The sequence below is a fragment of the Brachycentrus maculatus genome, unplaced genomic scaffold, assembly GCF_059751285.1.
Source record: "Brachycentrus maculatus isolate JH-2025_06_01 unplaced genomic scaffold, ASM5975128v1 h1tg000512l, whole genome shotgun sequence".
Classification (NCBI taxonomy): domain Eukaryota; kingdom Metazoa; phylum Arthropoda; class Insecta; order Trichoptera; family Brachycentridae; genus Brachycentrus; species Brachycentrus maculatus.
Window position 1 is genome coordinate 163,999 of NW_028281258.1, and position 280,501 is coordinate 444,499.

Consider the following 280,501-nt stretch of genomic DNA (forward strand, 5'->3'; position numbering starts at 1 on the left):
TAAGTGATCACTTTACACACGTGTAACATTCACCAATTCTACCCATTATTAACAACCACACTTCTCAAATTCTTGGAAATTCTATATAAATAAACCAATTTTAAAACATTATTCTTGAATCACTAGAACTTCACTAGAAACATCTATATGTGAAATGAAAAAAAGCTTTTTATTGAACAGAAACACTTTTATTATTATGTGAGGTCTGATTCCTGGATTATAATCACACACATGAGAAACGCCAGAAAATATCATTTTCATTTATCTAGTTTCAACTAATTAAGAAAATATCGCTTTCTACGCAAATATTCTTATCAATGATGGTGAATATTCACAGAATACTTGAAGGTGTCAGTACCTTATGGTAACAGCGATCATACTCACGAGGCCCAAGGAGAGAGACACGACTGGCGCATGCTCTGAGCCGGTTCACATCTCCAATCAGGCAAACTTGTTACAATGCAATTGTTATTTTAATTAATAAAAGCGTATGAATCGTGACCTCAAATACAAAAGCGAAAACTAAGAAGTGAACTTTAAATTATCTTTAATCTTCTCTGCCATACTATTGTGTAATCCTAAAGTTTGTTTTATAAAAACTTTTGGAGAGAATGCACTATTAAATTTGAAAAAAATTGCCAGATATGGATATATTTTTGTTTATTCAAATGTTTTTTATTGTTATCATCTACTTCAAGCCAAATATTTAAAAAATTAGAATATGTAATTTTTTACAACATTTTGAGTATGTCCAAATTTTATTTTAATTTTTTTAAAACCCTTATCCGCACCCCAATGGTTCATAGGGAACTGCTTCATATAAACGCAGTGTTATTTCAATCGTTTACACATGAAGGAAAGGTGATCAGCCCTCCGCTCCAGGTACCAGTCCAGGGTAATATTGAATAAACATGACAGTGAAAAATCACTTATATTTATTTGACCCCCCCTGGGAATCGAACCCGCGACCTCCAGAACGGTAGCTAAGCGTGCTGACCATTACACTACGGAGGCGAACAAATATGTCCAAATACTTACTTTTATAAAGTTCATAATCTTATTATCAGTTGTCATATGAAAACAAACAAATTGAAATGAACGTAATTTCAATACGTTTATTTGAACATTGATAACTGCTGAAGACGAATGCGAGGTGTAAATGCATCCTCGGGGCACAATGCGCGGCCAATAAATATGCGCCGAGATAACTCCGTCCGTGGGTGAACCCTTCACTGCGCGCTGCGGCCGGTCCAACTCACCTACATCCTATCACCCTACATCTCTATTGAGTCACGAGTCCGAAAATAAAATAAAATAATTTACACCGCTTTGTGTAACTTTTAGCACCTCGCCTTCCTGCGCCTCTAGTCATTCCTGGCACTTGGCACTAGCACTCTACCCCTGACCATTTACTTAGTTCTCTGACAATCTTAATATATATATATATATATATATATATATATATATATATATATATATATATATATATATATATATATATATATATATATATATATATATATATATATATATATATATATATATATATATATATATATATATATATATAAGTGCATTTTTTTTACAAAAACGTGATTATTGACTATGTGATATCTTACTAACCTAATATTGGAATGGGAACAGAAATATACGTTAAATTGTTTTTATATTACTAACACTACTGCGCGTTTGACTACCGTGCCGTGAAGATCGTGGAATCGATTCTCTGAAGAAAATTCTAATTCGAAATATACTTTCATTTTAATAGTTATACTAAATCACACTTTAATTAAAATTTTCTGAATATTTTTCAAATGGAGAAAAAACCTTCAGGTTTTACCTAAAAATATCTGTTGCATAATAAAAACTTCGATAACTGGCTTGATATTTATTTTTAATACATTTCATTATATTCTTAAACTTTAAAAACGATCTCCTGAAAAATCAAGTGTTTTGATATATGACGTTGTTGAAAGGAGTGAGCGATGTGTTTCAATGTATTCCGCATCATATTTAGCATACACCGTACACAGCGATTGAAAATGATACAGAATGCATCGAAATATATGTCACAATAGATTTTAAGAAATAGTGGTGAAACGTAGTGAAATTTAAATTAAAAATGGCACCACAAAGCGACTGCAAAATCTATAAATGAAAATAAATGAAACCTATATTATTTTGAGAAACAAAAAGACTTGGTGTTTTTATCCACTCACATTTTTATAAACCAACTAGTTTCGGCAACAACCTGTTGCCCTCTTCAGGGTTTCATTTATTCGCTTTATTTTTATTTGCTTTCAATATTCATATATTTATTTGCTTTCAATATTCATATATTTACTTGCTTTCAATATTCAAAACATAAATGAAACCCATTAAAAATGAGACGTAAAAGCATGTCCTTTTGTTTAAGTAAGTACGTACCGTTCTTTTTTGTGAAATCTTTTCAATGAATCGGCTTAATTTGCTAAAATTCCACTAGACTCCTCGAGGTTCCTGTTCCCCTGTAACAAATCTGTCCGCATCATCTCACCTTCTGATCTTGTCCATTGTCACAATTGTGCCACTTGGCTGCTAACGTGCCTTTTGGTATCACTCTCCTTTCCTTCCCCATCACTCGAGTTCTATTCAAACCGCCTCTTGTACTGAGATATGACTCTTCCCTCCAATACTTCACTCGTCTCTTATATCTGTTCTACCTTCTCGCTTCAAGCTCATCTGTATCGTCCTCATCTTGAAACGATCAAAGGTTAAAGAATACGAAAATGTTTATATTTATATATATATTTATATATATATATATATATATATATATATATATATATATATATATATATATATATATATATATATATATATATATATATATATAAATATATATAAATATATATAAATAAATATAAATGTATATATATATATATATATATATATATATATTTTATTATTAGATTAAAACCAATATTTTTAGCTTTTCCACTTTTTTATTTGACCAGCGACCGGGTTTCGTCGTTACCGACATCATCAGACTGGTGAGAGGCTTTACAAATTTGTATGTTATATATAAAAGAAGGCAGGAGTTGATAACCATGATTTGATATATTTTGAAATTTGTAAAGCCTCTCACCAGTCTGATGATGTCGGTAACGACGAAACCCGGTCGCTGGTCAAATAAAAAAAAGTGGAAAAGCTAAAAATATTGGTTTTAATCTAATAATAAATTAAAAATGCAATTCCATCACGAAGTGTCAGTGGATAATATAAATCTATATATATATATTTATATATATATATATATATATATATATATATATATATATATATATATATATATATATATATATATATATATATATATATATATATATATATATATATATATATATATATATATATATATATATATATATATATATATATATATATATATATATATATATATATATATATATATATATATATATATATATATATAAATTAAATTTTAATCTATAATTAAAATGTAACTTTGTTTTAAAATGACTATAAATAGTAATACACTCTTTATAGTGATTTTAAAACCAAGTTACATTTTAACTATAAAATGGAAAATCACAAAGTTTGTGTTTCAAAAATGAATTATAAATTTTAAACATTTAAAAATGCTCTCCCTCTCTCTACCTTAAACATTATCCGAATCATGTTTTTTTTTTTTAAATAACAACTTTGGATATATTGTTTTCCACATTAATTTGATTTGATCAGCTTCCGTGTTTCAATGTAAACGACATCATCAGATTGGTGTGAGTGATGAAAGCGGTCACTACTGATAATATATTTTTTCAATGTGATTTGATTGAGATGTGATTTTTTAATGTAGATAATAATTGCACATGTGGTTTACATGATTTCATAATAATGTATCGTGATCGATAATGATTTATTCAGAACAATCATGCTATAATTAGTTTTACGTTTAACGCTCAATCAAAAATATTGTATTATTTTTTGACATCTCATCAAAGATGAAGAAGAATATGGAAGTCTGGGCATTTACGGGGCTTACGACCGTCATAGGCTGGTTTGAGTGATCACTTTACACACGTGTAACATTCACCAATTCTACCCATTATTGACAACCACACTACTCAAATTCTTGGAAGTTCTATATATATATGAACCAATTTAGAAACCTTATTCATGAATCACTAAAACTTCACTAGAGACATCTATTGGTGAGATGTAAAGAAGCTTTTTATTAAGCAGAAACTCTTATATTAGTATGTGAGATCCGAATCCCGGATTATAATCACACACATGAGAAACGCCAGAAAATACCATTTTCATTTTTATTATTAAGCTTATAATTTGACCAGATAATTTATTTACAACATTTTGAGTGTGTCCAAATACTTGTTCACAAAATCTGGATTATTTCCAATTACAGGAGTTATTTTCATATTATTTTTTTTTATTTTTTTTTTTTTGACATCTCATCAAAGATGAAGAAGAATATGGAAGTCTGGGCATTTACGGGGCTTACGACCGTCATAGGCTGGTTTGAGTGATCACTTTACACACGTGTAACATTCACCAATTCTACCCATTATTGACAACCACACTACTCAAATTCTTGGAAGTTCTATATATATATGAACCAATTTAGAAACCTTATTCATGAATCACTAAAACTTCACTAGAGACATCTATTGGTGAGATGTAAAGAAGCTTTTTATTAAGCAGAAACTCTTATATTAGTATGTGAGATCCGAATCCCGGATTATAATCACACACATGAGAAACGCCAGAAAATACCATTTTCATTTTTATTATTAAGCTTATAATTTGACCAGATAATTTATTTACAACATTTTGAGTGTGTCCAAATACTTGTTCACAAAATCTGGATTATCTCCAATTACAGGAGTTATTTTCATATTATTTTTTGACATCTCATCAAAGATGAAGAAGAATATGGAAGTCTGGGCATTTACGGGGCTTACGACCGTCATAGGCTGGTTTGAGTGATCACTTTACACACGTGTAACATTCACCAATTCTACCCATTATTGACAACCACACTACTCAAATTCTTGGAAGTTCTATATATATATGAACCAATTTAGAAACCTTATTCATGAATCACTAAAACTTCACTAGAGACATCTATTGGTGAGATGTAAAGAAGCTTTTTATCAAGCAGAAACTCTTATATTAGTATGTGAGATCCGAATCCCGGATTATAATCACACACATGAGAAACGACAAGAAGTATTTGGACACACTCAAAATGTTGTAAATAAATTATCTGGTCAAATTATAAGCTTAATAATAAAAATGAAAATGGTATTTTCTGGCGTTTCTCATGTGTGTGATTATAATCCGGGATTCGGATCTCACATACTAATATAAGAGTTTCTGCTTAATAAAAAGCTTCTTTACATCTCACCAATAGATGTCTCTAGTGAAGTTTTAGTGATTCATGAATAAGGTTTCTAAATTGGTTCATATATATATATAGAACTTCCAAGAATTTGAGTAGTGTGGTTGTCAATAATGGGTAGAATTGGTGAATGTTACACGTGTGTAAAGTGATCACTCAAACCAGCCTATGACGGTCGTAAGCCCCGTAAATGCCCAGACTTCCATATTCTTCTTCATCTTTGATGAGATGTCAAAAAATAATATGAAAATAACTCCTGTAATTGGAGATAATCCAGATTTTGTGAACAAGTATTTGGACACACTCAAAATGTTGTAAATAAATTATCTGGTCAAATTATAAGCTTAATAATAAAAATGAAAATGGTATTTTCTGGCGTTTCTCATGTGTGTGATTATAATCCGGGATTCGGATCTCACATACTAATATAAGAGTTTCTGCTTAATAAAAAGCTTCTTTACATCTCACCAATAGATGTCTCTAGTGAAGTTTTAGTGATTCATGAATAAGGTTTCTAAATTGGTTCATATATATATAGAACTTCCAAGAATTTGAGTAGTGTGGTTGTCAATAATGGGTAGAATTGGTGAATGTTACACGTGTGTAAAGTGATCACTCAAACCAGCCTATGACGGTCGTAAGCCCCGTAAATGCCCAGACTTCCATATTCTTCTTCATCTTTGATGAGATGTCAAAAAATAATATGAAAATAACTCCTGTAATTGGAGATAATCCAGATTTTGTGAACAAGTATTTGGACACACTCAAAATGTTGCAAAAATATTGTATTTCTGGAATATTTATCTCAAGATGTACAAACACATTTGAAATTAATTATCTCATCAGTCTAAAGTCTGTTTTAAATGTATTCATTAATTATATTATACTTAAAGACTACCCAGCCAAACGTTGCTGGTATTCAATGGGAATATAAAATGAAAAAAAAAGGAAATATACATTTGCTTTTAAAACATGGAAATTCACAAAGTTAGTGCTTCTAATATAAATTATAAAAAAATGAAATATTATATTATACATTTTTTTTAAATACAGTAATTCCGATTAGTAATTCCGGTCAGTATTATATTATACATTTTTTTTAAATACAGTAATTCCGATTAGTAATTCCGGTCAGTATTATATTATACATTTTGTTTAAATACAGTAATTCCGATTAGTAATTCCGGTCAGTATTATATTATACATTTGTGAATGCTGGGAACAAAGTGAATGGTGCACTGAAATCAGTTATAGCAAATAAAAACCTATCAGCGGAAGCTAAACTGGCAGTGCACAACGGAGTCCTGGTTCCAACTCTGATGTATGGAAGTGAAACATGGAGTTGGCAAAAGAAGGATGAAAGTAGACTGAATGCAGTCGAAATGCGATCTCTCAGAAGAATGTGCGACAAAACGATGTATGATAGATGTACGAATAGTGAAATAAGGAAGGAATGCAAAGCTGAGATAAGCATTATCGATAAAATTAAGTAAGGTGTGTTGAGATGGTTTGGACATGCAGAACGAATGAGTGAGGAAAGAACGGTAAAACAAATTTATGAGGCGAATGTTAGCGGGAAAAGAAGCAGAGGAAGACCGAGAAAAACATGGCACGATCAGGTATGCCAAATACTTGAAAGTGGTCAGGTTAGGAGTCGTAACAATCGGCGGGTATGTATGAGGAGATGCATGAACGCGGAAGAGGCGAATAATGTTTGCAAGGACAGAGTGGTGTGGCGCTCTATTCTCTCTGCCTACCCCTGCGGGGAAGCGGCGTGATGGTTAGTTAGTTAGTTAGTTAGTTCAGTAATTCCGAATAGTTAAAACTATTTTATGAGTTATTTTGTTCGGTACTATGATTACTCGAAATTCAGTACATGGGCCGACTTTGTTTGAGTCGATGTTTAGAGTTGGTTTAGGTCAGGGGTTTCGGAGGCTGTATCAACGTTCCGCACGGCCGCCACCAGCTAGTGAACTGGAAATGTTACGTTTGTAACATCATATAAGCCTTCGTTCATATAGTAGATGCCGAAACATTTAATTTACCACCGTTTAATTCTTTTGTTTGGAATATCATAATACAGATTTTCGAATTTATTCAGAACGAAGGGAAGCTTACCGACACAAGTATTTGTTATTTTAGAAAAAAAATCTTTATGAAGAATACTGTAAACGTTTGTTTGTTCAAAACCTTATATCAATTAAAAATTTTCAAATCATTTAAAATTTCTTAAAGTTATTCATAGGTATAAAATACTTCTCTCAGGTATTTTTACCTGTGACTGGTAAAAACTTTTTTAAAAATTGTTTTTCTTCAATGGCAGCGCCATCTGTTGAAAGCAAAAGTAACTCTTGTTATACAAAACTAATTTGCAGACAACGTGCTTCTTAACAGCTTACTTATCATTTTCAATGTTTGTGATTGCAACGTTATTCCATATATTTCTAATATTTCCATTGTGTACCTTATAATTGTAAATTTAAACATATTACAAATGTGTATTTTCATTTTTTTTAGTTAACTAGACTGTGCTACAGTAACGAGTGGGTAGTTTTTTAAAAATATTTGAAAATAACATTTTGTTTCATTTTTCTTCGAATTGAAATGTCATTGCACTTAATTTGACATTTCACGCCCGTCAGTTTTGAATACTTCATTTACCAGGGGCGTACAGGGTATCAGGGAGACATGGATGCGAGGAGGGTGTTGTAGCTCGCGAGAGCGGGACAGTTCATGAGCCGCCGAGCGGTGGGAGGGGGAGGGAGTCGTCTGCCAACTGCTGATATGTCACTCATGCATCCCGCCAGCGACCGCCGGCAACTTCTGCGACCCCGATACCACCTACCTACCTCCGAGAAGACGGCACAAAAATAATATCAATTTCCGCGAAAATTCTTTAACTTAATTTAATATTTTGTGGAAGTTTAGACTAGTTTGATGGGAAGCGCAATCCTTACATATTTTTATAATTGACACGTCATTCAATCTTGCTTTTAAATTTGTTTGAAGGTTCGACATTACAGAGGAAATGTCTTTAAAAGTAATATGCATTGAATAAGAGAATAATTAGTTTGATCATTTGAGATTGAAATTTTCTAAAGTGATCGGGATTATATTACGATTGGGTTTTAAATTGTTTTGAATGGAGATACGATACGAATGAAAAATTCCTTTATAACATTTTTAATATGTCCAAATACTTGTTCATAAATCTGGATTATCAAAAAGGAGTATTTTTATTATATTCTGACATCTCAACATATGTAGATGAAGAAGAATATGGGTGTCTACTCAATTACGGGGCTTTTACAATTCTACCCATGATTTACAATCACACTACTCATTTTTTTGTAGTAGTGTGGTTGTCAATCATGGGTAGAATTCGTGAATGTTTCACGTGTGTACAGTGATCAATCAAACCACCCTATGACTGTTGTAAGCCCCGTAAATGCCCAGACTTCCATATTCTTCTTCATCCACATATGTTGGGATGTCAAAAAATAATACAAAATTTCCTTTGATTAATTTAGTTTTGGTGTAATTACCTAATGTGTTTGCAGTTATATCAATTCAATGTTAGTTTTTATATATGAAATGCACATAAAGATTTTTAACACGAACCATCATAGATTTAGATAGTAATCTTAGAATCGCGTGTTTGGGGAATAAATAGACTGCGGGCTTTCTGTTAGACGTCGGCACTTATTTCCTTGTAGGATATCAAATATAAGGTATAAGACGCAGTATGCATTTACCGAAGGAAGGGCATGTTTGCGGGTTTGTATTTTCGGTTTGTTAAATTCTAATTAGGTTTCGTGTCGAGCTTCGTGCAGTTATGGTTGTCATTCAGCCATTTCTTCAGAACTCCGTCGCTTTAAAATTTCTGAATAATGAATAAGGAAGGCTAGTTAGTCACCTTATTAAATAAACGGATTTAATTGTAAATGGCGTCAAATCATAACAACGTGATAACGATGTAGCTTAAGAAGTTGCTTTTCGGCGATAAAAAATATAATTGTATTTTTCGTGTAGCCTAACAAACCTATTTAGCATTTTCTAATTAGTTGCAATATGGTTTAGTGCTTAGAAGTTGTGATTGTATTTTGTTTGTGTAAGAATATTTAATATTTATTATACCTAAATAAAAATAGAAAATGATGACATGACAAAAATATAAAATAAAAATAATCATAATAAAGACATATAGGTAACTCTAAAATAGTATTCTTCTTAACTAACTAACTAACTAACCATCACGCCGCTTCCCCGCAGGGGTAGGCAGAGAGAATAGAGCGCCACACCACTCTGTCCTTGCAAACATTCTTCGCCTCTTCCACGTTCATGCATCTCCTCATACATACCCGCCGATTGTTACGACTCCTAACCTGACCACTTTCAAGTTTTGGCATACCTGATCGTGCCGTGTTTTTCTCGGTCTTCCTCTGCTTCTTTTCCCGCTAACATTCGCCTCATAAATTTGTTTTACCGTTCTTTCCTCACTCATTCGTTCTACATGTCCAAACCATCTCAACATCGTTTTGTCGCACATTCTTCTGAGAGATCGCATTTCGACTGCATTTAGTCTACTTTCATCCTTCTTTTGCCAACTCCATGTTTCACTTCCATACATTAGAGTTGGAACCAGGACTCCGTTGTGCACTGCCAGTTTAGCTTCCGCTGATAGGTTTTTATTTGCTATATTCTCAGTTTAGTATAGTATTCTTCTTCTTCTTCTTAAAACCCTTATCCGCACCCCAATAGTGCATAGGGCACTGCATGATATTAACGCTTATGTTATTAATGTTATGTTGATTGTTAAAACATGAAGGAGAGGTGATCAGCCCTCCGCTTCAGGTACCAGGGTAATATTGAATAAATAAGAGTGAAGAAATCACTTTTATTTAATTCACCCCCCTGGAAATCGAACTTGGGACCATCAGAACGGTAGCCGAGTGTGCTGACCATAACGTGACAAAAATATAATGGTTTATAAAAAATTGTAACAAAAAAGCGAATATTTAAGAATAAGCGAATAAGTTTACACAATTTGCGGAACTTTTTTATAACGTTAATACTAGTGTATAGATAGTCACTGAGTATGTTTGCAAAAGTTTATTTTTAAAAAGAAATTTTCAGTACACATGAAACATTTTCTCTTTAGTGCAAAGCTATTAAATTAAGTAGATAAATTCATGCAGATTAGTGAGAATTCACCACCCACGGCGATTGTTAAAATATTGCAAGAAACAATACAACTACAACATATAATCTACACCCACACGAATGTATTTCGATTATCATTTTTACTAAGGCGATTATAATAATTCAGACAACCTAAATTCAATTGTGTTTCTACTGTTAGTACTTACCTTCGATGTGTAAAGTCATCTACATAAATTTATTTAAATGTTTTCTGTACCTATTTGTTTATCTAGTAATTTTTGATGTAGCAATTTTAAAGTAATTGTCATAAAGAATGGTAGAGATATTTAGGCCCAGCATTCGTCAAGTCGCAAATCAATTTTCTCTAAATCTAGGTAACATTTAACGTATTAATTTTTTTCTTTGAACACTGTATTGGGATTGAAAAAATAAGTTTTTCTTCGAAATAATTATATGGTTTTGAAAAGAAAAGTATTGAAAGGTAAGAAGTTTAAAAAAATATATAAAAATATTTTTTATATTATATATTCTATAAAACAAAAAATATTCATTTATTATTCTTAAAAAAAAAATCATGCGATAACCAAAAAAGCAAAAGGCGTTAAGCAAAAAAAGTTGATTTGGAAAATGCTAATTTTCCGTAAAAAATAAGGTATTCTATAAACTTCCTTTCATTTGTTTACTTTAGCCGATGGCTTGTAAAAGCCATGGACTAAAGTCGAGTTACGCGTCCAAAAGAGAGAAGAAATCGGGCGACTGTAGTCGATTTACGCGTCCAAATGCTGGGCCGACTCGCATTGTTAATTAAAAGAAGAAGAAAAATCTGTTACTAAAATGCACCTACATATATCATGAAGAAATTATTTTTTCAAATAAATTAGTAGGTGATATAAGTGAAATTAGAATGAAGCCTTCGTTTCTATCAGTTGCTAATTTGATACATAATATCGGTTACGCTCAGTGTTTGGCTCACGCTATAGCGAGTTTCATTGCATTCACTCGGTTTCGTGATGCTTGATAAGGAGACTTACTTCGATCTAGATTATCTTATCAGCAGTGCTACATGACTTTTATATTACTTTGATTTATTTCTTGTCGTAGTGATTGCGGTACTGTGGTCGGAAGAAGGTGTGGATTGCAGTGTTGGTACAATTTAGTTTCATCGAAAGGTATTACAATGCAGTGCTCAAATCATAGTTTGTTTGGGAAGACTCAATCATACTTTCTTGGATTCTACCAGTGATTTAGAAATATCTATTACTGCTGATTTTATCATAACGCTTCTTCTAATATTTTACAGTTGTTGAGTTTATCGACGAGTGTGAAAAAAAAACTCTTAATGGGTTGCAATGTATGTAATCTTGATTAATGTACACATTTAGAGGTGATTTTTTCACTTTAAGAAGATGTTTTGCAGTTCTTGTGATCCGATGTGAATTTTAGGTATGATATTTTAAATAATATAAATTTATATCGTGGGCATATTAACAGGCATTTTATAATCTCTATATCAACGCTTTGTGGGGTCGCATACAGTATATGTGCCTATTTATAGACTTAAACACATGATAAATGTTTGTATGACTAAAAATGTTTAAGCATTGACATAACATACAATAATTGTTAATTTATGCGATTAATTATATACTGCAAATATTATCCAGCTTAGGATTGGTTACCTTAGCATATAGAAATAATAAATTAGTGTAAACTAATTTCAATTGATTCGGCAGTCACTTTGTGGTAAAATCTATCCAATTTTAACTAATGTTTTACTCAGTAAATACCACTATTTCTTAAAATCTACTGTGACACGTGTTTCGATGCATTCCGCATCATTTTCAAACACCGTATACGGTGTTTGAAAATGATGCGGAATGCATCGAAACACGTGTCACAATAGATTTTAAGAAATAGTGTTATTTACTAAGTAAAACATCAATTAAAAACAGTGTAAACTACATAATAAATATTAATAATAAAACCCTTACCGCACCCCAATGGTGCATAGGGCAGTGCTTAATATAAACGCAGTGTTATCTCGATCGTTTACACATGAAGGAAATGTGATCAGCCTTCCACTTCAGGTACCAGTCCAGTGTAATATTGAATAAATATTAGAGTGAAAAAATCACTTATATTTATTAAACCCCCCTGGGAATCGAACCCGGGACCTCCAGAACGGTAGCCGAGCATGCTGACCATTACACTACGGAGGCGGACAAAACTACATAGAAAAAAATATTAATACTTTAATATTCAAATTATGATATCTTTTAATGTAAGTGATCAAAAAATAGGAATAATTACAACAAACAATGTAGTTTCATATCTTATATTCGATTTTACTGAGATCAGCATTCTTTTCCAGTTGAAACTGGCATTTTTAACATTTATTCAAGGACTCTTGTGTTTTCTATTTTCCTGATGAAGGGGTTTTAGGAGGAAGGGGATGGATGAAGCGATACATCCCGGGGGACGGTGGTTACAGAAGTTGAAATTTCCGGCTCAACAGCGATATAAGGATCAAGATCGAAGGGTGGAAAAGAGCAGCAAAAGTGCCGAACTGAAGTGTTTTTTAAAAGGGATGTTTCAGATTTTTCACCGGAAATTCCTTAGCCCTTAATTGACAGGATCGAAACAGGGCATAAAATGGCGAACAAAATCCTTGAATTAGTTAAACACCAGTTTTTAAAGGACAAATTACCCGAATAAATGACGTGGTTTGATATTCTATTGTATATGTTATAGTTCAAGTATTTATTTTCCGAATCTAAAAAAGAACATGACATCATGTCCTAGATTCCAAGGCTAGTAAATCGAAAGGATTATTTTGTCAAATAAATAAATCTAATAATATTGAATATAGATGATAAAATATTTCAACACAGAGTATAGATTAATAAAAAAAAAGCCATTTAATCCAACAATGCAACACTATTAAATGTTAGAATTCAAATTACATTTAATTCATCGCAAGTCTCGGCTTATCTCCGAATCTATCTTCGTAATATCACAATGATCTGATGAGAAAGGATGCTGGGAGTGGGTATCGGAGTACCAGGTATCCGGAGAGCAGAAGGCGCGAAGAGGTCGCGGGAGGTGCCACGCGTCTCTGTCGGTGGTCCCCCATTGTTGTACCAGTCTAATACGGTAACACTATACGCTATAATACCGGCTATGGTACCCTGTTCACTGTAGAAGTACAAAGACCTTCAAAACAGATGCAGCGATAAGATTTTTTAATTTTTATTATGCGATTGAATCGAAAAGAGAAAACGATTCAACGGGCATATTATTTATTTGAAAGTGCACGTCATTCTATTATAAATTTTGAAAGATATCATAAAACTGCATTAACGTGTTATTTATAAACATCCTTCGTTGAATGTCAAAATAAGCAGTGTTTTTGAGTAAATATTTTCGTCTCATATTATCAACACTAAAACATTGCACTTGCTTCCGGTTCTGATTGTCAATGATTTCACTATTGACTTTAATATTAATTTAAATTTCATTTGGTAAATACCACTATGTATTTCTTACACTTTATTGTGACAGATTTTAAGAAATGGTGGTGACATTTAAATTAAAAATGGATAAATGTTACCACAAGGTGACTGCCGAGTCAATTTATTAATGACTTTAATATTTGCTTTAGTATTAAAATGGAATAAAAAAAATAGAATGTAGTAAAAATAGAATGTAGTCATATACGAGAATAATAAGCTATTTTTTTCGTAATATTTTTCAATGGTAATATTTCATTTTTATAAAGTAATATTCTTGGGAGTTAAAAAAAACGTTTAAAAATCTGTTTAAGCTTGAAAAATATTACTAATATTTAAATCATTTACTTTGTAGTTAGTCATTTTAACTTTAGCTTTTTGCATTTTTTTTTTTGTAATTTTGGTATACAACCACTCACCGAAATATTTTTGTCTAACGGTTTGTTTGAATGCTGTTGAAGTGATTGTCCTGACGAAGAGACGGGTACGAATCGAAACCGGTAGACATAAAAATCTCGGATAGTGATTATATACTAATATCACTATAATATTTTTGTAAAAAAAGATAAAATTAAAAATGTCGATTTTATCCCGGCCAGGCCCGTAGCGGGATCTGGGCGGGATTGAGAATTATATGTTGACGAGGCGAGTAAGTCCGCTACACAGTATCCAGTATCCATTGATCAAATCCACAATGGCTTGGAAGTGAGATGCTTATCTCATAATGATTCATTGAAAAGGTCGGAATTTGATAGGGGAACTGGGCGTATTATGAACAACGTGCAACTACATAAATACGGTGTATTGGTGTATTTGATCACTTGGGATATTTAACGCTTGCTCAACAAGGAAATTAATCTTATACCTGAACGTTTTTATTTGTTTATATTTTTATTGACGACCGGAGCTGATTTTACAAAAAAAAGTTAGAAGATAGTTACATATCGTAGGCGTACAGGAGAAAATGACCAACTAACAAAACGTAAAATGTTCAGGAGGGCCATTTAAGTCACTTTTGCTTGGCGAGAAAATGAGCATCAATGCAGTTAGTCATTTTTAACAAGTCAATATATTATACTTCCATCTTTAAAATCCTTTACGATTTTTTCAGAGCAATATTAAAGCTAGTAAGATATCAAAAAGTTAATGATCACGTTTTTGTAAAAAAAATGCACTCGGTCACTTTCTCTCGTATGACTACGAAATGTATTAAGTATGTACATGTATATAGTAAGGATGTGAAAATAATGAATATTTAATACTTATTTTTTTTTTTACAAAAATGTTAATAAAATTAGTATATAACCACTCAGCGAGATTTTTACGTCTACCGGTTTCGAGACGTACCCGTCTCTTCGTCAGGACAATCACTAACACAGCATGCAAACAATACTACCCTTCACCACCATAGCACCATTTACACACTCAAAACTACACAAAAGTAGTTTTGAGTGTGTAAATGGTGCTAATATATACTATTTTTTTTAACATTTTTGTAAAAAAAAAAAATAAGTAAAAATGACTAACCACAAAGTAAATGCTTTAAATATTAATAATATTGAGAATAGAATATTTAATTTTAGCATGAAAATATGGAAGATTTTTTTGATAAACAATGATGTTCATTGTCCTCTGCAAAAGGCAGTAATTCCAATTTAAAATCATTAAACACTTACGCAAACGATTTGAACATTTTTAATTGTTGAAGTCCTGACTATGCTGCCAAAAATTGGTTTGCAGTCTCTTTTTTCCCATAAAATTGTTGATAGGCCTTTACACTCGAAATTAGGTATTTTAATACTTGTATTTCTGGTCGTGGTATGATTAATTTGAATATTTTTATAACTATGCTTATTTTCGAGTGGCTATTTACCATTTTTGGTAGAAATTATTAATTTTTAATTTAAGTTTTACTTGGTAAATACCAATATTCATTAAAATCTATTATGTCACGTATTTCGATGTATTCCGCATCATTTTCAAACACCGTATTAATGAAATGCATCGAAACACGTGCCACAATAGATTTTAAGAAGTAGTGGTATTTACCAAGTAAAAGTTTAATTAAAAATGGATTGATATTATACTTAATCCTTGTAAAGTTTTTAAATGATGCAATTTTTATTGTTGTTTAAAATTGTTTGATGTTTTGTTAAAGTGATAAGAGGGTTTAATTTGTACATTTTTATAGCGTTAGTGCTAGTAGTGTTCGTCCGCCTCCGTAGTGTAATGGTCAGCACGTTCGCCTACCGTTCTGGAGGTCCTGGGTTCGATTCCCAGGGGGGGTAAAATAAATATAAGTGATTTTTTAAAATTTTCACTGTAATATTTATTCAATATCACCTTTCCTTCATGTGTAAAAGATCAAGATAACACTGCATTTATATGAAGCAGTGCCCTATGCACCATTTTTGGTGTGGATAAGGGTTTTTATTTTTTTATAGTGCTAGTAAAGCACATAATGATAAAGTTATAAAAAAAAACTAACTAACCATCACGCCGCTTCCCCACAGGGGTAGGCAGAGAGAATAGAGCGCCACACCAATCTGTCCTTGCAAACATTCTTCGCCTCTTCCACGTTCATGCATCTCCTCATACATACCCGCCGATTGTTACGACTCCTAACCTGACCACTTTCAAGTATTTGGCATACCTGATCGTGCCATGTTTTTCTCGGTCTTCCTCTGCTTCTTTTCCCGCTAACATTCGCCTCATAAATTTGTTTTACCGTTCTTTCCTCACTCATTCGTTCTACATGTCCAAACCATCTCACCACACCTTTCTTAATTTTATCGATAATGCTTATCTCAGCTTTGCATTCCTTCCTTATTTCACTATTCGCACATCTATCATACATCGTTTTGTTACACATTCTTCTGAGAGATCGCATTTCGAGTGCATTCAGTCTACTTTCATCCTTCTTTTGCCAACTCCATGTTTCACTTCCATACATTAGAGTTGGAACCAGGACTCCGTTGTGCACTGCCAGTTTAGCTTCCGCTGATAGGTTTTTATTTGCTATAACCGATTTCAGTGCACCGTTCACTTTGTTCCCAGCATTCACTCTCCTTTCTATATCTTTATCAATCTAAATATAAATAAATAAATAAATAAAGTTATATAAATAGTCAATAACTTTCTATTCAAAATGGCGAATTTTTACAAATTAAACAAACCGTTTTGTTTTTGCTAATCATTAATCTCTTGTTATTTTGAAACGCGATATTAATCTATACCATGAGGACAAAAAGAATAGAGAATTAGTAACCCAACATCCTCACTATCCCGCTGAGAACTTTACATAAGTAACGCCATTAACACGCTATCTTTTGATTTGATCGACAGTGTGGAATAAATAAAAACGTAAAAATTCAGTTATCGTTTTTACGGCCCACCGTGTACCTCGTCCCAAGTAGGCTCATACCTCGGTCAAGTCTAGAGGCGTTCCACAAAAAAAAGGAGTTTGGCTATGTGGACTTGGAACTTTTTGTAGATAGAGACTTGCGCCTATATGAAAGCACAATTATTTTTTAATGATATTTTGGCTCTCAGAGAATCTTCCTCTTCTATTATTCTATCAATTTATTAAAATATAAGATAAAATCCCTTTTATAATCGTTTGTTTCTAATGTTAGTTTATCTCAGAAGTGTCAATGTATCAATTGATCGAAATATGAGACATCATCCCTCTTATAATCGTACATTTAAATATTATCAGTTCATCTTACAGTGTTGAAAGTGTACACGTTAGAAGTCGGATTAATCGGCGGATAGGTATGAGGAGATGCATGAATGTAGAAGAGGCAGAAAATGATTGAAAAGATAGAGTAGGGTGGCTCTTTGGGGAAGTGGCGTGATGGATAGTTAGTTGGTTAACTTTAGTTTTATGTAAAGTTAAAAAGAATTAAGGAGGAAAGAATCTTTGTAAAGACAGAGTGGTTTGAGGTTATATTCACTCTGCCTACCCCTGTGGGGAAGCGACATGATGGTTATTGAGTTAGTTAGTTGTATATTTGATTAGTAACATATCAGAATCATATTATAATTGTCGTTCAATATAATATTTTGAGGGACTGGTCTGTTTCAACATATTTAAATTTAAATAATTATTAATTCGTTTATTCATACCCTTGTCCGCATCCCAATGGTGCATATGGCACTGCATTATATAAACGCAGTGTTATCTTGGTCGTTAACATACTAAGGAAAGGTGACCAGCCCTCCGCTTCAGGTTATTATAAATAAATATTGGAGTGAAAAAATGCAAAAATAAAATGAAAAAATAATTATACACTATAGTTTTACAATGATGTCATTCCTTTGATTCACTGGTTTCTCGCATAGCATAGAAATGATCATAAACTTGTAGATATTATACTGTTGCGACAAATTTTCTGCTTTAACGAGTAACAATGAAGTGAAATGGCTTATCAGGAATCGTGAATATTGATTTATAAGAGATATCATTTTATTTGCTCAAGATATGCAAATGTTTATTTGCCTATCGATTTGTTATTGAATATTTATTCATTTTAATATATCTATGTACAAATAGCAATACGTTAATAAACAATACGCATTTTTAAATGTTGCCAAGTTAAAATATGTTTAAAATACTGGAAGGTTGATAGACCATCAGATTAAAAAATATATTTTAATTAAAAACTTAACAAGATCATACTTAATATATCGTAGTCATACAGGAAAAAGTGACCAAGTGCATTTTTTACAAAACCGTGGTCATTAACTATTTGATATCTTACTAGCTTAATATTGCCCTGAAAAAATCCCAAAGGATTTTAAACTTGAAGGTATAATATATTGAATTGTTAAAAATGACTAACTGCATTGATGTTTATCTTCTTGCCAAGCAAAAGTGACTTAAATGGGGCCTCCTGAACATTTTACGTTTTGGTAGTTGGTCACTTTCTCCTGTACGACTACGATATAAGTAAAAAATACTCTACCTTTAGTAAATTCTCGATTTTATCAATACGTTAAAACTAGATTTTTTAAATATTATGCTTATTACTGTATTATCTAACTCATTATTTTATTTTTCAACAGGTAAGTGGCAAATTTTATCGCTAACACCGGTTGTCAAATTTAAATGGGTGAGTTTTTTTAAAATAAATTTGTTTGTTTTACAATTTTATAATTCAGCTGCACTCCATGACTAAACGTATAAAGAGATGTAAACTAAAAAAATAGGATAGCCACAGTTAGGGGGTGTAGTCGCAACTTTTTTATTCATACCACTTTTCTTCTTTGGTCTACTGATAAAAATAATAAATCATTGTGCTTTGGCTTTGCAAGCGGTCCCTGTCTACTATTACGTATTAGATATATCCAGGGGTGTAGCTTTCCCTAAGTGCGATCTAATAAGACTCTTGACACACGTGGTATCCGGAAAATATTTTTTTTTCTCAAATTAAAATTGTCGCAGAAAAAATACGCAGGGTTAAACCTGTGGTCAATAGTATATACCGATAAGAAATCTTGTTCTTATTTTAACCTGTCCGGAAGTGAGTTTCTGCGGACAAAACTGTATCTTGGGAGTGAGTTTTTTTGCTATTTTTTTTTTACTTTTTATAATTTTATATCTTAGTCGATGCTATAAGCAACATATATTGTTGAATATAAAAATTATTTACACCAGTAAATATATATATTTTTTCTTGATGTTTTCCTCAGATACTTTGTGGCACATTTTATAAACTTTATAAAATGAAATAACTTAGTTCTAACCACTTTTTTTTAAATAAAATTTTAACCTACCGGTTTCTGATGATGACAAGGTTCTTGTCGAAACCGGTAGGTTAAAATTGTATAAATAAAAAAGTGGTTAAAACTAAATGATTTAATTTTATAAATATTTTTTGTTGTTTAAATACAACCACAGATGGAAGTAGAAATGCTTTTTTAGATATAAATATCACCAGGCTTCAATTACAAGCGCGGCCGTACATGTACGTACATGTACTAATCCATTGAAGAATGTTTGGTATGGAAATAAATTTCATTTGCATATTTTATTTCAAACTCTGTCTTCTCAATATAGTGTTTCGGTTTAATAAGGAATCCATTTAAACCAAAATTATTCTTTGTAATTTATTATTTTTGTATGAAATACCATGTAATTAATTCAGATAATATTATGTATTTAAATTATACTTTTTACTGTAATTAAAACGCTTCGTTATATTTTTGGCAAACACAGTTCACGTCCAGTAATTAGAGTCCATCCCTGGTGATATACGTACATCTAATATAGCTCGAGATTAGGTCCCTCCCGCATTCCCTTATCTGTCGGAGCAGGGCCGGCACCTGTGATATTAATTGCATATAACGCCCAGCGGACACCTTTTGGGAAAGGAAAAAAGACCGATGACAGAAGAGCGGAAAAAGCCATTGTGATTTGTGCGGAATTGTCAGATAAAGGTAATGTTCTTTGCGAAGGTAATTTAATTCCGTTATCTCTCTCAATGGGTGATATTCCCCTAATGGTCCCATGTGGTGATGCTCCGAATTATCACGAATCCACATTTCTCTAATTTTAAACGCTTTGCAGAGTTTGGTTTTTTCGCATCTACCTACTTACCAACATACAATACTTACATACTAACCTAAGTACCTATGTATAATTTTAGCATATACATGTACATACTCGTATATATGGTATTTTAACACCCATATCTAAAATTTAAAATAACATAGATTTCCTTTTTTAAAACCATTAATTGTGTTGACATTACTTCTTCCATCGTTTTTGTTTTATTTATATTTTTCTCTTTGAGATCTAATGTGAATTTTCAAGACGATTTCCAACAAGAAAAAAATTATTATTTTGCTTAGGTTTATTGAAAAATACATCTTAGTACTGTTAAGTTCTTTTTACATTTTCAGTACGTATGAAAATTCTTTAAACTAACAATAAATTGACCAAAAATGTGTTGCAAAATTATCTGACTATTAGGGTAAATTATTAGTTAAATTTATTACTTCTCTTAATATTTAAATAAAGTTTTGAGTTTTAAAAATGGTGATAGCGATTAAAATGTTTAAAAAATTAATGTAACCAAAAATTTAAAAGTTTTTGAGTATGATATTACATTTTTCTTTGTGACATAATTCTGGATCCCTCAGAGGCATAGAGGGTTCTAGAAAGATTGCTAAAATTAAGAATTAACTCACTTTCATTGCTCTAGAAAATGATTAAGTGCTTCCAAGTTTATCCCACCGCTGATTTCATCTCCTGTCTCCGTTGAACCTCCTCTCTGTAGATCATTATACATAGTTGACTAAATAAAAAGAGGATATACATTCGGGGTAGGTTTTTTCCTGACGGGGTTGATATATTCTTCTAGTACAGCCCGGGGCGCAGAAGAGATAAGGGATGGAGGTATGGAAATATTACCGGAGTTTAAAAAAAAGTTTAATACGAATGATTAGCTGTAATAAATATCAGGGAGCTTCACTGCGCTGTGTCATTTGTCAAGGGCTGATTTCTGAGCGGATATTAAACTTATCCACTTAGTTAACTTGAAAAATCCTTCGCCGATGTCAGTTTTTTTTAGCAGATTAAAGAACATAATCTTTAGGCCTGAGGACAGAATTATTTTTGAGATATTACCTTCATTATGGAGAGTTCTACCTAGCACTAACTTCTAGATGCATATCTACATTTTATTTTATAGATATTTGGTAATTATCAGCTTCACATAATTTGTATAATAACGATACTCTTAAACTTAACCAAATATTTTTATTAATTGATTCGGTAGTCACTTTATGGTAATAAATATTCATTTTAATTCGATTTTTACTTAAAAGCCTTGACTGAAGCCAACCCCCATTGTCCATGATCCCATTAATTAAATAAATTAGAAAATATAAAACTAAGAAACAGCTCCTACCCCGTACTTCATCCTTCAACGTCCCAAGAACTCAAGTCTAAAATTTTAACTTACCTTCACATACGGTACTTGAAAATAATGTAAAATGCATCGAAACACGCGTCATAATAGATTTTAAGAAATAATTGTGTTTACCAAGTAAAATCCTTATAAGTTTAAATGCTCACACCTTTAATTCAGTGTACATATGAGTATAGATTTCATCTATATTTTTTACGATATACATAATAGATTTTTATTTTAAAAAAAACGCCAGCAGTATGTAAGTACTCACATATGTAGGTATTATAAAAACCCAAGTATAATATTTGAATGAGCAGTATAAATTAGTGCCTAACATCAACACTCCCCGTTCACATTGTGATAAAGTCGGTCATAGAATCAGTTAAGAAATCTATCAAAGGAATATTTATTGATCGAGTTACGCCTTATTTCATTTATCCTCCAATTAATCTAAACTATGTTTATACTAGCAACATGTCACGACATGTGCTTCAAATTCCACCATAAGAAATACAATTAGGAAAAATATTATTGCGTTTTATTTCTGCCAACAGATGTTCTATTATATTTAGCTTTAATTATTTTCATTTTTGCTAAAAAATATTGTGGTGGTAAAAACAATTTCTTTATTTAGACATATGGACAAACATAAGTGTAGGTATTATATACCTATCTATGTATGTATAACATACATGCATATCGCTCACTCCCTTCGAGAACGTCATAAATCAAAAATCGTTAATTTTCAGATGTGCATGTTTTCGGAATGCCCAGAAAATGTACTATATCCCAGCAAAAGCGGCATATTTTTAACTTAATACTAACACGCTACAGGGCAGAAATTGTTGTTTTTCCATTTTGAAGAAAAGGTATTGTTTAATTATTTTTTTAAAATATACTTAATATTTTTCAAATGGAGAAAAAACCTTCAGGTTTTACTTAAAAAGATCTGTTACACAGTAAAAAGTTTAATAAGTGGCTTGATATTTATTTTTAATACATTGTATTATATTTTTTAACTTTAAAACGTTCTCCTGAAAAATCAATTTTTTTGATTTTTGACGTTCTTGAAAGGAGTGAGCGATATGTACTAGACGCGTACGTTACATATAGGTACCTTTAGGGAAAAATATAGAATACAGTGATAGTGATGAAAATGTGCATTTGACCACAAAAAACTATCCATTTTCTCGGTTATTTTTCAGTAACCCACTTTAGAATTTTGAAACTTGAATATAAGGAGTTGTAATGTCAAGTTAAAAAAAATCAATGAATATGCTGGTTTAGTTAGTTTCATTATAGTATAATGATAAAAAAAAACTCTTTACGCTTATGTACTTCACTTAACATATGGTTGGTAGTTGACACATACATAACATTACTTTAAAAATGCACTTTGAAAATGAAAAATGAAAGAGAGAGTTATGAAAATTTTCAAAAATATAGTAATTACGCAAGTAAATTTTAATCAAAATGTAATAATACTCTTTCTTTCACAAATCTACTACTACTGTCCCTTATCCGCACCCAATGGTGCATAGGGCACTGCATCAAATTGATGAAATGTTTAGTTGATCGCTTATTATATCAAGGCAAGGTGATCAATTCGGGTACTAGCGCTGGGTAATATTAAATAAATATGTGAGTGAAAAAATACAATATGTACTTATATATTTTGACCCTTTAAAATCTTTTTACTCTACAAACACAATTTATAATAAAAAAAGAAAAGTAATGGTTTAATTTAATTTTCTATTTAAATTGACGTCATTCGTTAGTTTGAAAGTAATGTTTTCAATCTGTTGCATTTATTTACGAGTACTTAATTATTGGTATTCGCCGACTCGTTATCAAGTTGGTCAACCTGCATTCTCTGTATTTCTCCGTCGTGTTGAGCATCATGGCGACTCCATCGGAGGCGAGGATCGGATTCCCGCCAAAACACCAATAACAAATTAATGGCGCTCTTATCCCGCCGCAATTTGCGCGAGAATGTGGGAAGAATCTCAATTGTGCCACGTGGATGTCGCGCATGCGCAGACCACCGGCCTGGGATTACACGAAGGTGTTTTGTTAACATACATGCAAAATATATAATAAAATTAAATATTCAATCATTAAAATTATTTAAAAGTTTATTTTTTTGCCATTCATGTGAATAATAACATATTTGCCATTGGATGGATCAAAACTAAAATTGGGAAACAATAATTTTAGAGAGAGAATGAACTTAAAAGCGGTTAGCTTCGAAACGGGTAGACATTATAATAAAAGTCTTAATTATAGAGTTTATCAAAACTTCTACATGTGATCATAAAAAAATTACAAAATATAACGAAACATGTTGAGTTTATATAGATTTAAGTAAATTAGTTTATAACGAAAATTATTGTTTTAATGATGTAAAATTTAAATATACACAAAACTGTCACACCAAATGGTAATCTTTTTTTTTATCAATTATATTATATGAAAATGTTGATTTTGAATTATTTTGACGTCCATGCCGACAATGTGGACATATTTGGTGATAATTTGTCAGTATTTAAGAATAAATTATTTTCATATTACTGTTCGTCAACTCTATAAAATTCTCCAATCCTGCCAACTTTCGTAATGATTTTATCATTTTAAGTAGGTACACGTATTTTATATACTTTGCATGCTGTGGACATTTATGAAAGAAAACTAACCCAGCTATGTTGTAGCTTTCCAAATATTTATGTGTATATCGCTCACTCCTTTCAAGAACGTCATAAATCAAAAAACTTGATTTTTCAGGAGAACGTTTTTAAAGTTTATAAATATAATACAATGTATTAAAAATAAATATCAAGCCACTTACTGAACTTTTTACTGTGCAATAGATCTTTTTAAGTAAAACCTGAAGGTATTTTCTCCGCTTGAAAAATATTTTGTTTATTTCAAAAAATACTTAAACAACACCTTTTCTTCGAAATGCAAAAACAACACTTTCTGCCCTGTAGCGGGTAAATATTAAGTTAAACATATGCCTCTTTTGCTGGGATATAGTACATTTTCTGGGCATTCTGAAAACATGCACAACTGAAAATTCACGATTTTTGATTTATGACGTTCTTGAAAGGAGTGAGCGATATGTTCTTAATTAACTGAAATAAAACTAATAAATTGCATTAAATGTACTGTTTCGTGAAAAAATATTTATTAGTTACAGAAATTCTAAATTCGTTGAAAATCTTGAAAGTTAAGTCATGTTTTTATTGTGAGTAAACGTAAACAAATGGAAATACATAACTACCACCGTATCGGTCTGTAATCTCCCAACTGTTTTACAGCGAACACATTTTACAGGATAGCTCGGGACCGGTACACCCGAACACAAAAAGGTTTCTCGAAACATAATCGTAAAACAATTAAGGGTTATTCGTTCTCTGGACCTTTCTATAAAGCTGTGGGATTTGTTTGCTGGGATTTATTAGCGGGGAAACATTAGTACGGCTGTGGGAGCTATCTGCATCAAGATAAGCCTGCGACCACAATACGTCAGTCGATCATATCTGCTTGTAAGGTTGGTCCGGAACGAGACGAGAATATGAAATAGTAAAGTGGAAATTTATCAAATTTACGTCTGCATGAAAATTGCCTCAATAATTTTCATTTGTAAATCAGTGAGATATTTAATTGAGGTTTTACTTAATAAATACCACTATTTCTTAAAATCTACTGTTACACATGTTTCGATGCATTCCGCATAATTTTCAATGACTTCTGAAAACTTACATTAAAAATGGATAGATTTTACCACAATGTGACTGCCGAATCAATTAATGAAATCAGTGAGATATTAATTATTTTATTATTTTTTATCGGAATATATGTACATTTGTACTATTTTTATTTCTCAATCAAACTGCAATGTACTGGGAGCGGGCAATGTATTGTTGTCGAAATGTGATCCCTCAGGCGAGTGTGCGGCAAAACCATGTATGAAAGATGTTTGAATGGTGAAATAAGGAAAAAATGCGAGGCTGAGATAAGCATTATAGATAAAATTGAGAAAGGTGTATTGAGATGGTTTGGACATGTAGAACGTATGAGCGAGGAAAGAACGGAAATGCAAATGTATGAGGCGAATGTAGTTGGAAAAAGAAGCAGAGGAAGTCAGAGGAAAACTTAGCACGAACAGGTATGTCAAATACTTGATTGCGGCCGGTTCAGGAGTCGGAGTCATCGGGGGTGTGCGTAAGGAGTTGCATGATTCTGGAAGAGGCGAAGAATGTTTAAAAACACAGAGTGGTGATGCGTTTTATTTTCTCTGCCTACCCCTGCTATGAAGCGGCGTATTGGTGAGTTGGATATTACCTGACTATCTAACTTAAACCAGTCGATGACGGTCGTAAGCCCCGTAAATGCCCAGACTTTCATATTCTTCTTCATATATGTTGAGATGTCAAAAAATAATATGAAAAATAGCTGCTAATAATCACATACACGAGAAACGTCAAAAAATATCATTTTTATTTTAGCTCAATTTATTTGCAATATTTTGAGTCTGTCCAAACACTTTTTTGACACACTCAAAACGTTGTATTCAAAAGTTAAGTTTAAACGTCTTGCGTAAATTTTACTCAGAAGAGGCTCAAATGAGCATATTCTGTGTGAAATTAGTTCGCCCAATCGCTTTCCACTCAGAGTCGAGTATTAATACGTCCGGCTCTCCCTCAGTTGAGCTGCTTGGGCCGGCCGTACGCTGGCGTGGCCCGCAATCTGCACCCCGATCGGCCGTTACAGAGATCTCGCTACCGATGGCATTATTGCCGCCAAATATATTTTTCAAGCCACCTACAATACAATTTGTTTTTATTTCATTTTTTTCGCCGCGAGTCACGACCGAGCGGCTGTGCGTCGCGTTCCTACCGAGATACGGCCGCACGACGATTGTTTGAGCTTGTTTGATTTCTCAGCATTCTTCTGCACTCCTGGGAATAAAATATCATTCGAAGTGGAAGTGACGCCTGTTTGATGTGATATATAAGATGTGTCAACAGAGACGAAGCATATTTTTATGTAGGGAATATGGCATTTACGGGCCTTATGATTTGGCATTGGCTGGTTTAAGTAATCACTTTATGTACTGTGAATAATATGCCTACATTTAGAACCTCCACTGTCCATCATATCATTCTATTACAAGTATTTGGTTCCTTTACCTTTTCCCACTTAAATCCTTTCCTTATCATGCTCCCTTTGCCTTACTTGTTTTATTATTTTTAGAATCATATCGTTATCATTCAATATTTCAATTCTTTCATCATTCAGACTGAAAATTATTGCAAATAATGTTTTTTTTCGTTATTACTTTAACTACGTTACGTTAATATTGTAACCAGTATCAACAGTCTGTTTCTGGTAAGTTGGAAGATACTTCTTAGCTATAAACCTGCCACTGTACTTATATTTTAAAGAAGAAGTTGAGTAGGTCAAAAAATAAATAAAGAATGTTCAACAGTTTATCTTTCATTGGCAAATATATTACTCAATTCTTCATTTAAATTTTACTTGGTAAATTTTAAAATGTCAAATATAAAATTAGAAATAGATGGTCATAAAGTGACTGTCAAATTAATCAAACAATATTCGACAATCACTTTGTGACTATCCATTTCTTTACAAAATTTTATGCACTTAAAATTGAGTGATATATTTATTTATATATTTTTTTCATCATACACAAAATTTCAATTTAAAAATTACAACAATATGCCCTTACTGAGTTTTATCGTTCTAATTTTTTATTATTATTTTTACAATACTTGTTTATTGAAAGTTTGTTAGTTATTTGTTTACTCGTGAAATCATAAATGATATGACCGAATGACATGATTTATTCATATCTATCTACCTCCATTATACAATAATTCAATAAAATCACGATATTAATAGCTCCCCAGTTAAGCTAAATCTAGCATCGATGAACGAAACGGACGTACTTAAAATATTCTAAGTAAAAGCTGTTAACATTTAAAACTCACATTTCCATTTATGTATAGCGTGTTCAAAGAATGTATTTGCACAATAAAATAAACTTTTATAAATTCAACATAATATGTGACATGTTTACGATAATTTATGTGACGCAGTATCGCAAATCTCTTACGTTGAGCTATATGGCTTCGAATAAAATTTGCTTATCTTTTTATCGACTTCTATGCTTCGAAAAATCCTGCACGTTCGAGTATGCCAGGTATCTTTTATCCATCTATGCAGTGATATTCAGCTCACATCTCCCGCTAGAACTGGCGGCTGCTGCAATATTTTTGTCACACTAACTTCTCGGGATTCCATCACGCCTTTCGTCCTATGTCCTGCCGCTATCCTTGGGCATTGATCACTAAACTATTGATGATAGACGGTGTCGATAAGTTTTTATTGACAAATCAGGGTATTGTTCAGCATGACAGCCATGTCAACAGTTTGAATTATTAATGAGAAATTAATTTTAAAGATCCTTTATTATACACTTTAAAATATTACGTTTTATGGTGTGATAGACAAATATTCAGCATACTAAGGATTAAAAAATATATTCTAAAAAAATCGTCATATATAATAAGTATTTATAAAAAAAAAATAGTATAATCACATAAAAATGTATTAGATTTAAATCAAAATCACGTTTTGGATGTATCCCGATGTATCCATTCTATCCTTCTTACACATTTTTTCAATCCCAGTTCTAGGTAAATTACCTCAAATGGGTATAAAGTCGAACCTCAATATAAGAAAGTCCAAGATATCTTTGCATTTTTCCTTACAAAGAGGTGTCTTTAATATTCATGCTTTATTTTACAGGAAGTTAAAATGACGGGACCTTAGCTAGTTCTCTTTTAAAGAGGTTTCTCTTGTCCAGGCCTTTTATATCGAGATTCAAACGTATTATAAATTAAAAATAAATATTTTGTTAAATTTCAGTTTTAATAAGAAAATACCACTTGTTCAAAAAAATCAATTATCATCGATAAATTTGGATTCTATGTATATAATTACTATAGTCAACTTTTACGCGGGATTATCTATGCTTTAGTTTAATAATTAACATAGGAAACGTTTATTTCTCGATTTTAAATATGAGCAAAAAATGGGATAGATAAATTTGAACACAAGCGGCGACAAGGCGCCCAGTTTTCTTTTGAGTTTATCTATGGACCAATGTTTGGCTATGCTGAAGAAGTGGTCGGAGTGTGGGCAGGGCCGCCTTCTCGGACAGATAAGTGCAGCAGATAGCGCCCGAGATTGTCTCCTCGGGCCGACCTCCATTGTCCAAACATTGACTTTTTGCGCATCTCGAAGATTCTTCGCATCGCGGACCGCAGACGCGGGAATATATGTATACTTGTTCGTAGAAACGGAACGTGATGAGCTGCCGGATTTCAAAAATGTCATGATATATATACTTATATTTTTTTATATAAAAAAAACTTTACGACTTCAAAGGAAACATGACGGGGAGAGGGGAAATGCATTTCAAAGAATTTTCGGAAATAAAGCATCGTCATTTGAGGTAGTATTCTACAAAAATTGCGCTATATAATTTATCCAAAATGATAGTAATTATTATTCGAGATTAAAATTATAACGTAGGTACCTACCTACCTATCCATATAATCCATATAATAAATATTATCCGAACCCCAATGGTGCATAGGGCACTGCTTTATATAAACGCAGTGTTATCTTGATCGTTTACACATGAAGGAAAGGCAATCAGCCCTCCGCTTCAGATACCAGTCCAGGGTAATTTTGAATAAATATTACAGTGAAAAAATCACCCCCTGGGAATCGAACCCGGGATCTCCGGAACGGTAGCTGAGCGTGCTGACCATTACAGGAGGCGGACCTATACATATGAACATGATATTTTGATTATTCTTCTTCTTCATGAGCCCTCTGTCCTCCACTGCTGGATATAGGCCTCTTCCCCTTCTTTCCATTTCCTCCGGTCGGTTGCTGCTTGCAGCCAGTTTCTACCCCCCACAGCGACTATGTCGTCGGACCATCTCTTTTGGGGTCTACCGACACCTCTTTTGTTCTCCCAAGGTCTTCATCTCCGTCTCCATACATGATACATTTATTATTATTTTGATTGATTTAAACAGTTCTCGTATATACCCATACCCACCGATTATTCCGACTCTTGACCTGACCACTTTCAAGTATTTGAAATACTTGATCATCTCAAGTTTTTCTCGGACTTCATATGCTCCCATTTCCAACTTCATAATTTTTTAACCTTTTTTCTCACTCACCATCTCAACACACCATTCTCAATTTTATCGATTATGCTTATCTCAGCCTTAATTTTTTTCTTTACTTCAACATTCAAACGACTATTATTACTTGTTTTACCGCACATTCTTCTGACTGCATTCAGTCTAATAAATAAATCCATATTTATGTTCATTATAAAAAGATGAATACATAGCTAATGTGTAATTCACAATCGTAATTAATCAGTAATTAATATCTAAAAACGATAAATAAAACAGCTCCTCCTTGGTATGATTAAAGTAAACACCGTTTCCGTTTCTCTGGTCACGTATCGTGGTTCAACTTCAGATCGGATATTTGATTTACTGTTACAGTCATTCTTTACGATGACAGCTGCCCGCGATGTCGGTCATTGTTTTATCTCGAAATTCAGAGGAAGAAAGAACTTGGCGGACAGACGATCTATGCCCCAAATTCTGATGATAACATCTAGAGGTCACTCGAAACGCCTGTCCAGACTCGAGCAGACGAGAAAAATGTGAAATTTACCTCAAAGCTTGAAAAAAATGCCGTAAACTCACTGCGTTTCAATAATATTATATGTGGAGGTCTTCACCAAAATGTTACATTTCCAATATTGCACAAAAAACATTTGAATTTAAATGTTTTATTTATTGTTTCGGCATTAACTTTGTGGCAAGACATGTTACAATGATTAAAGAAAACACTTGGTTTTTTACCACTTGAGTTTTATTATAGACTACATGTTTCAGAAGCTAAACTTCCATCATTCATGTCTGTATAATAACTAAAATATAAAATATAAAATTGTTCTATAAATAAGGAGAGGGGAAAGTAAGGGGAAGGGGTTAGTCAAGGGACGGAGTTTGAAAACAAAGGAAAAATGGAAAGCAATGGTGAAGAATTTTGAAACAATATATTATTTAATAAATTATTATTAGAATTCAGTTTTTTTTGGATTTCTAAATTTTCAAGTTAATTCATAATTTGGCCTTTATATGGAACAAGGTGTAATAATTTTAATTTATGAGAGTGAAATGAGTGATTAGTATCTATTATGTGATTTGCAAATATAACTTACTTTCCCCTCTCCTTATTTAAAGAACAATTTTATATTTTATATTTTAGTTATTATACAGACCTGAATGATGGAAGTTTAACTTCTGAAACATGTAGTCTATAATAAAACTCAAGTGGTAAAAAACGAAGTGTTTTCTTTAATTATTGTAAATGCAAATGTGTTCTGTTTACTGTATTCTGTCGAAATCTTAGTTAAAATTGCGACAAAATGTGACCAACCCTGTGTTAAACCAATATGATATCATTGAATCGCACCAAAACGTAATAATTTCACAAGCTAGAATTCCTGATTACTTAAAATCATTTACATTGGAAATGTAACATTTTGTACCTTGATTTCTCCTTAACGTGATAACTTTACATATGAATCGTTTAAATTTTAAATTATTTATTCAGATATCAAACACCGTAGTATTTTTGATTTTAAATAGATAAAATGATATTTCAAACTGAATATTTCTGTACTATGATATCTTTTAAAAAATGTAATCGTTTGTTCTCATGAAGTTATTTACCAGCAACATTTAAGTGTGTCTAAATTTGTTCATAAATCTGAATTATTTCCAATTAATGGAGTTATTTTTCACATATATTTTTTCTCAACAAAGATGAAGAAGAACATGATGGACGTAAGCCCCATAAATGTCCAGACTTCCATATTCTTCTTCATCTATGTTGAAATGTCAAAAAATAACATGAAGTAATTTACCAATTGCCCCGTTTCTTTTTAGAAAACGTTGCATCTAAATACGCTCGTTTTTATGTAATAAGCATTTTTATAAACAGTTTTTACCTAAATGGCAGCGCCATCTATTCCAATTTTTTAATGTCATGGACGATATTGTTCGAGGCCTACCCACGCTTCTGCGTTCTGTTCTAGCCTCCAGTCAGGCACATTTGTGTCCATCTATCCCCAGACACATATGTGCCACATAACCAGCTCAGTTCCACTTTTGTTCCGCGATTCTTTGAGCCACATCTGTTACCTTGGTCTTTTCCCTTATCCAAACATTCGTTATTCGGCCTCTGAGGGATATGTTTGGCATCATTCTCTCTATTTCTCTTTGTGTGACATAAAATCAAAAGTAAAAAGTGCAAATAATAAATAACTAGAAACTAAAAACCTTTAAAGATAGAAGAAGTAACAATTTTTCACAATTTTTCTTCATCTATTTTTCTTATTAAATTCATTCGGTTGTCAACACACTCAAAAATATTTCAACTTGGTTAGAGCTTGTCTAAAATAAGAGAAATACAGTAATACATCTTTAATGTCGAACATAAAACAATAGTAACAAAGCTACATGGAGTTATCTCAGCATCTATTTAGTCGGTCGATGCTTATCAAGGAACTTTTACTACCGTTCGCTTTACAATGGTAATTTCACAGTCTTATCATGTTAACTAGGAATGAAATTAAAAAAGAAATACAAATTTTTATTCCATAAAAAGTATTTGTAACATTCTTCTATTCATTTACTACAGCTGAGTTTTTAATCACATTATGAGAGCATTCCGCATCATTTTCATGAAACGGAATGATCACATACGAGAACATATCGCTCACTCCTTTCAACAACGTCATATATCAAAAAAATTGATTTTTCAGGAGATCGTTTTTAAAGTGTAAAATTCTAATAAAATGTATAGAATATAAATATCAAGCCACTTATTAAACTTTTACTGTGCAACAGATCTTTTTAGGTAAAACCTGAAGGTTTTTTTCTCCATTTGAAAAATATTTAGTACATTTAAAAAATAATTAAACAATACCTTTTCTTTAAATTGCAAAAACAACACGTTCTGCCCAGTAGCGGGTAAATACCAAGCTAAAAATATGACGCTTTTGCTGGGATATAGTACATTTTCTGGACATTCCGAAAACATGCACAACTGAAAATTGCCGATTTTTTTATATATGACGTTGTTGAAAGGAGTGTGCAATATATAAAACGTCATTTTAAAAAATTGTTGCCTTAATCATTACAATAATTCAACAATACAAGTTTGTATTTTCGCGTCTGTTATGACAAATATTTTTATTTTTATCACTAAAAAATAAATTAATTGCGAAAAATAGATAAATTGATTAATATCTAGATGTATTTATACATCAAGGGATTGTCATTAACAATAGATAAGTCAATAATGGTAGCATTTGATTACGGAAAATTTTAGAATTGGCACCCATACAACAAGTGACTGCGAGATTCGATCAGAGATTCGATAAAAATCCTTTATTCCCTTGCCAAGAATTTGACTGCTGACTGAATGTGGATTAATTGATAAGTAGATAGTTATTAATTTATAGTATTGAGTATTGATAATGTACCCACTGAAGTCAACAGGCGTACTATTTTAAAACGAATCTTCATATTGTCTTAAATTTGTATTATTGATTTTATAACTTACTGTTAGTTTTTTATTAAGCTAAAAATAAAAAAAAATTAATATTTTTCGTCAGAGTATGACATACTAGGATGCTCAGACTTTTATCACAGTAGGTAACTATCCTACCTGCAGTCAACCCTGTAAAAATAGAGGTATTCTGGATTATTGCCAAATAAAAAAAAAACTCAGTTCATCTTCCACATGAAAACCCTTCTTTTTTTCCTTCTTAGATTAAGATATACTCGTATAAAATTCATTTAATTTAGTTGTTAAGCATTTGAAGGTCTTCAATTTTTTTATGTCTGCAGGAAGGGTGTTGCAGAACTAACGAGTAGTTCCTTAGTTTCTTATCAATGTTTTACGTATTAGGTATTATAAAATGTATGCTTGACTACTGTAAAATGTAGGCGCTTTGCGGTTACTCCTTAAAAAAACACACACATATATATATATATATATATATATATATATATATATATATATATATATATATATATATATATATATATATATATATATATATATATATATATATATGTTCTGTAGACGCATATAGATTATAAATAATGTTGTAAACTGCTAATGAGTTGTCCGCCTATTGTCCCATTTTTATTTGAGAGATTGTAGGATAGTTTGGTGCCAATTCGATGGTAATGTAGCCGTGAATCTCTATCCCGAATCTCGGGAATGCAGCGGCTCCTTTCGGCGCTGCTTCCTTATCACGGGCATCTGTTCTAAATTCACCATCAGTCGTTTTCAGAAATATTCGAGATAACGGGAGAGATGGCGTGGGACGGCGAGTGAAAATGGCAGATCTCTATCTGGTGACAGTGCGATGTTGGATGTTGGGCGGCCGCGGGGCCGTGGGGCGGGAAGAATGGCAAATTTTAGACAAGATTCGCCGACAACGAATTCAGTTAACCCTCTCAAAGCGCGTGTTGCTTCAAATCTTCATATCTTACAATCACATACTGTAAACTCGATGGTTTACTACACAAATACTAGTTATTATCATATTATTTTAGACATCTCATCAAAGATGAAGAAGAATATGGAAGTCTGGGCATTTACGGGGCTTACGACCGTCATAGGCTGGTTTAAGTGATCACTTTACACACGTGTAACATTCACCAATTCTACCCATTATTGACAACCACACTACTCAAATTCTTGGAAGTTCTATATATATGAACCAATTTAGAAACCTTGTTCATGAATCACTAGAACTTCACTAGAGACATCTATTGGTGAGATGTAAAGAAGCTTTTTATTAAGCAGAAACTCTTATATTAGTATGTGAGATCCGAATCCTGGATTATAATCACACACATGAGAAACGCCAGAAAATACCATTTTCATTTTTATTATTAAGCTTATAATTTGACCAGATAATTTATTTACAACATTTTGAGTGTGTCCAAATACTTGTTCACAAAATCTGGATTATCTCCAATTACAGGAGTTATTTTCATATTATTTTTTGACATCTCATCAAAGATGAAGAAGAATATGGAAGTCTGGGCATTTACGGGGTAAATGCCCAGACTTCCATATTCTTCTTCATCTTTGATGAGATGTCAAAAAATAATATGAAAATAACTCCTGTAATTGGAGATAATCCAGATTTTGTGAACAAGTATTTGGACACACTCAAAATGTTGTAACTAGTTATTATCATCAAGTTTCAAACGTTCCTTACCAAATTTGTTCTCACTTCTTCAAGCAATTTATTTAATTACTTAAAAAGTGGATTATGAAATTCTTTAATAAATAATCAGCGGGTATGTATGAGGAGATTCATGAATGTAAAAAAAGCAAAGGATGCGGCGTGATAGTTAGTTAGTTAGCTGAAAAAAACCTTCATATTGAATTATTATTTACTAGTTGTATACGGTCAACCGTTGTAAAGGCTTATTCTTGTTAAATAGAAAATAAAAACCATATAAAATATTAAATCTATGAAACAACAATGCTGTCAAGAAGAATGCTGTTATGCGTAATTTTTAGAATTGCGTTTGTTGTTGTTACGTTCGACAGATGGCGTTACCATTCCAATAAAAAAAGCAGTCACAGGTATATAAAACACATAAAAATACATGTGACAGGTATATATAAAAACAAGCACGTATTCAAATGTTCGCCGTGTCAAAACTTCAAAGTAATCGCTGAAAAAAATTAGAAGATTTTGGATTTTTGACAAAGTAACAATCACATTTTAATACATTTATTTGTATATATATAATTTGGTAATGATTAATACAATAATTAGATTGATAATAATAACATATTTGTGAATAGAAAATTTACGAAGTTTTATTATCTTTTTTTTCTCTAAAAGTTTTTTAAAACTACAACGGTTTTTTTAAACCAATCTGCTGTCGACCAAAATTTAATTACAAAAAAATCAATAATGAATTTCTCAAATAACGGTCTAAACGCTTTACACCCTGATATGTCAAAAACTAGAAATCCCGATAACTCAAATTACAATATCAACCTTGAATGACGGTGCCTTAAAATGTATAGGCAGAAAGGATTTTAAGTTTGAACGCAAAATGAATTAATTGATAAGTAACAGCACATAAAGGATAATGGTTTAAATTATCCAACATTCCGAAGCAGAAGCTGTTCTAGTGAGATAGTCAGTAATCTTTCGTGCTCAATGTTGTTTACCAACCTCGCTAATGAACACAGATGAGAGATAATTAGAGAGGACTCCTCTCTTTTGTTCCCGGTATGATCTGGTGATAGCGCGTCCCGTGACGTCACCAGATCCCCAGATACACTGGCCACTGATTGGCGGTGAAGGATTGGTTGAAAATAGCGCAGTCTTGGTGCCAATGTGGTGGTTGGAGTAGGGACGCCTGCTTCTTCTGTGGTCCTGGTACTGAGCTTCATAAACTGACATCAAATTGATTAATTAAAAGTTTTAATTATTTTTTTCTGATGAAATCTATTGTGAATTATAATGAAGCATAAAACAATAACAAAAATTTCTATCCAAAGATGCTTAGGATTTTTATCAAATTCCATAGACATCTATCTTCATTTCGACGCTAGAGAGCTTTTTTTCTAAAATTAATCAACTTTTCACACATTTGCACTTATTAAAGTTTTATTTTTCTTAAAAAATTAAAAAAATCGCTTATATATCAACACTTTTTATTGATCATTGTATCAAGCATTGTATTTGTTCCAACAATTAATTATTATTTTTGATAAAAATTTCAGTTGGTTAATCCAGTAAAATATTATTTGAAAATGTATTTAAAAAATTGTAAATTCCGCCCGTAATATAAAGTTGTAGGATCTACATCAAAAATGCTTTTTATCGACTTTATAATATGATAAAATCACAAGGAATCACATTTTATATGCAAATATTATTTACTTTTCTACATTATTTTTTAACATCTCATCAAAGATGAAGAAGAATATGGAAGTCTGGGCATTTACGGGGCTGACGACCGTCATAGGCTGGTTTAAGTGATCACTTTACACACGTGTAACATTCACCAATTCTACCCATTACTGACAACCACACTACTCAAATTCTTGGAAATTACTTTTCTATACTCATTTCTTACTGTTAAAAAATATGTTAAATTCAAATGAATAAAAGTCAAATTTACTTCAAAATTTCTCTTCTTTTTTAGGCAGCATTTTACTGAATTGTTGAGCCCATTTTTAGTATAAAATTTGTAGCGATAATTATTATTTATTGATTTGGAGTTTAATTTGTAGAACTCCATTTTAATTTATGTATTGATTTTAAATCAAAAACAAAAACACGTTAAAAATATTGTGACAATTGTTTCGCCCTATTAGAGCATTATCAAGCCAATGACATTCGTTTGATAATGCCCTAACGAGGCGAAACAATTGTCACAGTATTAATTTTTTATGTGTTTTTGTTAACAAAATACAATAGTAGACTCAAAAAATCTGTATTTGATTTAAAATTAATACGTAAAAAAAAAACGATAATTATTGCTTAAAAACTGTATTCTCTATATTACACATATGATTTACGCCTTGTCTGTGTACAAGTGAATAATAATAAAACCCTTATCCGCACCCCAATAGTGCATAGGGCACTGCGTCATATAAACGCAAAGTTATCTTGATCGTTTACACATGAAGGAAAGGTGATCAGCCCTTTGCTTCAGGTACCAGTCCAGGGTAATATTGAATAAATATGACAGTGAAAAAATCACTTTTATTTATTTTACCCCCCTTGAGAATCGAACCCGGGACCTCCAGAACGGTAGCCGAGCGTGCTGACCATTACACTACGGAGGCGGACAAAAGCCACAAGTGAATGTATGCATAAAATAACAGATATTATTATGAATGTTTTGTTTGATTAGACGACATATCGGCCTTTTGTTAATCAGTTTTAGCGTCTATGGCTTTACTGTAATGATAAATCGCTCACTCCTTTCAAGAACGTCATAAATCAAAAATCGTTATTTTTGAGTTGGGCATGTTTACGGAATGCCCAGAAAATGTACTATATCCCAGGAAAAGAGGCATATTTTTAACTTAATATATTCCTGCTACAGGGCAGAAAATGTTGTTTTTGCATTTTGAATAAAAGGTATTGCTTAATTTTTTTTTTAATATACTAAATATTTTTCAAATGGAGAAAAAACCTTCAGGTTTTACCCAAAAAGATCTGTTGCACAGTAAAAAGTTCAGTAAGTGGCTTGACATTTATTTTTATTACATTGTATTATATTTTTAAACTTTAAAAACGATCTCGTGAAAAATCAAGTTTTTTGATTGATTTATGACATTCTTGAAAGGAGTGAGCGAAATAATAAAAATTTAAAAAATAAAAAATAAGTCCTAGACAACTTTGAAATATCATAATATTATTCTCATGCGGGTTTAAGCTTAATTTGAATTCACCATTTTCCCATACGATAGCAGGCACCTGCATGATATGGCGGTGAGGATGATAAGCGATATATTTATTACTTTTGCAAGCATAATGCAACGTTTTAAAATTATTGTCTTTGCTGTACCGCGAGTTTTTGGCTATTTGGATACTTTAGATATTCATGCCACACATATCGTAGTCGTACAGGAGAAAGTGACTAACTACCAAAACGTAAAATGTTCAGGAGGGCCATTTAAGTCACTATTGCTTGTCAAGAAAATAAACATCAATGCAGTTGGTCATTTTTAACTAGTCAATATATTATACTTCCAAGTTTAAAATCCTTCGGGATTTTTTCAGGGCAATATTAAGCTAGTAAGATATCAAATAGTCAATCATCACGTTTTTGTAAACAAATGCACTTGGTCACTTTCTCCTGTATGACTACGATATCTTAATATTTGAGCAATCTAGAAATAAAACAAGGCATTGTTTGCAAGTTTATCCATTCATAAGAGCTGTATCACGACTTGCACCCACACAGATTTATATAAACTCGTAAAAGCAAAATTATGTGAGTATACTTTCTTATACAAGCAAGCAGGATGTACCTAAAAGTACTGCCCAAAATGTATTGTTAAAGATCGTTTGACTATAAAATTATTAGGTAACGAGTAAAAGGTTTTTTTTTCAAATTTATCGGTTTCTGTTACCAAAATTATATTAAATTAGATAATATTCTTTAGGAATAAACCTAGGTTTTCGTGTTATTGTCGTTAAGACTACAAATTCTTGTTTTTATAATAATAAATAAATAATAAAACCACAACGGTGCATAGGGCACTGCTTCATATAAACGCAGTGTTATCTTGATCGTTTACACATGAAGGAAAGGTGATCAGCCGTCCGCTTCAAGTACCAGTCCAGGGTAATATTGAATTAATATTAAAGTGAAAAAATCACTTATATTTATTTGACCCCCCCTGGGAATCGAACCCGGGACCTCCAGAACGGTAGCCGAGCGTGCTTACCATTACACTACGGAGGCGGACAAAAACCTCCTTTTTATACCTTCAATAAATATTAAGATAAAAAATATAATGTTTTGACCGTTCTTTTTAAACAAAAAAATATGAAAATATAAACTTTATGTACATTTTTCACGATTGTTTTCATTAAAGAAGATTTATTTTTTTAGACTTAATTTTAGAATTAATATTTAAAAACCCTATTATATTTTGTATTGTGCACCTGTCTTCGAGAAAATGTATTTTCGTCAATAAATCATATAACGAATATCTAGAGAATCTAACAATGCGTTTCCGTTTGAACTCGTAATTTATTTTGGCACGTTTCCAATATGATTAAACAATGTAATTATTCTGAAAATGCAAATAAACATCGCATATTTTAATAAAGCTTAGTAATACATTGTAAATTTAAGATGAATATAGAAAAAAACAGGGTGATGATTTAAATTTAATGTTTATTCGCTTAGTATTTACTGGCCTAGCTGGTTGCCATTGATTTGTACTGTACTAGCTGTCGGCCGTGTTTTGCTTACTCCACAGAAAAAAATTACAAAGATACACTAGTTAAAATACCAATGTCCGCCTCTGTAGTGTAATGGCCAGCACGCTCGGCTACCGTTCTGGAGGTCCCGGGTTCGATTCCCAGGGGAGGACAAATAAATATAAGTGATTTTTTCACTGTAATATTTATTCAATACTATCCTGGACTGGTACCTGAAGCGGAGGGCTGATCACCTTTCCTTCGTGTGTAAACGATCAAGATAACACCGTGTTCATATAAAGCAGTGCCCTATGCACCATTGGGGTGCGGATAAGGGTTTTATTATTATTATTATTAGTTAAAATACAAAGTAGTTTTTGTATAACTTCTGTCAGTAAAAAAAACTTTAGTTTTGCTAGTAAAATCCTCTGTATTTAAAAAATAATTACTCAAAATATTAATTAATTTCGTTATTTTTTTAATGGTAAAAGTACATTCGTTAGCTCTGCGACAAATTTGACCACGAAATCTGACTCTGTAAGGAGTATTACCTTCGATAGAATTTTATATTACTATTTTATCTTACAATAAACAATGTATCATAAAATATCACATTCGAAGGTATTATGTGGTAGTATTTTACGAAAATGATGTTTAAATATTTATAATAGTTTTAGATTTACTTGTAGTTATTTTTGTTGCATGCTGTATAAAACAATTTGTCTGAAGAGTTTTACCGATGTAAGATTACAACGAAAAGGTCATACTGTTTATAAGATAAGCGAGAGAGTTAAATGTATATAAAACGCATGAGTAAATGCATGTTTTACAAAACCTTATAAATTTGTTTACTCATTCATTGAATGCATCAAAAACAAGACAATTTAGATTACAGCCGCATACTCTTGTCTACACACAGTGATGCATAGGGCCCTGCATCTTATTTAAGCAGTGATCGTTAAATTCATTAAGAAAATGTTTTCATCTCTGCACTCCAAGAAGCAGACCAATAATAAAAACTCAATATTAAATAAATATAATAATGCAAATGTTCTTTTCTTTTTCTTTTAATCCCTATCCGCACCCAACAGTGCATAGCGCACTGCATCGTATCGAAGCAGTGTTATCTTGATCGTTAATTGCACAAAGGCAGGGTGATCAGCACAACGTTTCTTGTACCAGTCCAGGGTGATATGAAATAAATATGAGTGTGAAAAACAACCACATATATTTTGATCCCTCTGGGAATCGAACCCGGGACCTCCAGCACGATAACTAAAAGCACTGACCACTACACTACAGGGGTAGACGGGAGACGGTAGGAAGTTAAATAAATATAAGGGTGTAAATCATTTATATTTATTTTGACCTGGATTGAATCTGAGACCTGCGGCACGGTAGCCAAATACGCTGATTTCAACACTACGGAGGTGGATGCATATAAGAACCCAAAGAAAACTGATAAGGAATATTTTCTCAGTATTCTGATGAGCCAAATTTGTCGCAGAAAGCTTAGTAAAATCCATTAAAACTTTGTTAAATTTTCCATCAACCCACTGGATTAGCTGGCACGAGCTTTTGCCAATCTTTTTCGGTGTTTGGATTCCGTCAATATGTTTCGTACTCGGGAGCACATTGCTACCGACTCAATGTTCTCAGTGTGTAATACTTCATCTTTCTCTCCCGTATCGACCTCTGGATCTCCGCCGGGTTGTGTGGAGTGTGGAGTGTGGAGTGTGGATGTGTGTGCCGCTTTAAAACACAGGACGGCCGATAGCGGGCGGCTGGCGGGCCGAGATAAGGCGCCGGGAAGGGGGTAGTTTCACAATCACTCCTGAAAACTTGAAAACTTATGTGTTACCTACTATGAAATTCAGCATTATGTCAAACGGAGCTAGATTCATACATATCGCTCACTCCTTTCAAGAACGTCATAAATAAAATAAAACTTGATTTTCAGGAGAACGTTTTTATAGTTTAAAAATATAATACAATGTATTAAAAATAAATGTCAAGCCACTTATTGAACTTTTTACTGTGCAACAGATCTTTTTAGGTAAAACAAAGGTTTTTTCTCCATTTGAAAAATATTTAGTGTATTTAAAAAAATAATAATTAAACAATACCTTTTCTTCAAAATGCAAAAACAACACATTCTGCCCTATAGCGGGTAAATATTAAGTTTGAAATATGCCTCTTTTGCTGGAATATAGTACATTTTCTGGGCATTCCGAAAACATGCTCAACTGAAAATGGACGATTTTTTATTTATGACGTTCTTGAAAGGAGTGAGCGATATGAGAATTCACACATACATATAGAATAAAATCTGTTAAGTATATAACATTTTTTAAAGAAAACAAATACTTGTAGGATAAAATAACAGCTATGTTGTTTTTTCCAAATGAAGAAAACTAGAAAGTTGTTATTTTATTCTATAAAATGCAGTTCCACCAATAAACGTCAGTGCAAAACTTAAAACTATAATAATAATAAATATTTGTGTTTTTATTATTCACAAAAACACTTTCGTATTATTTCTTAGCGGCTCATTATTATACATAGGTATCAAATTGTAGTAGGGTGGGTTTGAACCGAGAAACTCTGACTAAAAGAGTACGCGACACTAACCACGGGACCACAAGCCGATACAATTAAGTTTCAAACTTTATTTTTAGAGATAAAAACTCTAAATTAATTCTTATACAGAATGTAAGGGAAGTAGATAGTAAGAAAATCAAACGAATACCTTATTTCGGATAGGAATGAAATGTTTGTTAAACTTACCCCTATTGTGGTAAAAATTCCCCTATGGCATAATTTAAATCGCGCCGTACCTTACCGATACGCTATCTAACACATTACGACCCCATCAACATTTCCTTAGCCACTGCAGAATTGAATAAAGGTATCGGGGCTCCACACATCCGGCTGCCCGGTGCGGGAGGGGGCTGGGGGTCGGGGGCTGGGGGCCGGGGGCCGAGACGACCCCCGGCGGGGGAGGGGCGGGGGCCGGCGCGACCCTTATCTCCGCCGAGCAGCCCGCGCCGCTATCAGGGCCGCCATTAGAATATCTAAATACAGGCCGCCCCCGCGCGACAACCCCCGCCCCCGCCCTGGTCGAGATTTCTTTCAGGGTGTATTGGGTTTTTCTTATGCCCTAGAGATGGACGATGCAGGTGATTAAATGACTATTTTGAAAGTGCATTTTACATTTTACGCAACAGAGCTGTGGTATCGTAATAGGGTTATGAGGTTGCGAAATTACCTAATGCCAGGTCGTAAGACTCGTGAATGGTCAGACCATATTTCTAGCTTTATTAGCTCTGTTGAGACTATGTAATAATATATCTTGACAAATGACCCTTTGGAAAAAATCCAGTTTAATCAAATTAATAAATTAATGTGAAAATTTTATTGATTTCTTTATTTAATAATATTATAATACTATCAAATAAATAAATAAAGCATATTTAATATTTATTTGTTTAATATTTATGATATAAATACGATTTGTTTGATAACATTACAATGCTAGACGTCTCGGATTCTATTTCCAAGAGGGTAAAAATGTAACTGATTTTTCACTCGTATACTAATTTAATATTACCCCACACTGGTATCTGAAGTATAAGACAGATCGCCTTTCTTCATATAATTAACGATCAACTTTCCATTGCATCAGTTTGATGAAGTGCTCTATGCATCGCTCTGCGCGAATTAGGGTAAAAGAAGAAACATGTAATTCCCCAAGGGATTAGCATTGTTAAATCTTACTTAAGCTTGTACGAGTTGTGTGTAACATCGAGTGTTCTCACTATTGTAGCTATTCTCTTTTTCCTCCTCCATTACCTTACCCTTATGATGATAATGCCCTTTACCCTAAGCCCCTTCACTTTAGTCATCTATTTATTTACAACATTTTTAGTGTGTCCAAATACTTGTTCACAAAATCTAGATTATCTCCAATTACAGGAGTTATTTTCATATACTAATAAAAGAGTTCTTGCTCAGTAAAAAGCTTCTTTTCATCTCACCAATAGATGTCTCTAGTAAAGTTTTAGTGATTCAAGAACAATATTTCAAAATTGGTTCATATATATAGAACTTCCAAGAATTTGAGTAGTGTGGTTGTCAATAATGGGTAGAATTGGTGAATGTTACACGTGTGACTTACACCAGTCTCTGACGGTCGTCAGCCCCGTAAATGCCCAGACTTCCATATTCTTCTTCATCTTTGATGAGATGTCAAAAAATGATACATCTATTTTTTGTTTATCCTCAGAGATTCGACAGGGAGAGAGTCGATAATTTGCTTCATGAAATTTTATTACCGCATTCTTCGTTCAGTTGAAATAATAAACCTCGCATCATTCGTCTCTGCATAATATTCAGGGATTTATTTAATATACGCTCAACAAACAGAAAAATTCCATATTATGTAACGTCTCTCGTCTCGGGATTACAAACTGCAGGGAAGTTGGGGCGATACAGCACGTGCCTCATGCAAAACTATTCATAAAAATTATAGTGCAGAATAAAAGTTGCAATAAAGCTTCGCGGAGCACCAATGTCCCAACCCGTCCATACTGTTCCATACACAACTAATACGAGCCATTCAAAATTAATCGAGACTTGACAAACATTATTGCGGAGTTCTTGCGTAATTTGGAGTATATAACTTTTATGGAAAGAATGGAGAAGAATGTTTTATGGCATCTAAACTTTATCATTTTTATAATTGACTTTATTCTTTCAAAAAAGATTTGAAAGGCTCCATACTTAGAATTCATTTGGTGGTCACTTCGACTACGAAATATTAATAATCGATAACATAACATTTTTTTGTCATCATATATTGTATTGTAAATTGTATATATCATATGAATCTTACAGATGCTTACACTTAGCTTCAAGGTTTGGAATAAATAGCTTCTTCTTCCTGGCTTCATCCCAACTTGGTTCACAGTATGTTTAGGTTCAGTGCGTCGTATGTGCCCATACCACCTCAATTGCTTTTCCTCTACCTTACTATTGATGTCTTTTATACGCAGGCTTCCACAAATGCGTGAACTCTTCATTTTATCTCTAAGGGACACTCCATCTGAAAATCTAAGCATTCGCATTTCAGCAGTTTCTAGTTGCCTGGAGTAGGTTTTATACATCGTCCAGCATTTGGAGCCATAGAGGAGTGTGGGTCTGGCAATTGTTAGATTGACAATTGACAATTGACAATACAAAGCTAATAAAAAAAAAACATTATTTCATCACGGACATATTAAAAATTTTTCAACTAAATGAGTAAAAATGATCAATTTTGTCATTATTTTGACAATAATAATGAATGAGCTAGCTTTTGATTTTCCATTTAATATTTTTTTACAATGATGCTATTTTTATAAAGTACTTTAAAGAAAATCATTGTTTTTATATAAATATATCGTATATTCTATATTCTATGGATAAATCCAATTGTTGATTTCTTTTGTAAATGTGTTTATAGATACATTAAAAAAAACTCTCATTGGAATACAGTACTTTAGGTAAAACTTGATTTTAATGACCTGATAATAAAACATGTTCATAACAAAAGTTCTTATAGCAACTATTAACCCTACGAAATGTCGTAAATAGCCGAATAAGTCAGCAATACGTGACAAAGGAATCCCATACGATTTGGCGTCCATTTGTGACACTTGTCAAATGGCACTCGGATACGTCGGAGTTTTTCCCATTCTGATAATATGGAATAATAATATGAAGAACGCACTCGTAAAGGATGATGATCTTCGCTCTTCTACTCTCCTGGTGATTCAATCGCGTGTTATGGAGAGATAAGAAGACAGACAAAGGAGAAGAGGTATGGACCAGATATGATTCTGTCTTTGTGAGTTATACCGCGATATTCCGACCCAGGGTTGCCAATAATGTTTATGTAACCATAGATACTTAGAAATAATAAACCTTTTTATGACATTAGTATTAAACTCGGTATAATAATGTAATAAATAAACTGTAATGTAAATAGACTATAAAAAGCATACATGATTGCAATATTTATAGGAATTTATGGTTTTTTTCTGAAAAGAGATTTGATTATGAGTAATACAGAGTTTATTTGTAATCTCTTATTTTTATTTATATTTTTTTAATCTTAATTTTTTTTATAAATAATTTCACGAATAATGTTTTTTCAGCTTAAAAAACACTGTTAAAATTTATATAATTATGTTATTTTTTACATCTCATCAAAGATGAAGAAGAATATGAAAGTCTGGGCATTTATGGGGCTGACGACCCTCATAGGCTGGTTTAAGTGATCACTTTACACACGTGTAACATTCACCAATTCTACCCATTTTTGACAACAACACCACTCAAACTCTTGGAAGTTCTATATATATATGAACCAATTTAGAAACCTTGTTCTAGAATCATTAAAACTTCACTAGAGACATCTATTGGTAAGATGAAAAGATTACGGTCGTCAGCCCGTAAATGCCCAGACTTCCATATTCTTCTTCATCTTTGATGAAATGTCAAAAAATTACCTGTTAACCTTGTTTAATTTTGGATACCCAAAAATTTTCAATGGAATTCTACCAGCTGTCTGCAATTACAATAAACATTAATTTATCAGTATTTCGTCTTTTTAATAAATACATATTTTTAATTTATATTTGAAGCACTAACTTTGTGATTCTCCATTTTACAATTAAAATGTAACTTTGTTTTAAAATCACTATAAATATTTCATTTTAACTTAATTATAATGTCTACCGAATTCGAAGCAAACCGCTTCTTTATCAAGACTGATTAATACTTAGTATAGTAACTTTGTCTTAAAATCACTATGAATATTTTATTATAACTTAATTATAATATCTACCGATTTCGAAGCTAACCGCTTTAAAGAAGACTGATTAATCAAGACTGATTAATACTTAGTATAGTACTAATCAGTCTTGATAAAGAAGCGGTTAGCTTCGAAACCAGTAGACATTATAATTAAGTTATAATAAAATATTTATAGTGATTTTAAAACAAAGTTACATTTTAATTATAAAATACATATTTGTAATCGGATGTGTGACCCTACTGGGCGTGGTAGCGACACAGCAGTACGTAGATTTATTGCATCCCTGATATACCCCGAGTTAACGATTTACCGAGTGATTGAGCATTTGTCTTCTGCGCCCTCTACGCCCCAATAGGAAGCAGTAAGTGTTTATATTCCAAGATATGGCACTCGCGTTACTATTACATTGTGCATTCAAACATCCACTTTACAACCCTATACACACACATGTCGCTTCAGACTGATATTTTAGACTTAAATAATATAACCATTTTTTTCATTATTGTATCAAATAAAAACAAAGTCCGCTTCCGTAGTGTAATGGTCAGCGTGTTTAGCGACAGTGCTGGAGGTCCCGGGTTTGATTCCCAGGGGGGGTGAAAATAAATATAAGTGATTTTACACTGTTATATTTATTTAATATTACCCTGGATTGGTTCCTGAAGCGCAAGAGTTACCACCTTGCCTTCATGTAAGTAATGAGCAAGATAACACTGCGTCAATTTGATGCAGTGTCCTAGGCACCATTGGGTGCGGATAAGGGTTATAAGTAAGTAAGTAATAATAATACAATATTACATCATATGAAAATTGCTGATTTCAGCATTTGAATAAACAAACTTAAAAAAATAGAGGAAATTTATAAGGTCATCGCTTACTGGAGATCCCGGGTTCGATTCCTGGGGGGGGTTCAATTAAGTATTAGTGATTTTTTTACTCTAATATTTATTCAATATTAAACTGGACTGATACCTGAAGTGAAGGGCTGATCACCTTACCTTTGTGTGGTAACGATCCAGATAACCCAGCGTTTATATGATGCAGTGCTCTATGCACCATTGGGGTGCGGACAAGAGGTGCGGGTTTGAAGAAGAAGAAATGTACAGAAATCGTTAGGTACATTTTTTTAATAATCATAATAAATAAAGATTTTTCTGGACAGTTTTTTTTCAAAGGGAGTTGCATTTATTATTTACTTTGCTTATTATGTTAAAGTTTTATAGATCATTAAGTGGATATATGTTATTTTAATTTAAAAATGTTTTTATTTTAATCTGTGTTGGGAACAGGAGGAATAATCTAGTGTGGGCCAATCAGGATTTTCTCAGCATTTGCTCATTGCTGGGAGGAAACCACGCAAAACTCCTCAGAAGAAGTCGGACTGTTGACTGTCGTCAACAGACCTTCTGTTTAATACAATATTACAGAACTTGAAAATTGCTTGTGATTTCACCATTTAAAAAAAATACTTAAAGGAAATTTTAATGTACATATATTATTTGTAGACAGAAATTGCTTTAATTAAATTGCATTAAAATTATAAGAGACTTCATTGTTCATATTTTTAAAATATGTATGCCTTTTTAGACATAGTAAATGTTTTGCACATTACTCAAATTCATTGTTAAAGATTCATTTTTTACTCATGTCTCACACACACACATACACACATATGCCTTTTTAGGCATAGTAAATGTTCTGCACGTTACTCAAATTAATTGTTAAATATGCATTTTTTACTCATGTCTCACACACACACATACACACACATATGCCTTTTTAGGCATAGTAAATGTTCTGCACGTTACTCAAATTAATTGTTAAATATGCATTTTTTACTCATGTCTCACACACACACGCAAACACACACACATACACACACATATGCCTTTTTAGGCATAGTAAATGTTCTGCACATTACTCAAATTAATTGTTAAAGATGCATTTTTTACTCATGTCTCACACACACGCGCAAACACACATATACACACATATTAGTAAGAAGTACATTTTGTTTTGTCATTATTTAGAGAGATACATATACACAATATAAATATGATATTTTAGAGAATGTATATAAATTTCAAATGTCAAACTATGCCGTTTCACATTATATCGTGGGATTATTCCCGAGGCATTATTTAAAAAGCTTTCCTTAAGTATGAGAATAAGGATGCCATCTAGCGAGGGCTTTATAACATAATTTCCGGTTGGAGTCTTAGCTAAATTTTTCATGCGCGAAAACGATCCGCGAACAAATTTGATTACACAAACTGTCTCCAGTGTTTGTTTTGCCAGCCAATTTGGCGGGAAAGTTATCGCCTAGAAAGATCATCTTTCTCCACCATTTTGCAACGCTAAAGCTTTTCACTCTTCCAAGAAGTGCGTAAAATATTAAAATAATGTTTTCTTAAATAAAAAAAAATTGTCCTTGTAAGCCTTATCAGCCCCTAATGGTGCATAGGGCGCTGTTTCGTATTAGTGTTGTTTTAATCGTTACTTAAATGAAGGCAAGTAAATCAATCTACTAATGTCCAGGGTTGTGTAAAATAAATATAAGAGTAAAAAATCACTTTTATTTTGACCCCCCCCTGGGAATTGAACCCGGGGCCTCCAGCATGGTAGATAAACGCAGTTATCATTACACTACACAACTTCAAACCCTTATTCTCAATGGTGCATAGGGCACTGCATCATATAAACTCAGCGTTATCTTGATGGTTAGCACATGTAAGAAAGGAGATCAGCCCTCCGATGTATGTACCAGTCCAGGGTAATATTAAAATTATATTAAATTATTAATAATTTTCCTTCACACTACATAGATGAAGAAGGATATGGATGTCAGGATATTTAATGGGTTTATTACCTGTCGTATTACTACGTATATATAATGGTAAATGTCATTGTAAGAATATCTCCTAAGTTCAAAAACATTGATTTGTGAACAAGGATTTGGACGCGCCCAAAAATGTTGTATATTAGTACTTTACGGAGGCCGCGGAATGAAATATACGATTTTTTTTGATTTCCTTAAAACATATTTATTACACTCTCATTATATATTTTGGATAGATAATTGATACAAATAATATAAAATGCATAACATTTATTACAAGTGTAATTTTGATCTGAGATTACTGCTCTAAATTATTCCTAGACCGTTTAGTTCATAGGTTCAATTTTAATCATGAATTGTACTTTACATTATTATGTAATGAAACGAGCTTTAGCTTGCTTTTTATTATCATTAGAATTATGTGAAATTATGGTAAAAACGTTTTTTAAATATTTTTTCACATTTAAAAATAAATCGAAGAGTCTATCAGTTATTTTTTCTATAAAAACAATATTTTGAACTTCGTCGAATTTCGAACGTAACGTTGTGCCGGAAGTTTGTCCGCATAAAATTTACAAGATGATGATGATACGAAACAGTATTCTTAGAGTCCCCAGTTGATTGATACAGGCGCGCACCATCTTGTCAACGTTTTCCGAAGTTTCCAACTCGCGTCGATATCTCAAGTCCCGCCAGAGCTCACGACTCGAAACTTTTGTGAGCCCGATTCCCTAGCGAGATACCAACTACCAACTACAGTCGGCAACTCAGCCCAACCGAGATCCAATACAATGGGTACTGCACCCAATTTTGCATATGCTCAGATATAAGCATATTCAACTTTACTTTTATTTTAGTGATATTTTCTTGTTTTTATTTTATTTAATTTTTACTTGGTAAGTATCATGATTACCGTAGAACGGGGCTACTTGAAATTTGATGTGTTACTTGAGCCCAGTACAAAAAATAAATAAATCTGTCTTTGGTCTACAATAATGAACGTATCGACATGATTCATTGTTTCCCTGACAGGTGACACTTATTGTCACGATACTTCGATCGATACCACAATCTAAATATTTTTTTGTACTGGGCTCAAGTAACACATCAAAGTTCAAGTAACCCCGTTCTACGGTACTTAAAATTAATTATGACAAGTGTTTCGATGTATTTCGCATTTATTTCAAGCACCGTACGGCATTACAGTGTTTGAAAATGATGCGGAATGAATCGAAATACGTGTCACAATAGATTTGAAGAAATATTGGTATTTATCGAGCAAAACTTAAATATTAAAGAGTTATTTTAAATTTTTTGACATCATTTTTTAAAAAGCTTACGATCTTATGACTGTCATGATTTTATTTGAATTTAAAAAAAAATATTTAGGTGAAAGGGAGGCTAGTTGTTACAAAAAAATAAAAAGCTAAATATCTGATTACTGTTTATTTTGAGATACATAATATTGATAATATCTTAATGTACATGTATTAAAATATAATAAAACATTTCAAATATGTTTTAACAAAGTCCACAGAAATATTAATACCATATTTAAAAATAAAAAATAAAAATATTAGTCGTTAATTAATTAATAATTTATCCTAATATTTGTGTGCATGATATGAAAATAATAACAATAAAAATATAAATGTGTGTCATAAATTTTCACGTTTTGTTTAATGATGGATCAATAATATCATAGTCTCCAACAAGATGGACAGACCAAATAAAGGAATTAACCGGATCCTCGCTAAACGCTGCCATCAAGTTGGCCCAGGACCGGGAAGAATGGAGAGGACTTGTGCACCAAGTGCCTGACATTCCAGAAGACCACGACGCTCAGCATTGAGCAAGAAGATGAAGAAGAAGAATATCATAGTAAGAGTCCAAAATTTTGTCTCAGTGTTATCAGATAATACTACAATATATGTATATTGTGTAAGTAAAAAAAAATATCCAAATTACCATCCTGTCCATGTTTTACATACACTCGATGTTCACTACGATGTTGAGTAATATGTTATATTATTGATTTTATGTATTTGTATAGGTAAGGCCATTATTTTTACAAGATGTTATCAGTAAATTTCTTTCTCTTGTGCGTACACATACACAAGTACTCCCCAGAGACGATTATTATCTCTCTGCATTGCGAAAGGTTCCTCTTTTCTAAGTTTATCTCCCCGTTGTTTCCACTTTTCATATCTCGTACTTTTTTCTCCATTCTTCTGTCTATGTTAAACGACGCTGTATATTGAATAATTTAGACTTAAAATCAAGACTTATGGCATGAAAACAAAACCTAAAAAATTACATCAAATTTAAATTATACTATTCAACACCGAATAAATAAGTTGTCAATAAAATCATTATGAATTCTTTGTTCCCATTTTTTTTAAATATCTCTTTTTATAGATACACAATCAATAAATCCAACCCTTATCCGCACCTCAATGGTGCATAGGGCACTACATCATATAAACGCAGTGATATCTTAATCATTAACACATGAAGGAAAGGTGATCAGCCCTCCGCTTCAGGTATCAGTCCAGGGTAATATTGAACAAATATTAGAGTGAAAAAAATCACTTATATTTATTTGACCCTCCCTGGGAATCGAACCCGGGACCTCCAGAACGGTAGCCGAGCGTGCTGACTATTACACCACGGAGGCGGACACATTACATTAACTTAATTATTACTTTTGTAAATACATAGGTACCTTTAAATTTTCTATTCTTGAAAAAAAATCTGTTAGGCGAATATACTGAAGAAGAAAAAGATTGAGCTCCAATCTGCACCTGCCTACAACGTACTAATTATCATGCTATCACACGTATCTACCTGGCCATCTATAGTAATCTATCTCTTTCTTTCAAATGATTTTTTTTAAATATTGCATCCCTCTAGCGGACGATTTAACAAACAAAAACCTCCAGATTTTTTATTGCTCAAATTTGTATTATTTATTCGATTTCTAAAACAGCTAAATGGTAATTGTCAATAATAATAATAATAATATAAAATTACAAAAATAAACAATATTCAAACATTGTTTTTAACCACTTTTTTGTATTTTTTCCAACCGGTTTCGAAAAACACCTTGTCACCTTCAAGGATAGATACTTACCCATCCATAAAGATGACGAGTTGCCTATCAAAACCGGTAGGAAAATTTACCAATATAAAAGTGGTTGAAAAAATTAATTGTATAGGTAAAGTTTATAAAATGTGCCACAAAGTATCAGCAAAAAAACATTAACTTTTTTTGTTATTGTAATTATTGCTATATTTATTTTAAAAAAACGTTATGAATATATATCAAGTCAATATATTATACTTCCATGTGTAAAATCGCTTTGGGATTTTTCAGGGCAATATTAAGCTAGCAAGATATTAAATAGTCAATAATCACGTTTTTGTAAAAATTACACTTGGTCACTTTCTCCTGTATGACTTCGATATAAAAAATGTATCAATTCAAATAAAGCTATTTTTTCTTCCTTTAATTGTATGCATATAATATATCTGTCTTCTTTCTTATACAAGTTGAAATACTGTACTTACTTGAAAGATAGTAGCACTTATTATATCTCAGTAGACTTTCTTTCTTCTAGGCTGATAAGGGATCGAGACCCTCTCTTCATCATTCTTTCCAAGTTCTTGTTAGTTATCTTTCCTCAGTTTATTGCAGAAGTCAATATATCACCGCAGACTCTCATTTTACTATCTTACTCCTTACACAAAAAATCTCAACAATGCTCCTCAATCAGATACCGCGGAGTGAATAAATAAGAGAGGTGGCGTCATAGAGAATAAATTTAATTTTATCAACCAGCGCAAGGGAGGGTAATGTACCATGTACCCAAACAAAATTATGTACCCAAACAAAGAAAAAATACAAATATTCCTCATCCGAACACAATGGTTCATAGGGTATTATATCAGATCGTACAAAGTTATCTTGATCGTAAATTATCCGATTTATCTTGCTCTTCAGTTTTAATGTTGAAAGTAAAATCTTTAAGGAATGTAGGTATATTGGTGATATATCGGTACCAACAACATCGCAGTCGAGCCGCAATCGAGGGCATACCCGAAAAGTCTGGCAAGTGCATTCTAGATTCGTCACTCACTTAGAATTACCTAGTAATATATATTTAAAATAAACCAACGCCAAAGTACTAGCGAATTATGATTTATCATCTTTCACCATCTTAGCACACAACAAAAACAAAAGAAATAAACAAAAATTATAAAATAATATGTTTTGAGTTGAGGTTTAGATTGGAATAAAAAAAAAATGTTTCTCAGATTGTCTAACGACCATTGAGTTAAAATACGTGTGTTTTTTATAACTACATAATTTGAGCAAAAGTTCTTTACTTTATCCAAAATTTCACTGTGCGCTTTTTTCCCCGATTCCCAAAAATCTCTCTCCAACATTTAAGTGTTCCTTTCCAATAAAGTTTGTCCCACGGCTTCCCCATATATCAAGAGCCAAGAGCTGGCGCGCAGTAAGGGCTATAGCAGCAGCTTGTGCGCATATGACGAAGTTTTAACAAAGTTGAAATCGCGATATTGTCCATGATACAGGCCACTTACTGCATCGGTGTGCGGTGTGCAGTATGCAGTGCTGGAGTGCTCTGTGCTCCTTGTATTCGTATTGTACGGGTGTGGGAGAGGACTCTCTAGAGACTGCAGATAACTCCACTTTATTACTGCAACTTCTTGCGTATGAATATCTACATATTCTATTACGCTATATTCTAGTAAACTTGAAGCGTCTCAGTACTGCTCGTATGGCTCAGTGGATTCAGACAAATTTTGAACTATGCGGATTTACAAGTTAAATCATCTTAACAGTTTCCTTTGCGTGTTAATAAAAATGATATACAATATATTCACTTAAGAGATTTATCTAAAAAAATAACAAAAGTATGTCAAATATTCTTAAAATGTAAATAATTTAAACTAGTATTTATTTATTTGTAATTGTATATATTTCCTATACACTGTGGTATGAAGCTAATTGTTATAATTTTAAACCATTAATTGATTGGGAAATCAAGATGAATGGAAAAAAAAGGTATGGAAAAGATGTAAAATAAAATAAAAACACATGATAAAACGCAAGTTCTAAAAATAACACATTTACTAACGCAACTAGGAAATCATTAATTTACATGAAATTGGATTTCTCTAAAAAAAAATTCATACACCGGATTACTCATAGGACAAATGTCAAAATAAATATTTAAATTAAAATAATATTTTTTTAATGAATTTTGCAAGTTTTTTTTCTTTTATATCATTTTCTAATCTCTTGTGATATTTAATTCTAAATTTTCATTGCCGTTTTTCATCTTATGTATATTTTTATGTCATTCATTTTTCTTGTTTGTTCTGGTGTGTTTAATGTAAAACTATGTATTATTTTTTGACATCTCATCAAAGATGAAGAAGAATATGGAAAAGAATATTAAGCAGAAACTCTTATATTAGTATGTGAAGTCCGAATCCTGGATTATAATCACACACATAAGAAACGCCAGAAAATACCATTTTCATTTTTATTATTTAAGCTTATAATAAAAATTAAAAAAAGCTTATATAAAGCTTCTTTACATCTCACCAATAGATGTCTCTAGTGAAGTTCTAGTGATTCAAGAACAAGGTTTCTAAATTGGTTCATATATATATGTAGAACTTCCAAGAATTTGAGTAGTGTGGTTGTCAATAATGGGTAGAATTGGTGAATGTTACACTTGTGTAAAGTGATCACTTAAACCAGCCTATGACGGTCGTCAGCCCCGTAAATGCCCAGACTTCCATATTCTTCTTCATCTTTGATGAGATGTCAAAAAATAATATTAAAATAACTCCTGTAATTGGAGATAATCCAGATTTTGTGAACAAGTATTTGGACACACTCAAAATGTTGTAAAACTATGTAAATGCGCCAAAATGAGTATTGTTAAAAAAAAATAATAGGATGATATTTTATAAATGTACAAGTACAATATAACAATGACTCGCAAGAGTACAATTTAAAGAACCTCTAGATATTATCCTGAACATTTAAATGTATAGATGATTTATCGGAATTTATGGATATTCCGATAGTAAAATTGGATTTGGCGATAATTCGTGATTTCCATCCAGCCTCTTACCGAGAGCGCTAATGCAAGTTCTTGGATTTAAATCATTTTGCAATCACATTATGATTATTTCCATTCGATTTGAAAACCCGTTCTCCAGATAAATCGACACCGATTTGAAATATGTGCCGATATCAGTATAGAGCAGGACCACTCCTTGAAAATCTACTCAGACCTCTCGAATATTGGTGAGGCCGATAAAATATATATAAAATATAAAATATTAATTTAAATATTAATAATAAATTCTTCGCCATTGCTTTCCATTTTTCCTTTGTTTTCAAACTCCGTTCCTTGACTAACCCCTTCCCCTTACTTTCCCCTCTCCTTATTTATAGAACAATTTTATATTTTATATTTTAGTTATTATACAGACCTGAATGATGGAAGTTTAACTTCTGAAACATGTAGTCTATAATAAAACTCAAGTGGTAAAAAACGAAGTGTTTTCTTTAATCATTGTAACATGTCTTACCACAAAGTTAAAGCCGAAACAATAAATAAAATATTAATTTATTTAAAAAAATCGTATTCTTATTTCAGGTGTCTTTTTTAATTTTTTTAAATATTATTTCATTTTTATACAATTTAATACAATTTCAATACATTTCTACTTAATACGATCTTATTATTTTAGTAACGCTGAGCTTCTCCAAAAAAGAGACTGAGCTCTTGTGCTTGGAGAGGGACTTTTTATTAGTATGTGAAATAATTCAGGAAAACACTTGACTTATATTGTATGAAGGTTTCTGCTACTAAAAAGCTTGATTTATATCGCCGATGAAGTAACATGCAAAAGATATTTTCAATTTATGAATGAATGCAACATATAAAAAATTGAGCAATTTTCAATCATGGGTAGAATGGTAAATGTTACACATTATACATAACCAGTTATATGATTAAACCACCCAATGACAGGGTATAAGTCCTGTTATATCCCCATTTCCATATTTTTACATTTTGATATCTTAAAGGTGAAGAAGAATATAGAACACTGGGTATATACAGGACTAATGACCTGTCAGAAGCTGGTTAAGTGATCACTTAACACACGTGTAGCATTCACCATTGTACCTATGACTGACAACCACACTACTTAATTTCATGGAACTCCTATTAATAAAATCGTAAATTAAAGTGTGACTTCAATGGAACCATCTTGAGTTGGAGCAGTATTATCTCTGAACGTAACTTTTACATAAACTTTATAATAATACGTTTTTCACAAACTAAATAACAAACACATTTACATGAACAAACCAGGTTACAATTTATACAAAATACATTTAAAATATTTAAACACATAGTTTATAGATACATTTTACTACAAATTATCGTGATAACACGCATATTTAGGCCTTCAAGATGTAGCTATAAAGCTACATCTTGAAGGCCTAAATATGCGGTTTTTGAAAACGCATTCACATCACAAAAATGACTATAATAAAGGTGTTCATGAGGTCAAAATGGTTAATCGATTACAAATAATGAAATACCTGTATTTTTTCTAATTATCAGCATCCTTTCTTAAAACAGTCACCGCACGCCTCTGATTTACTCTCTAATACAATAATTAATTTATGTGTATTTTATCTTCTCAGTGATGAATATTCAATACTATCGACAGGTAGGCATGTTAGCAAAATGCATACCGTTTGAATATTTCCGTATGTTTATGTGTATGATCTATATATTTTTTGTTTACATAATACAACATTGTAAAGTCAAGCAGTGTATAAAGTGTGCAAACTCACCCCCTTGTGAGTGTTTTAGTTCCACGGAGATAACAAGGGTAGAAAGGTAGGAACAACCCCAATCTCTCCCATCTAAATCTGTTTCCTGGTCCAAAATACTGAACACCTTGTGGGAAATGAGGAATTTAAGGTTTCATTGCTCCTAATAAATATCTGGAAACGATTTTGTGTACACCAATATCGCGGATAATTTTACAATTAATTATAATTGGTCCGTTGATAAAAATTGGCTCACGCAATCAAATTTTTAACACTTCGAATTCATGGTTCATATTTTAAGATATTTAAAAAAATTAATTCAATATATGGCACCAATATCAGTCGTAGCATCTTTAAAAAAAAAAGTGCAATATAGATATTGAATAATGGGCAGGATAGTGATCTTTGCAGTGTATAAAGTGATTGCTTAACCTAGTAAAATGCCATCTCTCGCTCTCAAGTCACAATAGACCTATTATGGTCGCAGTGACATAAGGGATGCAAGATCCCTTAACCCCCCAAAAAAATGCCATCTCTTGAGATCTGGGATGCTCAGATTTTTTTCGTAGAAAAATGGCAGATGCTTAATATCAAGATAAGTATGATAATAATTCAACTAATTTAGTTTTATTTTTTATGACTTTTAGGGTTAAAATTAAAATGGACTTTTTATACATTAAAATTTTCTTCTCTCCACCCATTTCCATTTATTCTTTCTGTTTTCCCTTCCTATGTAATGTTACTTCCATGGGATCTGTAAAAAATTGCAAATATTTTATTTTCCTAACAATTATTTTAATATGTTATGTGTCACTATGATATTCATTATCACCCAAATCCTATCAAATTTTAAAGCAATGTGTGGAAAAATAGCTCGTTTAAATCCGATATTTTATTACAAATGAAAAAAGTTCATTTTGGATTGATAGATAATATATTATTTTATAGACAATATCTAGACTTTAAAAGCAATCACTTTTAAAGTGATCACTTAAACCAGCCTATGCCTTAAGTCAGCCCCGTAAATGCCCCGACTTCCATATTCTTCTTCATCTTTGATGAGATGTCAAAAAATAATATTTAAAAGCAACATTGAAAAATATTCAATGTTGCCTTTACGAGTGGTAAATATTATTTAAAATGCACACGGGATTTGAATGAAATAAAATCAGGTAGGTATGCATAGATTTTCACTGCCTGCATCGGAATACATTTGTTGCATATGAGGCAGTGCAATGTGCAGTGCCATCTAAAGGTGGTGTGAAACCATAACGACTGTTGTAACGACGCCTAACGACTCCGCATTATCGGCGTCAAGTCGCCGTTCCTGGACGCCAGCCGTAGCCGGAAATCGGCGATCAGGTGTAAGTCGCCTATGAAGGCTCTATTGTGCTAAAAGGCTTCGCTTGTGTGAACTACTGTTAGTGGTCCTCCGCTAGATGTAAACATGGAATTAATATTGAACTTGCTCTGTCTATTCAGTTTGAGAACTTTAGATAGCTGATATTGTTGCTTCGGTCTCGAATTTAATTTTACTATGATGATTTCAATTTCAACTTTGAATATAACTATATAATAACGCGTTTGTGTTGTATTTAGTTATTATTTATTATTTTAGACGTGAAGTGAACTTTCATGTGGCGACGAATCTGTAATTGGCCAAGAATTGAGAGTGAAATTTAATAATTGTATTATGAGATGACTGATTATCGCTTATTATTCCTTATTTTATTACGGAGAAGGATATGTACATATATGTTTGTATATTGTAATAATGTTCGCCTCCGTAGTGTAATAGTCAGCACGCTCGGCTACCGTTCTGGAGGTCCCGGGTTCGATTCCCAGGGGGGTCAAATAAATATAAGTGATTTTTCTCACTGTAATATTTATTCAATATTACCCTGGACTGGTCCTGAAGCGGGGGGCTGATTACCTTTCCTTCATGTCTAAACGATCAAGATAACACTGCGTTTATATAAACCAGTGCCCTATGCACCATTGGGATAAGGGATAAGGGTTGGGATAAGGGTTTTATATTGTAATAAATATTAAGTGTATATTTTATTTTAAAAAAATCCCTAACGTAATGGGGGTAAGAGCACAAGACGAGGGTTGCAATTTGTAATAATTCATCGAAACACGTCACTGTTATTTACACTAATATACTGACGATATAGAAAATGTGCCTTTATTCGAAAAACGCTATATTTTAGATCCAAAAATATTTTAAAAATATTCAGCAATTTCTCCTTTCACCTCGATTATAAATCCTGAAACAATAAAAATAAAATTTTGAGACCCGACGATCTTAATTATTAGATATTTTGATAATTTCGCAAACGAATCTCGAATAATGTAGCAAACATTTACTAGTTACATAGTGTTTTCATGAAATTTAATCGTTTAATTTCTGAAATATGGTGGTAGATATATTGAGAAAATGATAGAAACGCGTGAATTTTTATGAAATAGGATTTAATGTTGAGTATAATAAATATATACTTTTTGCGATTTCTTAGATCAATTTCCGAAAATATTATAAATAAAATGAAATGAGGGAATCCTAAAGATTTGTAATAAATGATTTTTTATCGCCAGGAGTTCGCGATGCCTCGTTGTTTTGTGTTTATTGAAAATTTTCGTTGACATTTTGTTTTGTTTTCGATGTATCAAGCTCCTTGTGTGAATCTCCACTTAAGTGATGTCGAATCAGTTACAAATTGTGATAATACAGAAATGTTTTCTGTATAAATAGCAACATAACATCACAATGCGTACATTGTGGGCAGACATTACCCATATCAGTCGATAGTGGGATGTTGAATGCTTAAAAACTCTTCAATTATCAGGGGTAGAGAATCGAACGGAAAATCATAACTTTTTCAATTTATGTAAAACAAAATGGTATAATCAATTTTATTTCTTGTTCAAAATTGTTTCAATTTCTTTGCTTTAACACTTCTTTGTTTTAAGTTATTTTTTTACATTTAACTTAATAATTTTTCAATCAATAATATTTCCACTCATCCAATGTAAAACAATTGATATTTTCGATTAGCAATTTTAAATGAAAGATTTTACATGTATTGAATATAAATTGTCCGCCTCCGTAGTGTAATGGTCAGTACGCTCGGCTACCGTACTACCCTGGACTGGTACCTGAAGCAGGGGATTGATTACCTTTCTTCATGTGTTGACGATCAAGATAACATTGTATTTATATGATGCAGTGCCCTATGCATCATCAGGTGCGGATGAGGGTTTAAATGAAAAATGAATGTTAATATGAAACTTTTTGATAGCAAAATATAGTATGTACAATAGATTATTAATATACCAATTCTAAACTAAAAACCTATGTTTATGCACATTTGGGATTTCAACGTTTTAAACTATAGGTGCGGTATTGTTTATTTAACCCTTATTCTCAAATTACAACAAGTAATTTTATGTTTTCATTCCTTTTACCTTGAAGCATAAATATATTTTTTTTTAAATATAAAAATACTATCATTACAACTGATAAATTCTTTAACAATTTTTTTTAAAATAACATCGTATTGTAAACAAAGTATTTTATTTTCAATATCAAAAATATCGATAAAAGAATTTAAATGGGTACTTTTTAAAGTAAAACCACGATAATACAGAATATTCTGAAGTTTAGTAATGAATAAAATATTAAATATGGCAAAAGTTTCGTGGTAAATGTTGTCGACCTCTGATCTGATCCAATCATTGCTCTCGTTATCTCTGAACGAGAGATGCCAGACTCAAAAACTAAAAGCTTTTAATATCTTATTTATCTTATTCTATATAGAGAATCCCGGGAACTCGAACTCGTATCATACACACATACATACTTGCATACACATCACTACTTACTCCCTTTAACAACTATACTAATAAATAAATATCAGCTAAATACTAATAACTAATTGTTATCTCGTTAATTCTGATTCTCAATATAAAATGTTACTTTATAATATTGATGGCATAAAGTAATCCTGAAAAAAAACGATAAGTCCACACAAAAAAGAGATTGATCAGATCCTCATCTAATGTATTCTATCCATATCTACCTAAAACCAACATATTTGCTTATAAATTACCAATTCTAAGGACCTTTGTATTAAAAATTAGTACTGAAAATATCGTTTTAATACGGCCACTGATTTTTCAACAAGAATGTAAATATTATTTATTGATTCGGCATTAACTTTGTGGAATGACATGATTATTTTAATTAAATTAAACACTTGAATAATCCACTGAATTGAGTTTTATTTTGATATTACGACTAGTTTCGAAAACGACAATTGTTTTCATCTTCTGGTACAAATTAAAGTTTTAATTTGTACCAGAAGATGAAAACAATTGTCGTTTTCGAAACTAGTCGTAATATCAAAATAAAACTCAATTCAGTGGATTATTCAAGTGTTTAATTTAATTAAAAGAATGTAAATATGTATTGTAAATGAGAACATTTGTTTTTTTACCACTTGAGTTATATTTATTATTAACAACGACTAGTTTCAAAAGCTATGAATAAAGATGCCTCCGTCTACAGGTTTTGATATAAAATAAAGCATAAGTAATTTTATTTACTGTAAGTGAAGAGGGGAGATATAAAATAAACATAAATAAATACTCTTCTTCTTCCTGGCTACATCCCAGTTTATTATCCTTGTAGACTGCTGGGGTCAGCTCTCCTCGTCCTCAGATTATAGGTCCTTCTGTCCTGGATAACGTCACCTAGGCCATGCCTTCGAAACATAAATAAATACTTAAAACCTCTAAATATGTATAAACATATGGTACCGTTTTGAAAACAGCATAAATATACTAAATTCGCACTTATAACTAAAAGATAATGTGGGTTCTAGCTTTTAAATTGTCTTGTTGGGTAATATATCCAAAATTAAACAAGGTTTATTGGATTGAATTCTACATTTATTTATGTATATGTTTATACGTGACGCGTTTCGTCTTATTAAGACATTATCAAATACTCTTTGTGTTTGATAATGTCTTAATAAGACGAAACGCGTCACTTATTAACATATATGTACATAAATAAATGTAGAATTCAATCCAATAAACCTTGTTTAATTTTGGATATATTACCCAACAATTCAACATGGAATTCTACCAACTGTCTGCAGTTACAATAAATGTTTTAAATTGTCATTAGTGATACATTGTGTGATAGTTGTCAACGTTCGATGCACTGAGAAAACTAAACATATCGTTAGATTAAAGCTCAAAACAGCTACATCTTCCTTTTCCATGGAGCATCATGTTACCTGGAGAAAACAAGCTTAGTATGCATTAAAATATTTTAAAGTATTTAATATAAAATGTTAAATTCTAACTAACTAACTAACTTACCATAACGCCGCTTCCCCGGAGGGGTAGGCAGAGAGAATCGAATGCCACAATACACTGTCTTTGCAAACATTCTTCGCCTCTTCTACATGCATCTCCTCATACATACCCGACGATTATTACGACTCATGACATACCTGATTGTGCCATACCTGATTTTATGATAAATTATGTTCCTGATTTTGGTTAAATTGATTTTGGTTAAATACCTGATGTTGGTTAAATTGATTTTGGTTAAATACCTGATTTTGATTCAATTGATTTTGGTTAAATACCTGATTTTGGTTAAATACCTGATGTTGGTTAGATTGATTTTGGTTAAATACCTGATTTTGATTAAATTGATTTTGGTTAAATACCTGATTTTGATTAAATTGATTTTGGTTAAATACCTGATTTTGGTTAAATTGATTTTGGTAAAATACTTGATTTTGGTTAAATACCTGATTTTGGTTAAATTGAGTGTGTAATTTTCTAGGCGGAATCAGAGAAATAAGTTAACATTTTTCGTTAACACTTAACCTTCGATGGTATCGGCCCGGACCCACAAGAGCCGCCCCATTACGAGGTGTTAATGGCCTTACGGCCCCTGGCCCCAAATAGCCCCATAGGGCCTGAAACCACATTGTCTTTATTGACATCAATAAACGATAAGGGCCCAAATTGGTTGTTTAGCTCTCAGGACATCTTTGAAGAATTTTTCGAGGAATTTCGTCGTATCGTATAATGGTAAATTGGAATTTTTTAGTTAGATATCACTATGTGTTTTATTAACTCGTACATAATAAATTTATGTAATTTTTCGTTTGTCCAATAATATGTATTTAAAAATGAGACTTTTTGAACTCATGTAATTCAAATTTCAAGTAATTGAAAATTCATTTAGTACTTATGTTCTTTTTTGTCAATAGTACTTAAAATATTAAGCAAATAAGATCTTTGATTGGCTTCCATTTTCATAAATGTTTTATAACAAACCTTTTTATAAGATTTTGCATTTTTTTATAAGTATTTTATAAGTATTTAAATATATATTTTTTATATAATTTAAGTATTTAATATAATTGAGTTAAGGAGAAAGAAAATTCATAGATCTTTTATAATGCCACATCATCCAAATTTGCCAAAAATGCAACTAACGAACAATTCACTTTACGAATATTGAAAAATGTGATCTCGGTACTGAAAATCACAAAGAGGACATATTAATGTAAATTTAAACTATGAATATGGGCATAGTAAAAAAAATTAAGAATTCTCACATCTTTCTATACATTTACAACTCTCTTTTTTTCCTTCGCTTTCAAAAATTAAAAAAAGTAAATTACAATACAACAAAATTCACAACACTAAAATATCGTTTGATTAATTGATTCAGCAGTCTCTTTATGGTATTATAAATCTATTTTAAATAAAAAAAATTACGTGGAGAATACCATTGAATACTAGTATTTACCAAGTAAAATAAAAATATGTATTTTTTAATTTTTTTAAAATAATTTTACTTTACACGTGTATCATTTATTGGGTGGCCCGAAATAGTAGTGTTAAATGTTCCGCACTGTGGGATATACTCGTACATATACATAATGTCTGGTAGTAAGATATGGTTATCTTACAAAAATAAAATTCCTCTATAATAAGTGGATACACATGCGTTCCTTAATGCTTCTCTGGGATAGATAAAGTGCACAATAGAGATATGGAACTATAGGACTTCGATATACGAGCGAAACCAAAAGCGCAGTACAAAACAGAATTGTTGCTAAGGTCTCAATTTGCGTGGACTCGAAATACGTTTCATGTAAAATTGGTAATTTTTAACCCAAATACTGGATTTTGTCCAATCAATATCAGTAAATTAAGCGTTTATTGTATTTTTACATATCGCTCGTTCCTTTCAAGAACGTCATAAATCAAAAAGCTTGATTTTTCAGTAGAACGTTTTTAAAGTTTAAAAATATAATGCAATGTATTGATTTACTATAATTATTATTTGTTAATTATTATTATTTATAGTATCACGCCACTTATTGAACTTTTTACTGTGCAACAGATCTTTTTAGGTAAAACCTGAAGGTTTTTTCTGCATTTGAAAAATATTGAATAAATTTAAAAAAATAATTAAACAATACCTTTTCTTCAAAATGCAAAAACAACACTTTCTGCCCTGTAGCGGGTAGATGTTTAGTTAAAAATATGCCGCTTTTGCTGGGATATGGTACATTTTCTGGGCATGCCGAAAACATGTACAACTGAAAATTGACGATTTTTGATTTATGACGTTCTAGAAAGGAGGTTTTTTTATATATTGTTCAATAGTGATGGTAGTTTTATTAGTTTGTTTTACATTTGTAATTCATATAGGTAATGAAACACTCAATTAACTTTAGGAAATTTACGTTTTATTTTTAATTCAATGACGTTAAGGGATCTTGCAATTTATTTTAATTTAAAAAAAAACTTATTTCTTGTTATCTAATATATTTTCTTACCCTTATTGTTAAATATACGAAGAAAATGTTATCAGCCTTGCGCTTCAGGTCCCAGTCCAAGGACATATTATGTAAATATTATAGTGAAAAATTACTTATATTAATGTTGACCCCTCCTAGGAATCGAGTCTGGGACCTCCAGAACAATAGACAAACGCGGTATCCATTACACTGGAAAGGTGAATTTAAAAAAAGTTGTATGATATTAGTTAGATTAAATGATCTTTTAGTATTTAAATGAAAAGATTACATGAGAATTTATAAAATCATAATTTTTAAAAATTACTGAACTTTTTGTTACATATTGCGTGTACTGAAATATTGGATAGTTCATGATCTGGCAAACAAATTTAGTATCAACTGATGACGCAGACTTCAAAGCATTCCATTTTTATGGCTGAACTATTTAATACTAGAATAATCTGAGATATCGACGTACGATATATTATTTTTATTTTGTCCGTTTGAAAATGCTGATAAGTGGAACAGAAGCCCCACAATTTAAAAATATTAGATAAAATTTTACAACCGTAGTAAAATTATACGCGAGTTTAATCAGTAAAACTTTAGGTTTTACCCAAAAAATATTATTTGTATAAACGTACGTAATTTAAGGTTTATTACATTAAATCATTTTTACACCGTTTTTAAATAAAGCCATACGTATTAAATTTTTCATATTTAATTGATAATGCATATATTCGTGTAAAATTATATTCGATTATATTATTTCATTTTTTTTTTGTCAAAAAAAATTAAAACAATCAAATGCAATATTATTTATTCAAATTTTATTTTTTAATTGTAATTTTACCTTATTTAGGAGTGAATGTTACACAGTATAGTGGCCACTCAAACCAGACAATGACAGATCGTGATCCATGAATCATATTGTTCTCACGTCGCCGTCGCCTCGTTTCTGAGTTCGCGATAGTGTCTATGGTTGATTTGAGATTAAATTATCAGAGACCCTTTTATTGGATTGGATGCAAAATCCTAACCGAATTATTTTAAATACTAAGACACCAACATGATTTTATTAAAAATAAGTGAAACCAGCCAGGTTGATAGGTAGTACACCCTATAAATACCCAGACTTCTACATTCTTCTTCATCTCTTTTGAGATGTCAAAATATCAAAAATATCTCTTAAGTTGAGAAACCCAAATGTATGAATAAGGATTTAAACGCACCCAAAAAAAATATTTTATATTTCCGTTTAAAAAAAACAATATTTTACGCAAGTATTGCAAAAGATTTCATTGTTATGTATTGAAAGTAAAATGGATTTGAAAAATGAATTCGTTCTTATTTTCCCATATGTCGTCCGCCTCTGTAGTGTAATGGTCAGCATGCTCGGCTACCGTTCTGGAGGTCCCCGGTTCGATTCCCAGGGGGGTTTAATAAATATAAGTGATTTTTTCACTCTAATATTTATTCAATATTACACTGGACTGGTTGGTACCTGAAGTGGAGGGCTGATCACCTTTCCTTCATATGTAGTCGATCGAGATAACACTGCGTTTATATGAAGCAGTGCCCTATGCACCATTGGGGTGCGGAAAGGGATTATTATTTTATATTTTTTCCCATATGTATTTAAGGTGAGAATAAGTTTTACGTGAGAAAATCTTGTTAATTATTATTATTTTTAAATAAACCGTTAAAATATTTTAACTGAAAGTTGAAATATAATAAATATATTAGTGGTATAACCTTTAAAACATTACAGTTTTTTAATGGCTCCCAATGACCAAAAACCTTAACGATCGAGAGTTTGTAGATAAACCACATCACTCCGTGTAATCTCTCGCTTTACAGACAGTTGGATAATTCCTGACTTAGATACAGAGTCCTGCGTCCTTTTGGCGCCTGTATAGATTAGACACTCGTCCCTGCATCGCACCTTATCACTCCTGCTAATGGCACAAATAACGTTGGCCGACATCAAAACCAAACCGAGTATAAAAAACCCTCAAACACACATCCTGGCTATTATTAAACCCGTATAAACGATTACACCCCTTTTACAAGTTTCTCGTTATTTCAGTAACCTTTTAGCTCGGAGTTTTCAAAGCAAAGCCTGAATGCACCTAGCAAAATAATCGTTTTTATTCGTAAGCTATCGAAATTGTACGGTGCAAATGGTATACCCTTTTTTATGCACGATTATATCTTTGATTAGTGATGCATTATTTTGACTGATAAAACCACTTAAAGTCTTAATGCACCCATGAGATATGGCGAGGAAATCTGCTTTATCATTCCTCTTATACAAGTAATGGTTATGCTGGATATTTTCTTTATCCTAATTAACAAGTCACGAACGCAGAACATATTTTCCCAAATACCTTAAAATTTTGCGGCTAGATATGATGTTTTTTATTTTATTTAGTGTCTCAATTTTGTTCGAACAAAATTTTTAAGACTTAATGTTTTCATTATATGGGCGCAGTCTTGTGGCGCCTCTTTATTATTATGGGTTTGTGAATATTATTTATCGATTATATTAAACAAAAAAAGTTATTTAGAATATTGAATGGTGAAACAAGTTTAATTAATGTTTACATTAAGATATCTTGCAGGTATTTCAAAATTAAAAATAAAATTATGGAGAGTTGTTTTAAATAAAGACAAGGAAGTGGACCATTCATTTTATTTTATTTGTGGAATAGTGTAACAACAAATTAACAATACTAGAACACAAAAAATCAAAACACAAAGTTAAAGTTAACATATTTTGAGAATGTCCGCCTCCGTAGTGTAATGGTCAGCACACTCGGCTACCGTTCTGGAGGTCCCGGGTTCGATTCCCAAGGGGGGTAAAATAAATATAAGTGATTTTTTCACTGTGATATTTATTCAATATTACCATGGACTGGTACCTGAAGCGGAGGGCTGATCACCCTTCCATCATGTGTAAACGATCAAGATAACACTGCGTTTATATGACGCAGTGCCCTATGCACCATTGGGGTGCGGATAAGGGTTTTATTTTTATTTTATTATTATTTTGAGAACGCCTTGGAACATTTGATCCGATTTATATGGCTGACAAACACATTCATAAGCATATTCTTGAATTATTTCAACAATTCGTGTTTAACCTAACTAAAATCTATTAACTCATAAAATGTACCCATCAAACTTTGTCCGCCTTCGTAGTGTAGTAGTTTGCGCATTTATATACTGAGCTGAAGGTCCCAGGTTTGATTCCCAGGAATAAAGATAATAAAAAAAAACTGATTATTCTCTGTAATATGTATTTATTAACTCTTTAGATTAGTACTTCAGGTGCAAGACTAATCACCTTGCCTTCATGTGAGTAACGATCAAGATAACACGTCGATACTTTGTAGAACTACTTAAGTACATTAAAAACGTATTGTAAAATGTGTCCTCGGCACGGGAAAACTCAGTAAGGGGCACATTATTATAAATTGTAATTATATGCGGAATGAAAAATAAATACATAAATGATACAAGGATCTACTGAAGATTTACATTGATTATTTTTCGGTGTCATTTAACTGGTGTTTTTTTTTAAAGATTTGTGAAATAAATGCAAATGCCGATACAAATTTATACTACAGCTACAAAAAACCTTCTTTCTCCATTTTAGGACTTTAAGTTGGAAGTAACATTGCCTAATTAATTAACTTTATAAATCTGATAATAAAAGAGTGTGATTACTAAGAATAATATATGAGCGTACATCGCGATATAAGGCTTAATAAGTGTCATACATTTTCGTTATAATATTTCCACGTGGAGAAAATAATAATGGCTCTCGTGCGCTATCTCTCTCCATCATCCCCTGTGCGCGAGGTGGTCATATAAAATGTAATTAATAAAGCACACCCTGTAATTCCTCTAGCGATACCGCTCTCTGCCCATCACGATATGACAAAACAAAAATAATTTGTCATTTTTTTTTACTTGCGTCACGTCACACTGCAGGTATAAAATATTATTTAATTGTATTTCTTTTTTCATACTATTTTTTGACAATTCAACATAGACAGAGAAGATAATTGAAGTCTATGCATTAACGGGGGTTACGACCGTCATAGGCTGGTTTAAGTGATCACTTTACACACGTGTAACATGAACAAATTCTATCCATGATTGACACCACTACTCAAATTCTTGGAACTATATATATATATATATATATATATATATATATATATATATATATATATATATATATATATATATATATATATATAATAATAATAATAAAACCCTTATCCGCACCCTAATGGTGCATAGGGCACTGCGTCATATAAAAGCAGTGTTATCTTGATCGTTTACACATGAAGGAAAGGTGATCAGCCCACCGCTTCAGGTACCAGTCCGGGGTAATATTGAATAAATATGACAGTGAAAAAATCACTTATATTTATTTTACCCCCCTTGGGAATCGAACCCGGGACCTCCAGAACACTACGGAGGCGGACAAATACACATACAATAGTTTTAATATACACACACATATATATATATATATATATATATATATATATATATATATATATATATATATATATATATATATATATATATATATATATATATATATATATATATATATATATATATATATATATATATATATATATATATATATATATATATATATATATATATATATACATATTTATATATTTTTTGTTTAAATGTATTTACTAGTATAAATTTAACATGCTCTGTTTCTACCAATGATGTTTTAATTTACCAAAACCCTTAATGTGCTAAAAAATCGTCCCATCTGTTTGTTATTAAAATCTTAATTTGGTGGTATACAATGTGGGTAGACGCTCGACTGCGCAACTGGTGTCGCGGGGTTCGATTCCCGCCAAGTGCAAAACAAATTCAAGAAAGATTTATTTTGTTTTTAGTTTTTATGATGTATTTTTCACATTTACCTTCCCTATCCTTACTATCGTACTTGCAGACAAGCCTCTAAAAGTAGAGACTTTGCAGGTTATTCCTTTTTAAAAATGGAAAAGTATCTTCAAACATGTCGCTCACTCCTTTCAAGAACGTCATAAATCAAAAAACTTGATTTTTCAGGAGAACGTTTTTAAAGTTTAAAAATATAATACAATGTATTAAAAATAAATATCCAGAACTTTTTACTGTGACACAGATCTTTTTAGGAAAACCAGAAGGTTTTTTCTCCATTAGAAAAATATTTTGTATATTTCAATAAAATAATTAAACAATACCTTTTCTTCAAAATGCAAAAACAACACTTTCTGCCCTATAGCGGGTAAATATTAAATTAAAAATATGCCGCTTTTGCTAGGATATAGTACATTTTCTGGGCATTCCAAAAACATGCACAACTGAAAATAGTCGATTTTTGATTTATGACGTTCTTGAAAGGAGTGAGCGATGTGTAAGCGAATAATATACATTTTCACCATTTTACTAATTGCTTTTACTTTTAAATAATCTTTTTACTCAAATTTTTAGACGTTTTGATAAAGTATGTTAGAAAATTGGTTATAGTTACGATTTTTCATTTTTTTTCTTCTGGCATCCGTGCTTTTGGAAGTTAAACAGTAAATTGTGTTAATCTGCCATCTAAAATATTATCATTTACTCTTCCAAAACTATTGCTACAAATTTTTAGGGTTAGGTACTCCGTTATCTGGCGCACCAGGGCGGTCATTTAATATTATTTCTGGGCAGGACTGTGACGTCACGATAGTGGATCTACCCCCACCCCCGCCCCGAGGGAAGGGGAGGGGGTGATCCACAGTTTATGGCGACATTAATGAGGAAGAAGAGGGGAGGGGAGAGATAAATTCATGTACTAAGAATAAGTATAAACATTAGGAACAACATAACAATACGTATTATTTTTATACTCATACTTATATTTCAGGAATATTTTATTTTATTTTGTATATCAGTTCAACAATTTATATATATATATATATATATATATATATATATATATATATATATATATATATATTTATAAATATATATATATATATATATATATATATATATATATATATATATATATATATATATATATATATATATATATATATATATATATATATTACCAAAAACTGACTGCCGAATCAATCAATAAAATTACAACACATCCATCTGATCAATTATCGTTTCAGATATTATTTAAAACATGTTTTAAGCAAATATTAAATCTAGATCTTTCAATTTTATTTATCGGTTCAATGTCCAACGAGAATGTCTTTATTAAAAAAATATATAATTGAGTTTTATTTAATTATACACGACTAATAATAGTTTTAATAATCACCTGCCAATGAAAACAGCTGTGGTTTTCAAAACTAGTCATGTGTAATGAAATAAAACTTAATAAGTGGTATTATATAATACAAGATTTAATTTTAAAATAATCCGCATGTAATTAAACAAATTTAATGCCGAATCAATAATTAATATAAAAGGTGACATAAAAAAAGGTATATTTTAGAGATATTAAAAGCTGTCCCATCAGATCTGGGCATGCGGGCCCAGATCTGGTACAGAAGCATCTAGGCTTCCTGACAGATCTGCTCTTGCAAAGCAATTTTTTTAAACTAAGTTGCGAAATTTATCGAAGTGAAACAATATAAAATTTTATCCCGATTTTACTATGAATTTACATTTAAAAGCTTTTAATATACCTGTCACTACCAATCTAAATAAATACAAGTTTGTAAATCCGTCACCAAATTTTCTAGAAGTTGAAAATCCACCAATAATGCACTAGTTTTCCTATATATTATAAACATTAACTCATTAATTAATAAACATATTTTATTAATTAATAAGTTTGTTCTTTAGGGATGAACACGTACGCATATAATGCTTGTGGTGTGTTCATTTCATAAATTTTCTAAATTATTTAAGTGTCAGTAAAATCATTAAAAATAAAAAAAACATTTCATAATTTGGATCCAAAAATCAGTAACGTCATTAAGATAAGTTATATTATTTATTGTAATCGATCAAATCATACATAATTTTTCGCAATACGTCTCAACTGGGAATGTTTGATTCGATCGCAACAATAATTTGTTCAGAAAATTAAAAGAGTAGTATTTAATTTATGCAGTACGTAAATCGAAACTTGCTGGAAACTTTCTTGATCGTATTTCTGAAATATATCGTTCAAAGGCTGTTTCTAGGGATCTGGGAAGTATAAACTCCCCTATACACCCCAGTACCTACTCTATTTGCGTTTATAATTCTAAGTGATCATTACATTTTATCTTCGTGGTACCCAAAGGTAATTCTTTCATTTTTAATTAAAGTTTTACTTAGTAAATACTATTAGTTAATACAAATAGTGGTATTTTTTTAGATTTTACCACAAAGTGACTGCCGAATCAATTAATGAAAAAAGTTATTACCCAAAGTGAAAAAATGCACTTCGAGTAGGTATGTATGTGCATTTAGTATGACAAAAAAGTGATAATATAGAAATTATAAGAGCTACAAGATTTCTGAGAGGGTAGGGGTGGAATGAACACCCCACACCCCTGCAGCGCTCTAGACAGCAGGCGTAGGTGTAACCCCACCCGCTCCAGATACGGACATAACGGTATAATTTTATCGCAAAACACACGGACACTTACTAATGACTGACATTATTTCGCTCTCGCTAGCGGCCACCTAAGCTCTATGATTTACTTTTTTGCGACAATTTGTGCGGGATGCGTCCTACTTCATCTCGCCCCTCCATCCCTCATCCCGACCACTGAGACCAGCTCTCGCGCCAAACTGACACTATAACAAAAAGAACCCCTTCATCCCCGAACTGTCTTATCTCAGCCTTCTAGAGAAACATGTCCCTTTTAACCGGATCCTCTTCTCTCGGATATGACAGGTCCTCCACTGTTGATCAAATCTATTTTCTACCTTTACAAAGAAACGTTTGAAGCGGGTTGGGGCGAAATGGGGTGAAATTCTTTTCCAGTCTCTTATCTCTTGTGTTCCTTGACACTCAGTTTTTAATCGCGTCGTATATTTCAAAGATTCCCATCGGTTAAATTGCTCATTTCGAAATCGTTTATTTTTTTCATGAAATTAATATCATATTTCCGAAAATTACTTCGCATAGCTACGAAGATCCATTATTGTAACCGACATAAAATTTTAAATGAGCTCGGTTCTTCGTGTCTACCAAATATTACAACTACTGCATCAATATATCATTGTGCAATGTATTATCATGCTATGAATGTGTCTACGGTAAATATCAAACGATGAAATCGCCCATTTTAAAATAAACTATAGAAATAACTGATAACAAAATTCGTGACATTACTAAATTATTATCTGATTATACATGTATTGTATAAGCATAAGTGTAACCAACATAAAGAATGATAATATTGTATAAATACAATTTCCCAATCTTGATAATTACGAGTTATTTTCTGTAAATTATGATCTTTAACATTGATCTCTTGATAGCAGTAAAGTTTATCTTGTAATTTTTTAACGACACTTATCTTATCTTTGATTGATAACAATTATCACTGTTGACATATGTTGTTTGTGGAGTGGTACACGGTAATACAATAATAGTATTTTTTAATTTTGTTTCAGGTAAGTTCACCTATTGACTCCCCGCCATTTCTCGCAGATGTACTCTGGAAAATGAAAGAGGAACTTCGTGAGTAGATTTGTAAAACATTATTTTTATGCATCTTTTATATTTCGTAATATTTCGATAGTATGTTTTTCTCTCCTAATTGAGAGGAAACCTGTTTATATTTTACTTAAATTTTACACGTTTTTGATCCGTTTTATGAAATACTCATGATTATCTATTATTCATATCATTCGCCATACTATTTGTAATATTCAAAAATTTTTAATAATGTTAAAATAATAAAATAAACTCTTAGTATTATTTATATTTCAAGCAAGAACTTTGTGGTTTCCATTTTATAATTAAAATAAAACTTTGTTTGAATCACTATAAATATTTTATTATAACTTAATTATAATGTTTACCGGTTTCGAAGCTAACCGGTAGACATTGTAATTAAGTTATAATAAAATATGTTTAGTGATTTTCAAACAAAGTTTTATTTAATTTATGAATTCATAATCTTTTATACTTATATTAATCCATGTGGGAAAAAATCATATATAGAGTATCGTCATTGTAATTTTACATGGTAATGATATGCAGGAAAAGCATTTATCTACTTTATATACACAAGTTGATAAATTTCCAAATGTATTTTTCTTCCTCTCACATTTTAAAAATACGTTCTTTGTGCCCTAACGCCGGCAGAGAGGGAGATCCCAAACCGTTCTCAGGAGTTAGTAGAAAGACATTAAAAAGTAAAAAAGCACACCTAATGGAGCGAACATAACTCACTGAGATATAAACAAAAGTATATACTCATTACTCTATCACGTATGATAAGTTGGTAGAGGTGCAGAGCTCTCTTCGGGCTCGGGCGGGGGCGGGGGTGGGGGAGACCCAAGGGGAGGGGGTTGGAGGAGGTATTTTCCTACCTTATCTCGGCTGCGACTCGTTTGGCAGGCATTTTTTAGCGGCCGCAATGCTTAATCGCGGCTTCGATCGTTATAATGTATGGTCCGCGGGAGGCCGAATTGGCTTTGCATCGGATTCATGTTTCGCGATAAAAATACACGTTGTTTATGTATCGCCCCGCTCATCTTTTGGCAAAAGAAACGGATTTACCTTCCCGGTTTGTAGACTATTTTCACTCCATATTGACGTCATTTACCTTAATTCCCGAACGGGTATTCTAACCCCTCGTCTTTTGTACCCGAAATAAATTTTTAGATCACAAAACGGGGCAATTTTTTATGAAATTTATACTTGATTTTGTACTGACATTTCTTGGTGGAACTCCATTTTGTATAAAAAACTTAAATTTAAGACCAGTCTGATGATATTGGTTACAACGAAACACGGTTACTGTTCAAAAAAATTATGTGGAAAAAATACATCGTTGTTATATTATTACATTTTAATAATTTATACTAATATTTTTTTCCTATTTTTCTAGTAGAATGGATTTAATAATATATTTATTATATTGGATATTTAGGATAAAGATTTTCAAATATAAGTCAATCTATTAAGCTCATTTTAGTGGCTTCACCATACCTTACCTCTCTCAACACTCCCCATAACATTTATCGTTCACTTTGTGTACTACCACGTAAAAAGTCTTCGCGACTACCGGTATCAGAGTAACCATTCTATCATCAGGTCAAATGTATACTGATGATGATGATACAGTTGAGCTGATTATGGAATGGGTATTTCAAAATCGACAATCGCGAGTTTTTAAGTGGTATTACACAAAGTGAACGAATGATAAGGATAGTGTTATATTACCATACCACTCGGTTAACAATGCTTTTCATGTACAAGATATTTAAGTGTCTATTACAATAGTTTAAAAGCATGTTATTCCTCCAAAGTTAATCCCAAATCTATAAAAAATAAAACTAGAATACTTTATTTTCCCAAGAAAATTAATGTGTGTGAGAAGGGGTAATATTTTATTAATTGGGTCCATATCTGGCCATTTTAAAGATTATAACAAACATTCTGCACGAGAAGTTTAAAGAATAAAACAATTAGATGAAAGGTTTATTGCTTTCAAACCTTCAAGTTTTTATTCAATATGTATGTTTGTTTTTTTTTCAATAATTATGGGTTTTGAAGCCAGCTATTAGATTTAATGTTTTCGGTTTGTATGCTTTTCACATTATTCTCTGATTTTTATTGCCTTTTTCCAATCCGATCCACTTTTCACCGGTGAATGTACGTGGGTTTTCTAATTTATGTGGCTGGGTGGTTTAGGGGGTCCGCCACGTGGGAAGTGGGTAGTGGGGGAGCTAAATGTATTTTTAAATATCGCCAAATGCAATGTATTCCATTGCGCTAAATAGGCCCCCGATACTCGATTCCACCCAAACCGAGAGGGCGCTAATTTTACATTCAAATAAATATCAGATTGAAAGTTCTACAAATTATCCTCCTGTCAGCATTTAAGGAGTCGAAAACGTACAATGGCGGGTCTGAACACACACTCTATCGAGTCTCGTCCGTTTCGCGAGGCAAAATAAACAATAAATACGGTTTATCGGCAGAATCTGATCGTGTCCGCATATTAGCGGCGGCACCACGACCCGCCATCTTGTTCACTTTTGACATAACAATAGGCGGGAAAGTCGCGCTCCAGGGAAACTACCTGCTTGGGCGCCAAACGAACCTATTTAATTTTCATTTTGAATTTCGGTACCTACAACATTTTGGAAATGTCCAAATTCTTGTTCACACATATTTTTTTAAATTTTGACATCTCTACACAGGTGAAGAAGAATTTTGAAGTCATGGACTGATTTAATCACTTTATACAAGTGTAACATTTACCATTCTACCCATGATTGACAACCACACTTATGTTACAAAGCGTGGTATGATGAATCTTATATACATTAATACTCACTTCTGACCTGTGCATGCATTTACAATCACATAAGTGCGTTTTGATACCGATTTTCCAAAAAACAATTATTCACCGATTTAAAATAAAGAGCATATATGGTATAATTATAATAGTTTTGTAGTTTATTACCACTGTGCAGATTTTGTATTTTGTTCAGTTCAGATGGTAGTAGGCCCCCTATTGCGGATACCATAAATCTGTGCGGATCTACGAGAATATATTCTAGTTCCGAACGGGTGTATGTTGGAAGGTGTATGGTGTATGGAGTTTGGAGTATGGGGTAGTACAGTATTGCGGTGTGTAAATCCCAAAGAATGAATACCTCCCCAATATATTATTAGAAAAGGCTCCGCTAACGGGTTTTGGAATCCCGGATAATGTACGCGCACTCCCAACTCTTATTTATTGCCCAAATGTCTTCCTTTGTAATTTATCATCTTTTATACCTAATAGGCGATAGTAAACATATTTATTTTATTATGTTTAAACATAACTAGTTCTTTATTTATTGCGAGCCATAAAATTAAGTGTTGGTTAAAAGCATACAAGAATAAATTCACGTATAATTTATACAAACTTAATACATTTTTAATTCATTTCTATTAATTATTTATCTATTGCAATTATTTATTTATTAGAATTTTATTGATTGATCCACTAGACACGTTATCATAATATCTATCCATTTTTAATCTAAATTTTATTTAGTAAATGCCACTATTTCTTTTAATGTATCATGATACTTTAAACATTCAGCATTATTATCATCGTATTAAGTAAAAATTAACCGGCGCCGTGGCGTAGTTAGGTAGACACTCGACTGCCAAACTGGCGTCTCGGATTCGATTCCCGCCAATTGCAAAATTAATTCAAGAAAGATTTATTTTCAATTGTTCTGGGTGTATGTGATGTATTTTTCATATTTACCTTCCCTATCCTTACTATCCTACCTGCAGACAAACATCTAAAATAGACGCTTTGCGGGTTATGCCTTTAAAAAAAAATTTAAGTAAAAAAAAAAAAATGTACGTATAAAAAGTTATACGAAGCGAAAAAAAATAGCCAATCAGTGAAAAGTAATTTTACACAATAATCCACATGGATTTTTAGTATTCAATTAATAATATATTTCAATGTTATTGGGAACTTAGTGAATATTTTTTAAAAATATGTATTTTTTACCGTTATGTACATGACGTTGACTTAAAAATATCCTAGGTCTATTATTAAGCATAAAATAAGACCCCGTAGTAATAAAAACAATATTGTATATTTTTTGCATTTTTTAGGCGTTAATTGCAAACTTATATAAAGGGACTTGAAGTTTTTATGGTAAAATGTTATTCATATAAACCCTTTTGGCAAGTGATCGCATTCCATTAAACACCCTTTATAATAAATAGTTTGGCAAAACCTTGCACCTGTAGTACGTAAAATGAGGCTTTTATACTCGCTAAGTGAGGACTTGACTGCAGGCGATTCCCGCCCCTAATTTATATGTGAGCGCTCCGCCTTCAGGGTGTTAATAGCGCCCATCGGCCCTCTCAATTAGAATACACTTAACTCTTAAGTGTTAATTCGTAAATACGTGTCCAGGGTGGCCACAGACAATTTTGTTAATCAAATAATTTAAGTAGTAATAAATAAAGAGGAATGATTTTTTTTCAATACATACATAAATAATATTCTCAAAATTTTGAGTGTTTCCAAATACTTGTTCACAAACGTGGATTATTTCCACAAGTTATTTTTCATGTTATTTTTTGACATCTCATTTAAGATGAAGAAGAATATGGAAGTCTGGGCATTTACGGGGCTGACGACCGTCATAGGCTGGTTTAAGTGATCACTTTACACTAGTGCAACATTCACCAATTCTACCCATTATTGACAACCACACTAGTCAAATTCTTGGAAGTTCTATATATATGAACCAATTTAGAAACATTGTTCTTGAATCACTAGAACTTCACTCGAGACATCTATTGGTGAGATGAAGAAAAGCTTTTCATTAAGAAACTCTTATTTACTCAGGTCGTCAACCCCGTAAATGCCCAGACTTCCATATTCTTCTTCATCTTTGATGAGATGTCAAAAAATAATATGAATAATATTCTCAATATTATTAATATTTAAAGCATTTACTTTGTGTTTATTAATTTTTACTTTTATATTATTTACAAAAATGTTAGTAATATTAATATATAACCACTCACCGAAATTTATATGTCTACCGGTTTCGAGACGTAACCGTCTCTTCGTCAGGACAATTTTGTGTAGTTTTAAGTGTGTAAATAGTATTATGGTAGTGAAGGGTAGTATTTTTTGCATGCTGTGGCAGTTTGTCCTGACGAAGAGACGGGTACGTCTCAAAACCGGTAGACATAAAAATCTCGGTGAGTGGTTATATACTAATATTACTAACATTTTTGTAAAACACACATAAAATAATGTTTCATATTTTTTCAATGCAGGTTCGTTTTTAGGTACTAATATAAAGTTATAATAAAACCATAACATAAATATGTTGTCTCTCACCTGAAAGTTGATTTTTTTAAACTACTCTTTATCACGCTTCTTACTTCTAACCATTACGCCACTTCTTCGCAGGGGTAGGCAGAGAGATTAGAACGCCACATCATTCTGTCTTTGCAAATAATATTTGCCTCTTAAACATTCATGCATATTCTTATACATACCCGCTGATTATTCCGACTCCTAGCCTGATCATTTTGTATTTGACATACTTGATCATGACAAGTTTTACTCAGTTTTCTTCTGCTCCTAATAATATTTGTTACATAATATAAATAATACGTTTAATATTTGTTTAAAATGATAATATTGTAATAATAAAAGGCTTTGAATTTATCATGTTTTGAAAACGTTGTCGAATACTTTTTTTTATTTATTGTTTCGGCATTCACTTTGTGGTAAGACACTGTAAATAAAAACACTTGGTTTTTACCACTCTAGTGTTATGTTTATTTTTTTGGATGACTAGTTTCTGAAACATCGTCATACATCTGTAGCTTCTGAAACTAGTCTTTAAAAAATTAATAAAATAATCAAGTGGTAAAAAAAAGTGTTTTTATTTACAATTTTGTCGAACATTTTATTTTTAATTGAAATTTTACTTACTCAATTCCACTATTTCTTAAAATCTATTGTGATACGTGTTTCGATGCAATCCGGATCAATTTCAAACATCGTTGTTATGAAAATGATGCGGAATGCATCGAAACACGCGTCACAATAGATTTTAAGCAATAGTGATATTTGTAAGTAAATTAAAAATTAAATATTCGTTAAAATAAGTAAACTTTAAATGGACAGATTTATCACAAAGTGACTGCCGAATCAATTAACGAATACTTTATTTGTATTTATAATAGTTTCATGCATTACCAACGTATAAAAATGACGGGATTTAATACGATTTAAGATCTAAGCCTCCTCATATTATGTCTCATGCTCCCTTCATTATTCCGGAGTACAATAACTTCCTTCCTATCTTGTTCATCTATTCCTCAATATGTGCTCCTGGTGTCTTGATGGTGATTGAAAGAGCACTGTCGTCCCCGTCATGGCCTCACACATAAAGCTCCTCGCCAGAAAAGGAACGAGTAGATGCGAGATTGGCTGGATTTATCTACTTGTCGGGAGCAAGGTAAGGTCCTGCGCCATCTGATCAGGATCTGCTGAGATGTAGGGGACGGCTTAGCATACAATGCGGCCGTGTCCATATATCCTTATTGAAATGTCCGTCGAGAAATGCATAACGAGTAATGCAAACTTATGGAATACGCGTAGGAAGGCAGCGGACAATACAGTTTGATAATTGTATATAATATTTCAATAGTCAAACCCAATATTTATCATAATTAAAATACCTACACTTAAGGGGGAACTCGCAATTAGTATGCGATCGCTAGAAGAATGAAAAGAAGAACAATGTGCTAGAAGCCGATCGTCGTTTCTGCGAATGATTTTTTTTAAATGTACCTACAAATTGAATTGGAATTTCCTTTTTTTAATTATACTTACTTTACTTTATTTTTACTTTATTTACTTTGTTTGATTTTACTTTTTTTTACATACATGTATATTAAAAAATATTTTTATCATTTTTAAACTCTTTACCTTTCAATAGCTCTATTTTTTAAACCATATATTTATTTGAAAGAAAAACTTATTTTTTCCATAAAAAGTGGTATTGTAAGGCAAAAAATCAATAACGTCAAATGTTACATGAGTTTAAATAAAATTTAGTCGCAGGCTTTTGATTCCTGGGGCTTAATGATAAATGGGAGCATTAAAAAAAAACAACAACAAAATACTGCTACTATTCCATTAAAATTCATTTGTATACATAAAGTTAGTCGTATACATCGCTAGTTTGATTCCTACCAGTCATAAATGTTTCTTTTTGTGATGAAATATGTTTTGTCTCGATTAAATATGTGTTTTATTCCTTCTTTCCAATCCATTTCCAACCTACAAACAACTACATACCTCTTAGGTTACTAATTCAATCGAAAAATTAAAAATGATCATTTATGAGCTGTCTTGCGTATATTTATATACTTAATGAATTGACAAAAAAAAACAGAGTGGTGTGGCGTTCTATTCTCTCTGCCTACCCTTGCGGGGAAGCGGCGTGATAGTTATTTAGTTAGTTTTAATACATTGACAATATTATGAGTGTATGCAAGTATTTGTACGCAAATACTGGAATTAACCTATGTGGGAATGTATTATGTAAACACACACACACACTGACACATCTATTAACATATAAATTTCCACAGAGATGAAGAAGGTAAGATATTAATAAAAAATAATATTAAACACGTGTTTTTTTCGAAATATTTGCATTATCGGTAAATCTACTTACTTTTGGAGTAAGAAGAATCTACTTACTCCAAAAATACAAAAAAACGTACTACAAAAAAATGTCCCTTACTGTGTTTTGAGTTTGGACAGCCGTACTACTAGTACTATATTTTATTTTGTGTGGTTCTTGTAGTTGCGATTTTTTTAAACGTTGATACTTCAAATTCAAAGCACCTCTTAAAACGTCATAATTAAAATAGGTTTTAAACTGTAGTAATAATACTTATTTGATTATTTTTAGTGTACTGCAAAAATGTTTTTTTAATCCCGAGGGGAGACGATGTTTTCTCTATGGTCACTTTTCAAGTTTTCCATCGATTCGAAATGTGAATAAGCCCGAGCAGGTTCCCTCCTGTCTGCCCCGCTCGGCAAGTCTCCATTTTGTCTTCCGCGGCGGGAAAGCTCCGCCATTTGCAATTTGCATGCGTCAAGCATCCAGCGGCTCGCACGAACGTTATAAACAAGGCCCGCGACAGTCACTGCCGATTGTACACGACCGCCGATTTGTTCATGCCATCCTTTGCCCGCCAGCCGCGGCCGCCACTTCCCGCATGCTGGCAGAGCGGACCGCGGCCAGCATCGGACAGCTTGACACCTACGTAATATTATGTACATATTTCCCAGGGTTATCTGAAACGGGGACGCGCTGGCGCTCATTCTAGAGCTTTGTGGATAATCACGAATCATACTTTTTTGGAATAACCAGCAAAGCCTCTAATTTTAGAGGCTTTGATGATTCTTGATTTGCTATGATTCTTGAGCTTCGTAGATAACCAGGAAACATTTTTTTTAATAACCCGCAAAGCTTCTACTTTTAGAAGCTTGTCTGCAGGTAGGATAGTAAGGATAGGGAAGGTAAATGTAAAAAAAATCTCCAATTATAGGAGTTATTTTTCAAATAATTTTTTGACATCTCAACATAGATGAAGAAGAATGTGGAAGAATATCGATATTCTTCTTCGGTGAGATGTCAAAAATAATATGAAAAATAACTCCTATAGTTGGCGATAATCCAGATTTGTGAGTAAGTATTTGGACACACTCAAAATGTTGTAAATAAATTAAGTGGTCAAATTATAAGCTGATATAATAAAATAAAAAGGAGATTTTCTAGCGTTTCTCATGTATGTGATTATAATCCAGAATTCAGACCTCACATACAAATGAAAGAGTTTCTGCTCAATAAAAAGCTTCTTTCATCTCACCAATGGATGCCTCTAGGAAAATTCTAGTGATTCAAGCACTATGTTTCGAAATTAAACGATATATATAGAAGTTCCAAGAATTTGAGTTGTGAGGTTGTCAATCACGGATAGAATTGGTCATTTTCAAACATTGACATTCTTTTCTTGCAAGTTGGTACAATATCGGAACCATTTTCTATCAATTTAAGTATGTCTTAAATTCCTGGCGGAAATAGCTCGTTATAATTAACCATAGAATATTGTATACATAAGTATGTATCTATTCCAAGACGTTGTTTCTGTGGCGGGAAATATTGTGCCTTTTTGCGTAAAGCGCGCGAGGTGCGTTCCCAAACGTAAATCAGGCAAGAACTGAAAAATTTGTACCGCGCCAAACTCGGCGGCAGTGGCGGCTTTCGAATGCAAAAAACCGCTTCATTTCCTCACAATGTGGCTTTTAAATCTCTCTTTAAATGTCTTGTAGCTACAAGAGTTCTCACGTAACACATAAATACCAATTATACCCATCTCTGGACCATCCTGACTGGACCTAACTCATGGTACAGGCACGGGAGCAGCACTGAAAGGGCCTTTGAATATCAATATAATTTATAACTTTGATACATCTGTTTCTTGAACTGAGAAATGACTCGTCTTTATTTTTTATTTATTTTGAAATAAATGTCAGATGAATGTGCGTCAGAACGACATTTTTTCTATCGATCTTTTCTAAGGCTTCATAGGTTTGATGTTATGGTACGTTGGATATTAACTACTTAAAAATATAAGATAATGTGATCAAATATAAGATTTAAATATCAGTCTTAGATAACTATTGTATGTCGTGAAATAGTGACAAGTCGACAATTCGGAGTTAGAATAACGTACTCTTTTCAAATTCGCTGTAGTCAAAATTACAAGTAAATAATACATATTTAAAGTGTACAATTAACATGATAATGCTCCCTAATATCATGATTTACATTTATCGTTTAAAAAAATGTCTTCAAAATTTACAAGTCTACTTTGTTTTATCGGAAAAAGGGCTAAATCAATAATAATGAAAATTTCATTTGAATCTGATCATTGAAGTCAAAAAGTATAATCTGATATATGACCGGATGAATGCTGCTTACGATAATGACGTGCAATTTTCTGCAAAGTGTCTCTATTTCACAATCCCCTAAGTAGTGTTTAAACTGAAACCAAGATAATAGTGCAGATTACGAGGAGCATAATGCCATATTAGATGCAGTTTAACCAGCAACTGGGGACTAACTTTTCCTACATCGCCTAATCGGAGTTTTGGCATAACCTTCGGATATCATCTTTTTATATTTATGTATCATGTTTTTAAGCTAGTTTGCGAGTTATAAGATATATATATTAGTTACAAAATTTGTTAAGTATAATTTGATTCATTTTCTAGACATTTCTACTATACAATCCTAAAATTAATTGCGCTGTTCTCGTCAGTTAAGAGACAAAGCTTGGAGAGGAACTTACACTTCCTATTTATTTTACAGAGGAACTTACACTTATTATTTTTTAAGTTATATTGTTTTTCTTAACATCTGTATTTGATTTGAGTTCTTTAAGGAATTATTACACTGCGCTACTGTTGCGTAAGTCGGAAGTCAAGTTGTCGGACCGGTGCATAACGACTTCGACAGTTTTAGCATGTTATTTATTTTCTTCACAATTTGGGTTCGTCGAATTACAATAACATAAGAGAGAATACGCAAACTGTTTTTAGAAGATATCTACTTTTGTTAATATCAGAGAACACGGTTGTAAATTCAGATGTATGTTTTATGTTATAATTCAATCCCTTATTGGTTATTTTGATGAAGAACTTTATTCTTTCAGCAATACGAGTCTCTTTCAGTAAATAACACATTTTCCCCGATAAATGCAATCTGCGCCGGTAATAAATTGTCATTTATCTAGTTTGTTGCTGCTTTTTGTCCTTCTCAGCTGGTTTTTGTTCCTCTGATTTGTATCTCAGAGTCAGAAATCCTTTGTTGATCATTGCATGCCCAGAGACAATAAACACTCGTGTTCTTGATTTATTTTAAATTTACTCCGCGAATTGTGAAATCTTTTGAAGTAATGGCTTTGCTGAGTTTAATGGCGATGCAATACCCGTATTGGTTGCACGTCAGCGACTGTGATCTCATTTAGAAATGTGTATTAAAACCTGCCTACGCCAACTGGCTGAACAATACCTTAGGAACTACAGTAAGTCTACTAAAAATACATTATTAAACCTAAATGAAGGTTATTAATTGTGTTATTTTTTGACATCTATCAAAGATAAAGAAGAAAATGGAAATCTGGGCATTTACGGGGCTGACGACCGCCATAGGCTGGTTTAAGTGATCACTTTACACACGTGTAACATTTACCAATTCCACCCATTTTTGACATCTATTGGAAGTTCTGCATATATGAACCAATTTTGAATCGTTGTTCTTGAATCACTAGAACTTCACTAGAGACATCTATTGGTGAGATGAAAAGAAGCTTTTTATTGAGCAGACTTCCATATTTTTCTTCGTCTTTGATGAGATGTCAAAAAATAATATGAAAATAACTCCTATAATTGGAGACAATCCAGATTTGTGGACAAGTATTTCGACACACACAAAATGTTGTTTATAAATGTGTTTATATGTTTTTAAATATATAACTATAATAAACATATTAAGAGTGCTGTCAGGATGTATCCCGTCCCAATGAAGCGGAATCGATTGTACATATTTCTGGCTCGTTAAGTACATGACGCAAATTGGTTCAATTGAAGCATGCAGCCGCGGGGTAATCAGGCACGCATCTTAAACCGTCTTAAAAATGCAATTTTGTCCCCAATAACTCGAATTTAATTGCATAATTTGGGTTTTGTAGAGGGCGGGCGAGATTACACGGCGAGATGGCTCGTATCGCGGATCGCGCATGTCGCGCATAGCGAGGCGCGTGTACTACGCACTTTATGTTGGCGGGAAAATATATGGCGAGATTTTATTTCTGGTTTGGTAACACCATCGAGGAACGCGTTCGTAATTTAAAACGAAGCGTTCTCGCGGCGTTTATGAGTGGGTAGGTATGTTCGGTATTTATTGCCAGTATCCCTACTTTTCCTGCGTAGGTACTAGAATCTTTAATCCGATGTTGAAGATTGTAATAAATATAAGAGATTTCAATATGTTGTGTGATGCGTGTAAACAAGTTAGGTTTATGTCTAATTAGCTACCGTTTTGGGCGCCCAGTCGAATATTCTTAATGGCTTTCATTCTAATTAGGTACGGCGTCAGTCGAGACAAATCTCATAACTCGGAGATAATAACAGCTTCCACCTGCCTCGTGAGATAGCAACAGATATGGCGGTATCAAATATTGAATAAATATTTTTAATGACCATCTCGAAGCCATTATCGGGGCTCGCTCACTCCATTAAGGATATTGTATTATCTCAATTCGGACACGTTCTGATAGACTACCGTCTTAATGTTCCCACATGAACCGGCTTCCTTATCAGCTCCGGGGAGATTGCCCCTTTTAGTGCGGGTACACTGACTGATAACGGAACTCATAATTGACTTCATTATTAATTAATTATTTCTGTTCATCAATAATAATGTGAAGACGCGATCCGGCCGATAATTATCCACAGATCTAGCCGTCCATCTCCTCCGAACCTTCCAGAAACACATTCCTATCTACTCACTATCTGTGAATTAGAATATTACCTTTTTTGTTAATTGGCAAATCACGTCGATAACTGTTTGTAAATCATATATTAATTAAGGTTTCCCAATGTTACTAAAGCTTTTTAAACTACTGGGCATCCGATTATTTATTGAAAAAGTCATCAAGAAGTCATCTTTAATACTCGAAGTAGCGATAATTAAGATAAAAAATGGTCCAGCACATTAAGGTCCGTCGTTTCGAACTTCAATTAGTACGAAATTTCAACCTTCGGCGTGATGTTTCTTCCCTCCACTCGATCTGAACCAGCGCAGGCTTCTAATCACCCCATCACCACTATCGGCAGTTATTATTTAGTAGACGAGTGGCGACCGGTTTCATCGCCAGCGAAACCCTCGGTTATCAGCCGACTACACATTTATGTAACTCATTAGGAGGCAGACCGGTGCCGCTGATTACTCCCCGACGACCGACAATGTCAGACGCTCCTAAACTTTTGTTAATAATAAGATCGTATTGAGAACTGACCCACCGTTTATTTTTTAAATCTACCAATATTTTTCCCTGATTGATATCAGTTAAATATTATTAAAAAAAATCATTTTTTATCATTGAAATGCCGATTCGAAGAATACAGTACCTACCTGCGTTAATTGCAAAATCATAACTTTTGGAGCACTGGTATTGCGTTGTGGTATGGTATGTTTTTAAGTTATGGGACAATATTGATCAAAGACCAAGAAATATAATAATAAAACACCAAAAAAAAGATTAATCCTCACTCCCTCAACCTCATTCGGTAAAAATATCATATTCTCAAATATTTTACTGGCGCTCAACATCCACGTATCAAAAACGATAGCGAACGCAGTTGCCATTCATTATGTGTAACGAATTTTTCAATGATATTTTGTGAATTTTATTTTTTAAATGAAAATTTGATGAATTGTGTCTGTTTTTTTTGGTTTTCTATTGGTCAATTCATAATTAAAACTACTTAAGCATGATAAAACTGTTTTTATTTAAAGTTTATATTAACTGTCAAAATATACAGCTATGATATGTTGAATTATGAAAAATAAGTTCCAACCCTAATTATTGTTTTGATAATGTTGTGATTTTATATTTACTTCAATTTATTTACCACTTTTATGAAAGAATATTATTTTATTCTCTTAAAACATAGAATATTAACAGCCATAAAAGTAAATATCAGATATCAGTTTACAGGTCGCTGACGCGTCAAAAAGAATTTCGTTATTAAAAAAATCAGTTGTTTAAATTCTTAACTTCGAACCCTTATCCACACCCCAATGGTGCATAGGGCACTGCATCATATAAACGCAGTGTTATCTTGATCGTTAACACACGGAAGAAAGGTGATCAGCTCTCCACTTCAGGTACCAGTCTAGGGTAATATTTAATAATATTAAAGTGAAAAAATCACTTATATTTATTAGACCCCCCTCTGGGAATCGAACCCAGGACCTCCAGAACGGTAGCCAAACGTGCTGATCATTACGCTACGGAGACGGACAGGCTTTAATTTTGGCAAGAAAATTCGACGCTGCATGAAATCGTCACCAACAAGTCGAAACAAGACTGCCCAAACACCGCTCTGGTTTATCAATTAAAACAAATACATAAATGGCTCGGGCAAATCAATACCGACAAGTCGGAATACGATTTGCCCGAGCAGCATTCATCAATGCAATAAAAACTCTTTGCCCTAGTCACGCTCGGGCTAAACTATCATTCATGAATAAAAACAAACTATGTCACGAAAAGTCTCACTTATTATTTGAGAATTTTATTATATTTTCTAAAATGATTTGTTTTAAGCGAGATTGTCGCATTCTAGTAAATTAAATAAATAAAGGCGTAGATATATAAATTTCAAGTCGGTTAGTTTATAGTATTGAGGTGACGATATGTACGTATGTATTTTAATGAATATGCGAAAGGCCCCTGTGATAAATGAGTCGCTCCCTGATTAGCCGTCGGCTTTAGTGAAATATTTTCTCTTGATCCTAAATTACTGCTGGTCACAATAAATCATGCAAATTCTCTTTCGATTAAATCTTGACAAATTTAAATGTATTTAAATATTAAATATTGGCCATAATACCCCGTATTTATATCCCGGATTTACACGTCTAATATGCAAAAATATTTTTTTGTTGAAAATCTTTTCGTTTTAATAGAGTTATTCCGTTGCTTTGGATTAACGGTAGGGAGGTATCTACACGTTAATTTTCATCGCCAAATTTTCAAGTAAATTTCACTATACAAATTCAGTTTTATTGATTTTTAAAGGCCTTCAACACATAATTCCTTTTAACGCAAAATGCAGTGATCATTAATTTAATTTCATTAAATGATTCGGCAGTCATTTTATCTTCTAAGATCTATCTAAATTCAATAAAAGTTTTACTTGGTAAATATCACACATTCTTAAAATCTGTTGTAAAACGTGTTTCGATGCTTCCGCATTATTTACAAATAACGTATGTGAAGCTTTGTCTTAGTGCTATATTCCACTGATAAAGAAATACATAAAAAAAAGAAACAGCTCCTACCCCCTCTTCATCCTTCAACGTCTCAAGGAAACAACTCTAAAATTTATACTTGGCTTCACATACGGTGTTTGAAAATGATGCGGAATGCATTGAACACGTGTCACAATAGATTAAAATAAAAAGTGGTTTTTACCAAGTAAAACTAAATGAGTAAAAAAAAAACATTCATTTACTCAAGAAACTGTGGGTTATCAAAGCTCAATAACTTTTTGTTGGAAATGTTATTTGATTTTATAAATTCCATCACATTTGTATACAATAATAAACTTCAATAATAAGTTCGCAAAGACGAAATCAAGTGTATTTTTAAAGCAAATATTAAAAAAAGTTTTATTCTTAAAATATTTTAGAAATGTATTTTTTTCAAATCTTGAAATCATTGCGCATTTTTATTCGTCCATCCCTTATTTTTTTATTAATATTTTTTTAAATGGCATAAATTAAAAACAAGTTTTACAATTTTGATATTGAGGTGATTACACCTCAATATCAATCTTGATTACTATAGCATTTCAATAAAATTAGTCACATCTAGAAAAGTGACTTCCTCGCCATCAATCATCCCCAAAGGGCACCCCCACCACTTCCTCCCATCCCCATACTACCACAAACTTGTCGGCCATAAATCTAGATAGGTATTTAAATTTATTAAAATACTGCGATGTGGTCTAAACCGTGACGTGAGGCACTTTTAAGTGCCCTACATTATAATTCAAATATATATATTTGCATATTTTTTACTTATTTTATTGATTTGTAGACGTTTAGCTGTTCTACTGATATATATAATAAGACACACAAGAAATCGCGAGCAGAACTGTACGCGTGATAAAAGTGAAACTTCTTAAAAAATAAAGAATAAGAGAGATTTAGTGTTAGAGACAGAGATAAAGCATCTCAAAAGAAATGGGATATGAATTCATCTCACAGAAGAAAGATATCATGATAATGAAAAATCTATCATTTTTTAAATGTAAGTAACACTAGTTAATTTTAAATGTTAGTGATACGAGCTATTTTTTATGTTTGTAATACTAGCTTAGTTACATTTAAGTTTTCTACTGGCCTTTCTTGGTGGAACTGCATTTTAAAGAATAAAATAACAATGTTTTATATTATAATATTTTATTCTTTACTAGCTTAATATAATACAAATAAATTTCACAGCTTTACCGATCGTTAAAATATTGTGGTGTGATAACGATTTTATACATTTTACGATGTTATCTAATTTTCTAATACCAAAAAATCTAAACAATTATAAAATAATATTTTCACACTCACACTCATCAAATTTCGTGATGTCAAGTTGAAGATATATTAGTTGGGCATTACGCAGAAAGAAGCCAGTCCGAATATTAAAAAATGAGTTAAGATCGCATAAAAAGGAATATATATTTTTAGAATTTAGTTTCAAAAGATGTGTGAGAGAGAATATAATTTTTAGTTACTAATTAGTGCTAATAAGTTAATTATATGATTTGTACTAAGGACAAGAATAGTATGCAAATAAAATGATAGTATTTATTTTTGTCCTTTATTATCGTCTGCGTGTAATGGTAGGCACGCTGGGCTACCGTACTGGAGGTCTCGGGTTCGATTCCCACGGGGGGGGGGGGGGTCAAATAAATATAAGTGATTTTTCCACTCGAATATTTATTAAATATTACCCTAGACTGGTACCTGAATCGGAGGGCTGATCACCTTTCCTTCATGTGTTAACGATCAAGATAACACTGCGTTTATATGATGCAGTGCCCTATGCACCATTGGGGTGCGGATAAGGGTTTGAAGAAGAATAATTTATTATTGTGACAGTTATAATACTTGCATTCGATTACCAATATTTATGTGTGGATCTAATACAGATAAGGATCTAATAGAGAGAAAAGTAGGATTATTTTGGGTTGATTTTAATTGAAAACAGATTTACTTTTTGCCTTCGTTTTAAGGCAAAATATTACTGAGCCACTGAATTTTAACATTATTTTAAAAGTTTTTAGTACTTTCTGGATTAGTGAGGACAATTTCTTTGTACATTACTCGACGGTTAAATGTATACTGAAAATTCTCCGTCTATATGAAAATATTTTCAATAATTTTCAGCTTCAGTTCCTGAAAGAATTCATTCAAAATGACTTCACCGAAATAATTAAGTATTTGTTATTTTAAACCCATTCAATGGCAGTTTAATTTCCTCGTCTGTAAATGTATGAATCTCTGGCATTTTAGTACAAAACATTTCATAATATCATAAGTTTTGCCTATCCCAGACCCGCTCACGCGACGGGCGACGTTTACCTCAGAAAATACAAGGGATATGAGCGTAGCTGAATTGTATATTTATTTGTAGTGTAGCGACAGAAAAATGCCGGCTTATCAGTAGCGTCGGAACAACATTTTTGGCATTAGCATAACGACAATAATTAACATTTGGCGATAAAGTCTCCGTTTATTACGGCCGCGCGCCGAGGCGTGGCGCTGCGTGCCGTGGATAGCGGGTTAGCGTGGACGCGAACCCGAAAAGGCTTCGTGCTTGTGGAATAGACAAAAGGAAAGGGCTGTTTCTATATGTACAACGATCTACGGGATATAAATAAAATCATTCATTTCCTATTAACATAGCGTAATGATGATTTCCACATTAAAATCGATTAAAATGGAAATAAAACACTTGTGTTTTTACTACTGAGTATATATTGTCACGACTAGTTTTAGAAACCACAGATGTTTTCATCTACGGTTTTAAATATAATTATAATAAAACCCTTATCCGCACCCCAATGGTGCATAGGGCACTGTGTCATATAAACGCAGTGTTATCTTGATCGTTTACACATGAAGGAAGGGTGATCAGCCCTCCGCTTCAGGTACCAGTCCATGGTAATATTGAATAAATATTACAGTGGAAAAATCTTATATTTATTTTACCCCCCTTGGGAATCGAACCCGGGACCTCCAGAACGAAAATAAACTGAATTTATATTTATAAACTGAATTTAAATATAAACTGAATTTATATTAATTTATATTTATTTTATGAAGTCAAAATGTCAAATTCATAATTAAGCTCTCTTGAATTTCATAAACTTTCAGCAGTTTCGTTTTTCCCCTTTTTCATAATAAAAATATATAATACCTACCCTAAGTATTCATTAACTTATTGTGTTGTAACTTATAATGAAGAATTCAAAAAGTAATGTTTTAATAAAAATTGACATCTCAACATATATGAAGAAGAATGTCGAAGTCTGGATATTTCCAGGACTTCAAAGATCTGTCAAAGACAAATTTAAGAGATACATATGTAATAATCACCATTCTACCCATAATTGACAACCACAATACTTAAATATGCATCAATTTTCTAATAAAATTCATAATTCTTATTATTAATTGATAAATTTTATACAATTTTTATTACGGACAACCAACAATATTGTCAAAACACTTTTACTGGTTGAATTAATTACATTTTAAATGCATTTAAGTAGGTACTTAACCCTTATCCCGCCGCGAGTTTGGGAGAATGCCTCCCCCATCAGATACCCACTATCCGACTGATACAGATAAATCCTGTCGGAACTTTTATGATCCATTTGTTGGGCTGCTTTAATGGCACTACAATCGGAAGCTGCGCCGTAAATCTTCACCTCAAATCTCGCGTTATATGAGTCTCCGTTAATTACAATTTTAATTATCTAAATTTATTCATTTACATTAAGACACCGTCGTAAATTACAGCTCCCTGATTGGAAAGGCAGGCCATATTTAACACGGGATTGTAAAAATATAAATATGTACAGCGACTTTATACCTGCTTTAAATTATATCTCGATCAATTTGGCCTCTGTGTAATGTAAAAAAAACACATTCAAGCAACCCGGCTTAGAATTTATAATTATTTTATAATATTACCTTGCTAATGTTTTTACAGGATTTTTTTTAAACAAGTAGGTCTCGGAACTCACTTCATGTCAAGCTTTTTACTAAAATAAATTTTATTCAAATATCAGTTAAATAAACTTTAAAGCAACTGTTTCAACCTATCATTTTGATATAGATTGTAATTACGAAAGCGCAAACATTGTTTTATCTAATTTCTAATTGATTTTGAAAATTGAAAAAATGTGCCGGAACGCCTTTTGCACGTTACTTTAAAAATATATATAATACCACTTTTAAAGTGGTATTACATAACGTGAACGATGAATGATAAGGAGAGTGACAATTATTTACATTTTTCGACATGAAAAAACATGTTTAATGATTTCTATTTTGATTAAAAATCCGTGTTGTCTTATTTTTTTCTAATAAATGCAAATTTCAGTCACGAGTACTTACACATATTGGTATAATAAAGTTAATTATAGATAAAGTATGCATATTATAACGGTAAGAAAACAAGTTGAATAAAACAGGTTGCTATTGTAAAATTATTCTAGATTGATATCAAACATTGTTCAATCGTGATTGCTCATCAAATTGTCAATAAACGAAATTTGTATATGCGTATAAAATGAAGAAATTATTACTATATACTCAATTTACCCACAGGAGAGTTGAAAATAAAATTTAATATATGTAATAACGCAGCAGTTGGCCTAATAATAATGAGTGAAACCCGGCCTATTAATTGTATAGTTAGAGTGGCTATTATCTTACCGATTTAGTTGTAGCTATACCAATAATGTATAAGCACTCTAAGATCTGATTAACGGTCCTCATTGGAGATTGTAATTTCTTATCCGGTACCAGTCTATTGATGGATGCTAAAGTCACTTTTTCTCCGATTAATACGAGTAGGTACATATTGTGGTTTTCGTTGCTCTTTATGCTACATTTTTAAGTGAATAACCCTTCAGATATTCAACTTTTAAAATATATAAAAAAATATTCATGAAAGATGCATCAATATAAATATTTCGGATTGATGACCAGTGGATGAGTGGACCAGATTGATGAACTATTCCCAAGATATGAAAGTCACTATAGAAAAGGCGAAAACTGTTTCCTTCATCTCAGCGGAGATACGCATAATATATACATCAAATGCGTTTAAAATGCTATTTAAATTAGGCAGCCTTGTTTGTAAACTAACAAGTTAATGAGTGATACTTTGTATTATTTTTTATCTAAATTGTTTTGTTCTCTTAAGGCCCAGCATTCGTTAAGTCGTATTCATTCCATCGGAGACCACCGGAGAGGCTGACGCCCGATTTTTTCAAAGAATGTATTTCGGATATTTTTGTTTTTTTAGAATACATATAAAGAGTTTTTTTTTTAATTTCCTTTCAATAACTGTTTTCTATTCAAAACCATATAATTATTTCGAAGAAAAACTTATTTTTTCGATGCAAAAATCGTGTTTTAAGAAGAAAAAAGTCAATTGCGTAAAATATTACCTGGATTAAAAGAAATTAAGTTGCGACTTAACGAATGCTGGGCCTTAAGAGCAAAGTAAAAATATACAAAACTAGTGACTGATTGCGTCATGGAAAAGAGACCAGGGCAGACACAGCGAGAACCAAATCTCTTCTTACTTCAGAAATGATGACATTGAGGTGCATTACCGGAAACACGTTAAGAGAACGAATAAGGAACATGAAAATTCTTCAAATGTGTAGTTGGGCGAATACAGTCAGATGAGGAAGACGATTCTGGAATACCTATATCAATAGAATGTGAGAAAAAATATTGGCCCAAATTGCTCTTCAAGAAAACCCAGACAGAAGAAGACCACCTGGAAGACCTCCAAAGCGATGGGGTCCACATCACAAGAGATGGATAAGGGAATAGATAGATCTTCGGATCTATAAGAAGGAAGAATAAGAATTTGTTTTGATATTTTCTGTGTTTATTTGAAAGAAATCACGCGTGAAGGGTTAAAAAAAACTTGATTTTTAAACGGAATGTATTACATCTTAATATTGATCTAAGGAAAAAATACTTTAGTATCTGACACATCACTAAAATATCTTCAGACGTTTCTGTTTTATGTTCTATGAATTGATTCCTTTCCACTTACTACTAAAGAAACATAACGTATAAGGTGTCTTGTCCCATGAAGACAAGATGGAGCCAAGCAGATAAGAAAGTATGTTTAGTATATTACTGATTATCTATTTTTTGTAAACATACATGCTTCTCTGTGCATTAGAATAATTTCTCCTTTTTGACGTGAACATAAACAATTTGGCGTTTAGAAAATAATATATAAAGAAAGTTCAGATACTCCTGTGATTTTAAATTTTATAGTAAAAAGAAAACAGAAAACCAGCAGGCACTTTTTTAAAAGTAATTTGCTGATGAATGATGACAAATCTAAAGACACGGTTTGTGAGAGAGATGAATGTAGATCTGGGTGTAAATTAAGTAGTAAATGGGGAAATTTTGGACCAGGTAGGTAATATCGTATATTTAGGAATTTAGTTTTCTATGGATGGAAAGATTGATAAAGATGTAGAAAAGAACCTGAATGGTGCACTGAAAAGAGTTTTTTTTTTAAATATTTATAAAAATAATTTTTATTTATATAAATATTTTATTTATATTTATATAAATAATTTTATGAGGCGAATGTAATTGGAAAAAGGAGCAGAGGAAGACCAACATAGCACGATCAGGTATGCCAAATACTTAAAAGTGGTCAGGTTAGGAGTCGTAATAATCGGCGGGTATGTATGTGGAGATGCATGAACGTGGAAGAGGCGAACAATATTTGCAAAGACAGAGTGGTGTGGCGTTCTATTCTCTCTGCCTACCCCTGCGGGGAAGCGGCGTGGTGGTTTGTTAGTTAAATAATAATATAAAAAATTGTTTATATAAATATGAATAAAATAATATTTTTATTTATTTAATAAAGTTACATTTTACATCGTATTTGTATCCTTTATTTACGATTAAGCTTAATAAATAAAAATTCTCTGCAATACCTTATGTATTCATAATATTCATATCATATTCCGAGAAATAAATGAAGAAATGTGACAAAACAGAAAATGTTTGTGAAAGTGCGTGATTTGGTTTAAAAAAGGTTATACTTAATGGTTAAAAAAAGTACAATAATGATATTGTTTTTTAGAATAATCAACTAATACAAAAAGGAATGAGACTATTGCTACATATTTTTTTTCACGGAAGACTAGGCATTCATAATTGAATAATCGTATATTTTTCAATAACCCTTAAAACTTGATCTAGCCTTAATCCTTCTTAATACCACCTATCTATCACCATACGATATTGAACCGGTCGCATTCCAAAGTCTCTTTCGATTCAGGAAGCCACGGACTGACATTTAGAATGGGTAAAATGAAATAATATTATGGAGGGTGTTTTATTATAGGGTGGCTTAGATCAATTTTAGATATGAATTTTCTCCAGAGCGTCAACACTCTTAATACGTATAAACATGTATATATATATATATATATATATATATATATATATATATATATATATATATATATATATATATATATATATATATATATATATATATATAAATATATATATATAAATATATATATATATATATATATATATATATATATATATATATATATATATATATATATATATATATATATATTTATATATATTTATATATATATATATATATATATATATATATATATATATATATATATATATATATATATATATATATATATATATATATATATATATATATATATATATATATATATATATATATAAAGGTGTGTTTCATAATCGATTGGTATTAATGATTTTTTTTTAAATGATGTACTTATCTACTGAATATATATGTTATTTTAAGTATACATTCAGTAAATAAGTACATCATTAATATTGTAAGTACATGACCTATACTGTTTTTATAGTTATAAATATTACAGAAAAATTTTAGATATGAATTTTCTCCAGAGCGTCAACATTCTTAATACGTATAAACATGTATATATATATATATATATATATATATATATATATATATATATATATATTTATATATATATAAATATATATATATATATATATATATATATATATATATATATATATATATATATATATATATATATATATATATAAATATATATATATATATAAATATATATATATATATATATATATATATATATATATATATATATATATATATATATATATATATATATATATATATATATATATATATATATATATATATATATATATATATATATATATATATATATATATATATATATATATATATATATATATATATATATATATATATATATATATATATATATATATATATATATATATATATATATATATATATATATATATATATATATATATATATATATATATATATATATATATATATATAAAGGTGTGTTTCATAATCGATTGGTATTAATGATTTTTTTTAAATGATGTACTTATCTACTGAATATATATGTTATTTTAAGTATACATTCAGTAAATAAGTACATCATTAATATTGTAAGTACATGACCTATACTGTTTTTATAGTTATAAATATTACAGAAAATAATTTATTTTTATTCTTCCCCTCAGTAGTGTAATGGTCAGCATGCTCGGCTACCGTTCTGGAGGTCCCGGGTTCGATTCCCAGGGGGGGGTAAAATAAATATAAGTGATTTTTTCACTGCAATATTTATTCAATATTACCCTGGACTGGTACCTGAAGCGGAGGGCTGATCACCTTTCCTTCATGTGTAAACGATCGAGATAACACTGCGTTTATATGAAGCAGTGCCCTATGCACCATTGGGGTGCGAATAAGGGTTTTATTATTATTATTCTTCCCCTTGGTGATTTCTCATTCATTTAAACATTCACGCCAATATGCGCAAAAAAGCAGTCACAAAAACCCTTTAAATGATAAATCATTTGATTTATATAAACAATAGTACAGATAATCTCTTAGAAAACCCATGTTAACGATGTTTACTGACTGTTTAGTGAATTTGATTCGATTAATAACTTAACCCTTTCGCGTCTTGTGACCTCTTGAAAATACAAATATAAAATATTTTATTTTACAATGAAAATCGTTATTACAATAAAAAGTTAAATAAAAGAGTTTCTGCTCAATGAAAAAGCTTCTTTTCATCTCACCAATAGATGTCTCTAGTGAAGTTCTAATGATTCAAGAACAACGTTTCGGAATTCGTTCATATATATAGAACTTCCAAGAAATTGAGTAGTGTGGTTGTCAATATTGGGGAGAAGTGGTGAATGTTACACGTGTGTAAAGTGATCACTTAAACCAGCCTATGACGGTCGTCAGCCCCGTAAATGCCCAGACATCCATATTCTTCTTCATCTTTGATGAGATGTCAAAAAATAATATGAAAAAATTAAACATTGAGAAGTCAACATTAAACGTTGTCTTTTGAAAACGTATTATTTTATGTCAATTACCCAAAAAAAGAGAATATTTTTCGCTGTATTTATTTTTATCTTTAAGTTAGTAGCGACAATAAATAATATATTTTTCTGAAATAACCATCGGGTATGATGAGGCGACTTCTTTAAAATATGTCGTTAATAATCGGTTTTTTTATTCGATTACTTAATGCTTAGTAACCGAAACAGTGCACAAATTAAGTTGAGTATTCTGCTAATTCTGTAATATATTTGGACATTTAACAATTTTTTTAAATGCGCTAGCAAAATATGTAATTCGAGAAAAGGTGAAAAAAAAAAATTACCTAGTCATATCTTCAATATGGTTATATAATTTTAGTTGAGAGGATTAAAATGGTAGGCACATCGATCTTTTGACCTGGATGTTAGAAATATTATTATTGATATGTACGTTTTGTTTTTCAAAACTTTTGACTAAAATAAATCAGAAATTATCTATTTGGGATTGGCAACCCTGTTCGGCAGAGATTAGGGTAGTGACGGTGTGCAAATCAATTGTACCCATTCAGGCTTTCAGGGGAGTTCCTGGAGGTGCAGATACCATCTCCGGTGCCTCACAATGGAACCGGAAGTCGGAAGGGAAACCGGAGGTAGGATTATATCACTCACTCAATATCGAAATTTGCTTCATTATCTCACTTGCCGCTCACTTGTGGGAGGCTGTATTCCTTGTATTGTGCCTTCAGTGTACCGTATATTGGTAGACTTCAAATTCAAATTGATAATAATTATTGGGTACAAATTCAATGAGATGTTTATTGACGATTGTCACATATTATGGATTGAGATTTTAGATAAGCGTACAATATAATTTAAGGGAGAAGGTATTGAAATTATTTTTTTGCTGCAATGCTTTATCAAAATGGTATATACATTAAATGTTAGATTAACATTTAAAAAAAAAATTTGGCGGGGTTTGATTTGATTTTGATATAAAAATTGAATACTTTTTTGTATACAGGTGCAGTATAAAAACTGACGATTTTAAATAAACTTAAAATAATTTTTAGTATTTTCCAAATTTATCATCACAAAATTTTTACAAAATGGTATACCTACATACACATTTGTATTACGTATAAGTTATATGTAGAAGTGAACATAGCCAAAACTTTTTTAAAGGTAAAAAATGTTAGCCGAATAACAAAGGTTTATTATGCCGTTTATTATGCAATTTAACTATAAAAAATAAACGTAAGCAAAGTAGTATGTAAAACTGAAGTAAACTTATTACTTATATTGCTTTACTGTTATCAGTTTTTTCCCAAAAACAAAAAAAATGGGTAAAAAATAACTGAACCTAACCATACGTAATCCAACCTAACCTGACCAATCATGTTAAGTTTTAATTTTTTTTAAAAAAAAAGTCGTATAGTTAAAGCTTTTATGAAATAATTTGACATTTTAAATTTATTTTATTGATATCTCAACAAAGATGCAGATTTAAATCCATATTTTCAGCACAAACTAAAAAGGCGACAACTAAGGGTAGATCAGTTTCTTTTTCGAATTATTTTACTTGCTGAAAAACGCCTGAAAATATAATTTTTTATCAGTTATCTTAAAACAATATTTTGAATGTATCAAATTCGTTCACAAATGTTGTATTTAACCTCTCATATGTAGAAGCTATTCATATAAAAAAAATATTGACAATTTTGTTAGGTGAATCACTTCAACTGGCCTCATATAAAGGTAGTTATAAATGTATGGGACCAAATTTATACATCGAATTGAATAACCACGACCTTATTGATCGACGTATTTTGTTAGTTAATAGTGCTTTTTGCATGTATTAAATCTTTTTGGAGATCATATCATTCGGTTGGTAATTTAATTGTATATAATTGAAATAATGGAGTTGGAATGTTGAAAAATGTCGTGTGTAATGGCGTTCCATCAAGGCACAAATCTAAAGTATTTAATATTGATATGTCTCCTCCCACACGAGAATAAATTGTCCACTTTATAATTTATCGCTTTATTTCGAATCTACTAAAACAAAGGTTATCTTCGTACAAATCTACATTTGCTTTTATCGTCCAAGTATTTTTTTTGTTTTATGGACAAGTTATATTTTAGACTGGCGTCATAATGGTTTTTAATATTTATACCTCACATTTTCTGAGGAAGAAAAAACGTAAAATACATTATTTCGCTTGTGAATTATTGGTTATATGTATAAAGTTTTTCCGAATTAAGCAATCATTTTGAGTTCTTTTCAAACCATTAGTTACCCTCACAAAATGCTACATTAAAAACAAATCATTCTAAACATTCAAATAACCGTATTTAATTTACTTTTTTTTTCAAAGTTAAACGATTACGATAACATTTTCCTTTTTACTGATGTATAATTATGCTGTAACTAATTTTAATTATATGTGGGAACAAAATGCTCTAATTTTTTGTCACTTTATCTTTAATTTAATTTAAGTAAAAAAAACCTTTTGTGAAGACTGTAAAAATTTAAACAAACTCATTTAAAAAGGAATGTATCTGGGTTAGTACGCAATTTGCAAGATTTTAATAATACGGAGTATTTAAACATTTCATTTTTATTTCGTAATGTCGTGTTTGGGTTGAAATAGTTCAAAACCAAAAGTATGCTCTCATGATGAAGCGGTTTGATGATGTTTGATTACTTAACTCGATGGTCCGGGTTTGGTTCCCGATCAGATGAGCATTAAAAAAATGTAATGACGTGTAATTCTTCCGATCTCTGAATTACTTTACTATACTATATATAACTTAAATTATTTCAACTTCAAAAATAACATTGCGGTAGTTAAATTTAAAGCCACAGGCTTTGTGCATATTTCAATATGGTAGAAGAAGATGGAATTCTAGGGTGTGATTTTTAATAAAATATTATAAACTTATATTTAAAAAATCTTGACAGTGTATTATTATTTTTAATCTCAGAATTTCTTCCCTTCGTATCAATGGGCTCCAAACAAAAGCAATCCGCTGTAAAGTTTAAGTCTACCCACTCCGCGATTCTATCGCATTCTTTGCGAAACGTTTTTTGAGGTTATGTTTGACATATCGAGATTTATTGAAGGCGAAATCTCGCCGGGCTTTCAGCGTTCACTGTGTTCTTATCTGAATCTCTCGGAACGTGATTTGATTGATTTATCGATAGAGTCACTCTTGAATTCAATCAAATACCAAAACAGCGACTAGAAGCCGTAGGAACATGGCGGGAAAACTGCCGCCATCTTGACACCAACTGTCACGGACTGAACTGGCTCACGATAAATTATGCAAAATGGATCATTTGCGATCTTAGCTTTTTGTTCGCACATGGCTGTGATATAAGAATAAATTACGCACAAAAGTATCTCTCTTTTTGTATAAAATAGTACGTAATGTTTTCTCTCGAGTCGAGTGCTTACGAGTGTCGGTACGCGACCGGCATAATATACGCCTTCATTCCGATTCTTTCAATTAAGTGGGAAAATAAATTATTGCGAAAATTCGGCAGATTGCGAGGAGCTCTCAATAAACCCTCGAGATAACTTTTGATTTATCGCCTTAACAAAATGGCAGCATCCAGCGACCAGTCCTATATTCCATTAGCCATATCATATTATCTCAGATAACCAGCCTGGCACTTGGCTCGTCCTTTTGTCATCTGTCCCGTTCCGCTGATAGCTGATAGCGGGCGGAGTAACATCCAATTTGTAACAACATTGAGATTCATCAATTACTCGTATTATTGGGAATAAGTTTTACTCGTTGGCTGTTAAATACATATGGCACCGGGTGTAGAGAAATGTTTTAACCGTAGAACTTATGAAGGTAATAAGACACAGAAGTGTTTATATGTATTTATATTAGTATTTATTTTTTAGGAATTTCAAAAGGCCCTTATAAGGTTTATTTGTATTTGAGGGAGAATAATATAGGGTTGTAACATTTTTATGATTATGATAATAAATTACATGTATAGGTAACGTGACCATTTATTTTTGTCCTCAAAACGGGACATCTACCAATTTTTACGTAATTGTATGTATATTCAAGAAAACATGTATTTTTTCATTGTTTTTACGTATGAATAAAAAGAAAAGGAATGATGATAGAGAAAATAAGCGGAATATATAGTATAAATATGAAAAAAATATGTTGTTCAGGCTATGTAAAAACGGGACGGTCTCGTTCAAAACGGGTCTTATGGTCACTTTATGTAAAGGTAAAGTAAAAAAATTACCTTTAATCCAATATGGAATGAATATAATTATGTTACAATTTACTACACAAAATGATAAAAAAATTAGTAATAAACAGATTTTTAAAAATAGTTGAGCACATTAGTTCTTCGTTACATCGTTTGCAAACGTAACGAGTTTTCTTCAAAAATCATCAAAATACCACTATGGTAGTATTTTGATCAATCATATCTGAAAATAATTTACTGCAAACGAAATTGGCCAGATGACTACTTTAAAAACAACTAAGGGGCACTTTGAAATGAAGGAGAAATAGTAATTTTTATTAAATAAGGGGAAAAAATAATAGTAGCAATATTCAGAGAAATTAGTTTTCGTACAAGTTACAGCTAATTTGTATTAGTTCTCTTTAAGGGAGTAATTTTTACAATATTATTTTTAAAATAATTATTTTTCCTGTAGATATTTCAAACTATGGTATGACGACGAAATTGACGATTTTTTTACCAGCTATTTTTGCATTTTTTTTTTCGTTTTTATACATTGGATTTCTTGTGAAGCATGAATTTCGTCCTCAACGTAGTTTCAGGATACATTTTGAATAACTATTTATGTGAAACAGGCTTTATAAACTGATTTTCTCTCTAGGCTCAGATATCTAAGAGCGAATCCGACCAATTTCCTTCTCGACGAAGCAGTAGATAAAAATTACAAAAAATAATTTATATATTTTCCCATCCCGTATGCAAACTCCGCGTCTGTTCTTATCTGAGAACGGAAAAAGAATTGGTCGTCCAAAACAAAGACAAAAACAACGTGAATTGTCGAGTATTTTTTTTATTTATTAAGTTTAGATACGCTTTCGATATGCAATATTTATTTACGATTTCCCGCGATAAGAGTGTCGTGCCGCCATAAATATCGCCAAGATGGACGCCCCCTCGCGCCTCACCCCCCGCGCCTCCCACCCCTCACCGGGACACCGTTTCCACCAAATCCCGCCAATTTCAACAAATTTGTACAAATGTATTAACTAAAGAAAAACTAAAAAAAAACATTTTGAAACAAAAAAAAAACATTTTCAATCAATTCTTAGTTCTTAACAATATTTTGAGTATGTCCAAATTTTTGTTCATAAAATCTAGATTTCGATCGAAGTAAGAGTTATTTATATCAGTAATCAATATGTAAATAACTTCTAAATTAAATGATATTCTGAACGTGGGCACAAGAAATTAGACATACTCAAAATATTATGAATAAAAATAAAAGTTTAGTAAAAATTTAAAATTATATTTTCAGACGTTTCTTAATATGTAAAATATTGCGGGAAGAATTTTACATACAATTCACGAAAATTTATTTTAATATAAACGTACTAATTTTAAACATAGATGTCGCCGAATTGAAGCATAAATTTAAATTCCATAATTATAGTAGTGTGGTTTCAGTTTTGGTTAGAATTTTGAATGTTGCACTTGTATAAAGTGATTACTTAAACCAGCCTATGACATGTTTTAAGCCCTGTAAATGCCCAAAATACCATATATGTACATATATTACATTTTATATTAAACCATATCCGCTCCCTATGTGGGGCATGTGGAGTGCACAAACTGCCTCCAGGCTTTTCTGTAGGCTACCAGCTCCATTGCATCCTCCCAAGTCAGGAAGTTCTGACGAGAGCTGCCGACAAATTGTCCGCAGTGGTTGTCCTGGGCGGCGCGACCCCGATGCCTTGTACACGAGGAGGCATTATAAATATATATACCTACCATATTCATATCCCATTGATATTGAAAAAAAAATTCTGTGAGGTAAAATTAAAAAAATTTATGTGATTAATCTTACTGTATAAAGAGTATAATAAATCGACTAGTCTGCCGAGTTAAGTGCGCAATTTTCCTTTCAGAATTGATTTGATATATTTCAGGCGTGGGCCACTGACACACTGAAAACTGAATTCAATTAACACAAATTGTGTTTTGTGCTTCAAACATTATTTTACTCTTGATATTTAATCTGCCTGTATTCCATTAAAGACAAAATAGAAAGTGAAAAAGCAGACAGACAGTCAAGATCATTCTTAGTTTTAAAGACACTTTTCTTAGAAAAAAAGTAATGTTAAACATTATATATTGTACATTGAGTTAAAATTTATATGCGTATATCAATATTTCATACATTGGCTACCGGTCTTCTTACTAGGAATCGATCCCAGGACCAAATCAAAATAATCATAAGTGATTTTTCACTCTATATTATATTTATTCAATATTATCCTGGATTGGTATCTGAGGCACAGAACTGATCATCTTTACTTGATGTATTTAATGATCAAGATAACACTGTTTATATATATATATATATATATATATATATATATATATATATATATATATATATATATATATATTATATATATATATATATATATGTATATATATATATATATATATATATATATATATATATATATATATATATATGTATATATATATATATATATATATATATATATATATATATATATATATATATATATATATATATATATATATATATAATATATATATATATATATATATATATATATATATATATATATATATATATATATATATATATATATATATATATATATATATATATGTATATATATAAATACAAAAAAAATATATCAAAACTAACGAATGACCGATTGTTAGCCTACAAATAAACATCCAGTATTTTTACGAAATATTAGTTAATTTGTCAGTCTCTAATTGTTTAATTTAAAACAGGATTTTTTTAAAATTTTATGTACCAGCATGTAAAATCGCTAACTTAAAGCGGTCGACTGCAAAATTAGGTTCATACATTTTATCCGACGATAAGAAATCGAAACGATTTCGATTTCTTATCGTCGGATAAGAAATCGAAATCGATTTCTTATAATATTTGCGCTATGCGGGCTGACCTAAGGTGGCCTGTCGGGGTGGAATTTAAAAAAAAAAATAACGCGATCGCATCGTAAATCGTATTTCTGCATAGATTTCCCTGACTGATTGTTATGCAAATCGGGCCTTATTTTACCTTAATGCACGTATATTAAACACACCGAGTATTTGCCCTTGTTGGCGACTACGACGGCTTCATGTACCCTTCCCTGCACATTGCACATTGCACATTGTACAGTTACCAACACAGGCGCCTGGATTCATTATGGTCACTGCATTCTATTCAAATGCAATCTGAAATCACCCACTGCAGGATAGACCAGAACTGCTTAAATTTCGCCGTAATTTTATATGCATTTTTAGCCTGAATAAATGGGCTCGAAATTCTTTATTTTATCGCATTTATGCGGTACTATTGTGCTTCAAAATTTATTAACCTGATTATTTTTAACAATCGCATGTTCTGAAATCTAACCTAAGGTAATATTTCTTCAAATAAAAATAGCTGAATGCAAAAGAGAAATTGTAAGGCACGTATAGGCAAAAGAAATTTTGTAAAAATACAGAACAAAATTTAACTCTAGTCTGGCCTAATATTAGCAATTTTCTTTAATGGATTTTAAAATGATGCGAAACGCATTGAAATACGTGTCACAATAGACAAGATGTAAGAAAAAATTTAAACTTAAATTAAAAATCAATGTTAGCACGCTGAAAGTCAGATCTAAACATCATAGTTCGATCGTGGTGCAGTTCAACTAATATAATATTGCAATTATAAAGATTTCTCATAAAACTAGATTCAAATACCTTTTTCAAAGCATCGGTTATGAAAAGCCGTAAAAATAGCAAAATATAAAATATATAATTTTTTTAAGTATTAATAAAATACAAGTAAAGATAGTACTTTTTAGGACTCATAGTATTTTTTGAACTAAGCTTTCGCCTAAAAAAATCGTGATCTTTAAAATGATCAATCATTTGATGAACCATTCTAATAATACTTTCCTACCTTCCTTCTCTGCCTACCTCAGCAGAGAATCTGTATAATAGTCACTTAGTTTTTTTCATATATTAATTTCCTCGTGTTTCTTGAACGCTCTCCCTCCCCTTCTACGAACATAACACCCCCCGTATAGTGGAGTGGTGCACGTCATGTTGGCAGGCTGGCATTATTAGGCCGGGGTTTTTTACTTTTGTATGCAAATATTTTAAATGCACCTCAATTCGTTTATATTATGACGGAGCGTAATGGAAAACGTTCTGAGGTTAAATGTGTTATTACGAGAATTATACTTTACACATGCTATGCGATGCACTGCAGACTGAGAGTGATGGAAAGGATGTCGTTTGAATGATGATAATTTTTAAACCGTTATTTAGTCGCTAGTTAAACATGATCCTTTTAAATATGGACTAGTTTTTTTGATATCTATTAATTACTGGACGAAATTAAAATGTTGAGAATTTTGAAAGCCGAAAATGCAGAGAATTTCAAATGTTGGAAAAGTAGAGAATTTTTTGCTTAAAAATTAAATTTTTCAGTTACTCTTTTTTGGAAAAGAATGACTCATACAATATCAGAAAAGGTACAAAGTTCGACAGATTATTATAGCTTATTTGTATAGGTCTACAGAATTTAATAAAAATTATAATAGCAATTTTAAAAAAAAGAGAAATATTTGTGTTTTTATTATTTACACAAATATTTCAATTTCATGTTATTTCTGTGAGCCTAAGCGGCTCATTATTAGAAATAGGTATCAAATTGTGGTAGAGCGGGTTCGAACCGAGAAACTCTGACTTCAGAGTCCGCGACACTAACCACGGGACCACAACCCGACACAAAATAAGAAAACATTAAAAAAATCTTTAGCAATGTGTTCGTAATTTGACTGGATTATTTTAATGCTTTTATATTTGGTCTAGTAATAATTTTTTCACGAGACAATTATAATTTGATATTTTTTTCTCAATGGGTTTTCTTTTATATTTTGAATATTTACTGAATTACGACACCATAGCATTACACCAAATATATCAAAATAGACAGAAAAAATAGTTAGAGCACTGTACGTAGGGCACGTCGAATTGATAATTTAAACATAATTTTAAGATCAACTTACATTTCGCTTGTTTTTAAAAATACCCATAATATTTTCGTGTTACCAAAAGTTTTCAAGATTTTTTTTGTATTTTCCTCTTTGATAAATATTGTAATAACAACACGTCCAGTGAGAATCGTTACGCCAGAACCCTTATTATTATTTAGGGTAGGTACACACGGTACACGGAAGGACGTGGCTTTATCAGATTAAGGATCTAAAAACATCAAAAGAAATTTTTGATATGCCATTAGTCGTATTAAAGGATATTTATTGTTACAGAACCGTTTATCAATCGGAAATTTGTTTTTCTACAATTACTATGAAGTAAAAATAATATTGAAAATTGGGGTAAAATTAACTAAGTACTTTGGTTTTATTTCAATAACATAGTTTTTTTTCTTTTTGATTATTTGTATCAAATTATATGACGTTTTACTATGATTGTTTCTCAATCATTTATTGATAAATTTGTGGAAGAAAAAAGGTACAATGCAAATTCTTTTTCTAACCCTCATCCGCACCCAATGGTGCATATGGCACCGCATCGTATTGATGCAGTGTTATTTTGATCGTTACTTACACGAAGGCAAAGTGATCACTTCTACGTTTTAGGGACCAGTCCAGGGAATATTAAATAAATTTCAGAGTGTTAAATCAAAAATATTTATTTTTACCCCCCTTGAAAAGCAAACCTCCAGTACGGTAGCTAAACACGTTAACCATTACACCACGGAGGTAGACTAATACTTAAGTGATTTTTGTAATCAATATGTCGCTTTTCTTTTTACTTTTATACTACTTCAAACCCTTATCCGCACCCGATGGTGCATAAGGCACTGCATCATATAAACGCAGTGTTATCTTGATCGTTAACATATGAAGAAAAGGTGATTAGTCCTCCGCTTCAGGTACCAGTCCAGGGTAATAATATTGAATAAATATAAGAGTGGAAAAATCACTCATATTTATTTAACCCCCCTGGGAATCGAACCCGGGATCTCTGGTACGGTAAACAAGCGTGCTGACTATACACTATGGAGGCGGACAACTTTTCTACTACTACGCAGATAAATCAAAATAATAATTATCAAAATCTAAGAGGGTAGGACTTAAGTTTAATAAGTTTACGTACTTGTGGTGACGATTGGAAAGGAGTGGGAGTGGTGTGAAGGAGAGGGTGGGGAGGGGTAGAAGAAAGGTAGAAAGAGTTAAACACAGTGTTAGATGAATGTCGTGCGTCACGATCAGAGTGCTCATTTGCATATCTCCTGAGCCGAGGCAGTACCGAGGAGAGGGGTGAATGATTGGGACCCCATGTGTATAAGGACCATTGATTTGGAACCACTGACTGCAGACTTTTACAGGGTGTCCTGTTTTGAATCACATTTTACTTTAAAAAAGTAGGTCGTTTAAAAATATTTAAAATAAATAAATAAATAAGTAAACCATTGAGACATGAATTTGACTGATAAATACCAATATTCCATACAAACAAAAAATCCATATAAAACCGCACCTTATATGTATGTTTAAACATCCCTCATCCGGTTAAAACGCTATGTTGAACAATATAACATTGGATATTGATCTTTTCCTTGTGTCTGAAGGAGTTTTCCGAAGTGGGATTCCTCCACATCTTTGTGTCTTCTTGCTTACTTTTTAATGTATCCGCCTTAAATATATTGTTTGTAATATAAATATTAATTTTTTAATAAATTGAAATTGAAATGAAAACATAATATTCTTCTTCTCCGTCTTATTCCTCATTGCTGAGGGTTGTGACCCTTGCAGAAGCAATGACTCTTCTCCAGTTATCCCTTGACTGCGCTGCACGTAGCGCTCCAACCACTGAGGTGCCTGCTGCTGCCTTAATTTGATAGGTCCATCGTGTGGGATCTTCCTCTCCCTCTCTTTCCCTCCAGGCTACCGATCACAACTAGTCATTCCAGGCTATCGTCGTTGCCATGCACAACGTGTCCAAAGAACTGGAGAATCCGTCGGTACAGATATTGGCCAGAGTCAAGCCATCCAAGCGTAGTTCCTGGCGAAACATAATATTAATGGTATACAAATCAAAGGTTATTACTTGATGGATTCAATTATCAAGTAATTTACCTTTGCTTTGTATCTTCTTCTTTCTCTGCCCTCCACTGCTGGATAAAGGTCTCTTCCCCTTCTTTCAATTTCCTCCGGTTGTTTGCAGCTTGCAGCTAGTTTCTACCCCCCAAAACGGCTATGTCGTCGGACCATCGCTTATGGGGTCTTCCGAAACTTCTTTTATTCTCCTTGCTTTGTATACCATGTGCTCAATATCAATGTTAACGCATTCTAGTTTCGTTATGTTTAGCAACATTTTCAATAATTTTCAACAATTTTGGAATAATTCGATATTCTTTGCACGTTCTCTGCGCTTTTGTTCGTTCGAGAAACGTAAATTTGACAGTTGGTTTTGATATCAGGGTAAACATTGATTTGTTACAATTAAACCAAAAAAAAATAATAAAAAGGGTAAAAATGTGAAATTTTCTTCACATAATAAACTATTTTCATTAGTTTTTTTTAATATGAGCGATGTTCAGAGGCACAAAGTGAGCTGGTGTAACCCGCCGGTACCCGTTCATTTATCACGTTCACAAAAATGGCGTTCGCTGTAGTTAGGAAGTAGTGTATTATTTATATTATTTATAATGTAGTCGACGGTCAGCTAATGAGGTGAGTGTAAACACCGAGTCTCGCAGCTGACAGTATCAGGATCTCAGATCCGTTGAGAGATATCCGAGACTGAATGTGTAACAATTTAATATGAAGTATAAATAGAAGATCGGTATCGGTGAATTTGCCCGGAGAGGTTTTAAGCCCCAAATATTTCTTCTAGTATTATAATTACTTGAACACAAAAACACGTTTAAGTATTCAGTGTTAATATTATACTACACGGTGTCAGCTAACTCAGAGACCTGTTCATTTCATATGCTACTTTTTTTTAAATCTTTTATTTTTCTTGGTGTAGGCCTTGTGGCCTGTTTTTAAGGTCCGGTATTCGTTAAGTCACAACTTAATTTTCTCTATATCTAGGTAACATTTTACGTAATTGATATTTTTTATAAAACAACGTTTTTGCATTGAAAAACTAAGTTTTTCTTCGTAATAATTATATGGTTTTGAAATGAAAAAGGTTATTGAACGGTATGTAGTTAAAAAGTTATAAAAAAAATTTTATATATATATTTTCTTAAAAACAAAAAAAATATCCAATATACATTCTTTAAAAAATGAATCTGAACACACGTGCAGCCCTGAGCGCAGCTGAGTGCATTCTGATTTGAAAGCTTGAGACAAACTTGAGATTTTAGCCTTTAGAAGGATTACCCTCCTGCAATGTCGATTCCCAGCTATCAATCCATCTCTTTGGTGGTCTGCCCAGGAGTCGCAACCTTGGGGTTCGCCGTGCAGTGCAATGTGGGGGAGTCTGGATGGTTCTATTCCACTCATATGTGCATTCCATTGTCTTCTTCGTTGCCTTCCCCACTTAACGACATCCTCCATCTCACATATTTTTCTTATCTTGGTATTCCTTATTCTATCTCATAGACTTTTGTCATAAATGTTCCTTAGAGTTTTTATTTCTGACATTCTTATAAAAAAAATAATAACTGAAAACATAATCATGAATACCTTAGGAAATAACTTCACAATCGTTCGAGTATGTCCAAATCATTGAACACAAATCTGAGTTAGTCCATTATTTATTTATAATGATATTTTAACATAGCTGAAGAAGAATATGTAAGCCTGGGCATTTATTTGTTTCTTAACTATGATTTCAGTCATTTAAATTAAATTTAATTACTACACGGATTTAATAATAAAAGTTGTTGATTCTGTATTGATATCTTAAAAAATAAGAAGTAAAATATAGGATTCTGGGCATTTACGGAGCTTACGACTAATCAAGGCTGGTTTAAGTGATCATTTTTTATACGTGTAACTTGATTTTAACTAATAAATAAAATTTAAGTAAAAATATTAAATTATAAAGTTTAAATATTTTAGGGGGTACCCTTATCACGAGCCACCATGTACTAAGTAACGCACGTAGGCGATTAGACACCTCATATCAGCTCAACCTATTTAATGCATATTTATAAACATAGTGAAAAATTCCGCTAGATATAATTATCAATGGAGTTGGTCTACAGGTTTAGCGAGTTATGATTATATCAATTACATTTTTGTTTAGATACTATAAAAAACACGGTTTTCCCATAAACTATAAAGTGTGTTATATTCAGAAAGCATATTTACATTTTTTATCATTATTTGCTAATACCTATAGGTTACGTAAGAAAACAGGAATGACGTTTTGAAGAGAATCTTCATTGATGGCGATTAAATAATTGATAACTGGACCAGGATTAAGAGTTAAGCACATTTCGTTACATGAGAGAGAAGAAAGATATGACGTAGATTAAGTGATCGCGTAATACACGTGTAGCATTCACCATTCTACCTATGATTGACAACAACACGACTGAAATTTTTCTTCCTTCCTTCAATTGACAACTCTAGGGCTCATGTATGGATGCGTTGAGTTTTTTTACTTACCAGAGTCCTTCATGAAATGGTTGTAAAATTCTTCCTTACACACTTTGTAACATAACATAAGTGTGGTTGTCAATCATGGGTAGCATGATGAATGTTACACTTGTATAAAGTTATTAAACTAGCCTATGAGAGGTTGTGTACCCTATAAATATTCAGATTTCTATATTCTTCTTCATCTATGTTGAGATACCGATATAAGAAACAACTCCTAAGAGGACAAACCCATGTCGCTCACTCCTTTCAAGAACGCCATAAATCAAAAATAGACAATTTTCAGTTGTGCATGTTTTCGGAATGCCCAGAAAATGTACTATATCCCAGCAAAAGTGGCATATTTTTAACTTAATATTTACCAGCTACAGGGCAGGAAGTGTTGTTTTTGCATTTTTAAAAGAAAAGTTATTGTTTAATTATTTTTTTAAATATACTTAATATTTTTCAAATGGAGAAAAAACCTTTAGGTTTTACCTAAAAAGATCTGTTGCACTGTAAAAAGTTCAATAAGTGGCTTGATATTTATTTTTAATACATTGTATTATATTTTAAAACTTTAAAAACGTTCTCATGAAAAATCCAGTTTTTTTTATTTATGACGTTCTTGAAAGGAGTGAGCGATGTGTGCGAAAAAATATTTGGATACACTAAAAATATTCTTACGATTCTGCATTAACATTATTTTATGTGAAAATTAAAATGTAACATTGTTTTAGCATCACGTTAAATATTTTATCATAACTTAATTATAATGTCTACCGGTTTCGAAACTAACGGCTTCTTTATAAAGACTGATTAATACTTATCATAATAGTATAAATCAGTCTTGATAAAGAAGCGGTTAGCTTCGAAACCGGTATACATTATAATTACGTTAAAATAAAATATTTATAGTGATTTTAAAACAAAGTTACCTTTTGATTATAAAACGGATACACAAAGCCAGTGCTTCAAATATAAATTATATTATTTTATGTATTTATTATCTATCTTTGAATTTTTTATAATACTTATGTTTTTCAAAATCTTTCGGTGAGTCATATGAACGTAGTAGAATGGTGTTACCGTTTCTTTCGCGCAACAGTTACCATCAACAGTGTCGAAAAATTATATAGGATTGGCCTTGTAGATCAGTATCTTATCTTGAGATATTTTGATTGACAGCCTCTACCATTACCCCCACCCGAAGGGCGTACTGGTGTCAGTCTTATTGTGTTGACTATAGTGTATGCTTTATAAAACTACCAGCAATATGATGGTCATGACTCTTTCTATAAAATATTTTTTTTATCAGAAATCTAAAAAACAAAGAGATTTTATAATCAATTGCTGCAAATGTCAAACTTTATAACTCATTACACGACAATCGGTTTTTATTTTTGTTCGATGCATTTGTTTTAGAGGCTTGTTTGGACAGTCCGTAATATATACTCAAAAATTTTGACCATGGACAGAAAAGACAAACTACAAATTATTGTAGAGCATTTGAAAAAGTGAAATATTAAAAAAAAACATATTTAAAAATTAAAAGTGTTTTATTTTTACTAACCATTAATTCTAGCATAGCAAATAATCAAAAATAAAAATTAAATATATGTTTATTAACCCTCAATAAATGACCACAAACCGCATGATGATTTGCTTTCAAGGTCGAACTGGCCAATATAATATTATTAATATTTTAAATATTTAGAACATTTACTTAGTGGTTAGTAATTTTTACACAAGAAATCATCCGAAAAACAGTGTGAAGCCGCGCGCGCATATGTAAAGTGCAGCACACACACCTACTGTGTGGATTTTTTTTCTAGGAATAGGAATTGGAAACCTTTTTCCGGTTTCGACATGTTCTTGTTGAAACCGGCTTTAAAAAGTCTACCAATAAAAAGTGGTAAAAACAAAGTTTTATTTTATAAAGTTTTAAAAAATGTACCACAAAGTATCTGCGAAAAACATTCAAGATTTATATTTATTTCACTTGATAAAGGGGTAAGTTATGGAAACGCCTATGCTGGCAGAACTCGAGAGTTCTCGTATAGTTCGTTGCTGGATGGAGTGCGAGAGATTACTATCTGGTGGTGGTACTACACAACCCAAACTGTTTGTCCAGCCAAACAAGGCCCATGACGGTCGTGCTGTATTATGTACAGTGCGCCATCGGTCTCAATAAGCTGAGAAGGCTATAATATGTGTGAACTAAGCGAACAGTAGAAAACAATAAGTTCTCGACGATAATGCATTTGCCTTATTAGAAACAAATTTTCTTCTTTTAACCCTTATCCGCACCTAATGGTGCATAGAGCACTGCATCATATAAACGCAGTGTTATCTTGATCGTTAACACACGAACGAAAGGTGATCAACCCTCCGCTTCAGGTACCGTTCCAGGGTAATATTGAATGAATATAGAGTGAAAAATCACTTATATTTATTTGACCCCCTTAAGAATCGAACCCAGGACCTCCAGAACGGAAGCCGAGCGTGTTGACTATTAAACACAAGAAGGCGGACAACTTAGGACCAAATAGGCTTCTGTTTTCAATATCACATGATTTTTGGGATTTTAGATACTAATTTATACTGAACTATTATGGTTTTAATGTTTGACCATTTAGTACAGTGTGTATTATGTATAAAATGATCAAATATCACATGTGAATGTCACAATTTCCGTTGTGAAGTAGAAAACCACGGACCACACTTAAGAAACGTCAAACAGCAACACAATTTAGCATCCTGAGCTGGAATCACAAATAAAAGATAACGCGTCAACTACACAGCGTAGATATGTTAACATTACTTCTCTGCTTTTATTTTTGGTTTTGATTTTTTTTGCTATTTTGAAACCGGTTATAGATCCTTAACGTCAGAAAGTCAATTACACCGAAAATAAAATTTATGATTTTTTTAACGAATAGAAAGTAAAGTTAAACTTATGTTTGTGTATACTACAAAAGTTAATAGTTCAGTCTTGCGCTGGGATTTTTTTTTAATTCTCAAAATCTTAATTACGATCATCTGATTGCTAATGCATTAAAAAAAATTATATTCACGCATATATTCAACTTATCGCTCACTCCTTTCAACAACGTCGTATATCGAAAAACTTGAGTTTTCATGAGATCGTTTTTAAAGTTTAAAATATAATGAAATGTATTAAAAATAAATATCAAGCCACTTGTTGAACTTTTTACTGTGCAACAGATTTTTCAGATAAAATCTGATTGTTTTTTTTTTTTGAAAAATATTTAGGATATTTAAAAATATAATAAACAAAAGCTTTTCTTCAAAATGCAAAAACAACACTTACTGCCCTGTAGTGGGTAAATATTAAGTTAAAAATAATCCTCTTGGGCTGGGATATAGTAAATTTTTTGGGCATTCCGAAAACACGTGCGCAACTGATAATTGACGATATTTGATTTATGACGTTGTTGAAAGGAGTGAGCGTTATGTCATTCTTAAAAGCACCTACTGCGTAAATATTTTATATATATTTTTTTAATTTACGTAGGTACCTAAATGATATTATTTTTAATTTTTTAAATGTGTAGACTGTACACTAGTACACTAGCCCACATCAATCTATGAATAAGATAAGCATATAATTATGATCGTTATCACCTCACTACCGAAGTACTATTTTCCAAATACACATTGTCGGACTGTCAATCAAATCACATACTCATTTACATCGAGTCAGGGCTGTCGACCACTCTAATAATATACTTAAACTACACATTCATGACACGATTGTTTTCATATTACGTTTATTATTATGGTGTCACGAATAAATTAATATTTAAAATAACCCATAAAAATCTTTTTTTTTCAAAAAGAATGGACAATTAAAATCAATTAAATGATCAAACAAGTAATTATTCTACATATTTTGCATATCACGTTTTTGTAACTTTTTCTTCTTATATTTTAATAGGCGCCGTGGCGTAGTTAGGTAGAAGCTCGCGTCGCGTGTTTGATTCCCGCCAATTGCAAAATAAATTCAAGAAAGATTAATTTTTAATTGGTTTGGGTATGTGTGTGATGTATTTTTCGCATTTGCTTTCGTTATTCTTATTATCCTACCTGCAGACAATATTTAAAAAATAGAGGCTTTGCGGGTCAATCCTTTAAAAAAAATTCTTCCATGCGTGCTATAAAAAATGATCAATAAATTAGTATCGAAATAAATTTTAAAATTATAAATGCTTTATAATAATTTATACGTTAAAATAATGGATAAACCAAAGCCAAGTTTGGTGCAATGTAGACTCATAACTTCATATTTACGCGATGTACCTACGTATGTACCATAATGATGAAGAAACCTACTTGTGGAAAGCTCTCCACAGATGTCATCAACACGAAGAAGTTCCGTATTAAAATACCTTGTGTAAACATGCATTCCGCCATTTTCTATGCATTTTCAAATAGTGAGTTTACACGTCACCCGAGCGCGGGCGGTTTAAATTTCCCGCGCGCGCCACTTGATGTCATAGAACAAAAATACTCATATTTGTGTTGCCTGAAGATAAACAGTTCTGTTGGTGGCGCATTCACCGATAGTAATGTGTCCGTAAATGCACCCGCAGATGTCATTTCTCCATCTCAGAAATTATTTGCGAGCAGCAAATTGTCGGTCTCGAAAAGTGACATTTTCCTTTGGGGTTTCCTAGTGACAGGTCGACTGGAGCTTTGCCGCACAGTACGAAAACGTTTACTTTACGTATATATTATTTTTATTTTACGTTTATTTTACATATTGCAATATCTTTGTTAGAACAAAAGGTTAATAAGCGATATTTTTATTTATTGTAATAGTTCACCTGACTCGTATTGTTCTTGTTTTTTTGACGCAATTTTTTATATGTATTGTAAATCGCTAAACCCCTTAACGGTTGCAAAGTTTGGATCATGAAGGCAATCGATATCGATAAATGTATTTTTGGTAAGCTTTAATTTATATCTAATTCTATCCATTCGGTGTTTCAGAACAGTTGTAGACTATTTATTTTTATTATTTACTGTCTAATTGTATTTTCAAAGCCTTAATTTAATATATTTTTAATTTCAGTTTTACTTGGTGATGTCATACTGTAAAAAAATACCATTATTTCTTAAAATCCCAATGGAAACACAATTGTTTCGGTGCATTTCGCATGACGCGGAATGCATCGAATCACGTGTCACATTAGATTTGAAGATTTAGTGATATTTACCAAGTAAAAATAAATTAAAAATGGATACATATTACTACAAAGTAACTGCTAAATCAATCAATGGAATTAATTTAATTTCTTTATAAAATACATAAATAATATTTCACATCAAAAGTAGATTTAAATAAATTATTCAATACACTTATAATTCTGTATAATTGAACTAATGAAAAACGAATAATAACAGAAGATGCCTCATATACAAAACCGTGTACATGTACCGTGACTTTATGACACATTTGCAATATCTAATGAGAAGACCATTTTTGGTGTACTACCAACTTTTAATTATTTGAATGTGGGGTAGTTTAGGTTAGGTACCATATTTTCTTAAAATATCATCGGAACGTGTTCACTTTGTCAGGACAATATTGTCATCACGATGTATCAGGCCACAATTGTTTTTTTTCCATTGGATATGTTAATTTTTTAAATTTCATTGTATCGTAGAACGGGGCTACTTGAACTTTGAGGTGTTACTTGAGCACAGTACAAAAACATATTTAGATATGTATTTGGTCTACAATAATGAACGTATAGACATGATTCATTGTTTCCCTGACAGGTGACACTTATTGTCACGATACGTTCATTATTGTAGACCAAATACAGATTTAAATCTCTTTTTTGTACTGGGCTCAAGTAACACATCAAAGTTCAAGTAGCCCCGTTCTACGGTACTGTTCTTTTTAAAATGTCAAAATAATTCGATGTGTAGGTTTCCTTTAACTATTTTTTGTTTATTATTAATCTTTATGATTTCAATTAGTTAATATACGAATAAAGTTTTGGTGCCTGGATTGTGACAGATTGTCGCTTATTGAGAGGTGCGATCAGATGGTATCTGGCCACATATATACACAACACTACAGCCTACCAACACGACATACTCGGACTGCGGCGCGGCCACTGGTCCGGTCACCCTTATCCCCTCTCATCTCCTTATTAACACGGTCCCTCCTGTATCCCGGGGAATTGAATTATTAACATTGGAATTATTTGTCCCGGAGGTCCAGGAATTAAATGGGAATATTCAAATGAGACATTTCCAGAAACACTGTAATTAATCGAAACGAATTATTTCGCTTGCTTTCATTGAATCCATCTTTATTTAGATCAACCTTGTGGTAGATAAGCACATAACTTCAAAATCAATTTTACTATAAACATATCGTTGAGTACAATTTGTACTCAACAATTATACAAAATGAATGGTGGTATTGTTATCTCTCATAATATAAAATGTTACATTTTTGACATCTCAACATAGATGAAGAAGAATATGGAAGTCTGGGTATATGAACGTCATATGCTGGTTAAATGATCACTTTACACACGTGCAAAATTAAACATTCTACCCATGATTGACAACTACACTAATAGTTTTTTCGAACTGCTAAATATATCATTAATCTCATGACTGTATATGTGAGCCACTAGAACCATCTATGGTTGTATTGGGAAAGCTTTTATTTATCTGACAACTTTTTCTTTGGATGAATGCAAGATATATATTTATTTTAATCCGGCGAGGATCTTGCATACATTCACACAAAAGGGTCTCTGCTAAATAAAAGCTTTCCCAATCCAACCATAGATGGCTGTAATGTAACAGCTCTTCATCCTTCAAAGTCACGAGGGCACAGCTTTCACATACAGTATTTGATAATGATGTTGATTGCATCGAAACACTTATCACAATAGATTTTAATAAATGATGATATTTACAATGCTGAAATTAAGTATAAAACTTATGATGATTAAAGAAAACACTTCGTTTTTTACCACTTGAGTTTTATTATAGACTACATGTTTCAGAAGTATAACTTCCATCATTCAGGTCTGTATAATAACTAAAATATAAAATATAAAATTGTTCTATAAATAAGGAGAGGGGAAAGTAAGGGGAAGGGGTTAGTCAAGGAACGGAGTTTGAAAACAAAGAAAAAAATCTTCGCCATTGCTTTCCATTTTTCCTTTTTTTTCCTTTGTTTTCAAACTCCGTTCCTTGACTAACCCCTTCCCCTTACTTTCCCCTCTCCTTATTTATAGAAAAATTTTATATTTTATATTTTAGTTATTATACAGACCTGAATGATGGAAGTTTAACTTCTGAAACATGTAGTCTATAATAAAACTCGAGTGGTAAAAAACGAAGTGTTTTCTTTAATCATTGTAACATGTCTTACCACAAAGTTAATGCCGAAACAATAAATAAAATAGAAAACTTATGTATTTCAAATTATTATTGAATACTTGTGTTGATAATTCGTGCAGCTTTCATTATCTTATCATTAAGGAAGTAAAGGCTCCCAAAATGCAGTTTAGACGAGCGAGAATGATAATTATTATTAAAATGGGCACAGCATTATGAAACTAGAACAATGATAAGACAACACACAGAATATCCGCTGCGCAAAGTTTGACTATGTTGTTACCATGTACCGAGTCTTCTTACATACAAGTAAATAGTTACCTATCCTTAAATGCAGCACGTACTCTCGAAGATAAGTGATTCACGAACCGAAACGCCAAGATGGCCGTACCATGAATGAAGAAGTTACATTACTCATAGTTTCTTACACTCCCGCATATGTCTATGTCCATAGTTTCTGGTATTATAATAACACAACGTGTTATACAATCTTTCTATCTTCTAGTTCCACTATCTTCCCCGCTGTCTCTTTGTAATTTCTGTTTACCAAAACGTATTATTTAAGTCCGATCACTCGAGTGCGTATGATTTATTATGGCTTATCTACGTATTTATAATATGTGAGTAAGTAGATATCTAACATTACAGCTAACAGTGATTAGAGCTTAATACATATATGCCTCCAAAGTATGTATATTTAAAATATATTTAAAAAAATATATAATTGAAATAAATTTAGTATATAGCGCCATTTTCGTAAAATACTACCTCAAGGGCGCTTCACTGTAATTGAATTGTGAAAAAGGAGTTTTTTTTCTAAAGATCATCTCACTTTCACTATATTTTACTACTAGTGGAAGAGAATTATTTAATTAATATGTTTATATTGATATATTCGAGCTTATTCTAAGCTTTTCAAAAGATTTTAAGAGATTTATTCGTAACAAAAGTTGACTTAAAACTGGGAAGCCTTCAGTCAACTTTTGAATCAAGAGAGTCTTTGTTTAATATTTTTTTATTGTTATAACTTTGTACATTATTTGTTTATTATTTAAAACTAACTAAGCAGTTTTTTTTAAATATTCCACAACATTACTGTCAATTCAATTAAGATTAAATTATTTTATAAATTAAATAATAACTTCTAGGTACCTGATACTGAAAATATTTTCTTTTCTTTGGACTTATTTCTTGGGTTCTTTTTAATATTTTTCCAATGTCTCCTTATATAAGCCCATCTGGCTACGGATAAGGCGGTACGGACGATGGTGTATGGCTGTCTGGATACGTTGTGTGTCTACAGGTATGGAGTATGCAGATTCCTAGCGAGATACAGATCGCTAGTGGGCGTTCGACTCGGGCCTCGACCAACTCGCTTTTCAATTGTTATTTTGTCCCTTCATACTAATTTGATGGTATCGCACGTCCGTCCGCTTAACTCCTTCACATTCAAACAACAAAGTAATGTTTTCATTACTATTCTAGATCAAAGTGAAAAATTGATCCGAATAAACCATTTAATCATTGAGACCTCGCAAAGGATTCCAATTATCTTAATACTTTTCTGTGAAATCCGTAACATAGACGTCTTTATCCAATTTGTTGCCATAAACACCTAATTTTTGCAGAAATAAATATGCTAGTTACGTAATGTTACATAAACGCCCTTGACGACAGCCAAATAAGAGATAATAAATAATAAATCCTCGGCTGTTATTATTGCAAATGCGTGTTTCATCTGAGAAATCACTGAAGCCTTGGGTGTTTAAAATTCTTAAAACATTTTGATAATCTGTGTGTGGCAGAGAATTCAAAATGGCGAGGCAGATGGCAGATTGGAGGGAAATCGGCAAATCGAAAAATAAAATGGCGTATAGCAGTAAATCAGATGGCTGAGGAGATTCCCGCGAACTGGCGAAGAGAATATTGTTCCGATGGATTGATAGGCGCTACGGACCGGACCTCTACTGGATTTCGTATTTTATCTCGATTTGTTGCTTTCCTTTTCTTCGACTTGGCATAATAATTGAGTTTCTTGTTTTCAAAAGTTGGTGGCAGCTGATAAATAAGTCCCGTTGCGCAAATGTAGGTATCTACTTACGGAAATTGAGTCTGTTCATATCGCAATCACCGCGTTACTGGACGATACACACGTTTTATAAAATCTTATTAATTTAAATGTACAATTTAATCTGCATCTTGGTGATGAGTTAATTTGGATTAAACTCAAGTTGTCGGACGTATTCCCAGGCGCCATCTACCAGGAAAGCAGACGGACGGAGAAGCTAATGTTATATAGCTTAACGTATTCATTTGGATACATTTAGTTGAGCTTAGATTGTGTGGTGTGATATCTCTTCATACTGCTTACAGTGAACTGCATAAATACAGTCAAGCTGGAAAGGGCCGAGAACCAATTGCGCAGAAAGACCTTTTTTATTAATAATTGTTTAAAATTGAAGTATAGTGCATTTAGACGAAATTGGATATAATTTACAGAGTTTCGTGTAAACGAATATTATTTTGTGTTTATGTGGATATAAGAACCAGCAAAAGTGTGAAGTTACTGTTTTAAAAAGGTTTCATCTTATCTCCAATTAAAAATATTTATTTATCTTTTGTATAACATATTTATTAGCTGTATTTATTATAAACAATAAATTTATAATATCTTAATCAATTACCTAAAATATTACAGTTTTAGCACACGATTAATTGGCATTAAGCAAAATCATGCAAATATACAATGTACAATCATTATTCTACTTATTTAAGACGATAAAACAAATTCAATAATTTTCTTGTCATTTTTGTGATATTTGAAATAATACACCACCGTATTATGTGTTATATATAGAATCGTGGGATATATTATTAAATCAATAGCATCAGTACACAAGAACCAATTAAACGAATAAAATAATCCCAGGAGAGCATGAACTCCCTGTAGTGTGAGGAGATACAGAGTAGCCCAGTCCATTGGTTGAATGCGCGATTCCGATATCACATTCAGAGTTCATGAGGACCTTATTATACCTTCCTTGCTACATCTTCATTTGCGGGCTCGAGTACCATCTACCTGCAGCTATCTATCTTACCTCCTCGCTTTCCTGTCCTCTCATTACCTTTCCTCACCACCCGGCGCAGTCTTCCTGGCAAATTGGATGATGGACAAAGATAAACGAGGTGTTTTGTTTGGTTAGGAAATAAACGCTTAGTTTCAAACAATTCTTCGACATTTGCAATTAGTTTTTACATTTTCCTGTAGGAATCAGTTGATTTTAACCAAAACCTTCCTTTACTTCATTTTAATCATCAATGTTTTCTCGAAGATATATTTTTTTTAAATTTTGTTATATTAATTAATTTATAACATCAATACACAAGAACCAATTAAATAGATGAATTTTGAAAAATTTATGGTTTTTCGGAATATTTCCCAATTGTACTCGTAAAATATGTGTAAAGATACAAGTTTATTATCAAATTAGCTTTTAATGTATGATGTCCGCTGTTATATACTATATGATAATTTGCAAGTTTGATATTCATCTGTCTCAAGATAACTTTTTTGTATTGACATCTCAACTCCTCCCATATATGAAAGAATTTAATATATTACTATTAAACAGCTCCTTAGTGGAAAAATCCAAAAAATTTTAGCACACTTAATACATATATTGTGAATTTTTTTCATCATACTCTTTTTATGCATCAGTAGAAAATAAGGTAAACAAAAGTTGTGTACATTTTAACGATCAAAATTAATAATATGTAGATAATTACAACTAAATTTTCATCATGGTAAAAAGGTTTATATAGTATTTAATTAAATGTAAAGAAAAATTAACAGATCGAATAATATAAATGATTATGAAACTAATGAGGTGTGCTTTGTGCGAGTGGAATATATACATATATACATACATACACGAAACAAAACACATACAGCTTCGGTGGCAGGTGATAGGGGTAGAAGGGAGGGGGGGGGAGTGCAACAAGTCACAAAGCCTGATGTCTCAATTAAGGCTCCACTTCAGTGATATACCCTCCATTCTACCAGCGCTTCTTCAACTACAATATACATGAAAGGAAAATAAGGGTACCTACTTCGAAAATACATTCTGAAAATTATAATAAAATAAATCAGAATTTAATGCAAAAGAGTATAAGGGTTGTAGCATCAAATAAGAATGTTAAAGTTTGCCTCAGTTCATAGTAGTCTATAATATTTATTTTTTAATTGTATTTTTTTAAAGAGTATGACAATGTAGTATATGGTATGAGACATGTACACTTCTTACAAAACATATTTATAAAATTGTAACCAAAAATGTAATGAATCGAATTTCATTAACGTACTGCTTTTAAATTATTTTCTTATTTTTAAAGTAATTTGTAGATATTTAAAACAAGAAGAACTTTAAAGTAAAAATAGTGGCTTTTAAACATTAGTACATCGGTGTAATTTATTCTTCAAATATATGTATATAATATGAACAACTAAAAAATTACAAAATATGTGATTATTCCCCTACAAATTTATAACCCTAAATGTGTCTAAAAATACGTAGACGATAAGTACCATAAAATTCCGTCTCCGTAGCGTAATGGTTAGCGCGCTTAGCTACCTTGCGGGGAGGTCCAGGATTCGTTTACCATGAATGGGGGTAGATAAATATAAATATTTTTTTTAATATTACCCTGGACTGGTACCTAAAACGCAGGAGTGATCACTTTCTCTTCCTGTAAAGCATTGAGTGCTTAAATAAAATCATGAAGTGTTACGCATATCATTAGATCACCAACTTGTTTTGAAAACAAGCCTTATAATTGATGAATATTTCTACGTTCGTTATTAAATTAAAAAATATTCTCAATGATTTTCTGTAGAGAAATATTGAAATCGATTTATTAGTTATAATTAATTAGTAAATTAAAAATATATGATATGGATACGTAACTACAAATAGAAAAAAACAACATGAAAATAAAATCGCTTTATATGTATAAAATATATGTAATTATTGTACAAATACATCTAACAGAGTAAAAGTTAAATCGAGAAAAAACTGTTTTTGGAAGAAAAAAAACGATTAAGTTTGTTTTTAAAGAACGAAAAAGATATTATATAAGATTAAACATTTTTGCAATGTTTTAAATCAAAACTTTCAAGCAATCACATTTAATTTTTATTATTTTCCGTGATTTACTGTCCGTAAGAGACGAATTATCTTTATCTCGGAGCTTAACGTGAAATATGTAAATCAGCCACTTTCCAATGAAGCGCCCACCGCCGCCCTCGCCCGCTGCGGCCCTTCAATCATCTCCATCTGCAGACGCCAGAGATGTATGGAAATGTAAGCGGTAAAGAGACATTAAATGTCTCAAGAGTGCCGATAATTGTTGTGTTAATGTCTCCGTGCGTTATTTACCTGACTGCTACATCGACTTAGACGCCAAATGGCAGTCATTAGCGCGAGAAAACTATCTTGATTTGGGATCAAACTGACAATAAAACAAAAGACTACATAATTACGAATGTCAATATTATCATAGTCTAATTAGGCCAATTTTTTTTTTTAAGTTTTCCATTTCATTAAACGTCATATTTGTTACACACATTTCGTTACATGAAAGAGATCAAAGATATAACGTTCAGAGATCCTTCTCTGTTATACATTCCAACGCCACTGGAGCGGAGCAAAAGATAGAGACCCATACACGGAGATGTACACATCAGACGCTATATATGAACAGATGAGAATCACCCGTTGTATAAGTAATATTAGATAATCATTGTATTTTTCACAAACCCAAGAAATCGTCAATAAAATCCGGAACTACAATAAATGCACATTTTTCTCGTTATCTCGAATATGTCGAATCACGGCCATACATCTCAAATTTTAGCTATCACAAACCATTAATTTAGTATTTCCAATTAAAGCACCTTTCAATGACAGTGTAAATATTGAATAAACATAATATTTTTATGCAAATTTCATGTATATGTTTTTTTTTGTGATGCTCTGTCTATCTGTCTCTCACATCATACCTCTATTATTATTTTTTTAAGAAGTTTCACTTTTATCATGTGTACGCGGATTTTTTTTTTTTTTTACATTTTTGATTAAACTAATATTTTCTGTCCGCCTCCGTAGTGTAATGGTCAGCACGCTCGGCTACCGTTCTGGAGGTCCCGGGTTCGATTCCCAAGGGGGGTAAAATAAATATAAGAGATTTTTTCACTGTAATATTTATTCAATATTACCCTGGACTGGTACCTGAAGCGGAGGGCTGATCACCTTTCCTTCATGTGTAAACGATCAAGATAACACTGCGTTTATATGACGCAGTGCCCTATGCACCATTGGGGTGCGGATAAGGGTTTTATTATTATTATATCTCGAATATGTCGAATCACGGCCATACATCTCAAATTTTAGCTATCACAAACCATTAATTTTGTATTTCCAATTAAAGCACCTTTCAATGACAGTATAAATATTGAATAAACATAATATTTTTATGCAAATTTCGTATATATGTTTTTTTTGTGATGCTCTGTCTATCTGTCTCTCACATCATACCTCTATTATTCTTTTTGTAAGAAGTTTCACTTTTATCATGCGTACGCGGATTTTTTTCTTCTTGTTTTTACATTTTTGATTAAACTAATACTTGCAACCATAAATCATTCAGATTCTTGAACTCATCCTTCTGTTCGACCTTAAAACTTCATAAAATAAGAATATTTTAATGTTTAGAATTGGATGAGCAAGTCAAGGAAAGTAGGTAATAATTTTAATGACGGAAGTTCTGCATAAAATGTGAATATATTCATAGAATTATTGTATACTGCGTGCTGGTATACAGTGAGTATATTTTTCATTGCGTGTTTGACATTGTAATTAATTAATTTTAAAAAATATTTAAAAAAATAATAAATTTAATTATTTCAAATGTAAGTATCATACTTAATTAAATATTAAAACGTTTGATATGCATTATTAAACAAGATGTTTTTTATAAATAATCCTGCTGCAAAGCCTTTATTGTGCTCAATCAGAACCTAAAATCTGGCCGTGTCAAAAGTCTGCGTAATCGGAGGGCATGTATAACTAGATGTATGGATGTGAAGGAGGCGAGGAGTGTATGTCAGGACAGAAGAGTGTTGCGTTCCATCCTCTCTGCCTACCCCTGCGGGGAAACGGCGTGATGGTAGTAGTAGTAGTAGTTTTATTTATTGAAAAATAGTATTTTCAGATATTTATTTGATTATTTGAATCGCTTTTGTGTTTTTATAATTTATATTTTTTCATGTTAAGTTATTTTTCTGCTAGAGTTTTTGGTAGGGTCTGCGGTAGAGTTGAGTAAGCTTTTTATTGTGAACAAGGATTTAGACAGACACACTCAAAATCTATAAATACTATCCTTAAATAGAGGCTATTCGGTTTATTATTATTTTTTTAAATCAATCCAGATAATCCTTTACTTGCCAAGTTGATCTTTACTAACGAAATAAGTAGGTATATTTTTTTTAGTACGAGGTAACGCTCAAACAATAAGGTTGGAATCATCATCTCGTTGGTACAAAACCGACAGAGTTTCAAGTCTGTAGCTTTCTACTGACGGCATTACTCGCGGCACATCCTTCACGGCGGATATTTGGGGCTGTAACTCATAGTATGATAGCGTCGATCTTTATCTACGCCAGGGCGCGCCATCTCGCATTCCCCGTTCTAATTAAAGATCCTTATCTGCCAACACTAAAAACTCCCATCCAGCCTTATTAATTCCTAATACACAGATCGACTATCTCCTCCGGGGATCGGCTATTTATACGTATATTATAATATTAGAAGTAGGCCGGCCTCGGTTACCGAGTACGCGATAGTGTATCGGGCTTGCTTCGGAAGGCTCGTGCTGATATGAATAATTGCTGTTTATTATTGTAGATTAGGCCGAGAGCGGCCGATAGTGATGCTAATTACAAATATCACATTGCCGCAGTGAGTAGTGAGAAGTTGGGCGGTTAGTACTGGTGGCGAGTACCGAGCACCACGACTGGCGAGCGCTGGTAGCGAGTAGTGAGTAGTGAGGCTCGCGCACCCGCCAAGCGCTGACTTCTACTCGGTCACTCCACTCGCACTCGCCGCCGGGGGAACCGAAGCTCTCATATTGAGAAACCCTCGTTAGTTTCACCTTTGTACATATATTGTTGGAAACTATGTCTCGCAAATAAATTAACGAATCGTTATTTTTGTTTCAGGCGAAGACGAGGAATGGGGAAACGAAGGCGAAGCAGCAATGCCAGCCGAAGCGAGCGCAGTCAGTCCTCCACTTCCTCGGCTGAGGCTCAACACCAGCCTGGCCACGGACCCGGCGCGCGGGCCCTCCGCCCCCGTCGCGGCCCCCGGGCCGGAGCGCACCCCGCCGCCGCCTCCCCCGCCGCCCGCCACGGCGGCGGAGTACATGGCGTCCTTACCCCCCGCTCTGCAGTCCGCGCTGGCCGCGGGACTCTTCCCTCTGCCGTTTTCTATGGACGGCCAGCCCCCCTCGGCCCCCCGACCGCCGCCAGACCCGCCCGAGACTGCCGCTCGGCAACTGACGGTGCCTTTATACATGTGCACCCCCTGCGGAATTCGATTCTCTTCTCTGAGTACGCTAGAAGCGCATCAGACGTACTATTGTACCCACAGAGCGCCGAAGCCGTCTGCCGACTTAGAAGATGGAAAGGCTTCGGCCGATGGAGGGGGTTCTATAGGAGTATCCAACGACGAGTCAACGTCGGACGGTCCTAACAAGTCGCTTAGGACTGGAAAGCAATATACGTGTACGCATTGTTCCTACAGCGCTGATAAAAAAGTCAGCCTCAACAGGCACATGAGAATGCACTCGATATCTCCGAGTCCTCCTTCTCTGCCGAGTTCTACCGCTTCGAACGGCGATATAAGAGAAACCCCCGAACTTTCTTCTCCGCCGATACAACTCGTTCAAGACCGATACTGCACCGATTGTGATATTAGATTCAATTCAACTAAGACTTTTCGTGCTCACAAAATGCATTACTGTAGTACACGACAAGTTGTGAAATCAACACCAAATTCAGGGACGTCTGTGACGCCTTCGGTGACTGTTAAAAGCGGTTCATCCTGTACATCTGGCTCTGCTCCGCCTTCGCCTAACGAGGTGTGTAAATCACCTCAATCTCCGACATCGGGAAGCGCGGGACAGCAGCCCCTTCTAGCTTTACCGACAAATCCTATTCTAATAGTGCCATATTCGCTCTTTAGAGGTGCTAGTGTTTTCTCTGGATCGACTGTGCCGGGATTACATAATCCAGATGCGCCTTGCTTCTTAATGCCGAACGGAACTATACAGCCGATGTCGCATCCATTCACGCCATCTCACCGGCCATCTCTACCGTCTACACCTTCCGAAGTGTTAAAATCGATCAACAAAACCAGAGACTCTCTGATGAATAGAGATCCATCGATACCGTTAGATTTAAGTATAAGGCGCTCTCCCGAGCGTAGAAATAGTACGGTGGTGGAATTAGACGAACAAGAAAAGGAAAATCGACTACAGCAAGCCATAACGCCCGAACAGATCGTTTGCGCTCCGTCGCTGCCCGGATCCCCTCCCTTGACTCCCTCGCCCAGGCAGGGAGGCTCGCCCGACTCGAGAGAATCTCCAAAACGAAAGTATCAAGAGTCTCGTAGCAATAGTCCAAAGCGGACCAACTCGACGCCAAAATCTATTTCCGACGAAAGCATTCGCCTCAGTCCCAAATGTAAGACTCCCATATCTCTAGCCAACTCGATAATGCCATTTCCGATGTCGACATCGATACATCCTTTGTTCTTGCGTTCGGGAGCGTCGTTGATCACCACGGATATGGCTCTGAGACTAGCCTCGGAGCTACCCAGCATACAGACTACGCCGCAGGTGTTAGTCAAGCAAGGCGTGTCGAGGTGTAAAGAGTGCAATATCGTGTTTTGTAAATACGAGAACTACCTGGCGCACAAGAAGCACTACTGCTCCGCCAGGGGACAGAGGGAGGACGGAGACGGAGCGAAGGCCGGAGTCAGTCCTCCCATCAGTCCTAACAACGTCACCGGGAAGACGAGCCCCATCGCGCAATACCAACAGTTGATATGCGCGGCCTGCGGGATCAAGTTCAACTCTCTGGACAATCTGACCGCGCACCAGTCCTACTACTGCCTGAAGAGGGCGGAGATCCAGGTGAAGAGCGCGGAGGACGCGAAGAAGTGCGGCAAGTGCAAGGCGGTGCTGGAGGCGGGGCACGCGTGCGGCGCGGAGGGCGCGGCGGGCGCGGCGGGCGCGGCGGGCTGGCGGTGCCCGTGCTGTGACGTGGTGAGCGCCACGGCCAGCGCGGCTCAGCGCCACATGGAGTCGCACACGGGCGTCAAGGCTTTCCGCTGCACCATCTGCCGCTACAAGGGCAACACTCTACGGGGGATGAGGACCCACATCAGAATGCACTTCCAAAAGAGATCTGCAGATTTACAAGTAAGAAAAATCAAATATATGCTGTATTATATTTTTTTTCTTTTATCAGAATAAAAGACAACAATATATTAATAGCACGAATAGTTATAATCTGCTAGCGTATATCAATAATGATCATCGATAAGATTTTATCGTGGTTTTAGTGATACTATCAAATATCGTTATCTACCATACAATCTACAAATTAAATGCATTCATGGAAATACACGAACACACTGCACTTGATAAATTATATTTTCTTCCGACTGTAATAATAATGGATTTCGATAGCATATCGATACCAATATATTGATATTTTCTAAAAGTTAAATAAACATTTTCAAACGAATGCCATTACTAGGCGAAACAATTGTCACAACATTTATTTTTTATGTGTTTTTTAACAATAAAATACTAAAAATCTGTACATACATATTTGATTTTAACATTTAATCTACAAATTAAAATGGAGTTCTTCAAATTAAACGCCAAATCTTTAAATAAATTAAATAAAAAGTTTCTATCGAAGACTAAAGTGTGTTTCTTTTCCAGGAAGAGAACTTTATCACGTGCATTCTGGAGGATGAAGGATCTCGCAACTCCTCGGAGACCAGCAGCGTCGCGAGCACCGGAGCGGCGAGCGCGGCGGGGGCAGGGGCTGCCGCGGGGGCGCAGGTCCTCCCGCCACCCCCTCCACCCACCCCCTCGCCACCTCGCCCCGACCGCCTGCACTACTGCGACTCTTGCAATTACAGCTCGACCTACAAGGGAAACGTGGTGCGCCACACGAGGCTGGTCCACAGCGGCTCCGGAGCCAAGAGCCCGGGGCTGTCCCTCATCGGCGAAGGAGAAGAATCCCTCGTCCTCAACGGAACGGAACACCACATCAAATCAATTCTAGAGGACGAACCGAGACCCAACGTCATTATCAAACAAGAACTCAAAGAACCGGAAATAGACGTCACAGAAACCAACGACGTCGTCAAAACCGAATACATCGAAATCAAGGAGATAAAAAAAGAAGTCAATCACAAAGAATCGCCGGTGTTGGAGGTCGATGCCGATATCTTGGAGGCCACCGCCAAACTAGGACCAAAGTACTGCAAGTCTTGCAATATATCGTTCAAATACATGTCCACTTTCATGGCCCACAAGAAGTTCTACTGCTCCAGTCACACGGGAGAAAATGTTGGAAACAATAACCTGGCAGTAAGGGCTACCGAAGCGTCGGTGCTGTGAACGGCGGAGACTTGCGGATGACACAACGCAAATCTAGTAACCTTCGAATATTCTAGTTCAGGTGGAATTGTTTCTTAAACTGCGCATCAAGAGTGCTAAAGACAAGAAGTAATTGTAAAAAAATGTGCCACCTTCGCATAATAACTTACCATAGAAATAAGCCGTTTCAATTTACATATTTTAAGATTTTTGTCATTGCATTAAATGTAATCTAATTCGCGATTAGACGTAAGTTTATTTGGGTAAACCAAAAAAGTGCAATGTTTGAGTAATATTTTAATGAAATGAATAAAAGATTATCAGAGTACTGATAATACATGGTAGAATATGTACATATATGTATATGTAGATAATATTATAATGTACGCAGAGCGAATGAACTGCATAGCTCTTTATTTCAAGAAATCTCTGAATGGATCTGCTGAGGGCCAGTTAATAAAAACATTTATTTAGTTAACATAGTAATATAATGTGCTATGGATTATATATGATTACGTTTGGTGCATTTATTGTTTTTTAGTAGGACTGTTAATCATTAGATTTAAATATATTTTAGAGTGCGACTAAAATCGTACAAAAATACTAGATTTTTTAAGTGTTAAATCTGAGAAAGTTATTGTGAAAGTATACGTACACAATATTATACACAATACCTATAATAAAATAAGTAATGTTTGTTTTCACAGCTCAACATAAATGAAGAAGAATATGGAAATCTGGGTATACCCGTCATAGGTTGGTAAACCAACGGATGACGGATAAATGATAACATAAAAGTTATCATACAATTCACACGTCGCCTCGTGTGTGAGTTTTCGGTAGCATCTATGGTTGATTTGAGTAAAAAAAAATATTTGGCAGAGGCCCTTATTTTTAAATGTATCAAGATCCTTCCCGAAACCACGATATTCAATTTTTATGAAGCTTATAATTTGACCATTTATTTATATATATATATATATATATATATATATATATATATATATATATATATATATATATATATATATATATATATATATATATATATATATATATATATATATATATATATATATATATATATATATATATATATATATATATATATATATATATATATATATATATATATATATATATATATATATATATATATATATATATATATATATATATATATATTTATTTATGTAAGTTCAAAAAAAATTGTAGTACGGCTGTCAATAACGGGTAGAATGATGAGCATTACACGTGTACCCGTAAGTACCCAGACTTATATATTCTTCTTCATCCATGATGGGATAGTCAAAATATAAAAATAACCCCTAAGTGGAGAAGTCCAGATTTGTGAAAGTCCGGATTTGGACCACCCAAAATGTTGTGAATATTGTATGTAATCATTATTGTGTTCTGTTTAAATCATTATTGTTGGTATTTACACATCCAATACACATGGTATTGCCCGATGAATAATCGTTTATAAATGGCTGTTTGTTTCATTTACTGAGTCAGTCTGGAATGTTCGGTTATCATGAATAAACTACCTACAGCTTTAATTCTATAATTTATTTTTCATATGAGTACATTTTTTATTACTCTCTTTAAAGATAAAGATTCCAACAGTGGGACTTCTTGCTTATTTTATTAATTATCAAGGCAGTGAATTAAATATATGCTCTCGAGGAAACGTGGGTAATTATTCATTAATCATATATGATTAATATACTTGTTTAGAAACCCGTTTTATTTAATTTTAACATACAGATGCTTGTTCAAAAACATGAATTCTTTTATAAATCTATGTATCCGTGTATGGGAATCAACAATTTTGGAACCATCCCTTTATGGGATTTTTATATATATACAACGGAACCTCTCATAACAAACACCCCTCATATTGAGTAATTCGCATAGCGAGCAAAAAATGTGAAAAAGTTTCTTCCTTAACGAGCGACATTTCGCATAGCTAGCTAGTTACAGAGAAAGGGAGAGTCCCTTTTTCATTCACCTGGGAACCGGGACTTCTACGCCAGTCAGAACAAAAAATGTTATGCTTAACGAGTAAGACTCTGCAACGAATTATGCTCGTTATGAGAGGTTCCACTGTATTATGCGTTCTCAAAACCAGCTCAACGATTAAATGAAAAACATTAATTTTATAGACACACTGACACCGTTAAATGATGTTTTTTTAAGTACAACATAAGAAAACGAGGAAAGTTATGTAAAACTGCTATTTAAAAAAAAAAAATAATTGAGCAAATGATCACGATTTAAAAATTATTCTAAGAACAGTAACCCCTTGTAAATAGTCCGTTGTATGTTAAACACTGTCGATTTTACTCAATAAATGTAATACAACATATGAAAAATTACAGCTATTTAAAGATTTTTAATACTATATTCGATTTAATTGATTTTAAAAATTCTCCGTGTAATTAATATTAAAAACACGTTTAAAATCTAATAACGTAACCAAAGTTTTTTGTTCTGAGGTTGATTTGGTTTTGATGTTGAAAAACGGAATTAAGTCTACCTGTTATGAATTGTTTAACCTTTATTGAAAACTTACATTAAAAATTTACATTGTAAAATGATAATGTATATTTGAAATAAGGAATATAATTTACAAACAGTTTTGTAACCATACTACTAAAAATAATCATTAAACCTACCAATAAAAATCAAAAGACGTTCATTTGATTTCATTTGTCGGATGTTTCATCTTAACAAAGAATTTCACTAAAACTTGAAATTTGTGATCATGTTTATCAAAAATTATATATTTTTTGTTTTACTAGTTGAGTTTGGAGTGGAAGTCCAAGTTTGGACAGTAAATTGAAATAAACGATATTTTTTTTTAATGGATATTTAATTTATAATGATGATTTTTATTAATTCGGTAAGAAATTTAAGTCTGATGTTCCAGTCTGAGATCTTTAATTCAAACTGCGGTTACGTTTAATTTCACTTAATTCATAATCTGAATAGTTTAAGCGAAACATTCCAATTTTTAGAAGTAAATAACAATCCTGTTATAAACCATGATTGATGGACTTTGATGTAACGTGTATATATTATTATAAGTCTAAATTGTATTAAATAAAGAGCCGTTAATAATTTACATTTTAGTTTAAAGAAATTTAAAGAAATACCATTTTCCTCTAAGCCAAAGCATTGCTAGAGTTATCTGATTATACTGCATTTATATTCAAATAAATATCTGCGATTTAAATATTATTAAGAAAAACATGTTTACTCTTTAATATTCTGCCTGTTGCACGAGACGCAATTATGTATTCTCGAATTTATGGTAATTAAAAAATAAAAGATATCAATTACCTTTTTTTAAGATACGCAAATTGTGCTTGATAAAGGCATAGTGATTATATCAATTGATCACAATATGTTTACACTGAATTAAAGCATTTATTAATTGAAGATATAATAAAAACATATATAAAAAATCAGTTACAACAATATTGTAAAATCTCGATATAACAAATGAATTGAAACGAGTTGGAAACCAACGAATTATGTGAGGACATAATTTGTTGGTTTCGAAGGGCTTGTGTAAAAACAGCGACAAATTATAGCGTATGTTAATATATCTGCATTTTATGAAATGAAAATGAAATAGGCATTTTTAAAAAAAACATGGATTTCATAGAAATAAATATGTATTTCCTGTTAAATAAAATTCGATGTCAATTTTTGCATGCGACATACGGATGGGGAATTTATATAATAAATCGAGGTTTTGCTTATTGTCATTGAATTATTATTTTGTAACTACCAAATTCATATATAGCTCTTACATTCACCCTTACATATTGTACGATTCCCCAGCTTATTAATTCGTAATATTGTAGTGAAAAAAAAGAAAAAGAAGTCTTTTCCAAGCGTCCTAGTGGATATGATATTTAGTAATGAATGGTACGAAAGATGTTACTTAAAAACGCATGGAAATAAACTTTAGAATTGGAAATAAACTTCTTGAATTTTATGAAACCCTGTGTAATCTTATCTTGGAAATTGTATTTTATATATTTAAGTATGTAAAATATGAGTAAAATAATAGTCATGAGCAATATCCGTATTCTTAACTAATTGCGTCAATCTACATATATAATCTGAAACATCTTTCGTACTTACATTTATGTGAAAATTTTTTAAAACAGCATGTAACATCAGGTTTAGAAGGATCTATTAAAATTTCAATAAAACCAAAAAAATACATATATATACCCCGTACTGTATGTATCACAATTATATAATCGTATTTCTAATAATATAATATAAAAGTAATATAAAGATATTATTTGTATGATTTACGATGTGTAAAAAGCTTTCTTTTTATAGAAAACGTTGTATAAAATATTTTTAAGAGTAGACGTAGAGGAAAACCTCTTGAAGTCATTTTGTTGAAAACCTTATATTATTAAAATATCCAAGACAATAAATTATTTATCAATCATATCGTAATTGTTTCACTAATAAGATCCAATTCCCGATTTCCTACAAGCAATGAGCTGCGTTTATTTACAGAATAAAAGTTTTACGTGTAGTGACAATCATTTCACTATAAATGGCTACTTACTAGAGCGATATATACTATATATATGTCCGATAAATAGCATAAAATGTCCGCCTCTATAATGTAATGGTTAGCGCGTTTTACTACCGCGCTGGAGGCTCCGGGTTCGATTCCCAGAGGAGGGGTCAAAAATGAATATTTTTTCACTTTATACACACAATATTTATTTATTTAATTTTACTCTGTACTGGTACATAAAACGGTATCATTTTGCCCTCATGTAATACACGATCAAATTAACATTGCATCATTTTGATGCAGTTCCCTATGCACTATGGTGTGCGGATAAGGATCAGTAGTGGTAGTATGCTTTTTTGATTTCCGTGAGGAAATAAGCCAATTATCTACCCTATATAAAATAAAATTCAAACGTGGTTTTTAACCACTTTTTAAAATAAATAAAATTAAAATAAAAGTGCTTAAAAACAATTTTGAGCTTTATTTTATAAAGTTTGATAAAATATGCCACAAAGTATTTGTAAAAAATGTTCAAGATTATCTACCCAGCTGCGTCTGTCCTTGTTTAAAACTATAGATGCGATTTTAAATAAAGCTTTTGTTAATTTCAGTTTAAAATCGTCAGTAGAACGAGTTGGCTGATTTTTTGTATGGAGCCAAAGAAAAACTGCGGGGATATATAGCTCTGCGGATCTGGCAACGATTCTCTCAAACGTATCTCATAAAATGCATTGTTGGGGAGATAACAGCCTCGATTCCACCCGCCCGACATTTTTTAACGCTGTGACTATCAAACAGAAATGCAATTTTTATATTTTGCGAGCTTTTTTAACCGACGCTCCGCGATAGAGGTTCAGAGATGTAGTAACTAGAACGGTGGCAGAAAACGAGAACAGAAATATTGTTGGAAAATATTTTGCTTTAATTTAAAAAAAAATCAGATTATGTCTGATATCTGTCCGCCTCCGTAGTGTAATGGTCAGCACGCTCGGCTACCGTTCTGGAGGTCCCGGGTTCGATTCCCAAGGGGGGTAAAATAAATATAAGAGATTTTTTCACTGTCATATTTATTCAATATTACCATGGACTGGTACCTGAAGCGGAAGGCTGATCACCTTTCCTTCATTTGTAAACGATCAAGATAACACTGCGTTTATATGACACAGTGCCCTATGCACCATTGGGGTGCGGATAAGGGTTTTATATATATTTTATATAAGTATCCATGGCATGTTATCACTTCTTTACCTATAAACAGGGTGGCGCAAAATTAATCACCCTATTGGAAGATGTTATAATTTTTGCAAATGGCGTCGTACGTCAATCATATTTGACATTTGTGAACTAGATAGCTGCAGTATACAAACAATTGATAAAACGGGTGCAAATGTATATCAACACTAACGTCAGGCGCTTGACGGATATCATATTTTCCACTACTTAACAGAAAAAAAAATGTTAAGGTCTAAATAAAGATTTCCATCAATCAAAATCTTGGATGATTTATTTTGCGACTCCTTAATTTAGTTTTATACTGCAGCTGTTTAGTTCACAAACGTCAAATATGATTGACGTACGACGCCATTTGCAAAAATTATAACATCTGCCGATAGGGTGATTAATTTTGCGCCACCCTATATAATATAATATTTTTAAACTTTTTTTTCTTCGTGGGGGAAAACATGCATTATTCAACAATGAAAATAGTGAATATTGTTTCTTAGCTGTTTAAATAAGCAAGCTGACCTAGCTCAAAACTATTTATTTATAATGAAGTTTTTAGAGCGTTCGCGCTCATTGGAATTCGCCAGTGGAAATTGTCAATTAAATAAATATCAAAACGTGTTCAGCTAATGCACAGTATTATTATGCAAACGTCTAATGGCTTCCTGTGCTACGTATTAACACAGTACACTCCGCGCCTGCGCGTAGACTGCCTGTGATGTATGCGACTGGGAGAGTAGAAACGATTCTCCCATTCATTCCTTTCAACTGCCGGTTGAATTCGGAGAAGGGGAAGCGTTTCACTTTTTCGTCTGATCTAGGCCAATTTGACCTACCGCGTCTAAAGAAGTTCACTTCAAAAAACGAGTCATACAAAATTGGTCACCTTAGTGCTTGTTACGAATGTAGTTTTTGTATATTGAATTCTGAAAGGTGATCTGAAAACTCGCGTGTGGTGGAGTCTTTACTCCATGATTTAGTAATTAAGGACTGTATTATCATTAATTCAATAAACAGCAGTAAATTGATTCACAGATAAATTGGCAATAAAATCAAATAAAATTGGTTGGATTTCCAGATACGAGGTGGAGTCCCCTCGATTACCGAAATATGCAACATCGTGTGTATTAAAAAGCAGTTACCAGAATAGGAATAGGTGTCTATATATATGCATGTGATTATCAGACGGTAGGTACTACGTTTGGCACCTTATCGCGCGCCGCTCAATGTTTTTATTCGTTTTAATAAATATCGTGCAAAAAACACCCGCTCGGATGTATCGACTTCCGCATTCGGAATTTAAATAAAGTATTTGAAAAAATATTTTTCTGGTTGTAAAACAGCGGCGCTTGCTTTGAAAGAAAATCATAGAAATTCAAAGATCTAGCTTTCAAAAAAAAAACATAGAGTAGACCATAGATTAAGAGTACTCGTCAAAGTCATTCCTTTTCATTTAGGTAGAATACCTACCTGTGTAAGTATGATATATAAATACCTAATACATATTATTTCTGTTTATATTTATTAATTCATTTATTTACTCATTACCCGCTTTTGTAGTGCAGTGGTTAGCGCGTTAGGCTGCCGCGCCGGAGGCCCCGGGTTGGAGTCCCAGGGAGTCAAAATAAATGTATGATATTTCACTACAATATTTATTCAATAGCACCTAGAAAAGGTATCTAAAGCGCAGGACTGATCATCTTGTCATGTAATTTAAAGATCAAGATAACACTGCGTCAATATGATGCAGTATCAAATGCACCATCGAGTGTGGATAATGTTAGAAGAGAAGAAATGCTAAAAAAAATTTTCATTGCCTATTATGATCGTTGAATAAAACACAGGTAAAAAATAAAATAAAAATTTATTTCAGAAACAAAAAATACATGTATTGATTTTTAATTAAAAATTGTGACCTTAGATATTAAAATGAACCAAATCCACATTTGAGGTGTTTTCGTTTTTTGTATAGATGTTGTAAAAACTACTTTGACTTCAATTTGTATTTTTTGGATGTGGCTTATTTTGATATGAAAGGACACAATTTATCGAAAATGTTGCAAAAACAATGATGATGAAATGATGAAGTCATATTCATGGCAAAATACACATTCGTGTGTAATACCATTGAACATATCACAGAAGTTATTATCATTAAGAATTATAGCGAATCTCCATTATTGTGTTTAGTTCAGAATATGACACATTTAAGTAGTTTTTATTAAAATTTATTGTTCATGGAACATTTTCAATTTTAGAAAATAACATAACAATTCCGATACTGCAACAAAATCCTTACTTGATGTGTCGAATAAAGAGGTTTAAGGCGGAAACATTTGTTGTCGAATAAAGAGATTCTAGGTGAAAGAAAACTTTGTCTATTGAAGGAGATCAAGAGACAGCTATAAGGAAAGAAGACTGAAAGTTTGCGCACAGAGAAGGGCACAGTTACTAAATAAAAATATATTATTTTTATATCATCTCTTGGTGTGCATTAACAGTTTTCAGATAAATAAAAAGTTGATTATTACAAAATGAAAATAAAGTTTACATGGTGGTGTGGTGTAAACATTGCAATATCAAAAGATTTGAGCTTGAACATACAATGTGGCAAGTTCGTCAGGTGCCTGGGCAGGCAGTTTACTCTTTAGGGCTAAGGAGCAGACGATACTCACAAAATAAAAGATCTCAAAACTATTTTTTTTTATTGAATCCAATTTGAAATGAATATCCAAAAATGCACGACAAGAGATGATATCAAAGATAAGCAACGAAAAAAAAAAATTAAAGTAGAAAAAATAATTGATTCACTCATATTCACACAAAACTAACACATTTATCATATAATATCTGTTATAAGTGGATTTTGAGACATAAATATATTAATACGAGGTGTTTTTAAAAAAAATACATTTGTTATTTTAAAAAAAAATACTGTTACATTTTCTTTTAATATAAAAACACATAATATTGTGGTAAATATATTGTGGAACCATCTTTTAGAACTAAATATCAATGGTCATAAGCTGACAATTTCTTTTTTCATTAGAATATTTTTGTTAGAAAGTTATGAAAACAATATGAGGTGCCAACTCGTGACCATTAATATTCTACATATTACAATCCCATACCTCAAGTGCATTCTAGAATTTTTCAATTTAGTTTGATCCATCCGTATCAACATGCAACACTATTTAGTTTAAAAAAAAAAAAATCACGGTACTGGAAACCTTTTAACTCAAAAATATCGGAGAGGGTTAAAAAACTGAGCTCAATTTCCATATTGGATAAATAACTGACCCTCTCTGATGAAAATGACTCGGTTCACGTGCGAAATACGTATTAGTCGCGTCAATAAAAGGTTAAATCGACCAGGAATATAGTGTACTTAGGAGACTGGAATCGTTGTCGGCATTATTGCAAACAAAAAAAGTAAGAAATCAATGAGTGACTTAATTTTGACAGAGGTGTGAAACGACATTAAATTTACGAGGGGACATATTTGACGAATTAGATTATTCAACCAAATATGTCATTCGAAAGTAAATTTAAGCATGTTTCTCAGAATAATATTATATTCATTGATAATATAATACATTCATCAATGATCGTATAACATGCATAATAATTTTACATTCCATCTCATCTATCTCTTACTTGGAGTTAGTAAAAGAAGTGAGAATATGAAGTAAAATAACACATTAAAGTTGATCTTTTAACTAATTCTCCCATAGTACTGTTAAGTAGGGAGTTTATCTAAAGACGATTATGTGTGATTAAAATTTAGAACAGTTATTAGAAACAGTTCCACACAAAACCCTTGAAACTAAAACAGATTACAAAATTTGGACATATTTGGTGTCATGTGATTGGATTTTTTTTTAAAGTTATTATTTTCAATGACACAAACTCCATTAGAGCCAGAAGCACAAAAATAATCAAATTTAGTCAGCAGGCACTTTGATGCGTTAGCTGATATCTTTTTGGTGATAAATACTTTTTAGGACTTTTATGTTTTCATTTTTTATTTTATAATTAATGATTTTAAACATCCAGGGGAATCTCTTAAATAAAAAAAGGCAAGAAAATTAAAGATGATAAATAAAAATGTATTTATTCGAAGGTAATAATGAAAAATCAGGGTTATATTCGTATGTAAAAATAAAATAAGCCACGGAAATAAAATATTAATTGTAGGAAATAATTAAGTCAGGTGATATTATTTACACTATTACAAAAACTTATTATTACAAATACGCCTATCTTTAACTTATTTGAATGCTTAAAACTATAAAAAATGAAATTCAAAAACCTAACGCTAAGACTAATAGGAAAATACATCGATAGATGGCACGATGCCTATTAAAGAACTATAATAATTAAAATATGTATTGAACCCTGTAAGTGGAGCGCTTTTCTCCCACATCACATCTTAAACGATAACTATTCTATAATTATCTATTATTTACATTAAAATTTCAATGCTTAGCTAACACATATTGAAAACAAAAAAGGAATTGCACAAAGGATTTGCAAATATGATACAAATATGTAAATCTGTGGAAGTAATATAACATATATTTTCTAGGATGACTAACACAAAGAATAGGTTAGTCCTATACAGATTTAGATGTATTTAAATGCATTTTGGAGAATACTATTATTTGGTTATGGTCAGAGTTTAGCAGCCTCAGGCAGTCCTATATTCAATACACTATATTTGGTCTATGCATTTTACAGGAGTTCTAAACTGGTCAGCTGTAGTTGAGTCGATAATAAATGTAAGGAAGTTATTCCGACCTTAAATTTTATTTTCATTATTATCACCGTGAAAATGTTCATTTACCGTTGCGATTTGAGACATCCCAAATAATGATATATACTGGAAGATAATTCTCACAAAATATTTCCTAATATTTATGCATTTTATTTTCCAGTCTACAGAAGAGTTTAAGGCACAAAAACAAACCCTTAATAGAAATTATTTGTAAAATAAAATTCCCTAATACTATTACGATTTTATGACTGAATAAAACCAAAACATAAAATTATACTTTGTTACCTTTTTTTTACATAAATGTTAGTTATGTATGAATACATAACCACCCAAACCCACTAACATTTCTTTAAAAAAAAAACATTAACAATATAAACTGATAGATCAATTTAGATCAATCATTCCTAACCTGGGTGCCAGCGCCCCTTTGTGGACATTTTGAAGATCGGGGGAGGTGTTTTTAAATTGTTGTAAAAATTTAGGGGGCATAAAACATCTCCCCAGATACAGTTTTGTCTGTAGAAACTCACTCCCGGATAGGTTAAATACAATTGTGGGAATAGCTATTTCAGATTCGCAACAGATGGTAAGTAAAAGGGGCGGGGCAAAATAAGGTTAAGAATCACTGATTTAGATCACGTACCTCAGTTATTGAAAACATTTGTAATCGTTATTTATATTATGAAGAACCTAACCTAACCTAACCTGAGTGCCAGCGCCCCTTGTGGACATTTTGAAGATCGGGGAAGGTGTTTTTAAATTGTTGTAAAAATTTAGGGGGCATAAAACACCTCCCCAGATAGTTTTGTCTGCAGAAACTCACTCCCGGATAGGTTAAATACAATTGTGGGAATAGCTATTTCAGATTCGCAACAGATGGTAAGTTAAAGGGGCGGGGCAAAATAAGGTTAATGTTAAAGTTAAGGTTATTATGAATGGACTTCCTACAATCTGTACAGTCTAGGATACACCGAAAAATGGGATTAGTTTATAAGATGTAGTAAAAAAAAGATGGTTTTGAAAAAGTTGCTGTCGTGAACACTTAAAAGATAAATTATAAGAGTTAAAGTCAATCGACTGGTAACAAATTTTATGCTTACAAATAAAAACAACATTTATAAATTGACAACAGCAAAATTAAATATTTAATTAACATACTTAAATCTAAAATAAAGTGAAGACCAAAATGTAGTGAAAATTAAGTGCTAGTTTTGTGTAAAATGAATACATATTCTTTTAACAGAAATGACAATGTATGTATGTATGAATTACCTATAGATCAAATATCGCTAGTCAATCTGGTAAAATTAGTTTATTCAAATTAATTTTAGAACCATTTAAACTGCGGTTTGAAGTTGGAATCGGGGATTCAAAAAATTCCGCTTCATCTGAGCCACCTTCCATTACAGTCTATTTCGGAATTCTCGCTTTCTCTTCAAACAGCGAAACAGTTTTAAAAATAATCTTATTCAAAAATAAATCCGCGAATTTTCCTATTCCTGTTGTTTCTGTTCAATTTCTATTGTTCAGGTTGAAATTCGGCGATTCGGAGGAATCTGCTTTAAAGCGTTCTATCCGAATTCACAATTTCGCGTGAAACATTAAAGTGTTATAAAAACAATTTCAGGGAATGAAAAATCTATGAATTTTCATATTTCGAAAATCGTTTAGCCCGCAAACAACGTCTACTGTTCGAGTTGAAATTTGGCGATTCAGAGAAATCCGTTTTTACTAACATCAAAAATGTAATTTTTCTGAATTCCCTTCTGAATTTCGCTTCAAACAATACAAAACAGTTTAAACAAAAACCGGAAAATTCTTCGAATTTATGAGATTTTACAGATGGACCGACGATATTATAATTACTATATTGAAAATATAAAAATATAGTATAGACAAATACGCTGGTTTGTAATCAGTATTCATCATGTTCCGAACCAGATTCTCCATTATAAGATCCAACATACTCATCGTCGCTGTTCCTTATCTCATCATCGGAATATTTCTTCAGTTCTTCCTCTCCGTAACGGTCGATGAGACTCGGTTCTCCGTCAATTTCCAGGTTCTTGGATTTGTTTAATATTTTAGCTTTGTACACGGCATAGGAAAGTCCATACCTGTCCACATCATCAGGGTTTACATTGCTATATGCTGACTTGTTCTGAACCGTAGAATCAGTTCCATACACCAACTGTTCCTCCCCATCGTCACTGGAGAGTTGGTCTTCTTGAGAAGAATAAAATAATAAAGTGAATATAATATATTGTGCGTGCAGTATAGAAAGGAGACGCATCTCCTGGATTAACAACTTTAGAGCGGTGGCAAGCTAACGTTGAGCACCACTCATTATTCTGAGCTTATGCAAATACAGTTAAAAAAAGTACTTATACCAGAAACAACAAATTAAGTTTTTAAAATATATACGTGCATTAAGGGATCAAATATTATTAAACTGGAAGAGTTAAGGCGGTTAAAAAAATAATGTTAACACGTTATGAGTAAAAAAAAGTGATAAAATACTTTTTTACAACTCAATATAAACTACTAATGTGGTATATTTGCCCATGAAATTACAAAGAAAAATTTAAACCTTTAGGGCAAAAGTAACAAATATTCCCTTTTTGCATTTTTAGATTCCTTGTCTATGATTACATACAACTGTAAGAAGTACCGTAGAATGGGGCTACTTGAATTTTGATGTGTTACTTGAGCCCAGTAAAAAAAAAGGATTTAAATCTGTACATATTTGGTCTACAATAATGAATGTATTGACATGATTCATTGTTTCCCTGATAGGTGAGACTAATTGTCACGATACTTCAATCGATACCACGATCTAAATATTTTTTTGTACTGGGCTCAAGTAACACATCCAAGTTCAAGTAGCCCCGTTCTACAGTAGTGAAAAATATACTGTACTGTCAACAAACATATAAAAATTTTACTCTTGTAAAAAAAAAATTTGTGTGCGTTTTTTTTCAAGTCATAAATTCATTAACCTAATGGTTGTATTTAGGATGAAATCAAAATAATGATGTGTGTTAGAACCTGAGGGAAGTAAGTTAAAATTACCTAAATTGCAATTCATCATAGCTGCCTTCATATCATCCTCCCGAATGCTGTCATCTGTGTCGGGATAGTCGTTTCTCCAATTATTCTCATCGTTGGAATCATCATCCTCCATATCATCTTCTGATACTGATTTTCGACCATTGTCCCGGTATGATCCATATACCAGGACGCCATGATACGGATCTATCCTATTCATCAATTACAAAAAAATTGTAATATAAATTTGAAAAAGATTTATTTTCAATTTGTCTTTGTGAAGTATTTTTCACATTTACCTTCCCAATTCTTACTACCCTACTTGCAGACAAGCCTCTAAAATAAAGTAAATAAAAGACAAAACAAACAAAAAATATTTTTGATTTTTAGAAACAATTTAAAGTTAATTGAACCCTTGCACTCTTTGAGACTTTTTACAACTTACTTTTTTACCTTCTTTACAACTTTTTATTAAAAATGCTAGCAAGGACATTGAGCAACTGGCGGGACAGAATCGTACCTACGTTGGTACGTATCAAAGCCTTTTAATATTTAAACAGCATAACGGTACATAATGGCGACATATAGTTGCCAACCGATTTACTGGGGAATTTACCATGTCGACATATTGTCGCCATTCGAGTGGAAAAGGTTTAAAGAGAAGTATTTTTTTTTATAGCAAAAATATTTGTTGATATTGTATAATTTGACTGTATTCATTGCCTTTTCAAATTCACACTCCGCACATGATAATTTTGAAAGATTTATGATTTATATTTGAAGCAATAACTTTGTGATTTTCTATTTTATAATTAAAATACAACTTTGATTTTAAAACAAAGTTATATTTTATAAGAATTAACTGAATAAACAATACATACCTAACAATATCATCTAACATGGTAACATCAAAGTCTTTCTGCTGCGATATATACAAATCATAAGCGTATTCCTCTTCAGAATTGGAAAGCTTGGAGTTTTCTTCGGAATGGTGGAGATCAAGCACTGAATATTGATTTGAAGACTCCTCGGCATTACTTATCTCATCCTCGGAATGCAGAGTCAAACCTCTACTGTAATTTATTATCTTTATTCTATTATTGTGAACGGCAGTTTTGTGTTCATCTTTTAATTTATTTACTATGTCGGGTATTTTTTTTGAGTTGTCCAAAAGATTTGCCTTATCGTCGCGATCAAACCATGACTTTTTTATTTGATTTGTGTTATCCTAAATGGAAAAAAATAATAAAAATATTAGAAGCATTAATTTTTCATGTTAAATATTTGCGCAACTAAATGAATGCACTTAAGACAGAAAAGGTATTTCTACCCGTTCGGTCGATTGATGCATAAGGACGTGAAGGGTTGACGTGGTGAAACCACGTTTCTCCTCTAGCCTGGCAAAAATAATCAATTATCAATCGTTTAATTTAATTAGTCTTAGGTAAAAAAAAAATTCTGTGCGCGCAAATATTTTTTATGGCTCCGACCTTTTATAATTTACCTGTCGTAAAATTAAAATGTGTTAAAAGGTTTGAATCATAAAAAAACTGTCGCCAACCCGCTGGCCTTTGTAAAAAAGGGATTAAAGATATTTGCCGATGGTTCTTTATTATTATATAGCGCAAATAAAATTATTGCTAATTGAAATGTCTAGACGTTGAAAATTTTGGGGGTGGATACAAGCGCACCGTCAGCCAATGAAAAATGGTTTCGAGGGCGTGATCTTCAAGGAGAGAAACCGAATATAACGGGAAGAAATCAGTGGGATCGCTCTCTTGGAAGCCAACAGTTGGAAGGATCAGTTGGGAGGAATCAGTCGTAAAAGGATAGACCGACCAGTCGGACTGGTCGGAATAATCACTTGGAAGTCGGGGACTTAGAAGCCAGAACTTGGAAGTCAGACTTGGAAGCCAACAATTGGAAGGATCAGTTGGAGGGAGTAAGTCGTAAGAGGAGATCGACCAGTCGGACGGCTGGTCAGTCAGAAGACACAGAGAAGAAGAAGAGTTGGAAGGAGCATTCGGGAAATCAGTGGGATCGAGGAGTTGTAAGCAGCAGTCGGGAGAGATCAGGGGGATCGAGCAGTCGGGAGAAATCAGTTAGAAGGAGCATACCTACACCAGGTTTTAAGACTTAAGTGAGGAGAAGAGCGGGAGCTCTACACAGGGAGGAAGAACATAGAAAAAAAAAGGGGAGTTACTCATCCGGAGTATCCCACGCAGAAAACGCTGCGAGAAAAGCAGACCCACGCCGGGTCATAAGCCTTCAAATTAAGAGCTGAAGCTCTACTAGGAGAAGAAGAAGATAAGAAGCAAGAATCATCGCACGGCGGCCCGTCATAAGAAGAACCTCATCCCAGCATCCAACGGCGCAGCTTTTCACAAAGGATCACGACCACCCCAGCATCATGGCGCATCTTTTCCACCAAAGGTTAGAATAAGTTTAATTTAAGATAGGGTTAATTAATTTTAAGCTAATTTAAGATAGCAATTTAAGATTGGTTTAAGTTGAAGTCGCCTTCGTATAATTTTGATATTTTTAATTAAATTAATTTAAGTATATTTTTTTGTGCAGAATTTTCTTTCATCTCCCTACCCCTCCTTCTAATATTCCCAAGGTATATCAGCTTGATAAGGTGGGCGACGTCAGGGTATTTTTACTTTCTGCCCCGGCCTCATTTCAGTCAGAAAAGAAGAAATTATGTTTTTATATGAATATTATACAGTGAAACCTCTATCTATCGTTCCTCGAATAATCGTTTTCCTGGATGTTTTGTTTATTTCTTCTAGTCCAAATTCATTTCATACAAAAATAGATCAAAGCCGAAAATATACTGTTGACTTGCGGAAATAAAACAGTAAAAAACAAATGTCGATGAAAGATTATTTACAAAGTTATAAAATAAAACCCTTATCTGCACCCCAATGGTGCATAGGGCACTGCGTTATATAAACTCAGCGTTATCTTGATCTTTTACACATGAAGGAAAGGTGATCAGCCCTCCGCTTCAGGTACCAGTCCAGGGTAATACATATTGAATATATGTAACAGTGAAAAAATCACTTATATTTATTTTACCCCCCTTGGGAATCGAACCCGGGACCTCCAGAACAGTAGCCGAGAGTGCTGACCATTACACTACGGAGGTGGACAAAGTAATAAACTTTAATATTTTTTGGTTCTGTTTAGCTTTGTATTTTTTAAAATAAATACACACATTTTTTACATCTAAAACTAGTTTTTTTCTTATAATATGAATCTACCAATGGTTATGCAGATTGGGAAGACGGTATCTTTACTCGATCGTATCTTCTTGCGTTTTATCCTCTTAATCCCGCATTCATAGTTTGTTTCAATAGGTCCCTTTAAAAACGAAAGATAGAGGTTTCACTGTATACCAATTCCTTTGTTAAGGTCTTAACTATATGTACACAAATATAAAATCTCATCGCCGGCGATCCGCAGGTGTAAAAAACACCCGTTATAATAATGTGATAATAATAATGTCATATCTAGCCCCCTAAACATGCATCGTAAGCCACAAAATCAATTTTTACAGGATAATTTCAATAACATATTTTGTCAGGTACATTTGTACCGAGTTGCCAGAGTTTTGCACCCAAAAAAAATATTAACTTAATTGATTTAATTTAAAAGTAAATCGTGAAGTACATTTTTTCATTATTTTGAACTTAACAAACAATGAAATACATAAATAAGAAAAAACTCAAAATGGTCAATTTGTAGCTGTTATGATAGTAGACATGTCGCTCACTCCTTTCAAGAACGTCATAAATAAAAAAACTTGATTTTTATAATTTTTAATAATGATAATTAATGATTTTTATAAAAACTTGATAACACAATGTATTAAAAATAAGTTACTAGCCACTTATTGAACTTTTTACCGTGCAACAGATTTTTTTAGGTAAAACCTGAAGGTTTTTTTTTCCATTTGAAAAATGCTAGGTACATTTAAAAAAATAATTAAACAATACCATTTCATCAAAATGCAAAAACAACACTTTCTGACCTGTAGCGGGTAAATATTAAGTTAAAAATATGCCTCTTTTGCTGGGATATAGTACATTTTCTGGGCATTCCGAAAACATGCACAACTGAAAATTGACGATTTTCGATTTATGACGTTCTTGAAAGGAGTGAGCGATGTGAGTGGTCGATATATAGGAATGTGAATTAAATAACAAGAAATATGAAAAGCAATATTTCTAATTAAGGAACATTTAACATATTATAAAAAACCTAAATTAATTCTGAAAAAAAACAACATTACACACAGCACTGTTATAACTAACTAACTAACTAACTAACCATCACGCCGCTTCCCCGCAGGGGTAGGCAGAGACAATAGAGCGCCACACCACTCTGTCCTTGCAAACATTCTTCGCCTCTTCCACGTTCATGCATCTCCTCATACATACCCGCCGATTGTTACGACTCCTAACCTGACCACTTTCAAGTATTTGGCATACCTGATCGTGCCATGTTTTTCTCGGTCTTCCTCTGCTTCTTTTCCCGCTAACATTCGCCTCATAAATTTGTTTTACCGTTCTTTCCTCACTCATTCGTTCTACATGTCCAAACCATCTCAACACACCTTTCTTAATTTTATCGATAATGCTTATCTCAGCTTTGCATTCCTTCCTTATTTCACTATTCGCACATCTATCATACATCGTTTTGTTACACATTCATCTGAGAGATCGCATTTCGACTGCATTCAGTCTACTTTCATCCTTCTTTTGCCAACTCCATGTTTCACTTCCATACATTAGAGTTGGAACCAGGACTCCGTTGTGCACTGCCACTGCACTGTTATATATTATGTTATGTTGTGCACTGCCACTGCACTGTTATATATTTTCATATTACAGCGAAACCTGTCATAACGAGAACCTCTCATAATAAGTAATTCGCAAAACAAGCAAAAAAAAAGTGAAAAAGTTGCTACCTTAACAAGCGAAATTTCATATAACGAGTAACAGAGAAAAAGCAAGTCACTTTTTCACGACACTAAAATGTGAGCCGGGACTTCTGATCACTTTTTTCTAAATACCCAATAGATAAATCTCAAGACGTGTGACGGCCTACACGTTAACAATGTGTACAATGAAAATAATGTTTGACTAGAAAAACCATGTAAACCATAATCAAAAACATATATTGTTCATTAAAATGTGAAATTACCGCATCGTTGACAGTCCCTGAGAAAACAAACACTGATGGAGATAATTGTTGGTCATTTTCTGTTCTAGGACGCTTGCAATGCAGGACTAATGCTTCCAGGGGGCTCTCCTCCAACCGTCTTTTTACTCTGACTATGGTAGAAGACATTCTGAAATCAATGATGTATAATACATATAGATGCGACACTGTTCGCTCACAAATGTGTATATTTTTGTGCTTTTTGTCTGCAACTGTGTTGTTTGACTCACATATTATTACTAAGACTGACAGTATATGACACCGGTCCCCTTCCAACTACCCGGTTTATCGATGGTTTGTTTTGACGGTCATCCCTACATATGATAGTCTCACAATGGCTGAAATAAAAATTCAGTAATAAGTATTACAAATGTTATATCAAATTCGCATTATAATCGCTATATTACCATGTTTTGGAATACGAATATTTACTAGTGTATTCATACAAATGTACCTGGTCGTCAAGAGAATCAAATTCACTAATCATAAAAAATCGATTTTATGATTCGCAAATTCGCATACTTTAAAAAACTAATTAAACATTAATTGAATTGAAACTATACGAGAGGCGGATAAGAAGAATGCATTTATAAATGACTTTTACAAAAGAAAGGCCAAAAACTGAACATAAAGACTACATACATACTAAAAAAAACTAAACGAGATGTAAAAACCAGAAAATGAAAAAACTCAAGACCGCGGATAGAAAACCGATAAATCAGATTATTGCTGATTTTTCTTTTTTTTCTTTTAAGGCTATTTACCCTATAAAAGTATCTAGCCAGTATCTAGTTTTACTTTTTTTATCGGGTTGGAAATAAATGATTGTGGATTTTACAAGAAAAAAAAACAATTCATTGAAACACCATGCAATGAATAACTTTAATCTTGAATAAAATATCTGTTCTTTTTCAAAATATTTTGCAATTTTTCAGGTAAAATCACTTTCCATTTATTTTACACAACAATTTGTTTTTACTTCATTATCCCATTTAAGAATTTTTCCCATTTAAGAAATTTGGCAACGATTGGAATAGATGGTACCTAATGTGATAGTGGCGGATGAAGTTAAACATTCCAATCAGGCTCAGCAATTTTCGCCAAGTGACCAAAGATCTGCGGGACCTGATGTTGTCATGGCGAAAGATGAAACCTTGTCTATTGGCCAGCTCCGGTCACTTTTCTTTGATTGCATCGTTTCGATTAGTCACCTGTTCAATGTAAACCTCTGAATCAATCGTTTCGTTACGGAGTAACAGTTCAAAACAAACATATATCTTCAATATCTCACTAAGCATGCAACATGACCTTTTTCTGATGAATATCAGTCTTGAAAGTGGTTTGTGTAAGTACCCCTTGCTTATGATTTTTTATCACACTCCCATGATTTTTTTTCTACAATACCGTCCTAAATGACCCCATTTTTCATCTCCAGTAATCATTTGTTTCGAAAATGGGTCATTTGCATTGCGTTTAAGAAGCAATTCACAAAAGCTATAAGCTTTGTCAAGTCTTGCTCATGAAATTTATGAGGTACTCATAAATCCACCATTTTTTGTTTATCAAAATATTAATGTGATACATATGTACTACATGTATGTGATAAGTTCAGATTTTCTGCTATCTACTGTGATAATCGGTATCAATTATTGCCTTTGTTTGATCATCATCGACTTCAACTAAAAGTTCAATGAAGTCCTTTTCGTTTTTATAATGAAAAATCACTTGACCGAAATTTGGTGAACCATTTCTGACACGCCTTTTTTAAATGCTTGATCAACACACATAACTTTTTGTAAGCTTGTGATGCATGACCTTTACGAAAAAAATCAAAATGTCACGAAAATGTTCGCTTTTGTTCTCTATGTTTCAACTAATTACATACACACAATACTTGGCAAATCAATACAATCTTGCTACTACTAAATACTTCATGAAGGACCAAGTAATAACATAAGATTTTAGGAACAATTTATTTTATTTTAAAAGATTTTATATGTGCGAAGATGTTAATATAAATAAATAAATAAAATACAAGTAAATACCTGTTAGTGAAATCCATAATGACTTTGTTTCCAATCTTATGTACAAATGTACATATAAAGATTTTCAAATTCCAAAAATAATTTTTAGAAATTTACAAATTGATATATGGACAAGTTTGTTGGGGGAGGTAAGCAAGTTTGAGATATTGGTAGGTAATGGAATATTAATATTGGAAAGTTTGGATAGGAAACCCAGGTGCCGTCGTCTAACGGGGACTCAAAGAACATATTTTTCAAGTCTTCCTCTTCGAGACGACATTAACACATGGTAGTATTCTTGACATATACTCTGAACAAGTGGAAACCGCAACAATAGTGACTGATTCGCATTTTGAAGATTGACGTTGTCAGTTGATTGCATTTGAAGCTGTGTCTAGCAGATGGAGGATGTAAAATTAGTATATATATACACTTCCACAAACTTATATTGAGATGCTAGACAGAGAAAAATATCCTCAAAGATTTCACTCGCGTTTACTTTTTGTGTCTTATTTTGTTTCGATTTTTCATTGATTTAGTGCACTTTTTTGTAAATAAAACTCATTGGACTTCGTACACCTCTTATTTTATTTTTCACGGAACGACATTATACCACAGATAAAATTCAGCTGTGGGTATCTCTGGTCTTCAGTTTGACAGAACGCGTTTTATTTTGCGGTCTCGTCGTTTCATATAAAAATTTCATTGTCAAGAAGAAAGTTTTAAACTGTTAATTGTTTGATAAATTTGAACGACAGACGGCCACCTTTGTTCCAGAATCTTATCACTCCGTCCGTTTGACCTAAAACAGAGGTTTTAGTTATCTGTGGATTATAAACAATAAGGTATTGGTGGAGCGATGAGTGATTTCGGGAAATTCAACATCGGAGTGGTCGGAGCGGAGGATGGAGCGTGGCGTACGACAGGGTTCCGGCAGAATGTGATACAGAAGATGTGCGTAGACGCCTTAAACTTTAAATTAATTGTTTATTTAATTCCGTATTTGAGAATAATGTTTTGAAAAACAAGGTTAACTTTTTCCCGCTTTTTAGAGATGAATCCATCCTTCTCTCGGGTATGCCGACATCTCGCAATGGAATGGAAATGGAAAATCACGTCTTCCAAAAGGCCAAATCAAAAGAAGAATATTTAAGTATGGTAGCTAGGTTGATACTACACGTCAGAGATATAAGTAAGTAATATCAGATTTATCAATATATCGTTTAGCTATTAAATATATTATTTATATTATCCACTGACACTTCGTGATGGAATTGCATTTTTAATTTATTATTAGATTAAAACCAATATTTTTAGCTTTTCCACTTTTTTATTTGACCAGCGACCGGGTTTCGTCGTTACCGACATCATCAGACTGGTGATGTCGGTAACGACGAAACCCGGTCGCTGGTCAAATAAAAAAGTGGAAAAGCTAAAAATATTGGTTTTAATCTAATAATAAATAAAATATATTATTATATTACGAATCATTGTCCCATTTTATGCTGGTTTTTAAAAGTGCGGATATTAATTGCGGAAAATAATACATATCGTAGTCATACAGGAGAAAGTGACCAAGTGCATGTTTTTACAAAAGCGTGATCATTGACTATTTGATATCTTACTAGCTTAATATTGCCCTGCAAAAAATTCCAAGGGATTTTAAACTTGAAAGTATAATATATTGACTTGTTAAAAATGACTAACTGCATTGATGTTTATTTTCTTGCCAAGCAAAAGTGACTTAATTTTTACCCGGCTCAACCCTTCCGAATTCAATAAAATTATTTGAGTCCGTTCAGTTTCACTCAAATCACTTTTTTTTGGCATTTTAATATAAAATAATGAAGGCTTAAATAAAAAGTACAAAAAAAATTCCATTTTTTCACTGATTAAAATAACTGGAGAACAATGTTTCACATATAAAACTGACCCTTGAAATTATGAAATGAGAGTTTTCGAATAAACCACGCCCCTAACTGTCGTAGGTCGGGATAGCAGGTAATAAGTAGTAGGTAAAATCCATCAAAATATAATACAATCCGAAAAGATTGCAAGAATTCCAAGAGTCGCAGTATTTAAAGACACAAACCAATTCTGTAAGGGGTGCCTAATACATTTGGCTAAGGCTGTATATTACAATGCTTATGTATTGAAAATATATTAAGAGCTACAGTCTAAATTACATTGAATTAAATTACAATTAATTCAATGTAAATCAAGATATACAAAACTTCCAAGATCAAGATCAAGATATACAAAACTTGTGTCCGACCCATCATGATGTATGGAATCCAAAGTAGAGCAGACACCGCTGCCACAAAAAACGCGCTTAGAGTGTCAGAAATGAAGACTCTGAGAAGCATAACAGGCAAGAGTCTTCGAGATAGAATCAGAAATGCCAAGATCAGGGAAATATGCGAGATCGAAAATGTCGTTAGGTGGGGAAGGCAACGAAGAAGGCAATGGTATGTGAGGAGAATGGAACCATCCAGACTCCCCCACATCGCACTGTACGGCCAACCCCATGGTAGACGACTCCCGGGCAGACCACCAAAGAGATGGGCTGATAGCTGGGAATCGACGTTGCAGGAGGCTTCTCCCTCTTAAAAACAGGCCGCAACGCCTATAATAAGAAGAAGAAGAAGAAATTACAATTATTTTATCAGTACAGTTAAGTACAGTAAAACCCGCCAATGTACATATTTTTTCTGTACATGAAGATTAAATACATAAATAGAACAAATAAAGACTGTAATACTATTCTTACAGAAAAAAGTGGTATGGGTGGGGGTCCAGGTGTGGTTCAAGGTTTACCAGGAGTTACTGCAAACAGCCAGCCCAATTCTGCGGCGGGGGGACAGAACCAGGCGGCCGGAGGTCCCCAAGGTGGTCCGGGGGGCGCAGCGCCCGGACAGGGCATGGCCCCGGACCCCATCAACGCTCTGCAGAACCTCGCAAGCCAGGGGAGCAAGAACAATCAGATGATGGGCCCACAAGGTCAAATGCAGGTGGGAGAAATTCATGATTCGGTGACGATAGGTCGTAAAAGCCTCCCATGTGCCCAAAGACTTAAATGTTTCTTCTTCTTCAAACCCTTATCCGCACCCAATGCGTAGGGCACTGCATCATATAAACGCAGTGTTATCTTGATCGGTAACATATGAAGGAAAGGTGTTATCTTGATTGGTAACATATGAAGGAAAGATGATCAGCCCTCCGCTTTAGGTACCAGCCCAGGGTAATATTGTATAAATATTACAGTGAAAAAATCACTTATATTTATTTGACTCCCTCCCCCCTGGGAATCCCTGAGTAATGTTAAATAAATAAATATTGTTTGTATAAAGTGAAAAAACACAAATATTCATTTTCGACCCCTCCTCTGGGAATCGAAGCCGGGACCTCCAGAAAGGTAGCCGAGCGTGCTGACCATTACACCATGGAAGCAGACAAAGGACTCAAATATTTATTTCCTATAAATTGATCCATTTCTATAGTATATCCTGAACATCGATAAAGTCATGCAGATCATTGTTGCGCAAAGTGTGTACCACGGCACACTGGTATACCGTGGTGATTAGTTGGTGTGCCGCGGAAAAAGTCTAGTTTTGTGAAAATAACACAATTGCTCCAAATTTTTTGATCGCCTGTTTTCAGTTAAGTAGGCTCACATTTCGCACTAAACATAATATGTTAAATATGTTACCATAATATGGTAAATATGCACCTCTTAATTTGGTAGGTGTACCTTGAATAGAAAAAGTTTGCGGGACACATATGTAGATCATTGTATCTGATTTATTTTGTGTATATTAAATATTGAAACTAGCGATGAAACGGATAGTGATTTGGCTCACAATCCAGTCATCCGGTATCCGGTAGAACAGCTGTGATGATTCTTTTAGCAGCGGGTGTGATTAGCCACCTTCACCGCCCGTCAAGAGCCGTTGAGTTGATGAGGCTGGATCGACTGTAACTCATGAAGCTCATGACAGCTTTTGGGATTGTTTCGACGAAATGGGAAATGAAAATGGCGGCAGCTTCAGGATAAAGAGAAACAGTGTTGCCATATATACAGATTTATCTGTATTGATACAGATTTTAGGCTGCCGGTAGTAGGCACTCTTAGGTAGTTCTTTTAGTTTCATACAGATTTTTGGAGTTGGACATAGTATATGATAAAACAGAAGAATGAAAATATGTATAGATTCGAGCATGATTAACATTTGATAATAAATACTGAAACGTTGGAAGGATTATTACTATCAAAACAACTACAATGATCCATGCTACAAACTAAAAATGAAGTGAATAAAAATGTGTATAAAAATAAATTTTATATTTTGGGTTATTGATTCTATACAGATTTCTAGACTATTTGATTCAGATTTTTTGGTTTGGCATATGGCAACACTGTAAAGAAAAGCGAGATTTCCAATGAAATTGAACATTGTTTGAAAATTGTATATCTCGATCGTAATTCCGATCCTTACTTTTGGCACTCAATCAATCCAAAACAATATCCAAACTTGACAGTGTTTGCAAGAATTTACTTTTCACCTCCAAGCATCATCGTTTATAGTGAGACATTGTTTTCTGAAGCCAGCCTTGTCTCTGAAAACAAGCGCAATCCTCTTTTGCTCACAAACGCGGAAAACATTGTGTTTGTTAGTCATAATTTACCTTGAGTTAGCTTTGAATATTAATAAACAGTTTTACTCACCTATTTGTTTGAAATAACTAAATTTATCAGATTTTCATTCATTTAACATGTATTCTATTATTGATTAAGTATCATACTTATCTAATATGGAGAGTAGCATTAATTTAATAAAAATTTTATATTTTTTAACTATCCTGTATCTGGCCGGATATTACCTTACTATCCGGTATCCCGATGGATAGTAAAACAATGCCAGTTACCGGATTTAATACAATAAGTTCAAAGCAATTTTTTTATGTTTGCCTTTATTTTAATTAAACCCTTTTTAATTCCACTAGTTTTTTTTAAATGCTCGTTTTTAATGTAACTGTATTAGTGTATTTTTATGATTTAATTTGTACATTTCAGGTTAACCAACCTGGGAACCAAATGGTGGGAATGCAGAATCAAATGGGTCAACAGGGACCCATGGGGCAACAAGGTCCCATGGGCCAGCAAGGCCCCATGGGTCAGCAAGGACCCATGGGTCAGCAGGGCCCCATGGGTCAGCAGGTCCCCATGGGTCAGCAGGGCCCCATGGGCCAGCAGGGCCAACAGCAGAACTCCCCCATAACGGCGACAAACCTCCTCCAGACCCTCAATCAGAGGCCCCAACTTAACATGCAGCAGTTGCAAAACAAGATGGGTCCCGGTATGGGGATGGGGGCTGCCCAGATGGGGGGACAGATGGGGGGCCAGATGGGGGGTCAGATGGGAGGTCAGATGAACAATCCCATGGCAGGGATGCAGAACCCAAATCAAATGGGGCCCGGTGGGATGAACCCACAAATGCAAAATCAAATGAACCCCAACATGGTCGCTCAAATGGGTAAGAACCGCTTATTCTAGTTGGCAATAAGTACATACTTAAATATGTTATTTTACATCAAATGAGATATATTTCTTTGGAATAGCTTTATAAATTGGCTTCCGGGCATGCTGCGGTAAGAGCATTTTTGTGTTTTATCTCAATGCTAACGAGTCCTCCTTTCACTAACTAAACAAACAAAGATTCTTCAATAGGAGGAATAACTTCGGAAAGTAAGAGTGGCCTTATTTGAATAATTGTAGAAAAGGTTTATGTTTCCTTTAAAAAAAAAATAGAAAGTGCATTGAACTACGCTCTGATTAATAAATGGATACATTTTAAGTCTTAAGATTATATGTTATTGTTAAAAATTACTCAATTTCTATCTGCAGGAAATATGACTAGCAGCCAAATGACTATGATGCAGCAACACATGCAGAGAAAAGATGGTCCCGGTGGCATGCCCGGGATGGGACAAGGTGGCCCCGGGATGGGCCAAGGAGGACCCGGGATGGGTCAAGGCGGTCCCGGGATGGTTCAAGGCGGGCCCGGAATGGGCCAAGGCGGTCCCGGGATGGGTCAGGGCGTTCCCGTGATGGGACAGGGTGGACCCGGAATGGGTCAGGGTGGTCCCGGAATGGGTCAAGGCGGCCCCGGTATGGGCCAGGGCGGCCCTGGAATGGGTCAAGGCGGCCCCGGGATGGGTCAGGGCGGCCCCGGGATGGGTCAAGGCGGGCCCGGGCTGCAGCAGGGGGGTCCCGGTATGGGCCAGGGAGGCCCGGGGATAGTGCAAGGTCCCAGGGCCGGAGCCCCGTCGCATTTCTTGAGGCAGTCTCCTTCTCCATCGGCCCAACCGAGTCCTGCTCCCATGGGGGGGCCGAGTCCGGCATCAATGGGTAATTATCAACTATAGCTTTTGAAGAAATAAATAACTTTTATTAAGGCCAAGTATTTGTTAACTCGCAACTTTATTTTCTCTAAATCCAGGTAACATTTTTCATAAATGATTCTTTTCATCATTTTTGCATTGAAAAAATTAGTTTTTTTTTTCTAAATATGTAATTACACATATGGTTTTGTAAAGAAGAGAGTAATTGAAAGGTTTTAAAAAATAGTAATTTTTTTTTTTTAAATGTGCATGGCTGAACACATTTTTATTTGAACGCTTGAGACAAGGTTGAGATCTAAGCCTTAAACCTTTTGAAAATCATATCTCATGGGAGAATAGAAAATATATAGGAGCTGCTGTAAAAACTTAAATAAAAAATAATTTGGTTTTTCAGGTGTAATGGGTGGGCCGATGGCGTCTCCCATGTCAGTTGGCAGCGGGGGGATGGGAGTGGGGGGCACGGGGGGCGTGGCCAGCCCCGCCCTGGCGCCCTCCCCCTCCCCCCACCACCCCTCGCAGCACTCCCAGCAGCACATGCAGCAGCATCAAAGGTTTCAAATCAAACCATTCATTTGTAGCAGAGTGAGCTGAAACGTGTTTGACTAATTTTCAAATGCCTGCCTAGGGATTGTTGAGTATTTCCTCTGTGGAAGCTTTCGAATTTTAAATATTGTTATAATATATATTAGACATCTCAATAGAGATCAAAAGACTGGTCACGACGACCCAGTCTGATGATGTCGGTTACGACGAAATCCGGTCGCTGGTCAAATCTAATTTTAATGTTTAAAAAACTAAACTAAGACCTCACTTTGCGTCATAGATACTTCCCAAAAGATTCTCCGAAATTTAAAATTTGCAAAACGGGAAATTACCTTTAAATTTAAAAACTTATTCTCTGAATAATAATTTTAAAAAGACAACGCAATTCGAAAAAACAACGACGCACAGCGAAAATGAGTTTAAATTCAGTAACGACGCAAAGCGAGAAGTGTATATAGTTGTTATTTTATTCTATAAAATGCAGTTAAAATGCAAGAAATGTCTGTACAAAACTTCTAAAGAACTCTATTACTTGACATCTCAACATAGATGAAGAAGAATATGGAAGTCTGGGCATTTATGGGTCTGATGACCGTCATAGGCTGGTTTATGTGATCACTTTACACACGTGTAACATTCACCAATTCTTCTACCCATGATAGGCTCAAATTCTTGGAAGTCTATATATATATGATCCAATTTCGAAAAATTGTAATTGAATCACTAGAATTTTCAGAAAACTTCTTAATCTTTTCAATTACCGCTGGTTCAGCCTTACATTCCTATATACATATTATATATATTTGGTCTTGAAGTGTTTCGTCTAATGGTACTAGAACACTTGTGATAAGGAACACGGAAACGCGCAAATGAAATTATTTATTTTCTGAAAATCACAAAATTATCAAGGCGAGAAGAGCAAAGCGACGCCAATAAATTGAGTGAAGCACGATGTTTCGCTTCCTAACAGTACTGAGTATAAACACAAAGAAAACTTGTCACCAAACCGATCAAGTAATACTCAGTACTGTAACTCAAAGGACAAAGAGTGAGTGCGACATATATGTATACGTTTGAATTTAAATCTTATCTGAGCACACAAAAATTTGCCCTCCACCCTTTATATACGGTTTCAAAGGAGTTGTATGTGGTGGGGACAATATTATAAACAAGTAAAGTTGATAAACTGCGTCTCTTTGTTTATTTATTATTTATGCCTTACATATTTCTATACATTAATATTATATTATCAAAATATATCATCAGAAAATACACAATTTTTTATGGCACATGCAAAAATACCTAATGTTTTCAATATTCTTAAAGATAAGATAATGTCCAATCGTTGCGTAGGCCAAGTTGTGCTATCAATACATATATTGAAATTGAGTGAAATATAAAATAAACCTTTGAATAAACCCATTTGGAAGAAACATGAGGTGTTTAATCCGGTGTTAGAGCGCAACCAAATAATAAACGATTGAAGAATGATATTGCAATGTGCAGGTCTATCGGCATGGCTCCCAGCCCGTCGTCCTCGCTCAACACCCCGCTGGGGTCGGGGGTGGGCAGCGCCGGGGGCGCCGCGGCCTCTCCCGGCAACCCGGGCGAGGAGCACGCCTACCGCGAGAAGGTGCGCCAGCTCTCCAAGTACATCGAGCCCCTGCGCAGGATGATCTCCCGGATGATCAACGACGGGGAGAGTGAGTTGGCAAATTACCACATATACTCCTAAGATATCGTACTCATAAAGGAGAAAGTGACCAAGTGCATGGGAGGTGGAAGACCAGCTATCCTTCCATCGTTTAGGCGGTCTTCCTGGGGGTCTGATCCCGCTTATGTTGCTGTCCGCTGCACCCTCAGTACTCGATCGATAGGATTTCTTATTAATATTAATACTGTTTTGTATTATACTTTTATTTTCCATTCCAGATGTAGAAAAGTTAACAAAAATGAAAAATTTCCTGGACATTTTATCTCACCCGTCGAAAAGGATGCCCCTTGAGACCCTCCTCAAGTGCGAAGTGGTTCTGGAGAAGTTGGACTTCAAGAGGAGTGAGGGGATGTCCCTCCATTCCCAGAGTAATCCCCTGCATCTTCAGGGCTCCAAGGTAATCACGTAGCCAATAAATGATACATTTGCCGTAAAACCTTCATAATTAGTTTTATTTGAAAAATGTTGGGAAATTCCGGTCCATTCAATTATGATATAAAAATAATTTTAACTATGATTATAAATTATAAAAAAAACATTAATTCCCTATTGAGTTAAATCCTTTGATCTATAATTTGAATTTTTTTTTACCAGAAACACATTCACTGCTTTTATTAATTTTTATAACAAACAAAAAATGTATATATTCAAAAAAATTGTATTTACATTTTTATCCAAACATAATTTTTTCTGGAGTCAAAATATATAATATTTAATCTTTTAACTTTCTATTTGATTTGTTATCATTGTCAAGCATTACGGTGATTTCAGAGTCATTCCATCATCTCTAGCTATATTATTAGGATGCTAAATCACAAATTTTCTATGGAAGCATGGTTATTCTATTTTCTCTTCTCAATAGAAAATGTCATGCCTAGTTCGGATGTGGTTCTAGGCTAGTGACAATTTGTCGGCGTAACCACACTCCTACACATTCCTGCACTTTTCTAGTCTCCTTTGTGACATTCCTGGCCGTTTGCCTACTAAACTAAACTTCCACAGTTTAGTTTGCATATTCCAATTGTTCCGGAAGATTCCATATCCTTTAAAAGTTTGAATAACTTATTTGATTAATTTTGCAGGAGAACCAAATATTCCAGCCTCTGCTAGAAGTGGTCAATAATAGCCTTCAATCTCCCGTTGCTAATCACACTCTGAAGAGGACCTTCGGGCCGTGCGTTGAGGCACTTTGTGGACCAGAAATAAGGTTTGTCTTAGTTTTCTGTATATTTGTTTACACATTGTACTGAACTGAAAAGTTTCGATGTCTTATTGTATATTCAATGTTTAGACACATGCCTCCAGCGTTGAAGAAACACAAAGTGGAGGAACCCCTTCCTGATATACCTGATGTTCTACAAGGAGAGATAGCTCGCCTTGATACCCGTTTTAAGGTAAATATGTAAACAGCAAGTTATTTTCTTTAAATAGAGAAATATTTGTGTTTTAATTATTTACAAAAATACTTCAATTTCATACTATTTCTGTGAGCCTAAGCGGCTCATTATTAGAAATATGTATCAAATTGTGGTAGAGTGGGTTCGAACCGAAAAACTCTGACTCAAGAGTCCGCGACACTAACCACGGAACCACAACCCGACACTATAACACATGGAACCTGAGAAAGCCTGCCAAAGAGTTTATTATGACTTTTAGCTGAATAGGGATCATAATATGTAAACTAAGGCATTTTATACTAGTTGGCATCGAACCAAATTTGCCAACAGACCAAATATTCATAAAAAAGTCTCGTCACTCATAAATGGATTACTACTTCTCCCTTATTTGACCTGATAAATGTGTCAGGTTGCCCTGGAGGGCCTGCAGGTGGGAGCGGGCGGCGGCAACATCCGTCTGGTGGCACAGCTGGAAGACGCGCGGCTGCCGTGCGTGCCGCCCGTGTGCGTGAGCGTCCCGCGCGCCTACCCGCGCAGCGCGCCCTCGTGCATGCCGCCCACGCAGGCCTACCAGGCCACGCCTTTCCTGCGTCGCGTGGCCTCCGCGCTGAACTCGCGCCTCGCCGCCCTGCCGCGCCGCCACTCGCTCACGCAACTGCTCGACACCTGGGAGATGAGCGTGCGCCAGGCGTGCAATCCTGCTAACCCGCAAGTCTCGCCCACTGCAATCACCGTCACCCTGGGGCTCTAAGTCGTTCAAATGCTATATTCACCACAGATGGGGATTGAACTTCTTGTCTGGAGTATGTGCTATGAAACCATTCCCTCCGCGTTCTCTTTATGTACATATCTTTTGCTTAGCATAATTATTTTCTACGCTTATGTTCAACTACTACTACTACTACCAACACGCCGTTTCTCCGCAGGGATAGGCAGAAAGGATGGAATGCCACACTCTTTTGTCCTGACATACACTCCTCGCCTCCTTCACATCCATACATCTAGTCATACATGCCCTCCGATTACGCAGACTTTTGACACCACCAGATTTTAGGTTCTGATTGATCTGATCGTGCCAAGTATTTTTCGGCCGTTTTCGTTTCGTTTTCCCGCTCACACTACGGCTTATGTTCAAGATATTGTAAAATGTGTAATTCACTCGTACGTGGTATCTACATACAAGAATATCAAACAAACAATATACATAAACAATGTTATGGGAACGTCGATCAATGCACAACCATTAGAAATCATTTTTCAGATTTTCATGGCCATTTTTATTCTTATTTGTTTTTAGTGTACCATGCTCTAGTATTTCGATACTTTAAGCCAACGTTTTAGCTGCCATTGCAGGAGTTATCACGGTGATGTGTTAAAGAATATTACGATTTATCAAACTAATCATCATTTATGAAACATTTGCTAAAATCGTCGACACACAATGACATAATACCCTAAAGACAAAGAAGAAGAAGAAGAATGATTTGAAGGCAGTGAAAAATAACTTTTTTCTTAGAGAAACTTCATACAAATGAATGATTCATGCCTTTGTAAAATGCCATCAAAATAAACATTGATTGCCTAATTTTTAACTTTAGCATATGTATGGTACATCTGAAATGGTATTTGAATCAATTTTTATCCCCTAGGATAATTTGCCCAAATTATTTTCAGTATATCGAAAAAAATGTAGTAATGTCTTAAGTTTTAAATGCAAAAATAAAACACTTGTATAAGACCAATTTCATGGTTATGAATGTAAAAATGACTAGTTTTGAGAACTACAGATGTGCTCATCAGCAGGTGAAAATACAGACTGGTTTTTTATAACTCAATTTGTATTTTCACCTATTGCTGAGTACATCTGTAGTTCTCGAAACTAGTGGTGTTTGCATTAATAAACTCAATAAGTGGTCTTGCACTTGTATAACTTGTTTTTATATTTAAATCATCGTGTTAGTCCACAAAGTTGATGCCAAATCAATAAATTGTTCTATCTATACTGAAAATCAATATCGGTGAGAGAAATTACGAGTTACCTTTGTACCTGAGATTAAAAGATTTCAAAGCATTAACCGGATCCACGCGGCTCGCATAACCGTATGTGTTTTTACAAGACATGCCCCATACGCGGCTGACATAAGCGTTTGTGTTTTCACTTTGCTCCAAGTTTCGAACCTCAGTTCAACTTGGAGGGATTTTTTCATGGTGTGGAACTTTGGATAAAATAATACGTCAATCCTCGGCCTTATGACATCTGTTGAAATATCTGACTAATAATTTGTAACATCACAAGGATAAATAAAACAACAGATCCCTGATTTTTCTTGCGGTCGGTCGGTAATTAGTCCGCGCCATAATCATGCCCTATATCTGTCTCACTCTCGACGCTACGCATCGCCAGTGGGTAAGAGTGACACACGATGCGTGCTTTGATTTATTTATGTTACGATCTAATTTGTTTATATTACGATATATTTCAAGAATAATGTGACACATATATTATAGAGTACCAAAAAGGCACAATGAATCCCATTGAATGTTTTTGTTTAAGAAAATAAATCGTTTCATAACTAAATACATGATAAAAGTAATAATTTAAAAAACGGCAAAATACAGCCGCGCACGAGCATCTCTTAGGAACAAAGTTAACGCGTTTAAAAGGTTAAGAAGAAATAATCCAACATATATAAAATAATACAAAACAACAAAACAGTCACGAGTGTTGCTCACTTTTATTGAAGCACTCAGAAAATTTCAATTGGGTTTTAATTTCTCACTATCCATTCTGTAAATTGTCTATTGTATAACTTGTTTTAGTATGTGAACAGTGCGAACATTGGGTATAGTCGGATTGTGGTCCCGTGGTTAGTGTCTTGAACTTTCACACTCTTCCAAAATTCGATTCTTATTTTGTGTTGGTACATGTATATATATTCACACTCCTTTTTATTCCATAGTTAGCCATTATGTATTACCTGTGAATAAATGTAATATAATTATAATGTAATCGAAAAACTGTATAAATAAGACTGTTTAGTAAAATAATCTACATTTTAGTTTAATGTGATATTGTATTTATATTTTGATATTTATCAATAAAAATAGTTAAGAATATTAGTGACAGTGTAAAATCCCATTTTTTATTATTTTTTTTGTCAGTTATTTTCATGTAAATATATCCATATTTTGTAATTGGTTTTTGTATGGAATGTTTTGTTTAGATTATTTATTTATTTTTGTACATATAAATAAAATATTATATTAAAATATATTAAATTATGAATGGATTGAAATTATTTATATAAGAAATTTTATATAATTCTCCACAAAATTTTAAACAAATAAAACAATATTATAAAAGTAATTGAATGTTATTTATTCTAATTAACTATGGTGGACCTTCACATTGCAATCATAATTTAACCCACATTCATCGACTTCTGTGAGTTCAAAAGGGCTCTATTAACCCTCCCGTCCTGGTGTTGTGTACTTAGTACACATTGCTTCTAATAACTACAATATCTGTTTAAATATAATAAATACAAGGCTAAAATTTTAGGTATTCCTCCATAACATATTTACGCATTAATTTAAAAAATAATATTAATAATAATCAGAATTTATTGGGTACATCGGAGGTATTTTGTGAATATCAAAAACAAATTCGCGTATAAATAGCGCGTGAAGAGTGTACGGGAACCGCGACACTATATTCGCATCTCACTCTTGCATATTTGCACTGTGCAAGCGTGAGTAGCTCAAAGCTCAATATTCTCTAGCGGCATGCCACGGTAGTAGCTTCTCAGCTTCCGACAAGTGTAGACCTATGCTTGTTCCGTGAGCGTTGCCAGATGGTTTTTTAATGTTTTCAGGTAATAAATCTAAATTATTATAATTTTTTACTTCATTTATAGTTAATTAAGGGGATTAACTATGAATGTCCGTATTTTTCCGATTTAAAATTGCTAATTTTTTATTGTGTAGTGGCTACCCAACACCAGGACGCGCATTTTATTTTAGCTTCGGAAGGGAAAGGTTAATATAGCATTTATCTGCAAACACTAAACTCCCCATTTATCCATAAAAGCACTTAATTACCGCCATGGGTACATCAATAAATGATATGAAGAAAATGCGGCCATTTGGAAAAATCCTACTCCACGTAGCCAGGTAGGTCCATGAATCATTCAAATTAAAAGTTAACAGTATGACTGAACTATCAATTGACTATCTAGAGCAAAACAAAAATTATCAATCCCCAGTTACACAAATTCAGTAAAAAAATGACCTTGCAATAAAAAGGTTTGTTACTACTGCCACAATGATTTTATTTTTGACAGTTGCAGCATTCTCTAAAATATATTGTCTATGGTCCATTAAGATTTTTGACATTTCTTCAAAATATTGCGTTATTTTTGCTAAAAAATGTTTATATTACCGTGTAAAATAAACTTGTGACATTCAATTATTTGTCGAAAATATCGTTTTAAAAATACGCACGAGCAAAATGTGCCGGATCTATGTTATCCTTTAATTTATATATTTTTAATTATGGACCACTTATGTTTCTGGAGGGGCTTGGAGAGCTTGAGTGTCGAAAATGAGTGGTTAAATCGAATAGGTGCAATTAAAATTACTGTGATTCAAAATGATGTTATAGTATTGTGCGAAGATCGATGTCTTTACCACGCCATACTCGAAAATTCTTCCAAAATATTGCACTTCGAAAAGATTACCGATTTTAGCGCAGTCGATATTGCGTCTTATAACAAGCAATTGTACTATGTGGATACATCGGGTCAGGTTTTTAAATGTGATCCCGGTTCGTGGGAGTCCAAGGAAGAACTTATAATAAGGGAAGATGCGAGGAATTGCCACCACGGCCACAAAACGCCTAGTCATAGAGTTAAAATCAAATCAATCGCTGGTGGAGAATTCGGTCTCTTATATATTAGTAAATGTGGGCAACTCTGGGCCTCGGGCTGTATGCCTCAGCTCGCTATCAATTCGACCGAACCTAAAAAAGTGTTGTTTTTTGAAGGACGAACTGTTTATCAAGCTGTAGTGGGAGAAAAGTTTGGAATTGTCATCGTGAGAAAGAAAATATGCGACGATGAAACCGACAGCGAAAATGATGAGGATGTGTTCACTTCCTCGTGCTTGGAGTGCCAGACGGCCACGCGGATGTCCACCCCTTCGCAAGTGTCCCTCGCGGACACGTGTCCCCTGGGGATGGCCGTGGCCAAGTCCAGCGAGGACACGAGCAGCACCTCGGCCGCCCTCACGCACCCCGACCCCCACGGCCCCCACACCCCCACCGAGGACACCAGCCCTTCCACAGAAGATTCCGAGCTAACCAAGATACATTTCGATGAAAACTCTAAAAATATTTTAACACCAAATAAAGAAACGAACGACGACAAAAATAAAACGGCTCTAGAAACCGTAACCGAGGAGAATTCAACCGCACTTACCAAAGAAGGAAATTCCGAAGATAAACCCAACATGATATTTATTAACACGGAAGCCGCTAAACAGTTCCTCACCAAACAGTTGTCCTGGGTGTCGGCGGGAGAAGACTACCTAGTTGAGTGCACGGAACGACCTACGAGAATCATCAAAGAGAACGTGTCCAACCTCACCAACCTCGTGGTGGAAGGGGTGAAGACAGTCGGAGACAAGGTGGCCACTCTGTCGAGACACATGAGCGGGAGCAGCGAAACCAACGACGCTCTGCAAGAGTACGAAAACCTTCTGGCCGAAGAACTGAACCCTTTGATGTACTCCTTGTCTTCTAACTACAAGATGGACGACATACAAATGTCTTCCAGTACCATGAGTGACAAGGAGCATTCCCAAACGGTGATTCACGATAGGGCCAAAATGCTCGTGAAGATTGGTCAAAATTTGTTGAATTCCGAAGTTTGGGTGTGGGGTGAGGCTATCAACGGGCAACTGGGTGTAGGAGACACTGTCAAGCGATCTCAGCCTATTTGTATACCCAGATTGTCCAATCTCGGTATACACAAACTGTCTTGTGGGAAATCACATTGCGCCGCTATTACCTTGGACGGTCGAGTGTTCGGTTGGGGGCACAATGCTTGGCATCAAGTCAGCACCGATTCCACCGAAGACAAGAGCAGTCCGCAGCTCTTCTCGGCTAACTCTAACACGGATAGAGCCCGCGATATATCGTGCGGTGATTATCATACCTTAGTTTTCACCTTAGACGAAAATCTTTTCTTCTTAGGAAAATATAATGTCGCTTTCACTCAGGATGCGAAGAATCTTAAAGAATCCATAAAGGGAAAAAAATCCACAGATTCCGATAGTCATAAAAAAGTTACCAAAATTCGTCCTTCTAAAAAGCATCTGGATTTTTATACTACGCTTTCGGCTGATCTCAATTTTACCTGTCATATCTTATCATCGGGAGTGTTGAGCTTATTTTGTTCTCAATCTCGTCATATGCAAGAGACTCTGGCTCTTCAAGACTTGGCCATAGAACAGCAATTCCTAGAAGAAATGATTCTTGTTCACCAATCTCTCGTAAGACCGCTCCTGAAAGTAACTGCCGCTATAACCTGCAACTCCTCTATCTTCGAATCACTCTGTAGTATCTATGCCGATATTATGTATTTCACTTCTTTAAATGTTTTATCATTCTGGAAGTACACAGAAGGCCATAAAAAAGCTACAGAAATCGCTTTGATCCAAAACTGCGAGGAACACATATCCTTGTATGAAAGATATTTAAATGCAGTTTGTAATATTATTGTTTTGAACGGTTTTAACCTGATGAGTTCATATCTCGATGTATCGGTCGCACTCAATAATTTATTCAATGATAAACTGCCATCGAGTAAACAAAAAAATAATAAAACCATATCTGAAGGCATTATATTTTACGCTATAATGCATCCTTTGAGTCGACTCAATACATATAAATGTATTATTCAGTCACTCGCTAAATATAATTCTCGTTCTTCACCGTCGGATGCCAAAGTGTGTATCGAGCAAAAGTTAGCTGATGTTCTTTCTAAATGGGATTCTTTTATTAGTACCCAAGATCGAAAAAAGAACGATGCCAATGCAACTAAGGCATTCTGGGAAAGTGTGGGAAAAACATTAGAAATTTTCCGAACTCCGGAACGCCGATTGCTTCGAGAATCCAAAGCTCATCCACTATCTCTTCTTCATTCTGGAAGATTTAGTTCTCATTGGTTTATATTACTCAATGATATTTTCATTCACATTAATGGAAGCAGTCAAAATATACACCTTTTAGCCACGCTTTGGGTAGAGCCCGTAAACGACACTGACTCTTTACAAAATGCTATTAGGGTAATTACACCCGAAGATTCTTTCACTGTGTACGCTCCGACATCTCAAGAAAAGTTCAGGTGGCTACTGGACTTTCAAACAGCAATCAAAATAAGCCTGAATAAAACTAGCAGCGTGAATCCTCCGCTTGTAAGAACAGCCGTGTACACTTACACAAATAAAAGCCAACTGTACAAGGATGCCAAATATTCTGGGAGATGGTTGAACGGAAAACTTCACGGTACGGGGAAAATGGAGTGGCAAGATGGGAAAACATATCTCGGACAGTTTCAGAACAATCAAATACACGGTCAAGGAAGAATGGAGATACCCAATATTGGTATTCATTTTTATAATTTATAATTGGAGCTATATAAGATAATCTTTTCAATGCTGTTTTTATTCATGTTTTTGTTATATTGTAGGTGTGTATGAAGGTCAATGGAAAGATAACCTACAAAATGGATTTGGTATCATGAAGTACACATCTGGAGATATTTACGAAGGGTACTTCAAGGACGGGTTAGCACACGGTCACGGAGTGAGGAAACAGGGAGACTTCACAACATCCACAGCGACAATATACATGGGAGAGTGGGCTCAGGGGGTCCGACAAGGTTATGGCGTCATGGATGATATTGGTAAAGGAGAAAAGTACCTCGGAACTTGGAGCGATAACAAGAAAAATGGCTGTGGGCTAATTGTTACCTTGGATGGAATATACTACGAAGGAGTATTCATGAACGACACCTTAACTGTTAGTTGGATTGATATATACATTATTACATAACATCTGTATATTGATTCAGCATTAACTTTTCGATGGATCATGATTTTGAATATGTTGTAATATTTCAAAGAACCTAAATAATCAATAATGAATTTACCATTTAAGGGATTGTTATCACCCAAACATTTTTCTATACTTAAAAATTGAAAAATGCAAGACTGTTCGCTTTGTTTTTATCTAAATATCATTACAATTGTTATTATATGCCGAAGATACAATGAATGAGTAGAAATCATTATCTGCTTGTAATGTTTTCATCTATAATATGTTTTGTTTAATTTAAAGGGTCACGGAGTTATGATATTTGAGGATGGAACTCATTACGAAGGAGAATTCAGATCGGCTGGTGTTTTTAATGGAAAAGGAACATTAACATTCTCGAGTGGAGATTGCATCGAAGGAACGTTTAATGGTGCCTGGACAGATGGAGTAAAAATAAACTCCGGAACACTCCATATGAATGTATCCAACCCTGCCCCACCGCCTAATTCAAAACCTAACTCGTTTGGATATTTGAGTGTCCCACCGAGCCAAAAGTGGAATGGATTATTCCGCCATTGCTTCGAGCAACTCGGCTTTCCCGACAACCTTCTTCCGGTAATGGTGGATCAAAGTTTCAAGCTCAACAACTGCTCTTGGAATGAGAAATGTTGGCGTAATATTGCGGTCATTCTTTCTAACGCCCAAGATTCCAACGATCTTCACTCTTCATTCTCAATGGACTCTTCCAAGAAAAGCGATAACAAACTGTCTTCGGAGAGATTAGATTTTATTCCCCACTATGGACAAACCTCCTTGACCATGGAATCATATAATGAAATAAGACAATATATATCAAAGGTTTGAAACATCTTTATTTTATCTTATTTTCACACTCTTATTATTATTTTACATATACTTTAACTATTATTTTTTTTTTAAATATATGGAGTTCTTTCCACCTTTTTCCTTTGTACCATAAAAATATTTGAATTAAAAAAAAAAAAAAAAACATTCGGTAGCAGATCTCTTCCTACTTACATATCGTAGTCATACAGGAGAAAGTGACCAAGTGCATTTTTTTACAAAACCGTGATCATTAACTATTTGATATCTTACTAGTTGAATATTGCCCTGAAAAACATCCCAAAGGATTTTAAACTCGGAAGTATAATATATTGATTTGTTAAAAATGACTAACTGCATTGATGTTTATTTTCTTGCGAAGCAAAAGTGACTTAAATGAACATTTTACGTTTTGGTAGTTGGTCACTTTTTCCTGTACGACTACGATATATACTATTATAAAATAGATACATTTGAATAAAAAGATAATGTAAAGGATAACGGTATGTTTTAGAAATTGTTTGTTTGACTCGTTCTTAAATTTCAGCAACCAATTTTTTTACACGGTATTAAAATTTACATGAGATTAAGTTAAGTAATGATATATTTAAGAGGACATTTAAATAAAATGATATATTTTGACCATTTGTAGGCATGTGAGGTTAGCGCTCATCCAATAGGTCAACTTGTGTCTGGTTGTGCTACAGCATTCAGCGCCTCGTATGGAGGAGTTAGGGTGCATCCGCTTTTGTTGTCACACACGGTGGACGAACTGAAGTGCCTCTCTGTTCGCATCTATTCCGTTATACGGTTGCTATTTCCCGCTCTACCGCCCCCGGATAATTACATAGTGCTGAGAGACGGGGGCGAAGATGATGACTTCACCAAGTAAGCTATTAATATTTTTCTTTACAATATTTTGAGTGTGTCCAAATACTTGTTGACAAAATCTGGATTATCTCCAATTACAGGAGTTATTTTCATATTATTTTTTGACATCTCATCAAAGATAAAGAAGAATATGGAAGTCTGGGCATTTACGGGGCTGACGACCGTCATAGGCTATGACGGTCGTCATAAATGCCCAGACTTTCATATTCTTCTTCATCTTTGATGAGATGTCAAAAAATAATATGAAAATAACTCTTGTAATTGGAGATAATCCAGATTTTGTGAACAAGTATTTGGACACACTCAAAATGTTGTAAATAAATTATCTGGTCAAATTATAAGCTTAAATAATAAAAATGAAAATGGTATTTTATGGCGTTTCTCATGTGTGTGATTATAATCCAGGATTCGGACCGCACATACTACTAATATAAGAATTTCTGCTTAATAAAAAGCTTCTTTAAATTTCAACAATAGATGTCTCTAGTGAAGTTCTTGTGATCATTTAAACCAGCCTATGACGGTCGTCAGCCCCGTAAATGACCAGACTTCCATATTTTTCTTCATCTTTGATGAGATGTCAAAAAATAATTATATTTTTCTTTTTATCGACTTATATCTTCATATACAGGTAATATTGTGTTCTCGGACTCTCAACAATTTGGTTTTCAAGTATATAGCGTAACAGTCTCGGCTCTTGGCTATATATAAAAATATGAAAAAACTCCCAAATGCATGAGTTAACTCAGTAAAGGTTCTTTTTCTTGAGCATTTTGTGGGATTGGAAGGTTGTTGTCTTTTATGTTTATACATGTTTTTCTACTAAATTATTGGAAACACATAAAAAAGACTCTCAATTTAGATCCTATATAAATTAAATTCCGTTTCAGTGATGAAGTAGTGTCTGTGTCTGGAATAGTACAACCGCTCTTGCTCCCCCGAGTTCACCCTTCCTTGCATGTACTATATGCACTGCATCATCAGAAAGAGGATGTCGCTTATTGGAAACGCTTATTGAAATGGAACCGGCAAACAGACGTAACCCTCATGTCTTTCCTTGGCATTGATCAGTAAGTAGAAATCTTGTTCTCATGTACTTTAAAAAAAAATTAAGATTTGACGTTTGTCTGGATCGACATTGCAAGCGTCAAAATACAGCATTATTTTTTGAAAACAGGTATATCGTAGTCATGCAGGAGAAAGTGACCAAGTGCATTTTTCACAAAAACTTGATCATTGACTGTTTGATGTCTTACTAGCTTAATCTTGTCCTGAAAAAAATCCCAAAGCATTTTAAACTTGGAAGTATAATATAATATATTGAATTGTTAAAAAAACTCCATTGATGTTTATTTTCATGCCAAACAAAAGTGACTTAAATGGCCCTCCTGAACATTTTACGTTTTGTTAGTTGGTCACTTTCTCCTGTACGACTACGATATGTTTATGGTCATTCTAACTATATCAAATTTTGCAGAAAATTTTTGATATGCTATACGGCTAAAACGTCCATTGGATCTCCACCCTTTTCCCCGGTGAAGGACCAACTATTCTCTGAAGCTGTGGATACTTTACAGCAACTGAAGACTACATTTTGTCCAATGGAAAAATTACTTGTTATCAAAAGTACTTTCCAGAAAATAACTGCTGCTGTGCAGAAAGAATTAGGTATTCTTTTATTTTACACTAATTAATGGATTTGTAATTTTGAAAATGGATAGAATTTTTTCTATCCATTTCTGGGTATAATAAAAAAAATGTGAATATATGTTTCAACTTTGCATGAATTTAATATATATATTCAATTTGATTCAGTTAAAGGATATTTTGCAACTATTTTTATGTACATAATATTAGAGAATTAACTTAATTTCAAACTATGTCAACAGCCAAAGATAAATCTATAGAAATCTAAGAGAATTGATCATATTTTTAAAAAATTAATTAATCATTATGTGGTATTATACAAGTGTTTTTTTTTTTTTAAATAATCGTGTCATTCCACAAAGTTAATGCCGAATCAATAATAATTTAATTGAAAATACAGTTCTATATTGTGTTGATTTCTGTGAACTTTAATCTTAAAGTAGTTGTTTATTTGCTGTCAATATCCTCATTTTTTTAAAAATAGAATACCTAATACCTACTTAGAAACATGTATTTTTGTTTGGTTGACTAGGACCCACATATCTATGGACAATGGACGAATTGTTTCCCGTGTTTCATTTCGTAGTAGTGAGAGCTAGAATTTTGCAGCTCGGTTCAGAAATTCATTTTATTGAAGACTTTCTGGAGCCATCGATGCAAAATGGCGAACTTGGGATAATGTTTACCACCCTCAAGGTATTTTTTTTTAAATTGACTCAATTACTATACTTTAAGATATTAAATGTTTATACAGATGTACCTTTATTTCTGGGTCAAATAATATTTAATATTCAGACTTGTAAACTTAGAAATAATGAAGATATTCCTCGATCTCCATAAAACAAATTGCGGTTTTTAATGTTCCTATGTGTTTGTGTTGTAAACTAGAGACATAATCTGAACTTCTTCGGTGTAAATCTGGCTAGATTTAAATAATTGCTGAATGAGTCCAGACTGTCTCCATCTTATTGTAATTTTTGTCATAGGTTTGTTTTTGATTTTCTGTAAATCACATTCTTTAAAATTATATTCTTGTATAATTATTGTTTTTAATGGACCAAGTCTGAAAATAAATATAATCAAAAAAAATATCTATATTTTCTTATATGAGGGTAATAGATATATCTTTTTATAGTATTAATAATTGACCTGTGCAACTTACACCTTTTTAAATTTCTAGTGTTAACATATAGCCAATTTTTACAACCTCATTTTATTAAACATTTTGTATGGGTGTTTTATACGCCTGCGTATAAAACACTTGCTTGATAATTGTGTACATATAGTTAAGACCTTAAAAATGAAATTGGTACATAATATTTATATAAAAACATAAAATGTGTAATTCCTTCTTTTCTGACTTTGAAATGAGGCCGGCGCAGAAGGTAAAAATACTCTTCCCGTCCTTAAGCATCAATCGACCCAACGAGTAGAAATATCTCTCCTGTCTGAAGTGTGTTAATTTAATTCTCAGCTTTATCAATATGTAGATTTATACCCAAACTAAAATGTTTCAATAATTTTTGTTTTTTGTTTACAACTAACATATTTTAATAATTTTTGTATTCTGTTTACAGGCCTGTTATTTTCAGATTTTGCAAGAGAAGGTGACAATATGCGATTAACTGATTGTGGTTTGATGAAATGTATGCCATATTATACAGCAGGATCTCGATGACCAATGGTTTATTGATATTCTAGTTTTGAAATCATTTTGAAAAGTCATATCCTTACCTAAGAGAATGTAATACATAATTGTTATGTCACAGAGGGAGTATGTACAATATATTTTTACTACTTCATTTTACCTAATTAAGAATTTGCTCATGTTTTTTTAGTATATGTAAGTGTTATCATGTACATATTTAACGCTTATGTGTTAAATATATATTTTTACAGTAGAACTTCCATATTAAAAAGTTGGTAAACACAGCAATAACAGTTTGCAATATATGATTTTTTTCATAGGGAATATATGTAATTATGGTATGTATTTAATACAATTCTATACATATGTATATATTATATGATATTAGGAAAAGAGGTATTACCTTTCTGGTTTTTGTAAAATTTCTTGATTTTTTGAAAAATAAATTAAACACTCGCGATCAAAATGTGTATGAAATTTTTAACATTACACATCTGGAATTGAGAATTTCTGAAATAATAATTTACAGCCACTTTCAACTACCAAGTTTTTAGGTAAAATCGTTTATAACTCATTGGCGTCGTGTTAAACTCTAAATATTTAATTGCATAATTCTAAATGGTATTATGGGAGATGAATCTCAGAAAAAAACTTTGTAAGATAGAAATTAATTTTTCAATATGTAGAATACATATCGCTCACTCCTTTTAAGAACGTCATAAATCAAAAATTTGATTTTTCAGGAGAATGTTTTTAAAGTTTAAAAATATAATACAATGCATTAAAAATAAATATCAAGCCACTTATTGAACTTTTTACTGTGCAACAGATCTTTTTAGGTAAAACCTGAAGGTTTTTTTCTTCATTTGAAAAATATTTAGCATATTTAAAAAAATAATTAAACAATACCTTTTCTTCAAAATGCAAAAACAACACTTTCTGCCCTATAGCGGTTAAATATTAAGTAAAAAATATGCCGCTTTTGCTGGGATACAGTACATTTTCTGGGCATTCTGAAAACATGCACAACTGAAAATTGACGATTTTTGATTTATGACGTTCTTGAAAGGAGTGAGCGATATATGACAAATGTCATTAAAGTTCTTTGTTTAGTAAAAATGTTTGTTTTTGGGAGAACTTTGTTGTATGGAAGTTCAACTGTATATATCATATAAAACTAAGTAATTACATAATGTACTACAGCTGAAAAGTGCTTTTTTTATTTTGTGATATTACTGTTATAATTATTTTTTGTTATATGCAATTTTAAGTAATGCAGAAGACTCCATTATCCAGAGTGTTGAATATAAAAATGCAGTAAAAAATACATAACCTGGAAAACGTTCAATTTATGTTTAACTGCTCTTATTCTTCCACAATTCAATTAATGTGATGGGTAATAAACAATAATAATCTCTGGATCCACTATGGCCTAGATAACAATACATTATCTACATAGTGCAGATAAATTTATCTTTAAAATAAAAAAAATACCAAATACATAGAGGTAAAGTTAAATTTATCTAAAGTATCCTGCTAAATCAAACGTTAACTTTTTTTGTATTTGTTTTTAGGAAAAAGTCAAAAATTATATAAGCTTAATTTTGTCCGCCTCCGTAGTGTAATGGTCAGCATGCTCGGCTACCGTTCTGGAGGTCCCGGGTTCGATTCCCAGGGGGGTTTAATAAATATAAGTGATTTTTTCACTCTAATATTTATTCAATATTACACTGGACTGGTACCTGAAGTGGAGGGCTGATCACCTTTCCTTCATGTGTAATTGATCGAGTTAATACTGCGTTTATATGAAGCAGTGCCCTATGCACCATTGGGGTGCGGTAAGGGATTTATTATTAATTTTGAAAAAAGTGATAAAACCAAAGTAATACTTATTGGTTATTTTTTAAATGTCTTAATAACATATTCTGTTTTTTCTGAATAGGGATCTACATACACAAAAGTATTTTAAATAAAAAGTTATTTTAAATACAACTTTGCTGTTGATTTCTTAGCAAAAACCAGTCAGTTTAAAAATTATTTATTTGGATAGTAAAAAAATACATAAAATAGCACTGATATTTTGTTTTTAGTTGGACATTTATAATGTTGCTCCAATTATATAAATCTTAATGTACTATAAATATTTAAGCAATACATGTATATTTATATATATGTATGTATGTATATCTAGATCCTTAACACGTTCACTGCGTATAAAATAATGTCATACAGATAAACTTCAATTAGCAAATTTTTGAAAACCCATAACTTTGCCGAAATCAAATTCTACTTTTTATATAAACAACATAAATAAGTCCATTCTTTTGTGTTCTCAAAGGACAAAAAATCAGCTACAAATCCTTACTTTATTCAACACTACTCGTGTGTTCAACGCGTGGCTGCAATATCCGGCTGCTGACGCTGTATGCGTGGGTGCTGTTTGACGCACAGAACGTGTTAATCTGTAATTACATTTTAATATTCCAATACAAAATTTAAAGCTGTAAATATCATGAACATACTGCAAAAACTGATCAACTGGATATATATATATATATATATATATATATATATATATATATATATATATATATATATATATATATATGTATATATATGTATATATATATATGTATATATATATATATATATATATATATATATATATATATATATATATATATATATATATATATATATATATATATATATATATATATATATATATATATAAATATACAACATTTTGAGTGTGTCCAAATACTTGTTCACAAAATCTGGATTATCTCCAATTACAGGAGTTATTTTCATATTATTTTTTGACATCTCATCAAAGATGAAGAAGAATATGGAAGTCTGGGCATTTACGGGGCTTACGACCGTCATAGGCTGGTTTAAGTGATCACTTTACACACGTGTAACATTCACCAATTCTACCCATTATTGACAACCACACTACTCAAATTCTTGGAAGTTCTATATATATGAACCAATTTAGAAACCTTGTTCATGAATCACTAGAACTTCACCAGAGACATCTATTGGTGAGATGTAAAGAAGCTTTTTATTAAGCAGAAACTCTTATATTAGTAATATAAGAGTTTCTGCTTAGTAAAAAGCTTCTTTACATCTCACCAATAGATGTCTCTAGTGAAGTTCTAGTGATTCATGAACAAGGTTTCTAAATTGGTTCATATATATAGAACTTCCAAGAATTTGAGTAGTGTGGTTGTCAATAATGGGTAGAATTGGTGAATGTTACACGTGTGTAAAGTGATCACTTAAACCAGCCTATGACGGTCGTAAGCCCCGTAAATGCCCAGACTTCCATATTCTTCTTCATCTTTGATGAGATGTCAAAAAATAATATATAAATATACATTTCAGATTTTTTTTTTTTTACTTAGGATCATGCAAACCTGTCCTATTCTCCTCCAACCTACCCCCATATATGCGTAGTTTAAGTTCATTTGAATATTTGTTAACTGCAAAATTTGTGAATCGAGTTCTCACATTTATTCCCCAATAATATTTCATATTTGACTTGTTAGTGTTGCCATACACCGGGTCTGCCATCAGTGTTACAATATATATATAATTTTTATTTGATTGGTTTTGCAGTATGCTCACGACATATGTATACATTATAGTGATTGTTTCCATAAGCAGATGTTAAATGTGCAATTAGAAATAGTTGTTAAATGTAAATATGTTAAATAAATTTAAATGCATTTGAATTTTATTAACATATTTTAATGGTTTTATTATAATAATTTTATTTGTTTCAACAAGATTCTAGATTTTTTTTATATTGAGAAAATCCAAATTATCTAAATGGGTACCTAAATATATAAATCATTACAATATAGGGATACATATTTGCAAAAACCAGGTATTTTTTCATTAACATCCACATCTAATGTAGGTTATCTGCATAGCCCATTTTTCCCAAAGAGAAGAATATTACATACTGAATAATTTTCCCAAAATTATATTTTTCGAGTTAATACTTTTTTCAGTGGTGCAAATCTCGGGTTTCTAAAGCTAAGGTTTAGCTCACTACTGTCATAGTGCCTAACCATAATACTCATAACATTTTTTTTCCTGACAGGGGTTATAAGATCTAATCAAAAACAGTGTGCAAACAGTCTATGGTACAATCCATAGAATACGGAAGAGTGTTTATCTGTATCGTGATGATTTCTATGGATTTTACAATATCATACAGTGGAACCCCTCATAACGAGTTACATATAAAGAAAGGTCAAGTCCCTTTTTCACGACATTAACTTTTACAAGCCAATACACTTTTTCTGCACCAGTCAAAACAAAAAATGTTTCTTTATAAAATTAAACAACTTTGTTTTAATCGCTTTTTTATTAATAGTACACTTTAACCTACCGGTTTCGACAAGAACCTTGTCATCATCAAGGTTTATTAAATTCTAAAACATTGAAATACTCTAATTAATTACATTCCCTTACCAAAAACCAATGTTTAATGTTTTAGAATTCAATAAACCCTTGTGATGACAAGGTTCTTGTCGAAACCGGTAGGTCAAAGTGTACTAATAATAAAAAAGATGATGTCGGTAACGACGAAACCTGGTCGCTGGTCAAATAAAAAAGTGGAAAAGCTAAAAATATTGGTTTTAATCTAATAATAAATTAATAAAAAAGTGGTTAAAACAAAGTTGTTTAATTTTATAAAGTGTATAAAATGTGCCACAAAGTATCTGCGAAAAAACTTTTAAGAAAAAAGAAATGTTTCGCTTAACGAATAAGATTCTGAAACGAATAATGCTCTTTATGAGAGGTTCCACTGTACTGTTCACAATATGTATATACAGTAGAACCTCCATTAGCCGGACTTCTATTGTCCAAAATTTTGATTTTCCGGATTGTGAGATGTCAGCTAGTTTTAAAAGAAAAAATATATTATTTGGTTTCTAGAAAAACAATAATTTTCTGGAAACATAGTTCCATAGTGTGCAGTATCCATTATGTACAGGCATGTAATAGGTAACATAGTGTTCCTTTTTTTCTCTTTTTGATTATACAAAATTTTTCCTTACCCAAGGTGTTAACGTTAAATATAAATAAATCAGGATAATGGAGATTCTACTACACTTTGTCCAGAACATTCAGACACTGGGATGTTTGGTACTGGTACATTACATACTTCATCATCATATTGCATGTATTTTATTAATTAGCAGTACATTTTCAATTAGATTTCCTATGTACATTACTTCATAGTTCTCCATGAATTATTTTCAAATTGTATGTGATTCACAGTACCTGAATTATTGTGTTATGTCGAAATTCCAAATTATAATGTAAGAATTTCCTTTAGTTATTAGTGAGAATCCTTTCAGTCCCATACAGGAAGTTGTACGGTTTTGTTCTAGTGTCATATCTAATAAAAGCATTCTGCGGTAACATGTTATTTATTTCATTAATTTATTCAGGCAGTCACTTTTTGGTAAAATCTATCCATTTTTAATTAATGTTTTATTTAGTAAATACCACTATTTCAGTGGTATTTACTAAGTGAAACATAAATTTAAAATGTTATTTATTCTCTGTGAATTCAATGCATATTGTGGATATATTACTTACTCATCCTTTCAGTCGGTCGGTCACAAGGTGTGCTATCACCGAGTAACATTGTCTCATGGTTTGGATCAAACAATTTTTTTATTTGGAAAAAATAAGTCCAACCAATTAATTTAATGGAACTCAATCAAAACCTCATTAATATATTGGTAATTCATTACCTGTTCACAGGTTAATAAATAAAACAAAGTGATGTATGTTAATGCTATTTATTTCGTTCCTGTAAAATAACATACCAAATGTCTTAATTTCATTTGTACAACATCATATCAAAAATGTACACTGTAAATACAAATTTAATTTTAGGTAAATGTTACCTAATAAGTGATATCTCACGGCAATTTCTTTTCGAGTGTAAGTCTTTATTTAATCTTTACATTTCGTACACATTTTATTCGCTAGTGATCTCCAGAACGTATCTCTTATAAGAATATAATTAGTTATTAAAACAGGTTCCATAGAAATAAATACATCATCTCCACAAAGGCTCGGACTGAATGGTGAGTAGATCAGCGGGATCGGTGGATCGGTGGATCGGGGAGGAGAGGGAAGGAAGGGACACGACGCAACCATCGGAAATGCAATCTACTTCAGTCGGCTCTCGTCAGAAAGCGGATTATTGTGGGGAATTGGATATATAAATGCCAGTTTACTAGGGCAATAGAATAAAGCTTTTATCTAAATTAACGTATTAATTACCAATTAAAATATTACATTTATTCTACACCATTCTCTTCAGCCATATAGTGATCTATTTACAAAATATTATACGCCTATCATTTGATATAAAACAAAGTAAAGTGGCATCACATGCCAAACAATCTCGGGATGTATTGCTTCAAGTCGAGAGAAACCAAAATCATTTAATATATTGCCAATCATATTAAACTATAATAATATTTCTGTACAAATGTCTAACACACGTATGCTTCCATTTAGTCCACGGTTAAAAACAACATAAGATTAACTACATAATTAGGGAAGAGAACACTCATTACACGGAAGTATTACCTAGTATTAAGAGTTAAGCTATGGCATAAGAACTCCTCATTCACTTAACGTACAAATACTGCCCCGACTACACTAGCGGATTCAGTATTCAGTTCCTTTATGTTACATTACTGTATATGATAAGGCCACTAAAACATAGCGCATAGGTATAAAATTAGAGAAAGTAGTCGGTAGATTAATATTGTTCCCTGAAATAATTGATATAGACAAGTCGTCGATTGGACACCACTCTCGTGGTTCGCTAATATGTAACTGTTTCCGGCTCGCTGCTTATCACATAGACGGGTACATAAGCGGTGTGATTTGTTAACTAGATTCTCCCACGTGCGCCACTGCGCGCTGGCGCACTCTACTCGACACCCGTGCACCATACCAAGACTGATTGTCCTCCCGATACAAGCTGTTATATTCACTTACTCTACAAGTACTGATATAAATATATATACTTTTTATTACCCTATGAAAAAATATAATATGTATTTGTTAAAATATTGCGTGTTAAAATTTTTTTAAAGTCGTCAAATTGCTTTAAAGATTAGACCAGAAGCCAAACAATTCACAACACAATAGCAATCACAAACATAAAATATTTCCAACATACGTTATTTCTCCTTCCTGGCGGAAATGTTAACATTATTCTAGTGAACGCTTTAACAATGAACAAGCGGGTTAACTTGCAACTAAAAGCTTTCAAGCAACTAAAATACACTTCATGATTAAATAAAATAAATAACAAATAAATAAAAATTATTATCAATGTCACCCAGCTCCGATGTAGAGGTTTATTGTATTGATTTTTGTACCAAATTTAACGTAATAGATAAATGGCGGGTGAGTGATATATTGAGTGCAGTCTCAGGAAACATTCACTTCTTAGTGCTTTTGCCGAGTGCAGTTTCGGAGAACATTCACTTTCCCAGTGCAGTTTCGGTAGACATTACCTTCTCGGATTCATTACTAACTCGCATGCTAACACATTACATAAAGTATTTTTACTCCCGAGCAATTTGTACAAAAGTATGAACAAATGATAATTTAATATTATTGCACTAAGCTAGCAAAACATATTGGGGGGCGCCGTCCTTCCCGCTGCGACGCTAGGACACGGACGCGCCATAAGAAAATACTCTTCACTGTACAGTTCTGTCATTCGAGTGACAATCGGATATAAAAAGGCTATTTCACAAATACGGCTCCGTGCGCAGACCGTAAACTGCCTAATGATAAAATACGGGTAATTTATTTAGATTGTGTAAAATAGTAAGTTATTATGTATATTATATCCACAAGGCAAAATTGGCACTTAAACAAACACCCTTTGGATAGCTATCACTGAAGGGCAGCGGCGGCAGCGGGGGCTACGTGGGGCTGCCGGAACACATTCCCGACCCGTTGTACGGGTGATTAGAATTACACAACACTGTATACACACTATCCACTTTACTCAACTTCTCGAAGAAGGGGATAAGGTCCAACAGCTCTGTGTCTGTCATGTCGTCGAACCAGGAGGCTACCGGCACCTGCAACAAGGGAAACGAGATGTATAACTCGCGTACAGCGAATCACCGCAGTCACCCGCTAGCGGAGGACCCGCAAGGAGGGAGTACTCACCGCGTTGTCGGGATGGAATATGTAGGAGGCGGGCGAGTTGTCCACGATGACCACCTTGCGCAAGTCCCGGCCGAGCTTGTTGAGGTCCTTGACGTAGTTGCCGTGGTGGAAGACGCAGGAGTCGCGGAAGAGGCGCGCGCGGAACACGCCCCAGCGGTCCAGCAGGTCGGCCACGGGGTCCGCGTACTTGGCCAGCGAGGCCGTGAACAGCACGCACTCGTACAGCTCGCCCACGCGCCGCAGGTACTCGTCCACGTGCGGCCGTTTCAGCACGTACACCTGGTGCACCGTGCCGTCGATCTCCACCGGCACCACGAAGTCCGCATTGTTTATCGGCTACAACACACAACACGCACGTTTCACATTTATAATACAATCAAAATTTCTCGGTGGAATTCAATGAAAAAATACAATTTCTCAGTTTTCACCATTTATATATTTTGATAAGAGACATATTCAACCAGCTTCACGATGTTGATAATAATCAAAACCCGTTCGATGGACAAAGAATTGAAAGGATTTTTGTTTTAAACATCTATCCACATTCCTAAATAAACAAGAAAAAAAGTTATTCAGCATTTTTTTTACCATCTTTAGGGGGATGGTAAACAAAAAATAGCTTATGTTTAGATACTCATTGATTCCATTTTTTATTAAAATTATCGTTACTTAAATAAATTAAAATTCTCGTTATTACGAGATACTTAGGCCTGATTACAATAGCGTGAAATTTAAATATTTGTGAATAAATAAAAATAAATAGACACAGGATCAATTAAAAAACATTAATATTGCCATATAAGATATAACATTTCTATAATATTACATATGTATATAGTTTTAAATGCATTATTAACTTTTGATCAAATTGAATACATTTAGATAACAAAAAGATATATGTACTTATTTCCTTTGGCGGAGAAATAAAGATATGGATAAATTATCAGAGAGGTGTTATGCACTAATTGGATATCTATGTAGGTCATAATAAGAAGAAACATTGTTTTACTAGTGTTCTCTTTAAGTCGAAAATGTAATTTAGTTTTAATCACTAACCATCCAACTAGACAAAAGATTAGATTATATACCTAAAGCGTGATGTGTCATTTAGAATTCTAAGTAACTATGTACCTATATAAACGTAAACACAGCCTTGTAGATAAAGTGAATCAGAGAATGGAACATGACATGACAGTAGCCGTTTTTTCATCTATTAGCGTTGTGTAAACATATTTAAACCCTGAAGAAACGTGAGCTAAAATTGTGTCAGGATATTTTTAATCTACATAAATAAATACTGCACCTTTATTCCTTTCAAACTTGAACTGGAGTTTTGCGGACAACAGACAATCAAAAGAGTAGATCGAACTAACCGAAAAGGTTTATTTGTGATTTAGAATTATCACTGACCATCACTGATCTATAAAGACAGCATTAATGGAAGTAAAAAGCTTAAATGATTAGATAACTTGAAATTGAGAATTTCGCCATCAAAATTATTTGGAGAGGGATTTTTCATAGGGACTAACTTACAGATAATACCCAGCTCAATATATATTATGTAAATATTTGTATTGTATTTATAAATATATATATATACATATATATATATACATATATATATATACATATATATATATACATATATATACATAAATATACATATATATATATATATATACATATATATATATATATATACATATATATATATACATATATATATATATACATATATATATATATATACATATATATATATATATACATATATATATACATATATATATATGTTACGGCGTAATATTTGTAGCAAGATGAACTATGACCCTGTGCGCCCGCTAGGGGCAGGGCGGGGTGTACGCGGGGAATGTTTACGTTATATCCCTTATGAGATTGAGGCAGGGAAGACTGCATACACTTGTCATTGTACTGTCATGGCGACCTGTTGAATAAACCGATTGCATCCTAATTACGAGTTCTTATTACCTCAACCCAAGCCACGTAATAATTCAGAAGTGGGATACGATACGATACGAAGTTCGATAAATGAACAGCAAGTTTGTGAAAAGTGATTGCAAGTCGTAATTTAAAATTTTGTGCTTTTCGGACCAACTTTCGTAATATAAACAAAACAGATGCGAATGCGTCCTTTGTTTGCCGAATTCAACAAAGCCATGTGATAAATAACTTTTGGAATTGAATATTGTGCATCATTAATTACATTGTTTTACGTCATACGTGTGTGTGGACGTTTTTGAATTCTAAATTTCGGATAATTTTGTAAAATTGTGGATGTGTTCCTTCGTAATGTAAACAAACCGAATGCGTCCTTTGTTTAAGGAGTGAAACAAAGCTTTGTGTTGAATAACACTTGGAGTTGAACTTTCTTCATCTTGGATTACATTATTTTATGCCACATTTTTGAAACGGACGTTGTTGAATTCCAAGATTTCGAACTTTTCGTCAAATTTTAGGCGTTTTTACGTAATATAAACAAACAAAAACTGAGTGCTTCCTTTGTTCAAAAAGTGAAACAAAGCATTGGGTTGAATAAAACTTGGAATTAACTTTTGTTCATCTTTAATTCAATTATTTTACGTCACATCGTGTGTTTGGACGTTTTCGAATTTAAAGATTTCGAACAATTTTGCCAAATTTTGAGAACTTTCAATTTGGACGTTTCCTTTGTTCCGTGTTATGTTATTAAGATGCGGACAGGATAAGGCATGCTCCGACGAGAGCCATGGAACTGAGAGCAACGTGGATCTGAACGTCCTGCTGCAGCATCACATTGAACAGATATTTGAGGGAATGATGGAATTGTACTTCTTGCGGGTGCATTTCGCGCCCCTAAGATTGTCACGGCGGGCTAAATGCGGGGCGACGACCCCGAGGACAAAGGGACGAATATCTAGGCATGGTTGGAGAAGATCGATCAGCTGGGCTTTATCTACGGATGGAGTGACTACTCCAAGTTGTTCTTTATGCAGGCGAAACTGGCCGGAGAGGTCACTGATGGGTCGGAGAAATGAAGAAACAATGACCCATTATTTCCATGCGAAGATGGCACTGGTGCATGAGTGCCGGATTAATAGCCAGGAGGCTAAAATTGGATTTGACAGGGGGGAGAGAGCTCCTCATTGAGTGTGGGTGATATAAATTTTATTTTAGGTGAAGTCATTCTCCGTCTGCAGATTGATGGAGTTGAGATGGGTACATGGGCACTTGTATCCGATGAAAAAAAAAGGAAATGCTGATATGAGTATTGGGAGGTGGATACATGGGCACTTGTATCCGATGAATAAAAAAAGGAAATGCTGATCGCATTGTTGGTAAACCCATTTTTAACTAATCACAGAAAAGTTATTTTACAGCAAGCCAAAGTGTGGTTCAATTAGAACTGGATCCGGTACATCATCTGGTGGTGATTGATGTGTGGGAGAACTTAAGATGTACTGTTACTGAATAATCATATTTATTACAGATGAAAGTTATAAAACTTGTGGGAGAACATAAGATGTACTATTACTGAATAATAATATTTCTTACAGATGAAAGTTATAAAACTTGTGGGAGAACTTAGGATGTAATATTACTGAATAATCATATTTGTTACAGATGAATGTATTAAAACTTATGTGAGAACTAAATATGTACTATCACTGCATAATCATATTTGTTACAGATGAAAGTTATAAAACTTGTGTGAGAACTAAAGATGTACTAACATTGCATAATCATATTTGTTACGGATGAAAGCTACAGAATCCATTTACCAAGCGATTTGCCTTTGTGGAGGGTATACAGAGCATGTCTTGGTCCATTCGGGGTCTTTGTATGAGCACCACTCATCACTGAAGTGAAGTGTACATGGTGTGTCGTGTACATGGTGTGTCATTGTGAGAGTTGTAGTTCTCAATTTGTGGTACTTCTCCATTTCTCCAGTATATTGAACTTACCGTTGGGGTGTAGAACATACAGGTTTCAAATGTGAGGCTTACATTTGTTGAGTCATGATACGTCTCGGGTTCATACATCGGTTTTTGCTCACCGCGTTGAAGTGTAAACATGTAAACGCATTGAGCCGTAATCCAGAACCGTTAGATACAAATATTTTAATGATTTATAATGATTATATAGGACATCCGGGCTTAGGCAGATGTGAGAAGCTAATTTCAAGCGAATCTTGGTTTCCAAAGATGACTCGCTTTAATAGAAAAAATGTGTCAGCGCATTCGTTGTGCATTTGCTAAGGGTGTTTAAGGTTTGCCAGAATTTGTTTGGGTCGTAAATAATACTGTAAACGTCAGTACTAAGTTCACTCCTTATCATTTAGTGTTTGGACATGAAAGTAGTATTTTGGGCGATTTAAGAGGCTCAGAGTAAAATAGAGACAGTAGCTAGCGTAGGAAGACATAGTATAATAAGCAGCGTAAATGCATAAGGGAGATCTTGTTTTGTGGAAGTAATAAATTACAAAGGAGGGATCAGGTATCAATCATCAGATAGATCAGTTGTAAAGTGGGCCGTATATGATTGCTTAAGTGTTTGCCGACATTTACCAGTATACTATCAGACGCATCAAATGTATGCCAGGTTATAAAAAGTTCAGTGCAATAGTGGTAGTTGATGCTTTGTAAGGGAGATCCAAAGGACTCAAGTGAGTCAGACACCCATGGAAGTGAAGTAGATTGAGATGATTTGGTAGACCTTTGGGAAAGTTAGTGCTGTAGAAGCAGCTGTATGGGTACAAGTACAGTGAGTCTTAACTCATCTACCGAGTTGGACTTTATATAAGAACTTGAGAATGATTACTGTGTAAGGGGTGTAACAGGTATTGGGATATATTTGGTGGATACTAGTTCACATACTATATGGGAAGTTTAGGTACAACATAAACCAGTAAAAATTATGAACATAATGGGTATAAGGTGTTCTTTTAAGTATGATGTGTAATGGATATAAGTAGTTTGTTTTATCCTAGTAAATACTGAGGTGTTACGATATCACTAGCATGGTATCCTTATTGCGATTACATTTGCTTAATGTAATGTTTGTCCTGTGTGTACTGAATAAGCGATGGATTATTTTAATTACATTTGTGTAGTGTAATGTTTGTCCTGTGTGGACTGAATAAGCGAAGGATAATTTTAATTACATTTGTGTAATGTGATGTTTGTCCTGTGTGGACTGGATACGTGGTTTGTGCTAGCTTATGTGGTTTGTGCTCCCGTATAATGATACAGGAAGAGCTGACGTGGTTTGTGCTAGCTTATGTGGTTTGTGCTCCCGTATAATGATACAGGAAGAGCTGATGTGGTTTGTGCTAGCTTATTTGGTTTTGTGCTCCCGTATAATGATACAGGAAGAGCTGATGTGGTTTGTGCTAGCTTATTTGGTTTTGTGCTCCCGTATAATGATACAGGAAGAGCTGATGTGGTTTGTGCTAGCTTATGTGGTTTGTGCTCCCGTATAATGATACAGGAAGAGCTGATGTGGTTTGTGCTAGCTTATGTGGTTTGTGCTCCCGTATACTGATACAGGAAGAGCTGATGAGGTTTGTGCTCCCGTACACTGGTACAGGAAGAGCTGATGTGGTTTGTGCTCCCGTATACAGATACAGGTAGAGCTGATGGAATTTGTATTCCCGTATATATAATGATACTGATAGAGACGATGTGATTTTGTATTCCTGTATACTGATGGATTCAGACGTAGAGCTGATGGACTTTGTACTCCGGTATAGGTACTCATACCGGTGGAGCTAATGTTTGTCTGTTTCAGGATTTAAAAAATAAATAAAGGATTATGGTGGAGTGTTGGGAGGACCCAACACAGTTCCAGGTTGGGAGAATGTTACGGCGTAATATTTGTAGCAAGATGAACTATGACCCTGTGCGCCCGCTAGGGGCAGGGCGGGGTGTACGCGGGGAATGTTTACGTTATATCCCTTATGAGATTGAGGCAGGGAAGACTGCATACACTTGTCATTGTACTGTCATGGCGACCTGTTGAATAAACCGATTGCATCCTAATTACGAGTTCTTATTACCTCAACCCAAGCCACGTAATAATATATATATATATATATATATATATATATATATATATATATATATATATATATATATATATATACAAATAAATATATATATATATATATATATATATATATATATATATATATATATATATATATATATATATATATATACACCCCTGGACAAAAAAATTTACGAGTCCTCAAAAAAACTTAAATTGACACATAATGAATTATTCTTGATATTTAATTAGTTTTTTTTTGTATTGTTTAACATATGTGATGACTACTCGTTACTTCAAGGTTAAAATGAATGATCTTAATCATGAATTGTACTTAGAAATTGCCATTATATACCAGGTATCAGATTATCCGAACCTTAGAGACCCATAACGGTTCATTTATGGTCGAGTGTTTGTGATGGAGTAATAAAAGACATGTAAGTTTTTAATTCATATTTAAGAAGAAGGTTCTAATCGCTTTATTTTAAATTAAGGTATTTTACATTTAAACATATTTATAACATTTAAAAATATTTAATACTTAGTGAATTCACCATTATTTTTTTTAACATGTAAAATTCTATTATTTAACGAAGCGTAAAGCGAATCTTAAATTTCTGGTGTTATTTCTTCTTCCTAAACTTGAATCAAGTTTTTTTTTAATTCCTCAATGTTTTTTTATTTTTTTTCCCCAACTTTTTTTTTCATAATCGCCCAAAAATTTTCTATCGGGTTCAAATCAGGACTATTCCCGGGCCACGTCAACGATTTTAAGCCAATTTTATCCTTGTATTCAATGATCTGTAAGAAAAACAATAAATTATTTATCAAGTGGTCTACAAAGTGCATTAAAAAATAAATATTTGTACTCACAGTGCGGGCTCTATGGCACGGCGCCAAATCGTCCTGAAAAATCGGGTCCGCGGTATACTGCGTAATGTCCTCGATTGTTGGAATAAGATGGTTTTTCAACACTTTTTTGTACTGGATGGCATTCATCGTACCCTGTATAAATTTTAGAGGTCCCAAACCGTACGCTGTCATGCACCCCCAAATCATGACGTAGGGTGAATGTTTAACGGTTCGAGTGACGCACGACGGATGGTATCTTTCCCCAAGTTTTCGTCGAACTATCTTTCTGCCGTCTGGACCAAAAAGGTTGAATTTTGATTCATCGGAGAAAATAACATTTTGCCAATCCTCCAAGGTCCAATTCTGGTGCTCCTTCGCCCAATCCAGTCTAGCCTTCTGCATTTTGTTCGTCAGTAATGGTTTCTTTGCGGGACTTCGTGCTTGGAAACCATGCTCCAACAGCCGCCTGGACACTGTTTTTACTGAAAATGTTGATTAGCTGGTAGACTGCACCTCTGCGTGTATTTTAAGTGCCGTTAAAAATCGATCGCGCATAACAATTTTTTTTATTAAGCGATCATCTCGGGCAGATGTCGCGCGCCCCCATCCGCTTCCTTTTTTCCGTTCTATGGATCCAGTTTCTTGGAATTTTTTAAATAAAAACCTCACTGCACCTTCTGAATACCCAACTCGACGAGATATTTTACAATTAGATATGTTTTGTTGCGACAGTGTGATTATTTTGGATTTTATCGCAATCGACATTTGCTTTGCACTTTCCATGATTGTTGTGTTATGTTCCCTCAAACGCGGGTAAAACAAAATTGTTGAGACATTTTAAAATGTAAATATTGTAGAAAGGTGACACAAAGTGTCTTTAATTTATTGAACAAAAGAAAGAGGTATCGATAAAGGATTTCTTAGAAAAAGAGTTCAGTAAAGTCAAGGCGTGCGGTAGCAAGTAAACTCGTAAATTTTTTTGTCCTGCGGTGTATATATATATATATTGTCCTCCTCCCGAGCGTGCTGACCATTACACTACGGAGGCGGACAAATATAAATTTAATCACATATAAAAGGGAGAACTACCTCGAGAGACTGGTTAGTATGAGCTACTTATATGCTGTCTCTTTTGTAGGTACACATTTAAAATTAGTATTAATCCTGCGAAGTTTTTGAAGAATTTTGCTTGAGAAAATGTTTTTAGGCAACGCTGTCTGTCCTTATGTCCCCCTCCGTAATGTAATAGTCAGCATGCTCGGCTACCGTACTGGAGGTCCCGGGTTTGATTCCCAGGGAGGGGTGAAAAAAAATATTAGTAATTTTACACCCTGGACTTGTCCCTGAAACGTAGGAATGATCACCTTGCCTTCATGTAAGTAACTATCAAAATAACACTGCGTCAGTACGATGCAGTGCCCTATGCACCATTGGGTGCGGATAAGGGTTATAAGAAGAACTCATTTAAAATTAGTCAGTATGGATCCTTGAAATTTTGTGAAAAAATGAAAATGAAATTTAACCGCTTCATACTTTTGAACGAGTCACGCTGGTGCGCTAATTGCGTTCCAATTTTGAATTTTTCAAGTACTTTTTCGATGATGATTGAAACGAAATATTGTAGACATAATCTACACCTAGTTGTAAAAAAAAAGGATGCTTAAATTGTTATATTTTATTTGAAAACTGGATAAACTTTGAATAAAACATTTAACCCTTTCCACTCTCACCATTTTTTCTCATAATTGTTCAGCCACTCTGATAAAAAAAATGTGACGTTTTTCTACCATTAAAATTAATATTTTGGTTCCCTAATTTTGGGACACTGTCTGGCAATTTGTATGACCATGCTAATTCAGATTAACTGTATTTATCTGAAATATTTTTTGGTAGAATATACCTGGGTGATAGAGAAATCAGTGATTAAAGTTATACCTGCTCGTGGGCCAGACATTGTGGCCCCCGGAGCTGCCTACTAGAATCATACGGGCCAGAATGTCTCGCCTAAGAGTTAAAAATATGTTGCTGATGAACACTTTTTATAAAATAAACCCTAGCATTAAGTGGTTAAAGCAGCGCTGTATGTATTGAAGGGGGGGAGGGTTAAAAATTCTCACCTTGAATGAACTATGAACTAGGGTCTCGTCTAGGTCTATCACCATGCACTTCTTGTGCATGTCTTGGTGCCGGACGGGCGGCAGGAGGGAGCGGGCGGCGTCCGCGGCGGCCAGCGGCAGCTGCCCCCCGCCGGGAGCCGCGACGCCGCCCTCCGCGGGCCCGCCGCCGCCGCCGGGTGGCCCCTTGCCGCGCCCGCCCGCGCCGCCCCAGCAGCACAGCAGCGAGCGCAGGAACCCCACCTTCTTGCAGGGGGGCGCCGGGGGACCCACGCACGCCGACACCTCGCTGTCATCATGCTCCGAGGCAACTGGAAAATACACATTCATTACGTACAACCCACAAAACTATAACGCTATTTATGTCAAAATATCAACTAATTAATTTGTTCACAAAACTGTACGGCTATTTATGTCAAAATATCAACTAATTAATTTGTTCACAAAACTTTAAGGCTATTTATGTCAAAATATCAACTAATTTATTTGTTCACAAAACTGTATGGCTATTTATGTCAAAATATCAACTAATTAATTTGTTCACAAAACTTTAAGGCTATTTATGTCGAAATATCAACTAATTAATTTTTTTAACACATTTCGGAAGGGTGATTTTTATGCCTGCAGACCGCTGGCGACGGGATTCGATAATTATATACATTTAGCTAAGACTTTAACAAAGAGATTAGTACAAAATATTCATAACAAAACATTAAATAATTCCTTCTTTTCTGACTATGAAATAAGGCTGGCAAAGAAGGTAAAAATACCCTTTCTGTCGTTGAGCATCAATCGATCGAACGGGTAGAAATACCTTTCCCGTCCTTAGTGTGTTACAACATCCGTTGCTTGAGATTTTTTCATACACATACCATAACTTATTAAAACGTACACACTGGCACATTTTTTAACAAGATGTATCTAATATTTTTTTCTTGGTTTCTCTTCCACAATCAGATGGTGCGTTAAGTCCCACATTTAATAGATAGGGTGTTGACTTGATCGTTAAATTATATTTCAGCAGCTGATCAGTCCGGGCTTAGATTCTTGGATCCAGAAAAGGAATATGATAACATTAGGGATGAAAAGTGTTATTTGATTAACAGTATTGTCATCGGGCGGTTTTTTCATTAACCCCGACCCTAGTTAGTATACTAATCACAAGTAACCACGAACCCAGTTCCGATCTGTACAATGTTTTTTACCATTTTCGCGATCTTCAAAAATAGGCAAATAGAACGCGTATAAGCGTCTCCCGCTCTCTACCAACCGAGGTACAGCGAGGTTACAAATCAAAAGGAAGGCTTAAGCCCCTCAAATAATTATTCTATGACTTCTAATATAGTACATAAATATAATAAAAATAATAATCCATAAATATTACTCTTAAAATAAAATTTTATGGAAAACAAACTAAATGCTACATAATCATATTCCTAGTAATAGAGTTGCAAAGAATCGTGATCACAATTATGAAGATGGTGCTAATTGAAATATAAGCACAAGGAAGACTCAAATCAAAATAATAAAATTGAATCTAGGATATTGTTTTCAACACCAGGATACTAACTAAAAGTTTCACATTTCTTCATCAAACAAATTTAGATAGTCTAGAAATAATCTTGAACAAACTTCTAGGCACGGTCAAACTTATTGGAGTAAAAAAATCGCAATCAAAAGAGTTGACAACAAAAAATATAGGATGGTAGAAAAATTATGTCGCTGCAAATGAATAACTTTATATTGAAATACTTTTATGTAAAACGTAAAAGTATTACGGAGGAATACAAAATTCTGAGCCCGTATCTATTAAAATTTATATTGAAATTCTCATTTTTAAAGTCAAGTTGTAGGAAATACATATCACCGGGAGAGGAAGGTTAAAAAAACATTCGAAGATATTCTGCAGCCATTACACATATGGATTTTCTCGATTTTGTTTTAATTATTTGCTTTCTACATGTCTCGGAGTAAACTGAACATTGACCGTCAAAATGAGCGTCAAAGGTTTATTAATAAATATCTGCAAATCAGGAATTTCTTAAATAATAATAATGTATAGCGGCTTGTAAATACAACGTTGTCAGCTAAAATTATTTTCTTGGTAATTTTTGTCACATTGGACAATTTTTTAAAAGTATTAGGTGAAATCCTAAATCGACGAATGTCTGAAAAAATGCTTTGTCAAATATAAATTAGATATTGTTAATTTCATTAATTGATTCGGCAGTCACTTTGTTGTAAAATCTATCCATTTTTAATCATTTTCATTTACGGTGTTTGAAAATGATGCGGAATGCATCGAAACACGTGTCGCAGTAGATTTTAAGGAATAGTGGTATTTACTAAGTAAAACATTAATTAAAAATGGATAGATATTGTTACATAGAAAGCAAAATACAAAAAAGATATCCTTAAAGTTTTATTTAAAATTAAAAAAAATAATTATCAGTTTATTTGACCTTTCGAGTAGTAAGATATTAACCCTTCCCTTACGATGCTAAAAACTCCCGTACGTTCCGGCGATATGGATTTTGTACACCATATGAAAATGTTGTTTAAAAACGGGAAAAATGTGAATGTTCCTAAATGTTGCTTTTATTGACCATAGTTGAAGTTAAAATGTAACAATTTTGTAATGTTATCTCTGATTATCTTAAAACGAGAAAAAAATACATCGCAAACTACCGCAACCGTTGGCGTAGCGAAACGACCGTCGCGCAAGACGATCTGGGTGCTACTGGCGTGGTAAACACGTTACGACATGCGTGTAACTTACAAAGCACGCCACACGCGGACACACAGAAACGTTTGTGTAGTGGTGATTTTATTCCCGAATTTAGACACAAATTATTTATTTCCGTGTATGAAAATGAATAACTTTATATTATAATACTTTCATGTAATACATAATTATACTACGGAGGAATACAAAAATTCTGGGCTCGTATCTATTATATTTTATATTGATATTCTCATTTGAAAAGTTGTAGTAAATACACATCACCGGGAAGAGAAGGTTAATGACATTTAAAAAAATTATTTGTTCAGTCGGAAAAACATGCAACTAGCCGATGAATTATTTAATTGTGTAGTATCGCCAATAGACAGTGTTGGTAGTCTAAATCCCGACATAATCTGGAAACATTCGAGAAATAATCACTACGCCCCAAATGTGGGACCACGTGCTTTCTGACCTGGTATTTTATGGCCCCGCGGTCAGGGCGGTTCTGGTTCTACGGAAGTCAAATTGTACAGTGTTCTGACGTAATATTAGATTAATTCTAGCGGATAATCCTTTAACTTTTCAGGGAGTATGGACGTAAATGAATGTCAATGCGAATTTTCCTTAATCCTTTAACGACATTAATCATTACAACAACATTAATGAACGTTGAAGTCCGTCTGTCAGTTAGTATGATGTAACTTGTATAGAAATGACATCTGTGGATATTTGTATGTAATTTTTTCATAATTGAAACATATTTCTAAGAGGTGTTTTTTTTATTTTATTTAATAATAATAAAACCCTTATCCGCACCCCAATGGTGCATAGGGCACTGCTTCATATGAACACAGTGTTATCTTGATCGTTTACACACGAAGGAAAGGTGATCAGCCCTCCGCTTCAGGTACCAGTCCAGGGTAATATTGAATAAATATTACAGGGAAAAAATCACTTATATTTATTTGACCCCCCTGGGAATCAAACCCGGGACCTCCAGAACGGTAGCCGAGCGTGCTGACCATTACACTACAGAGGCGGACAAAATTTAACATTATTATTTTATTTTATTTAACATTATTATTTTATTTAATTATTTTAACATAATATCTATCTTCATCATACATCGATTTAATGAAAAAAAACCTGTTTTCATGTAAAAAGAACCCACTCCCCAAAGAAAGTCGGACATCAATTTTTGTACTCCCGGAAAGGTTAAAATATTTTCAATACAAAATCATACATACAAAATGTCCTAGATATGTATGCATCCCCAATGCATTCAGCTATATACATAGATTGGCTAGGCATATTAGTACACAGTGCATAGCTAAAGTTAACTAATTGAATAAATATTCTACTAACATACATAATAATAATTTAATGTCGCAATAACACCCCGAGGATGAATAATTATGTAATATCAAAGTATGTTATTTTTCCACGCCTTTATAAATTACCAGTACACTAATTTAAACAGGTATTTCTAGTGTTTATATGAATTCAATTAAGAAAATATTTTTAATTATTGAAATATTGTCGACAAAAGAAATTGAGAAGGGGTTTCTATGGTTTCTATGATATGTCACCTAAGTTTAAGAACCACTGTCTCGTACAAAATAGGACACGAGCTACTAAATATTCTTAATTGATTGACCCCAATGATATGGAGTGTAAACTAAGACAAAATTTAAAGGAATGATTCAAGAAATTACACAGCACTAAACTGACACATATACTCCAAATGAACCTTGATTGATATGAGTTTTTGATTTATTCAACATATGAAATGGATAAAAAATATAATTGATATTAATTAATGGTCATATTATTTTTTGACATCTCAACATAGATGAAGAAGAATATGGAAGTCTTGGCATTTACGGGGATTACGACCGCCATAGGCTGGTTTAAGTGATCACTTTACATACATGTAACATTCGCCAATTCTACCCATGATTGACAACCACACTACTCAAATTCTTTATTTATGATCCAATTTTGAAACATTGTAATATTTATCTTCTTCATCTATGTTGAAATGTCAAAAAATGATATGAAAAACAACTCCTATAATTGGAGATAATCCAGATTTGTGAAGAAGTATTTGGACACTCTCAAAATGTTGTAATTAATGAGAGCCGGAAACAAACAAAAACGCTCTCCTATAAAATTTGTGGTAATACACAGGTGATGTGTACATACCTACCTGTAGGGTAGACTGCAAAACTGACATCACGGATTCGATTCCTGCCAATTGCTAAGTTAATTGAAGGAAGATTTACTTTCTATTATTTGGGTGCTTGTGATGGGTTTTTTCTACGCACCTTCCCCATTCTTAGCATCCTACCTCCGGCTTTTGCTTTTTGAGGTTTTGCAGGTTAGGTTAGTTGGACGTTGATCAATTACCGTGCGAAAAATTTTTACTCCTGAACTGAACAATGTCAGGTATTAGAAACAAGAACGTAAGTACCAGAACTGGTTGTGAAAAACTCTATGTTTACAACATTTTGAATGAGTCCAAATACTTGTTCACATGAAAATAACTCCAGTAATTGGAGATAATCCAGATTTTGTGAAAAAGTATTTGGACACACTCAAAATCTTGTGAATAAATTATGTGGTCAAATTATAAGCTGATATGATAAAAACAAAATGATATTTTCTGGCGTTTCTCATGTGTGTGATTATAATCCAGGATTCGGACCTCACATACTAATAAAAGAGTTTCTGCTCAGTAAAAATCTTCTTTTCATCTCACCAATAGATGTCTCTAGTGAAGTTTTAGTGATTCAATAACAATGTTTCTGAATTGGTTCATATATATATATAGAACTTTTAAGAATTTGAGTAGTGTGGTTGTCAACAATGGGTAGAATTGGTGAATGTTAAACGTGTGTAAAGTGATCACTTAAACCAACCTATGACAGTTGTCAGCCCCGTAAATGCCCAAAATCCTTCTTCATCTTTGATGAGATGTCAAAAAATAATAAGTCTATGTTTATTCTCCCCTCAAAGAGAGAAGTGTGGCATCTACAAAAAAGTTGATTTAATTTTTTGACCATAGGATTCAGTATCGAATTTCCTATCATTAATAAAAGATAACAATGCAATATCCGTATTTCTACATTGAAACTCTATTTGTAATACAGCTGTAACTTAAATATATAAGATTTTTATTTATTTCATATATATGTTTAACATGACATACATGGAATGGTAAATTCACTTATAGTTGATCATTTTGAAATCCCAATTACATTAGTTTCATCAATTATCTCAGGTCCTAACTTATTTGTATATGCACTTATGACGGCAGTATTAGTGTAAATACTGAATCTCCGGCATAAGTTTATTGGATTTGAAAACAAATTCAACTTGCGAAGAGTTGCGAAAGACAAATGCAATCTGCAAAACTGCAAAATGATTCATATATATTTGAAACTTATAATTTAATATCAGAAAGTACATTTATACATTCATTACGATGCTAAAATGTGTAGATCACTCACTTTAATTACATATTTTATGAGCAAATATTGAAGATACACCTACAATGTGAAAAATTCTTATAAAGATTTATATTTTTGACACAGCGCCTCTAGGTCTCAAAAAGTGCAGAAATGATTTTATGCATCGATAACTCCATTATATATTGAATTTACGGTTTCTAAATGTGTACACGATACAGAAGTAGTGTAAAATAGCGCGTAATTTGTTAATTGTCAATATTCTATGTAATAAAGATCGCAATTAAAAAAAAAACTTTGTAGAATTATAGATTTTAAACTGTGTTCGACATTCCATGTAGAAATCAATGACAAGACAATCGTAGTTGTCACAAATTGCGTAATAAATATCAATAAATGTATTACAATAAAAACAATATAGAGTTTCAAGGTTGTAAGCGCCAAGCTGTTATACACCATCAGGGCTTGTTTACCTTAATAGCCCGAACACGCCTACCTTTCAAACGCCACAAAAATACATTTATATAACGGAATTGCTTTATATAAACATCACAATGCTTCGGCACTAATCCTTTATACTTGTAAACACACACATTTCAAACTGGACGCGAGGCTCTCGTGGTTAACCGAATGAAAATAGATAGTTAACAGGTGAACTAGCATTAGTCTATTTACCTCTTTCGGGTGTAAAATCGTTTAGTTGTTCGTCATCCCGCGACACTTGAGTAATAATGGACGATGGGTCCATTTAAACATTTGTTTCGTATCTTGTTATTAATGGTTACTTCAGATTTGCAATGATCGTACACCATAAAATTATCTTTTATCTCCTTTCTATCTTACAAAATGGCAGATGGCTGCTGGCAACTACAAATTCCTATTCCTTTCCTATTCCTACATTCAGTTCGGTTGTGGTTGTTATTTGCAGAAGCTCACTATAGCTATTTCTGTTTTTCCTATTCGACAGGTTGTTCACAGAAAGAGATAGCATGTTAAATGTATTACCAGAGCTTTGGGATATTTTCCCGTTCATAAATGTTCACCATAGAAATACCATAAATATTTAAGTGTTGCTAGTAAATATTTTAGTTCTTACTTTGTTTTGATTTTTAAAATAATATTAGTTTGAAATAATCCTGTTATTCCAAGAAAAGGTTATGAAAAGGCTTTTCTTTCTTCATACCCATGATTTTCGTTAATTATCATATAGCCCTGAACAAAATGATTATCTCTCTGGTTTCGTGCAATTTTGATTACTCTACCTCTGATACGAACTTTCAACTTATATCAATTTAAAAAACCCTTCCGTACGTTTGTGTCCGCAGAACTCAAAAAGTAGTCGATGGATGTATAACATATATGCATAGGTAAAACCCTTTTTTAGTATTAATTTTGCATTTTTCTCAAAAGATCTTTTGAATTGCGTTTTGACCAATTTACATTGTGAATTGAGAATATTTGGTTTATGGGGTGGCATTGAGATATTCATTTCTGTGACCTTTGATTCCCAGGGGAGTCAAAATAAATTTAAGTGATCTATCATCCTACTTGAACAGAGTGAATGGTGCACTAAAATCAGTTTTAGCAAATAAAAATCTATCAGCGGAAGCTAAACTGGCAGTACACAATGGAGTTCTGGTGGAGTGGAGAAGCGAAGCATGGAGTTGGCAAAAGAAGGATGAAAGCAGACTGAATGCAGTCGAAATGCGATCCCTCAGACGAATATGTGGCAAAACGATGTTTGATAGATGTTCGAATGATGAAATAAGGAAAGAATGTAAGGCTGAGATAAGCATTATCGATAAAATTAAGAAAGGTGTGTTAAGATGGTTTGGACATGTGGAGCGTATGAGTGAAGAAAGAACGGTTAAACAAATTTATGGGGCGAATGTAGTTGGAAAAAGAAGCAGAGGACGACCGAGGAAAACTTGGCACAATCAGGTATGTCAAATACTTGAAAGCGGCCGGGTCAGGAGTCGTAATAACCGTCGGGTATGTATGAGGAGATGCATGAATGTAGAAGAGGCAAAGAATGTTTGCAAAGACAGAGTGGTGTGGCGTTCAATTTTCTCTGCCTACCCCTGCGGGGAAGCGGCGTGATGGTTAGTTAGTTAGTTAGTTATCATCCTACTTCCAGCCTCCGTACTGTAATGGTCAGCACGCTCGGCTACCGTATTGGACGTTCCGGGTTCGATTCCCAAGTGATTTTTTCATTGTAATATTTATTTAATATTACCCTGGACTGGTACCTGAAACGGATGGCTGATTGCCTTTCCTTCATGTAAGTAACGATCAAGATCCCCCTGCGTCAATAGGATGCAGTGCCCTATGTACCATTGGGTGCGGATAAGGGTTAGAAGTAGAAGAATCATCCTACTATTTCTTTAACATCAGCCAGGACTGGTACCTTAAGTGCAGAACAGATTATCTTGCTTTTGTGTCAATTAAGAATTGAAATGACAGTTTCAATTTGACACTGCTCTATATCAATGCTCCCCAACCGGTGTGCCGCGAGCCAGATACAGGTGTGCCGCGGTCAAATTAATATATTTGACATTTTATAATTATTCATCATATATTTGATACACAATGACAAATTAATTTTAATAATATTGTTTATTTTTCGAAATGTAGTAATGCATGATTATTACAAAATAATTTTTCAATGGTCTATATTTCTTAGCTTTTGGTGTGCTGCGGAATTCTATGAAGAAATTTGGTGTGTCATAGGTGGGAAAAGGTTGCGGAGCACTGCTGTATATACTATGGGGTCCGGATAAGAGCTGGATAAAGAATTTTTGTTTTTAGAAGACATATCTTCAAAAATCTTGTTTAGGTTGATTCAATTTAAAAAAATTACTTGAAAGGAATATTTCACCTTTTCCCATGAAAGTTACAGTGCTAACACAAATCCGTTGAAATAGCTGAAAGTAAATTATGTTAGAGCTTTATTTTATAGGTGATATTCTCATAGCAGAAATATTTCACATACATACTAGGAAATGCTTGAAAATATTTGAAAAGTATTTTATGCTTATTTTTTTACCTATGTATATTTGACAATAATTTATTGAAATAAAACATCATAGATATCATAGTATATAATTTATTGCATTAACAGTGAATTTATGTACACTAAAACCTCACTTTGCGTCGGAGATAAGTTCCAAAATATCGCGACGCAAATTGAAATTTACAAAACGGCAAATTACCTTTTAGAAAATTTAAAAATGTTTCTCTGAATAATAATAAAAAAAAACACAATTCGAAAGAATAAGGCACAACGAAAATGAGTCTTAATTCAGTAATGACGCAACTTCGAAAAAACGCAAAGTGAAACGACGCGAAGCGAGGTCTGAGTGTAATTGTTGATTTTACGACAATCTAGTATTATAGTTATGTAACAAATCTTTTTGGAAATTAAAGTAAAATATAAAATCAGAATATATTATTTCTGAGCAAACCAAAAAAATTACCAAAGCATCCTTAACTTAGCATTGTAAATACATGGATGCGTATAGATACATAAAAAATTGTTATCTTAACGTTAAACGCCAATACTAAAATTTGTCAATTTTGCCTACGATGGTCCCAGCCTATGACAGTCGTAAGCCCTGTAAATGCCCAGACTTCCATATTATTCTTCATCTTTGTTGAGATGTCAAAAAATAATATGAAAAATAACTCCTGTAATTGGAGATAATCCAGATTTGTGAACAAGGATTGGGACACACTCAAAATGTTGTAAATAAATTAACTGGTCAAATTAAGAGCTAAAAATAATAAAATGAAAATTATAATTTCTGGCGTTTCAGATGTATGTGATTATAATCCAGGTTTCGGACTTCACATACAATTAAAAGAGTTTCTGCTTAATAAAAAGCGTCTTTCATCTCACAATAGATGTTTCTAGTGAAGTTCTGGTGATTCAAGCACAATGTTTTGAAATTGGAACATATATATATAGAACTTTCAAGAATTTGAGTAGTGTGGTTGTCAATCATAGGTAGAATTGGTGAATGTTACACATGTGTAAAGTGATCACTTATGCCACCAGCTTATGACGGTCGTAAGCCCTGTAAACGCCCAGACTTCCATATTTATACTTCATCTATGTTGAGATGTCAAAAAAAATGGTAACTATATATGCAATATATTATAATATTTTCAATAAACAAATACATACTCTAATTCCTTTTTTACAACGCTTTATCTCAGTGAATTGACTATTTGTATAGACACAGCACATAAGCAATTGAAACATTTTTTCTTGGTGATATTTCTCAGAAATTTTTATTACTCTTCTTTTAATTTGAGTTTTAAGTACAGAGTTTTATGCGTCCACCAAAAATTTCAATAAATTTAATATCCATACATATCTTTTACTTTGGCACAGATGTGGCAAAAAAATTTCAGCTATGTATTTACATAACTATTTTTATTAAAAAACATCCAATATTCAATATCCTGATTTAAAGTGGTTGTTATTTATACCCAAATATTTTAGGTACTTTTATTACAGTAGTCTCGGTTATCCGACCTTCCGAGTCATCCGACCTACCGGTAAGACAATCACGGACTTTTTTACCCAAGCTTATGTGTAGTTTCGTAGTTCACTGCATTGTATGTGAGTACCTACTGTAAAACATGTTTTACTACTCTGCCGTAAGTGCATTTTGAGGTTTTAATTTTTATTACGTTCTGTTATGTAACATGTACATATTTGAAAAGTTTTCGATGTGCAAATAATGTTAACACATTTTCAATGTCGTTTTTATCATTTTCTGTGTTATCCGACCTTGCTGCGGCCCGTTTAAGTCGAATAATCGAGACTCTACATTGACTCTACTGTATATTTAATGCATTGTTGTTCCATATCCATGTAAATCTATCAGAAAATTGTTTTTTCTATTCATTTCTTACCGAAAGTACGGTGATGATGATATATATATTTATTTATTTACAAGTTCATTAAAATATAAAATAGCCAAAATAGTTTTCTGAACTCAAACCCAGAAAGGGCAGAAATACAAAAAGAAATTCTCCCCATTTAAGTTTGGTTTATAATTTTTTAAAGGCCTTTCAGTAAGAACTCTAAACTCATGGATTCAAATTCTAGAGAGCCAATTTTTGTCATCTGATTTCAGTCTAATAAGGATCAACTTTTTAATTATTAAAATAATTACTGAATGTGTCTAGTAATGGGTGTATTAGACATTGAAGAAAAATACTATGAAAAATATTATTTTTCAAGTTTCATGCAAAGTAATATGATTTATAAAGATGTACATGTGGTATGTACATATAAATATAATAATTGTTTTATAAAATTGACTGTAAAAATATAAATACACAAGAACACTCATGTGCTAAAAAATAGTAACAATCAATAAAATAGTTGAAAGCATACCGTGTATGCTTACAAATATTTTGTCTTTCAAAAATAAATGCAAATATGTAGTATATATCCATATTTTTTTTGGGAAATTTTTTCAAATGGGTATCAAAATGTTTCGATGTTAAAAATATTTCATCTTAATATCTAAAGTCATATTAATACATAAAGTCCATTATAATTAATGCTGCTCATGAACAGTTCACATCCAATATAATAAAAGTTAAAAATCAATTGATACATTTTTAAAGTATGTTAGGGTACTCCAACAAAAGAATCATAATTATAGTAATCAAAAACATTAAAAGCAAAACAACAAAAAAATGCTAAAGCACCAATTAATAAAAAATGAATGGTAAAATTAATTATTAAGAACACATCTAGACTATTTAAATGCATTATACGATAATCAAAACAAAACAAATGGTATATTACAAGAGATAAAATACATTTTTAAGGAAATAAAATAATCTTTGGATGAATATTTCCGTAATGTATGAAGTTGGAAATGTAAAAGTTGGTTTTCGTCCGCCTCCGTAGTGTAATGGTCAGCACGCTCGGCTACCGTTCTGGAGGTCCCGGGTTCGATTCCCAGGGGGGGTCAAATAAATATGTGATTTTTTCACTGTAATATTTATTCAATATTACCCTGGACTGGTACCTGAAGCGGAGGGCTGATCAGCTTTCCTTCATGTGTAAACGATCAAGATAACTCTGCGTTTATATGACGCAGTGCCCTATGCACCATTGGGGTGCGGATAAGGGTTTTATTTATTATTTATTATGAAGTTGGATATTTATATTGATAAGTATAATTATAATGAAGTTATAGAAAACTTACAAAATAAACTTTATGAAATACATTTGTATAAACATTAATATCCTAAACTACGGAAGGATGTTTAAAAAAGGCAACAAAATCTACACATTATACCAAAAATCAATTCACAAAAATACTATGTATGTATATCCACAAATATCAAGTCTATGTTTTTTATTTTTATTTATATCACAATTAAGGGTTCACATTATCATTTCGATACACTAGTTTCGTTTGGATAGTTCTTCGAAATGCGTGTGAAACTGGCCTCTAGAATCCACTTTATGCCATACTCATTTCTCCTTCATCATAAACTGGGCTCTTCTCACAGAGAGAGATGTGCGGCCGCACAGCATGCCGATGGAGAAGATTAGCCCGATGATGCTGAAGAACGTTACCATAAAGTAAGTTTTGTTGGGAGAGGTAACCACTTGAGCGTATATGTCCACAATACCCTCGGGACCTTGTACCTGCAACAGAATATTCTTGGTAATCAGTAATAAAACCAAGCGGCGTAGTTACTCTCTTACAAACATATCCATATAATGTAAGATTTCATGATCCTTCTGTTCCATATCCGCACGAAATAATGCATAGGGAACTGCATCGCATTGACACTGTTATATGCCGATGGTTATGCCTGTAGGAAGAGCTACCGCTATGTTGGACAATATCTCGTTAGATATTGATCTGTTCCATGTGTCTGAAGGAGTTTTCCGAAGCGGGATTCTTCTACACCTTTAGCAATATAGTTCTTGCATATTTTAGATTTTTGTATGTATTTAATGTATCCGCTTTAAATTTTTTAGTTTGTAATGTATATGTTAATTAAAAATAAATAAATTGAATTGAATTAAGGTAAAGCGATCGGCCCTCCACTTAAGCCAGTGCCAGTCCAGGGAAATATTGCATAAATATTAGAGTGAAAAATTCACTTATATTTATTTGACCCCCCCCTGGGAATTGAATCTGGGACCTCTAGTACGGTAGCCGAGCGTTCTGACCATTACACAACAGAGACGGACACCTTTCCTTTATGTGCGCATATATATGATGCAGTGCCCTATGCACCATAGGGTGCGGATAAGGGTTCAAATGAATGAATGAATGAAAGCGATCAGTTCTGAAATCCAGCCAGATTCTTAGATATAGGAGTCGTAATTGGTGAGATGCAGATGACTGGAGTAAAAAATTGGGGTGGAGGATATTATTGCTATATGGGAATAGAATTAGCAGCAATGGCTTTGGCGTTCAGGGTTGCATACCTATATTTGTACAAACTTGTGTAAGTTGGGCATCTCTACAAATATGATCGAGTCCAAAGAGGTTGATTGAACTAATGGTACCATATTGAATGTCGTTGTAAGTGTACTACTACTTAGTATGTAGTAGTCTACCATCATGCCTTTTCCGTGCAGGTGTAGGCAGAGTGGATGGAACACCACACTCTTCTGTCCCGACATACACCCCTAGCTTCCATCGCATTCATCTAGTCATACATGCCCTCTGATTACGTAGACTTTTGACACCTCCAGATTTTAGGTTCTGACTGATCTGGTCGTGCCAAGTCTTTTTTGGTCATACTCATTCTGTTCTCCCATTCACATTTTCCAAATATACTTTCTTAGTCATTCTCTTGTTATCTATTAGTTTCACATGTCCATACTGTCTTAAAGAAGTGGCAAGTAAATGTAGCTACGTTATACTGTTTACATGGCATCAGGCTCGCAAAAGAAGGGCACTGTTGTTTAATTTAGTATGCTAGTGCAGTGTTTCGCAAACTTTTTCTATTCAAGGTACACCTGCCAAATCAAGAAATTTTAGAGGTACAGCAGAGATATAAACCAAGTTTATTTAAAATTAATTAATTACCAAAATTAATATAATGCGAACACATTTTTTACATATAATGTTTAATGCAAAATCTAAGCCTGCATAATTTAGCACAGGCAATCAAAATTTTGAGCAATTGTTGATAAAGCTACTCCCATCTATTCGTTGATCGTCCACGGGCATTCTCTTATTTTTTTTAGCAGTTAGAGTCGTAAATCGCAATTTGCACAAGTCGTGGCAAATAGTGAAAGAATTGCAATAACACGCTTTGAAAGCAGTGGATATTCAATTTTTACATGCAGCCAAAAATGTGCTAGCTCTGTTTTGGAAAATTTCAGTTTTAACGTCCTATCAGTTTTTAGCTCCATGAATTTTTCTTACTCGTTTATCGGTAAGTGACGTTTTTCCGCGGCACATCAACCACTTAATTCACCACAGTACACCAGTGTGCCGCGGCACACACTTTGCGGAACACTACGCTAGTGTGAGGTGGTACCCATGTCAGTTGTATCCGATCAAAGCATGAGATTATTATCAGCTAATTTGAAATGCATAGCTTTTCATGTAAAATTTTAGGCAAGATATTGCCTATTCTATTGTAAAAGTGTTTCGATGCATTCTGCATCATTTTTAAACGCCATATGGGATGTTAAGTTTAAATTTTAGAGTTTAATTCTTGGGACGTTGAAAGATGAAGAATTTACCAAATAAAATTTTAGTTTAAAATAGATACATACTACCACAAAGTGACTGCCGAATCAATTAATGAAACTAGATATTTAGGTGAAAATATGTAATTAAATATCCCATCCTCTCCTTGAACAATATATGAAGGAATTAGAGGCAATATTAAAATTTTCTATTAGAATTATAAGTCCATTAAAGTAAATATATATTTTGCAATAAACACATTCATAGTGATGAGAAAAGCAAGTTCATTTTAAAACATAAAAAAAATATCAAGAATATTTGACAAACCAAATGTGAAATAAAATACATACAAGCAACATAACATATAATTTATGCAAATAGTCCATAGGTAAAAGAATATGAATGTTAAATTGTCATATTAACACAAGTGTTTTATTGATGGTAAATTACATACAAACAGGCAATTAAGCATTTATTATTGTATTGTTTTAAGGCAAGGAAATTGCCAATAAACTGTTACGTGTCTGATAATTTACGAAATGTATTACGTATGGAAGCATTTAAAGAATTTTCGGCCAGTGGTTCAACATTTTATACTGTGTCTTATCATACATTGCAAACATGTAAAAGGTGTTTCAGAAAACTTGAATTATTAATGAAATAGATAACCACTAACCGTTTTTATAAAATGGTGGAGTGATATTTACATTTTTTTTAAACAAAATTACAAAACATTAGAGGCTTTGAGCGACATTCATTTCTAAATATGTAGTTACATATTGAAAATGAAGTTCATTAGATACTGGTAATAATATCATCATCCGCCTTCGTAGTGTAATGGTCAGCACCCTGGCCTACCGTACTGGAGGTCCCGGGTTCGATTCCCAGGGGGGTCAAATAAATATAAGTGATTTTTCACTACAATATTTGTTCAATATTACCCTGGACTGGCTCCAGAAGCGGAGGGGCTGGTCACCTTTCCTTCATGTGTTCATGATAAAGATAACACTGCGTTTATATGATGCAGTGCCCTATGCACCATCGGGTGCGGATAAGGGTTAAAAACTTTATGTATCATAAGGGCTGTTGCGGGATCGGAACAGCAGAGGGAAGAAGTTGTAGTGTTTCAGGAAGTGGACGAATAAACAATTGTGAAGATAAAATCAAAATAATACCTGAGCACTTTTGAACATCTCCATTCGTTTTGTTAGTTGTGTTTTACATTCAGTATCTAGGGTTTTTTGTTCATCAGCCAAAATCATCTGTAGGCAGCGTATATCTGTGGATTAAAAAAGAAACTATATAAACATAATATAAACAAGAAAAAAAAAGATACATAAATTAGTATTCTTTTTTTTATCAAATGATAACAATAATAAAGATAAAGAAAGAAAAAAATTTAAACTGAAATAGTTTTGGTAGTCATCTTTCATCTGTTCCTTATTTGTCACTGAAGCAGTGTTATCTTGATTATTGATTATATGAAGGCATTACTCCTACGCTTCGGATAATAGTCCAGAATTATATTAAATAAATATAAATGAAGGTGAAAAATCACCATTATCAAAAATTTATTTTGAGACCCTTTGGAATTAAACCTGGGACAAATGCACAGGCCATTACACTACAGAGGCAAACAATTTGGTACTCTTTTTCTTCTTCTTTAGCCTTCTGTCTTCCACTGCTGGATATAGGTCTCTTTCATATCCTTCCATTTTTTTGGTCTGTTTCTGCTTGAAGCCAATTTCTACCCCTCACAGCGGCTATGTCTTCAGACCATCTTTTTTGAAGTTTTTCAACGCTTCTTTTAGTCTCCCAAGGTCTCTATCTCAAAATTTTAGGGATCCTGTCTTGCAACATGTCCCGCCCATTGCCATCCGAGTCTCGCTACGTGATCCATGATATCCGCTGGTACTGTTCATAATTTCTTCATTTGGCAGTCATAAGGTGGAGACTGACCGGAGCATTTCGTCGTAACGTAACACGTTACGATGCGAGCATTTAGGCAGTCAGTACACCGAGCCGAGCGCTCCATCCATAGTTTTGGATGCATACATCCATACATCCATAGTCTCGCCGCGAGCGATGTTACGACGAAATGCTCCAGTCAGTCTCCACCTATAGGTTTTAATTAATTATGTTGGAATGCAAAATGTATACAGGATAAAATTTAACTTACGTCGCCCATTTCCTTGTTCGAGGTGATTACACCATTTGAGTAAATCGACTGCGCATGCCCTCTGAAGTAGAGGGTCGGCGTGGATATCTGCTCTAGATTCCCCGATCAAAGTGGCTATTTCCGTGCGACATTCTTCGGAAACTATCTTCCTGTTCAGGAAGGCTTGCTTCAAACATTCCTCTACCTAAAATTACCAAAAATACAAACATGGCATTGCTAACTGGTTTCGTTCTATTTATTTCACAAAATATATCTAAACTAGCATTCAGTCATGTGATGTAAAACTATGTATGGTAGATATTCAAATGGCGATGTAAGAAAATAATGCAAGGCTGATAAGCGTTATCGATAAGTTTAAGAAAAGGGTGTTGAGATGGTCGGGCATGTGAATAGAATGAGTGAAAAAGAATAGTAAAATTCCCAGTAGTTTCCTAGTACAGTGAAACCTCTATCTATCGTTTTTCAAGGGAACTACCGAAATAAACTATGAATGCGGGAAAATAAAAAATGCGGGAAAACAATTTGTATGACATACCAGTAACTCGAGTGTACTTTTTTACAAATTTGCACAAAAATAGTTGATTTTAGGAAAAAAAAAAAAAAAAACGGAAATGGGTATCATGCAAATTGACAATAAAATCAATTGATAAGTATTCAAAATGGTATATTTAAGAAAAAAAAGACAATTGATTACTATTTTGAATTTTTATAGTCAAAAATATCAAATTCGGAGCATAATTCAAACGATGAATGCGATAAAATGATGATAGAGAAACGATCAATGCGATCTATTTTTGTATGAAATTAATCCGGGGTAGAAGAAATAAATGACACATCCTGGAAAACGATTATTCGAGGAACGATAGATAAAGGTTTCATTGTATTTATAATAATTTGGGAAGAATCTTACATACATTTCATGAACCTTCACTAAGAAAAAAAAACTTACTGAAGTCAGCCACATATGGTGCCGAAGAAGTAACATGTGGAAGGACACCTTAACAATTGAAGTATAAATACAACTTTGGAAATTTGAGTGGTGTGGTTGTCAATCATGAGTAGAATGATGAATTTTACATGTTTCTTGAATGTTTTCTGCAGATACATTGTGGCACATTTTATAAACTTTATAAAATTTATTAACTTTCATTAATTCATTTTAGGATTTTTACGGAGTGTGTGGAAGTTTTTGGTGAGAGTATTTTAATGTTTTTAATGTTTTAGAATTCAAATAAACCCTGATGATGACAAGGTTCTTGTTGAAACCGGTAGGTTAAATTGTATTAATAAAAAGTGGTTAAAACAAAGTAAATTATTTTTATAAATGTTATATGTGTATAAAGTTATCACTTAAACCAGCCTATGATCACCTATCAAGCCCTGTAAATGCCCCAACATCCGTGTTCTTTTTCATGTATGCCAAGATATCAATATCAATATTGCGCATTTACCATTTTATTTTTATGGCCAATAATAAAACTGATAAGAAAAAATTAACAAAAATTATCTTTTTTACCTCTCCGTCAGCATTAGTATCGGAGTTGTCAGCCGGCTTGCAGATGGTCTCTATTTCAGGACGGCACATTGTACTGAGTAGAGGATCCAAGTGGTAGTTGAGAGCTTGTTCCCTCAGTAATGCGGCCACCTGATGCTCGCAACTTGTCGTTAGTTTTGCTTCCGTGAACTTTACTTTCAAGCATTTGATTACTTTTCCTTGTAGCGCTTCATCCTTAGGTTCCTTGGCTAAAATTACAATAAAATAATACAATAATACACGGAAGGATAGAATAAATCAATGCGCAATAGGAAAAAGAAAATGTCAAACATTATACCTATTATATTTGAGCAAAATTTCTTTATGTCAGGTTTGCAATTGCTCTGCAAAGTTGGATTGAAGCGATAGTCTGAGTTCTGATCGATCATACGGTGCACAACTACCACCTTGCACTTTTCGTCAAAAGTAGCTTCTTCCTTGTGGATCTATAATTCAACCAGGAACATGATTATTTTACATCGAAACTTTGAGCGGTTGATTTAAAATTTCATTCAAATAAGATTTCAAAATAACAGGATAGCAAAATAATTTTCTCACCTTTAAACAGTCTAAAACTTTGGTAGGATTCGTATCGTGACAAAATAAAGTTATCATGGAACCGCAAGTGGTGATAAGATTGTAATCAACGGAATTGTCAGTGAGTTCCTGTTTTTTGACCATGAATAGAGCGTGTTGACACGAACTGCTCAACACTCCTCTGGCATTCTGCAAACATTCCAGAGCTTGCGATGCGCCGTGTTCGACATTGGGACAATACTTCTTCAGGTCATCTTTGCAAGCGGCTGTCAACTTGGGATCGTAATCTATGTTTTCTTTTTGCTGGAACAGTTGAGTACGAAGCTGTTGGCGGCAATCTTTAGGGATGCTGTGACGGTTCCCGTCGATTGTATCGTTCCTGACTGTTTCGCTCAAACAAGTGATCACTTCGCTTTTAGTTTTAGCTTGAGGACAGAAACGCATAACGTAAGAGCGACAAGCTTCTTTAAATTTGTAAGTGAAGTGGTAGTTTTTTAGAGATATCAATTGAAAATGTTCAATGGCCGCTCTGCACTTAATCTCGGCACGGACGCTCGGATCATTTTTGTGCGCAATGAGACATTCCATAACTTCTCCTTCATCTTTACCGCTTCTTAAGATAGAAGGACAGAATTTCTCCATGACGATGTAGCAATTCTTCATGATGATGGGATTAAGTTCCACGTTACCAGCTTGAGTTTCGGTGAAGTTAGTAACGGCAATACGACACTTATCGCCTAAAGCCTCTAAATTGGACTGTAAACAAGCCATTTCCTCCCCTTTGGCCGTTTTATCGAAACAATAAAGGGCGAGATCATCTAAACAAATCTCTTCGATTTCAGGCTGCAAATCAACACTCACGGCACGCTGTCTCATTACTCTGCGAATTTCTTGGAAGCACGTGTTGGAAAGCTGTAAATTCTGACGGGATTGAAAGGCGTATCGATAGAGACAAGGAAGAACTAGCGGACCTCTCTCCGGATCCATCTGGCCGTCCTCGTCGCTCCAACCGCGTTTTGCGTGACAGAACTTTATAGAATCTTCCTTGCAAGCCTTGTAGAGTTGGGGGTCTAGTTTGAAGTCCCTGGAGACAAAGTACTGAACTTGCACGAGGGCCGCTTCACATTCCACCGTCATGAAGGCCGTCCCGAGTTTCTGCATGAGACACGACATAACCCTTCCTTCTCCCCCGACGGTGTCTTTGCACGCGGTGTCTACGACCGGTTTACAAGCTTGTCTCAGGATAGGGTCTATTCTCCAGTCTTCGCCGGCATCGGTTTGTTTGATAAGACTCTCTAAAGCCCTTCGGCAAACCACCTGGACACGCTTCTTCCTGGGTCTAGCGTGCTCCATCAAGCAGTGGATGGTCTTCCCGCCTATTTCTATCGGACTGCAAAACTCGACAATATCACTCGCACAGTCGTGCATTATTTCTGGAGAGAGACGGTAATCTTCGAGTAACATTTTCCTGTGGTCTATCATTTCGGCTTGACACTCCGAAGAGATTTTGCTGGTATTTTTCATAACGCCTTCGAGACAAACTAGAATTTGGGCTAGTCTTACGTCCTTATCATCGGACACTCCTTTCCTACAGTGGTTGGATCTTATATCTTCTTTGCACGCTCTCGAGAGTCCTCTACTCACTCTGTAATCTTGGGCGATAAGTTTTTGCCTGCGGGAGAGCTGTTCTTGACATTGTTTCGACATTGCTAAAAGAAAAAATTACAGTAATGTTTTACAGATAAGGGTGTTAATTTCAAACATCACAGGTTACATAATACAACAAGAATGACTTTTTTCAGGCTAGAAAAAGGTTACTTACCGTGACTTGATTTGTGTAGCATTAGGCATTTGTAGATTACTCCGGAGCCAGGAGACAAGTCGGGACAAAATCTCAACTGATCTGTCGCACAGGACATGCGGAGCTGCCTGTCCAACTTGATATTATCGGCTTGCATCTCCGACACGTGAAGGATTTCTTGCTTACATTCCTTGTGGAGCGTATCGATGTGCGTTTGTAGACAAGCCAATGTTTCTCCTTGGGACAGGGTGTCTTCCTTATCTTTATTCAGTCGTCCGCAGGAATGAGTGTCGACATCTTCCTTGCAATGTTTCACTATGGCGGAAATCAGTCGGACGTCGCTGAAGGCGATGTATTCTAATTTCTGAATAAATCCGCGACACTTCGGAGCCTTGTAGCTGTTTCTGTTATCGATCAGACAACCTAGAACGGCCCCCGGTTCCCCGGTCGAGGGACATCTCACTTTAGAGAAATCTTTGGCGCAATAAGCGCTGGCCATTCTCTTTAGATTGTCATTATCCATAAATGTCGAAATGAAAGACCAAATCGAGTGTTGGCATTGATCGGATATTTTTTCAATTTGATTACTATTCAAACTTTGTATACAACTTAGAACATTCAGATCAGTATCCCCGTCTTGAGTAAAACCGCAGAATTCTTTTACTTGCGTACATTCCGGATCATTCAAAATTTTGTCGAATGCCTGTCGCTTCTGCCGATAACTTATCGTATTGTATTCATTTTGGAAACCGGTTTGAGGAAGAAGGGTAGAACTAACAGTCACGAGGATATAATTTAAAAACAAAATGAAAAGAAATCTCTCGGAATTTTCCATAATGATTATATTTTACACACTTAATTAAAATCCATGAATGATCAATTTGTTATTATTGAAACCGAAGTACCCCGGCGTAAAACGTCACTCGCCATCAAAGACAACTGAAAGTTATCTTTGATTATTCACAGACCACGAAACAGATAAGAGAAGAAATTGTTTGGTTATGGTTAAGCTTGCAAATTTGCGTAGAGTTATTTTCTGAACTTCTTTTTCTATGAAATACAATTTCCCGCTTTTTCCTATTGTTTTTGACGTTTTGCCTGGAAGAGAGTACGGAACCAGGGGGGGTCGACTCGTAAACGTCAGATTGTTCAAAAAACGACCAGAAAATGACGAGACACACTAATACACTAACAAAAAAACCAAAACGGGAACGAAAAATACGAGATACCAACAAGTTGTCCAAATATTTCAAATAAATTTGGACAGACTATGGTTATAGACAATTATCGATAGAAAAATAGAAATCCGTATATGAAAAACTTGATAATATTGAGTATTATGCCAAAGTTAAAGTTAAATTACGCGTATGAAAGTGTAGTTTTTCTTACTTAACACAACGCTCCCTTGAACTTCTGCAGCACCCCCCAAATGCAAAAAATTTAAAAACGCCTAGCCAAACTTCCAAAACGCCCACAAAAGGGCGCTGGCACCCCCGTTAGGAAACATAACTTCAGGAAGTGGTGGGCACTCCTTCCGCCCTTTTAAAATATTGTATTTTCTAGAATTTTAAATATAATATAGTAATTTGAAAATTCTATCGTTTTTGTTTTTGTTGAAAAGCCTTATATTTATACATAGTTTGAGATAATTATTTCAAAAAAGTTACCATTACCATTTACCATTGTAAGGCTGAGTTAAGTAACCATTATTAATCACCTGAACTCTTTTTATAAATGTCACGTTTTAGCCGTGACCTTTCTATTTTTGTTTACACTGAAATAAATAAATTTAGATAGTGAAATATCTTCTTTATAATATTAATATTATAATTTTGAAAATATGTAATACAACAAATTTCAATATAAATACCATTTAACCTGAAAAATGAATGATAAATATTTCGGCGGGTGGATTCGATATTCAGCCGCGGCGAAGTCACGCCCAGCCGGGAGCTTAGTATTTCTAGCCATTTACGTCACTTCCGGCCGCTGGCGAATATCACTTCCAGCCATAAAAAATCGAGGCAGTTGGCGGTCTTTATATAAATTAGTTAGTCTGTGTACGGAACGTAAATTATGAAAACTTAAAAGAAGTCAATATTGCCATGTAATTTTGGAAAGTTTTTTTGTGAATTTTTGCGTGAATCTTCAGTAAACAATGGATTTCACTATCAAGCGGAAAGTAATTAAGCCTTCTCATACAGGAAGCCTCGTTGAACTTTATCCCCACGATCTCCAATTGTACAGAATCCCTCCTATTAATTCGGTAACATTGCAAGAGTTCGAAGAGTTAGCTATCGAAAGGCTCAAAGTTTTGAGGACCCTCGCGGCCGTCACAACTCTGAAAGGATTTAAAATTTACTCGAAGGAATGGCGGGCTGCCGTTGTAGAAGAGTTACAAAAGGAAGGCTTGAAAGGGTACGTTCAATCGTGTAAGGCGGCGGGATTCGCGACAGCGGAAACCGATTTACAAGCGAGGAGAAGAGACCATATCTCGCATTTTATTTTGAGGTTGGCCTATTGCCGTTCCGAAGAACTTCGGAGGTGGTTCACGACGAGGGAGCTCGAGCTCTTTAAAATGAGGTTCCAGTCTCTGACTGCGGATGGTGTTAAACATTTTCTCGCTGTGAACAATCTTCAGTATGTACCGATAACCAAGGAGGAAAAGTCTGACATAGTAAACAGTTTATACGAATCTACAGTTTCTTGTTCACACGGGCAAATTGAATCTTTGAATTTTTATAAAGTGAAATTTAGCGAGGTGTTCGATTTAGTCAAGACCAGAAAAGTGTACCTGCAAGGCGGTTACGCCTACATTCCTAGCACCGAGTTTGTTTCCGTTATGACCTCGCAGTACAGATCTCATATAAACCAAGCACTGGCTGTCGCCAATCGCAGACTTCCGGATGTTGAGCACGACGAGAGGTTGGTCTCCCTGCTCAAGGGCTTACATAACTCGTATACAGGAACAGACTACAACAACACTTCTAAATCTGCATTACCGATCGAGAGTCTGGACGGTCTATCGACCAAAGCTTATCCGTTATGCATGAGACAACTTCACGAGCATCTGAGAAGTGCGCACCATATGAAGCACGGGGGAAGAATGCAGTACGGGCTGTTTTTGAAAGCTGCAGGAGTTACGCTGGAGGACTCTCTGCGGTTTTGGAGGGAAGAGTTTACTAAACTGATGGATTTGGACAAATTTGAGAAGCAGTACCCCTACGGTGTCCGGCACAACTACGGGAAGGAAGGAAACAGGAGGAATTACTCGGCATACAGTTGTATGAAGATCATCCAAGGTAATGTGGGCCCCGGGGATATTCACGGCTGTCCCTTTAGGCATTCGGATCCCACTATTCTCAAGACCAAGCTCCTAGGATATGGAATGAATCCGTTAGGTAAGATACACATTATACCTTAGTGTAGTAACTTTGTCTTAGCGTTTGTGTTAGCGTGTTTAGCTACCGTGCTGGAGGTCCCGGGTTTGATTCCATGGGGAAAATAAATATAGGTAATTTTACACTCTAATATTTATTTATTTAAACTTCATATACAGAAAAGAAATAAATACATTGGCAGGCTTATTGCAAAAAGCAATTTCTTCCTACCAACCAAAAACAGACTAGTGATATTGCTCAAAACATTGGATACCTACCTTAAATAGCTGTTAGTAATCAGAGGGTAGATAGTACTTGAACGTACAAAAAAACACAAATATTTATTTAATATTACCCTGGACTGGCCCCTGAAGCGCAAGAGTCATTACCTTGCCTTCATGTAAGTAACAATCAAGATAACACTGCGTCAATATGATGCAGTGCCCTATGCACCAATGGGTGCAGATAAGGGTTAGAAGTAGTATATCATAGGGTCCTAAATTTTGTCAAATTTGACCTTATGTGGACATGTATTTATTATCTCCCATTTCTGTTGCAGCGATCTCCACTATCGTAGATTTGGCAAAAAAGGGCCACTATCAAGTAGCCTGCAGTAAATACTTTGATACGACAAATAATGTGCACGTGGAACTCGGAGTCAATCACCCCAACCAGTATTTTGAAGAGAGTCAAAACATTTCCGCCGGTCACGGGAAACCCAATATTGAACACGTGAAGACCGAGAGGACTTACGTATACAGCCAAAACTCCCAGAACGGTGCTAATAACGATTCGCGGATTGATGATGGATTCGAAGATTTTCCAGAAGCGGATTTAAGCATCATTGACATGGAGATGTAATCCAGATGCAAGTCAACTGGTGTTTCTGATAAAGCTAATATATTTCCAATTCGAAAAACTGTATTGTCACGGAGAGATAAAATATGATATTGTATATCTTGATTGTCCGCCTCCGTAGTGTAATAGTCAGCACGCTCGGCTACCGTTCTGGAGGTCCCGGGTTCGATTCCCAAGGGGGGTAAAATAAATATAAGTGATTTTTTCACTGTCATATTTATTCAATATTACCCTGGACTGGTACCTGAAGCGGAGGGCTGATCACCTTTCCTTCATGTGTAAACGATCAAGATAACACTGCGTTTATATGACGCAGTGCCCCTATGCACCATTGGGGTGCGGATAAGGGTTTTATTATTATTATTATTATATCTTGATATTAGATTTAAGTTTTGTACTGACATTTCTTGGAGGAACTGCCAATTTTATATAGTAAAATAACAATTGAATAAAAGTTTTTTCCACACTTATTTTATTTGACCAGTGACCGTGTTTTATTATTACCGACATCAGATTGGTGTCCAGTCCAGTAGTGACCAGTCTAATGATGTTGGTAATGACGAAACCCGGTCACTGGTCAAATAAAACAAATGTGGAAAAAACAAAATAATTGTTTTTTTGTTGTTGTATATTTTGATATTGTATGGCATAGACAGGGGACATATCATTATTTATTGCACAATTTACGCAGTACATACCATTTTTGTGAGAAATCACCTCAAGAGTGCTTTTACAATTCACGGTGATTAAATGGGTGTGAACATTTTTACCGTATTTTTTTTTAAAAATATGTTTTTGTATAGGTCAGTTAACACTAGAACCGTCAAGTGATAATTTTTTATAAGAACTTTTATTAGTTTCATTAATTGATTCGGCAGTCACTTTGTGGTAAAATCTATCCATTTTTTATTTAAGTTTTACTTAGTAAATACCACTATTTCTTAAAATCCATTGTGACACATCGCTCACTCCTTTCAACAACGTCATACATCAAAAAACTTGATTTTTCAGGAGATCATTTTTAAAGTTTAAACGTGTTACGATTGATTCCGCATCATTCTCGTGTTCCGCATCATTCACGGTGTTTGAAAATGATGCAGAATGCATCGAAACACGTGTCACAATAGATTTTAAGAAATAGTGGTATTTACTAAGCAAAACTTAAATCAAAAACTTTTATTACGCTTATGGTCATTGGTTGGCTGAAGTTATCCCTCTTTGCAAATGGCACTTCATATGCGGGTGAAATACCATCTGCTGAGAATGTTGTGAAGTATATAGCTTTGCACAATTAAGTGCAGATGAAGATTAGAAGACCGAAAATGAATTATTTAGCATAAACCCTAACCACTCCACGCTGAAGGTTGGCAATAATCATGGCAGCACGATGGTATGGACATGTGGAGCGAATGGATAGCAAGAGATAACGAGGACGACCGAAAAAGACTTGGCACAATCAGATCAAACCTAAAATCTAAGACTTGGCACAATCAGAACCTAAAATCTGGTTGTGTCAAAAGTCTGCATAATAGGAGGGCGTGTATGACTGGATGTATGGATGTGAAGGAGGCGAGGAGTGTATGTCAGGACAGAAGAGTGTGGCGTTCCATCCTTTCTGCCTACCCTTGCGGGAAACGGCGTGATAGTAGTAGTAGTAGTATGGCAGTTTTTGATTTGTCTGTAGCCAACAGCGACTTCATACTAGAATGGAACCACTCCCTCAAATTTTAAGCTAGGATATAATACGTCTTCTTCATATGCTGGATATACCTTCGACTTTGCCATGTAATATAATACGCATTACATCTTATTTCTCTCACATAAAATGGCCAAATTATTCTAGGTTTCTTTTCTTTGTAGTGTATATGACTTTTATCTCTTAAATTAAAATTAAAATAATAATAAAATACGTTTAATTAAAATTTGACCGATTTCTGTGATTTAGATTTTTTGCAGATACCCTTTCTATGCAAGTTTTGTTGTTGTCTCAATCATATTGATAATATTTATACTTATAGAATTAGTTATATTTGTTTAAGCTGAAAATTTGTTTTGAAAATAAATGCTTGAAAACAAAGTATTTTGTTATTATTTTTTTATTTTAACTTTATAATGATTATTACTTGGAACCATGCATGCACAAGGGGATACTACGTAGTACAATTCATTCATTGGCCGACCGCCGTAGAGGTAACACATTCCTTGCTTGATTTTTTTTAAAGAATGTATGTTGGATATTCTTTTCTTTTCAAAACGGTATAATTATTATTAAAGAAAAACTTATTTTTTCAATGCAAAAACAATGTTTTATGAAAAATATCAACAACGTAAAATTTTACCAGGATTTTGAGAAAATTATGTTGCGACTTAACGAATACTGGTCCTTTAGAGTTTTTACTGTTTACGTCTACTCAATATTATATTTACTTGTGCGTAAGAAATTAGATATGTATGTACAACGTGTAATAGCAGCTTTTAAGAATTCTATAAGGTTTTAAAGTTTAGCACCTAATGGACCTCTGTTTGCTTCCCAGGGCTAGAATTACAGGGCCGCTCAGCTCTCTCTAGGGCCCCCTGGAGGGCCAGGGAGCCCACTTTGAGAACCTATGGTTTAGATAATACATAATATCGCAATACCTACTCATGTTATTATCAATCTTGGTTTGTTGAAATATCCATAAACATAAATTGTATTTATGAATGGGCTAGCAATTTTCTCGCGATTTTTTTTCTTAGTCGATCGCGGAAGTTTCCACTTTCCAAAGAACCATTTTCCTATTCAGACCACATTATATACTAGTGATAACACTGAGATGATAACATCGGAATAAGGAAGTGCGCGTCATGTAGGATCATTAATGGTGATTGAAGGTCGATTCAATTTACTGTAAACGCCGCCAAATTTGGCCATTGAACTCTCCAACTAAACGAAATCTCAGTCTAGTCTGGTCACCCTTCGCTTGCAAACGATATTTTATTTCGTATTTTAATTTTTACCGACATTACTAAAATTAACTAACCATCATGCTGCTTCCCGCGGGGGTCGGCAAAAATAATGAAACGCCACAACAATATGTTTTTTTAAAAATAATTTTCGCTTCTTCAACATTCATGCATATCCTCATACATACCCGCCGAGTATTGCGACTCCTGACCTGACCACTTTCAAGTGTTTTAAATTCTTGATCATGCCAAGTATTCCTTGGTCTTCCTTTGCTGATATTTCCAACGATATTCGCCTCATAAATTTGTTTTACTGTTCTTTATTTACTCATTCGTTCCACTCGCTCAGACCATCCGACACACCTTCCTCAATATTATCGATAATGCTTATCTCAGCCTTGCGTTACATCCTTGTTTCACCATTCGAATGCCTATCATACATCGTTTTGTCGCAAATTCGTTAGAGAGGTCGTATTTCGACTGCATTCAGTCTACTTTCATCCTTCTTTTGCCACCTCTACGTATTATAACATATTCTCCTGTAGGTAGGTACTTAACATATATATATATATATATATATATATATATATATATATATATATATATATATATATATATATATATATATATATATATATATATATATATATATATATATATATATATATATATATATATATATATATATATATATATATATATATATATATATATATATATATATATATATATATATATATATATATATATATATATATATATATATATATATATATATATATATATATATATATATATATATATATATATATATATATATATATATATATATATATATATATATATATATATATATATATATATATATATATATATATATATATATATATATATATATATATATATATATATATATATATATATATATATATATATATATATATATATATATATATATATATATATATATATATATATATATATATATATATATATATATATATATATATATATATATATATATATATATATATATATATATATATATATATATATATATATATATATATATATATATATATATATATATATATATATATATATATATATATATATATATATATATATATATATATATATATATATATATATATATATATATATATATATATATATATATATATATATATATATATATATATATATATATATATATATATATATATATATATATATATATATATATATATATATATATATATATATATATATATATATATATATATATATATATATATATATATATATATATATATATATATATATATATATATATATATATATATATATATATATATATATATATATATATATATATATATATATATATATATATATATATATATATATATATATATATATATATATATATATATATATATATATATATATATATATATATATATATATATATATATATATATATATATATATATATATATATATATATATATATATATATATATATATATATATATATATATATATATATATATATATATATATATATATATATATATATATATATATATATATATATATATATAACGTGGTAATATTTTCCTTTTGAAAATTAAGTGTAAATAATATGTAAAGTGGGTGTATAATAATAAAATAAACAATGTGTTGCTTTGTAATTAAAGTTTATTCTTAATTTATCTTTATAATAATTTTTATATCTATCTATCTATCTATCTATCTGATTCTGACAGTTAATAATATTATCGGAAGTCTTTTGTTTAATTCTGAGCGACGCATGCGGCATCTGGTGGTAGAACTGTTTTATGTAGGTACTTTTTGTAAGTACTTAATAAAATGTATAGGTAGGTACCTAGTTATTTTATTACATCTCCCCCCTTGGGGATGAAAATTCATAGTAAAATTTTCACTCGTCCTCCGGATCATCTTCTTGTATAAGTTTAGTGATATGATAAAGTTTTTTTTTTTTTCTTTCTTTCTTTTTTCCTTCTTTTTTTTCTTTCTTGTTTTTTTTCTTTCTTCCTTTTTTTTCCTTTTTTTTTCGTTCTTTTTTTTTTCTTTTTTTTTTGTATTTTTTTTTTCTTGACCCTTTTAAAGTAGACACAGTTTTTCTCAATCCATTTGTTTTTTTCTTTTGAATTCCTTCATTTTTATTCAGATCTCTTAAAGTATCTTCTAATATAACCAAATGTACAACTTTTAATTGTTCATCTGCATTTTTATTCGATTCTAAAACTGGATTCCGGCTTAGACAATCTACTTCTAAATTCTTCTTTCCTGGAGTATATTTTATTTCATCTTTCGTAGAAGTTTTTTCTACTTTATTTTTATTTTCATTTTTCAAGCACTGTTTCTGTGTTATTTGTATGTCTTCATTTTTATTCTGATCTTTTGAAATATCTTCTAATTTAACCAAATTTACAACTTTTAATTGTTCATCTGCATTTTCATTCGATTTTAATACTGGATTCCTGCTTAGACAATCTACTTCTAAATTCTTCTTTCCTGGAGTATATTTTATTTTATCTTTCGTAGAAGCTTTTTCTACTTTATTTTTATTTTCATTTTTCAAGCACTGTTTCTGTGTTATTTGTATGTCTTCATTTTTATTATTAATCTTATCATCGTCCTTTGTTTTAAACCAGCATGTTGCTTCAGGGTGATATCGAGTTCCCTTATTTAATTTTTCACAAATCTTACATGGACTTTTATCTTTAATTTTATCACTAGTTCTTAGATTTCCACGTCTTCTTTGATTATCTTCTAATCGTTTTCTTTGATCATCTTCTAATTTTTCTCTCTCACTCCGAACATATTGTAGTAATTGTTTTAATACATCTAATGTTTCATAATCCATTTCCATTTAACAAAATTGTCGTTTTATAACGTGGTAATATTTTCCTTTTGAAAATTAAGTGTAAATAATATGTAAAGTGGGTGTATAATAATAAAATAAACAATGTGTTGCTTTGTAATTAAAGTTTATTCTTAATTTATCTTTATAATAATTTTTATATCTATCTATCTATCTATCTATCTGATTCTGACAGTTAATAATATTATCGGAAGTCTTTTGTTTAATTCTGAGCGACGCATGCGGCATCTGGTGGTAGAACTGTTTTATGTAGGTACTTTTTGTAAGTACTTAATAAAATGTATAGGTAGGTACCTAGTTATTTTATTACATATATATATATATATATATATATATATATATATATATATATATATATATATATATATATATATATATATATATATATATATATATATATATATATATATATATATATATATATATTTGTCCGATTGTCAAAACGAAGGATATAAATTAAATCAATATTTAGGTAAAAAAAGTGATATATTAGTTTCTTTAAAAATTATATTACATTTATGGTATCTTGGTATATAATACTTTGATGGCTCTCACTGGAGGTGTCATGACTTGTCTATGTAATTCTTCTTTACGTCTCTAACCATGAGGTCCACCAGCGCGTCTAGTCCGTACTCGTGCTTCCAGCCCCAGTCTCTTCTGGCGTCCGAATCGTCGAACACTTGAGGCCAGGAGTCGGCTGAAACAATCGAAAAAATAATCGAATCAGTAGTTCAAAGGCGGCTGACGCACATCCTTATTGATCTAACATTTAAACAGTAAATATATTCCGTGTGTGTCGACGCGGTTAAGTCGTAAAAATAAACGCGTTACTTTGATAATTCGTAGTTATGTTAATCTTGTTAGTATGAATTTGACGATTTGAAACAGCATTGCGCTTACATTTATGTAATTTCAAACCAAACTTTAATCTCTAATTTGGATATTGAGTTGATTCGCAATGCGCAACGTCTTTTTAATAATGATTGAAATACCGACGGGAACATTATAGGCCCGTGAACCACTCTTTTAAAATTTCTTCCAATTTGTCGTACTGCGCCGCCTCATTGTCAAGCGCGCGTTACTCACATATTTCGAATATTTTCGACGTAAAACGCGGGGAAATGTGTTTGAATATATCAGTATTGAAGTAATTACACTCAATTGGCGGGAAAACGTTCAATCGGGGTTTCATTGTATACAATTTTTTAAATTTGAACATTAATTTTAAACTCGTTTGGTTTATCAGGTAGTTAATTTTACCTTTTGAATGTTAACTTCTGTACAGAATCCCAGTGTAGATATTTGACTTTCATGCACACGGTTCTTGAGAACCTAGGACGACAGTAGTGCGAAATTACGGACGTCCGGTACTGGAAACAACTTTCCCCGGTTTAGATTTTCACTCAATTTTCTCAATCACCATTACCTATGTCTTGTCTGGAATCCGGTTTGTATGTGACTCTCAGCTCGGGCACGTGCGCGGAGAGCTTCTCGGCCAGCTCCTCGGGCGTGAAGCTCATGGCTGTGACGTTGTAGACTCGCCTCTTGAGCTGGTCCTCGGGCGCCTTCATGAACTCCCACAGCGAGCGCAGGCAGTCGTCCACGTACATCATGGGCATCCTCGTGTCGGGCTGCAGGTAGCACTCATACTTCTGGTTGCGGAGGGCGGCGTGGAAGATTGCGATTGCGTAGTCTGAAAAACAATAGAATCATCTAATATCTAATGTAAAAAGTGTCCAGCGGCAGATTGCAAATCTTTAATTTTATTTGGGTTTTAACAGAACAATTACATCAAGCTATATACATATACGATTATTACAAAACAGGTGCCATGGCATAGTTGGGTAGACGCTCGACTGCGAAACTGACGTTGCGGGTTCGATTCCTGCCAATTGCAAAATGAATTCAAGAAAGATTTATTTTCAATTGGTCTGGGTGTTTGTGATGTATTTTTCACATTTACCTTCCCTATCCTTACTATCCTACCTGCGGACAAGCCTATTAAATTATGGGCTTTGCCGGTTATTCCAAACAACCAAAAAATAAACAAAAAACGCGGTAAGAGCGAAACGAAGACTCTAAGGAGCATATCTGGCAAGAGTCTACCGGATATTGAAAACTGTAAGCTTCCTGATAGACCTTCTCTTCTTCTTCTTCTTCCTGTGCCGTGTCAGGTCCCCCCGACGTTGGCAATCACTCTGGCGAAGACTCAAATATATGAGTCGAATAACGTACAAGTACTTGTTCGACTCGTAATTTATATTTTCGTACTAGGCTTACCGATGAGGCCTCCTAGGCATGTATCTACATATTACGTAGCTGGAAAAATGTAATATTTAATATAAAAAATAGATTGGACTACCTACAAAACCTTATTCGAAGGATTTGATAGATTTTATTTCTACCTGAAAATTTCAATTTAAAGAACAGCTGTGGTGAACAAATAAATTTCTCAAATCACTGTTGAAACAAATGCCTTAATGTATTTACACATACCAAGGTATATATTTTTTATAAATATAGTAATATTACATTAGTTTCTTGATTCACGTAAACATGTTTACGCTTGATTTATCGGATGAATCTGTAGGAATTGCAGTACCTACCTACTTAAACACATAAAGTAATACTTAGCTATGACCAGTGGCGTAGGTTCCACATAGTCACGTAAGCAGTGCCAACTATAGTTTAATTGAAAACATATGGAAAACTGTGGATGTGCAATTAACCTTTTTTTAAACTGCACTTTTTTCGGTCATCTTATATTATAAACATGCATTATTAGAGTTTGAATAGTCGTCTGTGGTAAGATTCTTTTGCATCAATACGATGTTTTACTTAGTTTTTAATTTTATATTTCACTTAGTTAATACTTACCACTGTTTATTAAAATATATTTTGACAAGCGTTTTGATGCATTCCGCATCATTTTCAAACACCATATTTTAGAAAATAGTATTTGGGATATTATCGTATTTACCAAGTGAAATTTAAATTAAAAATGGATAGATATTCACAATATTTTGAGTGTGTTCAAATACTCGTTCGGAAATCTATTTTTTCTCCACTGAGAAGTTATTTTTACTTTTGACATCTCGACACTGATGAATAAGTTACTGTCGTGAAGAAGGCTGCTGTGGACTCATATCGCTCGTTCCTTTCAAGAACGTCATAAATCGGAAATCGTCAATTTTCAGTTGTGCATGTTTTCGAAATGCCCAGAAAATTTACTATATCCCAGCAAAAGCGGCATACTTCAAACTTAATATTTACCCACTACAGGGCAGAAAGTGTTGTTTTTGCATTTTAAAGAAAAGGTATTGTTTAATTATTTTTTTTAAATATACTAAATATTTTTCAAATAGAGAAAAAACGTTCAGGTTTTACCTAAAAAGATATGTTCCATAGTAAAAAGTTCAGTAAGTGGCTTCATACTTATTTATAATACATTGTATTATATTTTTAAACTTTAAAAACGTTGTCCTAAAAAATCAAGTTTTTTTATTTATGACGTTCTTGAAAGGAGTGAGCGTTATGTGGTGTGAGATTAATAAAAATATCTAGGAGTCTCGAAAATTTGAATAGTGTAGTAGTCAATTATGGCTAGAATGGTGAATATTGCACTATGTATGTAAAGTGATCACTTTACCAGCCTACGACTTTTATATTCTTTTTCATCTATGTTGAGATGCCAAAATGGATAGATATTATTACCAATCAGTGAATCAAAAAATGTTATTCTTATTGCCTACAAAGATTTTGTGTACGCCACTGTCTATGACAATATACAACATATTATGTTTACTGTATAAATCGATTAGAACATATTTTGTTTGATCGTATATGATTGAGTTTTTTGTTATTGTATTTTTTGTTCAGTTACCAGTTAGATAAATCATAAAAAGCAGTTTCATTTTTTTGTTGAGTCTTTTTTTGCGGATACGCGAGAGAAGATTAAGTCTAAGGAACAATTTGTTTCATACATTACGAGTATAATTATTACCATTATTTTTTTTCTATGATGATCTAACACATGGTCACGCTATTTTCGAAGCGGATAAAACCAAATAAATAATATATTTATCTAATTGAATTTAAACAAGCCAATGAAAATGGTTGGGTCTACAATGTCCACATTGTGATGAAAATCTGCTTTCAAATTGTATTTAAAAAAAAGTTATTCAAGAAATTACATGTTTTTATGACACTCAAATATCAAGTAAAAGTTTAGTCATTTTTGGGTAAATTTTAACGTATTTTTTAGTTATTTGTAAAATTTTATTATGTATCCAATGCGCCTAGTTTCGTGTTATTTGTATGTGAGCTATTTGTATAGGATTTTGACAGGCGCCGTGGCGTAGTTTTGTAGACGTCCAACTGTGAAATTAGTGTCGCGGGTTCGATTCCTGCCAATTGACAAAAGTAATTCGAGAAATAATTATTTTCAATTGGTCTGGGTGATTGTGATTTATTTTTTCCATCTAACTTCCCTATACTTAATGTCTTATCTGCAGATAAGCCTCTAGGAAGGCATTGCCGGTTATTCCTTTTTTTAAGTTTAAACGGATTTTTTTGCAGTTTTTTGTTGTTAATTTTTATTTCTTCACTATAACATTATTTAGGACAGTATTTAAAAAAATGCACGAGTACGTTTTTACTGTATCATACCAGTCTTGGAAAAATCGTAATAAAATACGTATCTTTTCATCAATTGATTCGGCGGTCACTTTGTGGTAGTACCTATGCATTTTTAATTTTAAATTTCGCTTGGCAATGTATTAAAACACGTACCATAATAAAATTTAAGAAGTAGTGGTATTTTCCAAGTGAAATATTACATTGTTAAAAATCACATCAATAATTTTTTTTAAAACCCTTAGTAACACATTTGTGTTACTAAGTTTTACTGAAAAGACCCGATGTATGAAAAAAAAAAATTATCATAGTAATATGTTACACCGGAATAGATGAAATAAAACTATTGTATCATACATATACGGGAATAGATAAAATAAATATATTCAGTCATACTACCATAGATAGATTTAAAAAAAAAAACTATTTACCGGTAGTTCCACCTCCGGGAGGATCACTGGATATGACGCCTGGAAACCGTAGACACCTGAAATCCAGTCCAAATCGGTGGTAGTAATACTCTCCGATCAACTCTGCGTGCACCTTGGATACCCCGTAGATCGTCCGCGGTCTCTGGATGGTCACATTGGGCGTCGGGTTCCTGGGGGAGTCCGGGCCAAAGGCCCCGATGGTACTCGGAACGAACACCCTCAACTTGTACTGCTTCGCCAGCTCGATGACATTGTGCACACCCTCTATATTGACCCTCACGGCCAGGGGGACGTTCTGCTCCCCGATGGCGCTGAGCAGAGCCGAGAAGTGGATCAACCAGTCTATCCGGTGGTCCACCACTATCTTCTGTAGACCCTTGAAGTCCAGGATGTCCGCGAAGATGTAGGGGCCGCTTTGGATGATCTCCTTGCTCGGCTTGATGATGTCGGACAAGATGACGCTTTCCGTTCCGTACTTCTGACGCAGATAGTTTGCGCACGCTATTCCGAGTTGTCCTAGGCCGCCTGAAAAACGACAAAAAGCATAAATAAATTAATTTTCATAACGTTTTGAGTGTGTCAAATACTTTACATTTTGATGTTTGCAGTATGATGCATTAAAAAAATAGTTTTTGACAGTAGTACGTTCGTAAAATTCGACCCCGTTTAACGTTTTTTGTTATCTAATTTTGTAAAAATTTAATTCGTGAGAAGCGTGTTTATGTTAAAAGAAATATCGATAAGAATAATACAAGTACGTTGCGATATCCGTAATGATTTTGGAGTAGATAATATGGTAGTAGAAATTTTGGAGCAATATTTTTTGATATAACGTAAATAAAATGTCAGTTTTTTTTTCATTATTTGTTCTATCTTGAGAGAATACAATATGCCATACCATAATATGGCAGTTAATTATCCAACTAATTCGGAATGAACCTTACATTTGTTCAATTGTAGTAAGCTGTGTAAATTACACTAATTTCTATGGCATACCATAAATACAACTTAATAAATGAATGCAATATGAATGTTCAATAATGGTCAGAATGATAAACGTTACACAAATGTATAAAGTGATCACTGAGACAGCCAAATGCCAGGTCATAAGCCCTGGGATGCTTCGACTTCTATCTTATTTTGTATAAAAATGATAGATCTCAAATTAAGACACCTATAATACATGAAATAAATCATGGCAAATATTTTATCTCTAACTGTTGTTATGTTCCTCAAACCTGTGATTAGAATGGTGGGGGTTTCTTCAGCTTTATTGCGGAATGTGGATGAGGAGGGATGGGCACGAAGGGAGGAGTAGCTCCAAGGTTCAGGCTTGATGGAAATCCATGGGACAGTACTGAAGGGTGCCTTAGTAGCAGATTGTAAATAAGCCTTTGGAACCACCAAGGCGATGAGCTTTTGGCAAACTTTGGTCGCCATGCTACACAAAAGTAAAAAAAAATATTTAGAAATAATTACATCTTGACAATTTGTTTTTAATCTGATCACTCTTTCGCTATCTCAAAAATGGTTACAAATATCTCACAGTCAATTTCTGATAGTTGAAAAATGGAAATGCATACAATTTTGTGCCGTACATGGGTGAAATATGTAACATAGAAAAAAGCGAGTGTTTTTGCCTAGAATTTTCACTCATGAATTACAATTAGAGTAACTTTAAACACAAAGAGTAATTCCACTCACGAGTAGGCATAGGCTATAAAACTTATAAAGTAGAAGACTAAGTAGGGCCATGATAAGCGGTGTTGCTTAAGCTTTAGCTAGATTCCAGAGTCACTTGGACGTTAGGTAATTGAAGAAAAACATGGATAAATATACCTAAGTATTAATTTACCAATTTTATACTATCGACATGCATTCTGATGTACGAAAAAATATTTTTTATTTCTGACAATGAAGAAACTTAACGTACTCATACTAACTTACTATTAACTCGTTTTTTCGACAAAGTTTGATAATGTCACCGCAAGACTTTAGCTGTTACAAATATAAATAAATTCAGTGAAGTCATATTCAATAGAATAACAAAGCAATTCTACAAAATAAATGACAATTCAATAAAATAAACATTTTTTTATTGAGATTTCTCTGTAATGCGTCTAGGATATTTACTTATCAAGGAAAAGGGGTTATGCTATAACTATATTATAGTTTTTTTTAAATACAAAAAAAAACACAAATATTTGAAAAATATAAAATAGGAAAACTAAAAAATCAATAACTCAAAAATGATAAATGACAAATATGTAATAAATAAAAAAACTCAAAAAATACAGTTAAAATTGCGGCCATAGCCGGGTAAAAATACTAATTAAGTATTCAAAATAAAGTGAATATTTTTATAAACTTCATATTTAAAAAAAAAAAGAAAATGATGGGACGGACTTACATGATTAATTTTATGCCGTAATATAGCGGTGAAGACCCCATCATTTTAGTAATAATAATGATTTCATGGTTGTTCCCATTATATATTATTATATCCATTAGTGTTTACACATTTTTTTTTTACATTTTTTTAAGTAATTCAAACCGTGATCGTTACACCATAAATTGGCAATGTCAGAAAATGACATATTTTTTCTACAAATTAAATGAAAATAGAACACTAAATTATTTTATTACTTGTGATCAGTACCTACTACCTACCTATATAGTTAAAAAAAAAACTAACCATCACGCCGCTTCTCTGCAGGGGTAGGCAGAGAGAATAAAACGCCACAGCACTTCTGTCTTTGAAAACATTATTCGCCTCTTTCTACATTCATGCATCTCCTCATACATACCCTTCGATCATTCTGAGTCTTAACATAACGCTTTTAAATATTTGACATACTTTTGACATACATAGTTTTCCTCGGTCTTACTCTGCTCCTATTTGTAACAAAATTCGCAGAAATATGTTTTTTTTATTGTAATGTAATGTTACTTTCATTTTCAATGTCATTTCGAAGTAATGTTATTTTTGTGAGATGTTAATATTTCGAAGATTGATTTTATGGGTTTTAGTTTCTATTACTCGATATTCACCATATAATTTTCTACATTCACCTTTTATTTTATTATAAATGATAATATACTTCATACAGAAAATTCAATTTTAGAATCTCCATGAAAAAAGTTTTTGTTGAATTTCTTTGTTTATATAATATCAAAAGATGTACAAAATAAATACAAGGCAAAAAATGTACAGTAAAAAATTATGTTCAATGATAAAATTATGGTCCTTAAAAATAATTACTTCAACAAAAGGTAAATTAAACACTTCACCTTCAGCACCAATATAATAGGCAACCGGCACAACATACACACACACACACACATGAGCACCATAGGCATAACAAGTACCGCGAATGTGAGACAATCAATCGATTTTTATTAAAATATATGACAAAAATATTAATATTAGGTAAGTCCATACATTCGCCTCATAAATTTGTTTTACCGTTCTTTCCTCACTCATTCGTTCTACATGTCCAAACCATCACAACACACCTTTCTTAATTTTATCGATAATGCTTATCTCAGCTTTGCATTCCTTCCTTATTTTACTATTCGCACATCTATCATACATCGTTTTGTCAAAATTTATGAGGCGAATGTTAGTGGGAAAAGAAGCAGAGGAAGACCGAGAAAAACATGGCACGATCAGGTATGCCAAATACTTGAAAGAGGTCAGGTTAGGAGTCGTAACAATCGGCGGGTATGTATGAGGAGATGCATGAACGTGGAAGAGGCGAAGAATGTTTGCAAGGACAGAGTGGTGTGGCGCTCTATTCTCTCTCCCTAACCCTGCGGGGAAGCGGAGTGATGGTTAGTTAGTTAGTTTAAGTCCATACAAATGCAAACTTTCTTCTGACACCTTCCCTACACTTAAATAATTGTCGGTAAATAATAATTCAAACCGAATCCAATAGTAAATTGGAACAGATGTTTTATAAAATAATAATATTTTAGATTTATTTAATAAACCATGTAAGTAATACCAATATTTATACACTAATTATTTATTATACACCGCATGTGGTTCGATAACATTACATAAAAGTCGTACGTTTAGGAGTTGTTGCCTCATTTTTAAAATTTAACCGAGATTATTCGTTACAGAAACATAATATCGCCATATAAAACTTTTTTTTCATTAATTTTTAGAAAAAATGTAAATTCAATATGATTATACTACCAAGTTAATCAAAAAGCACACAATTCACAATTAACACACTGTATAGAAACGTAAATAGAACCACAAGATCCAAAACTAGAAACACATCAAACAAAACCTAATACATGCTTTTTTGGTCAAAAGAACTTTTACAAAAGTTGTACAACCTGCTTCCATTATCCACAAAGTCAGTAAATAACGAAATTAAGTACAAAAGAGCTGTTCATAAATTAATGACGACGGTGGGTGAATCTGAAATAGATCACAACATTCAGCCATGTCTTATTTGATTGCACGTAATAAACAATTTACTTTTCATATAGTTTTATAAATATGGGTCGGGTTGTGGTCCTGTGGTTAGTTAGTGTGGCGGACTTTTTAATGTCAGTTTCTCATTTTTTATTTTTTTATTTATTAAAAAAAAGAGAAATATTTGTGTTTTTATTATTTAAAACCCACCGCAACCTACTCTACTACAATTTTATAACTATTTCTAATAATGAGCCGCTTAGGCTCACAGAAATAGTATGAAATCGAAGTATTTTTGGAAATAATAAAAACACAAATATTTATCTTTAAATAAAAGTACATTTTATAAATTATGCCATTTTTTTAGAAAAATATTTGTGATTTTATCATTTACACAAGTATTTCAATTTCATACTATTAGAGGCTCATTATTAGAAATAGGTAACAAATTGTGGTAGAGTGGGTTCGAACCGAGAAACTCTGACTTAACAGTCCGCGACACTAATCACGGGACCACAACCCGATACTTTTGGCACTAGAAAACCCAGAGAGGGCTCATCATTGTATGTTGTAATTATTATATGTATCGACATCGCAGAAGGCTAATCACTCTTAAAAACATGCCACAAGGCCTACACCGAGAAGAATATTAAAATAAGTTAATAAAATATTCTCTAATCTGACCTGTGATGAGCACTTTGGGTCTTTCTGTGGGTAGGTCATAGCCAGATGACTCGGTGTGTTTCTGCCGGCGGGAAATGTGACTCCAGCAGTTATAATTTAGCCCCGAATAGACGCTATTCCTCTGTATACTATGGGTTACCGTATTTTGACACTTGGCGGAGAGCCAGGCTACTGCCCTCGGCACGCTTGTAGTCACCCTGCCAGCCATGCTGGCAGACCAGAGGATTGAACTTGACTGACTAGATTCGATATGATATTAATCTTTTGGTCCGTTCTTTTCCCGGGAACTGACCAGCCTCCGTGGGGTGGTTCCGATACTAAGGACGAAAATATTGAATGTGTCTAATTGAAAATATCACACTACTAGAAACATTGTTTTGGATTGCATTTATTTGTTAAAAATACATTCGTTCGTAAAAATATATACATACGTACATATACATCTTCTTCTTTTGCTTCTTGGTGTAGGTCTTGTGGCCTGTTTTTAAGAGGGATTAGCCTTCTGCGATGTTGATTCCCAGCTGTCAATCCATCTCTTTGGTAGTCCAATGTGGGGGAGTCTGGATGGTCCCATTCTCCTCACATGGGCACACCATTGTCTTCTTCGTTGTCTTCCCCACCTAACGACGTCTTGATCACGCATATTTATCTTATCCTGGTGTTCCTTATTCTGTCTCGTAAACTCTTGCCAGATACGCTCCATAGAGTCTTCATTTCTGACACTCTTAGAGCGTTTTTTGTTACCACGGTGTCCGTATTTATACATACATATCACAAAATAATATTTATTACATAATTTTTTTGCGGAGACCCTGTAAGCCACTTGTCGGTGGAGTTCTTTTAAAGTACATTTTTACTAATTATTTATCATTTCATATCGTATTTTAAGATAATACACAAAAACATTAACTCTTGATCATTTACCCATTCCTTATTTTGCCTTTGGTCCATATTTCTGTTTACCTCTCACCTCCGCCGGCAGCAAATAAATTATTCGGAACTGTGTATTGAAGTGTTCTACTTCCATATTTATAATTCACTCTTAGGACCATCAACTCTTCGTTGTGGGTGAAGCGGGTATCACAGTTGTGCACTAGAGGATTATACTTTTAAGTAATTTGTTGCTCAACTATGTGATTGATATCCATCCACAATTTCCACGTATATTATTATTTTTTTAGAATTTTAACCTTTTCTTTATTATTTTTATTATTTGAATAAACAACATTCTACAATATTTATTCTTATTGTCATCCTTAAATTTGTAATAGATGTGATTAAAAAATATTCATAAAATTTCATCGTATTTTCGTAATTTCATGTCCATTATTTTATAGAAATTTATATCTGAAAAAATCATATCCGATTTACTCAAAACGCCCGATGTGGCAATGTTGAACTTAGGTCACGGTTGGCTTGATGGATATATGAGGCATTGAATTAAGGACTTTTTGAAATACCACGACGGATGTACATCACAAAAAAATTGTTAGTGACCTCACATGGTTAAACTTCAGAGACCTTTAGAACAATTTTGTAATGTATTTTCGACATTACTATTACAAGCCTCCAAATTCTAATAAACTATGATAAATCTAAAGATCATAGAACAAGGAATGTCACTGAAAAGTAACATCGGTAGTAAAGTATAAAATTCTCTGCGTTTAAGAAATGTTTTTCTTTGTAAATAAAAGACATAAGGAGTTAACTTTTTGTTTTCTTTCATTATTTTCGTCTATCATTGACACCAATGCATTACAAATTCAGGGTCGGAAGCTTCCAGCTATATAACAACTACATTTTTCGATGCATCCATGACTTCTTTCTAGTTTTTTTTTCAAAATAAAGCAATGACAACCGTCTTGATGAATTTTCTTTAATTGATGTTGACATGTGTTTTCCATTTGAAACGTTTAAAATACACAATAATTGATTGTTGAAATCCTATTTAGCCTTGTTGATTGATTTGTTTATTTATTTAATTGGAAATGTTTTCGATTGACAATTTGCAATGGTAATTTAGTTTTTTATACGTAACTAATTATTGCAAAATTTATTAACATTTCAATTAACACAAGGGAAAAAAGAACTGATTGATATAACGAATCTACGTGACGTTTAACGGGATGAGTGAAATTTATTTGTTTGTTTGAGAAAAAAATCTTTTTTTAAAAATAAAATTCTTTTTATTAATTGAGGATAAGGAAAATACTGATTTCTTCACGCTATCAGTAATTGGACTGTGGAAATTTTTTTAAGCCAAGATTCGTAATTTCGAAGGAATAAGGTATACAAAATTCTATAATCTAAGAAGTGACACTGAGTAATTAAAATGAGGTACTTTTTGAAAAATACTCTAAATTACTAATCATCACGCTGTTTCTCTGCAGGGATAGGCAGAGAGAATAGAACGCCTAACCACGCTGTCTTTGCAAACAGTATATATATATATATATATATATATATATATATATATATATATATATATATATATATATATATATATATATATATATATATATATATATATATATATATATATATATATATATATATATATATATATATATATATATATATATATATATATATATATATATATATATATATATATATATATATATATATATATATATATATATATATATATATATATATATATATATATATATATATATATATATATATATATATATATATATATATATATATATATATATACACAAAAATTTTAATTTTATATTGGTATAATTAGGTCATACTGTTTTTATTGCTTATTTTTATTTTTAAATTAAGTTATTCCTTGTCTACATCCTTAAATTCAGCACACTTTGGCAGATGGTGTCAAAAAGATTTACCATATATCCTCTTAAATATTTTTTACATCGACCTTCCACAAGGAACAGGATTTTATCAGATTTCCTTTATTATTACTTTACTTTGACAAACTATACATTTTAACTTCAATTTAATAAATTCATTCAGTATTTTAAAGTTCTGAATCAAGATTGGTATTACTTTCACACAGTCGAATTATTTGTCTTGTCACGTTTTCTACGTACCGCACCACTAAACCTTATCCTCGTCAATGTTGTCAACTTGTTTTATATCTTCTTTACAACATTTTGATTCCAATTTATCATTATTTTTGAAAATTTTGACATTCCCACACAAAATCAGTGACATCTTGTAATGACTCAGCACATTTTCAAATTGAGTTTTGTCTACTCTTAAAACGGAAAATGTCATGTTTTGTTAGGTCGAGTTAAAAGTATGTTAGGTTCCAGGGATGTCTGGATCTTATAAGATGATCTGCCTCCATTTTCCAGCTATGGGAATATAAATTGGAATTCGATATTCTTTTAGAATATATTATATAACAAAAAAGCTCAAATATTTTGTTTAAAATTCTTAACCTTTCTATAACAGTTTTCTTTTCAAAACCACATATTTATTTCGAAGAAAAACTTTTTTTCAATATAAAAACGGTGTTATAAGCAAACATTTCCATGACGTCAAATGATACCTAGGTTTAAAGAATTTTTTTTATATATGGTTCACAAACAATGAAAAACACATAACATGAAATGAAATACAATGCAATATAAATATTTTAAATGTTCTTCATCGAGTAGATGAGAACACAACCAACTTCCAGAAACAAGTAAAAGTGCAGGTTTAATACACATATAAAGAAAGAATAGAAATGGTCGTAAAAAAAGAGTGATTACAATAAAAAATAATGTACCTACAACATTTTAAGTGTGTTCAAATACATGTTCGTCTCACCACTCTAGATGTCTGTAGTGAAGTTCTAGTGATTCAAGAACAATGTTTCAAAATTGGTTCATAAGTATAGAACTTCCAAGAATTTGAGTAGTGTTGTTGTCAATAATGGTTAGAATTGGTGAATGATACACGTGTGTAAAATGATCACTTAAACCAGTCTATGACGGTCGTCAGCTCCATAAGTGCCCAGACTTCCATATTATTCTTCATCTTCGATGAGATGTCAAAAAAAAAAATTGTTAATCAAAAAAAGATGTTGCGATTTATCGAGTATATTGGGGCTTTAAATGTTGCGAGTGATAAATTTAATTGAAATTTCACGAGTTTATAACTGGAAATACCTTCTTTGGCGAGACAATAAATAAATATTGGAGTAAATGTAGCACTTGAACTCTGTTTGCTCAATTGGCCACACCGCCCGTTCACCTTGATGAGGCATGCGCGTACATGGCTGATCTAGTGCGATTATTCCCCGTCACGAGAGCCCGAAAGCAAATTACACCTTCAATCAGAGTAGTAAAAAATTTGCGGATGTGACGTAGGTACCTATCAAAAACATGTAATTTAGTACCTACGCAAGACGCGTAGACGAATAGGAAAGCGAGTACATTATCATTTCAGTATGTTTTATTGATTATTATTTTTTACAATCACTTTAAATCAATTAAGGCCCAACGTACGATAAATCGCAACTTAACTTTCTTTAAATCCAGATAACCTTTAACGCAATTGTCTTTTTTCTTCTTAAAACACCGTTTTTCATTATTATTAATTAATGTTTTGCTTAGTAAATACCACTGTTTCTTAAAATCTCCTGTGACACGTGTTTCGATGCATTCCGCAACATTTTCAAACACCGTATTAGCCGTATAGATAGATTTTATGAAATAGTGGTATTTACTTAGTAAAATATTAATTAAAACTGGATAGATTTTACCACAAAGTGACTGCCGAATCAAGTAATGAAAATAAATAATACTGTTTGAAAACAAGCAGGTGGTAATTGTATATGTATATAAGTTAAACGGGTTTATATATATATATATATATATATATATTTATATATATATATATATATGTATATATATATATATATATATATATATATATATATATATATATATATATATATATATATATATATATATATATATATATATATATATTTATATATATATATATGTATATATATATATATATATATATATATATATATATATATATATATATATATATATATATGTATATATATATATATATATATATATATATATATATATATATATATATATATATATATATATATATATATATATATATATATATAACACTTAGGTACAAATATCTTTATATATATATTATATATGTAATATGTAAGTAAATTTTAATTTTCTATTAGTATGTTAGATCATGCTGTGCTTATTAGTTGCCAAAAAATTAGTTTCCCTGCCTGTTTTGTACAAGGATCAATGGCATAATTCAATTTATATATCTTAAAAATAATTTGCATATACAATTGACATGTTCCTTCATGTGCGAGTTCTCGGTGGTATCATGGTTGATTTAAGTAAGGTTTTTATTTGTTTAATAGCTTTAGTCGATTAGTTTGCTGAGTTTTACTTCACTCAGTACAAAAATAACAAATTAAATAAAAAAAAATAAAAAACGTAAATGGTAAAACCCAGTAAAGACACATTATTGCAAATTAAAAATTGTAAATAAGTGTGCATGACAAAAAATAAATAATATTGAAATTCTGATTCTCGCAGATGGAAATATAATACATATTATATTATAATGTAAAAGGTTTTATGACACGGAAGCCTATAATCTGCCCAATATAATCAAACTAACCCGTTGCAATTTATAATACATTAAAATTTCGGACCGAAATGTATAATTATACTCTTACATATCAACAAATAAATGCACGGAAGTAGTGTTATAATCTTTCTGCATTGACCCTGACGTACTGGTATTTTTTTCATTTTATTACTTTTCTTTTAGAATTTTTTTTAAAGTGGTATTTAAAATCAAGAACTCTATAAACATAACATGATTATATTTTCGAAATATGATCATATTAATTCCAAATTACTGGTTTTATTAATTGATTCAGCAGTCTCTTTGTGAAGACTGCTGAATCAATTAATATATCCAATATCTATCCATTTTTAATTTAAACTTTACTTGGTAATTGTCAATATTTCTTAAAATCTATTGTAACGCGCATTCCGCATCATTCTCAAACACCGATTTGGTTCAAGCATATGGTGTTTGAAAATGGTGCAGAATGTATCAAAACACGTGTCACAATACATTTTAAGAAATAGTGGTTTTGGTTTTGCAAAGTAAAATTTAAACAGAAAACATAAATTAATATTTAGCTAATTTATTGAATACTTGAACTTTAAAAATACATTTATTAAATTGCCATTTCAACATAGATGGAGAAGAATATGGAAGTCTGAATATTTACAGGGCTTACGATCTGTCATAGGCTGGTGTAAGCGATTACTTTTTACACGTCTAACACTCACCGTTCTACCCATGATTGACAGCCACACTAATCAAATTTCGGAACCATTTTATACATATGTATATCCTATAATTGATACCTTCTTTAGTTGAGTTAAGTAAGTTTTTTTATTTGGCTGAGACCTTAAATAAGTTTTTTTATTCAACTGAAATGTTCGTTAGATTCTTCCCGAATTATTTTATATACTTGGAGGCGCCGTTATTAACAACGTTATTTAAAAATATATTAAACTTTTATTTTGTTCAAATATTTATTCACTATATTGTGAGTGTGTCCAAATCTGGGTTCATCCACCTAGGAGTTATTTTTATGTTGAAACGTATATAAGGTGACCGAACCAACCTTTTGACAGGTAGTAAGCCCTGTAAATATTCAGACTTCCATATTCTTCTCCATGTATGTTGAGATGTCAATATTATAAGTTTATTTTATTATTATGTTGCTAAAGGGTATTTTTTGTACCTGCAATAAGTAAATGATGGGGAAAATTGAGGGGCAGCGTGGTCCAGGCAGAAGGCAAACATCTTGGCTGCGCAATATGAGAGATTGGACCGGGATGAAACACGTAGGGGAACTCTTCCGGGTCGCTTGAGATGAGAGAAGCCTTCGCCAGAGTAATTGCTAACGTCAGGGGGACGTGATCGGCACAGAAAGATGAGAATAATAAATAAATCAATATAGCAATGCTAGAAATCCATACAAAAGAACAGCGGTAAACGGTTACAGTGGTAAAAAAGGAATGAATGAAGGCGCTACCGGTATTTCTTGTATATTAGCACTATCCTGCACTTGATCAACTACCCGTTAGTCGGTTTGCCTTGGGCGCAGAAACTTGTAGCACATCGGTACGTGATACGTCGCTCACTCCTTTCAAGAACGTCATAAATCAAAAATCGTCAATTTTCAGTTTTGCATATTTTCGGAATGCCTAGAAAATGTACCGTTTCCCAGCAAAAGAGGCATATTTTTACCATAATATTTACCCGCTACAGGGCAGAAAGTGTTGTTTTTGCATTTTGAAGAAAAGGTTTAGTTTAATTTTTTTTTTATGTACTAAATATTTTTCAAATGGAGAAAAAACCTTCAGGTTTTACCTAAAAAGATCTGTTGCACAGTAAAAAGTTTAGTAGGTGGTTTGATATTTATTTTTAATACATTTTACTATATTCTTAAACTTTAAAAATGTTCTCCTGAAAAATCAAGTTTTTTGATTTATGACGTTCTTGAAAGGAGTGAGCGACATGAGTCTAATCGACTCGACCAGCAATAGTCACTTGAGTCAGTTAGGCGTACAGTAAATCTATGTATTAAAATTCTACTTACTCTTTTACTACAACCATCATATGTGAATTAAACGAAGCACTTACAAACATCTGTAAAAATAATTTTATTCAATAAATTACATTCATAATCAGTATTGCCTTGCCAACCTAGATTTCCTTAGCCAATAGCATGGCTAGAATAGTATATGCCCACAAAACGCCCGCAGGGCTGCATTCGTTATTTTTTACTTTGGATCAAGTACAATTTTTACACTTACTTCCTACCTGAATTATTATAATGTAGTGAGATAAATAATATAATTATGCTGCTCAAAAATAGCTACGAAAAAATTTCATTAAGACCAAATGCCAACATTTTTAAAAAAACTGAACGGAATCAATTTATAGCTCAATAATAAGTCTATCATATTTTATAATTAAATAATATTATTTAATTAACTTGACATTGGCAAAAGCAACGCCATTATATATATATAAAAAAAGTTTAAAATCGACTAAAAACCAATGGCTTTTCATAACATTTGTATATAAGTATTTTTAAATATTGTGGTAAAAAAATGTCCTAATTCTAACGATTGATAAAATTTTAGTCCATGGTAGATTTGAAATAAAAATAAATAGCAATCGACAAAACAGGAGAACAAAAGCAAATTTTAAACAAGATTGGACGATTTTGATATGACCATCGAGAGAAGAAGATAAAGGCAATAATATACATAATAAAGGCTATAGGTATTCTAATATATTGAATATTAATACAAGGAAGAACAAAATTGTCCTCTAAGGTATATAATTGAAACTGTTTACTGCAACTTAATCAGATAATGTGACAAGTACAGCGTTACAAGTCTTTGCATATCGCCCACTCCTTTCAAGAACGTCATAAATCAAAAAACTTGATTTATCAGGAGAGCCTTTTTAAAGTTGTAAAATATAATAAAATGTATTAAAAATAAATATCAAGCCACTTATCGAACTTTTTACTGTACATAAAATCTTTTTAGGTAAAACCTGAAGGTTTTTTCTCCATTTGAAAAATATTTAGTATTTAAAAAAAAAAAAATTTAACAATACCCTTTCTTCAAAATGCAAAAACAACACTTTCTGCCCTGTATCGGGTAAATATTGAGTTAAAAATATGGCTTTTTTGCTGGGATATAGTACATTTTCCGGGCATTCCGAAAACATGCAAAACTGAAAATTGACGATTTTTTATTTATGACGTTCTTGAAAGGAGTGAGCGATATGTCTTTACTATATGCAAGCCTTGGAATTAATTTGTTTGCCTAGCTTAGACCTTAGAAGAAAAAAGTACCTACTTTTATAAAGATGTGTATATTAAATTATTATTATTATTTTACCTAGAGTACCTACCTACTTACCGCCTTAACCTTAAAATTCCTTGTAAATCGACCTACAAGATATCCTAGAAACAGATAAACATTTACGATTATTTCCAAACGTCGGATGACTCACATAATTAATGTATATCTGGCCACGCGTTACTGTGGCTCAGTCTGATTTAATTAAAAATAATAAAAAGAGAAAGCACTCTTTTTCAAAATGTTTGATTTTAACAATGTTATGTTATTAATACTTTATATTATAGAAGGTATCAAGAAGCAGGTTGACAGCCATACACAGTGTTTAGTATTACGTGTGTTGCTATTACGTTCAACAGGTGACGCTGCCATTACGGTTAAAAGAGCTGTTTATGAAAAACATCTTTTTTCGGAACGCAAAATCAAATTTTTGGAACGATTTTCAGAAAATTACGGATTTGCAGTATAATAAATGAACTCAGTCCTCAAAAAATACTGTAAGGATTGTGCTCTATATTAAAAATATTGTAATAAACCGCACTTGTAGAAACTGGCTGCAAGCAGCAACCAACCGAAGGAAATGGAAAGAAAGGGAAGAGGCCTATATCCAGCAGTGGAGGATAGAGGGCTCACGAAGAAGAAGAAGAATAAACCGCACAAAAGCTGTTATTTTTATTGAAAAGTGGCAATAAAATATCAGTACATTTTTTTGTTGAAAGTTATTTTTGCCTTTGAATGTTATATTCTGAGAAAATATCATGAATTCAGAAAACGAAATCTATAGTCTTAACCCAAATTCGTCAAACTACCAAGTCTCCATACTTTGCAGGAGCCTGGGTGGATCCAGGATTCGTCTTAGTTCATAAGGAACTCTCACGAGAGGTGGTATCATATATGATAATAATAGTGAAGGACATTGGTACCATAACCCAAGCTAGGACACAAAATTTCGAGATAAAAAGTAGCTTTTTATTAAGCAGAAACTCTTTTTTAAAGAAGTTTTTTTGTGAAGTTCTAGTGATTCAAGAAATATGTTTACAAATTGGTTCATATATATAGAACTTACAAGAATTTGAGTAGTTTGGTTGTCATAAATGGGTAGAATTGGTGAATGTTACACGTGTGTAAAGTAATTAAACCAGCCTATGACGGTCGTCAGCCCCGTAAATGCCCAGACTTCCATATTCTTCTTCATCTTTGATGAGATGTCAAAAAATAATATGAATATAACTACTGTAATTGGAGATAATCCAGATTTTGTGAACAAGTATTTGGACACACTCAAAATGTTGTGAATTAATTATCTGGTCAAATTATAAGGTTAAATAATAAAAATGAAAATGATATTTTCTGGCGTTTTTCATGTGTGTGATTATAATCCAGGATTCGGACCTCACATACTAATAAAAGAGTTTCTGCTCAATAAAAAGCTTTTTTTCATCTCACCAATATATGTCTCTAGTGTAAAAATGTGGAATAATGTTTCAAAATTGGTTCATATATACAAAATTTAGAATTCTCCTAGTGGTACGGAAGGCCTGTTGACGACTGACGACAGTCAACAGTCCGGCTTTTCCTGAGGAGTTTTACGTGGTTTTCTCTCAGCAATGAGCTAATGCTGAGATGTTCCTGATTAGCACATACTAGTCAGTGGCGTACACAGGGAATTAATTAGGGTAGGCAGTAGAGGTTGGTAGTAAGGTAAGCTGGTACTACTTACTAGGGTAGGCAGTAGGTAAGCTAGTTACTACTTAGTAAGGTAGGGTAGGTACTGGTTGCGTTTTTATACATCATGCGTGTATGTTAGATAGGCACTGCTTTTCTGCCTATATGGAATGCACGTCCCTGATACTAATTTATTCTTCATATTCCCAACATAGATTTAATTAAAACATGTTTTTAAACGTAGCTACAACCAATTTAGAAACCTTTACCTTGAATCACTGGAACTTCTCTAGAGACATCTATTGGTGAGATGTAAAGAAGCTTTTTATTAAGCAGAAACTTTTATATTACTATGTGAGGTCCGAATCCTGGATTACAATCACACACATAAGAACTGCCAGAAAATACCATTTTCATTTTTATTATTTAAGCTTATAATTTGACCAGATAATTTATTTACAACATTTTGAATGTGTCCAAATACTTGTTCACAAAATCTGGATTATATCCGATTTGGAGATAATCCAGATTTTGTGAACAAGTATTCTCACTCAAAATGTTGTAGATAAGGAGAGTTTTTAAACAAAAATCCACCAATTGATCTATAGGCCTTGTGCATAATAAGCAAGGTAAATAATGAATGAAACTCCCATCTAAAAAATAAAATAAAATAAAACACGCCTGCATAATCGTATAAATTATTCACATACTAAAATTAAATTAAATTATTTGTTAATTTTCTATCAAACATTGTGTAACTAGGTTTTCACCTCATGGAGTACGTGATTGTATTTTTACTGTCACCTGTAATGAACACACGTCAAATACGACCGGAAAATTATAATGAGCTCAGGTATTCGGCATAATCATATTGCGCAACTAACATCGTATTACTGGACAAGAGAGGTGAAAGTATTATTTCATATTTTAACTGAATTAGCATACCCACAAATTTTAAAATACAGGGCATAAAGTAATTAGAGGGTTTTAAAAAATATATTTAGGCCATGTGAAAGTCCCTAAAAATGTCCTGTCATAAAAATAAATCAAAAGTCTACCCTTTGACATCTCAACATAGATGAGGAAGAATATAGAAGCCTAGGTATTTACAGAGCTTATTACCTATAATAACCTAGTATTCGGACAAACTCAAAATGTTGTGAAAAGTATGTAGGTAAGATAATTTCATTTGTTATTCAACAAAAAACTATTTTTATTTATACACATTCGATTATATACATCATTCACTCATTCGTTCCACATGTCCAAACCATCTCAATACAATATTCTTGATTTTATCGATAATGCTTACCTCAGCCTTGCATTCTTTAATTATTTCACTATTTGAACATCTATCATATATCGTTTTGCTGCACATTTGTCTGACGGATTGGATCTCGACTGTATTCAATCTACATTTATCCTTTTTTCCAACTCATCCTTCACTTCCATTCATTGGGGTTTGAACCAGGAACCAGTTTTTATTTACTGTAACTGATTTAAGTGCAACATTCGCTTTTAAAGCATTATTTTTTAATGATAAAAAAAACCTTATCCGCACCCCAATGGTGCGGATAAGGTTTTTTAAGGTTTTTTTTAACGCAGTGTTATCTTGATCGTTTACACGTGAAGGAAAGGTGATCAGCCCTCCGCTTCAGGTACCATTGAATAAATATTACAGTGAAAAAATCACTTATATTCATTTGACCCCCCCCGGGAATTGAACCCGGGACCTCCAAAACGGTAGCCGAGAGTGCTGACCATTACACTACGGAGGCGGATAAATATGTTAATGATATGTTTGCTTTATTTTTTCTCTAAAAATAGTAATTAAATTAAACTAAAAAATATTTATAAACCACAGACCACCAAACATTTTCATTTTCGGGTACTTTTTAAGTTTGTTCACAAACGAACATCTGATAGTAATTTTTGTTGTTCACTATTATTTTATGTTTGTTGTAACATCCTGTATAATGTTTAATATTTCAAAAATTACATAATGTGTTCGAGTACTGACATATTTCATTCGTTTAAGGTGACCGACACCTCGGTTTAAGAAATCCGAAAGTGCATCGCTGCAGTAATATAGAATAGATAATGATAAATGCATCCATAGATAATGATAAATGCATTGCCTAATCGTTGCGTTTGTCGTATTATTCTAAATCAGACCTGGCCAACTTAAATTACACCCCGGGCTGCAATGATGACCAAAAAATTTCCTGAGGGCCGCATAAAGACATTAATATTAATATTTAAAAAAATATAGAACGAATTTCATACTTATTAAAGTATTATAAATAATTTGAATGCAGAGGTAATCAGAAAGTACAATAAGAGTAATTGTGAAAAAAAACATTACTACAACTTAAAATTTATAAAAATTGTTATTACTGTACAAATACATTTTTTTGTTGGTTCAATGAATTTTTTTTCTCGCAACTACAGTCTGTTTTACATCTAGTTTTTTTTTCAATTATTTATACTGCCAAATAAATAATTTATAAAAATTTTCACAATTATTTTACCTCTAGTTTTTTTTTGTAATTATTTATACTGTCAAATAAATATTAACCCTATACCAAGCGAAATTTAAATTAAAAATTAATTCTTTCCATAGACATTTTGTCAATTTCGTTTCCTGCTAACGTTTCCTTTCTGCTGAACGAAATGTCATTGTCATGAATATTAATAATGCAACACGCAGACAGTAAAGTAAGCATATATAATATACGACACGAAAAGTGAGAGTGTAGTTCCTAATTTGGTTGGATGAACAAGGCGATCTCGACCAGTTACAGTGTGTACAGCCAACCACTTTCACTGCTTTACTCTTTCATTTGTTCATCAGAGGTATTTTTTTCTGTTCTTTTACATTAAACAATACGAAAGTACCCCATTTCATAGTAATCTATGCAATTTACAATTATAAAACTGTTGATGCTCTACATGGACGAAAAATAATATGGTAGTCTGGGTATTTACAGGGTGTTTTAAGTGATCATTTTATATAAGTATGGCATTCATCATTCTACCTATGATTGACAACCACACTACTCAAATTTTATGAACTCATATACGAGTATATCATATAATTGCCATATCGCCCACTCCTTTCAAGAACGTCATAAATAAAAAAAACTTGATTTTTCAGGAGAACGTAATTAAAGTTTAAAAATATTGTATAATACAATGTATTAAAAATAAGTATCAAGCCAATTATTGAACTTTTTACTGTGCAACAGATCTTTTTAGGTAAAACCTGAAGGTTTTTTCTCCATTTAAAAAATATTTAGTATATTTAAAAAAATAATAAAACAATACCTTTTCTTCAAAATGCAAAAACAACACATTCTGCCCTGTAGCGGGTAAATATTGAGTAAAAAATATGCCTCTTTTGCTGGGATATAGTACATTTTCTGGGCATTCCGAAAACATGCACAACTGAAAATTGACGATTTTTGATTTATGACGTTCTTGAAAGGAGTGAGCGATATTATTTCATTCGTGAGTTCTCGGCAGCATCTACGATTATTAACAAAAACATATTTAACAAAAAAGATTACAATTTAATTCATTTGCTAGTCATTTCTACTTTTAACCTATTATACTATACTATGTAGTTGAGCTGTGTCTCTCCAAAAAAGACTTAGCTCTTATTCTTGGAGAGTGATACACACTCTTTGTTTATTATTTATACTTTTGAATTATACAAAAAAATCTTTGTATCTTTTTTCAATTAAGAAGTATAATAGCCATAATTAATTTTTTTGAATTTTAATATCATTTATTTTAAAATATTTTTTCGTATGTAGGAAGGTTATTAAAATATTTGGTTCCTAAAGATTTTAGTAACCTTTTTATTAACATAGTAGTCACACTTATTTTTAAATGAAAGCAAAATTCTTCCCTAATTATTTCACATTATGGGCCTGAAAATATGATTTACAATTTTAATAAAGCTACTCAAATTTTGGAAGATATATTAATGTTTCAGTTCACACTTCCTTGCACATGTTACTTCACAGAATCATCTTTGAATTTAAAATAACAACAAAAATTACTAAACACAATAATTTTTTCTACTTTTTCAAATTTAAACATATTAGCAACTTTTCTAGCAACTTTGTCCCCAGTCTGATTAATTTCTCGGTCACGATTATATGCGAATAAAGATAAGATGAATATATCAGACATCCTCAATGCAGAAATATTATACATACATCTATTATCTTATACACATGTCTGTTGTAATAATTGTGTCGTTCCTTAGAAGTACATAAATCGCACTGCGCCTTAATTCAGGCAATTTGCTCGACTTACCAAAAAAGACACGTTTGATAATATAATACATAATATGTACATATATAGAGATATAATTTCAATGAAATTAATAATAGGTATAATTTCCATAACATTGATAAAAAATATGGTTTTGATGAAATTAAATTATAAATTCACAATAAGATCCTCATAACTGTTCAACCGATTGAACCATTTGTAAGCTTTATGTTTAACTGCAGAAACAATGATAATATCAATAATAATAGATTTATATTATCCACTGACACTTCGTGATGGAATTGCATTTTTAATTTATTATTAGATTAATCTAATAATAAATTAATATCAATAATATCTGTGATTTAAAAAAGCAAAATATTAAATTATCATAATTGATTGTTTGTGGCGGTCCACTCGGCAGTGGATAGCGAGAGAATGATTAAGAAAGATAATTTGCAAATGTGAACGGGAGAACGGAACGAGGATGGTCAAAATAGACTTGGATAAATCACGAATGGATAAATCAGAAGCTAAAATCTGGCAGCGTCAAAACTCTACGTAATCGGAGGGCATTATGACTAGATTTACGGATGTGAAGGAAATTAGGAGTGTATGTTAGGACAGAAGGAAAGTATGGCGTTTGATTCTTTCTGCCTACCCCTCCAGAGCAGAAGATTTTTTTTGTAATATCAAGGAATGATTCTTGATTAACGTTTTAAAATGGATTTTAAGATATTTAGAAATGTCAGAATTTAAATGTGTATGCGTGCGTTTTTTGTCAGGTATTCAAATCTAAATCCGTTGAACTCTCAAAATTTTCCAGTTGAGATAACACAACGCTTACAAGTCTTGAAAGACCTACTTTTTTGGCACGTATCTCGCAACAATGGGCATCTCACTCTACATTTATCTGATCTTTAAATCACCATTAAATATTTAGATTGGAATAAATCAACGAAAAACTAACGAAATTACTTACACAATAATTATTTTGAATACATATAAGGTATAGCAAAAAAACATACGAATTTTCCTAAAACGATTTTCATTCACATCAGCCAGTAGGAAAAAACAAAGATTTCATGTAAAAAATCTTATCACGGACGACTACCTTCATTCAAGTATCAATTAAAAAAAAAACTATTGCTTAAAGATAACCGAGAAAACAAGTTATTTAATATTTATGGCATTGCTTATGTATATGCATATATCGCTCACTCCTTTCAACAACGTCATATGTATAAAAAAAGTTTTTTCAGGAGATCGTTTTCAAAGTTTAAGAGTAAAATGAAATGTACTAAAAATAAATATCAAGCCACTTATTGAACTTTTTTTCTGTGCAGCAGATCTTTTTAGATAAAACCTGAAGATTTTTTCTCCATTTGAAAAATATTTAATATATTTATAAAAATAATGAAACAATACCTTTTCTTCAAAATGCAAAAACAACACTTTCTGCCCTGTAGCGGGTAAATTTTAAGTTAAAAATATGCCGCTTTTGCTGGGATATAGTACATTTTCTGGGCATTCTGAAAATATGCACAAATGAAAATTGACGAATTTTGATATATGACGTTGTTGAAAGGAGTGAGCGATATAGAACACTGCCTATTCATATTTATTGATAATTATTTAGTCAATACTTCTTTATAATTAAAATATGTTTCATATTGTTTAAATTATTATTTTTTGACATCTCATCAAAGAAGCTTTTTTATTAAGCAGAAACTCTTATATTAGTATGTGAGATCCGAATCCTGGATTATAATCACACACATGAGAAACGCCAGAAAATACCATTTTCATTTTTATTATTAAGCTTATAATTTGACCAGATAATTTATTTACAACATTTTGAGTGTGACCAAATACTTGTTCACAAAATCTGGATTATCTCCAATTACAGGAGTTATTTTCATATTATTTTTTGACATCTCATCAAAGATGAAGAAGAATATGGAAGTCTGGGCATTTACGGGGCTGACGACCGTCATAGGCTTCTTTACATCTCACCAATAGATGTCTCTAGTGAAGTTCTAGTGATTCAAGAACAAAGTTTCTAAATTGGTTCATATATAGAACTTCCAAGAATTTGAGTAGTGTGGTTGTCAATAATTTGTAGAATTGGTGAATGTTACACGTGTGTAAAGTGATCACTTAAACCAGCCTATTCTTCCAGACTTCCATATTCTTCTTCATCTTTGATGAGATGTCAAAAAATAATTAATTACAAGCATTTACATTTTATCCTACAGTAATGTAATAATTAAATTCATTTATTTCCTTTCATTCATCGTGTTTTGTGGCATCATACATTATTTAACTCTTTGTACTTTGAACAATTTTGTGAAAATTAAAAATAAAAACATAAAATTAAGGACAAAAACGAAACAGATTTATTTTTATACTGCAAATATAATGCTGGTAAAATCACAACCTCTCAAAATAACATTTATTATTTATATAAAATTCGCTTTTATAAATTTGCAAAGTGAATCAATAAAAATTATTTAATAAAATTACTTATCACACAAAAAAACATTTACCCGATAGTTCTGTCATTTCGTTTATTAATTTATTTTATCCAGTTGTATGTTACGTAGATATCTCTTTCATCTTTTTTTAGCCTCATCCGCACGTAACGGTGCATAGGGCACAGCATCAGATCGGCTGTCGAATAAGTAGATTCTACTTAGTCCAAAAATGCAAATAAAACGCACTACAAAAAATGTCCCTTACTGTGTTTTAAGTTTGGACAGCCGAGATTTATGCAATGTTAAATTCATCGTTAATTACATTAAGGCGAGGCGATTAGTCCTACGCTTAATGTCCAGAGAATATTAAATAAGTATGTGAGTGAAAACACATTTATATTTATTTTGAACCCCCAGGGAATCGAACTCGGGACCTTCAGCATGCTGCCAAGTGTGCTAACCACTACACTTTGTATTTATTATTATTTATATGTATTATATATTCAGTTTACACGTTCGTTCATTTATTCTGTTTAACAATTTCAGCAATCCTCGTCGTCAATTAAAAAATAATTTTATGAAGAACAATTTATTTCGACCCTTCTAGGAATCGAACTCGGGACCCCCAGGATGGGTAACACTGTAACCATTACACCGTTGAGGCAGACATCTACCACTGGTATACAGGGGCATGCGTATAAAAACATATAACAAAACAACTAGTACCAACCCTACCTTACTAAGTAGTACTTAGCTTATATTATTTTGAGAAATAAAAAGACTTTGTGGATCCAAAACAAAGTCTTTTTATTTTTCAAAATAATATATCAATTTGATCCACAAAATTAATGCTTTCAATATTCAAAACAGGGATCCAAAATAAATGATCTGAGAAGGTACTTTACGGAAAGATATAAATGTAGTGATTAGTCATATTTTCTTATTTTGTTATATTTTCTCATTTGTTATTTTAAATATGCGTCTTACCTTACGTTTTTCTCATTTATTTCTTTTAAATATGCTTCTTATGCCTATTTATTATATCTGTTTATTGTTTTTATATTTTGCCGTGTATTAGTTTTGGTTAGTTAAAAAATCTTTTTTGTAAGTTTATTATTTGTGTTCCAGTCTTGTTAACCTTAAAACCATGTGCCAAAATGAGAAATAGAAATTACTCATCGGGAATGTTATATGTATATATGACTTATGTACTTATCTTACCTAACTACTCCTTCTACTGCCAGCCCTAGTAAGTAGTACCTAGCTTACCTTACTACCTAGCTCTACTGCCTACCCTAATTAATAATCTGTGCTTGCCACTCCTGGTATATACATAATATGTAGATACGTACATACATACATACTTCTGTTTATTTTTATTCACGATTTTACAAAGATTGCGATGGCCTCTTAATGAAGAGATTATAGACCATGGCAGAATAATTCTAATTATTTTAAGACAAACAAGTAGAAGATTAGATATCTTAGCGATTAAATCATTTTGGTGTATTCTATTTTATAGCAGCGTGTAAATCCTATTTATCTTCTAATGGTTAATTTTGTGCCAGTTTTTAAAATTAATTATCATGCAAATTTTGGTTACACTTTCTTTGTTTATGACATGGAGTAAAATAAGTCTTTTTGTGAACAAAAAAAAATGCAATCTTTTGATGTGATTACAATCAAATCACGAAATTTCTACTGCGTATAATATGTATATGAAACGCATAAATTAAATTTTTCAGCATTTTAACAGTCATTACATTTTTTGTATAGTTTAGAGACCTTCCGACAAGATGAAATATAGATAAAAAATAGAAGCGATATTAAGTTAAATAAAAATATTAATTAATTTAAAAAAAAATTAAGGAACATAATCAGGATGTGGTAGCTCTCATTTTTTTTTAAGAAATTTTCGTTTTCTTATTTTTTCTTCTTCTTCTTGGTGTAGGCTTTGTGGCCTGTTTTTAAGAGGGATTAGCCTCTGTCAATCATCTATCAATCCATCTCTTTGGTGGTCTAACCATAGCCGTGCAGTGCGATGTGGGGGGAGTCTGGATGCTTCCATTCTCCTCACATGCGCTTACCATTGTCTTCTTGGTTGGCTTACCCACCTAGCGACATCTTCGATCTCGCATATTTCTCTTATCCTGGTGTTCCTTATTCTCGTAGACTTTTGCCAGATATGCTTCTTGGAGTCTTCATTTCTGAAACTCTTAGCGCGTTTTTTGTTACTGCCCACTCTGCATTCGATTACACATGTCATGATGGGTCAAGTTTTATATATATTACTTTAAAAAAAGGAAATTACGTGTTATTTTCATGCTAGGCTAGCGTGCTGGAGGTCCAGGGTTCAATTCCCAGAATGGTCAAAAATAAATATGAACGATTTGTCTCTCTAATATGTATTCAATATATTACTTTTCCTTCATGTATTCAGTATGTTTTAATCAAATTTACGCGCAACGCGTTCACGCACCGATCAAGAGCACCGATCCGAAAAAAGGTGGACAAAAGCCCAAGCCAATCCAAGCCGAATTGACGCTAACTGACGTGCCGGACGGTAAAATTCCGTGTGGTGGCCAAACGCCCAGACTGTTCCAGTCAAACCGAGACGTCTGGCAAGTTTACCTATACACCATTAGTTGCAAATAATAGTTAGAAGAATAAGTCCGTAAGTAAATTATGTGGACTGTATTGAAATTATCAAAATCAACCATGGAACCAAACTCTAAAAGCAACATCCGGAAACGAAGCAATTGATAGTTGGGTTTAATGGACTAATATGTGTAATTGCATAATAACTGTTCAGGTATTTATCACGCAATTATATAAAACATACCCGGTATTTATTAATAAATGGCTTCTTACCGTGAAGGGCTTTGCTGAACTGTGACAAAAATACACTTGAATTAATAAAATAGTATACACTTAAGTACTTTGAAAGAGCAGTCGAGTCGGTATGAATGTTTCCTTTTTTTCAACGATTACATAATGTGATGAAATATTAAAGAGAGAAAATAACCATAATCAAAATGTTTGCTCTGTGAGGAATGAAATCTGAAACCAGAGTTGTAATTACAATGAATAGGTAAGTCGTTATATTTATTACGTAGTTTAGATAGCTTTGATTTTACATCTCATTTTTTATTTGAAACTGTCAACGATTAGTATTGTCTAGAAGTTAGTGGTATCGAAAAGGAAATAAATGAATTTTTTTTTTTACCATATAGAAGTAAAATTAAAGATATGATTTTTTTTTATTAGTAAAATAGTACACATTTTTTGTTAAATATCTAAATAATATTACTAGGGTACATATAGGTACTTTTATGCGGTACCTTCCCAAAAAAGGGGGCTCTTGTGCTTAGAGAGGGAGTTATCTTGTTAAGTTTATTTATTAATACTATGTAGTTAAAGTGATAACCTCCGTTTGTAATCAATGCCTTGATGCATGTAAAACAAATATTATAATCTAAATCTAATCTTATATATTATTATTATATACAAGGGAAAATTGGTCCATAGTATGGAATAGTCAAATAAGCACACTTTCATAAATAATAAAAAAATGCGCAGATATTAATTTTTATCTGATGCTACCATAAATTGGTGTAACTGATATCAATGTGTTATTCGGCGTTAATGTATTATTATCTCAACACACCTTTCTTAATTTGAGACAAGAACTTTGGTGTGTTGAGATGGTTTGGACATGTAGAACGAATGAGTGAGGAAAGAACGGTAAAACAAATTTATGAGGCTAATGTAAGTGGAAAAAAGAGCAGAGGAAGACCGAGAACATGGCACGATCAGCTATGCCAAATACTTAAAAGTGGTCAGGTTAGGAGTCGTAACAATCGGCGGGTATGTATGAGGAGATGCATGAACGTGGAAGAGGCGAATAATGTTTGCAAAGACAGAGTGTGGCGTTCTATTCTCTCTGCCTACCCCTGCGGGGAAGCGGCGTGATGGTTAGTTAGTTAGTTAGTTAGTTAGTATTATTGTCAAAATGTATTTTAATTTACGAACATTCAAAAGGTTTTTATGTCATTTACCTGGGGCGGAAATCCATACGGAAATTAACAATTTAACTAGGTAGTGTAACTTTACCTCAAGGTTTCAAGGATCCAGCCCATTCATGATGTTTCAGGGTTTTTAACCAAACACTTGATCACCCTTATCTAATCTCTAATCTAATCTAATCTAACATCTTATCTCGCTCTTTCAGATTTCTTCTTGTTCCCCAAACTCAAAAGACCTTTGAAAGGAAGAATATGTGGGACGATTCCAGAGATTAAGGCAAACGCGACGAAGGAGCTGAAGAACGTCACAAAAGAATCGTTCCATGACTGCAGGAAACACCGTTGGAGTAAGTGTGTGCGTTAGGAAGCAGAATTCTTTGAAGGGGATTCAGACATGCAACTTCTAAATAAAGTACTTATTGTTTTATGACGTCAGTGTACATATTGATTGTATAGGCCTCGAATAAGGCTAATGATATCCACAAAATGAAGTTAAAACGTTAATATTATTTTTTGACATCTCATCAAAGATGAAGAAGAATATGGAAGTCTGGGCATTTACGGGGCTTACGACCGTCATAGGCTGGTTTAAGTGATCACTTTACACACGTGTAACATTCACCAATTCTACCCATTATTGACAACCACTCTACTCAAATTCTTGGAAGTTCTATATATATGAACCAATTTAGAAACCTCGTTCATGAATCACTAGAACTTCACTAGAGACATCTATTGGTGAGATGTAAAGAAGCTTATTAAGCAGAAACTCTTATATTAGTATGTGAGATCCGAATCCTGGATTATAATCACACACATGAGAAACGCCAGAAAATACCATTTTCATTTTTATTATTAAGCTTATAATTTGACCAGATAATTTATTTACAACATTTTGAGTGTGTCCAAATACCTAAAAAAAATAGTATTTGGACACACTCAAAATGTTGTAAAGTTAAAACGTTAACTTTTTGTATGGAATCACAACTCAGGTTACATTTTTATTTTTTAGTACCTTCCCAGAAGCCTTAATATCAAACTTACTTACTTACTTATAACCCTTATCCACACCCAATGGTGCATAGGGCACTGCATCGAATTGACGCAATGTTATCTTGATCATTACTTACATGAAGGCAAGGTGATCACTCTTGCGCTTCAGGAACCAGTCCAGGGTAATATTAAATAAATATTACAGTGTAAAATCACTAATATTTATTTTCACCCCCCCTGGGAATCGAACCCGGGACCTCCAGCACGGTAGCTAAACACGCTGACCATTACACCACGGAGGAGGACAATATCAAACTAGGTGTTAAAAAATGTAGATATTTCTGATGTTTACTGTTCGTGGTATTGCTTTTTGGATATTATAATAGAAACGAAAAGAAAATATTACCGGCTTATTTATTGGAAAAAAATACGAGTTTACCGAGTACCTACTTGGTGCTGTTCTGTCATGCGTTATTATTTAATTTGTCAGTAATATAATATGAATGTAGCAACACAGTGTTATACAAGTGAAATGGTTGCCTCGCCGTAATGAGTATTTTGAATGGAGGCATTTTATCAAATCATTCCGCGTTCTAATTCATATCGTAAGACGTGATATAATGACTATTGTTTTTCAGTAACAATGTTGTCCTCTACAAATAATTGAAGTCCGGGTTGTTCCGAGCCCATTGTGTACCGGCTTCCTGTCGAGTCTTCGCTTTGGAAGTTGAGGAGCTGACTAGAGACAACGGACAACAAAACAAAACGTAAAATATGCTGTGATCTGCATGAGGTAATGAAATGCTTGAATAAAACATCCAATATTCAGAATTATTTTTATTGGACACTGTCTATCCTCACTAAGTATTTGGAGATACCTGTTCTGAGGTAGGCAGGGTATGCTTATTCTTTTTATAATACAGCTTTATATATTTTTAATGATAATATAAAAGTGGTAAGACTGAAATAATATGAAATAATAATTATAAAATGAAAGCAAATAGAGAGTTGAACTAAAAGAAAAGTAAAATCTAAAGGAGTAATATTATAAAATTAGAAAATAGGATTATATAATTATAAAACACTGACACATAGATTAATCACACACAAACTTTTATTTGCTGCTCCAGCTGGGATCTTCCAATTTTTAGGAGCCATTCTTTTGTGTGCATTTTGAATTTATTTCCAACTGAACATAATATTTCTTGTGGGAGCATATTATAAATTTTAGGGCCTATAAAATTTGAATGTCTTTGGGCAAACGAAGATCTCACACGAGGAATATTTATTTATTATTGATTATTATATTTATTATTGAATGATTGATAAAGGTTGATAAAGACATAGAAAGGAGAGTGAATGCTGGGAACAAAGTGAATGGTGCACTGAAATCAGTTATAGCAAATAAAAACCTATCAGCGGAAGCTAAACTGGCAGTGCACAACGGAGTCCTGGTTCCAACTCTATTGTATGGAAGTGAAACATGGAGTTGGCAAATGAAAGTAGACTGAATGCAGTCGAAATGCGATCTCTCAGAAGAATGTGCGACAAAACGATGTATGATAGATGTGCGAATAGTGAAATAAGGAAGGAATGCAAAGCTGAGATAAGCATTATCGATAAAATTAAGAAAGGTGTGTTGAGATGGTTTGGACATGTAGAACGAATTAGTGAGGAAAGAACGGTAAAACAAATTTATGAGGCGAATGTTAGCGGGAAAAGAAGCAGAGGAAGACCGAGAAAAACATGGCACGATCAGGTATGCCAAATACTTGAAAGTGGTCAGGTTAGGAGTCGTAACAATCGGCGGGTATGTATGAGGAGATGCATGAACGTGGAAGAGGCGAAGAATGTTTGCTAGGACAGAGTGGTGTGGCGCTCTATTCTCTCTGCCTACCCCTGCTGGGAAGCGGAGTGATAGTTAGTTAGTTAGTTAGTTTATATTCAGAATGTGAAATCTTTAACTTCAATACTTCTACATAACTAACTAACGACTAACTAAAAAGGAATAAACCGCAAAGCGTCTAATTTAGATGCTTGTCTGCAGGTAGGATGGTAAGGATAGGGAAGGTTAATGTGAAAAATACATCACAAACACCCAGATTTGAAATAAATCTTTCTTGAATTCATTTTGTAATTGGCGGGAATCGAACCCGCGGGGCCAGTTTCGCAGTCGAGCGTCTACCCAACTACGCCACGGCGCCTGTCGAATAATACATGTTTATAAAATTAAATGAAAACAAAATTGATTATGCCCGGATGAAGCGATCTACATATATGAATGTGGATGAGGCGAATTTTTTTTGCAAATATCTAATTAACCATCACTGTGCTTTCCCGCAGGGGTAAGCAGAGAGTATTCTTTTGAACGTCGCTTTGCAAATAATTTTTACCTCTCCCACATTCAAGCGTCTCCGCATACTCGTACATACATCATACCCGTGGATTATTCCGACTCCTGACCTGATCCAGCATTTGGAATACTTAATCATGCCAAGTTTTCCTCGGTTTTACTCTGCTTCGCACATCAAAACAAAACAAAAAAAAAGCTGTGATTCTTATAATAAAATGCTTAAATATAAATAATGAAATACTTAAATATAACATCTAATATTTACATTATCAAATCTGTAAATCCAATTCATCTAACTAACTAATCATCACGCCACTTTTCCGCAGGGGTGAGTAGAGAAAATAGAACGCTACACCATTCTGACTTTGCAAATATACTTCCCCTCATCCACGCTTGAGACGTTTTTTAGACCTTAGAAGCTTGATTTTAATTTTATATATACATAAAAATCAATCGTTCCTTCATCCAAAAATATTATTAACGCGTGCCGGAAGTAGGTACTTACCTCTACGTGCAGCCGAACTAACACATTCTTACAAAAGCTGTAATGAATTTCAGCAGATTTGTGATTTCTTGTGCGCTGAAATAATTTCAGTAATTAGCTAGTATAATCATAATTATCTACATTTAATATCGTAATCAGAGGCCTCGATTTGCGGATTTCATTAATTATTTCTAACAAGACTCTCAAGGAAATCATGTGTATTTTAATTTGATATGTTTTTTTTTTAGAATAGATTTCGAATATATTATTTATGTAGGTAACGAGAACTAAAGGAATTTAGTAAAATTAATGTGTATGCAGGTACCATAAATAACGTGGCTTTGTGTGATTCACATTAAATTTGAATCAATGAAGTTTTTTCGGTTGGTACAGTGGCTTACAGAAAGTTTTAATTGGGGTAAGGAGTAGAATTAATGGCGTGTTTATTTATTTATTTTTAATCATACACATAGTTACATATTACAATTGAGATTAATGTGCTCTCACTGGGTTAACCCATGCCTTAATTAATGATTTAGATAAAATTGCTGTATCTATTATACCACCATAGACAGTATTTATTAATAGATTTATATTATCCACTGACACTTTGTGATGGAATTGCATTTTTAATATATTATTAGATTAAAACCAATATTTTTAGCTTTTCCAATTTATTTTTATTTGACCAGCGACCGGGTTCGTCGTTACCGACATCATCAGACTGGTCTGTCTGTCTGACAGACAGACCAGTCTGATGATATCGGTAACGACGAAACCCGGTCGCTGGTCAAATAAAAATAAAGTGGAAAAGCTAATAATATTGGTTTTAATCTAATAGTATTTATTAATTAACCCTTCGCTGCATCGTGTATCACATTTGTTACATAGCCAAAAGCTAGTGTTAAAACATATACCAATATCTCATAAGGACCACCATTGCATGTTGTTGCAAATTTGATACATAACTATTTTCTTGATTGCTCCGTGTTAAAAGTTTTTCATTATTTTTTTAATTTCTTTTTTCTGTGTTTAGAGTAAGATACAAAGGATTTTTTTTAAATATTTTAAATAAAAAAGTCATGCAATGAAGGGTTAAGACCTCTAACAGTGCTAATCATTGCAAGTGATAAAAAATACCTTACAATGCGTTAAAAATATGTAAAAATTCATTAAACGTTATTTTTTAAGAGCTCAATTTTAACCGTATTTTTAAGAGCTTAATATTAGCTATTCATATAATTTCTTTTATAATATTATCAAATAAATACAATAAAGTTTTATTTGAAATAATAATGAAATATTTTTATTACTTTCGATGTCAGAAATAAATATTATAATTACATGGATTTATGGGTAAAGCATTGATGCAAATAATTATTATCGTAATATCAACAACAATTATTATGAGTAACTAAAGAAACTCGAAACGATTTGCTTTTCTTATTTTGATGGTGAAAAAAATATAAATTAGTAATTATTAAAACTGACTTATTGGTTTCTCTCGTATCGCATATTTTTATTTATTTTCTCGTATCTCACATTCAACATTTCTGTTTAACACGATATAAAACAACAACATATATGTAGTTCGTTCCACTTTATTTCATTTGACCAGCGTCTGGGTTTCGTCGTTGCCGACGTCATCAGTCTGGTGGGTGGCTAGACAATATTCTAATTCTCATTTTATATACACAACGAAGCTAGGGTTGCTAACCATGATTTTATAGAATTTTTCTAACAAAATGATTTTGCAACATTTTGAGTGTGTCCAAATACTTGTTCACAAATATGGATTATCTCCAATTAAAGGAGTTATTTTTCAAATTAATTTTTGACATCTCATCAAAGATGAAAAAGAATATGGAGGTCTGGGCATTTACGGGGCTTGACGACCGTCATATGCTGGTTTAAGAGATCACTTTACACATGTGTAACATTCACTCACCAATTCTACCTATTATTAAAAATGATTTTGAATTGCGTGAATTCAATTGGTTCATTATAATACTTAAAACATATAATATAAGGATCAAATATAAATTTATGCAGGATTTTTTAAAAAATTACTGTAGAAATTGATTTCTGTGAAATTTCACATTTGTGGGGTCCAATATTATGTAGTATGTAGTATCTCACACGACGTTTTTTTACTAACATTGTGGGCTTTTCCAAATTTAAGCCTATCGTTAAGGGTATTATAAAGAACAAAAATTTCTCTGGAATTTGGAAACTGCCTTGAAATTAAAATCTACACACTGCATTTCCGCCATTCTATTGTTGAATCGTATAATCTCTGTTCCTCAGCCCTGAAATGTGCAATCGATTTCAGTTTGTACACAGTTTTTTTTTCTTCAAAATGCATTTCAAATGAGTTAAAGGAGCGATCGGCCTTTCTGGCAACATGGTATCTGAACAGATTAGTGTTCTACGGATATTTCCTCAAATGGGAAGTCGGTGACGAAATTTTCGTTAGCTGAATTAAATTTATTGCTTTGAATTTGGAATAAGCAAAGAACAATACACAATACAGTAATGGTTTAATACAATGGTGATAGTCAGTGGACCACAAAACAAAATGTTACGATGTTTTTACGAATGTTTAGTAGTTTTTTAGACTTTTTCGCGAACATGTGATATCTTAATTATTACTAATTATGTAAAACAAAATGACTTAATATATCGCTCACTCCTTTCAACAACGTCATATATAAAAAAAAAACTTAATATTTCAGGAGATCGTTTATAATGTTTAAAAATATAACGAAATGTATTGACAATAAACAGATCTTTTTAGGTAAAACCTGAATGTTTTTTCTCCATTTGAAAAATAAAAAAATTAAACAATACCTTTTTTTCAAAATGCAAAAACAACACTTTCTGCCCTGTAGCGGGTAAATATTAAGTTAAAAATATGCCGCTTTTGCTGGGATATAGTACAATTTCTGGGCTTTCCGAAAACATGCATAACTAAAAATTGACGATTTTTGATATATGAAGAATGATTCTGTAAGTTTACCTGTTTTACCTATCATATGTAGCGGATTTTCAATGATATTAATATTATTGTGTAATAGGCAAAGAAATGCCTTAAAAATGAATTCAAAAAGTATTCCGTCGATAAAACAGAGTGCGATTGAGAAAAACCAAGATGGCGACGTTATGTCAGTTTTGTGAAGGAAGGACTTGATAAACTTAAAATGACGCATATATTATAAAATATTAAACATAATATTAAAATGAGTATTTCGAGTCTAGTATATATTATTAAACGCATTTTTTAAACATTATTTTTAGCTTGTAACATGTAACTTGATAATAAAAGTGAAACATATAAAAGTGTGACAAACTTTTTGAACCCGTGGTTTTATAAAGAGATATTTTACTTACGATGTAAAACTATTTCCATGTGAGTTTTTTACGACGGGAGAATCCGTTTGGTATATTTTGGTGCGATAATTTACAAAAAAACTGACCACCAAAATTGTTTTGACTACTTCTATCTGAAAAAAAAATTCACAAATTTTCTTTTCGGTACCATTAATTTCCTAACAATACTGATCGACAACCCGTTTAAAAATGCCAAAATCGTCGGAACTAATAGTCTAGAAGTAAATTTACCGTTATCTACATTACGTAGTTAACTAGTTAACTTTTCAATATATAATTTATTATTAGATTAAAACCAATATTTTTAGCTTTTCCACTTTTTTATTTGACCAGCGACCGGGTTTCGTCGTTACCGACATCATCAGACTGGTCTGATGATGTCGGTAACGACGAAACCCGGTCGCTGGTCAAATAAAAAAGTGGAAAAGCTAAAAATATTGGTTTTAATCTAATAATAAATTAAAAATGCAATTCCATCACGAAGTGTCAGTGGATAATATAAAAAAAAATTTCAATATATCTTTCTGTATATATATATGAGGTCTGACATTTCTTTCTTCCTCTTTCCAGTCCTTATTCTCTTTACAATTGATACAATACATGTATGTTTGTAATTGATACAATTCATGCCTTAAGGATGTACTCCCAAATATACAAAGTCAGCTCGAGTTTATTTTTAACGCCTTACTTTTCAATAACTCTTTTCTTTCCAAAACCATATTTCTATTTCGAAGAAAAACTTATTTTTACGGTTTTTTAAGCAAAAAATTCAATTACATTATATGTTACCTGGGTTTAAAGAAAATTAAAGAAAATATATTTAAGGAAAACAAAATGTGAAAGTGAAAATCTCGATAACATTTTATGAAAATATGTAGGTTAATGTTTTAATTTATTTGTACATAATTTCTTGGAAACTGTGGGTTAAAGTGTTTTGTTCAATCCACTTGATACAGGCAGATGGATAAATGCGTTTTTATCGTCAAATTATTTCGGTCCAGCGGATATTATTTTCAAGGTGAAAATAAGAGAAAGCATTTATTTTCAAAGAATGGCGTATTTTTGAACTGGTTTAATATTTGTTTATTAATCACATGTCTGCCTCCGTAGTGTAATGGTCAGCACGCTCGGCTACCGTTCTGGAGGTCCCGGGTTCGATTCCCAAGGGGGGTAAAATAAATATAAGTGATTTTTTCACTGTAATATTTATTTAATATTACCCTAGACTGGTACCTGAAGCGGAGGGCTGATCACCTTTCCTTCATGTGTAAAACGATCAAGATAACACTGCGTTTATATGACGCAGTGCCCTATGCACCATTGGGGTGCGGATAAGGGTTTTATTATTATTATTATTATTAATCATAAATCGACACGCAATTCTGATCTTTAACCGTACTCGTGGGAAATGCCATATAGAAAAATGTTCTAAATTACTGCTCTTAAAGGAAGTAATGATTTTTTTAAAGGAAACGGTTTATATGCGCGAAAAAACGATGTATGTTAGATCTTCGAATATTGATAAAAGGAAATAATGCAAAGCTGAGATAAGCATTATCGAAAAAATTAAGAAAGGTGTGTCGAGATGGTTTGGGCTTGTAAATTGAATGAGTGAAGAGTGATGAAAGAATAGTAAAACAAATTTATAAGGTGAATATGGTTGGTAATAGAAGTAGAGGAAGGCCGAGGAAAACTTGGCATGATCAAGTATTTCGAATACTTGATGATGCCAAGTTTTGCCACAAATAGTGGTGAGATCACAACTGAACTCAACTGAACCATAGACGGTGTCAAGAACTCACATTTGAAAGAAGGTATCAAATAATATGTAGGTACTTATACAACTTTCGAAATTTGAGTAGTCTGGTTGTCAATCATGGATAGAATGGTTAATCTTACACGTACATTTTTTTTTAAATTCCACCCCACATACGCACCCGATGGTGCATAGGGCACTGCATCATATAAACGCAGTGTTAACACATGAAGGAAAGGTGATCAGCCCTCCGTTTCTGGTACCAGTCCAGGGTAATATTAAATTCATATTAGAGTGAAAAACATAATTATATTTAATTGACCCCCCCCCCCCTGGGAATAGAACCCGGGACCTTTAGTACGGTAGCCGAGCGTGCTGACCTACGGAGGCGGATACACGTATGTATATAAAGTAAACAATTAATCCAAAATATAAGATCTGAAAAAATACTTTATGGAAAGATACATATATATGTAATGTTTAGTCACATTTTCTTATTTTATTTTTACGTTATGTTTTTTTTATATTTTCTTGTTTGTTATATTTCCTCATTTTTTATATATTCTCATTTGTTTATTTTAAATATGCTTCTTACCTTATGTTTCTCTCATTTATTGCTTTTAAATATGGTTCTTATGCCTATGTACATATTATACCTGTTTATTGTTTTTATATTTAGCCATGTATTAGTTTTGGTTATTTTAAAAAAATAACTTTATTATTTGTGTTCCAGTCTTGTTAATCTTAATCCTATGTCCCAAAATGAGAAATAGAAATTACTCATCGGGAATATAATATATATGACTTATGTATGTAATACAAATGTTTAAAAAAATATATAAAAATAAATTTTACCCAGATTTTTTTTTTACTTTATTTAAAATTCTTTTGCATTACATAAATTCAAAAACAAAAAATATTTATAAAAAATGAAAATGAATACAAAAAAAGATCCCACAAAGGCATGGCCTGTGTGTGGGTATACAAAATAAATAGTCATAGTACAGGGTATAAGGGTATAGGTTTCTAAGTATATTTAGTTAATACAAAACACAAAAAACTTAATTTAAATACAAAAAAAAAAAATACTTGACTCTCAGTGAGCAATTTTTTTTTTTTTTAATTAAAACTTAAACATAAAAAAGATGACAAAGTAAAAAAGTAAAAAGCTAGCGATCATATGCTAAATGAAAAAGGAACTTAAATCTGTCTCTTTTATAAATAATCTAAGCAAATTTTTAAATTTACACGAACTTAGGGAATTAACATCTAACAAATAGTCTTTGTGGAATAAGTTGAACAGTTTTGGAGCTATGAAAAATGATTGTCTTTGCGCAAGTCTGGATTTACAAAAAGGGATTTCTAATAAATTATTAATTCGTTGGCTAGATCTATTATTATTTTTAGGAAATAAATGTTGGCGCAAATAAACATATTTTAGACACTGTTGGCAATAGATTTCTCGTAGCTCCAAAAGTTCGGCTTCCTGAAATAATTGGTTGGAAGGAAAAGTAGAATTTTTTTTAAGCATGATTTTAATTAAACCATATTCTTCTCCATCTATGCTGAGATGTCAATTTTTTTTTTAAAGGATGGCAGTATTTTCTCTCTACAAGATAATGCAAGTAGGTGGAGTGACGCTAAATAGTCGTAACTGCCAAACTATCACGCGCTGTGAGCTGAGACAGAGAGTAGGGCGGTGCTCGGCCAGGTATGAAGGATTGTGCAGACGCGTGCCATCGCCGGCAGTCGAATCGTCTCCAACACGAACAACGTTAGTCTTCAAACACCGCAGAGACCCACCAATTGGATTATAATCCAATAGGCCACTTACTTGACTAATTTGAAAACCCTTCGCGTCACAGAAGGTTCCCATACCGGTACAAATTGATCTATAACAGATTTCAAATTTGGTTTCATTGTTGGGATTTTATCTATTATCTATTATTGTTGTGTTTGGTTGCTATACGAACGTTTGATACTATCTTCATCGGTATATCGCCGCTGTGTTGTGAAGTGCTCAAGTATTAGCAAATCTGCATACATAATTTTGTGACCAGAGGATATTACTGTGATCTCGAAACTCACGCGTCACCCCTTATGGGAATCTCATTGGTATGTATGTATTAATTTGATAATTATGATATAACTATGTACGTACTATTTTTGATTTTTTACCACGTGTTCTAACACACGTGGTTTCAAATCTACTGCTTTATGGGCAAACATTTTGCCCAAGAGACTCGTTCAAACCCGGATTATTATTTTTTTCTTGAAAAATGTTTGTGTTCATATTATATGTATATAAATATAGACAATCTTCTACTGTTTTAATTTCATACTATTTTTTAGCCCTAATTGATCCTAACTAACTTACTAACTATCTCGTCACTTTCCCAGGGGTGGGCAGAGAGAATAGAACACCACATTAATCTGTCGTTGTACACAATTTTTGCTCCTTCCACATTCATGCATCTTTTCATATGTAGGTACCTACCGTTTATTCCTGACTTAAAACCACATTCAAGTTTTTAAAATACCTGATCATGCCGAGTTTTTCTCGGTCTTACTCTGTTCCTGTTTCCAACTACATTCGACAGATAAAATTGTTTTACTTTTCATTCTTTACTCATACGTTCCACATGTCTAAACCACATAAACACGCCTTTCTTCATTGTATCGATAATGTTTATCTCAGCCTTGCATTATTTCGTTATTTCACCATTCAAACATCAATAATACATGGTTTTGCCTCTCTTATGTATGAGAGTCCGTACTTCGACTTAGTTATATAATTTGTTATATCTCTTCTACCCAGAGTTAGTTAAATGCAGGCTAGGTGATCGGTCCTACGCTTCCAGGCTCTTCTTTCGGCTGCCAGCTCCTTTGCATCCTCCCAAGTCAGGACCGCGTCTCGTATTTCTTACTAAAACTACGGATGAATTGTTAGGGCGTCTAACATAATAAATATTAGATTGAAACAAGACTTAGTTGAAAATGTTCATAGCATTTTCTTTAAATCGATTTTCCAGATCTTTTGAATATTTCAAGGGTTAGTAGAAATTATGGAAAAGGCTTATTTTGAAAGTCCTGATCATTTAGTATACATGGTTAAATCTTTTCTTTCCATTTTTTTTAAGATTAAAAAAAAAGAGAAATATTTATGTAATGTGTACTTTAGTTCTTCAATTTTCATGGCCCTAATTAAGAACCTAGAAATACAGTTGTGAAAGAGTGGGCTCGAACCCAAAAACTCTGTTTCGGAGTCTGCGACACTAACCGCGGGACTACAACCCGGTTTTAAAAATAAAATTTAAACATCCAAACCCAAAAATAATTAATAACTATTTTAAAACCAAAACACGATATTGCTGAGTGGCACGAATGTTTGAAAAAAGTCGTGAGAATTATCCTACACTTTTTTCCAATACTTTGAAGGTGTAGATTTGAATGAATGTAGTATACATTGCTATGACGTATTCTTTTTTGGTATTTTATTGAAAAAGTTTGAGTACAATACAATGCCAATTTCGTCATAAATATGTTTGTATTTTTAGTACTCGTATGTTAGTATGTACGAGAAATATAGCGGAGAAGGAAATTACAAAAATCATCAACAGAATATTAGTATTATAGGTGCCTGAACTTGAGATGAAACTAACTTACTATCTTTTTTATACGAAAGAAGATGGACATCTGAGCATCCCGGGGCCTACGACCTGGGATTTAACTGGCTTAAGTGATCACTTTATACACTTGTGTAATATTCACCATTCTGCCCACTTTTCAACATCTATTTTGCTTTTTTTTTAAAGTGAGATATATATAAAAAAAAAAAATATATATATATATATATATATAAATATATATATATATATATATATATATATATATATATATATATATATATATATATATATATATATATATATATATATATATATATATATATATATATATATATATATATATATATATATATATATATATATATATATATATATATATATATATATATATATATATATATATATATATATATATATATATATATATATATATATATATATATATATATATATATATATATATATATATATATATATATATATATATATATATATATATATATATAGATTAATCCATTTGAATATATGATGCTCAGACTTCCATCTTCTTTCATACAAAAAATAACTCCTAATTGGATACAATCCACATTTGTGAGCAAGTATTTGGACACACTTAAAATGTCGTCAATAGATATTTCACCTCAATTTCAGGCACCTATATTATTGTTATATAATCCGTAGGGTAAATAATCCAGTGTCTGAAAGAATAAAATTGTTAGAATATTAGTTATTGGTAAATATATACTACATTTATTAATAATTCGCTATTTAGTTTCGAAATATTGTCAACGTATTCAGTAATACGTGTATGTAATTGGTGCTGACATACCCGCGTTTGCAAAAAACGAAAGCGCAGATATACGTGGCGTGATCGCTGTGCAAATTAAGTTATGCGAATTACAAATAAAGCAGCAAGGAGGATATAATATACGTTGTGATCATATGTAGGTAGAGAGATTCATGGTTTGGACATGTGGAACAATATTTGCAAAATGGTGAAAGGAGAAGCTAATTACTCTTAACCAGATCATTAAAGACACCTTTCTTAAAAATATGAAAACATTTTCGTCATTCGACGTTAATCTAGATTAAATTTATTGAGATTTTATATAAAAAGTTTCATACAAATCATTTTAGTTTTTTTTTCATACAGGGTGGCACAAAATTAAATACTCTATCAGAAGATGTTTTAATTAACATTTGTGAACTAGACAGCTGCAATATACAAACATATTTAGGGTGGTGCAAAATTAATCATGCAATTTTGTTTTTTAATATTTTGTAAACTATTTTTTTTTGAGTTATGGAAATCTTTATAATTGGACCTTTACAATTTTTCCTGTTAAGTGAAAAATATGATAACCGTTAAGTGGCTGCAACCAGTGTTCATAAGCATTTGTGCCCGTTTTATCGATATATTTGTATACTGCAGGCGTCTAGTACACAAATTGCTCACTCCTTTCAACAAAGTCATATATAAAAAATAGTAAATTTTCAGTTATGCATGTTTTCGGAATGCGGAAAAAATGTAGTATATCCCAGCAAAAGCGGCATATTTTTAACTTAATATGTACTCGATACAAGGCAAAAAGTGTTGTTTTTGCATTTTGAAGAAAAGGTATTGTGCAATCATTTTTTTAAATATACTAAATATTTTTCTAATTGAGAAAAAACATTCAGGTTTTACCTAAAAAGATCTGTTGCACGGTAAAAAGTTCAATAAGTGGCTTGATATTTATTTTAATAATACATTTATTATATTTTTAAACTTTGAAAACGAACTCCTAAAAATCTAGTTTTTAGATATACTTATGACGTTATTGAAAGGAGTGAGCAAAATGTCAAATATGATTAACGTACAACTTACAACGTACAATTTTGTGTCACCCTGTAGTAACATATTCCTATTAATGATTCCATATATCTACCTTGTAGTGTAGCGGTTTTTACGTTTTTTATTATTATTTATTTTCCTAAAGATAAATATTTGTGTTCTTATTCTCGTATCGAATTGATGCGATGTTAGTTTGATCGTTAATTATATGAAGGCAAGGTGATTAGTCTTACGCTCCAGAGTAATATTAAGGAAGTATTACATAAAAAAACACTGCTTTTTTTAAATTTAATTAACAATATAAATATTTTTTTAATCTTTAAATAGTGTATGAAAAACTTCATAGGATATTTATAGGATATTCATAAATGCAGCGCAAAAATGAGAGAAATTTGCTTAAATTATACATTCATGAATACACAAGCTATTGTTTGAATTTAAATATGCGATTATTAAAATTAACTTGCAAATCTGCGTATACATACATATTTTATGTATAGATAATACGTTTATCATGGAGAGTTTTATACGATTTTTCGTTTATACGTAACAGAAAATATTATTTGTCATACTTGTCTTATTTTATTACAAGATGCGAATAAACGTTGAGTTTCGTACAAATTACAAATATTATAGAAAGTCGATGTTAATTACTTTTTGTAAGACCAAAAAATGGCATTATTATTAATTGTATGTAAGTTTCATGATCATTATCTTTCGAGTGATGAATTCATTAGCAATGTAATAAATTTTACAAATATACTGCTTAAAAGAATAATAATAATAGATAATAAAACCCTTATCCGCACCCCAATGGTGCATAGGGCACTGCGTCATATAAACGCAGTGTTATCTTGATCGTTTTACACACGAAGGAAAGGTGATCAGCCCTCCGCTCAGGTACCAGTCTAGGGTAATATTAAATAAATATTACAGTGAAAAAATCACTTATATTTATTTTACCCCCCTTGGGAATCGAACCCGGGACCTCCAGAACGGTAGCCGAGCGTGCTGACCATTACACTACGGAGGCGGACAATAATAGAATACGGTGTTTAAAATAAATAAATAATAAAGGGTGGCGTATCAAAGATGTTATAATTTTTAAAAATGGCGTCGTACGTTAATCATATTTGACATTTCTGAACAAGACAGCTGTGTCGGGTTTGGTTGGGTCGGGTCATGTGTCGGGTTGTGGTCCCGTGGTTAGTGTCCCGGACTCTTGGGTCAGAGTTTCTCCGTTCGAACCCACTCTACCACATTTTGATACACATTTCTAATAATCAGCCGCCTAGGCTCACAACATTCGTATGAAATTGAAGTATTTTTGTAAATAATAAAAAACACAAATATTTTTCTTTTTTAAAATAAAAACTTTAAAAAAAACTTAATTTGTTATGTTCCCGTTACAAAATTCCACATTTGTAAAAATTTCTGGAAGAAAGACGGAAGGGAGAAAAAGGGTAAAGGGGAAAAATTAATGTTCAAGTCAAAGACAAAATTGTACGAAACGAGGGACACACCACGATATCAATGTCGACTGACAATGTTGAATGATCTCAGCGCTGGCAATGTCGAATTGAACATATCAAATTCCCATATTCATCGTTAACCAATTTTGACGAACGATAAATATAGGAACTTTGTTTAGAATATGTTCTACTCGTGGGAAGCGCTAAGCTGTTAGTCGCCCTGGTGATTCGACTGGGAACTCTAAAACCAGTGTTGGGATTCAGCCGGTTCGCAGCGGTTTACTAGAACCGGAGCTTAAAAAAATTTAGAGTTCGCCGAACCGGTCCTTAACCCTTTGTTGTCACATAGTATTCCGATTGAGATCATATATCGGAGCACGCTCGGTTTATTTGGTCCACCACGTTGTAAAAATATTTTAACCTCACGAAGTGAAAAAAAAATTGGAAAGATGATAAAAAATAGTAGAAAATTTCAGTTAAGTTATTGCACTTAGTGAAAAGAATATTGTGAAAGATATACGCTTCAAAAAATGTACAAGTAAACAATGTTTTCATTTCTATAACTTGCCGGTCTCCCACAGGGCCAGAAGAGAAACATTTATTACATAAAAACTATTTTTTTATAGAGCGAACCGGTTCTTTAAATTTTTGAATCCCATCACTGTCTAAAACATATACATATGCACGTTCTAGCAATTTCGGTCCCTTCCATAGAATTCCGTATTTAGTTATATAAACTGCTCGTTTATTAAGGTACATATGACATGAACAATCTCTCAAGAAGCAGTGATCTCGAAAGTCATCGTCACAGTAATTTAATACGAGTATAACTGTTTTTCATTTCTAACATATGTCATTAGAATTACACCGCATGACATATTTTTATTGCAGAGTCTGATAACAGTTACGTAATTTATCTGCTATAGTTTTGAGGAGATTACCCATAAAATTACACGAGAAAAAATAGTTGTTTAAATATTGATTCGTAATTTATATCCAAATACAACAAATATTATCTGTCTACCAGGAGAACATCGTCCTAATAGCGATCATTTCTAGCTTTTTGTTTGCTTACTCGATTCAATAAGAAACAAATCAATAAAAATCGTCATATACTAATGAAAATTTACGTAGTATCCAAGTTTAGAACCCATATTTTTCCCAAAATCGAGTTTACACTTGATATTAAATTTATTGAAACAAATAAATAGTAAAAAGAGTCCATCTACCGGCGGATTCTGAAAACATTTTTTTAAGTATATTTTATGATTCAAATATTTTACTGTTATATACGAATTTTGTACTTAACTTCTTCCAATGATTATTGGTCAAAACTGCAACTTACAGCAGCATATTTTTAATGTATAAAAATAAAAATTATACTTATTAATTTTAATGATTAACGTTTGAAATAAGAGGCAAATATTACGCTTTCAATATGTTTTCCATAATGCTGTAGCTCGACGTATGTTTGGTAATGTATTTTACTGCTCTGTTGACTGATATTTAAATATACATATGTATTCTTTGAATAAATATTTCAGTTCAAAATGACAACATTATTTCTTGTTCTAATTTTTCTAAAATGTTTTTTGCTGAAAAATGTCAATGGATGAGAAGTGAAAGAATGAAATGAATTGTTAGTCTATTATAAACGAAAACAATAATGAAACATTACGAAATAATTTGCTTACGCAACGCATAAAACAGTGATTATTTACGACATTTCGGCAAAGAATGTGAATGTTTTGTTTGTGAATATTCATTATTCTTTTAACCCTTTCATTTTAATTAATTTCTTTTGGAAATTAAACACTTGATGTCTGAAGGCATGCAGGTACTTGCTACTTACAATAGTATTATTAGACAACCAAAAAGTATTAAATTTACTTTTAACTGTTACTTTATTGTTGATTTTAATTATTGTGTAAAATTTTATTAAGCCTTTTATTCGATTTAAGTTTTGTACTGACATTTCCTGGTGGAACTGCATTTTATACTTTTAATTTAGTTGACCAGTGACCGGGTCTCGTCGTTATCAACATCATCAGATTGGTGGGAAGCTAGACAAAATGTTATATACACAGCAAGGCTGGGGTTCAAAACCATTTTTTTGTTGATATAAAATCATGATAATAAATTATATAAAATCATGGTGGTTAAGCCCTACTATAACATATAATTTTTTGAATGTTTGTTTATAAATATAACCAAAAGGTTCACAAAATTCAATGTTATATACACAATAAGGTAGGGGTTAAAAACCATGATTTTTCATCATTTTTATCATGATTTTATATTTAAAAAATATATAGAAAATAATGGTTTTCAAGCCCAGCCTTGTCGTGTTTATAACATTTTGTCTAGCTTCCCACCAATCTGATGATGTACAAAATGTTAGATAAAACAATACCCTTACCTTATCAACAACAACTGATATAGTTTTTGACTTGTTCAATAAAAAAAAATACTGTATACCTACATCTAATGCATTTAACTATCGTCAGCTATCATGTATATTATCTGCTTCAGAATTTTCTTTTTTCCGCTGATTATTTAATGCACATATCGCTCACTCCGTTCAAGAACGTCATATATCAAAAATCGTCAATTTTCAGTTGTGCATGTTTTCGGAATGCCCAGAAAATGTACTAAATCCCAGCAAAAGAGGCATATTTTAACTTAATATTTACCCGCAACAGGGCAGAAAGGGTAGTTTTTGCATTTTGAAGAAAAGTTGTTGTTTAGTTATTTTTTTTAAATATACTAAATATTTTTCAAATGGAGAAAAAACCTTCAGGTTTTACCTAAAAAGATCTGTTGCACAGTAAAAAGTTCAATGAGTGCCTTGATATTTATTTTTAATACCTTGTATTATATTTTTAAACTTTAAAAACGTTCTCCTGAAACATCAAGTTTTTTATTTATGACGTTCTTGAAAGGAGTGAGCGATATGGTAAATAATCATTTATGGAATTATTTCCGTCGACCCAAGTTCGATTAGCGGGAGTTTTACTGTATTAAAAATAAATACAAGTTATGATTTTGTCCTTTGAAATGGACATTGGACGAAAACGTGTTAACAGAGGTGTCGAAGTAAAAACTTACATGCGATATTTTATGTCAGTTCAATCTGATGTCCTTCGTTAGTGGGTTAAGTAATGTTATAACGCGTTTCACTAATTTAGTAGCCTTCTTAATTATTTTATATAATTAACACAAATTAACTTTTATAGCTAAAATAACAAATTGATAAGAAAATGCCTTGATGAAGAAGAAAGATAAGTGTGGAGGTGTAAAAAATGAATATCTACCTAAAATAGAGGGAGTTGGTCGGTTTACTTTTAATTTCTAGATAGAATACGGTATACATGTATATTGGTAATGTCGTAAGTCCTTAATGAATAAAACATATACTAATCAATGCATTTGAATTTTATAAAAATAGTACATACTTGTTTTTATGAATTTACAAAGAAAGCTTTTTGACATTTCATCATAGATGAAGAAGAATATTAAAGGCTTGGTATTTACAGTGCTTATGCCCTACCATAAGCAGGTTAAGTAAGCACGTAAGCAAACATTGTTTCGTCTAATTGATTTTGAAAATTATATATATATATATATACATATATATATATATATATATATATATATATATATATATATATATATATATATATATATATATATATATATATATATATATATATATATGTGTGTGTGTGTAATTAAATACCTAGGTACCTACCTATACATTTTATTAAGTACTTACAAATAGTACCTACATAAAACAGTTCCACCACCAGATGTCGCATGCGTCGCACTGAATAAAACAAAAGACATCAGATAAAAAAAATATAGTATTCTGAACTGTCAGAATCAGATAGATAGATAGAAAAATATTATAAAGATAAATTAAGAATAAACTTTAATTACAAAGAAACACATTGTTTATTTTATTTTATTATTATACACCCACTTTACATATTATTTACACCCAATTTACGAAGGAAAATATTACCACGTATATATAAATACCTATATACATTCTTGAAAAAAGGTGCTGGAATGCTGTTCCACCGCGTTACATGAAAAAAAGCCTTGATTATACCTATTTAAAACGTTGCATGTTTTATTTACATAATATGATCTAACATAATAGAAAACTATATTTGAATTACTTATACGTTTAAGATTAACGATTGAATTTAATATTCTTATACTCAGTTATAAAATTTAAATTATTATTTTTATTTCACGAATGTTCTCTGCGGGATATGTATAGTTTTACGCTCTGAATATTATTACTTACGTTCTTATCTTAATTTTCTAGGACTACGCAATATTGTATTATTATGCACTCGAGAAAAAATAATTTCTCTTGGATCTACAAACAAAATGCATGTATTTTGTTGTTGACTATTTCGTTCATTGATTCAGATAATTGAAAGCTGTTTGAAAAAGTATTTGGAAGCTGTAAAAAATTAAAAACACACATTACATGAGAGATAATAACAATTTTATTATTTTTATTAACTTCCTATTTACAATATATAGCCACATTTTTATTTACAAATCTGGGATTCGGAACTTGCGTATATCCAAGTAAAAGGGTATTTGTTAAATAAAATCTTTCCTCATCCCACGTTAGATGGCTGTAGTGAACTCATATTATAGTATCGTGAGGTTAATGATAATAAAGGTCATATACTAATATAAGAGTTTCTGCTTAATAAGGAGCTTCTTTACATCTCACCAATAGATGTCTCTAGTAAAGTTCTTGTGATTCATGAACAAGGTTTCTAAATTGGTTCATATATATAGAACTTCCAAGAATTTGAGTAGTGTGGTTGTCAATAATGGGTAGAATTGGTGAATGTTACACGTGTGTAAAGTGATCACTTAAACCAGCCTATGACGGTCGTAAGCCCCGTAAATGCCCAGACTTCCATATTCTTCTTCATTCTTTGATGAGATGTCACAAAAATAATAAAATAAAGGTCATCGAAAAATAATGCCACGTTTAAAAAAAATATAGCAATAAAACCCTTTATGATATACGAGTAATTATGTCACAGAACGTAAGCTGGTGAACGTAAATTGTGTTTGAAGATGACGCAACTTTGATATGCGATCGCGTTGCATTGAACACACTCTTTTCCAACGGCTGGATTGGTAGAGGAGCCCCCATTGCTTGGCTCCAAGAAGTCCTGACTTTACCCCTTTGGTACATTAAAAAAATTGTGTACGCAGAAAAGATTCGGGATTTGGATCACCTGCGGGAACGAATTTCTGCCACTATATTGACAGTTACTCCTGAAATTATTGCACGTAGGTGACAAGAAATCGACTACAGACGAGACGTTTGCAGAGCGATGAACGCTGCAAACATCGGGGAAAAAATCCGCACATTTAAGATCAAAACCATTGCATTACTTTAAATAGTTTTTTTTACAATTATATTAAATGTTGGTATAATTTTTCGATGCACCTGGATATTTAGGAGTTCCAAAATTTGATTAGTTTTGTAGACAAAATTTGTAGACAACCACAGTTGTCATTCATGTGTAGAATGGTGAATGTTGCACATGTCGCTCACTCCTTTCAACAACGTCATATATCAAAAATCGTCAATTTTCAGCTGTGCATGTTTTGAAGCTGTGCATGTTCTTGAAATGTACTATATCCCAGCAAAAGCGGCATATTTTTAAACTTAATATTCACCCGCTACTTGGCAGAAAGTGTTGTTTTTGCATTTTGAAGAAAAGGTACTGTTTAATTTAAATACACCAAACATTTTTCAAATGGAGAAAAAACATTCAGGTTTTACCTAAGAACATCTGTTGCAAGGTAAAAAGTTCAATAAGTGGCTTGATATTTATTTTTAAAACATTTTATTATATCTTTAAACTTTAAAAACGACCTCTTGAAAAATCAAGTATTTTATTTATGACGTTGTTGAAAGGAGTGAGCGATATGGAAAATTATCACTTAATCAGCCTATGACAGGAGATAAGCTTTGTATTTATAGGGTATTTACCCAGACTTCCATATTCTTCGTCATCTATGTCGCGGTGTCAAAAATGTAAAATAATGCCTTAAATTTATTTCGTCTAAATAATTTTCCACCATGACTTGGCTACAGTTTCATACATTCCTCGTAGTTGAGTCATAAAGTATACTAGATTTGTGCTCTTTTACGGTGTGTAGTTTGTAAACCAGTAGAATATTAGAGTAGGTAATGCTAAATTACCGAATACTGTAATACATGGTAATTATGCTTAATAAAGTTTAAACTCTTAAGAGGTCTGCCTTAATTTCCATTTTCAGCAGCCAGAAAAACCGAATCCACTGGATACGAACGAACTCGGGTGAAATGCACTCTTTTTATACATTTTTATTATACCGAACATTTGAAAAGTAAAGTAAAATAATATAAGTTAATGTATCGTGTATGTTAATTAGGTAGACCAGTGGTCACCAACATTTTTGAGAAAGGGGCTGGTTTGATTTTTTTTAAATCTAAGAGGCCGGATGGAAAATATTTTTCTTCTAACGATTAGGATCCAATTATGCTATTGAATTATAATTTAGGTGTATCCTTATTGGTAATAATTGGCATGTTTTAAAATATGAAAATATTTAGTATTAAGTTGGATAATCCAATTTATATTAACAGCTAATTAAAAATGGGATAAAGTAATTATTAAGGCTTTACTTGCACTCACATCGTTAGGAGCCGTAAGTCTTTTCACGGATATTTTTTTAGAAAAGAATAGAATAGGATATATACTGGATTATATATATATATATATATATATATATATATATATATATATATATATATATATATATATATATATATATATATATATATATAATCCAGTATATATCCTATATATATCCTATATATATATATATATATATATATATATATATATATATATATATATATATATATATATATATATATATATATATATATATATATATATATATATATATATATATATATATATATATATATATATATATATATATATATATATATATATATATATATATATATATATATATATATATATATATATATATATATATATATATATATATATATATATATATATATATATATATATATATATATATATATATATATATATATATATATATATATATATATATATATATATATATACATTATTTATATTTATTTTCTTGCATAGGCCAGGAATTATTGGTGGGCCGAAAGAAAATTTTATGTTTGGGCCTTACGTTGTGGCCACTGAAGTGGAACTGTAAAATACAATATACATACTTAATAAATAAAAAAAAGTTTTCTGAAAAGTGACCTTCAGTGTTGCAAGTATTTTTTTGTCGGAACCCAATTTATTCTCGGTATGTGGTGTATGAAGTAAGTAAAATATTCCGAATTTAATCTAGAACATCGGGAAAATAATGCATTATATTATTTCCACATTAGTATGCGTTCATAGAGCATGGCGAGACTAATATTTCGTAAAGAATCCTCATTGGACTGACATCATTCTATCATCCAAGAGATAAAACAATATCTTCATAACTTGTTTATAAGCTAACCTAACACATAAAACTATTTTTATTGATTTTGAATATAAAAAGACAAAAACTCTGTATATTTACAAATTATTAATGTAAAATACCCATAATTATGGATATTTTATACTGACATTCTTATGAGTAACTAAGTTTTGTATTATCCGCTTAAGGCGCAATCACAGAATACTCGCATACTCGCAATCACAGAATTCATTCAGCGTTAGGCAACGCTAGGAGACTCTCATAACGAGCATAATTCGTTTCATAATCTTACTCTTTATGCGAAACATTTTTTGTTTTGACTGGTACAGTAGTCCCGGCTCACGAGTGAATGTCGTGATAAAGGGACTTGCCCTTTCTATGTAACTAACTCATGCGAAATATCACTCGCTAAGGGAGCAACTCTTTCTCCTTTTTTGCTCGTTATCCGAATTACTCGTTACTCGATATATTTATTTCGAAGAAAAACTTATTTTTTCAATACAAAATGATGTTTAAAGAAAAAAATCGATTACTTCAAATTTTACCTGGTTTTAAGGAAAGTTAAGTTGCTTCGTATATTTAACGTATGAAGGTCCTTAAATGCGGGAAAATCGTACCATATCGATCGTAAAATTTATTTTGTAACCTATTTTTAAATCGGAATAAATTATTAAATGCCTCTAATAATTTCTACTACATATATGTTTGAAAACATTTAGAATTCACACCCCCAATATATTTGTTCAAGTCAAGTTTGTATGTTTAATAATTACACACGATGACTCATTTCTTGGATCGCAAAATCCAAATTAGTTCCACCATCTTGAATGCCCGTTTACAACTGAACATAACAAGACCAAATTATCTAGATATGTTTTATAAAATAGATGCACGAATATCAAATAACACAATATTTGTACCATGAAGAAAAGTAAGTTATGGAGATAATTCAAGTAGTGCTTTTTAGATAAGAAGCCACTGATTCAAGTCATCGAACATGATAAATTGCGTCTTGTAGATGGAAATTGAGAGACTACAGTTTTTCGAGCCTTTTTCTCAATATGGTATTAATTTGAATTACCTAATGTCCATGTGAATCTGCTACGGCTTATCATGGTCGTACTCGGGCCCCAACTTTATAAATTGAATAATCTATTTCAACTTTTAAGTGGGTTTTCATCAATGAAACTATTATATTCTTATATAATATATATAGACCCTGAGTGCCATAGAGATGCTGCTATCCTCATTTT

At 32.7% G+C, this 280,501-nt stretch overlaps 8 protein-coding genes across 14 annotated transcripts; 4 read left to right on the forward strand and 4 right to left on the reverse strand.

Moving 5' to 3' along the window:
• The first annotated feature begins 11,684 nt into the window (after nucleotides 1-11,684).
• ush (Zinc finger protein ush) lies at nucleotides 11,685-132,474 on the forward strand. 2 transcript variants are annotated; one of them, XM_088272593.1, is made up of 3 exons: nucleotides 11,685-12,028; nucleotides 128,413-130,676; nucleotides 131,208-132,474. In XM_088272593.1, the coding sequence occupies exons 2-3, from the start codon at nucleotides 128,451-128,453 to the stop codon at nucleotides 131,892-131,894; spliced, it is 2,913 nt and encodes a 970-aa protein (XP_088128719.1). In that variant the 5' UTR covers nucleotides 11,685-12,028; nucleotides 128,413-128,450; the 3' UTR covers nucleotides 131,895-132,474. The 2 variants fall into 2 exon arrangements, with proteins under 2 accessions (XP_088128719.1, XP_088128718.1); XM_088272592.1 differs by lacking the exon at nucleotides 11,685-12,028 and adding an exon at nucleotides 128,152-128,334.
• Nucleotides 132,475-140,688: 8,214 nt separating this feature from the next.
• fs(2)ltoPP43 (female sterile (2) ltoPP43) lies at nucleotides 140,689-151,447 on the reverse strand. Of its 3 annotated transcripts, none has more exons than XM_088272596.1 (6): nucleotides 151,164-151,447; nucleotides 150,940-151,047; nucleotides 150,692-150,839; nucleotides 146,362-146,708; nucleotides 145,505-145,692; nucleotides 140,689-144,658 (listed from the first exon to the last, which is right to left on the reverse strand). In XM_088272596.1, the coding sequence occupies exons 3-6, from the start codon at nucleotides 150,836-150,838 to the stop codon at nucleotides 144,348-144,350; spliced, it is 993 nt and encodes a 330-aa protein (XP_088128722.1). In that variant the 5' UTR covers nucleotide 150,839; nucleotides 150,940-151,047; nucleotides 151,164-151,447; the 3' UTR covers nucleotides 140,689-144,347. The 3 variants fall into 3 exon arrangements, with proteins under 3 accessions (XP_088128722.1, XP_088128723.1, XP_088128724.1); XM_088272597.1 differs by having other exon boundaries at nucleotides 151,352-151,402; XM_088272598.1 differs by having other exon boundaries at nucleotides 141,530-144,655.
• Nucleotides 151,448-151,922: 475 nt separating this feature from the next.
• MED15 (mediator complex subunit 15) lies at nucleotides 151,923-165,308 on the forward strand. 2 transcript variants are annotated; one of them, XM_088272607.1, is made up of 12 exons: nucleotides 151,923-152,054; nucleotides 153,511-153,687; nucleotides 153,786-153,925; nucleotides 155,506-155,744; nucleotides 157,808-158,267; nucleotides 158,639-159,142; nucleotides 159,530-159,686; nucleotides 161,185-161,381; nucleotides 161,611-161,789; nucleotides 162,475-162,599; nucleotides 162,684-162,786; nucleotides 163,199-164,560. In XM_088272607.1, the coding sequence occupies exons 2-12, from the start codon at nucleotides 153,593-153,595 to the stop codon at nucleotides 163,538-163,540; spliced, it is 2,541 nt and encodes an 846-aa protein (XP_088128733.1). In that variant the 5' UTR covers nucleotides 151,923-152,054; nucleotides 153,511-153,592; the 3' UTR covers nucleotides 163,541-164,560. The 2 variants fall into 2 exon arrangements, with proteins under 2 accessions (XP_088128733.1, XP_088128732.1); XM_088272606.1 differs by lacking the exon at nucleotides 151,923-152,054 and having other exon boundaries at nucleotides 153,365-153,687; nucleotides 163,199-165,308.
• Nucleotides 165,309-167,155: 1,847 nt separating this feature from the next.
• On the forward strand, nucleotides 167,156-177,934 carry Als2 (Amyotrophic lateral sclerosis 2). The gene is made up of 8 exons (XM_088272601.1): nucleotides 167,156-170,455; nucleotides 170,541-170,872; nucleotides 171,191-171,745; nucleotides 172,383-172,618; nucleotides 173,512-173,691; nucleotides 174,099-174,289; nucleotides 174,801-174,964; nucleotides 175,846-177,934. The coding sequence occupies exons 1-8, from the start codon at nucleotides 167,344-167,346 to the stop codon at nucleotides 175,891-175,893; spliced, it is 4,818 nt and encodes a 1,605-aa protein (XP_088128727.1). The 5' UTR covers nucleotides 167,156-167,343; the 3' UTR covers nucleotides 175,894-177,934.
• A 3,796-nt stretch (nucleotides 177,935-181,730) lies between these two features.
• LOC148301852 (carboxy-terminal domain RNA polymerase II polypeptide A small phosphatase 1-like) lies at nucleotides 181,731-200,286 on the reverse strand. The gene is made up of 4 exons (XM_088272605.1): nucleotides 200,039-200,286; nucleotides 193,172-193,479; nucleotides 184,158-184,493; nucleotides 181,731-184,066 (listed from the first exon to the last, which is right to left on the reverse strand). The coding sequence occupies exons 1-4, from the start codon at nucleotides 200,109-200,111 to the stop codon at nucleotides 183,905-183,907; spliced, it is 879 nt and encodes a 292-aa protein (XP_088128731.1). The 5' UTR covers nucleotides 200,112-200,286; the 3' UTR covers nucleotides 181,731-183,904.
• A 3,857-nt stretch (nucleotides 200,287-204,143) lies between these two features.
• Glg1 (Golgi apparatus protein 1) lies at nucleotides 204,144-215,059 on the reverse strand. The gene is made up of 7 exons (XM_088272594.1): nucleotides 214,135-215,059; nucleotides 212,334-214,021; nucleotides 212,074-212,221; nucleotides 211,758-211,984; nucleotides 210,242-210,425; nucleotides 209,238-209,341; nucleotides 204,144-206,048 (listed from the first exon to the last, which is right to left on the reverse strand). The coding sequence occupies exons 1-7, from the start codon at nucleotides 214,946-214,948 to the stop codon at nucleotides 205,872-205,874; spliced, it is 3,342 nt and encodes a 1,113-aa protein (XP_088128720.1). The 5' UTR covers nucleotides 214,949-215,059; the 3' UTR covers nucleotides 204,144-205,871.
• A 117-nt stretch (nucleotides 215,060-215,176) lies between these two features.
• LOC148301854 (DNA primase large subunit-like) lies at nucleotides 215,177-218,496 on the forward strand. Its single transcript, XM_088272595.1, has 3 exons — nucleotides 215,177-215,221; nucleotides 216,169-217,514; nucleotides 218,053-218,496. The coding sequence occupies exons 2-3, from the start codon at nucleotides 216,272-216,274 to the stop codon at nucleotides 218,352-218,354; spliced, it is 1,545 nt and encodes a 514-aa protein (XP_088128721.1). The 5' UTR covers nucleotides 215,177-215,221; nucleotides 216,169-216,271; the 3' UTR covers nucleotides 218,355-218,496.
• A 6,179-nt stretch (nucleotides 218,497-224,675) lies between these two features.
• Tdh (L-threonine dehydrogenase) lies at nucleotides 224,676-234,627 on the reverse strand. Of its 3 annotated transcripts, XM_088272608.1 has the most exons (5): nucleotides 231,685-231,802; nucleotides 230,513-230,715; nucleotides 229,275-229,799; nucleotides 225,635-225,901; nucleotides 224,676-224,905 (listed from the first exon to the last, which is right to left on the reverse strand). In XM_088272608.1, exons 1-5 carry the CDS (start codon nucleotides 231,780-231,782, stop codon nucleotides 224,772-224,774), a joined length of 1,227 nt encoding a protein of 408 aa, XP_088128734.1. In that variant the 5' UTR covers nucleotides 231,783-231,802; the 3' UTR covers nucleotides 224,676-224,771. The 3 variants fall into 3 exon arrangements, with proteins under 3 accessions (XP_088128734.1, XP_088128735.1, XP_088128736.1); XM_088272609.1 differs by lacking the exons at nucleotides 230,513-230,715; nucleotides 231,685-231,802 and adding an exon at nucleotides 234,391-234,627; XM_088272610.1 differs by lacking the exon at nucleotides 231,685-231,802 and having other exon boundaries at nucleotides 230,513-231,090.
• Nucleotides 234,628-280,501: the final 45,874 nt, after the last annotated feature.

Bases quoted from the DNA above. Each gene is read 5' to 3' on its own strand.
- Tdh (XM_088272608.1), bottom strand. From the start codon at position 231,782: ATGGATATAATAATATATAATGGGAACAACCATGAAATCATTATTATT. The intron at 230,716-231,684 runs GTAAGTCCGTCC...ACTTTTGTGTAG, and splicing joins TACGGCATAAAATTAATCAT to CATGGCGACCAAAGTTTGCC. The intron at 229,800-230,512 runs GTTTGAGGAACA...GTCGTTTTTCAG, and splicing joins CCCCACCATTCTAATCACAG to GCGGCCTAGGACAACTCGGA.
- LOC148301852 (XM_088272605.1), bottom strand. From the start codon at position 200,111: ATGGACCCATCGTCCATTATTACTCAAGTGTCGCGGGATGACGAACAA. The intron at 193,480-200,038 runs GTAAATAGACTA...TGTATTTTCCAG, and splicing joins CGATTTTACACCCGAAAGAG to TTGCCTCGGAGCATGATGAC. The intron at 184,067-184,157 runs GTGAGTACTCCC...CCCTTGTTGCAG, and splicing joins TATTCCATCCCGACAACGCG to GTGCCGGTAGCCTCCTGGTT.
- LOC148301854 (XM_088272595.1), top strand. From the start codon at position 216,272: ATGGATTTCACTATCAAGCGGAAAGTAATTAAGCCTTCTCATACAGGA. The intron at 217,515-218,052 runs GTAAGATACACA...TTTCTGTTGCAG, and splicing joins ATATGGAATGAATCCGTTAG to CGATCTCCACTATCGTAGAT.
- MED15 (XM_088272607.1), top strand. From the start codon at position 153,593: ATGAGTGATTTCGGGAAATTCAACATCGGAGTGGTCGGAGCGGAGGAT. The intron at 153,926-155,505 runs GTAAGTAATATC...CTATTCTTACAG, and splicing joins ACTACACGTCAGAGATATAA to AAAAAAGTGGTATGGGTGGG. The intron at 162,787-163,198 runs GTAAATATGTAA...TAAATGTGTCAG, and splicing joins GCCTTGATACCCGTTTTAAG to GTTGCCCTGGAGGGCCTGCA.
- Glg1 (XM_088272594.1), bottom strand. From the start codon at position 214,948: ATGGAAAATTCCGAGAGATTTCTTTTCATTTTGTTTTTAAATTATATC. The intron at 214,022-214,134 runs GTAAGTAACCTT...TTTTTCTTTTAG, and splicing joins GCTACACAAATCAAGTCACG to CAATGTCGAAACAATGTCAA. The intron at 209,342-210,241 runs GTAAGTTAAATT...TTTAATCCACAG, and splicing joins CGAACAAGGAAATGGGCGAC to ATATACGCTGCCTACAGATG.
- ush (XM_088272593.1), top strand. From the start codon at position 128,451: ATGCCAGCCGAAGCGAGCGCAGTCAGTCCTCCACTTCCTCGGCTGAGG. The intron at 130,677-131,207 runs GTAAGAAAAATC...TTTCTTTTCCAG, and splicing joins AGAGATCTGCAGATTTACAA to GAAGAGAACTTTATCACGTG.
- Als2 (XM_088272601.1), top strand. From the start codon at position 167,344: ATGGACCACTTATGTTTCTGGAGGGGCTTGGAGAGCTTGAGTGTCGAA. The intron at 171,746-172,382 runs GTTTGAAACATC...GACCATTTGTAG, and splicing joins TAAGACAATATATATCAAAG to GCATGTGAGGTTAGCGCTCA. The intron at 174,290-174,800 runs GTATTCTTTTAT...TTGGTTGACTAG, and splicing joins TGCTGTGCAGAAAGAATTAG to GACCCACATATCTATGGACA.